The 267,477-nt window shown below is 49.3% G+C and overlaps 227 non-coding genes across 227 annotated transcripts; all 227 read right to left on the bottom strand.

Moving 5' to 3' along the window:
• Positions 1-54,202: 54,202 nt before the first annotated feature.
• Positions 54,203-54,274, bottom strand: Trnai-aau (transfer RNA isoleucine (anticodon AAU)). Its single transcript has one exon. It is a non-coding gene; the product is annotated as a tRNA-Ile (tRNA).
• Positions 54,275-55,733: 1,459 nt separating this feature from the next.
• Positions 55,734-55,805, bottom strand: Trnai-aau (transfer RNA isoleucine (anticodon AAU)). The gene has a single exon. It is a non-coding gene; the product is annotated as a tRNA-Ile (tRNA).
• Positions 55,806-70,969: 15,164 nt separating this feature from the next.
• Trnai-aau (transfer RNA isoleucine (anticodon AAU)) lies at positions 70,970-71,041 on the bottom strand. Its single transcript has one exon. It is a non-coding gene; the product is annotated as a tRNA-Ile (tRNA).
• A 47,318-nt stretch (positions 71,042-118,359) lies between these two features.
• Positions 118,360-118,431, bottom strand: Trnah-gug (transfer RNA histidin (anticodon GUG)). The gene has a single exon. It is a non-coding gene; the product is annotated as a tRNA-His (tRNA).
• Positions 118,432-118,822: 391 nt separating this feature from the next.
• Positions 118,823-118,894, bottom strand: Trnae-cuc (transfer RNA glutamic acid (anticodon CUC)). The gene has a single exon. It is a non-coding gene; the product is annotated as a tRNA-Glu (tRNA).
• A 445-nt stretch (positions 118,895-119,339) lies between these two features.
• Positions 119,340-119,421, bottom strand: Trnal-uag (transfer RNA leucine (anticodon UAG)). Its single transcript has one exon. It is a non-coding gene; the product is annotated as a tRNA-Leu (tRNA).
• Positions 119,422-119,874: 453 nt separating this feature from the next.
• Trnah-gug (transfer RNA histidin (anticodon GUG)) lies at positions 119,875-119,946 on the bottom strand. The gene has a single exon. It is a non-coding gene; the product is annotated as a tRNA-His (tRNA).
• Positions 119,947-120,337: 391 nt separating this feature from the next.
• Positions 120,338-120,409, bottom strand: Trnae-cuc (transfer RNA glutamic acid (anticodon CUC)). The gene has a single exon. It is a non-coding gene; the product is annotated as a tRNA-Glu (tRNA).
• Positions 120,410-120,854: 445 nt separating this feature from the next.
• Positions 120,855-120,936, bottom strand: Trnal-uag (transfer RNA leucine (anticodon UAG)). Its single transcript has one exon. It is a non-coding gene; the product is annotated as a tRNA-Leu (tRNA).
• Positions 120,937-121,389: 453 nt separating this feature from the next.
• Trnah-gug (transfer RNA histidin (anticodon GUG)) lies at positions 121,390-121,461 on the bottom strand. Its single transcript has one exon. It is a non-coding gene; the product is annotated as a tRNA-His (tRNA).
• A 391-nt stretch (positions 121,462-121,852) lies between these two features.
• On the bottom strand, positions 121,853-121,924 carry Trnae-cuc (transfer RNA glutamic acid (anticodon CUC)). The gene has a single exon. It is a non-coding gene; the product is annotated as a tRNA-Glu (tRNA).
• Positions 121,925-122,369: 445 nt separating this feature from the next.
• Trnal-uag (transfer RNA leucine (anticodon UAG)) lies at positions 122,370-122,451 on the bottom strand. The gene has a single exon. It is a non-coding gene; the product is annotated as a tRNA-Leu (tRNA).
• Positions 122,452-122,904: 453 nt separating this feature from the next.
• Positions 122,905-122,976, bottom strand: Trnah-gug (transfer RNA histidin (anticodon GUG)). Its single transcript has one exon. It is a non-coding gene; the product is annotated as a tRNA-His (tRNA).
• Positions 122,977-123,367: 391 nt separating this feature from the next.
• Trnae-cuc (transfer RNA glutamic acid (anticodon CUC)) lies at positions 123,368-123,439 on the bottom strand. The gene has a single exon. It is a non-coding gene; the product is annotated as a tRNA-Glu (tRNA).
• A 445-nt stretch (positions 123,440-123,884) lies between these two features.
• On the bottom strand, positions 123,885-123,966 carry Trnal-uag (transfer RNA leucine (anticodon UAG)). The gene has a single exon. It is a non-coding gene; the product is annotated as a tRNA-Leu (tRNA).
• A 453-nt stretch (positions 123,967-124,419) lies between these two features.
• Positions 124,420-124,491, bottom strand: Trnah-gug (transfer RNA histidin (anticodon GUG)). Its single transcript has one exon. It is a non-coding gene; the product is annotated as a tRNA-His (tRNA).
• Positions 124,492-124,882: 391 nt separating this feature from the next.
• Trnae-cuc (transfer RNA glutamic acid (anticodon CUC)) lies at positions 124,883-124,954 on the bottom strand. Its single transcript has one exon. It is a non-coding gene; the product is annotated as a tRNA-Glu (tRNA).
• A 445-nt stretch (positions 124,955-125,399) lies between these two features.
• Positions 125,400-125,481, bottom strand: Trnal-uag (transfer RNA leucine (anticodon UAG)). Its single transcript has one exon. It is a non-coding gene; the product is annotated as a tRNA-Leu (tRNA).
• A 453-nt stretch (positions 125,482-125,934) lies between these two features.
• On the bottom strand, positions 125,935-126,006 carry Trnah-gug (transfer RNA histidin (anticodon GUG)). Its single transcript has one exon. It is a non-coding gene; the product is annotated as a tRNA-His (tRNA).
• A 391-nt stretch (positions 126,007-126,397) lies between these two features.
• Trnae-cuc (transfer RNA glutamic acid (anticodon CUC)) lies at positions 126,398-126,469 on the bottom strand. The gene has a single exon. It is a non-coding gene; the product is annotated as a tRNA-Glu (tRNA).
• A 445-nt stretch (positions 126,470-126,914) lies between these two features.
• On the bottom strand, positions 126,915-126,996 carry Trnal-uag (transfer RNA leucine (anticodon UAG)). The gene has a single exon. It is a non-coding gene; the product is annotated as a tRNA-Leu (tRNA).
• Positions 126,997-127,449: 453 nt separating this feature from the next.
• Trnah-gug (transfer RNA histidin (anticodon GUG)) lies at positions 127,450-127,521 on the bottom strand. The gene has a single exon. It is a non-coding gene; the product is annotated as a tRNA-His (tRNA).
• Positions 127,522-127,912: 391 nt separating this feature from the next.
• Positions 127,913-127,984, bottom strand: Trnae-cuc (transfer RNA glutamic acid (anticodon CUC)). The gene has a single exon. It is a non-coding gene; the product is annotated as a tRNA-Glu (tRNA).
• Positions 127,985-128,429: 445 nt separating this feature from the next.
• On the bottom strand, positions 128,430-128,511 carry Trnal-uag (transfer RNA leucine (anticodon UAG)). The gene has a single exon. It is a non-coding gene; the product is annotated as a tRNA-Leu (tRNA).
• A 453-nt stretch (positions 128,512-128,964) lies between these two features.
• Trnah-gug (transfer RNA histidin (anticodon GUG)) lies at positions 128,965-129,036 on the bottom strand. Its single transcript has one exon. It is a non-coding gene; the product is annotated as a tRNA-His (tRNA).
• A 391-nt stretch (positions 129,037-129,427) lies between these two features.
• On the bottom strand, positions 129,428-129,499 carry Trnae-cuc (transfer RNA glutamic acid (anticodon CUC)). The gene has a single exon. It is a non-coding gene; the product is annotated as a tRNA-Glu (tRNA).
• Positions 129,500-129,944: 445 nt separating this feature from the next.
• Positions 129,945-130,026, bottom strand: Trnal-uag (transfer RNA leucine (anticodon UAG)). The gene has a single exon. It is a non-coding gene; the product is annotated as a tRNA-Leu (tRNA).
• Positions 130,027-130,479: 453 nt separating this feature from the next.
• Trnah-gug (transfer RNA histidin (anticodon GUG)) lies at positions 130,480-130,551 on the bottom strand. Its single transcript has one exon. It is a non-coding gene; the product is annotated as a tRNA-His (tRNA).
• A 391-nt stretch (positions 130,552-130,942) lies between these two features.
• Positions 130,943-131,014, bottom strand: Trnae-cuc (transfer RNA glutamic acid (anticodon CUC)). The gene has a single exon. It is a non-coding gene; the product is annotated as a tRNA-Glu (tRNA).
• Positions 131,015-131,459: 445 nt separating this feature from the next.
• Trnal-uag (transfer RNA leucine (anticodon UAG)) lies at positions 131,460-131,541 on the bottom strand. Its single transcript has one exon. It is a non-coding gene; the product is annotated as a tRNA-Leu (tRNA).
• Positions 131,542-131,994: 453 nt separating this feature from the next.
• Positions 131,995-132,066, bottom strand: Trnah-gug (transfer RNA histidin (anticodon GUG)). The gene has a single exon. It is a non-coding gene; the product is annotated as a tRNA-His (tRNA).
• A 391-nt stretch (positions 132,067-132,457) lies between these two features.
• On the bottom strand, positions 132,458-132,529 carry Trnae-cuc (transfer RNA glutamic acid (anticodon CUC)). The gene has a single exon. It is a non-coding gene; the product is annotated as a tRNA-Glu (tRNA).
• A 445-nt stretch (positions 132,530-132,974) lies between these two features.
• On the bottom strand, positions 132,975-133,056 carry Trnal-uag (transfer RNA leucine (anticodon UAG)). Its single transcript has one exon. It is a non-coding gene; the product is annotated as a tRNA-Leu (tRNA).
• Positions 133,057-133,509: 453 nt separating this feature from the next.
• Trnah-gug (transfer RNA histidin (anticodon GUG)) lies at positions 133,510-133,581 on the bottom strand. The gene has a single exon. It is a non-coding gene; the product is annotated as a tRNA-His (tRNA).
• A 391-nt stretch (positions 133,582-133,972) lies between these two features.
• Trnae-cuc (transfer RNA glutamic acid (anticodon CUC)) lies at positions 133,973-134,044 on the bottom strand. The gene has a single exon. It is a non-coding gene; the product is annotated as a tRNA-Glu (tRNA).
• Positions 134,045-134,489: 445 nt separating this feature from the next.
• On the bottom strand, positions 134,490-134,571 carry Trnal-uag (transfer RNA leucine (anticodon UAG)). Its single transcript has one exon. It is a non-coding gene; the product is annotated as a tRNA-Leu (tRNA).
• Positions 134,572-135,024: 453 nt separating this feature from the next.
• Trnah-gug (transfer RNA histidin (anticodon GUG)) lies at positions 135,025-135,096 on the bottom strand. Its single transcript has one exon. It is a non-coding gene; the product is annotated as a tRNA-His (tRNA).
• A 391-nt stretch (positions 135,097-135,487) lies between these two features.
• Positions 135,488-135,559, bottom strand: Trnae-cuc (transfer RNA glutamic acid (anticodon CUC)). Its single transcript has one exon. It is a non-coding gene; the product is annotated as a tRNA-Glu (tRNA).
• Positions 135,560-136,004: 445 nt separating this feature from the next.
• Trnal-uag (transfer RNA leucine (anticodon UAG)) lies at positions 136,005-136,086 on the bottom strand. The gene has a single exon. It is a non-coding gene; the product is annotated as a tRNA-Leu (tRNA).
• A 453-nt stretch (positions 136,087-136,539) lies between these two features.
• Positions 136,540-136,611, bottom strand: Trnah-gug (transfer RNA histidin (anticodon GUG)). The gene has a single exon. It is a non-coding gene; the product is annotated as a tRNA-His (tRNA).
• A 391-nt stretch (positions 136,612-137,002) lies between these two features.
• Positions 137,003-137,074, bottom strand: Trnae-cuc (transfer RNA glutamic acid (anticodon CUC)). Its single transcript has one exon. It is a non-coding gene; the product is annotated as a tRNA-Glu (tRNA).
• Positions 137,075-137,519: 445 nt separating this feature from the next.
• Trnal-uag (transfer RNA leucine (anticodon UAG)) lies at positions 137,520-137,601 on the bottom strand. The gene has a single exon. It is a non-coding gene; the product is annotated as a tRNA-Leu (tRNA).
• A 453-nt stretch (positions 137,602-138,054) lies between these two features.
• Positions 138,055-138,126, bottom strand: Trnah-gug (transfer RNA histidin (anticodon GUG)). The gene has a single exon. It is a non-coding gene; the product is annotated as a tRNA-His (tRNA).
• Positions 138,127-138,517: 391 nt separating this feature from the next.
• Trnae-cuc (transfer RNA glutamic acid (anticodon CUC)) lies at positions 138,518-138,589 on the bottom strand. Its single transcript has one exon. It is a non-coding gene; the product is annotated as a tRNA-Glu (tRNA).
• Positions 138,590-139,034: 445 nt separating this feature from the next.
• On the bottom strand, positions 139,035-139,116 carry Trnal-uag (transfer RNA leucine (anticodon UAG)). Its single transcript has one exon. It is a non-coding gene; the product is annotated as a tRNA-Leu (tRNA).
• A 453-nt stretch (positions 139,117-139,569) lies between these two features.
• Positions 139,570-139,641, bottom strand: Trnah-gug (transfer RNA histidin (anticodon GUG)). Its single transcript has one exon. It is a non-coding gene; the product is annotated as a tRNA-His (tRNA).
• A 391-nt stretch (positions 139,642-140,032) lies between these two features.
• Positions 140,033-140,104, bottom strand: Trnae-cuc (transfer RNA glutamic acid (anticodon CUC)). Its single transcript has one exon. It is a non-coding gene; the product is annotated as a tRNA-Glu (tRNA).
• Positions 140,105-140,549: 445 nt separating this feature from the next.
• Positions 140,550-140,631, bottom strand: Trnal-uag (transfer RNA leucine (anticodon UAG)). Its single transcript has one exon. It is a non-coding gene; the product is annotated as a tRNA-Leu (tRNA).
• A 453-nt stretch (positions 140,632-141,084) lies between these two features.
• On the bottom strand, positions 141,085-141,156 carry Trnah-gug (transfer RNA histidin (anticodon GUG)). Its single transcript has one exon. It is a non-coding gene; the product is annotated as a tRNA-His (tRNA).
• A 391-nt stretch (positions 141,157-141,547) lies between these two features.
• Trnae-cuc (transfer RNA glutamic acid (anticodon CUC)) lies at positions 141,548-141,619 on the bottom strand. Its single transcript has one exon. It is a non-coding gene; the product is annotated as a tRNA-Glu (tRNA).
• Positions 141,620-142,064: 445 nt separating this feature from the next.
• On the bottom strand, positions 142,065-142,146 carry Trnal-uag (transfer RNA leucine (anticodon UAG)). The gene has a single exon. It is a non-coding gene; the product is annotated as a tRNA-Leu (tRNA).
• A 453-nt stretch (positions 142,147-142,599) lies between these two features.
• Positions 142,600-142,671, bottom strand: Trnah-gug (transfer RNA histidin (anticodon GUG)). The gene has a single exon. It is a non-coding gene; the product is annotated as a tRNA-His (tRNA).
• Positions 142,672-143,062: 391 nt separating this feature from the next.
• On the bottom strand, positions 143,063-143,134 carry Trnae-cuc (transfer RNA glutamic acid (anticodon CUC)). The gene has a single exon. It is a non-coding gene; the product is annotated as a tRNA-Glu (tRNA).
• A 445-nt stretch (positions 143,135-143,579) lies between these two features.
• On the bottom strand, positions 143,580-143,661 carry Trnal-uag (transfer RNA leucine (anticodon UAG)). The gene has a single exon. It is a non-coding gene; the product is annotated as a tRNA-Leu (tRNA).
• A 453-nt stretch (positions 143,662-144,114) lies between these two features.
• Positions 144,115-144,186, bottom strand: Trnah-gug (transfer RNA histidin (anticodon GUG)). The gene has a single exon. It is a non-coding gene; the product is annotated as a tRNA-His (tRNA).
• A 391-nt stretch (positions 144,187-144,577) lies between these two features.
• Positions 144,578-144,649, bottom strand: Trnae-cuc (transfer RNA glutamic acid (anticodon CUC)). The gene has a single exon. It is a non-coding gene; the product is annotated as a tRNA-Glu (tRNA).
• A 445-nt stretch (positions 144,650-145,094) lies between these two features.
• Trnal-uag (transfer RNA leucine (anticodon UAG)) lies at positions 145,095-145,176 on the bottom strand. The gene has a single exon. It is a non-coding gene; the product is annotated as a tRNA-Leu (tRNA).
• Positions 145,177-145,629: 453 nt separating this feature from the next.
• On the bottom strand, positions 145,630-145,701 carry Trnah-gug (transfer RNA histidin (anticodon GUG)). The gene has a single exon. It is a non-coding gene; the product is annotated as a tRNA-His (tRNA).
• Positions 145,702-146,639: 938 nt separating this feature from the next.
• On the bottom strand, positions 146,640-146,721 carry Trnal-uag (transfer RNA leucine (anticodon UAG)). The gene has a single exon. It is a non-coding gene; the product is annotated as a tRNA-Leu (tRNA).
• A 453-nt stretch (positions 146,722-147,174) lies between these two features.
• On the bottom strand, positions 147,175-147,246 carry Trnah-gug (transfer RNA histidin (anticodon GUG)). Its single transcript has one exon. It is a non-coding gene; the product is annotated as a tRNA-His (tRNA).
• A 392-nt stretch (positions 147,247-147,638) lies between these two features.
• Trnae-cuc (transfer RNA glutamic acid (anticodon CUC)) lies at positions 147,639-147,710 on the bottom strand. The gene has a single exon. It is a non-coding gene; the product is annotated as a tRNA-Glu (tRNA).
• A 445-nt stretch (positions 147,711-148,155) lies between these two features.
• On the bottom strand, positions 148,156-148,237 carry Trnal-uag (transfer RNA leucine (anticodon UAG)). The gene has a single exon. It is a non-coding gene; the product is annotated as a tRNA-Leu (tRNA).
• Positions 148,238-148,690: 453 nt separating this feature from the next.
• Positions 148,691-148,762, bottom strand: Trnah-gug (transfer RNA histidin (anticodon GUG)). The gene has a single exon. It is a non-coding gene; the product is annotated as a tRNA-His (tRNA).
• A 391-nt stretch (positions 148,763-149,153) lies between these two features.
• Trnae-cuc (transfer RNA glutamic acid (anticodon CUC)) lies at positions 149,154-149,225 on the bottom strand. Its single transcript has one exon. It is a non-coding gene; the product is annotated as a tRNA-Glu (tRNA).
• A 445-nt stretch (positions 149,226-149,670) lies between these two features.
• Positions 149,671-149,752, bottom strand: Trnal-uag (transfer RNA leucine (anticodon UAG)). Its single transcript has one exon. It is a non-coding gene; the product is annotated as a tRNA-Leu (tRNA).
• A 453-nt stretch (positions 149,753-150,205) lies between these two features.
• Positions 150,206-150,277, bottom strand: Trnah-gug (transfer RNA histidin (anticodon GUG)). The gene has a single exon. It is a non-coding gene; the product is annotated as a tRNA-His (tRNA).
• A 392-nt stretch (positions 150,278-150,669) lies between these two features.
• Trnae-cuc (transfer RNA glutamic acid (anticodon CUC)) lies at positions 150,670-150,741 on the bottom strand. Its single transcript has one exon. It is a non-coding gene; the product is annotated as a tRNA-Glu (tRNA).
• Positions 150,742-151,186: 445 nt separating this feature from the next.
• Trnal-uag (transfer RNA leucine (anticodon UAG)) lies at positions 151,187-151,268 on the bottom strand. The gene has a single exon. It is a non-coding gene; the product is annotated as a tRNA-Leu (tRNA).
• A 453-nt stretch (positions 151,269-151,721) lies between these two features.
• Positions 151,722-151,793, bottom strand: Trnah-gug (transfer RNA histidin (anticodon GUG)). Its single transcript has one exon. It is a non-coding gene; the product is annotated as a tRNA-His (tRNA).
• Positions 151,794-152,185: 392 nt separating this feature from the next.
• On the bottom strand, positions 152,186-152,257 carry Trnae-cuc (transfer RNA glutamic acid (anticodon CUC)). The gene has a single exon. It is a non-coding gene; the product is annotated as a tRNA-Glu (tRNA).
• Positions 152,258-152,702: 445 nt separating this feature from the next.
• On the bottom strand, positions 152,703-152,784 carry Trnal-uag (transfer RNA leucine (anticodon UAG)). The gene has a single exon. It is a non-coding gene; the product is annotated as a tRNA-Leu (tRNA).
• Positions 152,785-153,237: 453 nt separating this feature from the next.
• On the bottom strand, positions 153,238-153,309 carry Trnah-gug (transfer RNA histidin (anticodon GUG)). The gene has a single exon. It is a non-coding gene; the product is annotated as a tRNA-His (tRNA).
• Positions 153,310-153,695: 386 nt separating this feature from the next.
• Positions 153,696-153,767, bottom strand: Trnae-cuc (transfer RNA glutamic acid (anticodon CUC)). The gene has a single exon. It is a non-coding gene; the product is annotated as a tRNA-Glu (tRNA).
• Positions 153,768-154,212: 445 nt separating this feature from the next.
• Positions 154,213-154,294, bottom strand: Trnal-uag (transfer RNA leucine (anticodon UAG)). The gene has a single exon. It is a non-coding gene; the product is annotated as a tRNA-Leu (tRNA).
• Positions 154,295-154,747: 453 nt separating this feature from the next.
• Trnah-gug (transfer RNA histidin (anticodon GUG)) lies at positions 154,748-154,819 on the bottom strand. The gene has a single exon. It is a non-coding gene; the product is annotated as a tRNA-His (tRNA).
• A 392-nt stretch (positions 154,820-155,211) lies between these two features.
• Trnae-cuc (transfer RNA glutamic acid (anticodon CUC)) lies at positions 155,212-155,283 on the bottom strand. The gene has a single exon. It is a non-coding gene; the product is annotated as a tRNA-Glu (tRNA).
• A 445-nt stretch (positions 155,284-155,728) lies between these two features.
• Trnal-uag (transfer RNA leucine (anticodon UAG)) lies at positions 155,729-155,810 on the bottom strand. The gene has a single exon. It is a non-coding gene; the product is annotated as a tRNA-Leu (tRNA).
• Positions 155,811-156,263: 453 nt separating this feature from the next.
• On the bottom strand, positions 156,264-156,335 carry Trnah-gug (transfer RNA histidin (anticodon GUG)). The gene has a single exon. It is a non-coding gene; the product is annotated as a tRNA-His (tRNA).
• A 392-nt stretch (positions 156,336-156,727) lies between these two features.
• Trnae-cuc (transfer RNA glutamic acid (anticodon CUC)) lies at positions 156,728-156,799 on the bottom strand. Its single transcript has one exon. It is a non-coding gene; the product is annotated as a tRNA-Glu (tRNA).
• Positions 156,800-157,244: 445 nt separating this feature from the next.
• Positions 157,245-157,326, bottom strand: Trnal-uag (transfer RNA leucine (anticodon UAG)). The gene has a single exon. It is a non-coding gene; the product is annotated as a tRNA-Leu (tRNA).
• A 453-nt stretch (positions 157,327-157,779) lies between these two features.
• On the bottom strand, positions 157,780-157,851 carry Trnah-gug (transfer RNA histidin (anticodon GUG)). Its single transcript has one exon. It is a non-coding gene; the product is annotated as a tRNA-His (tRNA).
• Positions 157,852-158,236: 385 nt separating this feature from the next.
• Positions 158,237-158,308, bottom strand: Trnae-cuc (transfer RNA glutamic acid (anticodon CUC)). The gene has a single exon. It is a non-coding gene; the product is annotated as a tRNA-Glu (tRNA).
• Positions 158,309-166,417: 8,109 nt separating this feature from the next.
• Trnah-gug (transfer RNA histidin (anticodon GUG)) lies at positions 166,418-166,489 on the bottom strand. The gene has a single exon. It is a non-coding gene; the product is annotated as a tRNA-His (tRNA).
• A 392-nt stretch (positions 166,490-166,881) lies between these two features.
• Trnae-cuc (transfer RNA glutamic acid (anticodon CUC)) lies at positions 166,882-166,953 on the bottom strand. Its single transcript has one exon. It is a non-coding gene; the product is annotated as a tRNA-Glu (tRNA).
• Positions 166,954-167,398: 445 nt separating this feature from the next.
• Trnal-uag (transfer RNA leucine (anticodon UAG)) lies at positions 167,399-167,480 on the bottom strand. Its single transcript has one exon. It is a non-coding gene; the product is annotated as a tRNA-Leu (tRNA).
• A 453-nt stretch (positions 167,481-167,933) lies between these two features.
• Positions 167,934-168,005, bottom strand: Trnah-gug (transfer RNA histidin (anticodon GUG)). The gene has a single exon. It is a non-coding gene; the product is annotated as a tRNA-His (tRNA).
• A 391-nt stretch (positions 168,006-168,396) lies between these two features.
• On the bottom strand, positions 168,397-168,468 carry Trnae-cuc (transfer RNA glutamic acid (anticodon CUC)). Its single transcript has one exon. It is a non-coding gene; the product is annotated as a tRNA-Glu (tRNA).
• A 445-nt stretch (positions 168,469-168,913) lies between these two features.
• On the bottom strand, positions 168,914-168,995 carry Trnal-uag (transfer RNA leucine (anticodon UAG)). The gene has a single exon. It is a non-coding gene; the product is annotated as a tRNA-Leu (tRNA).
• A 453-nt stretch (positions 168,996-169,448) lies between these two features.
• On the bottom strand, positions 169,449-169,520 carry Trnah-gug (transfer RNA histidin (anticodon GUG)). The gene has a single exon. It is a non-coding gene; the product is annotated as a tRNA-His (tRNA).
• Positions 169,521-169,911: 391 nt separating this feature from the next.
• On the bottom strand, positions 169,912-169,983 carry Trnae-cuc (transfer RNA glutamic acid (anticodon CUC)). Its single transcript has one exon. It is a non-coding gene; the product is annotated as a tRNA-Glu (tRNA).
• A 445-nt stretch (positions 169,984-170,428) lies between these two features.
• Trnal-uag (transfer RNA leucine (anticodon UAG)) lies at positions 170,429-170,510 on the bottom strand. The gene has a single exon. It is a non-coding gene; the product is annotated as a tRNA-Leu (tRNA).
• Positions 170,511-170,963: 453 nt separating this feature from the next.
• On the bottom strand, positions 170,964-171,035 carry Trnah-gug (transfer RNA histidin (anticodon GUG)). The gene has a single exon. It is a non-coding gene; the product is annotated as a tRNA-His (tRNA).
• A 391-nt stretch (positions 171,036-171,426) lies between these two features.
• On the bottom strand, positions 171,427-171,498 carry Trnae-cuc (transfer RNA glutamic acid (anticodon CUC)). Its single transcript has one exon. It is a non-coding gene; the product is annotated as a tRNA-Glu (tRNA).
• Positions 171,499-171,943: 445 nt separating this feature from the next.
• Trnal-uag (transfer RNA leucine (anticodon UAG)) lies at positions 171,944-172,025 on the bottom strand. Its single transcript has one exon. It is a non-coding gene; the product is annotated as a tRNA-Leu (tRNA).
• A 453-nt stretch (positions 172,026-172,478) lies between these two features.
• Positions 172,479-172,550, bottom strand: Trnah-gug (transfer RNA histidin (anticodon GUG)). The gene has a single exon. It is a non-coding gene; the product is annotated as a tRNA-His (tRNA).
• Positions 172,551-172,941: 391 nt separating this feature from the next.
• Positions 172,942-173,013, bottom strand: Trnae-cuc (transfer RNA glutamic acid (anticodon CUC)). Its single transcript has one exon. It is a non-coding gene; the product is annotated as a tRNA-Glu (tRNA).
• Positions 173,014-173,458: 445 nt separating this feature from the next.
• Positions 173,459-173,540, bottom strand: Trnal-uag (transfer RNA leucine (anticodon UAG)). Its single transcript has one exon. It is a non-coding gene; the product is annotated as a tRNA-Leu (tRNA).
• Positions 173,541-173,993: 453 nt separating this feature from the next.
• On the bottom strand, positions 173,994-174,065 carry Trnah-gug (transfer RNA histidin (anticodon GUG)). Its single transcript has one exon. It is a non-coding gene; the product is annotated as a tRNA-His (tRNA).
• Positions 174,066-174,457: 392 nt separating this feature from the next.
• Positions 174,458-174,529, bottom strand: Trnae-cuc (transfer RNA glutamic acid (anticodon CUC)). Its single transcript has one exon. It is a non-coding gene; the product is annotated as a tRNA-Glu (tRNA).
• A 445-nt stretch (positions 174,530-174,974) lies between these two features.
• Trnal-uag (transfer RNA leucine (anticodon UAG)) lies at positions 174,975-175,056 on the bottom strand. The gene has a single exon. It is a non-coding gene; the product is annotated as a tRNA-Leu (tRNA).
• A 453-nt stretch (positions 175,057-175,509) lies between these two features.
• Positions 175,510-175,581, bottom strand: Trnah-gug (transfer RNA histidin (anticodon GUG)). The gene has a single exon. It is a non-coding gene; the product is annotated as a tRNA-His (tRNA).
• A 392-nt stretch (positions 175,582-175,973) lies between these two features.
• Trnae-cuc (transfer RNA glutamic acid (anticodon CUC)) lies at positions 175,974-176,045 on the bottom strand. Its single transcript has one exon. It is a non-coding gene; the product is annotated as a tRNA-Glu (tRNA).
• A 445-nt stretch (positions 176,046-176,490) lies between these two features.
• Positions 176,491-176,572, bottom strand: Trnal-uag (transfer RNA leucine (anticodon UAG)). Its single transcript has one exon. It is a non-coding gene; the product is annotated as a tRNA-Leu (tRNA).
• Positions 176,573-177,025: 453 nt separating this feature from the next.
• On the bottom strand, positions 177,026-177,097 carry Trnah-gug (transfer RNA histidin (anticodon GUG)). The gene has a single exon. It is a non-coding gene; the product is annotated as a tRNA-His (tRNA).
• Positions 177,098-177,488: 391 nt separating this feature from the next.
• Trnae-cuc (transfer RNA glutamic acid (anticodon CUC)) lies at positions 177,489-177,560 on the bottom strand. The gene has a single exon. It is a non-coding gene; the product is annotated as a tRNA-Glu (tRNA).
• A 445-nt stretch (positions 177,561-178,005) lies between these two features.
• On the bottom strand, positions 178,006-178,087 carry Trnal-uag (transfer RNA leucine (anticodon UAG)). The gene has a single exon. It is a non-coding gene; the product is annotated as a tRNA-Leu (tRNA).
• Positions 178,088-178,540: 453 nt separating this feature from the next.
• Trnah-gug (transfer RNA histidin (anticodon GUG)) lies at positions 178,541-178,612 on the bottom strand. The gene has a single exon. It is a non-coding gene; the product is annotated as a tRNA-His (tRNA).
• Positions 178,613-179,003: 391 nt separating this feature from the next.
• Positions 179,004-179,075, bottom strand: Trnae-cuc (transfer RNA glutamic acid (anticodon CUC)). The gene has a single exon. It is a non-coding gene; the product is annotated as a tRNA-Glu (tRNA).
• A 445-nt stretch (positions 179,076-179,520) lies between these two features.
• On the bottom strand, positions 179,521-179,602 carry Trnal-uag (transfer RNA leucine (anticodon UAG)). The gene has a single exon. It is a non-coding gene; the product is annotated as a tRNA-Leu (tRNA).
• A 453-nt stretch (positions 179,603-180,055) lies between these two features.
• On the bottom strand, positions 180,056-180,127 carry Trnah-gug (transfer RNA histidin (anticodon GUG)). Its single transcript has one exon. It is a non-coding gene; the product is annotated as a tRNA-His (tRNA).
• Positions 180,128-180,518: 391 nt separating this feature from the next.
• On the bottom strand, positions 180,519-180,590 carry Trnae-cuc (transfer RNA glutamic acid (anticodon CUC)). Its single transcript has one exon. It is a non-coding gene; the product is annotated as a tRNA-Glu (tRNA).
• A 445-nt stretch (positions 180,591-181,035) lies between these two features.
• Trnal-uag (transfer RNA leucine (anticodon UAG)) lies at positions 181,036-181,117 on the bottom strand. The gene has a single exon. It is a non-coding gene; the product is annotated as a tRNA-Leu (tRNA).
• Positions 181,118-181,570: 453 nt separating this feature from the next.
• Trnah-gug (transfer RNA histidin (anticodon GUG)) lies at positions 181,571-181,642 on the bottom strand. The gene has a single exon. It is a non-coding gene; the product is annotated as a tRNA-His (tRNA).
• A 391-nt stretch (positions 181,643-182,033) lies between these two features.
• Positions 182,034-182,105, bottom strand: Trnae-cuc (transfer RNA glutamic acid (anticodon CUC)). The gene has a single exon. It is a non-coding gene; the product is annotated as a tRNA-Glu (tRNA).
• Positions 182,106-182,550: 445 nt separating this feature from the next.
• On the bottom strand, positions 182,551-182,632 carry Trnal-uag (transfer RNA leucine (anticodon UAG)). Its single transcript has one exon. It is a non-coding gene; the product is annotated as a tRNA-Leu (tRNA).
• Positions 182,633-183,085: 453 nt separating this feature from the next.
• Trnah-gug (transfer RNA histidin (anticodon GUG)) lies at positions 183,086-183,157 on the bottom strand. Its single transcript has one exon. It is a non-coding gene; the product is annotated as a tRNA-His (tRNA).
• A 391-nt stretch (positions 183,158-183,548) lies between these two features.
• Positions 183,549-183,620, bottom strand: Trnae-cuc (transfer RNA glutamic acid (anticodon CUC)). The gene has a single exon. It is a non-coding gene; the product is annotated as a tRNA-Glu (tRNA).
• Positions 183,621-184,065: 445 nt separating this feature from the next.
• Positions 184,066-184,147, bottom strand: Trnal-uag (transfer RNA leucine (anticodon UAG)). The gene has a single exon. It is a non-coding gene; the product is annotated as a tRNA-Leu (tRNA).
• Positions 184,148-184,600: 453 nt separating this feature from the next.
• Trnah-gug (transfer RNA histidin (anticodon GUG)) lies at positions 184,601-184,672 on the bottom strand. The gene has a single exon. It is a non-coding gene; the product is annotated as a tRNA-His (tRNA).
• Positions 184,673-185,063: 391 nt separating this feature from the next.
• Trnae-cuc (transfer RNA glutamic acid (anticodon CUC)) lies at positions 185,064-185,135 on the bottom strand. The gene has a single exon. It is a non-coding gene; the product is annotated as a tRNA-Glu (tRNA).
• Positions 185,136-185,580: 445 nt separating this feature from the next.
• On the bottom strand, positions 185,581-185,662 carry Trnal-uag (transfer RNA leucine (anticodon UAG)). The gene has a single exon. It is a non-coding gene; the product is annotated as a tRNA-Leu (tRNA).
• Positions 185,663-186,115: 453 nt separating this feature from the next.
• On the bottom strand, positions 186,116-186,187 carry Trnah-gug (transfer RNA histidin (anticodon GUG)). The gene has a single exon. It is a non-coding gene; the product is annotated as a tRNA-His (tRNA).
• A 391-nt stretch (positions 186,188-186,578) lies between these two features.
• Trnae-cuc (transfer RNA glutamic acid (anticodon CUC)) lies at positions 186,579-186,650 on the bottom strand. Its single transcript has one exon. It is a non-coding gene; the product is annotated as a tRNA-Glu (tRNA).
• Positions 186,651-187,095: 445 nt separating this feature from the next.
• Trnal-uag (transfer RNA leucine (anticodon UAG)) lies at positions 187,096-187,177 on the bottom strand. The gene has a single exon. It is a non-coding gene; the product is annotated as a tRNA-Leu (tRNA).
• Positions 187,178-187,630: 453 nt separating this feature from the next.
• Positions 187,631-187,702, bottom strand: Trnah-gug (transfer RNA histidin (anticodon GUG)). Its single transcript has one exon. It is a non-coding gene; the product is annotated as a tRNA-His (tRNA).
• A 7,166-nt stretch (positions 187,703-194,868) lies between these two features.
• On the bottom strand, positions 194,869-194,950 carry Trnal-uag (transfer RNA leucine (anticodon UAG)). Its single transcript has one exon. It is a non-coding gene; the product is annotated as a tRNA-Leu (tRNA).
• A 453-nt stretch (positions 194,951-195,403) lies between these two features.
• Positions 195,404-195,475, bottom strand: Trnah-gug (transfer RNA histidin (anticodon GUG)). Its single transcript has one exon. It is a non-coding gene; the product is annotated as a tRNA-His (tRNA).
• A 391-nt stretch (positions 195,476-195,866) lies between these two features.
• On the bottom strand, positions 195,867-195,938 carry Trnae-cuc (transfer RNA glutamic acid (anticodon CUC)). The gene has a single exon. It is a non-coding gene; the product is annotated as a tRNA-Glu (tRNA).
• Positions 195,939-196,383: 445 nt separating this feature from the next.
• Positions 196,384-196,465, bottom strand: Trnal-uag (transfer RNA leucine (anticodon UAG)). The gene has a single exon. It is a non-coding gene; the product is annotated as a tRNA-Leu (tRNA).
• Positions 196,466-196,918: 453 nt separating this feature from the next.
• Trnah-gug (transfer RNA histidin (anticodon GUG)) lies at positions 196,919-196,990 on the bottom strand. Its single transcript has one exon. It is a non-coding gene; the product is annotated as a tRNA-His (tRNA).
• A 391-nt stretch (positions 196,991-197,381) lies between these two features.
• On the bottom strand, positions 197,382-197,453 carry Trnae-cuc (transfer RNA glutamic acid (anticodon CUC)). Its single transcript has one exon. It is a non-coding gene; the product is annotated as a tRNA-Glu (tRNA).
• A 445-nt stretch (positions 197,454-197,898) lies between these two features.
• On the bottom strand, positions 197,899-197,980 carry Trnal-uag (transfer RNA leucine (anticodon UAG)). The gene has a single exon. It is a non-coding gene; the product is annotated as a tRNA-Leu (tRNA).
• Positions 197,981-198,433: 453 nt separating this feature from the next.
• Trnah-gug (transfer RNA histidin (anticodon GUG)) lies at positions 198,434-198,505 on the bottom strand. The gene has a single exon. It is a non-coding gene; the product is annotated as a tRNA-His (tRNA).
• Positions 198,506-198,897: 392 nt separating this feature from the next.
• Positions 198,898-198,969, bottom strand: Trnae-cuc (transfer RNA glutamic acid (anticodon CUC)). The gene has a single exon. It is a non-coding gene; the product is annotated as a tRNA-Glu (tRNA).
• Positions 198,970-199,414: 445 nt separating this feature from the next.
• On the bottom strand, positions 199,415-199,496 carry Trnal-uag (transfer RNA leucine (anticodon UAG)). The gene has a single exon. It is a non-coding gene; the product is annotated as a tRNA-Leu (tRNA).
• Positions 199,497-199,949: 453 nt separating this feature from the next.
• On the bottom strand, positions 199,950-200,021 carry Trnah-gug (transfer RNA histidin (anticodon GUG)). Its single transcript has one exon. It is a non-coding gene; the product is annotated as a tRNA-His (tRNA).
• A 392-nt stretch (positions 200,022-200,413) lies between these two features.
• On the bottom strand, positions 200,414-200,485 carry Trnae-cuc (transfer RNA glutamic acid (anticodon CUC)). Its single transcript has one exon. It is a non-coding gene; the product is annotated as a tRNA-Glu (tRNA).
• Positions 200,486-200,930: 445 nt separating this feature from the next.
• Positions 200,931-201,012, bottom strand: Trnal-uag (transfer RNA leucine (anticodon UAG)). Its single transcript has one exon. It is a non-coding gene; the product is annotated as a tRNA-Leu (tRNA).
• Positions 201,013-201,465: 453 nt separating this feature from the next.
• On the bottom strand, positions 201,466-201,537 carry Trnah-gug (transfer RNA histidin (anticodon GUG)). Its single transcript has one exon. It is a non-coding gene; the product is annotated as a tRNA-His (tRNA).
• A 392-nt stretch (positions 201,538-201,929) lies between these two features.
• Trnae-cuc (transfer RNA glutamic acid (anticodon CUC)) lies at positions 201,930-202,001 on the bottom strand. The gene has a single exon. It is a non-coding gene; the product is annotated as a tRNA-Glu (tRNA).
• A 445-nt stretch (positions 202,002-202,446) lies between these two features.
• On the bottom strand, positions 202,447-202,528 carry Trnal-uag (transfer RNA leucine (anticodon UAG)). The gene has a single exon. It is a non-coding gene; the product is annotated as a tRNA-Leu (tRNA).
• Positions 202,529-202,981: 453 nt separating this feature from the next.
• Positions 202,982-203,053, bottom strand: Trnah-gug (transfer RNA histidin (anticodon GUG)). The gene has a single exon. It is a non-coding gene; the product is annotated as a tRNA-His (tRNA).
• Positions 203,054-203,445: 392 nt separating this feature from the next.
• On the bottom strand, positions 203,446-203,517 carry Trnae-cuc (transfer RNA glutamic acid (anticodon CUC)). Its single transcript has one exon. It is a non-coding gene; the product is annotated as a tRNA-Glu (tRNA).
• Positions 203,518-203,962: 445 nt separating this feature from the next.
• On the bottom strand, positions 203,963-204,044 carry Trnal-uag (transfer RNA leucine (anticodon UAG)). The gene has a single exon. It is a non-coding gene; the product is annotated as a tRNA-Leu (tRNA).
• A 453-nt stretch (positions 204,045-204,497) lies between these two features.
• Trnah-gug (transfer RNA histidin (anticodon GUG)) lies at positions 204,498-204,569 on the bottom strand. Its single transcript has one exon. It is a non-coding gene; the product is annotated as a tRNA-His (tRNA).
• A 392-nt stretch (positions 204,570-204,961) lies between these two features.
• Positions 204,962-205,033, bottom strand: Trnae-cuc (transfer RNA glutamic acid (anticodon CUC)). The gene has a single exon. It is a non-coding gene; the product is annotated as a tRNA-Glu (tRNA).
• A 445-nt stretch (positions 205,034-205,478) lies between these two features.
• Trnal-uag (transfer RNA leucine (anticodon UAG)) lies at positions 205,479-205,560 on the bottom strand. The gene has a single exon. It is a non-coding gene; the product is annotated as a tRNA-Leu (tRNA).
• A 453-nt stretch (positions 205,561-206,013) lies between these two features.
• On the bottom strand, positions 206,014-206,085 carry Trnah-gug (transfer RNA histidin (anticodon GUG)). Its single transcript has one exon. It is a non-coding gene; the product is annotated as a tRNA-His (tRNA).
• Positions 206,086-206,476: 391 nt separating this feature from the next.
• Trnae-cuc (transfer RNA glutamic acid (anticodon CUC)) lies at positions 206,477-206,548 on the bottom strand. The gene has a single exon. It is a non-coding gene; the product is annotated as a tRNA-Glu (tRNA).
• Positions 206,549-206,993: 445 nt separating this feature from the next.
• Positions 206,994-207,075, bottom strand: Trnal-uag (transfer RNA leucine (anticodon UAG)). Its single transcript has one exon. It is a non-coding gene; the product is annotated as a tRNA-Leu (tRNA).
• A 453-nt stretch (positions 207,076-207,528) lies between these two features.
• Trnah-gug (transfer RNA histidin (anticodon GUG)) lies at positions 207,529-207,600 on the bottom strand. Its single transcript has one exon. It is a non-coding gene; the product is annotated as a tRNA-His (tRNA).
• Positions 207,601-207,992: 392 nt separating this feature from the next.
• Trnae-cuc (transfer RNA glutamic acid (anticodon CUC)) lies at positions 207,993-208,064 on the bottom strand. The gene has a single exon. It is a non-coding gene; the product is annotated as a tRNA-Glu (tRNA).
• Positions 208,065-208,509: 445 nt separating this feature from the next.
• Positions 208,510-208,591, bottom strand: Trnal-uag (transfer RNA leucine (anticodon UAG)). Its single transcript has one exon. It is a non-coding gene; the product is annotated as a tRNA-Leu (tRNA).
• A 453-nt stretch (positions 208,592-209,044) lies between these two features.
• Trnah-gug (transfer RNA histidin (anticodon GUG)) lies at positions 209,045-209,116 on the bottom strand. The gene has a single exon. It is a non-coding gene; the product is annotated as a tRNA-His (tRNA).
• Positions 209,117-209,508: 392 nt separating this feature from the next.
• On the bottom strand, positions 209,509-209,580 carry Trnae-cuc (transfer RNA glutamic acid (anticodon CUC)). The gene has a single exon. It is a non-coding gene; the product is annotated as a tRNA-Glu (tRNA).
• A 445-nt stretch (positions 209,581-210,025) lies between these two features.
• Trnal-uag (transfer RNA leucine (anticodon UAG)) lies at positions 210,026-210,107 on the bottom strand. The gene has a single exon. It is a non-coding gene; the product is annotated as a tRNA-Leu (tRNA).
• Positions 210,108-210,560: 453 nt separating this feature from the next.
• On the bottom strand, positions 210,561-210,632 carry Trnah-gug (transfer RNA histidin (anticodon GUG)). Its single transcript has one exon. It is a non-coding gene; the product is annotated as a tRNA-His (tRNA).
• Positions 210,633-211,024: 392 nt separating this feature from the next.
• Trnae-cuc (transfer RNA glutamic acid (anticodon CUC)) lies at positions 211,025-211,096 on the bottom strand. Its single transcript has one exon. It is a non-coding gene; the product is annotated as a tRNA-Glu (tRNA).
• A 445-nt stretch (positions 211,097-211,541) lies between these two features.
• On the bottom strand, positions 211,542-211,623 carry Trnal-uag (transfer RNA leucine (anticodon UAG)). The gene has a single exon. It is a non-coding gene; the product is annotated as a tRNA-Leu (tRNA).
• A 453-nt stretch (positions 211,624-212,076) lies between these two features.
• Trnah-gug (transfer RNA histidin (anticodon GUG)) lies at positions 212,077-212,148 on the bottom strand. Its single transcript has one exon. It is a non-coding gene; the product is annotated as a tRNA-His (tRNA).
• A 391-nt stretch (positions 212,149-212,539) lies between these two features.
• On the bottom strand, positions 212,540-212,611 carry Trnae-cuc (transfer RNA glutamic acid (anticodon CUC)). The gene has a single exon. It is a non-coding gene; the product is annotated as a tRNA-Glu (tRNA).
• Positions 212,612-213,056: 445 nt separating this feature from the next.
• Positions 213,057-213,138, bottom strand: Trnal-uag (transfer RNA leucine (anticodon UAG)). The gene has a single exon. It is a non-coding gene; the product is annotated as a tRNA-Leu (tRNA).
• A 453-nt stretch (positions 213,139-213,591) lies between these two features.
• Trnah-gug (transfer RNA histidin (anticodon GUG)) lies at positions 213,592-213,663 on the bottom strand. The gene has a single exon. It is a non-coding gene; the product is annotated as a tRNA-His (tRNA).
• Positions 213,664-214,055: 392 nt separating this feature from the next.
• On the bottom strand, positions 214,056-214,127 carry Trnae-cuc (transfer RNA glutamic acid (anticodon CUC)). The gene has a single exon. It is a non-coding gene; the product is annotated as a tRNA-Glu (tRNA).
• Positions 214,128-214,572: 445 nt separating this feature from the next.
• Trnal-uag (transfer RNA leucine (anticodon UAG)) lies at positions 214,573-214,654 on the bottom strand. The gene has a single exon. It is a non-coding gene; the product is annotated as a tRNA-Leu (tRNA).
• Positions 214,655-215,107: 453 nt separating this feature from the next.
• On the bottom strand, positions 215,108-215,179 carry Trnah-gug (transfer RNA histidin (anticodon GUG)). The gene has a single exon. It is a non-coding gene; the product is annotated as a tRNA-His (tRNA).
• Positions 215,180-215,571: 392 nt separating this feature from the next.
• On the bottom strand, positions 215,572-215,643 carry Trnae-cuc (transfer RNA glutamic acid (anticodon CUC)). The gene has a single exon. It is a non-coding gene; the product is annotated as a tRNA-Glu (tRNA).
• A 445-nt stretch (positions 215,644-216,088) lies between these two features.
• On the bottom strand, positions 216,089-216,170 carry Trnal-uag (transfer RNA leucine (anticodon UAG)). The gene has a single exon. It is a non-coding gene; the product is annotated as a tRNA-Leu (tRNA).
• Positions 216,171-216,623: 453 nt separating this feature from the next.
• Positions 216,624-216,695, bottom strand: Trnah-gug (transfer RNA histidin (anticodon GUG)). Its single transcript has one exon. It is a non-coding gene; the product is annotated as a tRNA-His (tRNA).
• Positions 216,696-217,086: 391 nt separating this feature from the next.
• Positions 217,087-217,158, bottom strand: Trnae-cuc (transfer RNA glutamic acid (anticodon CUC)). Its single transcript has one exon. It is a non-coding gene; the product is annotated as a tRNA-Glu (tRNA).
• Positions 217,159-217,603: 445 nt separating this feature from the next.
• On the bottom strand, positions 217,604-217,685 carry Trnal-uag (transfer RNA leucine (anticodon UAG)). Its single transcript has one exon. It is a non-coding gene; the product is annotated as a tRNA-Leu (tRNA).
• Positions 217,686-218,138: 453 nt separating this feature from the next.
• Positions 218,139-218,210, bottom strand: Trnah-gug (transfer RNA histidin (anticodon GUG)). Its single transcript has one exon. It is a non-coding gene; the product is annotated as a tRNA-His (tRNA).
• A 392-nt stretch (positions 218,211-218,602) lies between these two features.
• On the bottom strand, positions 218,603-218,674 carry Trnae-cuc (transfer RNA glutamic acid (anticodon CUC)). Its single transcript has one exon. It is a non-coding gene; the product is annotated as a tRNA-Glu (tRNA).
• Positions 218,675-219,119: 445 nt separating this feature from the next.
• On the bottom strand, positions 219,120-219,201 carry Trnal-uag (transfer RNA leucine (anticodon UAG)). Its single transcript has one exon. It is a non-coding gene; the product is annotated as a tRNA-Leu (tRNA).
• A 453-nt stretch (positions 219,202-219,654) lies between these two features.
• Trnah-gug (transfer RNA histidin (anticodon GUG)) lies at positions 219,655-219,726 on the bottom strand. Its single transcript has one exon. It is a non-coding gene; the product is annotated as a tRNA-His (tRNA).
• Positions 219,727-220,118: 392 nt separating this feature from the next.
• Trnae-cuc (transfer RNA glutamic acid (anticodon CUC)) lies at positions 220,119-220,190 on the bottom strand. The gene has a single exon. It is a non-coding gene; the product is annotated as a tRNA-Glu (tRNA).
• Positions 220,191-220,635: 445 nt separating this feature from the next.
• On the bottom strand, positions 220,636-220,717 carry Trnal-uag (transfer RNA leucine (anticodon UAG)). Its single transcript has one exon. It is a non-coding gene; the product is annotated as a tRNA-Leu (tRNA).
• A 453-nt stretch (positions 220,718-221,170) lies between these two features.
• Trnah-gug (transfer RNA histidin (anticodon GUG)) lies at positions 221,171-221,242 on the bottom strand. Its single transcript has one exon. It is a non-coding gene; the product is annotated as a tRNA-His (tRNA).
• Positions 221,243-221,634: 392 nt separating this feature from the next.
• Trnae-cuc (transfer RNA glutamic acid (anticodon CUC)) lies at positions 221,635-221,706 on the bottom strand. Its single transcript has one exon. It is a non-coding gene; the product is annotated as a tRNA-Glu (tRNA).
• A 445-nt stretch (positions 221,707-222,151) lies between these two features.
• Positions 222,152-222,233, bottom strand: Trnal-uag (transfer RNA leucine (anticodon UAG)). Its single transcript has one exon. It is a non-coding gene; the product is annotated as a tRNA-Leu (tRNA).
• A 453-nt stretch (positions 222,234-222,686) lies between these two features.
• Positions 222,687-222,758, bottom strand: Trnah-gug (transfer RNA histidin (anticodon GUG)). Its single transcript has one exon. It is a non-coding gene; the product is annotated as a tRNA-His (tRNA).
• Positions 222,759-223,150: 392 nt separating this feature from the next.
• Trnae-cuc (transfer RNA glutamic acid (anticodon CUC)) lies at positions 223,151-223,222 on the bottom strand. Its single transcript has one exon. It is a non-coding gene; the product is annotated as a tRNA-Glu (tRNA).
• A 445-nt stretch (positions 223,223-223,667) lies between these two features.
• Trnal-uag (transfer RNA leucine (anticodon UAG)) lies at positions 223,668-223,749 on the bottom strand. The gene has a single exon. It is a non-coding gene; the product is annotated as a tRNA-Leu (tRNA).
• A 453-nt stretch (positions 223,750-224,202) lies between these two features.
• Positions 224,203-224,274, bottom strand: Trnah-gug (transfer RNA histidin (anticodon GUG)). Its single transcript has one exon. It is a non-coding gene; the product is annotated as a tRNA-His (tRNA).
• A 391-nt stretch (positions 224,275-224,665) lies between these two features.
• Trnae-cuc (transfer RNA glutamic acid (anticodon CUC)) lies at positions 224,666-224,737 on the bottom strand. The gene has a single exon. It is a non-coding gene; the product is annotated as a tRNA-Glu (tRNA).
• Positions 224,738-225,182: 445 nt separating this feature from the next.
• Positions 225,183-225,264, bottom strand: Trnal-uag (transfer RNA leucine (anticodon UAG)). The gene has a single exon. It is a non-coding gene; the product is annotated as a tRNA-Leu (tRNA).
• A 453-nt stretch (positions 225,265-225,717) lies between these two features.
• Positions 225,718-225,789, bottom strand: Trnah-gug (transfer RNA histidin (anticodon GUG)). Its single transcript has one exon. It is a non-coding gene; the product is annotated as a tRNA-His (tRNA).
• A 391-nt stretch (positions 225,790-226,180) lies between these two features.
• On the bottom strand, positions 226,181-226,252 carry Trnae-cuc (transfer RNA glutamic acid (anticodon CUC)). The gene has a single exon. It is a non-coding gene; the product is annotated as a tRNA-Glu (tRNA).
• Positions 226,253-226,697: 445 nt separating this feature from the next.
• Positions 226,698-226,779, bottom strand: Trnal-uag (transfer RNA leucine (anticodon UAG)). The gene has a single exon. It is a non-coding gene; the product is annotated as a tRNA-Leu (tRNA).
• Positions 226,780-227,232: 453 nt separating this feature from the next.
• Positions 227,233-227,304, bottom strand: Trnah-gug (transfer RNA histidin (anticodon GUG)). The gene has a single exon. It is a non-coding gene; the product is annotated as a tRNA-His (tRNA).
• A 392-nt stretch (positions 227,305-227,696) lies between these two features.
• Positions 227,697-227,768, bottom strand: Trnae-cuc (transfer RNA glutamic acid (anticodon CUC)). Its single transcript has one exon. It is a non-coding gene; the product is annotated as a tRNA-Glu (tRNA).
• A 445-nt stretch (positions 227,769-228,213) lies between these two features.
• On the bottom strand, positions 228,214-228,295 carry Trnal-uag (transfer RNA leucine (anticodon UAG)). The gene has a single exon. It is a non-coding gene; the product is annotated as a tRNA-Leu (tRNA).
• Positions 228,296-228,748: 453 nt separating this feature from the next.
• Trnah-gug (transfer RNA histidin (anticodon GUG)) lies at positions 228,749-228,820 on the bottom strand. Its single transcript has one exon. It is a non-coding gene; the product is annotated as a tRNA-His (tRNA).
• Positions 228,821-229,211: 391 nt separating this feature from the next.
• On the bottom strand, positions 229,212-229,283 carry Trnae-cuc (transfer RNA glutamic acid (anticodon CUC)). The gene has a single exon. It is a non-coding gene; the product is annotated as a tRNA-Glu (tRNA).
• Positions 229,284-229,728: 445 nt separating this feature from the next.
• Trnal-uag (transfer RNA leucine (anticodon UAG)) lies at positions 229,729-229,810 on the bottom strand. The gene has a single exon. It is a non-coding gene; the product is annotated as a tRNA-Leu (tRNA).
• A 453-nt stretch (positions 229,811-230,263) lies between these two features.
• Trnah-gug (transfer RNA histidin (anticodon GUG)) lies at positions 230,264-230,335 on the bottom strand. The gene has a single exon. It is a non-coding gene; the product is annotated as a tRNA-His (tRNA).
• Positions 230,336-230,726: 391 nt separating this feature from the next.
• On the bottom strand, positions 230,727-230,798 carry Trnae-cuc (transfer RNA glutamic acid (anticodon CUC)). Its single transcript has one exon. It is a non-coding gene; the product is annotated as a tRNA-Glu (tRNA).
• A 445-nt stretch (positions 230,799-231,243) lies between these two features.
• On the bottom strand, positions 231,244-231,325 carry Trnal-uag (transfer RNA leucine (anticodon UAG)). The gene has a single exon. It is a non-coding gene; the product is annotated as a tRNA-Leu (tRNA).
• Positions 231,326-231,778: 453 nt separating this feature from the next.
• Positions 231,779-231,850, bottom strand: Trnah-gug (transfer RNA histidin (anticodon GUG)). The gene has a single exon. It is a non-coding gene; the product is annotated as a tRNA-His (tRNA).
• A 392-nt stretch (positions 231,851-232,242) lies between these two features.
• Trnae-cuc (transfer RNA glutamic acid (anticodon CUC)) lies at positions 232,243-232,314 on the bottom strand. The gene has a single exon. It is a non-coding gene; the product is annotated as a tRNA-Glu (tRNA).
• A 445-nt stretch (positions 232,315-232,759) lies between these two features.
• Trnal-uag (transfer RNA leucine (anticodon UAG)) lies at positions 232,760-232,841 on the bottom strand. Its single transcript has one exon. It is a non-coding gene; the product is annotated as a tRNA-Leu (tRNA).
• A 453-nt stretch (positions 232,842-233,294) lies between these two features.
• On the bottom strand, positions 233,295-233,366 carry Trnah-gug (transfer RNA histidin (anticodon GUG)). The gene has a single exon. It is a non-coding gene; the product is annotated as a tRNA-His (tRNA).
• A 392-nt stretch (positions 233,367-233,758) lies between these two features.
• On the bottom strand, positions 233,759-233,830 carry Trnae-cuc (transfer RNA glutamic acid (anticodon CUC)). Its single transcript has one exon. It is a non-coding gene; the product is annotated as a tRNA-Glu (tRNA).
• A 445-nt stretch (positions 233,831-234,275) lies between these two features.
• On the bottom strand, positions 234,276-234,357 carry Trnal-uag (transfer RNA leucine (anticodon UAG)). The gene has a single exon. It is a non-coding gene; the product is annotated as a tRNA-Leu (tRNA).
• Positions 234,358-234,810: 453 nt separating this feature from the next.
• Positions 234,811-234,882, bottom strand: Trnah-gug (transfer RNA histidin (anticodon GUG)). Its single transcript has one exon. It is a non-coding gene; the product is annotated as a tRNA-His (tRNA).
• A 392-nt stretch (positions 234,883-235,274) lies between these two features.
• Trnae-cuc (transfer RNA glutamic acid (anticodon CUC)) lies at positions 235,275-235,346 on the bottom strand. Its single transcript has one exon. It is a non-coding gene; the product is annotated as a tRNA-Glu (tRNA).
• Positions 235,347-235,791: 445 nt separating this feature from the next.
• Positions 235,792-235,873, bottom strand: Trnal-uag (transfer RNA leucine (anticodon UAG)). Its single transcript has one exon. It is a non-coding gene; the product is annotated as a tRNA-Leu (tRNA).
• Positions 235,874-236,326: 453 nt separating this feature from the next.
• Trnah-gug (transfer RNA histidin (anticodon GUG)) lies at positions 236,327-236,398 on the bottom strand. Its single transcript has one exon. It is a non-coding gene; the product is annotated as a tRNA-His (tRNA).
• Positions 236,399-236,790: 392 nt separating this feature from the next.
• Positions 236,791-236,862, bottom strand: Trnae-cuc (transfer RNA glutamic acid (anticodon CUC)). The gene has a single exon. It is a non-coding gene; the product is annotated as a tRNA-Glu (tRNA).
• Positions 236,863-237,307: 445 nt separating this feature from the next.
• Positions 237,308-237,389, bottom strand: Trnal-uag (transfer RNA leucine (anticodon UAG)). Its single transcript has one exon. It is a non-coding gene; the product is annotated as a tRNA-Leu (tRNA).
• A 453-nt stretch (positions 237,390-237,842) lies between these two features.
• Positions 237,843-237,914, bottom strand: Trnah-gug (transfer RNA histidin (anticodon GUG)). Its single transcript has one exon. It is a non-coding gene; the product is annotated as a tRNA-His (tRNA).
• Positions 237,915-238,306: 392 nt separating this feature from the next.
• On the bottom strand, positions 238,307-238,378 carry Trnae-cuc (transfer RNA glutamic acid (anticodon CUC)). Its single transcript has one exon. It is a non-coding gene; the product is annotated as a tRNA-Glu (tRNA).
• A 445-nt stretch (positions 238,379-238,823) lies between these two features.
• Positions 238,824-238,905, bottom strand: Trnal-uag (transfer RNA leucine (anticodon UAG)). The gene has a single exon. It is a non-coding gene; the product is annotated as a tRNA-Leu (tRNA).
• A 453-nt stretch (positions 238,906-239,358) lies between these two features.
• Positions 239,359-239,430, bottom strand: Trnah-gug (transfer RNA histidin (anticodon GUG)). Its single transcript has one exon. It is a non-coding gene; the product is annotated as a tRNA-His (tRNA).
• Positions 239,431-239,821: 391 nt separating this feature from the next.
• Trnae-cuc (transfer RNA glutamic acid (anticodon CUC)) lies at positions 239,822-239,893 on the bottom strand. Its single transcript has one exon. It is a non-coding gene; the product is annotated as a tRNA-Glu (tRNA).
• Positions 239,894-240,338: 445 nt separating this feature from the next.
• Trnal-uag (transfer RNA leucine (anticodon UAG)) lies at positions 240,339-240,420 on the bottom strand. Its single transcript has one exon. It is a non-coding gene; the product is annotated as a tRNA-Leu (tRNA).
• Positions 240,421-240,873: 453 nt separating this feature from the next.
• Positions 240,874-240,945, bottom strand: Trnah-gug (transfer RNA histidin (anticodon GUG)). Its single transcript has one exon. It is a non-coding gene; the product is annotated as a tRNA-His (tRNA).
• Positions 240,946-241,337: 392 nt separating this feature from the next.
• Trnae-cuc (transfer RNA glutamic acid (anticodon CUC)) lies at positions 241,338-241,409 on the bottom strand. The gene has a single exon. It is a non-coding gene; the product is annotated as a tRNA-Glu (tRNA).
• A 445-nt stretch (positions 241,410-241,854) lies between these two features.
• Trnal-uag (transfer RNA leucine (anticodon UAG)) lies at positions 241,855-241,936 on the bottom strand. The gene has a single exon. It is a non-coding gene; the product is annotated as a tRNA-Leu (tRNA).
• A 453-nt stretch (positions 241,937-242,389) lies between these two features.
• Trnah-gug (transfer RNA histidin (anticodon GUG)) lies at positions 242,390-242,461 on the bottom strand. The gene has a single exon. It is a non-coding gene; the product is annotated as a tRNA-His (tRNA).
• A 392-nt stretch (positions 242,462-242,853) lies between these two features.
• On the bottom strand, positions 242,854-242,925 carry Trnae-cuc (transfer RNA glutamic acid (anticodon CUC)). The gene has a single exon. It is a non-coding gene; the product is annotated as a tRNA-Glu (tRNA).
• A 445-nt stretch (positions 242,926-243,370) lies between these two features.
• On the bottom strand, positions 243,371-243,452 carry Trnal-uag (transfer RNA leucine (anticodon UAG)). The gene has a single exon. It is a non-coding gene; the product is annotated as a tRNA-Leu (tRNA).
• A 453-nt stretch (positions 243,453-243,905) lies between these two features.
• Trnah-gug (transfer RNA histidin (anticodon GUG)) lies at positions 243,906-243,977 on the bottom strand. The gene has a single exon. It is a non-coding gene; the product is annotated as a tRNA-His (tRNA).
• Positions 243,978-244,369: 392 nt separating this feature from the next.
• Trnae-cuc (transfer RNA glutamic acid (anticodon CUC)) lies at positions 244,370-244,441 on the bottom strand. The gene has a single exon. It is a non-coding gene; the product is annotated as a tRNA-Glu (tRNA).
• Positions 244,442-244,886: 445 nt separating this feature from the next.
• On the bottom strand, positions 244,887-244,968 carry Trnal-uag (transfer RNA leucine (anticodon UAG)). Its single transcript has one exon. It is a non-coding gene; the product is annotated as a tRNA-Leu (tRNA).
• Positions 244,969-245,421: 453 nt separating this feature from the next.
• On the bottom strand, positions 245,422-245,493 carry Trnah-gug (transfer RNA histidin (anticodon GUG)). Its single transcript has one exon. It is a non-coding gene; the product is annotated as a tRNA-His (tRNA).
• Positions 245,494-245,885: 392 nt separating this feature from the next.
• Trnae-cuc (transfer RNA glutamic acid (anticodon CUC)) lies at positions 245,886-245,957 on the bottom strand. The gene has a single exon. It is a non-coding gene; the product is annotated as a tRNA-Glu (tRNA).
• Positions 245,958-267,477: the final 21,520 nt, after the last annotated feature.

The raw sequence follows: 267,477 nt of genomic DNA, 5'->3' as shown, positions 1-267,477 counted from the left end.
CCGCTTTGGCAAATGCTTTATCTGCGCCATTCGCCTTAATCGCATCTGAGAGTGTTTCTTAAAAAAACGCCTGTCGCTAATTGTTCGTCATCACAGGTACTGTTTGCTATACGGCCACGACGCGCAACTGATTTTCAAAATTCATCTTTCTCCTGTGAGGATGGAACTTACGACCCCTGGTTTATTAGACCAGTGCTCTACCACTGAGCTAAAGAGGCGCGGCCTAGCGGTACTCTTGGGTACTTCGTCCTTACGGTCGTCTGCATCATCAGACTTTAGCTGACAACACTTCATATTACCGGCTAATATTTGCAGCTATGGCGACAAATTACTGCTTGGCTACACATCTGACACGTAACCGATGTGCTCTCCAAACAACAACACTTGCATTTCAGAACATGTCTTTCACACATGTCTACAAAATCACCTTCACCTTCAAATACAGCTTCCTTGCGACTGACAGAGACGTAGGCAAAGTTTAAAGTTGCTATTTCCATTAAATCTCGTTAATCAGAAAAACGGTAATTTACACCTGCAGCGGAACAACATTCCGTTCCGCCCAGCGTCTGGCTCGAACCCACGACCCTGGGATTAAGAGTCTGACGCTCTACCGACTGAGCTAGCCGGCTACCTCGGTGAATACCTGCCGGGTAGCACGTCACACAGTACTCGTTTGGGTTGGGTGGTCCCATACAGAATCTCTCCATGATGCCTAATGTTTTCCTAACGTCACACTCGTCACGTACTTCACTTTTATGTCATAATCATTTCTGAGAGGTAAAGAAATTGCATGACAACATGCAGAGCTAGTGGCGTCAAAATTAACACACATACTTTATGTGACTCAAAAGCCGAACGAGTTACTTTCCGACGTTGTTTTAGATGTGCAAGTGATAGTCAAAACTCGCTGTGTCGGCACTCTGCCGACCATTTCGATAGTTAACACCGGTCTTGTTGTGTGTGTTTCAAGCTCAAGAGCATCTCCAAGCAAAAAATGGTCAACAGCAACATTCAGACGGTTTCGTACTGCTCAATTGCTACATTAAAACGTTATGTTTCTTTTTCAGAACTGGAAAAACACAATCGTGACAGCATTCGAACCTGTAATCATCAGATCCGAAGTCCGACGCCTTATCCATTAGGCCACACGGTCACTGACGACCAACATTTACATGTATACGACTCATCTCGAAACGCTCACACCCCTGAGGATTTGCGTTTTTGTTCTACACAGCCGCTGCCCCTTGCTCTTTCCCACCCATTCGGTACATTCAACCTCTGACGTGACAGACCAAATATAGACTGAGAAACAAGACCACACACTTTGTGCATTCGGAATCGAAGGCAGGGCGTCCCTCGCCGCATTTGCTACGATTGCCATTTGCTACTTCTGCAGAAGCGGCGGCGGCGGCGGCGGCGGCGGCGGCGACGACGACGACGACGACGAATATCGCGAGAGGCTCTGAGATATGTGAGAAATACATCTATAAAATGTAATTCAGACTGCCTCGTCCCACCTTATGCTGTACCGCTTTGGCAAATGCTTTATCTGCGCCATTCGCCTTAATCGCATCTGAGAGTAATTCTTAAAAAAACGCCTGTCGCTAATTGTTCGTCATCACAGATACTGTTTGCTATACGGCCACGACGCGCAACTGATTTCGAAAATTCATCTTTCTCCTGTGAGGATGGAACTTACGACCCCTCGTTTATTAGACCAGTGCTCTACCACTGAGCTAATGACGCGCGACCTAGTGGTACTCTTGGGTACTTCGTCCTTACGGTCGTCTGCTTCATCAGACTTTAGCTGACAACACTTCATATTACCGGCTAATATTTGCAGCTATTTCGACAAATTACTGCTTGGCTACACATCTGACACGTAACCGATGTGCTCTCCAAACAACAACACTTGCATTTCAGAACACGTCTTTCACACATGTCTACAAAATCACCTTCACCTTCAAATACAGTTTCCTTGCGACTGACAGAGACGTAGGCAAAGTTTAAAGTTGCTATTTCCATTAAATCTCGTTAATCAGAAAAACGGTAATTTACACCTGCAGCGGAACAAAATTCCGTTCCCCCCAGCGTCTGGCTCGAACCCACGACCCTGGGATTAAGAGTCTGACACTCTACCGACTGAGCTGGCCGGCTACCTCGGTGAATACCTGCCGGGTAGCACGTCACACAGTACTCGTTTGGGTTGGGTGGTCCCATACAGAATCTCTCCATGATGCCTAATGTTTTCCTAACGTCACACTCGTCACGTACTTCACCTTTATGTCATAATCATTTCTGAGAGGTAAAGAAATTGCATGACAACATGCAGAGCTAGTGGCGTCAAAATTAACACACATACTTTATGTGACTCAAAAGCCGAACGAGTTACTTTCCGACGTTGTTTTAGATGTGCAAGTGATAGTCAAAACTCGCTGTGTCGGCACTCTGCCGACCATTTCGCTAGTTAACACCGGTCTTGTTGTGTGTGTTTCAAGCTCAAGAGCATCTCCAAGCAACAAATGGTCAACAGCAACATTCAGACGGTTTCGTACTGCTCAATTGCTACATTAAAACGTTATGTTTCTTTTTCAGAACTGGAAAAACACAAGCGTGACAGCATTCGAACCTGTAATCTTCAGATCCGAAATCCGACGCCTTATCCATTAGGCCACACGGTCACTGACGACCAACATTTACATGTATACGACTCATCTCGAAACGCTCACACCCCTGAGGATTTGTGTTTTCGTTCTACACAGCCGCTGCCCCTTGCTCTTTCCCACCCATTCGTTACATTCAACCTCTGACGAGACCGACCAAATATAGACTGAGAAACAAGACCACACACTTTGTGCATTCGGAATCGAAGGCAGGGCGTCCCTCGCCGCATTTGCTACGATTGCCATTTGCTACTTCTGCAGAAGCGGCGGCGGCGACGACGACGACGACGACGACGAATATCGCGAGAGGCTTTGAGATATGTGAGAAATACATCTATAAAATGTAATTCAGACTGCCTCGTCCCACCTTATGCTGTACCGCTTTGGCAAATGCTTTATCTGCGCCATTCGCCTTAATCGCATCTGAGAGTAATTCTTAAACAAAACGCCTGTCGCTAATTGTTCGTCATCACAGATACTGTTTGCTATACGGCCACGACGCGCAACTGATTTCCAAAATTCATCTTTCTCCTGTGAGGATGGAACTTACGACCCCTCGTTTATTAGACCAGTGCTCTACCACTGAGCTAAAGAGGCGCGGCCTAGCGGTACTCTTGGGTACTTCGTCCTTACGGTCGTCTGCATCATCAGACTTTAGCTGACAACACTTCATATTACCGGCTAATATTTGCAGCTATTTCGACAAATTACTGCTTGGCTACACATCTGACACGTAACCGATGTGCTCTCCAAACAACAACACTTGCATTTCAGAAAATGTCTTTCACACATGTCTACAAAATCACCTTCACCTTCAAATACAGTTTCCTTGCGACTGACAGAGACGTAGGCAAAGTTTAAAGTTGCTATTTCCATTAAATCTCGTTAATCAGAAAAACGGTAATTTACACCTGCAGCGGAACAAAATTCCGTTCCGCCCAGCGTCTGGCTCGAACCCACGACCCTGGGATTAAGAGTCTGACACTCTACCGACTGAGCTAGCCGGCTACCTCGGTGAATACCTGCCGGGTAGCACGTCACACAGTACTCGTTTGGGTTGGGTGGTCCCATACAGAATCTCTCCATGATGCCTAATGTTTTCCTAACGTCACACTCGTCACGTACTTCACTTTTATGTCATAATCATTTCTGAGAGGTAAAGAAATTGCATGACAACATGCAGAGCTAGTGGCGTCAAAATTAACACACATAATTTATGTGACTCAAAAGCCGAACGAGTTACTTTACGACCTTGTTTTTATTTGCAAGTGCCAGTCAAAACTCGCGGTGTCGGCACTCTGCCGACCATTTCGCTAGTTAACACCGGTCTTGTTGTGTGTGTTTCAAGCTCAAGAGCATCTCCAAGCAAAAAATGGTCAACAGCAACATTCAGACGGTTTCGTACTGCTCAATTGCTACATTTAAACGTTATGTTTCTTTTTCAGAACTGGAAAAACACAAGCGTGACAGCATTCGAACCTGTAATCTTCAGATCCGAAATCCGACGCCTTATCCATTAGGCCACACGGTCACTGACGACCAACATTTACATGTATACGACTTATCTCGAAACGCTCACACCCCTGAGGATTTGTGTTTTCGTTCTACACAGCCACTGCCCCTTGCTCTTTCCCACCCATTCGTTACATTCAACCTCTGACGAGACCGACCAAATATAGACTGAGAATCAAGACCACACACTTTGTGCATTCGGAATCGAAGGCAGGGCGTCCCTCGCCGCACTTGCTACGATTGCCATTTGCTACTTCTGCAGAAGCGGCGGCGGCGACGACGACGACGACGACGACGACGACGAATATCGCGAGAGGCTTTGAGATATGTGAGAAATACATCTATAAAATGTAATTCAGACTGCCTCGTCCCACCTTATGCTGTACCGCTTTGGCAAATGCTTTATCTGCGCCATTCGCCTTAATCGCATCTGAGAGTAATTCTTAAAAAAACGCCTGTTGCTAATTGTTCGTCATCACAGATACTGTTTGCTATACGGCCACGACGCGCAACTGATTTCCAAAATTCATCTTTCTCCTGTGAGGATGGAACTTACGACCCCTCGTTTATTAGACCAGTGCTCTACCACTTTTTTTTTTCTTCATTTTTTTTTTGTTTTTTTTTTTTTTTTTTTTTTTTTTTTTTTTTTTTTTTTTTTTTTTTTTTTTTTGGGCCTCCCTTCTCCCCACACAGCCCATCCATTCGCTCTCCTTTTATGCCTTCTTCGGCGAGCTTCTATGCTATATCGACTGATTTTTTTTTCAAATTTACTGTGACAGTTAGGGAAATGAAATGATGTTTGGCTTCTTCGCCATGTGAGGCTTCTCCTCCGTAGAACTGAAAATTGAAAAAATTAAGGCTTCTTGGGAATTAATAAATTGTCTCTCTTGCTTCATACTGAAAAAATTAAACAAAAATAGAAAGATTGTAACTGAGGAACACGTGCAAGAAGCTTCCACTGCATTGTGTGCAACGAAACCACCTTCCGATATTACCGAGATCCTGGAAAATCATCATAGATGAAAGTAGTTGCTGGAGATATGGGGTTCATCCAGCAGTAAGTGTGAAGCCGCAGTGCCGTTTCGGGGTTCTGTCCGAGGCCTTCACGGCTACCGTAGCGGCCCTGGGGCACACGAAGTCCCCACCGTACTTCACCCTCAACAGCGATCCCCTACTTTGGCCTGTGACTACATTTTTCGTAGACGAGGGCTATTAAGATGTTTATCCAATCCCTTGTCTCTGAAACAGAATGTGTAACATGTTACCAAAAGTTTTTTTGTGGTCCCTGTGCGTACATATCTGATAATATTTTGCTCGTTCGTATAATTCGTATTCTAAAACACGGTCATTGCCGTGTTCAGATATAACGTAATGTACATAGTTGCCAAACAACCACAACACAGCATTGGTTTTCTGGACAGGGAAGAAAACACCATCGGGGAAGAGTAATTTTTCAACATTGATCGCAGTACTAACAGTTCTGGTTATAAAGGCTACCCGCCGTTGGAGTCCCCTCCATATTTCGGCGTATCCGCCACAGAGAAAGCGGTGGATCAATGTGTCAACTGCGTCACATCGGGTGCACACAATCGTGTCACTAAGACCAATGGAGTGCAACTTTTCGTTAGTGGAAACTACGTTATTAACAACTCGGTACCAGGTTGCCTGAATGTCGGAAGACAGTTCACGATTACTAATATTTTTCCAAATTCTTTTCCAGTCTTTGTCGGGATATCTGCACTCCATTTTGTTGACATGTTCTTTCGTTGTTAAGAGTTCCATTAATTTCCTGCAATTCCTTGATTGTGGATTCGTGACAATACTGTCCATGTAGCTAATCTCTAAAAAGAACTGGCGAATATATTCCAATTTATAATTAATTCCGCCTATATTTATGGGTGGACGTAAATTTTCTGGCTGTAGGAGTCGATACAGCCTGGCTGTAATACTATGTGGATGTTTTTCTATAATTTGTAGGGTCCTCTTTATATATAACGCCGTAGTCTTCCGCCATATATCTGTTAAACCTAGGCCACCTTCAGCGGAAGGTAACGTAACTGTATCGACTGCTACTCTAAAAATATTCCCTGTCCATATAAATCGGCAAATGATACTCATTATACGTTTGGCAATGGGTTTCGAAACTGGCAATATTTGACCTATATATATAGCTTTTGATAAAATGGAACAATTAATTATTCTGATTCGTTGTTTAATGTTCAGATGTCTGGTCTGATTGAGTATTGTGGCTCCTCTGATTGTATCCAGTACTTTCTTCCAATTGTAGGTCATGGTCTGAAGCGGACATCGGTAAAAGGTGACACCCAGAGCGGTGTGACGATCGACGGAGCGTGCCCATTCCAAACGGACATCTTGAAGACCTTTAAGATTTAAAAACGAACTCTTCACCTCGTTAACCCTAGCGCCTGTAGCTTCACAAAAGATCTGAATATTCGTAGTTAATTTCTCTAAATCTTCGTTACTACGAATAACCACTCCAACGTCATCAGCATATGCATTGGTGACGTTGTTAACGCCAGATATCGTGATGCCCTCAAGATCGACATCGAGTCTCCTTAGTAAAGGCTCCAGTGCAACAACATACAGGAGCATTGACAAAGGACTTCCCTGCGGGACGCCGTTGCGAATTTCAATGGGTGGAGTGAAATGCCCATTTACAGACACTTGTGTTTGGATGCCTTCAACAATGTTAATTAAAACTTGCACAAAATGTTGACTAAAACCCACATAGGTCAACGTTCTGAACAAAAATAAGTGGTTGACCCTGTCAAAAGCCTTTGAGAAGTCGATAAAGGCAAGGCCTCCTGGTGAGGATGACGTTGCAAAAATTGCAGAGACATCCCTATATTCACAAACAGTTTTAAAAATATTCCGCCCCGAGAGACAGGTTTGGTGGTCACCTATGATCTTCTCCATTAGAGGTCTCAGTCTTTCCTTCAGTACACGTGCAATTATTTTATAATCCGAGTTCATCAAACATATTGGTCTCAACTGATTGAGATCTTTAACTGCCGCGTTCCTTCCCTTTGGTATTAGCACAGTTACGCTTTCTTTGAACTCGCGTGGAACAGTAACACCTTGCAACACTTCATTTATCACTTCTGTGAATTGATTACCGATGAGAGGCCAAAATTTACAATAAAACTCAACAGGCAAGCCATCAGGCCCTGGGGACTTACGGGTAGGCGAATATTTAAGTATATCAAACACCTCCTCACATGTGATCGCAGTGGTAAGGGACACATTGTCCTCGTCATTGATAACGTTGTCGATACCTGTAGTTCGTAGCAAATCGTTCGCACAGTCTAGATTATACCGGGTATCAGTATATAACGTACGATAAAATCCATAAACTGCATTTAAAATGTCAGAGTGTTCCGTCAGCACCCGGTTATCGCCCACTCTAAGACAAGCAATAAACGCTCGTCTTCTATTTCTTTCATGTTCGAGTAAGTGGTACAGCGATGCGTTTTCGTCCTCCACCGTTGTCGGGACACGAGATTTAATTTTTAAACCCTCCAGCTGTTGTCGCTTGAGACTTATGAGGTGAGCCTTGATTTTCTTTATTTCAATGAAAACCTCATCAGTCATCTGCTGAGCTGATAGTTCCCTTAAGCATGTATAGTAAAATTCAACGGTATTGCGAGACCACATCGCTCGCTCCCTCCCGTAAGCTATTAGGGATGATCTCAATTTCTTTTTAGCACATGAGGTCCACCACGCAAGGCGAGAGCTGTATTTATGGCGCATACGTAGAGCAGCCTGCCATACCTCCGCTACTGTTCTTGATAGGGCACCCTCGAACAACATATGGGTATTCAGCTTCCATAAGGGGCGACCCCAATACGTTCCTTGCTTCTGAAACCGAATGCTGCATTTCACTGCGAGATGGTCCGAAAAGGTAGTGGGAATTACTTCGATACTACTGATTTTATTTTCCAGGTTTGCTGTGACGTATATTCTGTCTATTCTGCTTTGCGAGCGACTACTGATGTACGTAAATTTGACTAACGTGGGGTATTTGCTTTCCCACACGTCTGTCCACTTCATGTTTGTCACCAAAGCCGCCAGTTCCCTGGAGAAGTTAAAATTTGGTCGCTGATCCTTTTTGTGAAGTACACAATTAAAGTCACCACCGATTAAAGCTTCCGCCGGATTCCCCTTAAGTAAATAGACCATATCGTTCTTAAAAAAATTAGCCCTATCATCTCTAGCGTTGTTACCAGAGGGGACATATACATTTAAAACAGTAGTAGTAAAAATTTTACAACTGATGCCCCTCCCATTTTCTAACAGACAGATATCCTTCACATCAATACCATCTTTGACAAGGATCGCAGTCCCACATGTGGCTTCCGGTGCAATATTTAAAATCTCTTGAAAACCTGGGACATAAAAGTTGTGGACATTAAATTCCTGTAGGAGGGCTATATCAGTATCCGACTGGTAAAGGAAATCTTTTAAAGAAGCGACTTTCGTTTCACTGCGAATCCGATTTATATTGATCGTGGTCACATTATATGTCAGTTCCGTTGGCATAGGTGCAGGTAAAAGAAATTGGCTAATGAAGTATACCCCATGCAGAGTCACGTCTGTACCATTCCATTCTGTCTGTCAGAAAGAAAAATAGACATTAAAAAAAAAAAATTAAATGCCACTAGCATGTGTCAGGTCCATCTGCATTCCGTGGTCGGTGCGATCTTCTTGGGCATCGGCCCAATCAAGTCCTTTTCCTGAGACAGTTCGGTCTAAATCCATAGTAGTGCCGGTCTGCAAACCTGCGACGCCAAGCGGTGCGCGAGGTTGTTGTTGAAGATCATCTGCATCGGCACGACTCATCTCCGCTTCAGTACACTCGTTAACTCGTGCTACTGGGCATTGTTCTCGTAGTCGTTCATTATCCCTTAAATGTTTTAACTTTTCCCGCAATGCAGGAGCTAAACTCTCTGCTGCTTTGTGTGCCAATCTCCTCTTCTTGCCTTTCTTCGAAGATCTCTTCGGCGATCTAGCAGGAGATGAAGTTTGCGACCTGTCAGGAGAAGTACCGGATGATACGTCTGACGTCGCCTGTTCCTTTTTTCGGACAAAAGTCCGCGTATCGCATTCCACAACGGCAGAAGGAGGCGCATCTTTTTCCATGGTTCCCACTGGTAGCAACCCAGTCTCCAATTCTACACTATCGCTCGTTGTGGTTTCCTTGACGCAAGTGTCTTCTGTGGGCGCCAACGTGAAACCAATGTCCAGATTGCTATCTTCGTTCATAGTTCCCGCAGAGTGGATGCCTGGAGCGTCCACTCCTCGGAAGCTAGTGGCAATATCCTCACGTTGGTGGGAATCCTGACGACGCAAGGAAACCTCCGTTGCGGGTATTTGGGGATCTTCGGCCGAGTCCGCGGAAGAACGAGCAACCACAGTGGGAGAGTTGGAAAAAGTTGGCGTCGGCATAGATTCGAGGGGCGCGGAGCTGATCGGCAGACCATCCGCAAATCTAAAGCTTGAAGCCGGAGTATCATCGACAACCGCCCGCGAGGCAGCAGGCTCCCCGCGCACAGGCGGCACCGACTCGCCTCGGCTGCGGAAGTCAGCAGCGGCAGCGTATGACAACTTCATACCAACAACAGGGCCGGAGCTCGGCATCTCGTCACGCGGTAACTGCGGGACACGCCTCCGTGAACATTCTGCACGAATGTGTTCCGTGGAATTGCATAAAGCGCAAGTCCGCGGTTGCCCATCATAGATAATCAAAGCACGATACCCACAAATATTAAGATAAGAGGGGACATGCTTCTGTAATTCAATCTTAATTTGCCTTACGCCGTTCAAGACAGGAAACATATGAGCTTCAGACCACCTTTCTGCCACATTGGAAATAATTCTGCCATAAGGCCGAAGGGCAACATTAAGTTCTTCGGGCGGAATTTCAAAAGGGAGCTCAAACACTCTGATCGTACGAATCCCGTACCCAGCATGACTAACAGCAACGTCACTCACATTCCCATCAGAATGATTAAACTTCACGCTACCTCCGCAACGATCCACAATGGAACTACATAATTCTGGACTTTTCATCTTCAGATACACAGCATTTGTCACAAACGAGAGATAAACTCCGACAACATCATCACCGTTAACCAATACTTTTTCGATAAACCATGCTTTAATTTCAAATGCTTTAGGTCGAACGAAATTTCGATCGAAAGTAAACTTGATTGTGTCTTTCCTCAAATAATTCGACCTATTCATTCTAGAACTTCATGAATACAAGTGCAACACGAATAGCGGCTTAGCAGCACCACTAACCTCAAACGCAGCGACTCAGCCTATGTTTACTACAGCCAGACGTCCAGCTCCGCCACACGTCCGTCCCGCTCGGCGGCTGACTCGCAACTGCCACTGAGCTAATGACGCGCGGCCTAGTGGTACTCTTGGGTACTTCGTCCTTACGGTCGTCTGCATCATCAGACTTTAGCTGACAACACTTCATATTACCGGCTAATATTTGCAGCTATTTCGACAAATTACTGCTTGGCTACACATCTGACACGTAACCGATGTGCTCTCCAAACAACAACACTTGCATTTCAGAACATGTCTTTCACACATGTCTACAAAATCACCTTCTCCTTCAAATACAGTTTCCTTGCGACTGACAGAGACGTAGGCAAAGTTTAAAGTTGCTATTTCCATTAAATCTCGTTAATCAGAAAAACGGTAATTTACACCTGCAGCGGAACAAAATTCCGTCCCGCCCAGCGTCTGGCTCGAACCCACGACCCTGGGATTAAGAGTCTGACACTCTACCGACTGAGCTGGCCGGCTACCTCGGTGAATACCTGCCGGGTAGCACGTCACACAGTACTCGTTTGGGTTGGGTGGTCCCATACAGAATCTCTCCATGATGCCTAATGTTTTCCTAACGTCACACTCGTCACGTACTTCACTTTTATGTCATAATCATTTCTGAGAGGTAAAGAAATTGCATGACAACATGCAGAGCTAGTGGCGTCAAAATTAACACACATACTTTATGTGACTCAAAAGCCGAACGAGTTACTTTCCGACGTTGTTTTAGATGTGCAAGTGATAGTCAAAACTCGCTGTGTCGGCACTCTGCCGACCATTTCGCTAGTTAACACCGGTCTTGTTGTGTGTGTTTCAAGCTCAGGAGCATCTCCAAGCAAAAAATGGTCAACAGCAACATTCAGACGGTTTCGTACTGCTCAATTGCTACATTAAAACGTTATGTTTCTTTTTCAGAACTGGAAAAACACAAGCGTGACAGCATTCGAACCTGTAATCTTCAGATCCGAAATCCGACGCCTTATCCATTAGGCCACACGGTCACTGACGACCAACATTTACATGTATACGACTCATCTCGAAACGCTCACACCCCTGAGGATTTGTGTTTTCGTTCTACACAGCCGCTGCCCCTTGCTCTTTCCCACCCATTCGTTACATTCAACCTCTGACGAGACCGACCAAATATAGACTGAGAAACAAGACCACACACTTTGTGCATTCGGAATCGAAGGCAGGGCGTCCCTCGCCGCATTTGCTACGATTGCCATTTGCTACTTCTGCAGAAGCGGCGGCGGCGGTGACGACGACGACGACGACGACGACGACGACGAATATCGCGAGAGGCTTTGAGATATGTGAGAAATACATATATAAAATGTAATTCAGATTGCCTCGTCCCACCTTATGCTGTACCGCTTTGGCAAATGCTTTATCTGCGCCATTCGCCTTAATCGCATCTGAGAGTAATTCTTAAAAAAACGCCTGTTGCTAATTGTTCGTCATCACAGATACTGTTTGCTATACGGCCACGACGCGCAACTGATTTCCAAAATTCATCTTTCTCCTGTGAGGATGGAACTTACGACCCCTCGTTTATTACACCAGTGCTCTACCACTGAGCTAAAGAGGCGCGGCCTAGCGGTACTCTTGGGTACTTCGTCCTTACGGTCGTCTGCATCATCAGACTTTAGCTGACAACACTTCATATTACCGGCTAATATTTGCAGCTATTTCGACAAATTACTGCTTGGCTACACATCTGACACGTAACCGATGTGCTCTCCAAACAACAACACTTGCATTTCAGAAAATGTCTTTCACACATGTCTACAAAATCACCTTCACCTTCAAATACAGTTTCCTTGCGACTGACAGAGACGTAGGCAATGTTTAAAGTTGCTATTTCCATTAAATCTCGTTAATCAGAAAAACGGTAATTTACACCTGCAGCGGAACAAAATTCCGTTCCGCCCAGCGACTGGCTCGAACCCACGACCCTGGGATTAAGAGTCTGACACTCTACCGACTGAGCTAGCCGGCTACCTCGGTGAATACCTGCCGGGTAGCACGTCACACAGTACTCGTTTCGGTTGGGTGGTCCCATACAGAATCTCTCCATGGTGCCTAATGTTTTCCTAACGTCACACTCGTCACGTACTTCTCTTTTATGTCATAATCATTTCTGAGAGGTAAAGAAATTGCATGACAACATGCAGAGCTAGTGGCATCAAAATTAACACACATACTTTATGTGACTCAAAAGCCGAACGAGTTACTTTCCGACGTTGTTTTAGATGTGCAAGTGATAGTCAAAACTCGCTGTGTCGGCACTCTGCCGACCATTTCGATAGTTAACACCGGTCTTGTTGTGTGTGTTTCAAGCTCAAGAGCATCTCCAAGCAAAAAATGGTCAACAGCAACATTCAGACGGTTTCGTACTGCTCAATTGCTACATTAAAACGTTATGTTTCTTTTTCAGAACTGGAAAAACACAAGCGTGACAGCATTCGAACCTGTAATCATCAGATCCGAAGTCCGACGCCTTATCCATTAGGCCACACGGTCACTGACGACCAACATTTACATGTATACGACTCATCTCGAAACGCTCACACCCCTGAGGATTTGCGTTTTTGTTCTACACAGCCGCTGCCCCTTGCTCTTTCCCACCCATTCGGTACATTCAACCTCTGACGTGACAGACCAAATATAGACTGAGAAACAAGACCACACACTTTGTGCATTCGGAATCGAAGGCAGGGCGTCCCTCGCCGCATTTGCTACGATTGCCATTTGCTACTTCTGCAGAAGCGGCGGCGGCGGCGGCGGCGGCGACGACGACGACGACGAATATCGCGAGAGGCTCTGAGATATGTGAGAAATACATCTATAAAATGTAATTCAGACTGCCTCGTCCCACCTTATGCTGTACCGCTTTGGCAAATGCTTTATCTGCGCCATTCGCCTTAATCGCATCTGAGAGTAATTCTTAAAAAAACGCCTGTCGCTAATTGTTCGTCATCACAGATACTGTTTGCTATACGGCCACGACGCGCAACTGATTTCGAAAATTCATCTTTCTCCTGTGAGGATGGAACTTACGACCCCTCGTTTATTAGACCAGTGCTCTACCACTGAGCTAATGACGCGCGACCTAGTGGTACTCTTGGGTACTTCGTCCTTACGGTCGTCTGCTTCATCAGACTTTAGCTGACAACACTTCATATTACCGGCTAATATTTGCAGCTATTTCGACAAATTACTGCTTGGCTACACATCTGACACGTAACCGATGTGCTCTCCAAACAACAACACTTGCATTTCAGAACACGTCTTTCACACATGTCTACAAAATCACCTTCACCTTCAAATACAGTTTCCTTGCGACTGACAGAGACGTAGGCAAAGTTTAAAGTTGCTATTTCCATTAAATCTCGTTAATCAGAAAAACGGTAATTTACACCTGCAGCGGAACAAAATTCCGTTCCCCCCAGCGTCTGGCTCGAACCCACGACCCTGGGATTAAGAGTCTGACACTCTACCGACTGAGCTGGCCGGCTACCTCGGTGAATACCTGCCGGGTAGCACGTCACACAGTACTCGTTTGGGTTGGGTGGTCCCATACAGAATCTCTCCATGATGCCTAATGTTTTCCTAACGTCACACTCGTCACGTACTTCACCTTTATGTCATAATCATTTCTGAGAGGTAAAGAAATTGCATGACAACATGCAGAGCTAGTGGCGTCAAAATTAACACACATACTTTATGTGACTCAAAAGCCGAACGAGTTACTTTCCGACGTTGTTTTAGATGTGCAAGTGATAGTCAAAACTCGCTGTGTCGGCACTCTGCCGACCATTTCGCTAGTTAACACCGGTCTTGTTGTGTGTGTTTCAAGCTCAAGAGCATCTCCAAGCAACAAATGGTCAACAGCAACATTCAGACGGTTTCGTACTGCTCAATTGCTACATTAAAACGTTATGTTTCTTTTTCAGAACTGGAAAAACACAAGCGTGACAGCATTCGAACCTGTAATCTTCAGATCCGAAATCCGACGCCTTATCCATTAGGCCACACGGTCACTGACGACCAACATTTACATGTATACGACTCATCTCGAAACGCTCACACCCCTGAGGATTTGTGTTTTCGTTCTACACAGCCGCTGCCCCTTGCTCTTTCCCACCCATTCGTTACATTCAACCTCTGACGAGACCGACCAAATATAGACTGAGAAACAAGACCACACACTTTGTGCATTCGGAATCGAAGGCAGGGCGTCCCTCGCCGCATTTGCTACGATTGCCATTTGCTACTTCTGCAGAAGCGGCGGCGGCGGCGGCGTGAGGATGGAACTTACGACCCCTCGTTTATTACACCAGTGCTCTACCACTGAGCTAAATAGGCGCGGCCTAGCGGTACTCTTGGGTACTTCGTCCTTACGGTCGTCTGCATCATCAGACTTTAGCTGATAACACTTCATATTACCGGCTAATATTTGCAGCTATTTCGACAAATTACTGCTTGGCTACACATCTGACACGTAACCGATGTGCTCTCCAAACAACAACACTTGCATTTCAGAAAATGTCTTTCACACATGTCTACAAAATCACCTTCACCTTCAAATACAGTTTCCTTGCGACTGACAGAGACGTAGGCAAAGTTTAAAGTTGCTATTTCCATTAAATCTCGTTAATCAGAAAAACGGTAATTTACACCTGCAGCGGAACAAAATTCCGTTCCGCCCAGCGTCTTGCTCGAACCCACGACCCTGGGATTAAGAGTCTGACACTCTACCGACTGAGCTAGCCGGCTACCTCGGTGAATACCTGCCGGGTAGCACGTCACACAGTACTCGTTTGGGTTGGGTGGTCCCATACAGAATCTCTCCATGGTGCCTAATGTTTTCCTAACGTCACACTCGTCACGTACTTCACTATTATGTCATAATCATTTCTGAGAGGTAAAGAAATTGCATGACAACATGCAGAGCTAGTGGCGTCAAAATTAACACACATACTTTATGTGACTCAAAAGCCGAACGAGTTACTTTACGACCTTGTTTTTATTTGCAAGTGCCAGTCAAAACTCGCGGTGTCGGCACTCTGCCGACCATTTCGCTAGTTAACACCGGTCTTGTTGTGTGTGTTTCAAGCTCAAGAGCATCTCCAAGCAAAAAATGGTCAACAGCAACATTCAGACGGTTTCGTACTGCTCAATTGCTACATTTAAACGTTATGTTTCTTTTTCAGAACTGGAAAAACACAAGCGTGACAGCATTCGAACCTGTAATCTTCAGATCCGAAATCCGACGCCTTATCCATTAGGCCACACGGTCACTGACGACCAACATTTACATGTATACGACTCATCTCGAAACGCTCACACCCCTGAGGATTTGTGTTTTCGTTCTACACAGCCGCTGCCCCTTGCTCTTTCCCACCCATTCGTTACATTCAACCTCTGACGAGACCGACCAAATATAGACTGAGAAACAAGACCACACACTTTGTGCATTCGGAATCGAAGGCAGGGCGTCCCTCGCCGCACTTGCTACGATTGCCATTTGCTACTTCTGCAGAAGCGGCGGCGGCGACGACGACGACGACGACGACGACGACGAATATCGCGAGAGGCTTTGAGATATGTGAGAAATACATCTATAAAATGTAATTCAGACTGCCTCGTCCCACCTTATGCTGTACCGCTTTGGCAAATGCTTTATCTGCGCCATTCGCCTTAATCGCATCTGAGAGTAATTCTTAAAAAAAACGCCTGTTGCTAATTGTTCGTCATCACAGATACTGTTTGCTATACGGCCACGACGCGCAACTGATTTCCAATATTCATCTTTCTCCTGTGAGGATGGAACTTACGACCCCTCGTTTATTAGACCAGTGCTCTACCACTTTTTTTTTTTCTTCATTTTTTTTGTTTTTTTTTTTTTTTTTTTTTTTTTTTTTGGGCCTCCCTTCTCCCCACACAGCCCATCCATTCGCTCTCCTTTTATGCCTTCTTCGGCGAGCTTCTATGCTATATCGACTGATTTTTTTTTCAAATTTACTGTGACAGTTAGGGAAATGAAATGATGTTTGGCTTCTTCGCCATGTGAGGCTTCTCCTCCGTAGAACTGAAAATTGAAAAAATTAAGGCTTCTTGGGAATTAATAAATTGTCTCTCTTGCTTCATACTGAAAAAATTAAACAAAAATAGAAAGATTGTAACTGAGGAACACGTGCAAGAAGCTTCCACTGCATTGTGTGCAACGAAACCACCTTCCGATATTACCGAGATCCTGGAAAATCATCATAGATGAAAGTAGTTGCTGGAGATATGGGGTTCATCCAGCAGTAAGTGTGAAGCCGCAGTGCCGTTTCGGGGTTCTGTCCGAGGCCTTCACGGCTACCGTAGCGGCCCTGGGGCACACGAAGTCCCCACCGTACTTCACCCTCAACAGCGATCCCCTACTTTGGCCTGTGACTACATTTTTCGTAGACGAGGGCTATTAAGATGTTTATCCAATCCCTTGTCTCTGAAACAGAATGTGTAACATGTTACCAAAAGTTTTTTTGTGGTCCCTGTGCGTACATATCTGATAATATTTTGCTCGTTCGTATAATTCGTATTCTAAAACACGGTCATTGCCGTGTTCAGATATAACGTAATGTACATAGTTGCCAAACAACCACAACACAGCATTGGTTTTCTGGACAGGGAAGAAAACACCATCGGGGAAGAGTAATTTTTCAACATTGATCGCAGTACTAACAGTTCTGGTTATAAAGGCTACCCGCCGTTGGAGTCCCCTCCATATTTCGGCGTATCCGCCACAGAGAAAGCGGTGGATCAATGTGTCAACTGCGTCACATCGGGTGCACACAATCGTGTCACTAAGACCAATGGAGTGCAACTTTTCGTTAGTGGAAACTACGTTATTAACAACTCGGTACCAGGTTGCCTGAATGTCGGAAGACAGTTCACGATTACTAATATTTTTCCAAATTCTTTTCCAGTCTTTGTCGGGATATCTGCACTCCATTTTGTTGACATGTTCTTTCGTTGTTAAGAGTTCCATTAATTTCCTGCAATTCCTTGATTGTGGATTCGTGACAATACTGTCCATGTAGCTAATCTCTAAAAAGAACTGGCGAATATATTCCAATTTATAATTAATTCCGCCTATATTTATGGGTGGACGTAAATTTTCTGGCTGTAGGAGTCGATACAGCCTGGCTGTAATACTATGTGGATGTTTTTCTATAATTTGTAGGGTCCTCTTTATATATAACGCCGTAGTCTTCCGCCATATATCTGTTAAACCTAGGCCACCTTCAGCGGAAGGTAACGTAACTGTATCGACTGCTACTCTAAAAATATTCCCTGTCCATATAAATCGGCAAATGATACTCATTATACGTTTGGCAATGGGTTTCGAAACTGGCAATATTTGACCTATATATATAGCTTTTGATAAAATGGAACAATTAATTATTCTGATTCGTTGTTTAATGTTCAGATGTCTGGTCTGATTGAGTATTGTGGCTCCTCTGATTGTATCCAGTACTTTCTTCCAATTGTAGGTCATGGTCTGAAGCGGACATCGGTAAAAGGTGACACCCAGAGCGGTGTGACGATCGACGGAGCGTGCCCATTCCAAACGGACATCTTGAAGACCTTTAAGATTTAAAAACGAACTCTTCACCTCGTTAACCCTAGCGCCTGTAGCTTCACAAAAGATCTGAATATTCGTAGTTAATTTCTCTAAATCTTCGTTACTACGAATAACCACTCCAACGTCATCAGCATATGCATTGGTGACGTTGTTAACGCCAGATATCGTGATGCCCTCAAGATCGACATCGAGTCTCCTTAGTAAAGGCTCCAGTGCAACAACATACAGGAGCATTGACAAAGGACTTCCCTGCGGGACGCCGTTGCGAATTTCAATGGGTGGAGTGAAATGCCCATTTACAGACACTTGTGTTTGGATGCCTTCAACAATGTTAATTAAAACTTGCACAAAATGTTGACTAAAACCCACATAGGTCAACGTTCTGAACAAAAATAAGTGGTTGACCCTGTCAAAAGCCTTTGAGAAGTCGATAAAGGCAAGGCCTCCTGGTGAGGATGACGTTGCAAAAATTGCAGAGACATCCCTATATTCACAAACAGTTTTAAAAATATTCCGCCCCGAGAGACAGGTTTGGTGGTCACCTATGATCTTCTCCATTAGAGGTCTCAGTCTTTCCTTCAGTACACGTGCAATTATTTTATAATCCGAGTTCATCAAACAATATTGGTCTCAACTGATTGAGATCTTTAACTGCCGCGTTCCTTCCCTTTGGTATTAGCACAGTTACGCTTTCTTTGAACTCGCGTGGAACAGTAACACCTTGCAACACTTCATTATCACTTCTGTGAATTGATTTCCCGATGAGAGGCCAAAATTTACAATAAAACTCAACAGGCAAGCCATCAGGCCCTGGGGACTTACGGTAGGCGAATATTTAAGTATATCAAACACCTCCTCACATGTGATCGCAGTGGTAAGGGACACATTGTCCTCGTCATTGATAACGTTGTCGATACCTGTTAGTTCGTAGCAATCGTTCGCACAGTCTAGATTATACGCGGTATCAGTATATAACGTACGATAAAATCCATAAACTGCATTTAAAATGTCAGAGTGTTCCGTCAGCACCCGGTTATCGCCCACTCTAAGACAAGCAATAAACGCTCGTCTTCTATTTCTTTCATGTTCGAGTATGTGGTACAGCGATGCGTTTTCGTCCTCCACCGTTGTCGGGACACGAGATTTAATTTTTAAACCTCCAGCTGTTGTCGCTTGAGACTTATGAGGTGAGCCTTGATTTTCTTTATTTCAATGAAAACCTCATCAGTCATCTGCTGAGCTGATAGTTCCCTTAAGCATGTATAGTAAAATTCAACGGTATTGCGAGACCACATCGCTCGCTCCCTCCCGTAAGCTATTAGGATGATCTCAATTTCTTTTTAGCACATGAGGTCCACCACGCAAGGCGAGAGCTGTATTTATGGCGCATACGTAGAGCAGCCTGCCATTACCTCCGCTACTGTTCTTGATAGGGCACCCTCGAACAACATATGGGTATTCAGCTTCCATAAGGGGCGACCCCAATACGTTCCTTGCTTCTGAAACCGAATGCTGCATTTCACTGCGAGATGGTCCGAAAAGGTAGTGGGAATTACTTCGATACTACTGATTTTATTTTCCAGGTTTGCTGTGACGTATATTCTGTCTATTCTGCTTTGCGAGCGACTACTGATGTACGAAATTTGACTAACGTGGGGTATTTGCTTTCCCACACGTCTGTCCACTTCATGTTTGTCACCAAAGCCGCCAGTTCCCTGGAGAAGTTAAAATTTGGTCGCTGATCCTTTTTGTGAAGTACACAATTAAAGTCACCACCGATTAAAGCTTCCGCCGGATTCCCCTTAAGTAAATAGACCATATCGTTCTTAAAAAAATTAGCCCTATCATCTCTAGCGTTGTTACCAGAGGGGACATATACATTTAAAACAGTAGTAGTAAAAATTTTACAACTGATGCCCCTCCCATTTTCTAACAGACAGATATCCTTCACATCATACCATCTTTGACAAGGATCGCAGTCCCACATGTGGCTTCCGGTGCAATATTTAAAATCTCTTGAAAACCTGGGACATAAAAGTTGTGGACATTAAATTCCTGTAGGAGGGCTATATCAGTATCCGACTGGTAAAGGAAATCTTTTAAAGAAGCGACTTTCGTTTCACTGCGAATCCGATTTATATTGATCGTGGTCACATTATATGTCAGTTCCGTTGGCATAGGTGCAGGTAAAAGAAATTGGCTAATGAAGTATACCCCATGCAGAGTCACGTCTGTACCATTCCATTCTGTCTGTCAGAAAGAAAAATAGACATTTAAAAAAAAAAAATTAAATGCCACTAGCATGTGTCAGGTCCATCTGCATTCCGTGGTCGGTGCGATCTTCTTGGGCATCGGCCCAATCAAGTCCTTTTCCTGAGACAGTTCGGTCTAAAAACACGCGATCTAGTGTAGTGCCGGTCTGCAAACCTGCGACGCCAAGCGGTGCGCGAGGTTGTTGTTGAAGATCATCTGCATCGGCACGACTCATCTCCGCTTCAGTACACTCGTTAACTCGTGCTACTGGGCATTGTTCTCGTAGTCGTTCATTATCCCTTAAATGTTTTAACTTTTCCCGCAATGCAGGAGCTAAACTCTCTGCTGCTTTGTGTGCCAATCTCCTCTTCTTGCCTTTCTTCGAAGATCTCTTCGGCGATCTAGCAGGAGATGAAGTTTGCGACCTGTCAGGAGAAGTACCGGATGATACGTCTGACGTCGCCTGTTCCTTTTTTCGGACAAAAGTCCGCGTATCGCATTCCACAACGGCAGAAGGAGGCGCATCTTTTTCCATGGTTCCCACTGGTAGCAACCCAGTCTCCAATTCTACACTATCGCTCGTTGTGGTTTCCTTGACGCAAGTGTCTTCTGTGGGCGCCAACGTGAAACCAATGTCCAGATTGCTATCTTCGTTCATAGTTCCCGCAGAGTGGATGCCTGGAGCGTCCACTCCTCGGAAGCTAGTGGCAATATCCTCACGTTGGTGGGAATCCTGACGACGCAAGGAAACCTCCGTTGCGGGTATTTGGGGATCTTCGGCCGAGTCCGCGGAAGAACGAGCAACCACAGTGGGAGAGTTGGAAAAAGTTGGCGTCGGCATAGATTCGAGGGGCGCGGAGCTGATCGGCAGACCATCCGCAAATCTAAAGCTTGAAGCCGGAGTATCATCGACAACCGCCCGCGAGGCAGCAGGCTCCCCGCGCACAGGCGGCACCGACTCGCCTCGGCTGCGGAAGTCAGCAGCGGCAGCGTATGACAACTTCATACCAACAACAGGGCCGGAGCTCGGCATCTCGTCACGCGGTAACTGCGGGACACGCCTCCGTGAACATTCTGCACGAATGTGTTCCGTGGAATTGCATAAAGCGCAAGTCCGCGGTTGCCCATCATAGATAATCAAAGCACGATACCCACAAATATTAAGATAAGAGGGGACATGCTTCTGTAATTCAATCTTAATTTGCCTTACGCCGTTCAAGACAGGAAACATATGAGCTTCAGACCACCTTTCTGCCACATTGGAAATAATTCTGCCATAAGGCCGAAGGGCAACATTAAGTTCTTCGGGCGGAATTTCAAAAGGGAGCTCAAACACTCTGATCGTACGAATCCCGTACCCAGCATGACTAACAGCAACGTCACTCACATTCCCATCAGAATGATTAAACTTCACGCTACCTCCGCAACGATCCACAATGGAACTACATAATTCTGGACTTTTCATCTTCAGATACACAGCATTTGTCACAAACGAGAGATAAACTCCGACAACATCATCACCGTTAACCAATACTTTTTCGATAAACCATGCTTTAATTTCAAATGCTTTAGGTCGAACGAAATTTCGATCGAAAGTAAACTTGATTGTGTCTTTCCTCAAATAATTCGACCTATTCATTCTAGAACTTCATGAATACAAGTGCAACACGAATAGCGGCTTAGCAGCACCACTAACCTCAAACGCAGCGACTCAGCCTATGTTTACTACAGCCAGACGTCCAGCTCCGCCACACGTCCGTCCCGCTCGGCGGCTGACTCGCAACTGCCACTGAGCTAATGACGCGCGGCCTAGTGGTACTCTTGGGTACTTCGTCCTTACGGTCGTCTGCATCATCAGACTTTAGCTGACAACACTTCATATTACCGGCTAATATTTGCAGCTATTTCGACAAATTACTGCTTGGCTACACATCTGACACGTAACCGATGTGCTCTCCAAACAACAACACTTGCATTTCAGAACATGTCTTTCACACATGTCTACAAAATCACCTTCTCCTTCAAATACAGTTTCCTTGCGACTGACAGAGACGTAGGCAAAGTTTAAAGTTGCTATTTCCATTAAATCTCGTTAATCAGAAAAACGGTAATTTACACCTGCAGCGGAACAAAATTCCGTCCCGCCCAGCGTCTGGCTCGAACCCACGACCCTGGGATTAAGAGTCTGACACTCTACCGACTGAGCTGGCCGGCTACCTCGGTGAATACCTGCCGGGTAGCACGTCACACAGTACTCGTTTGGGTTGGGTGGTCCCATACAGAATCTCTCCATGATGCCTAATGTTTTCCTAACGTCACACTCGTCACGTACTTCACTTTTATGTCATAATCATTTCTGAGAGGTAAAGAAATTGCATGACAACATGCAGAGCTAGTGGCGTCAAAATTAACACACATACTTTATGTGACTCAAAAGCCGAACGAGTTACTTTCCGACGTTGTTTTAGATGTGCAAGTGATAGTCAAAACTCGCTGTGTCGGCACTCTGCCGACCATTTCGCTAGTTAACACCGGTCTTGTTGTGTGTGTTTCAAGCTCAGGAGCATCTCCAAGCAAAAAATGGTCAACAGCAACATTCAGACGGTTTCGTACTGCTCAATTGCTACATTAAAACGTTATGTTTCTTTTTCAGAACTGGAAAAACACAATCGTGACAGCATTCGAACCTGTAATCTTCAGATCCGAAATCCGACGCCTTATCCATTAGGCCACACGGTCACTGACGACCAACATTTACATGTATACGACTCATCTCGAAACGCTCACACCCCTGAGGATTTGTGTTTTCGTTCTACACAGCCGTTGCCCCTTGCTCTTTCCCACCCATTCGTTACATTCAACCTCTGACGAGACCGACCAAATATAGACTGAGAAACAAGACCACACACTTTGTGCATTCGGAATCGAAGGCAGGGCGTCCCTCGCCGCATTTGCTACGATTGCCATTTGCTACTTCTGCAGAAGCGGCGGCGGCGGCGGCGACGACGACGACGACGACGACGACGACGACGACGACGAATATCGCGAGAGGCTTTGAGATATGTGAGAAATACATATATAAAATGTAATTCAGATTGCCTCGTCCCACCTTATGCTGTACCGCTTTGGCAAATGCTTTATCTGCGCCATTCACCTTAATCGCATCTGAGAGTAATTCTTAAAAAAACGCCTGTTGCTAATTGTTCGTCATCACAGATACTGTTTGCTATACGGCCACGACGCGCAACTGATTTCCAAAATTCATCTTTCTCCTGTGAGGATGGAACTTACGACCCCTCGTTTATTACACCAGTGCTCTACCACTGAGCTAAAGAGGCGCGGCCTAGCGGTACTCTTGGGTACTTCGTCCTTACGGTCGTCTGCATCATCAGACTTTAGCTGACAACACTTCATATTACCGGCTAATATTTGCAGCTATTTCGACAAATTACTGCTTGGCTACACATCTGACACGTAACCGATGTGCTCTCCAAACAACAACACTTGCATTTCAGAAAATGTCTTTCACACATGTCTACAAAATCACCTTCACCTTCAAATACAGTTTCCTTGCGACTGACAGAGACGTAGGCAATGTTTAAAGTTGCTATTTCCATTAAATCTCGTTAATCAGAAAAACGGTAATTTACACCTGCAGCGGAACAAAATTCCGTTCCGCCCAGCGTCTGGCTCGAACCCACGACCCTGGGATTAAGAGTCTGACACTCTACCGACTGAGCTAGCCGGCTACCTCGGTGAATACCTGCCGGGTAGCACGTCACACAGTACTCCTTTGGGTTGGGTGGTCCCATACAGAATCTCTCCATGGTGCCTAATGTTTTCCTAACGTCACACTCGTCACGTACTTCTCTTTTATGTCATAATCATTTCTGAGAGGTAAAGAAATTGCATGACAACATGCAGAGCTAGTGGCATCAAAATTAACACACACACTTTATGTGACTCAAAAGCCGAACGAGTTACTTTCCGACGTTGTTTTAGATGTGCAAGTGATAGTCAAAACTCGCTTTGTCGGCACTCTGCCGACCATTTCGCTAGTTAACACCGGTCTTGTTGTGTGTGTTTCAAGCTCAAGGGCATCTCCAAGCAAAAAATGGTCAACAGCAACATTCAGACGGTTTCGTACTGCTCAATTGCTACATTAAAAAGTTATGTTTCTTTTTCAGAACTGGAACAACACAAGCGTGACAGCATTCGAACCTGTAATCTTCAGATCCGAAGTCCGACGCCTTATCCATTAGGCCACACGGTCACTGACGACCAACATTTACATGTATACGACTCATCTCGAAACGCTCACACCCCTGAGGATTTGTGTTTTCGTTCTACACAGCCGCTGCCCCTTGCTCTTTCCCACCCATTCGTTACATTCAACCTCTGACGAGACCGACCAAATATAGACTGAGAAACAAGACCACACACTTTGTGCATTCGGAATCGAAGGCAGGGCGTCCCTCGCCGCACTTGCTACGATTGCCATTTGCTACTTCTGCAGAAGCGGCGGCGGCGACGACGACGACGACGACGACGACGACGAATATCGCGAGAGGCTTTGAGATATGTGAGAAATACATCTATAAAATGTAATTCAGACTGCCTCGTCCCACCTTATGCTGTACCGCTTTGGCAAATGCTTTATCTGCGCCATTCGCCTTAATCGCATCTGAGAGTAATTCTTAAAAAAACGCCTGTTGCTAATTGTTCGTCATCACAGATACTGTTTGCTATACGGCCACGACGCGCAACTGATTTCCAAAATTCATCTTTCTCCTGTGAGGATGGAACTTACGACCCCTCGTTTATTAGACCAGTGCTCTACCACTGAGCTAATGACGCGCGGCCTAGTGGTACTCTTGGGTACTTCGTCCTTACGGTCGTCTGCATCATCAGACTTTAGCTGACAACACTTCATATTACCGGCTAATATTTGCAGCTATTTCGACAAATTACTGCTTGGCTACACATCTGACACGTAACCGATGTGCTCTCCAAACAACAACACTTGCATTTCAGAACACGTCTTTCACACATGTCTACAAAATCACCTTCTCCTTCAAATACAGTTTCCTTGCGACTGACAGAGACGTAGGCAAAGTTTAAAGTTGCTATTTCCATTAAATCTCGTTAATCAGAAAAACGGTAATTTACACCTGCAGCGGAACAAAATTCCGTCCCGCCCAGCGTCTGGCTCGAACCCACGACCCTGGGATGAAGAGTCTGACACTCTACCGACTGAGCTGGCCGGCTACCTCGGTGAATACCTGCCGGGTAGCACGTCACACAGTACTCGTTTGGGTTGGGTGGTCCCATACAGAATCTCTCCATGATGCCTAATGTTTTCCTAACGTCACACTCGTCACGTACTTCACTTTTATGTCATAATCATTTCTGAGAGGTAAAGAAATTGCATGACAACATGCAGAGCTAGTGGCGTCAAAATTAACACACATACTTTATGTGACTCAAAAGCCGAACGAGTTACTTTCCGACGTTGTTTTAGATGTGCAAGTGATAGTCAAAACTCGCTGTGTCGGCACTCTGCCGACCATTTCGCTAGTTAACACCGGTCTTGTTGTGTGTGTTTCAAGCTCAGGAGCATCTCCAAGCAAAAAATGGTCAACAGCAACATTCAGACGGTTTCGTACTGCTCAATTGCTACATTAAAACGTTATGTTTCTTTTCCAGAACTGGAAAAACACAATCGTGACAGCATTCGAACCTGTAATCTGCAGATCCGAAATCCGACGCATTATCCATTAGGCCACACGGTCACTGACGACCAACATTTACATGTATACGACTCATCTCGAAACGCTCACACCCCTGAGGATTTGTGTTTTCGTTCTACACAGCCGCTGCCCCTTGCTCTTTCCCACCCATTCGTTACATTCAACCTCTGACGAGACCGACCAAATATAGACTGAGAAACAAGACCACACACTTTGTGCATTCGGAATCGAAGGCAGGGCGTCCCTCGCCGCACTTGCTACGATTGCCATTTGCTACTTCTGCAGAAGCGGCGGCGGCGACGACGACGACGACGACGACGACGACGAATATCGCGAGAGGCTTTGAGATATGTGAGAAATACATCTATAAAATGTAATTCAGACTGCCTCGTCCCACCTTATGCTGTACCGCTTTGGCAAATGCTTTATCTGCGCCATTCGCCTTAATCGCATCTGAGAGTAATTCTTAAAAAAACGCCTGTTGCTAATTGTTCGTCATCACAGATACTGTTTGCTATACGGCCACGACGCGCAACTGATTTCCAAAATTCATCTTTCTCCTGTGAGGATGGAACTTACGACCCCTGGTTTATTAGACCAGTGCTCTACCACTGAGCTAAAGAGGCGCGGCCTAGCGGTACTCTTGGGTACTTCGTCCTTACGGTCGTCTGCACCATCAGTCTTTAGCTGACAACACTTCATATTACCGGCTAATATTTGCAGCTATGGCGACAAATTACTGCTTGGCTACACATCTGACACGTAACCGATGTGCTCTCCAAACAACAACACTTGCATTTCAGAAAATGTCTTTCACACATGTCTACAAAATCACCTTCACCTTCAAATACAGTTTCCTTGCGACTGACAGAGACGTAGGCAATGTTTAAAGTTGCTATTTCCATTAAATCTCGTTAATCAGAAAAACGGTAATTTACACCTGCAGCGGAACAAAATTCCGTTCCGCCCAGGGTCTGGCTCGAACCCACGACCCTGGGATTAAGAGTCTGACACTCTACCGACTGAGCTGGCCGGCTACCTCGGTGAATACCTGCCGGGTAGCACGTCACACAGTACTCGTTTGGGTTGGGTGGTCCCATACAGAATCTCTCCATGGTGCCTAATGTTTTCCTAACGTCACACTCGTCACGTACTTCTCTTTTATGTCATAATCATTTCTGAGAGGTAAAGAAATTGCATGACAACATGCAGAGCTAGTGGCATCAAAATTAACACACACACTTTATGTGACTCAAAAGCCGAACGAGTTACTTTACGACCTTGTTTTTATTTGCAAGTGCCAGTCAAAACTCGCTGTGTCGGCACTCTGCCGACCATTTCGATAGTTAACACCGGTCTTGTTGTGTGTGTTTCAAGCTCAAGAGCATCTCCAAGCAAAAAATGGTCAACAGCAACATTCAGACGGTTTCGTACTGCTCAATTGCTACATTAAAACGTTATGTTTCTTTTTCAGAACTGGAAAAACACAAGCGTGACAGCATTCAAACCTGTAATCTTCAGATCCGAAATCCGACGCCTTATCCATTAGGCCACACGGTCACTGACGACCAACATTTACATGTATACGACTCATCTCGAAACGCTCACACCCCTGAGGATTTGTGTTTTCGTTCTACACAGCCGCTGCCCCTTGCTCTTTCCCACCCATTCGTTACATTCAACCTCTGACGAGACCGACCAAATATAGACTGAGAAACAAGACCACACACTTTGTGCATTCGGAATCGAAGGCAGGGCGTCCCTCGCCGCATTTGCTACGATTGCCATTTGCTACTTCTGCAGAAGCGGCGGCGGCGGCGACGACGACGACGACGACGACGACGACGAATATCGCGAGAGGCTTTGAGATATGTGAGAAATACATCTATAAAATGTAATTCAGATTGCCTCGTCCCACCTTATGCTGTACCGCTTTGGCAAATGCTTTATCTGCGCCATTCGCCTTAATCGCATCTGAGAGTAATTCTTAAAAAAACGCCTGTTGCTAATTGTTCGTCATCACAGATACTGTTTGCTATACGGCCACGACGCGCAACTGATTTCCAAAATTCATCTTTCTCCTGTGAGGATGGAACTTACGACCCCTCGTTTATTAGACCAGTGCTCTACCACTGAGCTAATGACGCGCGGCCTAGTGGTACTCTTGGGTACTTCGTCCTTACGGTCGTCTGCATCATCAGACTTTAGCTGACAACACTTCATATTACCGGCTAATATTTGCAGCTATTTCGACAAATTACTGCTTGGCTACACATCTGACACGTAACCGATGTGCTCTCCAAACAACAACACTTGCATTTCAGAACACGTCTTTCACACATGTCTACAAAATCACCTTCTCCTTCAAATACAGTTTCCTTGCGACTGACAGAGACGTAGGCAAAGTTTAAAGTTGCTATTTCCATTAAATCTCGTTAATCAGAAAAACGGTAATTTACACCTGCAGCGGAACAAAATTCCGTCCCGCCCAGCGTCTGGCTCGAACCCACGACCCTGGGATTAAGAGTCTGACACTCTACCGACTGAGCTGGCCGGCTACCTCGGTGAATACCTGCCGGGTAGCACGTCACACAGTACTCGTTTGGGTTGGGTGGTCCCATACAGAATCTCTCCATGATGCCTAATGTTTTCCTAACGTCACACTCGTCACGTACTTCACTTTTATGTCATAATCATTTCTGAGAGGTAAAGAAATTGCATGACAACATGCAGAGCTAGTGGCGTCAAAATTAACACACATACTTTATGTGACTCAAAAGCCGAACGAGTTACTTTCCGACGTTGTTTTAGATGTGCAAGTGATAGTCAAAACTCGCTGTGTCGGCACTCTGCCGACCATTTCGCTAGTTAACACCGGTCTTGTTGTGTGTGTTTCAAGCTCAGGAGCATCTCCAAGCAAAAAATGGTCAACAGCAACATTCAGACGGTTTCGTACTGCTCAATTGCTACATTAAAACGTTATGTTTCTTTTTCAGAACTGGAAAAACACAATCGTGACAGCATTCGAACCTGTAATCTGCAGATCCGAAATCCGACGCATTATCCATTAGGCCACACGGTCACTGACGACCAACATTTACATGTATACGACTCATCTCGAAACGCTCACACCCCTGAGGATTTGTGTTTTCGTTCTACACAGCCGCTGCCCCTTGCTCTTTCCCACCCATTCGTTACATTCAACCTCTGACGAGACCGACCAAATATAGACTGAGAAACAAGACCACACACTTTGTGCATTCGGAATCGAAGGCAGGGCGTCCCTCGCCGCATTTGCTACGATTGCCATTTGCTACTTCTGCAGAAGCGGCGGCGGCGGCGGCGGCGGCGACGACGACGACGACGACGACGACGACGACGACGACGACGAATATCGCGAGAGGCTTTGAGATATGTGAGAAATACATATATAAAATGTAATTCAGATTGCCTCGTCCCACCTTATGCTGTACCGCTTTGGCAAATGCTTTATCTGCGCCATTCGCCTTAATCGCATCTGAGAGTAATTCTTAAAAAAACGCCTGTTGCTAATTGTTCGTCATCACAGATACTGTTTGCTATACGGCCACGACGCGCAACTGATTTCCAAAATTCATCTTTCTCCTGTGAGGATGGAACTTACGACCCCTGGTTTATTAGACCAGTGCTCTACCACTGAGCTAAAGAGGCGCGGCCTAGCGGTACTCTTGGGTACTTCGTCCTTACGGTCGTCTGCACCATCAGTCTTTAGCTGACAACACTTCATATTACCGGCTAATATTTGCAGCTATGGCGACAAATTACTGCTTGGCTACACATCTGACACGTAACCGATGTGCTCTCCAAACAACAACACTTGCATTTCAGAAAATGTCTTTCACACATGTCTACAAAATCACCTTCACCTTCAAATACAGTTTCCTTGCGACTGACAGAGAGGTAGGCAATGTTTAAAGTTGCTATTTCCATTAAATCTCGTTAATCAGAAAAACGGTAATTTACACCTGCAGCGGAACAAAATTCCGTTCCGCCCAGCGTCTGGCTCGAACCCACGACCCTGGGATTAAGAGTCTGACACTCTACCGACTGAGCTAGCCGGCTACCTCGGTGAATACCTGCCGGGTAGCACGTCACACAGTACTCGTTTGGGTTGGGTGGTCCCATACAGAATCTCTCCATGGTGCCTAATGTTTTCCTAACGTCACACTCGTCACGTACTTCTCTTTTATGTCATAATCATTTCTGAGAGGTAAAGAAATTGCATGACAACATGCAGAGCTAGTGGCATCAAAATTAACACACACACTTTATGTGACTCAAAAGCCGAACGAGTTACTTTACGACCTTGTTTTTATTTGCAAGTGCCAGTCAAAAATCGCGGTGTCGGCACTCTGCCGACCATTTCGATAGTTAACACCGGTCTTGTTGTGTGTGTTTCAAGCTCAAGAGCATCTCCAAGCAAAAAATGGTCAACAGCAACATTCAGACGGTTTCGTACTGCTCAATTGCTACATTAAAACGTTATGTTTCTTTTTCAGAACTGGAAAAACACAAGCGTGACAGCATTCAAACCTGTAATCTTCAGATCCGAAATCCGACGCCTTATCCATTAGGCCACACGGTCACTGACGACCAACATTTACATGTATACGACTCATCTCGAAACGCTCACACCCCTGAGGATTTGTGTTTTCGTTCTACACAGCCGCTGCCCCTTGCTCTTTCCCACCCATTCGTTACATTCAACCTCTGACGAGACCGACCAAATATAGACTGAGAAACAAGACCACACACTTTGTGCATTCGGAATCGAAGGCAGGGCGTCCCTCGCCGCATTTGCTACGATTGCCATTTGCTACTTCTGCAGAAGCGGCGGCGGCGGCGACGACGACGACGACGACGACGAATATCGCGAGAGGCTTTGAGATATGTGAGAAATACATCTATAAAATGTAATTCAGATTGCCTCGTCCCACCTTATGCTGTACCGCTTTGGCAAATGCTTTATCTGCGCCATTCGCCTTAATCGCATCTGAGAGTAATTCTTAAAAAAACGCCTGTTGCTAATTGTTCGTCATCACAGATACTGTTTGCTATACGGCCACGACGCGCAACTGATTTCCAAAATTCATCTTTCTCCTGTGAGGATGGAACTTACGACCCCTCGTTTATTAGACCAGTGCTCTACCACTGAGCTAATGACGCGCGGCCTAGTGGTACTCTTGGGTACTTCGTCCTTACGGTCGTCTGCATCATCAGACTTTAGCTGACAACACTTCATATTACCGGCTAATATTTGCAGCTATTTCGACAAATTACTGCTTGGCTACACATCTGACACGTAACCGATGTGCTCTCCAAACAACAACACTTGCATTTCAGAACACGTCTTTCACACATGTCTACAAAATCACCTTCTCCTTCAAATACAGTTTCCTTGCGACTGACAGAGACGTAGGCAAAGTTTAAAGTTGCTATTTCCATTAAATCTCGTTAATCAGAAAAACGGTAATTTACACCTGCAGCGGAACAAAATTCCGTTCCGCCCAGCGTCTGGCTCGAACCCACGACCCTGGGATTAAGAGTCTGACACTCTACCGACTGAGCTGGCCGGCTACCTCGGTGAATACCTGCCGGGTAGCACGTCCCACAGTACTCGTTTGGGTTGGGTGGTCCCATACAGAATCTCTCCATGATGCCTAATGTTTTCCTAACGTCACACTCGTCACGTACTTCACTTTTATGTCATAATCATTTCTGAGAGGTAAAGAAATTGCATGACAACATGCAGAGCTAGTGGCGTCAAAATTAACACACATACTTTATGTGACTCAAAAGCCGAACGAGTTACTTTCCGACGTTGTTTTAGATGTGCAAGTGATAGTCAAAACTCGCTGTGTCGGCACTCTGCCGACCATTTCGCTAGTTAACACCGGTCTTGTTGTGTGTGTTTCAAGCTCAGGAGCATCTCCAAGCAAAAAATGGTCAACAGCAACATTCAGACGGTTTCGTACTGCTCAATTGCTACATTAAAACGTTATGTTTCTTTTTCAGAACTGGAAAAACACAATCGTGACAGCATTCGAACCTGTAATCTGCAGATCCGAAATCCGACGCATTATCCATTAGGCCACACGGTCACTGACGACCAACATTTACATGTATACGACTCATCTCGAAACGCTCACACCCCTGAGGATTTGTGTTTTCGTTCTACACAGCCGCTGCCCCTTGCTCTTTCCCACCCATTCGTTACATTCAACCTCTGACGAGACCGACCAAATATAGACTGAGAAACAAGACCACACACTTTGTGCATTCGGAATCGAAGGCAGGGCGTCCCTCGCCGCATTTGCTACGATTGCCATTTGCTACTTCTGCAGAAGCGGCGGCGGCGGCGGCGGCGACGACGACGACGACGACGACGACGAATATCGCGAGAGGCTTTGAGATATGTGAGAAATACATCTATAAAATGTAATTCAGACTGCCTCGTCCCACCTTATGCTGTACCGCTTTGGCAAATGCTTTATCTGCGCCATTTGCCTTAATCGCATCTGAGAGTAATTCTTAAAAAAACGCCTGTTGCTAATTGTTCGTCATCACAGATACTGTTTGCTATACGGCCACGACGCGCAACTGATTTCCAAAATTCATCTTTCTCCTGTGAGGATGGAACTTACGACCCCTCGTTTATTAGACCACTGCTCTACCACTGAGCTAATGACGCGCGGCCTAGTGGTACTCTTGGGTACTTCGTCCTTACGGTCGTCTGCATCATCAGACTTTAGCTGACAACACTTCATATTACCGGCTAATATTTGCAGCTATTTCGACAAATTACTGCTTGGCTACACATCTGACACGTAACCGATGTGCTCTCCAAACAACAACACTTGCATTTCAGAACACGTCTTTCACACATGTCTACAAAATCACCTTCTCCTTCAAATACAGTTTCCTTGCGACTGACAGAGACGTAGGCAAAGTTTAAAGTTGCTATTTCCATTAAATCTCGTTAATCAGAAAAACGGTAATTTACACCTGCAGCGGAACAAAATTCCGTCCCGCCCAGCGTCTGGCTCGAACCCACGACCCTGGGATTAAGAGTCTGACACTCTACCGACTGAGCTGGCCGGCTACCTCGGTGAATACCTGCCGGGTAGCACGTCACACAGTACTCGTTTGGGTTGGGTGGTCCCATACAGAATCTCTCCATGATGCCTAATGTTTTCCTAACGTCACACTCGTCACGTACTTCACTTTTATGTCATAATCATTTCTGAGAGGTAAAGAAATTGCATGACAACATGCAGAGCTAGTGGCGTCAAAATTAACACACATACTTTATGTGACTCAAAAGCCGAACGAGTTACTTTCCGACGTTGTTTTAGATGTGCAAGTGATTGTCAAAACTCGCTGTGTCGGCACTCTGCCGACCATTTCGCTAGTTAACACCGGTCTTGTTGTGTGTGTTTCAAGCTCAAGAGCATCTCCAAGCAAAAAATGGTCAACAGCAACATTCAGACGGTTTCGTACTGCTCAATTGCTACATTAAAACGTTATGTTTCTTTTTCAGAACTGGAAAAACACAAGCGTGACAGCATTCAAACCTGTAATCTTCAGATCCGAAATCCGACGCCTTATCCATTAGGCCACACGGTCACTGACGACCAACATTTACATGTATACGACTCATCTCGAAACGCTCACACCCCTGAGGTTTGTGTTTTCGTTCTACACAGCCGCTGCCCCTTGCTCTTTCCCACCCATTCGTTACATTCAACCTCTGACGAGACCGACCAAATATAGACTGAGAAACAAGACCACACACTTTGTGCATTCGGAATCGAAGGCAGGGCGTCCCTCGCTGCATTTGCTACGATTGCCATTTGCTACTTCTGCAGAAGCGGCGGCGGCGACGACGACGACGACGACGACGACGACGACGACGACGAATATCGCGAGAGGCTTTGAGATATGTGAGAAATACATCTATAAAATGTAATTCAGACTGCCTCGTCCCACCTTATGCTGTACCGCTTTGGCAAATGCTTTATCTGCGCCATTTGCCTTAATCGCATCTGAGAGTAATTCTTAAAAAAACGCCTGTTGCTAATTGTTCGTCATCACAGATACTGTTTGCTATACGGCCACGACGCGCAACTGATTTCCAAAATTCATCTTTCTCCTGTGAGGATGGAACTTACGACCCCTCGTTTATTAGACCAGTGCTCTACCACTGAGCTAATGACGCGCGGCCTAGTGGTACTCTTGGGTACTTCGTCCTTACGGTCGTCTGCATCATCAGACTTTAGCTGACAACACTTCATATTACCGGCTAATATTTGCAGCTATTTCGACAAATTACTGCTTGGCTACACATCTGACACGTAACCGATGTGCTCTCCAAACAACAACACTTGCATTTCAGAACACGTCTTTCACACATGTCTACAAAATCACCTTCTCCTTCAAATACAGTTTCCTTGCGACTGACAGAGACGTAGGCAAAGTTTAAAGTTGCTATTTCCATTAAATCTCGTTAATCAGAAAAACGGTAATTTACACCTGCAGCGGAACAAAATTCCGTCCCGCCCAGCGTCTGGCTCGAACCCACGACCCTGGGATTAAGAGTCTGACACTCTACCGACTGAGCTGGCCGGCTACCTCGGTGAATACCTGCCGGGTAGCACGTCACACAGTACTCGTTTGGGTTGGGTGGTCCCATACAGAATCTCTCCATGATGCCTAATGTTTTCCTAACGTCACACTCGTCACGTACTTCACTTTTATGTCATAATCATTTCTGAGAGGTAAAGAAATTGCATGACAACATGCAGAGCTAGTGGCGTCAAAATTAACACACATACTTTATGTGACTCAAAAGCCGAACGAGTTACTTTCCGACGTTGTTTTAGATGTGCAAGTGATAGTCAAAACTCGCTGTGTCGGCACTCTGCCGACCATTTCGCTAGTTAACACCGGTCTTGTTGTGTGTGTTTCAAGCTCAAGAGCATCTCCAAGCAAAAAATGGTCAACAGCAACATTCAGACGGTTTCGTACTGCTCAATTGCTACATTAAAACGTTATGTTTCTTTTTCAGAACTGGAAAAACACAAGCGTGACAGCATTCGAACCTGTAATCTTCAGATCCGAAATCCGACGCCTTATCCATTAGGCCACACGGTCACTGACGACCAACATTTACATGTATACGACTCATCTCGAAACGCTCACACCCCTGAGGATTTGTGTTTTCGTTCTACACAGCCGCTGCCCCTTGCTCTTTCCCACCCATTCGTTACATTCAACCTCTGACGAGACCGACCAAATATAGACTGAGAAACAAGACCACACACTTTGTGCATTCGGAATCGAAGGCAGGGCGTCCCTCGCCGCATTTGCTACGATTGCCATTTGCTACTTCTGCAGAAGCGGCGGCGGCGGCGACGACGACGACGACGACGACGACGACGAATATCGCGAGAGGCTTTGAGATATGTGAGAAATACATCTATAAAATGTAATTCAGATTGCCTCGTCCCACCTTATGCTGTACCGCTTTGGCAAATGCTTTATCTGCGCCATTCGCCTTAATCGCATCTGAGAGTAATTCTTAAAAAAACGCCTGTTGCTAATTGTTCGTCATCACAGATACTGTTTGCTATACGGCCACGACGCGCAACTGATTTCCAAAATTCATCTTTCTCCTGTGAGGATGGAACTTACGACCCCTCGTTTATTAGACCAGTGCTCTACCACTGAGCTAAAGAGGCGCGGCCTAGCGGTACTCTTGGGTACTTCGTCCTTACGGTCGTCTGCATCATCAGACTTTAGCTGACAACACTTCATATTACCGGCTAATATTTGCAGCTATTTCGACAAATTACTGCTTGGCTACACATCTGACACGTAACCGATGTGCTCTCCAAACAACAACACTTGCATTTCAGAAAATGTCTTTCACACATGTCTACAAAATCACCTTCACCTTCAAATACAGTTTCCTTGCGACTGACAGAGACGTAGGCAATGTTTAAAGTTGCTATTTCCATTAAATCTCGTTAATCAGAAAAACGGTAATTTACACCTGCAGCGGAACAAAATTCCGTTCCGCCCAGCGTCTGGCTCGAACCCACGACCCTGGGATTAAGAGTCTGACACTCTACCGACTGAGCTAGCCGGCTACCTCGGTGAATACATGCCGGGTAGCACGTCACACAGTACTCGTTTGGGTTGGGTGGTCCCATACAGAATCTCTCCATGGTGCCTAATGTTTTCCTAACGTCACACTCGTCACGTACTTCACTTTTATGTCATAATCATTTCTGAGAGGTAAAGAAATTGCATGACAACATGCAGAGCTAGTGGCGTCAAAATTAACACACACACTTTATGTGACTCAAAAGCCGAACGAGTTACTTTACGACCTTGTTTTTATTTGCAAGTGCCAGTCAAAACTCGCGGTGTCGGCACTCTGCCGACCATTTCGCTAGTTAACACCGGTCTTGTTGTGTGTGTTTCAAGCTCAAGAGCATCTCCAAGCAAAAAATGGTCAACAGCAACATTCAGACGGTTTCGTACTGCTCAATTGCTACATTAAAACGTTATGTTTCTTTTTCAGAACTGGAAAAACACAAGCGTGACAGCATTCGAACCTGTAATCTTCAGATCCGAAATCCGACGCCTTATCCATTAGGCCACACGGTCACTGACGACCAACATTTACATGTATACGACTCATCTCGAAACGCTCACACCCCTGAGGATTTGTGTTTTCGTTCTACACAGCCGCTGCCCCTTGCTCTTTCCCACCCATTCGTTACATTCAACCTCTGACGAGACCGACCAAATATAGACTGAGAAACAAGACCACACACTTTGTGCATTCGGAATCGAAGGCAGGGCGTCCCTCGCCGCATTTGCTACGATTGCCATTTGCTACTTCTGCAGAAGCGGCGGCGGCGGCGACGACGACGACGACGACGACGACGACGAATATCGCGAGAGGCTTTGAGATATGTGAGAAATACATCTATAAAATGTAATTCAGATTGCCTCGTCCCACCTTATGCTGTACCGCTTTGGCAAATGCTTTATCTGCGCCATTCGCCTTAATCGCATCTGAGAGTAATTCTTAAAAAAACGCCTGTTGCTAATTGTTCGTCATCACAGATACTGTTTGCTATACGGCCACGACGCGCAACTGATTTCCAAAATTCATCTTTCTCCTGTGAGGATGGAACTTACGACCCCTCGTTTATTAGACCAGTGCTCTACCACTGAGCTAAAGAGGCGCGGCCTAGCGGTACTCTTGGGTACTTCGTCCTTACGGTCGTCTGCATCATCAGACTTTAGCTGACAACACTTCATATTACCGGCTAATATTTGCAGCTATTTCGACAAATTACTGCTTGGCTACACATCTGACACGTAACCGATGTGCTCTCCAAACAACAACACTTGCATTTCAGAAAATGTCTTTCACACATGTCTACAAAATCACCTTCACCTTCAAATACAGTTTCCTTGCGACTGACAGAGACGTAGGCAATGTTTAAAGTTGCTATTTCCATTAAATCTCGTTAATCAGAAAAACGGTAATTTACACCTGCAGCGGAACAAAATTCCGTTCCGCCCAGCGTCTGGCTCGAACCCACGACCCTGGGATTAAGAGTCTGACACTCTACCGACTGAGCTAGCCGGCTACCTCGGTGAATACATGCCGGGTAGCACGTCACACAGTACTCGTTTGGGTTGGGTGGTCCCATACAGAATCTCTCCATGGTGCCTAATGTTTTCCTAACGTCACACTCGTCACGTACTTCACTTTTATGTCATAATCATTTCTGAGAGGTAAAGAAATTGCATGACAACATGCAGAGCTAGTGGCGTCAAAATTAACACACACACTTTATGTGACTCAAAAGCCGAACGAGTTACTTTACGACCTTGTTTTTATTTGCAAGTGCCAGTCAAAACTCGCGGTGTCGGCACTCTGCCGACCATTTCGCTAGTTAACACCGGTCTTGTTGTGTGTGTTTCAAGCTCAAGAGCATCTCCAAGCAAAAAATTGTCAACAGCAACATTCAGACGGTTTCGTACTGCTCAATTGCTACATTAAAACGTTATGTTTCTTTTTCAGAACTGGAAAAACACAAGCGTGACAGCATTCGAACCTGTAATCTTCAGATCCGAAATCCGACGCCTTATCCATTAGGCCACACGGTCACTGACGACCAACATTTACATGTATACGACTCATCTCGAAACGCTCACACCCCTGAGGATTTGTGTTTTCGTTCTACACAGCCGCTGCCCCTTGCTCTTTCCCACCCATTCGTTACATTCAACCTCTGACGTGACCGACCAAATATAGACTGAGAAACAAGACCACACACTTTGTGCATTCGGAATCGAAGGCAGGGCGTCCCTCGCCGCATTTGCTACGATTGCCATTTGCTACTTCTGCAGAAGCGGCGGCGGCGACGACGACGACGACGACGACGACGACGACGACGACGACGACGACGAATATCGCGAGAGGCTTTGAGATATGTGAGAAATACATCTATAAAATGTAATTCAGACTGCCTCGTCCCACCTTATGCTGTACCGCTTTGGCAAATGCTTTATCTGCGCCATTCGCCTTAATCGCATCTGAGAGTAATTCTTAAAAAAACGCCTGTTGCTAATTGTTCGTCATCACAGATACTGTTTGCTATACGGCCACGACGCGCAACTGATTTCCAAAATTCATCTTTCTCCTGTGAGGATGGAACTTACGACCCCTCGTTTATTAGACCAGTGCTCTACCACTGAGCTAAAGAGGCGCGGCCTAGCGGTACTCTTGGGTACTTCGTCCTTACGGTCGTCTGCATCATCAGACTTTAGCTGACAACACTTCATATTACCGGCTAATATTTGCAGCTATTTCGACAAATTACTGCTTGGCTACACATCTGACACGTAACCGATGTGCTCTCCAAACAACAACACTTGCATTTCAGAAAATGTCTTTCACACATGTCTACAAAATCACCTTCACCTTCAAATACAGTTTCCTTGCGACTGACAGAGACGTAGGCAATGTTTAAAGTTGCTATTTCCATTAAATCTCGTTAATCAGAAAAACGGTAATTTACACCTGCAGCGGAACAAAATTCCGTTCCGCCCAGCGTCTGGCTCGAACCCACGACCCTGAGATTAAGAGTCTGACACTCTACCGACTGAGCTAGCAGGCTACCTCGGTGAATACCTGCCGGGTAGCACGTCACACAGTACTCGTTTGGGTTGGGTGGTCCCATACAGAATCTCTCCATGATGCCTAATGTTTTCCTAACGTCACACTCGTCACGTACTTCACTTTTATGGCATAATCATTTCTGAGAGGTAAAGAAATTGCATGACAACATGCAGAGCTAGTGGCGTCAAAATTAACACACACACTTTATGTGACTCAAAAGCCGAACGAGTTACTTTACGACCTTGTTTTTATTTGCAAGTGCCAGTCAAAAATCGCGGTGTCGGCACTCTGCCGACCATTTCGCTAGTTAACACCGGTCTTGTTGTGTGTGTTTCAAGCTCAAGAGCATCTCCAAGCAAAAAATTGTCAACAGCAACATTCAGACGGTTTCGTACTGCTCAATTGCTACATTAAAACGTTATGTTTCTTTTTCAGAACTGGAAAAACACAAGCGTGACAGCATTCGAACCTGTAATCTTCAGATCCGAAATCCGACGCCTTATCCATTAGGCCACACGGTCACTGACGACCAACATTTACATGTATATGACTCATCTCGAAACGCTCACACCCCTGAGGATTTGTGTTTTCGTTCTACACAGCCGCTGCCCCTTGCTCTTTCCCACCCATTCGTTACATTCAACCTCTGACGTGACCGACCAAATATAGACTGAGAAACAAGACCACACACTTTGTGCATTCGGAATCGAAGGCAGGGCGTCCCTCGCCGCATTTGCTACGATTGCCATTTGCTACTTCTGCAGAAGCGGCGGCGGCGACGACGACGACGACGACGACGACGACGACGACGACGACGACGACGAATATCGCGAGAGGCTCTGAGATATGTGAGAAATACATCTATAAAATGTAATTCAGACTGCCTCGTCCCACCTTATGCTGTACCGCTTTGGCAAATGCTTTATCTGCGCCATTCGCCTTAATCGCATCTGAGAGTAATTCTTAAAAAAACGCCTGTTGCTAATTGTTCGTCATCACAGATACTGTTTGCTATACGGCCACGACGCGCAACTGATTTCCAAAATTCATCTTTCTCCTGTGAGGATGGAACTTACGACCCCTCGTTTATTAGACCAGTGCTCTACCACTGAGCTAAAGAGGCGCGGCCTAGCGGTACTCTTGGGTACTTCGTCCTTACGGTCGTCTGCATCATCAGACTTTAGCTGACAACACTTCATATTACCGGCTAATATTTGCAGCTATTTCGACAAATTACTGCTTGGCTACACATTTGACACGTAACCGATGTGCTCTCCAAACAACAACACTTGCATTTCAGAAAATGTCTTTCACACATGTCTACAAAATCACCTTCACCTTCAAATACAGTTTCCTTGCGACTGACAGAGACGTAGGCAATGTTTAAAGTTGCTATTTCCATTAAATCTCGTTAATCAGAAAAACGGTAATTTACACCTGCAGCGGAACAAAATTCCGTCAAGCCCAGCGTCTGGCTCGAACCCACGACCCTGGGATTAAGAGTCTGACACTCTACCGACTGAGCTGGCCGGCTACCTCGGTGAATACCTGCCGGGTAGCACGTCACACAGTACTCGTTTGGGTTGGGTGGTCCCATACAGAATCTCTCCATGATGCCTAATGTTTTCCTAACGTCACACTCGTCACGTACTTCACTTTTATGTCATAATCATTTCTGAGAGGTAAAGAAATTGCATGACAACATGCAGAGCTAGTGGCGTCAAAATTAACACACATACTTTATGTGACTCAAAAGCCGAACGAGTTACTTTCCGACGTTGTTTTAGATGTGCAAGTGATAGTCAAAACTCGCTGTGTCGGCACTCTGCCGACCATTTCGCTAGTTAACACCGGTCTTGTTGTGTGTGTTTCAAGCTCAAGAGCATCTCCAAGCAAAAAATGGTCAACAGCAACATTCAGACGGTTTCGTACTGCTCAATTGCTACATTAAAACGTTATGTTTCTTTTTCAGAACTGGAAAAACACAAGCGTGACAGCATTCAAACCTGTAATCTTCAGATCCGAAATCCGACGCCTTATCCATTAGGCCACACGGTCACTGACGACCAACATTTACATGTATACGACTCATCTCGAAACGCTCACACCCCTGAGGATTTGTGTTTTCGTTCTACACAGCCGCTGCCCCTTGCTCTTTCCCACCCATTCGTTACATTCAACCTCTGACGAGACCGACCAAATATAGACTGAGAAACAAGACCACACACTTTGTGCATTCGGAATCGAAGGCAGGGCGTCCCTCGCCGCATTTGCTACGATTGCCATTTGCTACTTCTGCAGAAGCGGCGGCGGCGGCGACGACGACGACGACGACGAATATCGCGAGAGGCTTTGAGATATGTGAGAAATACATCTATAAAATGTAATTCAGATTGCCTCGTCCCACCTTATGCTGTACCGCTTTGGCAAATGCTTTATCTGCGCCATTCGCCTTAATCGCATCTGAGAGTAATTCTTAAAAAAACGCCTGTTGCTAATTGTTCGTCATCACAGATACTGTTTGCTATACGGCCACGACGCGCAACTGATTTCCAAAATTCATCTTTCTCCTGTGAGGATGGAACTTACGACCCCTCGTTTATTAGACCAGTGCTCTACCACTGAGCTAATGACGCGCGGCCTAGTGGTACTCTTGGGTACTTCGTCCTTACGGTCGTCTGCATCATCAGACTTTAGCTGACAACACTTCATATTACCGGCTAATATTTGCAGCTATTTCGACAAATTACTGCTTGGCTACACATCTGACACGTAACCGATGTGCTCTCCAAACAACAACACTTGCATTTCAGAACACGTCTTTCACACATGTCTACAAAATCACCTTCTCCTTCAAATACAGTTTCCTTGCGACTGACAGAGACGTAGGCAAAGTTTAAAGTTGCTATTTCCATTAAATCTCGTTAATCAGAAAAACGGTAATTTACACCTGCAGCGGAACAAAATTCCGTTCCGCCCAGCGTCTGGCTCGAACCCACGACCCTGGGATTAAGAGTCTGACACTCTACCGACTGAGCTGGCCGGCTACCTCGGTGAATACCTGCCGGGTAGCACGTCACACAGTACTCGTTTGGGTTGGGTGGTCCCATACAGAATCTCTCCATGATGCCTAATGTTTTCCTAACGTCACACTCGTCACGTACTTCACTTTTATGTCATAATCATTTCTGAGAGGTAAAGAAATTGCATGACAACATGCAGAGCTAGTGGCGTCAAAATTAACACACATACTTTATGTGACTCAAAAGCCGAACGAGTTACTTTCCGACGTTGTTTTAGATGTGCAAGTGATAGTCAAAACTCGCTGTGTCGGCACTCTGCCGACCATTTCGCTAGTTAACACCGGTCTTGTTGTGTGTGTTTCAAGCTCAGGAGCATCTCCAAGCAAAAAATGGTCAACAGCAACATTCAGACGGTTTCGTACTGCTCAATTGCTACATTAAAACGTTATGTTTCTTTTTCAGAACTGGAAAAACACAATCGTGACAGCATTCGAACCTGTAATCTGCAGATCCGAAATCCGACGCATTATCCATTAGGCCACACGGTCACTGACGACCAACATTTACATGTATACGACTCATCTCGAAACGCTCACACCCCTGAGGATTTGTGTTTTCGTTCTACACAGCCGCTGCCCCTTGCTCTTTCCCACCCATTCGTTACATTCAACCTCTGACGAGACCGACCAAATATAGACTGAGAAACAAGACCACACACTTTGTGCATTCGGAATCGAAGGCAGGGCGTCCCTCGCCGCATTTGCTACGATTGCCATTTGCTACTTCTGCAGAAGCGGCGGCGGCGGCGGCGGCGACGACGACGACGACGACGACGACGAATATCGCGAGAGGCTTTGAGATATGTGAGAAATACATCTATAAAATGTAATTCAGACTGCCTCGTCCCACCTTATGCTGTACCGCTTTGGCAAATGCTTTATCTGCGCCATTTGCCTTAATCGCATCTGAGAGTAATTCTTAAAAAAACGCCTGTTGCTAATTGTTCGTCATCACAGATACTGTTTGCTATACGGCCACGACGCGCAACTGATTTCCAAAATTCATCTTTCTCCTGTGAGGATGGAACTTACGACCCCTCGTTTATTAGACCAGTGCTCTACCACTGAGCTAATGACGCGCGGCCTAGTGGTACTCTTGGGTACTTCGTCCTTACGGTCGTCTGCATCATCAGACTTTAGCTGACAACACTTCATATTACCGGCTAATATTTGCAGCTATTTCGACAAATTACTGCTTGGCTACACATCTGACACGTAACCGATGTGCTCTCCAAACAACAACACTTGCATTTCAGAACACGTCTTTCACACATGTCTACAAAATCACCTTCTCCTTCAAATACAGTTTCCTTGCGACTGACAGAGACGTAGGCAAAGTTTAAAGTTGCTATTTCCATTAAATCTCGTTAATCAGAAAAACGGTAATTTACACCTGCAGCGGAACAAAATTCCGTCCCGCCCAGCGTCTGGCTCGAACCCACGACCCTGGGATTAAGAGTCTGACACTCTACCGACTGAGCTGGCCGGCTACCTCGGTGAATACCTGCCGGGTAGCACGTCACACAGTACTCGTTTGGGTTGGGTGGTCCCATACAGAATCTCTCCATGATGCCTAATGTTTTCCTAACGTCACACTCGTCACGTACATCACTTTTATGTCATAATCATTTCTGAGAGGTAAAGAAATTGCATGACAACATGCAGAGCTAGTGGCGTCAAAATTAACACACATACTTTATGTGACTCAAAAGCCGAACGAGTTACTTTCCGACGTTGTTTTAGATGTGCAAGTGATAGTCAAAACTCGCTGTGTCGGCACTCTGCCGACCATTTCGCTAGTTAACACCGGTCTTGTTGTGTGTGTTTCAAGCTCAAGAGCATCTCCAAGCAAAAAATGGTCAACAGCAACATTCAGACGGTTTCGTACTGCTCAATTGCTACATTAAAACGTTATGTTTCTTTTTCAGAACTGGAAAAACACAAGCGTGACAGCATTCAAACCTGTAATCTTCAGATCCGAAATCCGACGCCTTATCCATTAGGCCACACGGTCACTGACGACCAACATTTACATGTATACGACTCATCTCGAAACGCTCACACCCCTGAGGTTTGTGTTTTCGTTCTACACAGCCGCTGCCCCTTGCTCTTTCCCACCCATTCGTTACATTCAACCTCTGACGAGACCGACCAAATATAGACTGAGAAACAAGACCACACACTTTGTGCATTCGGAATCGAAGGCAGGGCGTCCCTCGCTGCATTTGCTACGATTGCCATTTGCTACTTCTGCAGAAGCGGCGGCGGCGACGACGACGACGACGACGACGACGACGACGACGAATATCGCGAGAGGCTTTGAGATATGTGAGAAATACATCTATAAAATGTAATTCAGACTGCCTCGTCCCACCTTATGCTGTACCGCTTTGGCAAATGCTTTATCTGCGCCATTTGCCTTAATCGCATCTGAGAGTAATTCTTAAAAAAACGCCTGTTGCTAATTGTTCGTCATCACAGATACTGTTTGCTATACGGCCACGACGCGCAACTGATTTCCAAAATTCATCTTTCTCCTGTGAGGATGGAACTTACGACCCCTCGTTTATTAGACCAGTGCTCTACCACTGAGCTAATGACGCGCGGCCTAGTGGTACTCTTGGGTACTTCGTCCTTACGGTCGTCTGCATCATCAGACTTTAGCTGACAACACTTCATATTACCGGCTAATATTTGCAGCTATTTCGACAAATTACTGCTTGGCTACACATCTGACACGTAACCGATGTGCTCTCCAAACAACAACACTTGCATTTCAGAACACGTCTTTCACACATGTCTACAAAATCACCTTCTCCTTCAAATACAGTTTCCTTGCGACTGACAGAGACGTAGGCAAAGTTTAAAGTTGCTATTTCCATTAAATCTCGTTAATCAGAAAAACGGTAATTTACACCTGCAGCGGAACAAAATTCCGTCCCGCCCAGCGTCTGGCTCGAACCCACGACCCTGGGATTAAGAGTCTGACACTCTACCGACTGAGCTGGCCGGCTACCTCGGTGAATACCTGCCGGGTAGCACGTCACACAGTACTCGTTTGGGTTGGGTGGTCCCATACAGAATCTCTCCATGATGCCTAATGTTTTCCTAACGTCACACTCGTCACGTACTTCACTTTTATGTCATAATCATTTCTGAGAGGTAAAGAAATTGCATGACAACATGCAGAGCTAGTGGCGTCAAAATTAACACACATACTTTATGTGACTCAAAAGCCGAACGAGTTACTTTCCGACGTTGTTTTAGATGTGCAAGTGATAGTCAAAACTCGCTGTGTCGGCACTCTGCCGACCATTTCGCTAGTTAACACCGGTCTTGTTGTGTGTGTTTCAAGCTCAAGAGCATCTCCAAGCAAAAAATGGTCAACAGCAACATTCAGACGGTTTCGTACTGCTCAATTGCTACATTAAAACGTTATGTTTCTTTTTCAGAACTGGAAAAACACAAGCGTGACAGCATTCAAACCTGTAATCTTCAGATCCGAAATCCGACGCCTTATCCATTAGGCCACACGGTCACTGACGACCAACATTTACATGTATACGACTCATCTCGAAACGCTCACACCCCTGAGGTTTGTGTTTTCGTTCTACACAGCCGCTGCCCCTTGCTCTTTCCCACCCATTCGTTACATTCAACCTCTGACGAGACCGACCAAATATAGACTGAGAAACAAGACCACACACTTTGTGCATTCGGAATCGAAGGCAGGGCGTCCCTCGCTGCATTTGCTACGATTGCCATTTGCTACTTCTGCAGAAGCGGCGGCGGCGACGACGACGACGACGACGACGACGAATATCGCGAGAGGCTTTGAGATATGTGAGAAATACATCTATAAAATGTAATTCAGACTGCCTCGTCCCACCTTATGCTGTACCGCTTTGGCAAATGCTTTATCTGCGCCATTTGCCTTAATCGCATCTGAGAGTAATTCTTAAAAAAACGCCTGTTGCTAATTGTTCGTCATCACAGATACTGTTTGCTATACGGCCACGACGCGCAACTGATTTCCAAAATTCATCTTTCTCCTGTGAGGATGGAACTTACGACCCCTCGTTTATTAGACCAGTGCTCTACCACTGAGCTAATGACGCGCGGCCTAGTGGTACTCTTGGGTACTTCGTCCTTACGGTCGTCTGCATCATCAGACTTTAGCTGACAACACTTCATATTACCGGCTAATATTTGCAGCTATTTCGACAAATTACTGCTTGGCTACACATCTGACACGTAACCGATGTGCTCTCCAAACAACAACACTTGCATTTCAGAACACGTCTTTCACACATGTCTACAAAATCACCTTCTCCTTCAAATACAGTTTCCTTGCGACTGACAGAGACGTAGGCAAAGTTTAAAGTTGCTATTTCCATTAAATCTCGTTAATCAGAAAAACGGTAATTTACACCTGCAGCGGAACAAAATTCCGTCCCGCCCAGCGTCTGGCTCGAACCCACGACCCTGGGATTAAGAGTCTGACACTCTACCGACTGAGCTGGCCGGCTACCTCGGTGAATACCTGCCGGGTAGCACGTCACACAGTACTCGTTTGGGTTGGGTGGTCCCATACAGAATCTCTCCATGATGCCTAATGTTTTCCTAACGTCACACTCGTCACGTACATCACTTTTATGTCATAATCATTTCTGAGAGGTAAAGAAATTGCATGACAACATGCAGAGCTAGTGGCGTCAAAATTAACACACATACTTTATGTGACTCAAAAGCCGAACGAGTTACTTTCCGACGTTGTTTTAGATGTGCAAGTGATAGTCAAAACTCGCTGTGTCGGCACTCTGCCGACCATTTCGCTAGTTAACACCGGTCTTGTTGTGTGTGTTTCAAGCTCAAGAGCATCTCCAAGCAAAAAATGGTCAACAGCAACATTCAGACGGTTTCGTACTGCTCAATTGCTACATTAAAACGTTATGTTTCTTTTTCAGAACTGGAAAAACACAAGCGTGACAGCATTCAAACCTGTAATCTTCAGATCCGAAATCCGACGCCTTATCCATTAGGCCACACGGTCACTGACGACCAACATTTACATGTATACGACTCATCTCGAAACGCTCACACCCCTGAGGTTTGTGTTTTCGTTCTACACAGCCGCTGCCCCTTGCTCTTTCCCACCCATTCGTTACATTCAACCTCTGACGAGACCGACCAAATATAGACTGAGAAACAAGACCACACACTTTGTGCATTCGGAATCGAAGGCAGGGCGTCCCTCGCTGCATTTGCTACGATTGCCATTTGCTACTTCTGCAGAAGCGGCGGCGGCGACGACGACGACGACGACGACGACGACGACGACGAATATCGCGAGAGGCTTTGAGATATGTGAGAAATACATCTATAAAATGTAATTCAGACTGCCTCGTCCCACCTTATGCTGTACCGCTTTGGCAAATGCTTTATCTGCGCCATTTGCCTTAATCGCATCTGAGAGTAATTCTTAAAAAAACGCCTGTTGCTAATTGTTCGTCATCACAGATACTGTTTGCTATACGGCCACGACGCGCAACTGATTTCCAAAATTCATCTTTCTCCTGTGAGGATGGAACTTACGACCCCTCGTTTATTAGACCAGTGCTCTACCACTGAGCTAATGACGCGCGGCCTAGTGGTACTCTTGGGTACTTCGTCCTTACGGTCGTCTGCATCATCAGACTTTAGCTGACAACACTTCATATTACCGGCTAATATTTGCAGCTATTTCGACAAATTACTGCTTGGCTACACATCTGACACGTAACCGATGTGCTCTCCAAACAACAACACTTGCATTTCAGAACACGTCTTTCACACATGTCTACAAAATCACCTTCTCCTTCAAATACAGTTTCCTTGCGACTGACAGAGACGTAGGCAAAGTTTAAAGTTGCTATTTCCATTAAATCTCGTTAATCAGAAAAACGGTAATTTACACCTGCAGCGGAACAAAATTCCGTCCCGCCCAGCGTCTGGCTCGAACCCACGACCCTGGGATTAAGAGTCTGACACTCTACCGACTGAGCTGGCCGGCTACCTCGGTGAATACCTGCCGGGTAGCACGTCACACAGTACTCGTTTGGGTTGGGTGGTCCCATACAGAATCTCTCCATGATGCCTAATGTTTTCCTAACGTCACACTCGTCACGTACTTCACTTTTATGTCATAATCATTTCTGAGAGGTAAAGAAATTGCATGACAACATGCAGAGCTAGTGGCGTCAAAATTAACACACATACTTTATGTGACTCAAAAGCCGAACGAGTTACTTTCCGACGTTGTTTTAGATGTGCAAGTGATAGTCAAAACTCGCTGTGTCGGCACTCTGCCGACCATTTCGCTAGTTAACACCGGTCTTGTTGTGTGTGTTTCAAGCTCAAGAGCATCTCCAAGCAAAAAATGGTCAACAGCAACATTCAGACGGTTTCGTACTGCTCAATTGCTACATTAAAACGTTATGTTTCTTTTTCAGAACTGGAAAAACACAAGCGTGACAGCATTCAAACCTGTAATCTTCAGATCCGAAATCCGACGCCTTATCCATTAGGCCACACGGTCACTGACGACCAACATTTACATGTATACGACTCATCTCGAAACGCTCACACCCCTGAGGTTTGTGTTTTCGTTCTACACAGCCGCTGCCCCTTGCTCTTTCCCACCCATTCGTTACATTCAACCTCTGACGAGACCGACCAAATATAGACTGAGAAACAAGACCACACACTTTGTGCATTCGGAATCGAAGGCAGGGCGTCCCTCGCTGCATTTGCTACGATTGCCATTTGCTACTTCTGCAGAAGCGGCGGCGGCGACGACGACGACGACGACGACGACGACGACGACGAATATCGCGAGAGGCTTTGAGATATGTGAGAAATACATCTATAAAATGTAATTCAGACTGCCTCGTCCCACCTTATGCTGTACCGCTTTGGCAAATGCTTTATCTGCGCCATTTGCCTTAATCGCATCTGAGAGTAATTCTTAAAAAAACGCCTGTTGCTAATTGTTCGTCATCACAGATACTGTTTGCTATACGGCCACGACGCGCAACTGATTTCCAAAATTCATCTTTCTCCTGTGAGGATGGAACTTACGACCCCTCGTTTATTAGACCAGTGCTCTACCACTGAGCTAATGACGCGCGGCCTAGTGGTACTCTTGGGTACTTCGTCCTTACGGTCGTCTGCATCATCAGACTTTAGCTGACAACACTTCATATTACCGGCTAATATTTGCAGCTATTTCGACAAATTACTGCTTGGCTACACATCTGACACGTAACCGATGTGCTCTCCAAACAACAACACTTGCATTTCAGAACACGTCTTTCACACATGTCTACAAAATCACCTTCTCCTTCAAATACAGTTTCCTTGCGACTGACAGAGACGTAGGCAAAGTTTAAAGTTGCTATTTCCATTAAATCTCGTTAATCAGAAAAACGGTAATTTACACCTGCAGCGGAACAAAATTCCGTCCCGCCCAGCGTCTGGCTCGAACCCACGACCCTGGGATTAAGAGTCTGACACTCTACCGACTGAGCTGGCCGGCTACCTCGGTGAATACCTGCCGGGTAGCACGTCACACAGTACTCGTTTGGGTTGGGTGGTCCCATACAGAATCTCTCCATGATGCCTAATGTTTTCCTAACGTCACACTCGTCACGTACTTCACTTTTATGTCATAATCATTTCTGAGAGGTAAAGAAATTGCATGACAACATGCAGAGCTAGTGGCGTCAAAATTAACACACATACTTTATGTGACTCAAAAGCCGAACGAGTTACTTTCCGACGTTGTTTTAGATGTGCAAGTGATAGTCAAAACTCGCTGTGTCGGCACTCTGCCGACCATTTCGCTAGTTAACACCGGTCTTGTTGTGTGTGTTTCAAGCTCAAGAGCATCTCCAAGCAAAAAATGGTCAACAGCAACATTCAGACGGTTTCGTACTGCTCAATTGCTACATTAAAACGTTATGTTTCTTTTTCAGAACTGGAAAAACACAAGCGTGACAGCATTCGAACCTGTAATCTTCAGATCCGAAATCCGACGCCTTATCCATTAGGCCACACGGTCACTGACGACCAACATTTACATGTATACGACTCATCTCGAAACGCTCACACCCCTGAGGATTTGTGTTTTCGTTCTACACAGCCGCTGCCCCTTGCTCTTTCCCACCCATTCGTTACATTCAACCTCTGACGAGACCGACCAAATATAGACTGAGAAACAAGACCACACACTTTGTGCATTCGGAATCGAAGGCAGGGCGTCCCTCGCCGCATTTGCTACGATTGCCATTTGCTACTTCTGCAGAAGCGGCGGCGGCGGCGACGACGACGACGACGACGACGACGACGACGAATATCGCGAGAGGCTTTGAGATATGTGAGAAATACATCTATAAAATGTAATTCAGATTGCCTCGTCCCACCTTATGCTGTACCGCTTTGGCAAATGCTTTATCTGCGCCATTCGCCTTAATCGCATCTGAGAGTAATTCTTAAAAAAACGCCTGTTGCTAATTGTTCGTCATCACAGATACTGTTTGCTATACGGCCACGACGCGCAACTGATTTCCAAAATTCATCTTTCTCCTGTGAGGATGGAACTTACGACCCCTCGTTTATTAGACCAGTGCTCTACCACTGAGCTAAAGAGGCGCGGCCTAGCGGTACTCTTGGGTACTTCGTCCTTACGGTCGTCTGCATCATCAGACTTTAGCTGACAACACTTCATATTACCGGCTAATATTTGCAGCTATTTCGACAAATTACTGCTTGGCTACACATCTGACACGTAACCGATGTGCTCTCCAAACAACAACACTTGCATTTCAGAAAATGTCTTTCACACATGTCTACAAAATCACCTTCACCTTCAAATACAGTTTCCTTGCGACTGACAGAGACGTAGGCAATGTTTAAAGTTGCTATTTCCATTAAATCTCGTTAATCAGAAAAACGGTAATTTACACCTGCAGCGGAACAAAATTCCGTTCCGCCCAGCGTCTGGCTAGAACCCACGACCCTGGGATTAAGAGTCTGACACTCTACCGACTGAGCTAGCCGGCTACCTCGGTGAATACATGCCGGGTAGCACGTCACACAGTACTCGTTTGGGTTGGGTGGTCCCATACAGAATCTCTCCATGGTGCCTAATGTTTTCCTAACGTCACACTCGTCACGTACTTCACTTTTATGTCATAATCATTTCTGAGAGGTAAAGAAATTGCATGACAACATGCAGAGCTAGTGGCGTCAAAATTAACACACACACTTTATGTGACTCAAAAGCCGAACGAGTTACTTTACGACCTTGTTTTTATTTGCAAGTGCCAGTCAAAACTCGCGGTGTCGGCACTCTGCCGACCATTTCGCTAGTTAACACCGGTCTTGTTGTGTGTGTTTCAAGCTCAAGAGCATCTCCAAGCAAAAAATTGTCAACAGCAACATTCAGACGGTTTCGTACTGCTCAATTGCTACATTAAAACGTTATGTTTCTTTTTCAGAACTGGAAAAACACAAGCGTGACAGCATTCGAACCTGTAATCTTCAGATCCGAAATCCGACGCCTTATCCATTAGGCCACACGGTCACTGACGACCAACATTTACATGTATACGACTCATCTCGAAACGCTCACACCCCTGAGGATTTGTGTTTTCGTTCTACACAGCCGCTGCCCCTTGCTCTTTCCCACCCATTCGTTACATTCAACCTCTGACGTGACCGACCAAATATAGACTGAGAAACAAGACCACACACTTTGTGCATTCGGAATCGAAGGCAGGGCGTCCCTCGCCGCATTTGCTACGATTGCCATTTGCTACTTCTGCAGAAGCGGCGGCGGCGACGACGACGACGACGACGACGACGACGACGACGACGACGACGACGACGACGAATATCGCGAGAGGCTTTGAGATATGTGAGAAATACATCTATAAAATGTAATTCAGACTGCCTCGTCCCACCTTATGCTGTACCGCTTTGGCAAATGCTTTATCTGCGCCATTCGCCTTAATCGCATCTGAGAGTAATTCTTAAAAAAACGCCTGTTGCTAATTGTTCGTCATCACAGATACTGTTTGCTATACGGCCACGACGCGCAACTGATTTCCAAAATTCATCTTTCTCCTGTGAGGATGGAACTTACGACCCCTCGTTTATTAGACCAGTGCTCTACCACTGAGCTAAAGAGGCGCGGCCTAGCGGTACTCTTGGGTACTTCGTCCTTACGGTCGTCTGCATCATCAGACTTTAGCTGACAACACTTCATATTACCGGCTAATATTTGCAGCTATTTCGACAAATTACTGCTTGGCTACACATTTGACACGTAACCGATGTGCTCTCCAAACAACAACACTTGCATTTCAGAAAATGTCTTTCACACATGTCTACAAAATCACCTTCACCTTCAAATACAGTTTCCTTGCGACTGACAGAGACGTAGGCAATGTTTAAAGTTGCTATTTCCATTAAATCTCGTTAATCAGAAAAACGGTAATTTACACCTGCAGCGGAACAAAATTCCGTTCCGCCCAGCGTCTGGCTCGAACCCACGACCCTGAGATTAAGAGTCTGACACTCTACCGACTGAGCTAGCAGGCTACCTCGGTGAATACCTGCCGGGTAGCACGTCACACAGTACTCGTTTGGGTTGGGTGGTCCCATACAGAATCTCTCCATGGTGCCTAATGTTTTCCTAACGTCACACTCGTCACGTACTTCACTTTTATGGCATAATCATTTCTGAGAGGTAAAGAAATTGCATGACAACATGCAGAGCTAGTGGCGTCAAAATTAACACACACACTTTATGTGACTCAAAAGCCGAACGAGTTACTTTACGACCTTGTTTTTATTTGCAAGTGCCAGTCAAAAATCGCGGTGTCGGCACTCTGCCGACCATTTCGCTAGTTAACACCGGTCTTGTTGTGTGTGTTTCAAGCTCAAGAGCATCTCCAAGCAAAAAATTGTCAACAGCAACATTCAGACGGTTTCGTACTGCTCAATTGCTACATTAAAACGTTATGTTTCTTTTTCAGAACTGGAAAAACACAAGCGTGACAGCATTCGAACCTGTAATCTTCAGATCCGAAATCCGACGCCTTATCCATTAGGCCACACGGTCACTGACGACCAACATTTACATGTATATGACTCATCTCGAAACGCTCACACCCCTGAGGATTTGTGTTTTCGTTCTACACAGCCGCTGCCCCTTGCTCTTTCCCACCCATTCGTTACATTCAACCTCTGACGTGACCGACCAAATATAGACTGAGAAACAAGACCACACACTTTGTGCATTCGGAATCGAAGGCAGGGCGTCCCTCGCCGCATTTGCTACGATTGCCATTTGCTACTTCTGCAGAAGCGGCGGCGGCGGCGACGACGACGACGACGACGACGACGACGACGACGACGAATATCGCGAGAGGCTCTGAGATATGTGAGAAATACATCTATAAAATGTAATTCAGACTGCCTCGTCCCACCTTATGCTGTACCGCTTTGGCAAATGCTTTATCTGCGCCATTCGCCTTAATCGCATCTGAGAGTAATTCTTAAAAAAACGCCTGTTGCTAATTGTTCGTCATCACAGATACTGTTTGCTATACGGCCACGACGCGCAACTGATTTCCAAAATTCATCTTTCTCCTGTGAGGATCGAACTTACGACCCCTCGTTTATTAGACCAGTGCTCTACCACTGAGCTAAAGAGGCGCGGCCTAGCGGTACACTTGGGTACTTCGTCCTTACGGTCGTCTGCATCATCAGACTTTAGCTGACAACACTTCATATTACCGGCTAATATTTGCAGCTATTTCGACAAATTACTGCTTGGCTACACATTTGACACGTAACCGATGTGCTCTCCAAACAACAACACTTGCATTTCAGAAAATGTCTTTCACACATGTCTACAAAATCACCTTCACCTTCAAATACAGTTTCCTTGCGACTGACAGAGACGTAGGCAATGTTTAAAGTTGCTATTTCCATTAAATCTCGTTAATCAGAAAAACGGTAATTTACACCTGCAGCGGAACAAAATTCCGTCCCGCCCAGCGTCTGGCTCGAACCCACGACCCTGGGATTAAGAGTCTGACACTCTACCGACTGAGCTGGCCGGCTACCTCGGTGAATACCTGCCGGGTAGCACGTCACACAGTACTCGTTTGGGTTGGGTGGTCCCATACAGAATCTCTCCATGATGCCTAATGTTTTCCTAACGTCACACTCGTCACGTACTTCACTTTTATGTCATAATCATTTCTGAGAGGTAAAGAAATTGCATGACAACATGCAGAGCTAGTGGCGTCAAAATTAACACACATACTTTATGTGACTCAAAAGCCGAACGAGTTACTTTCCGACGTTGTTTTAGATGTGCAAGTGATAGTCAAAACTCGCTGTGTCGGCACTCTGCCGACCATTTCGCTAGTTAACACCGGTCTTGTTGTGTGTGTTTCAAGCTCAAGAGCATCTCCAAGCAAAAAATTGTCAACAGCAACATTCAGACGGTTTCGTACTGCTCAATTGCTACATTAAAACGTTATGTTTCTTTTTCAGAACTGGAAAAACACAAGCGTGACAGCATTCGAACCTGTAATCTTCAGATCCGAAATCCGACGCCTTATCCATTAGGCCACACGGTCACTGACGACCAACATTTACATGTATATGACTCATCTCGAAACGCTCACACCCCTGAGGATTTGTGTTTTCGTTCTACACAGCCGCTGCCCCTTGCTCTTTCCCACCCATTCGTTACATTCAACCTCTGACGTGACCGACCAAATATAGACTGAGAAACAAGACCACACACTTTGTGCATTCGGAATCGAAGGCAGGGCGTCCCTCGCCGCATTTGCTACGATTGCCATTTGCTACTTCTGCAGAAGCGGCGGCGGCGGCGACGACGACGACGACGACGACGACGACGACGACGACGAATATCGCGAGAGGCTCTGAGATATGTGAGAAATACATCTATAAAATGTAATTCAGACTGCCTCGTCCCACCTTATGCTGTACCGCTTTGGCAAATGCTTTATCTGCGCCATTCGCCTTAATCGCATCTGAGAGTAATTCTTAAAAAAACGCCTGTTGCTAATTGTTCGTCATCACAGATACTGTTTGCTATACGGCCACGACGCGCAACTGATTTCCAAAATTCATCTTTCTCCTGTGAGGATCGAACTTACGACCCCTCGTTTATTAGACCAGTGCTCTACCACTGAGCTAAAGAGGCGCGGCCTAGCGGTACACTTGGGTACTTCGTCCTTACGGTCGTCTGCATCATCAGACTTTAGCTGACAACACTTCATATTACCGGCTAATATTTGCAGCTATTTCGACAAATTACTGCTTGGCTACACATTTGACACGTAACCGATGTGCTCTCCAAACAACAACACTTGCATTTCAGAAAATGTCTTTCACACATGTCTACAAAATCACCTTCACCTTCAAATACAGTTTCCTTGCGACTGACAGAGACGTAGGCAATGTTTAAAGTTGCTATTTCCATTAAATCTCGTTAATCAGAAAAACGGTAATTTACACCTGCAGCGGAACAAAATTCCGTCCCGCCCAGCGTCTGGCTCGAACCCACGACCCTGGGATTAAGAGTCTGACACTCTACCGACTGAGCTGGCCGGCTACCTCGGTGAATACCTGCCGGGTAGCACGTCACACAGTACTCGTTTGGGTTGGGTGGTCCCATACAGAATCTCTCCATGATGCCTAATGTTTTCCTAACGTCACACTCGTCACGTACTTCACTTTTATGTCATAATCATTTCTGAGAGGTAAAGAAATTGCATGACAACATGCAGAGCTAGTGGCGTCAAAATTAACACACATACTTTATGTGACTCAAAAGCCGAACGAGTTACTTTCCGACGTTGTTTTAGATGTGCAAGTGATAGTCAAAACTCGCTGTGTCGGCACTCTGCCGACCATTTCGCTAGTTAACACCGGTCTTGTTGTGTGTGTTTCAAGCTCAAGAGCATCTCCAAGCAAAAAATGGTCAACAGCAACATTCAGACGGTTTCGTACTGCTCAATTGCTACATTAAAACGTTATGTTTCTTTTTCAGAACTGGAAAAACACAAGCGTGACAGCATTCGAACCTGTAATCTTCAGATCCGAAATCCGACGCCTTATCCATTACGCCACACGGTCACTGACGACCAACATTTACATGTATACGACTCATCTCGAAACGCTCACACCCCTGAGGATTTGTGTTTTCGTTCTACACAGCCGCTGCCCCTTGCTCTTTCCCACCCATTCGTTACATTCAACCTCTGACGTGACCGACCAAATATAGACTGAGAAACAAGACCACACACTTTGTGCATTCGGAATCGAAGGCAGGGCGTCCCTCGCCGCATTTGCTACGATTGCCATTTGCTACTTCTGCAGAAGCGGCGGCGGCGACGACGACGACGACGACGACGACGACGACGACGACGACGACGACGACGACGAATATCGCGAGAGGCTTTGAGATATGTGAGAAATACATCTATAAAATGTAATTCAGACTGCCTCGTCCCACCTTATGCTGTACCGCTTTGGCAAATGCTTTATCTGCGCCATTCGCCTTAATCGCATCTGAGAGTAATTCTTAAAAAAACGCCTGTTGCTAATTGTTCGTCATCACAGATACTGTTTGCTATACGGCCACGACGCGCAACTGATTTCCAAAATTCATCTTTCTCCTGTGAGGATGGAACTTACGACCCCTCGTTTATTAGACCAGTGCTCTACCACTGAGCTAAAGAGGCGCGGCCTAGCGGTACTCTTGGGTACTTCGTCCTTACGGTCGTCTGCATCATCAGACTTTAGCTGACAACACTTCATATTACCGGCTAATATTTGCAGCTATTTCGACAAATTACTGCTTGGCTACACATTTGACACGTAACCGATGTGCTCTCCAAACAACAACACTTGCATTTCAGAAAATGTCTTTCACACATGTCTACAAAATCACCTTCACCTTCAAATACAGTTTCCTTGCGACTGACAGAGACGTAGGCAATGTTTAAAGTTGCTATTTCCATTAAATCTCGTTAATCAGAAAAACGGTAATTTACACCTGCAGCGGAACAAAATTCCGTTCCGCCCAGCGTCTGGCTCGAACCCACGACCCTGAGATTAAGAGTCTGACACTCTACCGACTGAGCTAGCAGGCTACCTCGGTGAATACCTGCCGGGTAGCACGTCACACAGTACTCGTTTGGGTTGGGTGGTCCCATACAGAATCTCTCCATGGTGCCTAATGTTTTCCTAACGTCACACTCGTCACGTACTTCACTTTTATGGCATAATCATTTCTGAGAGGTAAAGAAATTGCATGACAACATGCAGAGCTAGTGGCGTCAAAATTAACACACACACTTTATGTGACTCAAAAGCCGAACGAGTTACTTTACGACCTTGTTTTTATTTGCAAGTGCCAGTCAAAAATCGCGGTGTCGGCACTCTGCCGACCATTTCGCTAGTTAACACCGGTCTTGTTGTGTGTGTTTCAAGCTCAAGAGCATCTCCAAGCAAAAAATTGTCAACAGCAACATTCAGACGGTTTCGTACTGCTCAATTGCTACATTAAAACGTTATGTTTCTTTTTCAGAACTGGAAAAACACAAGCGTGACAGCATTCGAACCTGTAATCTTCAGATCCGAAATCCGACGCCTTATCCATTAGGCCACACGGTCACTGACGACCAACATTTACATGTATATGACTCATCTCGAAACGCTCACACCCCTGAGGATTTGTGTTTTCGTTCTACACAGCCGCTGCCCCTTGCTCTTTCCCACCCATTCGTTACATTCAACCTCTGACGTGACCGACCAAATATAGACTGAGAAACAAGACCACACACTTTGTGCATTCGGAATCGAAGGCAGGGCGTCCCTCGCCGCATTTGCTACGATTGCCATTTGCTACTTCTGCAGAAGCGGCGGCGGCGGCGACGACGACGACGACGACGACGACGACGACGACGACGAATATCGCGAGAGGCTCTGAGATATGTGAGAAATACATCTATAAAATGTAATTCAGACTGCCTCGTCCCACCTTATGCTGTACCGCTTTGGCAAATGCTTTATCTGCGCCATTCGCCTTAATCGCATCTGAGAGTAATTCTTAAAAAAACGCCTGTTGCTAATTGTTCGTCATCACAGATACTGTTTGCTATACGGCCACGACGCGCAACTGATTTCCAAAATTCATCTTTCTCCTGTGAGGATGGAACTTACGACCCCTCGTTTATTAGACCAGTGCTCTACCACTGAGCTAAAGAGGCGCGGCCTAGCGGTACACTTGGGTACTTCGTCCTTACGGTCGTCTGCATCATCAGACTTTAGCTGACAACACTTCATATTACCGGCTAATATTTGCAGCTATTTCGACAAATTACTGCTTGGCTACACATTTGACACGTAACCGATGTGCTCTCCAAACAACAACACTTGCATTTCAGAAAATGTCTTTCACACATGTCTACAAAATCACCTTCACCTTCAAATACAGTTTCCTTGCGACTGACAGAGACGTAGGCAATGTTTAAAGTTGCTATTTCCATTAAATCTCGTTAATCAGAAAAACGGTAATTTACACCTGCAGCGGAACAAAATTCCGTCCCGCCCAGCGTCTGGCTCGAACCCACGACCCTGGGATTAAGAGTCTGACACTCTACCGACTGAGCTGGCCGGCTACCTCGGTGAATACCTGCCGGGTAGCACGTCACACAGTACTCGTTTGGGTTGGGTGGTCCCATACAGAATCTCTCCATGATGCCTAATGTTTTCCTAACGTCACACTCGTCACGTACTTCACTTTTATGTCATAATCATTTCTGAGAGGTAAAGAAATTGCATGACAACATGCAGAGCTAGTGGCGTCAAAATTAACACACATACTTTATGTGACTCAAAAGCCGAACGAGTTACTTTCCGACGTTGTTTTAGATGTGCAAGTGATAGTCAAAACTCGCTGTGTCGGCACTCTGCCGACCATTTCGCTAGTTAACACCGGTCTTGTTGTGTGTGTTTCAAGCTCAAGAGCATCTCCAAGCAAAAAATGGTCAACAGCAACATTCAGACGGTTTCGTACTGCTCAATTGCTACATTAAAACGTTATGTTTCTTTTTCAGAACTGGAAAAACACAAGCGTGACAGCATTCGAACCTGTAATCTTCAGATCCGAAATCCGACGCCTTATCCATTACGCCACACGGTCACTGACGACCAACATTTACATGTATACGACTCATCTCGAAACGCTCACACCCCTGAGGATTTGTGTTTTCGTTCTACACAGCCGCTGCCCCTTGCTCTTTCCCACCCATTCGTTACATTCAACCTCTGACGAGACCGACCAAATATAGACTGAGAAACAAGACCACACACTTTGTGCATTCGGAATCGAAGGCAGGGCGTCCCTCGCCGCATTTGCTACGATTGCCATTTGCTACTTCTGCAGAAGCGGCGGCGGCGGCGACGACGACGACGACGACGACGACGAATATCGCGAGAGGCTTTGAGATATGTGAGAAATACATCTATAAAATGTAATTCAGATTGCCTCGTCCCACCTTATGCTGTACCGCTTTGGCAAATGCTTTATCTGCGCCATTCGCCTTAATCGCATCTGAGAGTAATTCTTAAAAAAACGCCTGTTGCTAATTGTTCGTCATCACAGATACTGTTTGCTATACGGCCACGACGCGCAACTAATTTCCAAAATTCATCTTTCTCCTGTGAGGATGGAACTTACGACCCCTCGTTTATTAGACCAGTGCTCTACCACTGAGCTAAAGAGGCGCGGCCTAGCGGTACTCTTGGGTACTTCGTCCTTACGGTCGTCTGCATCATCAGACTTTAGCTGACAACACTTCATATTACCGGCTAATATTTGCAGCTATTTCGACAAATTACTGCTTGGCTACACATCTGACACGTAACCGATGTGCTCTCCAAACAACAACACTTGCATTTCAGAAAATGTCTTTCACACATGTCTACAAAATCACCTTCACCTTCAAATACAGTTTCCTTGCGACTGACAGAGACGTAGGCAATGTTTAAAGTTGCTATTTCCATTAAATCTCGTTAATCAGAAAAACGGTAATTTACACCTGCAGCGGAACAAAATTCCGTTCCGCCCAGCGTCTGGCTCGAACCCACGACCCTGGGATTAAGAGTCTGACACTCTACCGACTGAGCTAGCCGGCTACCTCGGTGAATACATGCCGGGTAGCACGTCACACAGTACTCGTTTGGGTTGGGTGGTCCCATACAGAATCTCTCCATGGTGCCTAATGTTTTCCTAACGTCACACTCGTCACGTACTTCACTTTTATGTCATAATCATTTCTGAGAGGTAAAGAAATTGCATGACAACATGCAGAGCTAGTGGCGTCAAAATTAACACACACACTTTATGTGACTCAAAAGCCGAACGAGTTACTTTACGACCTTGTTTTTATTTGCAAGTGCCAGTCAAAACTCGCGGTGTCGGCACTCTGCCGACCATTTCGCTAGTTAACACCGGTCTTGTTGTGTGTGTTTCAAGCTCAAGAGCATCTCCAAGCAAAAAATTGTCAACAGCAACATTCAGACGGTTTCGTACTGCTCAATTGCTACATTAAAACGTTATGTTTCTTTTTCAGAACTGGAAAAACACAAGCGTGACAGCATTCGAACCTGTAATCTTCAGATCCGAAATCCGACGCCTTATCCATTAGGCCACACGGTCACTGACGACCAACATTTACATGTATACGACTCATCTCGAAACGCTCACACCCCTGAGGATTTGTGTTTTCGTTCTACACAGCCGCTGCCCCTTGCTCTTTCCCACCCATTCGTTACATTCAACCTCTGACGTGACCGACCAAATATAGACTGAGAAACAAGACCACACACTTTGTGCATTCGGAATCGAAGGCAGGGCGTCCCTCGCCGCATTTGCTACGATTGCCATTTGCTACTTCTGCAGAAGCGGCGACGACGACGACGACGACGACGACGACGACGACGACGACGAATATCGCGAGAGGCTTTGAGATATGTGAGAAATACATCTATAAAATGTAATTCAGACTGCCTCGTCCCACCTTATGCTGTACCGCTTTGGCAAATGCTTTATCTGCGCCATTCGCCTTAATCGCATCTGAGAGTAATTCTTAAAAAAACGCCTGTTGCTAATTGTTCGTCATCACAGATACTGTTTGCTATACGGCCACGACGCGCAACTGATTTCCAAAATTCATCTTTCTCCTGTGAGGATGGAACTTACGACCCCTCGTTTATTAGACCAGTGCTCTACCACTGAGCTAAAGAGGCGCGGCCTAGCGGTACTCTTGGGTACTTCGTCCTTACGGTCGTCTGCATCATCAGACTTTAGCTGACAACACTTCATATTACCGGCTAATATTTGCAGCTATTTCGACAAATTACTGCTTGGCTACACATTTGACACGTAACCGATGTGCTCTCCAAACAACAACACTTGCATTTCAGAAAATGTCTTTCACACATGTCTACAAAATCACCTTCACCTTCAAATACAGTTTCCTTGCGACTGACAGAGACGTAGGCAATGTTTAAAGTTGCTATTTCCATTAAATCTCGTTAATCAGAAAAACGGTAATTTACACCTGCAGCGGAACAAAATTCCGTTCCGCCCAGCGTCTGGCTCGAACCCACGACCCTGGGATTAAGAGTCTGACACTCTACCGACTGAGCTAGCAGGCTACCTCGGTGAATACCTGCCGGGTAGCACGTCACACAGTACTCGTTTGGGTTGGGTGGTCCCATACAGAATCTCTCCATGGTGCCTAATGTTTTCCTAACGTCACACTCGTCACGTACTTCACTTTTATGGCATAATCATTTCTGAGAGGTAAAGAAATTGCATGACAACATGCAGAGCTAGTGGCGTCAAAATTAACACACACACTTTATGTGACTCAAAAGCCGAACGAGTTACTTTACGACCTTGTTTTTATTTGCAAGTGCCAGTCAAAAATCGCGGTGTCGGCACTCTGCCGACCATTTCGCTAGTTAACACCGGTCTTGTTGTGTGTGTTTCAAGCTCAAGAGCATCTCCAAGCAAAAAATTGTCAACAGCAACATTCAGACGGTTTCGTACTGCTCAATTGCTACATTAAAACGTTATGTTTCTTTTTCAGAACTGGAAAAACACAAGCGTGACAGCATTCGAACCTGTAATCTTCAGATCCGAAATCCGACGCCTTATCCATTAGGCCACACGGTCACTGACGACCAACATTTACATGTATATGACTCATCTCGAAACGCTCACACCCCTGAGGATTTGTGTTTTCGTTCTACACAGCCGCTGCCCCTTGCTCTTTCCCACCCATTCGTTACATTCAACCTCTGACGTGACCGACCAAATATAGACTGAGAAACAAGACCACACACTTTGTGCATTCGGAATCGAAGGCAGGGCGTCCCTCGCCGCATTTGCTACGATTGCCATTTGCTACTTCTGCAGAAGCGGCGACGACGACGACGACGACGACGACGACGACGACGACGAATATCGCGAGAGGCTCTGAGATATGTGAGAAATACATCTATAAAATGTAATTCAGACTGCCTCGTCCCACCTTATGCTGTACCGCTTTGGCAAATGCTTTATCTGCGCCATTCGCCTTAATCGCATCTGAGAGTAATTCTTAAAAAAACGCCTGTTGCTAATTGTTCGTCATCACAGATACTGTTTGCTATACGGCCACGACGCGCAACTGATTTCCAAAATTCATCTTTCTCCTGTGAGGATGGAACTTACGACCCCTCGTTTATTAGACCAGTGCTCTACCACTGAGCTAAAGAGGCGCGGCCTAGCGGTACTCTTGGGTACTTCGTCCTTACGGTCGTCTGCATCATCAGACTTTAGCTGACAACACTTCATATTACCGGCTAATATTTGCAGCTATTTCGACAAATTACTGCTTGGCTACACATTTGACACGTAACCGATGTGCTCTCCAAACAACAACACTTGCATTTCAGAAAATGTCTTTCACACATGTCTACAAAATCACCTTCACCTTCAAATACAGTTTCCTTGCGACTGACAGAGACGTAGGCAATGTTTAAAGTTGCTATTTCCATTAAATCTCGTTAATCAGAAAAACGGTAATTTACACCTGCAGCGGAACAAAATTCCGTTCCGCCCAGCGTCTGGCTCGAACCCACGACCCTGGGATTAAGAGTCTGACACTCTACCGACTGAGCTAGCAGGCTACCTCGGTGAATACCTGCCGGGTAGCACGTCACACAGTACTCGTTTGGGTTGGGTGGTCCCATACAGAATCTCTCCATGGTGCCTAATGTTTTCCTAACGTCACACTCGTCACGTACTTCACTTTTATGGCATAATCATTTCTGAGAGGTAAAGAAATTGCATGACAACATGCAGAGCTAGTGGCGTCAAAATTAACACACACACTTTATGTGACTCAAAAGCCGAACGAGTTACTTTACGACCTTGTTTTTATTTGCAAGTGCCAGTCAAAAATCGCGGTGTCGGCACTCTGCCGACCATTTCGCTAGTTAACACCGGTCTTGTTGTGTGTGTTTCAAGCTCAAGAGCATCTCCAAGCAAAAAATTGTCAACAGCAACATTCAGACGGTTTCGTACTGCTCAATTGCTACATTAAAACGTTATGTTTCTTTTTCAGAACTGGAAAAACACAAGCGTGACAGCATTCGAACCTGTAATCTTCAGATCCGAAATCCGACGCCTTATCCATTAGGCCACACGGTCACTGACGACCAACATTTACATGTATATGACTCATCTCGAAACGCTCACACCCCTGAGGATTTGTGTTTTCGTTCTACACAGCCGCTGCCCCTTGCTCTTTCCCACCCATTCGTTACATTCAACCTCTGACGTGACCGACCAAATATAGACTGAGAAACAAGACCACACACTTTGTGCATTCGGAATCGAAGGCAGGGCGTCCCTCGCCGCATTTGCTACGATTGCCATTTGCTACTTCTGCAGAAGCGGCGGCGGCGACGACGACGGCGAGAGGCTTTGAGATATGTGAGAAATACATCTATAAAATGTAATTCAGACTGCCTCGTCCCACCTTATGCTGTACCGCTTTGGCAAATGCTTTATCTGCGCCATTCGCCTTAATCGCATCTGAGAGTAATTCTTAAAAAAACGCCTGTTGCTAATTGTTCGTCATCACAGATACTGTTTGCTATACGGCCACGACGCGCAACTGATTTCCAAAATTCATCTTTCTCCTGTGAGGATGGAACTTACGACCCCTCGTTTATTACACCAGTGCTCTACCACTGAGCTAAAGAGGCGCGGCCTAGCGGTACTCTTGGGTACTTCGTCCTTACGGTCGTCTGCATCATCAGACTTTAGCTGACAACACTTCATATTACCGGCTAATATTTGCAGCTATTTCGACAAATTACTGCTTGGCTACACATCTGACACGTAACCGATGTGCTCTCCAAACAACAACACTTGCATTTCAGAAAATGTCTTTCACACATGTCTACAAAATCACCTTCACCTTCAAATACAGTTTCCTTGCGACTGACAGAGACGTAGGCAATGTTTAAAGTTGCTATTTCCATTAAATCTCGTTAATCAGAAAAACGGTAATTTACACCTGCAGCGGAACAAAATTCCGTTCCGCCCAGCGTCTGGCTCGAACCCACGACCCTGGGATTAAGAGCCTGACACTCTACCGACTGAGCTAGCCGGCTACCTCGGTGAATACCTGCCGGGTAGCACGTCACACAGTACTCGTTTGGGTTGGGTGGTCCCATACAGAATCTCTCCATGGTGCCTAATGTTTTCCTAACGTCACACTCGTCACGTACTTCACTTTTATGGCATAATCATTTCTGAGAGGTAAAGAAATTGCATGACAACATGCAGAGCTAGTGGCGTCAAAATTAACACACACACTTTATGTGACTCAAAAGCCGAACGAGTTACTTTACGACCTTGTTTTTATTTGCAAGTGCCAGTCAAAACTCGCGGTGTCGGCACTCTGCCGACCATTTCGCTAGTTAACACCGGTCTTGTTGTGTGTGTTTCAAGCTCAAGAGCATCTCCAAGCAAAAAATTGTCAACAGCAACATTCAGACGGTTTCGTACTGCTCAATTGCTACATTAAAACGTTATGTTTCTTTTTCAGAACTGGAAAAACACAAGCGTGACAGCATTCGAACCTGTAATCTTCAGATCCGAAATCCGACGCCTTATCCATTAGGCCACACGGTCACTGACGACCAACATTTACATGTATACGACTCATCTCGAAACGCTCACACCCCTGAGGATTTGTGTTTTCGTTCTACACAGCCGCTGCCCCTTGCTCTTTCCCACCCATTCGTTACATTCAACCTCTGACGTGACCGACCAAATATAGACTGAGAAACAAGACCACACACTTTGTGCATTCGGAATCGAAGGCAGGGCGTCCCTCGCCGCATTTGCTACGATTGCCATTTGCTACTTCTGCAGAAGCGGCGGCGGCGACGACGACGACGACGACGACGACGACGACGACGACGACGACGACGAATATCGCGAGAGGCTTTGAGATATGTGAGAAATACATCTATAAAATGTAATTCAGACTGCCTCGTCCCACCTTATGCTGTACCGCTTTGGCAAATGCTTTATCTGCGCCATTCGCCTTAATCGCATCTGAGAGTAATTCTTAAAAAAACGCCTGTTGCTAATTGTTCGTCATCACAGATACTGTTTGCTATACGGCCACGACGCGCAACTGATTTCCAAAATTCATCTTTCTCCTGTGAGGATGGAACTTACGACCCCTGGTTTATTAGACCAGTGCTCTACCACTGAGCTAAAGAGGCGCGGCCTAGCGGTACTCTTGGGTACTTCGTCCTTACGGTCGTCTGCATCATCAGACTTTAGCTGACAACACTTCATATTACCGGCTAATATTTGCAGCTATTTCGACAAATTACTGCTTGGCTACACATTTGACACGTAACCGATGTGCTCTCCAAACAACAACACTTGCATTTCAGAAAATGTCTTTCACACATGTCTACAAAATCACCTTCACCTTCAAATACAGTTTCCTTGCGACTGACAGAGACGTAGGCAATGTTTAAAGTTGCTATTTCCATTAAATCTCGTTAATCAGAAAAACGGTAATTTACACCTGCAGCGGAACAAAATTCCGTTCCGCCCAGCGTCTGGCTCGAACCCACGACCCTGGGATTAAGAGTCTGACACTCTACCGACTGAGCTAGCAGGCTACCTCGGTGAATACCTGCCGGGTAGCACGTCACACAGTACTCGTTTGGGTTGGGTGGTCCCATACAGAATCTCTCCATGGTGCCTAATGTTTTCCTAACGTCACACTCGTCACGTACTTCACTTTTATGTCATAATCATTTCTGAGAGGTAAAGAAATTGCATGACAACATGCAGAGCTAGTGGCGTCAAAATTAACACACACACTTTATGTGACTCAAAAGCCGAACGAGTTACTTTACGACCTTGTTTTTATTTGCAAGTGCCAGTCAAAAATCGCGGTGTCGGAACTCTGCCGACCATTTCGCTAGTTAACACCGGTCTTGTTGTGTGTGTTTCAAGCTCAAGAGCATCTCCAAGCAAAAAATTGTCAACAGCAACATTCAGACGGTTTCGTACTGCTCAATTGCTACATTAAAACGTTATGTTTCTTTTTCAGAACTGGAAAAACACAAGCGTGACAGCATTCAAACCTGTAATCTTCAGATCCGAAATCCGACGCCTTATCCATTAGGCCACACGGTCACTGACGACCAACATTTACATGTATACGACTCATCTCGAAACGCTCACACCCCTGAGGATTTGTGTTTTCGTTCTACACAGCCGCTGCCCCTTGCTCTTTCCCACCCATTCGTTACATTCAACCTCTGACGTGACCGACCAAATATAGACTGAGAAACAAGACCACACACTTTGTGCATTCGGAATCGAAGGCAGGGCGTCCCTCGCCGCATTTGCTACGATTGCCATTTGCTACTTCTGCAGAAGCGGCGGCGGCGACGACGACGACGACGACGACGACGACGACGACGAATATCGCGAGAGGCTTTGAGATATGTGAGAAATACATCTATAAAATGTAATTCAGACTGCCTCGTCCCACCTTATGCTGTACCGCTTTGGCAAATGCTTTATCTGCGCCATTCGCCTTAATCGCATCTGAGAGTAATTCTTAAAAAAACGCCTGTTGCTAATTGTTCGTCATCACAGATACTGTTTGCTATACGGCCACGACGCGCAACTGATTTCCAAAATTCATCTTTCTCCTGTGAGGATGGAACTTACGACCCCTCGTTTATTAGACCAGTGCTCTACCACTGAGCTAAAGAGGCGCGGCCTAGCGGTACTCTTGGGTACTTCGTCCTTACGGTCGTCTGCATCATCAGACTTTAGCTGACAACACTTCATATTACCGGCTAATATTTGCAGCTATTTCGACAAATTACTGCTTGGCTACACATTTGACACGTAACCGATGTGCTCTCCAAACAACAACACTTGCATTTCAGAAAATGTCTTTCACACATGTCTACAAAATCACCTTCACCTTCAAATACAGTTTCCTTGCGACTGACAGAGACGTAGGCAATGTTTAAAGTTGCTATTTCCATTAAATCTCGTTAATCAGAAAAACGGTAATTTACACCTGCAGCGGAACAAAATTCCGTTCCGCCCAGCGTCTGGCTCGAACCCACGACCCTGGGATTAAGAGTCTGACACTCTACCGACTGAGCTAGCAGGCTACCTCGGTGAATACCTGCCGGGTAGCACGTCACACAGTACTCGTTTGGGTTGGGTGGTCCCATACAGAATCTCTCCATGGTGCCTAATGTTTTCCTAACGTCACACTCGTCACGTACTTCACTTTTATGTCATAATCATTTCTGAGAGGTAAAGAAATTGCATGACAACATGCAGAGCTAGTGGCGTCAAAATTAACACACACACTTTATGTGACTCAAAAGCCGAACGAGTTACTTTACGACCTTGTTTTTATTTGCAAGTGCCAGTCAAAAATCGCGGTGTCGGCACTCTGCCGACCATTTCGCTAGTTAACACCGGTCTTGTTGTGTGTGTTTCAAGCTCAAGAGCATCTCCAAGCAAAAAATTGTCAACAGCAACATTCAGACGGTTTCGTACTGCTCAATTGCTACATTAAAACGTTATGTTTCTTTTTCAGAACTGGAAAAACACAAGCGTGACAGCATTCAAACCTGTAATCTTCAGATCCGAAACCCGACGCCTTATCCATTAGGCCACACGGTCACTGACGACCAACATTTACATGTATACGACTCATCTCGAAACGCTCACACCCCTGAGGATTTGTGTTTTCGTTCTACACAGCCGCTGCCCCTTGCTCTTTCCCACCCATTCGTTACATTCAACCTCTGACGTGACCGACCAAATATAGACTGAGAAACAAGACCACACACTTTGTGCATTCGGAATCGAAGGCAGGGCGTCCCTCGCCGCATTTGCTACGATTGCCATTTGCTACTTCTGCAGAAGCGGCGGCGGCGACGACGACGACGACGACGACGACGACGACGACGACGACGAATATCGCGAGAGGCTTTGAGATATGTGAGAAATACATCTATAAAATGTAATTCAGACTGCCTCGTCCCACCTTATGCTGTACCGCTTTGGCAAATGCTTTATCTGCGCCATTCGCCTTAATCGCATCTGAGAGTAATTCTTAAAAAAACGCCTGTTGCTAATTGTTCGTCATCACAGATACTGTTTGCTATACGGCCACGACGCGCAACTGATTTCCAAAATTCATCTTTCTCCTGTGAGGATGGAACTTACGACCCCTCGTTTATTAGACCAGTGCTCTACCACTGAGCTAAAGAGGCGCGGCCTAGCGGTACTCTTGGGTACTTCGTCCTTACGGTCGTCTGCATCATCAGACTTTAGCTGACAACACTTCATATTACCGGCTAATATTTGCAGCTATTTCGACAAATTACTGCTTGGCTACACATTTGACACGTAACCGATGTGCTCTCCAAACAACAACACTTGCATTTCAGAAAATGTCTTTCACACATGTCTACAAAATCACCTTCACCTTCAAATACAGTTTCCTTGCGACTGACAGAGACGTAGGCAATGTTTAAAGTTGCTATTTCCATTAAATCTCGTTAATCAGAAAAACGGTAATTTACACCTGCAGCGGAACAAAATTCCGTTCCGCCCAGCGTCTGGCTCGAACCCACGACCCTGGGATTAAGAGTCTGACACTCTACCGACTGAGCTAGCAGGCTACCTCGGTGAATACCTGCCGGGTAGCACGTCACACAGTACTCGTTTGGGTTGGGTGGTCCCATACAGAATCTCTCCATGGTGCCTAATGTTTTCCTAACGTCACACTCGTCACGTACTTCACTTTTATGGCATAATCATTTCTGAGAGGTAAAGAAATTGCATGACAACATGCAGAGCTAGTGGCGTCAAAATTAACACACACACTTTATGTGACTCAAAAGCCGAACGAGTTACTTTACGACCTTGTTTTTATTTGCAAGTGCCAGTCAAAAATCGCGGTGTCGGCACTCTGCCGACCATTTCGCTAGTTAACACCGGTCTTGTTGTGTGTGTTTCAAGCTCAAGAGCATCTCCAAGCAAAAAATTGTCAACAGCAACATTCAGACGGTTTCGTACTGCTCAATTGCTACATTAAAACGTTATGTTTCTTTTTCAGAACTGGAAAAACACAAGCGTGACAGCATTCGAACCTGTAATCTTCAGATCCGAAATCCGACGCCTTATCCATTAGGCCACACGGTCACTGACGACCAACATTTACATGTATATGACTCATCTCGAAACGCTCACACCCCTGAGGATTTGTGTTTTCGTTCTACACAGCCGCTGCCCCTTGCTCTTTCCCACCCATTCGTTACATTCAACCTCTGACGTGACCGACCAAATATAGACTGAGAAACAAGACCACACACTTTGTGCATTCGGAATCGAAGGCAGGGCGTCCCTCGCCGCATTTGCTACGATTGCCATTTGCTACTTCTGCAGAAGCGGCGGCGGCGGCGACGACGACGACGACGACGACGAATATCGCGAGAGGCTCTGAGATATGTGAGTAATACATCTATAAAATGTAATTCAGACTGCCTCGTCCCACCTTATGCTGTACCGCTTTGGCAAATGCTTTATCTGCGCCATTCGCCTTAATCGCATCTGAGAGTAATTCTTAAAAAAACGCCTGTTGCTAATTGTTCGTCATCACAGATACTGTTTGCTATACGGCCACGACGCGCAACTGATTTCCAAAATTCATCTTTCTCCTGTGAGGATCGAACTTACGACCCCTCGTTTATTAGACCAGTGCTCTACCACTGAGCTAAAGAGGCGCGGCCTAGCGGTACTCTTGGGTACTTCGTCCTTACGGTCGTCTGCATCATCAGACTTTAGCTGACAACACTTCATATTACCGGCTAATATTTGCAGCTATTTCGACAAATTACTGCTTGGCTACACATTTGACACGTAACCGATGTGCTCTCCAAACAACAACACTTGCATTTCAGAAAATGTCTTTCACACATGTCTACAAAATCACCTTCACCTTCAAATACAGTTTCCTTGCGACTGACAGAGACGTAGGCAATGTTTAAAGTTGCTATTTCCATTAAATCTCGTTAATCAGAAAAACGGTAATTTACACCTGCAGCGGAACAAAATTCCGTTCCGCCCAGCGTCTGGCTCGAACCCACGACCCTGGGATTAAGAGTCTGACACTCTACCGACTGAGCTAGCAGGCTACCTCGGTGAATACCTGCCGGGTAGCACGTCACACAGTACTCGTTTGGGTTGGGTGGTCCCATACAGAATCTCTCCATGGTGCCTAATGTTTTCCTAACGTCACACTCGTCACGTACTTCACTTTTATGGCATAATCATTTCTGAGAGGTAAAGAAATTGCATGACAACATGCAGAGCTAGTGGCGTCAAAATTAACACACACACTTTATGTGACTCAAAAGCCGAACGAGTTACTTTACGACCTTGTTTTTATTTGCAAGTGCCAGTCAAAAATCGCGGTGTCGGCACTCTGCCGACCATTTCGCTAGTTAACACCGGTCTTGTTGTGTGTGTTTCAAGCTCAAGAGCATCTCCAAGCAAAAAATTGTCAACAGCAACATTCAGACGGTTTCGTACTGCTCAATTGCTACATTAAAACGTTATGTTTCTTTTTCAGAACTGGAAAAACACAAGCGTGACAGCATTCGAACCTGTAATCTTCAGATCCGAAATCCGACGCCTTATCCATTAGGCCACACGGTCACTGACGACCAACATTTACATGTATATGACTCATCTCGAAACGCTCACACCCCTGAGGATTTGTGTTTTCGTTCTACACAGCCGCTGCCCCTTGCTCTTTCCCACCCATTCGTTACATTCAACCTCTGACGTGACCGACCAAATATAGACTGAGAAACAAGACCACACACTTTGTGCATTCGGAATCGAAGGCAGGGCGTCCCTCGCCGCATTTGCTACGATTGCCATTTGCTACTTCTGCAGAAGCGGCGGCGGCGACGACGACGGCGAGAGGCTTTGAGATATGTGAGAAATACATCTATAAAATGTAATTCAGACTGCCTCGTCCCACCTTATGCTGTACCGCTTTGGCAAATGCTTTATCTGCGCCATTCGCCTTAATCGCATCTGAGAGTAATTCTTAAAAAAACGCCTGTTGCTAATTGTTCGTCATCACAGATACTGTTTGCTATACGGCCACGACGCGCAACTGATTTCCAAAATTCATCTTTCTCCTGTGAGGATGGAACTTACGACCCCTCGTTTATTACACCAGTGCTCTACCACTGAGCTAAAGAGGCGCGGCCTAGCGGTACTCTTGGGTACTTCGTCCTTACGGTCGTCTGCATCATCAGACTTTAGCTGACAACACTTCATATTACCGGCTAATATTTGCAGCTATTTCGACAAATTACTGCTTGGCTACACATCTGACACGTAACCGATGTGCTCTCCAAACAACAACACTTGCATTTCAGAAAATGTCTTTCACACATGTCTACAAAATCACCTTCACCTTCAAATACAGTTTCCTTGCGACTGACAGAGACGTAGGCAATGTTTAAAGTTGCTATTTCCATTAAATCTCGTTAATCAGAAAAACGGTAATTTACACCTGCAGCGGAACAAAATTCCGTTCCGCCCAGCGTCTGGCTCGAACCCACGACCCTGGGATTAAGAGCCTGACACTCTACCGACTGAGCTAGCCGGCTACCTCGGTGAATACCTGCCGGGTAGCACGTCACACAGTACTCGTTTGGGTTGGGTGGTCCCATACAGAATCTCTCCATGGTGCCTAATGTTTTCCTAACGTCACACTCGTCACGTACTTCACTTTTATGGCATAATCATTTCTGAGAGGTAAAGAAATTGCATGACAACATGCAGAGCTAGTGGCGTCAAAATTAACACACACACTTTATGCTACTCAAAAGCCGAACGAGTTACTTTACGACCTTGTTTTTATTTGCAAGTGCCAGTCAAAACTCGCGGTGTCGGCACTCTGCCGACCATTTCGCTAGTTAACACCGGTCTTGTTGTGTGTGTTTCAAGCTCAAGAGCATCTCCAAGCAAAAAATTGTCAACAGCAACATTCAGACGGTTTCGTACTGCTCAATTGCTACATTAAAACGTTATGTTTCTTTTTCAGAACTGGAAAAACACAAGCGTGACAGCATTCGAACCTGTAATCTTCAGATCCGAAATCCGACGCCTTATCCATTAGGCCACACGGTCACTGACGACCAACATTTACATGTATACGACTCATCTCGAAACGCTCACACCCCTGAGGATTTGTGTTTTCGTTCTACACAGCCGCTGCCCCTTGCTCTTTCCCACCCATTCGTTACATTCAACCTCTGACGTGACCGACCAAATATAGACTGAGAAACAAGACCACACACTTTGTGCATTCGGAATCGAAGGCAGGGCGTCCCTCGCCGCATTTGCTACGATTGCCATTTGCTACTTCTGCAGAAGCGGCGGCGGCGACGACGACGACGACGACGACGACGACGACGACGACGACGACGACGACGACGAATATCGCGAGAGGCTTTGAGATATGTGAGAAATACATCTATAAAATGTAATTCAGACTGCCTCGTCCCACCTTATGCTGTACCGCTTTGGCAAATGCTTTATCTGCGCCATTCGCCTTAATCGCATCTGAGAGTAATTCTTAAAAAAACGCCTGTTGCTAATTGTTCGTCATCACAGATACTGTTTGCTATACGGCCACGACGCACAACTGATTTCCAAAATTCATCTTTCTCCTGTGAGGATGGAACTTACGACCCCTGGTTTATTAGACCAGTGCTCTACCACTGAGCTAAAGAGGCGCGGCCTAGCGGTACTCTTGGGTACTTCGTCCTTACGGTCGTCTGCATCATCAGACTTTAGCTGACAACACTTCATATTACCGGCTAATATTTGCAGCTATTTCGACAAATTACTGCTTGGCTACACATTTGACACGTAACCGATGTGCTCTCCAAACAACAACACTTGCATTTCAGAAAATGTCTTTCACACATGTCTACAAAATCACCTTCACCTTCAAATACAGTTTCCTTGCGACTGACAGAGACGTAGGCAATGTTTAAAGTTGCTATTTCCATTAAATCTCGTTAATCAGAAAAACGGTAATTTACACCTGCAGCGGAACAAAATTCCGTTCCGCCCAGCGTCTGGCTCGAACCCACGACCCTGGGATTAAGAGTCTGACACTCTACCGACTGAGCTAGCAGGCTACCTCGGTGAATACCTGCCGGGTAGCACGTCACACAGTACTCGTTTGGGTTGGGTGGTCCCATACAGAATCTCTCCATGGTGCCTAATGTTTTCCTAACGTCACACTCGTCACGTACTTCACTTTTATGTCATAATCATTTCTGAGAGGTAAAGAAATTGCATGACAACATGCAGAGCTAGTGGCGTCAAAATTAACACACACACTTTATGTGACTCAAAAGCCGAACGAGTTACTTTACGACCTTGATTTTATTTGCAAGTGCCAGTCAAAAATCGCGGTGTCGGCACTCTGCCGACCATTTCGCTAGTTAACACCGGTCTTGTTGTGTGTGTTTCAAGCTCAAGAGCATCTCCAAGCAAAAAATTGTCAACAGCAACATTCAGACGGTTTCGTACTGCTCAATTGCTACATTAAAACGTTATGTTTCTTTTTCAGAACTGGAAAAACACAAGCGTGACAGCATTCAAACCTGTAATCTTCAGATCCGAAATCCGACGCCTTATCCATTAGGCCACACGGTCACTGACGACCAACATTTACATGTATACGACTCATCTCGAAACGCTCACACCCCTGAGGATTTGTGTTTTCGTTCTACACAGCCGCTGCCCCTTGCTCTTTCCCACCCATTCGTTACATTCAACCTCTGACGTGACCGACCAAATATAGACTGAGAAACAAGACCACACACTTTGTGCATTCGGAATCGAAGGCAGGGCGTCCCTCGCCGCATTTGCTACGATTGCCATTTGCTACTTCTGCAGAAGCGGCGGCGGCGACGACGACGACAACGACGACGACGACGAATATCGCGAGAGGCTTTGAGATATGTGAGAAATACATCTATAAAATGTAATTCAGACTGCCTCGTCCCACCTTATGCTGTACCGCTTTGGCAAATGCTTTATCTGCGCCATTCGCCTTAATCGCATCTGAGAGTAATTCTTAAAAAAACGCCTGTTGCTAATTGTTCGTCATCACAGATACTGTTTGCTATACGGCCACGACGCGCAACTGATTTCCAAAATTCATCTTTCTCCTGTGAGGATGGAACTTACGACCCCTCGTTTATTACACCAGTGCTCTACCACTGAGCTAAAGAGGCGCGGCCTAGCGGTACTCTTGGGTACTTCGTCCTTACGGTCGTCTGCATCATCAGACTTTAGCTGACAACACTTCATATTACCGGCTAATATTTGCAGCTATTTCGACAAATTACTGCTTGGCTACACATTTGACACGTAACCGATGTGCTCTCCAAACAACAACACTTGCATTTCAGAAAATGTCTTTCACACATGTCTACAAAATCACCTTCACCTTCAAATACAGTTTCCTTGCGACTGACAGAGACGTAGGCAATGTTTAAAGTTGCTATTTCCATTAAATCTCGTTAATCAGAAAAACGGTAATTTACACCTGCAGCGGAACAAAATTCCGTTCCGCCCAGCGTCTGGCTCGAACCCACGACCCTGGGATTAAGAGTCTGACACTCTACCGACTGAGCTAGCAGGCTACCTCGGTGAATACCTGCCGGGTAGCACGTCACACAGTACTCGTTTGGGTTGGGTGGTCCCATACAGAATCTCTCCATGGTGCCTAATGTTTTCCTAACGTCACACTCGTCACGTACTTCACTTTTATGTCATAATCATTTCTGAGAGGTAAAGAAATTGCATGACAACATGCAGAGCTAGTGGCGTCAAAATTAACACACACACTTTATGTGACTCAAAAGCCGAACGAGTTACTTTACGACCTTGATTTTATTTGCAAGTGCCAGTCAAAAATCGCGGTGTCGGCACTCTGCCGACCATTTCGCTAGTTAACACCGGTCTTGTTGTGTGTGTTTCAAGCTCAAGAGCATCTCCAAGCAAAAAATTGTCAACAGCAACATTCAGACGGTTTCGTACTGCTCAATTGCTACATTAAAACGTTATGTTTCTTTTTCAGAACTGGAAAAACACAAGCGTGACAGCATTCAAACCTGTAATCTTCAGATCCGAAATCCGACGCCTTATCCATTAGGCCACACGGTCACTGACGACCAACATTTACATGTATACGACTCATCTCGAAACGCTCACACCCCTGAGGATTTGTGTTTTCGTTCTACACAGCCGCTGCCCCTTGCTCTTTCCCACCCATTCGTTACATTCAACCTCTGACGTGACCGACCAAATATAGACTGAGAAACAAGACCACACACTTTGTGCATTCGGAATCGAAGGCAGGGCGTCCCTCGCCGCATTTGCTACGATTGCCATTTGCTACTTCTGCAGAAGCGGCGGCGGCGACGACGACGACAACGACGACGACGACGAATATCGCGAGAGGCTTTGAGATATGTGAGAAATACATCTATAAAATGTAATTCAGACTGCCTCGTCCCACCTTATGCTGTACCGCTTTGGCAAATGCTTTATCTGCGCCATTCGCCTTAATCGCATCTGAGAGTAATTCTTAAAAAAACGCCTGTTGCTAATTGTTCGTCATCACAGATACTGTTTGCTATACGGCCACGACGCGCAACTGATTTCCAAAATTCATCTTTCTCCTGTGAGGATGGAACTTACGACCCCTGGTTTATTAGACCAGTGCTCTACCACTGAGCTAAAGAGGCGCGGCCTAGCGGTACTCTTGGGTACTTCGTCCTTACGGTCGTCTGCATCATCAGACTTTAGCTGACAACACTTCATATTACCGGCTAATATTTGCAGCTATTTCGACAAATTACTGCTTGGCTACACATTTGACACGTAACCGATGTGCTCTCCAAACAACAACACTTGCATTTCAGAAAATGTCTTTCACACATGTCTACAAAATCACCTTCACCTTCAAATACAGTTTCCTTGCGACTGACAGAGACGTAGGCAATGTTTAAAGTTGCTATTTCCATTAAATCTCGTTAATCAGAAAAACGGTAATTTACACCTGCAGCGGAACAAAATTCCGTTCCGCCCAGCGTCTGGCTCGAACCCACGACCCTGGGATTAAGAGTCTGACACTCTACCGACTGAGCTAGCAGGCTACCTCGGTGAATACCTGCCGGGTAGCACGTCACACAGTACTCGTTTGGGTTGGGTGGTCCCATACAGAATCTCTCCATGGTGCCTAATGTTTTCCTAACGTCACACTCGTCACGTACTTCACTTTTATGGCATAATCATTTCTGAGAGGTAAAGAAATTGCATGACAACATGCAGAGCTAGTGGCGTCAAAATTAACACACACACTTTATGTGACTCAAAAGCCGAACGAGTTACTTTACGACCTTGTTTTTATTTGCAAGTGCCAGTCAAAAATCGCGGTGTCGGCACTCTGCCGACCATTTCGCTAGTTAACACCGGTCTTGTTGTGTGTGTTTCAAGCTCAAGAGCATCTCCAAGCAAAAAATTGTCAACAGCAACATTCAGACGGTTTCGTACTGCTCAATTGCTACATTAAAACGTTATGTTTCTTTTTCAGAACTGGAAAAACACAAGCGTGACAGCATTCGAACCTGTAATCTTCAGATCCGAAATCCGACGCCTTATCCATTAGGCCACACGGTCACTGACGACCAACATTTACATGTATATGACTCATCTCGAAACGCTCACACCCCTGAGGATTTGTGTTTTCGTTCTACACAGCCGCTGCCCCTTGCTCTTTCCCACCCATTCGTTACATTCAACCTCTGACGTGACCGACCAAATATAGACTGAGAAACAAGACCACACACTTTGTGCATTCGGAATCGAAGGCAGGGCGTCCCTCGCCGCATTTGCTACGATTGCCATTTGCTACTTCTGCAGAAGCGGCGGCGGCGACGACGACGGCGAGAGGCTTTGAGATATGTGAGAAATACATCTATAAAATGTAATTCAGACTGCCTCGTCCCACCTTATGCTGTACCGCTTTGGCAAATGCTTTATCTGCGCCATTCGCCTTAATCGCATCTGAGAGTAATTCTTAAAAAAACGCCTGTTGCTAATTGTTCGTCATCACAGATACTGTTTGCTATACGGCCACGACGCGCAACTGATTTCCAAAATTCATCTTTCTCCTGTGAGGATGGAACTTACGACCCCTCGTTTATTACACCAGTGCTCTACCACTGAGCTAAAGAGGCGCGGCCTAGCGGTACTCTTGGGTACTTCGTCCTTACGGTCGTCTGCATCATCAGACTTTAGCTGACAACACTTCATATTACCGGCTAATATTTGCAGCTATTTCGACAAATTACTGCTTGGCTACACATCTGACACGTAACCGATGTGCTCTCCAAACAACAACACTTGCATTTCAGAAAATGTCTTTCACACATGTCTACAAAATCACCTTCACCTTCAAATACAGTTTCCTTGCGACTGACAGAGACGTAGGCAATGTTTAAAGTTGCTATTTCCATTAAATCTCGTTAATCAGAAAAACGGTAATTTACACCTGCAGCGGAACAAAATTCCGTTCCGCCCAGCGTCTGGCTCGAACCCACGACCCTGGGATTAAGAGCCTGACACTCTACCGACTGAGCTAGCCGGCTACCTCGGTGAATACCTGCCGGGTAGCACGTCACACAGTACTCGTTTGGGTTGGGTGGTCCCATACAGAATCTCTCCATGGTGCCTAATGTTTTCCTAACGTCACACTCGTCACGTACTTCACTTTTATGGCATAATCATTTCTGAGAGGTAAAGAAATTGCATGACAACATGCAGAGCTAGTGGCGTCAAAATTAACACACACACTTTATGCTACTCAAAAGCCGAACGAGTTACTTTACGACCTTGTTTTTATTTGCAAGTGCCAGTCAAAACTCGCGGTGTCGGCACTCTGCCGACCATTTCGCTAGTTAACACCGGTCTTGTTGTGTGTGTTTCAAGCTCAAGAGCATCTCCAAGCAAAAAATTGTCAACAGCAACATTCAGACGGTTTCGTACTGCTCAATTGCTACATTAAAACGTTATGTTTCTTTTTCAGAACTGGAAAAACACAAGCGTGACAGCATTCGAACCTGTAATCTTCAGATCCGAAATCCGACGCCTTATCCATTAGGCCACACGGTCACTGACGACCAACATTTACATGTATACGACTCATCTCGAAACGCTCACACCCCTGAGGATTTGTGTTTTCGTTCTACACAGCCGCTGCCCCTTGCTCTTTCCCACCCATTCGTTACATTCAACCTCTGACGTGACCGACCAAATATAGACTGAGAAACAAGACCACACACTTTGTGCATTCGGAATCGAAGGCAGGGCGTCCCTCGCCGCATTTGCTACGATTGCCATTTGCTACTTCTGCAGAAGCGGCGGCGGCGACGACGACGACGACGACGACGACGACGACGACGACGACGACGACGAATATCGCGAGAGGCTTTGAGATATGTGAGAAATACATCTATAAAATGTAATTCAGACTGCCTCGTCCCACCTTATGCTGTACCGCTTTGGCAAATGCTTTATCTGCGCCATTCGCCTTAATCGCATCTGAGAGTAATTCTTAAAAAAACGCCTGTTGCTAATTGTTCGTCATCACAGATACTGTTTGCTATACGGCCACGACGCACAACTGATTTCCAAAATTCATCTTTCTCCTGTGAGGATGGAACTTACGACCCCTGGTTTATTAGACCAGTGCTCTACCACTGAGCTAAAGAGGCGCGGCCTAGCGGTACTCTTGGGTACTTCGTCCTTACGGTCGTCTGCATCATCAGACTTTAGCTGACAACACTTCATATTACCGGCTAATATTTGCAGCTATTTCGACAAATTACTGCTTGGCTACACATTTGACACGTAACCGATGTGCTCTCCAAACAACAACACTTGCATTTCAGAAAATGTCTTTCACACATGTCTACAAAATCACCTTCACCTTCAAATACAGTTTCCTTGCGACTGACAGAGACGTAGGCAATGTTTAAAGTTGCTATTTCCATTAAATCTCGTTAATCAGAAAAACGGTAATTTACACCTGCAGCGGAACAAAATTCCGTTCCGCCCAGCGTCTGGCTCGAACCCACGACCCTGGGATTAAGAGTCTGACACTCTACCGACTGAGCTAGCAGGCTACCTCGGTGAATACCTGCCGGGTAGCACGTCACACAGTACTCGTTTGGGTTGGGTGGTCCCATACAGAATCTCTCCATGGTGCCTAATGTTTTCCTAACGTCACACTCGTCACGTACTTCACTTTTATGTCATAATCATTTCTGAGAGGTAAAGAAATTGCATGACAACATGCAGAGCTAGTGGCGTCAAAATTAACACACACACTTTATGTGACTCAAAAGCCGAACGAGTTACTTTACGACCTTGATTTTATTTGCAAGTGCCAGTCAAAAATCGCGGTGTCGGCACTCTGCCGACCATTTCGCTAGTTAACACCGGTCTTGTTGTGTGTGTTTCAAGCTCAAGAGCATCTCCAAGCAAAAAATTGTCAACAGCAACATTCAGACGGTTTCGTACTGCTCAATTGCTACATTAAAACGTTATGTTTCTTTTTCAGAACTGGAAAAACACAAGCGTGACAGCATTCAAACCTGTAATCTTCAGATCCGAAATCCGACGCCTTATCCATTAGGCCACACGGTCACTGACGACCAACATTTACATGTATACGACTCATCTCGAAACGCTCACACCCCTGAGGATTTGTGTTTTCGTTCTACACAGCCGCTGCCCCTTGCTCTTTCCCACCCATTCGTTACATTCAACCTCTGACGTGACCGACCAAATATAGACTGAGAAACAAGACCACACACTTTGTGCATTCGGAATCGAAGGCAGGGCGTCCCTCGCCGCATTTGCTACGATTGCCATTTGCTACTTCTGCAGAAGCGGCGGCGGCGACGACGACGACAACGACGACGACGACGAATATCGCGAGAGGCTTTGAGATATGTGAGAAATACATCTATAAAATGTAATTCAGACTGCCTCGTCCCACCTTATGCTGTACCGCTTTGGCAAATGCTTTATCTGCGCCATTCGCCTTAATCGCATCTGAGAGTAATTCTTAAAAAAACGCCTGTTGCTAATTGTTCGTCATCACAGATACTGTTTGCTATACGGCCACGACGCGCAACTGATTTCCAAAATTCATCTTTCTCCTGTGAGGATGGAACTTACGACCCCTGGTTTATTAGACCAGTGCTCTACCACTGAGCTAAAGAGGCGCGGCCTAGCGGTACTCTTGGGTACTTCGTCCTTATGGTCGTCTGCATCATCAGACTTTAGCTGACAACACTTCATATTACCGGCTAATATTTGCAGCTATTTCGACAAATTACTGCTTGGCTACACATTTGACACGTAACCGATGTGCTCTCCAAACAACAACACTTGCATTTCAGAAAATGTCTTTCACACATGTCTACAAAATCACCTTCACCTTCAAATACAGTTTCCTTGCGACTGACAGAGACGTAGGCAATGTTTAAAGTTGCTATTTCCATTAAATCTCGTTAATCAGAAAAACGGTAATTTACACCTGCAGCGGAACAAAATTCCGTTCCGCCCAGCGTCTGGCTCGAACCCACGACCCTGGGATTAAGAGTCTGACACTCTACCGACTGAGCTAGCAGGCTACCTCGGTGAATACCTGCCGGGTAGCACGTCACACAGTACTCGTTTGGGTTGGGTGGTCCCATACAGAATCTCTCCATGGTGCCTAATGTTTTCCTAACGTCACACTCGTCACGTACTTCACTTTTATGTCATAATCATTTCTGAGAGGTAAAGAAATTGCATGACAACATGCAGAGCTAGTGGCGTCAAAATTAACACACACACTTTATGTGACTCAAAAGCCGAACGAGTTACTTTACGACCTTGTTTTTATTTGCAAGTGCCAGTCAAAAATCGCGGTGTCGGAACTCTGCCGACCATTTCGCTAGTTAACACCGGTCTTGTTGTGTGTGTTTCAAGCTCAAGAGCATCTCCAAGCAAAAAATTGTCAACAGCAACATTCAGACGGTTTCGTACTGCTCAATTGCTACATTAAAACGTTATGTTTCTTTTTCAGAACTGGAAAAACACAAGCGTGACAGCATTCAAACCTGTAATCTTCAGATCCGAAATCCGACGCCTTATCCATTAGGCCACACGGTCACTGACGACCAACATTTACATGTATACGACTCATCTCGAAACGCTCACACCCCTGAGGATTTGTGTTTTCGTTCTACACAGCCGCTGCCCCTTGCTCTTTCCCACCCATTCGTTACATTCAACCTCTGACGTGACCGACCAAATATAGACTGAGAAACAAGACCACACACTTTGTGCATTCGGAATCGAAGGCAGGGCGTCCCTCGCCGCATTTGCTACGATTGCCATTTGCTACTTCTGCAGAAGCGGCGGCGGCGACGACGACGACGACGACGACGACGACGACGACGAATATCGCGAGAGGCTTTGAGATATGTGAGAAATACATCTATAAAATGTAATTCAGACTGCCTCGTCCCACCTTATGCTGTACCGCTTTGGCAAATGCTTTATCTGCGCCATTCGCCTTAATCGCATCTGAGAGTAATTCTTAAAAAAACGCCTGTTGCTAATTGTTCGTCATCACAGATACTGTTTGCTATACGGCCACGACGCACAACTGATTTCCAAAATTCATCTTTCTCCTGTGAGGATGGAACTTACGACCCCTGGTTTATTAGACCAGTGCTCTACCACTGAGCTAAAGAGGCGCGGCCTAGCGGTACTCTTGGGTACTTCGTCCTTACGGTCGTCTGCATCATCAGACTTTAGCTGACAACACTTCATATTACCGGCTAATATTTGCAGCTATTTCGACAAATTACTGCTTGGCTACACATTTGACACGTAACCGATGTGCTCTCCAAACAACAACACTTGCATTTCAGAAAATGTCTTTCACACATGTCTACAAAATCACCTTCACCTTCAAATACAGTTTCCTTGCGACTGACAGAGACGTAGGCAATGTTTAAAGTTGCTATTTCCATTAAATCTCGTTAATCAGAAAAACGGTAATTTACACCTGCAGCGGAACAAAATTCCGTTCCGCCCAGCGTCTGGCTCGAACCCACGACCCTGGGATTAAGAGTCTGACACTCTACCGACTGAGCTAGCAGGCTACCTCGGTGAATACCTGCAAGGGTAGCACGTCACACAGTACTCGTTTGGGTAGGGTGGTCCCATACAGAATCTCTCCATGGTGCCTACTGTTTTCCTAACGTCACACTCGTCACGTACTTCACTTTTATGTCATAATCATTTCTGAGAGGTAAAGAAATTGCATGACAACATGCAGAGCTAGTGGCGTCAAAATTAACACACACACTTTATGTGACTCAAAAGCCGAACGAGTTACTTTACGACCTTGATTTTATTTGCAAGTGCCAGTCAAAAATCGCGGTGTCGGCACTCTGCCGACCATTTCGCTAGTTAACACCGGTCTTGTTGTGTGTGTTTCAAGCTCAAGAGCATCTCCAAGCAAAAAATTGTCAACAGCAACATTCAGACGGTTTCGTACTGCTCAATTGCTACATTAAAACGTTATGTTTCTTTTTCAGAACTGGAAAAACACAAGCGTGACAGCATTCAAACCTGTAATCTTCAGATCCGAAATCCGACGCCTTATCCATTAGGCCACACGGTCACTGACGACCAACATTTACATGTATACGACTCATCTCGAAACGCTCACACCCCTGAGGATTTGTGTTTTCGTTCTACACAGCCGCTGCCCCTTGCTCTTTCCCACCCATTCGTTACATTCAACCTCTGACGTGACCGACCAAATATAGACTGAGAAACAAGACCACACACTTTGTGCATTCGGAATCGAAGGCAGGGCGTCCCTCGCCGCATTTGCTACGATTGCCATTTGCTACTTCTGCAGAAGCGGCGGCGGCGACGACGACGACAACGACGACGACGACGAATATCGCGAGAGGCTTTGAGATATGTGAGAAATACATCTATAAAATGTAATTCAGACTGCCTCGTCCCACCTTATGCTGTACCGCTTTGGCAAATGCTTTATCTGCGCCATTCGCCTTAATCGCATCTGAGAGTAATTCTTAAAAAAACGCCTGTTGCTAATTGTTCGTCATCACAGATACTGTTTGCTATACGGCCACGACGCGCAACTGATTTCCAAAATTCATCTTTCTCCTGTGAGGATGGAACTTACGACCCCTGGTTTATTAGACCAGTGCTCTACCACTGAGCTAAAGAGGCGCGGCCTAGCGGTACTCTTGGGTACTTCGTCCTTACGGTCGTCTGCATCATCAGACTTTAGCTGACAACACTTCATATTACCGGCTAATATTTGCAGCTATTTCGACAAATTACTGCTTGGCTACACATTTGACACGTAACCGATGTGCTCTCCAAACAACAACACTTGCATTTCAGAAAATGTCTTTCACACATGTCTACAAAATCACCTTCACCTTCAAATACAGTTTCCTTGCGACTGACAGAGACGTAGGCAATGTTTAAAGTTGCTATTTCCATTAAATCTCGTTAATCAGAAAAACGGTAATTTACACCTGCAGCGGAACAAAATTCCGTTCCGCCCAGCGTCTGGCTCGAACCCACGACCCTGGGATTAAGAGTCTGACACTCTACCGACTGAGCTAGCAGGCTACCTCGGTGAATACCTGCCGGGTAGCACGTCACACAGTACTCGTTTGGGTTGGGTGGTCCCATACAGAATCTCTCCATGGTGCCTAATGTTTTCCTAACGTCACACTCGTCACGTACTTCACTTTTATGTCATAATCATTTCTGAGAGGTAAAGAAATTGCATGACAACATGCAGAGCTAGTGGCGTCAAAATTAACACACACACTTTATGTGACTCAAAAGCCGAACGAGTTACTTTACGACCTTGTTTTTATTTGCAAGTGCCAGTCAAAAATCGCGGTGTCGGCACTCTGCCGACCATTTCGCTAGTTAACACCGGTCTTGTTGTGTGTGTTTCAAGCTCAAGAGCATCTCCAAGCAAAAAATTGTCAACAGCAACATTCAGACGGTTTCGTACTGCTCAATTGCTACATTAAAACGTTATGTTTCTTTTTCAGAACTGGAAAAACACAAGCGTGACAGCATTCAAACCTGTAATCTTCAGATCCGAAATCCGACGCCTTATCCATTAGGCCACACGGTCACTGACGACCAACATTTACATGTATACGACTCATCTCGAAACGCTCACACCCCTGAGGATTTGTGTTTTCGTTCTACACAGCCGCTGCCCCTTGCTCTTTCCCACCCATTCGTTACATTCAACCTCTGACGTGACCGACCAAATATAGACTGAGAAACAAGACCACACACTTTGTGCATTCGGAATCGAAGGCAGGGCGTCCCTCGCCGCATTTGCTACGATTGCCATTTGCTACTTCTGCAGAAGCGGCGGCGGCGACGACGACGACGACGACGACGACGACGACGACGACGAATATCGCGAGAGGCTTTGAGATATGTGAGAAATACATCTATAAAATGTAATTCAGACTGCCTCGTCCCACCTTATGCTGTACCGCTTTGGCAAATGCTTTATCTGCGCCATTCGCCTTAATCGCATCTGAGAGTAATTCTTAAAAAAACGCCTGTTGCTAATTGTTCGTCATCACAGATACTGTTTGCTATACGGCCACGACGCACAACTGATTTCCAAAATTCATCTTTCTCCTGTGAGGATGGAACTTACGACCCCTGGTTTATTAGACCAGTGCTCTACCACTGAGCTAAAGAGGCGCGGCCTAGCGGTACTCTTGGGTACTTCGTCCTTACGGTCGTCTGCATCATCAGACTTTAGCTGACAACACTTCATATTACCGGCTAATATTTGCAGCTATTTCGACAAATTACTGCTTGGCTACACATTTGACACGTAACCGATGTGCTCTCCAAACAACAACACTTGCATTTCAGAAAATGTCTTTCACACATGTCTACAAAATCACCTTCACCTTCAAATACAGTTTCCTTGCGACTGACAGAGACGTAGGCAATGTTTAAAGTTGCTATTTCCATTAAATCTCGTTAATCAGAAAAACGGTAATTTACACCTGCAGCGGAACAAAATTCCGTTCCGCCCAGCGTCTGGCTCGAACCCACGACCCTGGGATTAAGAGTCTGACACTCTACCGACTGAGCTAGCAGGCTACCTCGGTGAATACCTGCCGGGTAGCACGTCACACAGTACTCGTTTGGGTTGGGTGGTCCCATACAGAATCTCTCCATGGTGCCTAATGTTTTCCTAACGTCACACTCGTCACGTACTTCACTTTTATGTCATAATCATTTCTGAGAGGTAAAGAAATTGCATGACAACATGCAGAGCTAGTGGCGTCAAAATTAACACACACACTTTATGTGACTCAAAAGCCGAACGAGTTACTTTACGACCTTGATTTTATTTGCAAGTGCCAGTCAAAAATCGCGGTGTCGGCACTCTGCCGACCATTTCGCTAGTTAACACCGGTCTTGTTGTGTGTGTTTCAAGCTCAAGAGCATCTCCAAGCAAAAAATTGTCAACAGCAACATTCAGACGGTTTCGTACTGCTCAATTGCTACATTAAAACGTTATGTTTCTTTTTCAGAACTGGAAAAACACAAGCGTGACAGCATTCAAACCTGTAATCTTCAGATCCGAAATCCGACGCCTTATCCATTAGGCCACACGGTCACTGACGACCAACATTTACATGTATACGACTCATCTCGAAACGCTCACACCCCTGAGGATTTGTGTTTTCGTTCTACACAGCCGCTGCCCCTTGCTCTTTCCCACCCATTCGTTACATTCAACCTCTGACGTGACCGACCAAATATAGACTGAGAAACAAGACCACACACTTTGTGCATTCGGAATCGAAGGCAGGGCGTCCCTCGCCGCATTTGCTACGATTGCCATTTGCTACTTCTGCAGAAGCGGCGGCGGCGACGACGACGACAACGACGACGACGACGAATATCGCGAGAGGCTTTGAGATATGTGAGAAATACATCTATAAAATGTAATTCAGACTGCCTCGTCCCACCTTATGCTGTACCGCTTTGGCAAATGCTTTATCTGCGCCATTCGCCTTAATCGCATCTGAGAGTAATTCTTAAAAAAACGCCTGTTGCTAATTGTTCGTCATCACAGATACTGTTTGCTATACGGCCACGACGCGCAACTGATTTCCAAAATTCATCTTTCTCCTGTGAGGATGGAACTTACGACCCCTGGTTTATTAGACCAGTGCTCTACCACTGAGCTAAAGAGGCGCGGCCTAGCGGTACTCTTGGGTACTTCGTCCTTACGGTCGTCTGCATCATCAGACTTTAGCTGACAACACTTCATATTACCGGCTAATATTTGCAGCTATTTCGACAAATTACTGCTTGGCTACACATTTGACACGTAACCGATGTGCTCTCCAAACAACAACACTTGCATTTCAGAAAATGTCTTTCACACATGTCTACAAAATCACCTTCACCTTCAAATACAGTTTCCTTGCGACTGACAGAGACGTAGGCAATGTTTAAAGTTGCTATTTCCATTAAATCTCGTTAATCAGAAAAACGGTAATTTACACCTGCAGCGGAACAAAATTCCGTTCCGCCCAGCGTCTGGCTCGAACCCACGACCCTGGGATTAAGAGTCTGACACTCTACCGACTGAGCTAGCAGGCTACCTCGGTGAATACCTGCCGGGTAGCACGTCACACAGTACTCGTTTGGGTTGGGTGGTCCCATACAGAATCTCTCCATGGTGCCTAATGTTTTCCTAACGTCACACTCGTCACGTACTTCACTTTTATGTCATAATCATTTCTGAGAGGTAAAGAAATTGCATGACAACATGCAGAGCTAGTGGCGTCAAAATTAACACACACACTTTATGTGACTCAAAAGCCGAACGAGTTACTTTACGACCTTGTTTTTATTTGCAAGTGCCAGTCAAAAATCGCGGTGTCGGCACTCTGCCGACCATTTCGCTAGTTAACACCGGTCTTGTTGTGTGTGTTTCAAGCTCAAGAGCATCTCCAAGCAAAAAATTGTCAACAGCAACATTCAGACGGTTTCGTACTGCTCAATTGCTACATTAAAACGTTATGTTTCTTTTTCAGAACTGGAAAAACACAAGCGTGACAGCATTCAAACCTGTAATCTTCAGATCCGAAATCCGACGCCTTATCCATTAGGCCACACGGTCACTGACGACCAACATTTACATGTATACGACTCATCTCGAAACGCTCACACCCCTGAGGATTTGTGTTTTCGTTCTACACAGCCGCTGCCCCTTGCTCTTTCCCACCCATTCGTTACATTCAACCTCTGACGTGACCGACCAAATATAGACTGAGAAACAAGACCACACACTTTGTGCATTCGGAATCGAAGGCAGGGCGTCCCTCGCCGCATTTGCTACGATTGCCATTTGCTACTTCTGCAGAAGCGGCGGCGGCGACGACGACGACGACGACGACGACGACGACGACGAATATCGCGAGAGGCTTTGAGATATGTGAGAAATACATCTATAAAATGTAATTCAGACTGCCTCGTCCCACCTTATGCTGTACCGCTTTGGCAAATGCTTTATCTGCGCCATTCGCCTTAATCGCATCTGAGAGTAATTCTTAAAAAAACGCCTGTTGCTAATTGTTCGTCATCACAGATACTGTTTGCTATACGGCCACGACGCGCAACTGATTTCCAAAATTCATCTTTCTCCTGTGAGGATGGAACTTACGACCCCTCGTTTATTACACCAGTGCTCTACCACTGAGCTAAAGAGGCGCGGCCTAGCGGTACTCTTGGGTACTTCGTCCTTACGGTGGTCTGCATCATCAGACTTTAGCTGACAACACTTCATATTACCGGCTAATATTTGCAGCTATTTCGACAAATTACTGCTTGGCTACACATCTGACACGTAACCGATGTGCTCTCCAAACAACAACACTTGCATTTCAGAAAATGTCTTTCACACGTGTCTACAAAATCACCTTCACCTTCAAATACAGTTTCCTTGCGACTGACAGAGACGTAGGCAATGTTTAAAGTTGCTATTTCCATTAAATCTCGTTAATCAGAAAAACGGTAATTTACACCTGCAGCGGAACAAAATTCCGTTCCGCCCAGCGTCTGGCTCGAACCCACGACCCTGGGATTAAGAGCCTGACACTCTACCGACTGAGCTAGCCGGCTACCTCGGTGAATACCTGCCGGGTAGCACGTCACACAGTACTCGTTTGGGTTGGGTGGTCCCATACAGAATCTCTCCATGGTGCCTAATGTTTTCCTAACGTCACACTCGTCACGTACTTCACTTTTATGTCATAATCATTTCTGAGAGGTAAAGAAATTGCATGACAACATGCAGAGCTAGTGGCGTCAAAATTAACACACACACTTTATGTGACTCAAAAGCCGAACGAGTTACTTTACGACCTTGTTTTTATTTGCAAGTGCCAGTCAAAACTTGCGGTGTCGGCACTCTGCCGACCATTTCGCTACATAACACCGGTCTTGTTGTGTGTGTTTCAAGCTCAAGAGCATCTCCAAGCAAAAAATTGTCAACAGCAACATTCAGACGGTTTCGTACTGCTCAATTGCTACATTAAAACGTTATGTTTCTTTTTCAGAACTGGAAAAACACAAGCGTGACAGCATTCAAACCTGTAATCTTCAGATCCGAAATCCGACGCCTTATCCATTAGGCCACACGGTCACTGACGACCAACATTTACATGTATACGACTCATCTCGAAACGCTCACACCCCTGAGGATTTGTGTTTTCGTTCTACACAGCCGCTGCCCCTTGCTCTTTCCCACCCATTCGTTACATTCAACCTCTGACGTGACCGACCAAATATAGACTGAGAAACAAGACCACACACTTTGTGCATTCGGAATCGAAGGCAGGGCGTCCCTCGCCGCATTTGCTACGATTGCCATTTGCTACTTCTGCAGAAGCGGCGGCGGCGACGACGACGACAACGACGACGACGACGAATATCGCGAGAGGCTTTGAGATATGTGAGAAATACATCTATAAAATGTAATTCAGACTGCCTCGTCCCACCTTATGCTGTACCGCTTTGGCAAATGCTTTATCTGCGCCATTCGCCTTAATCGCATCTGAGAGTAATTCTTAAAAAAACGCCTGTTGCTAATTGTTCGTCATCACAGATACTGTTTGCTATACGGCCACGACGCGCAACTGATTTCCAAAATTCATCTTTCTCCTGTGAGGATGGAACTTACGACCCCTGGTTTATTAGACCAGTGCTCTACCACTGAGCTAAAGAGGCGCGGCCTAGCGGTACTCTTGGGTACTTCGTCCTTACGGTCGTCTGCATCATCAGACTTTAGCTGACAACACTTCATATTACCGGCTAATATTTGCAGCTATTTCGACAAATTACTGCTTGGCTACACATTTGACACGTAACCGATGTGCTCTCCAAACAACAACACTTGCATTTCAGAAAATGTCTTTCACACATGTCTACAAAATCACCTTCACCTTCAAATACAGTTTCCTTGCGACTGACAGAGACGTAGGCAATGTTTAAAGTTGCTATTTCCATTAAATCTCGTTAATCAGAAAAACGGTAATTTACACCTGCAGCGGAACAAAATTCCGTTCCGCCCAGCGTCTGGCTCGAACCCACGACCCTGGGATTAAGAGTCTGACACTCTACCGACTGAGCTAGCAGGCTACCTCGGTGAATACCTGCCGGGTAGCACGTCACACAGTACTCGTTTGGGTTGGGTGGTCCCATACAGAATCTCTCCATGGTGCCTAATGTTTTCCTAACGTCACACTCGTCACGTACTTCACTTTTATGTCATAATCATTTCTGAGAGGTAAAGAAATTGCATGACAACATGCAGAGCTAGTGGCGTCAAAATTAACACACACACTTTATGTGACTCAAAAGCCGAACGAGTTACTTTACGACCTTGTTTTTATTTGCAAGTGCCAGTCAAAAATCGCGGTGTCGGCACTCTGCCGACCATTTCGCTAGTTAACACCGGTCTTGTTGTGTGTGTTTCAAGCTCAAGAGCATCTCCAAGCAAAAAATTGTCAACAGCAACATTCAGACGGTTTCGTACTGCTCAATTGCTACATTAAAACGTTATGTTTCTTTTTCAGAACTGGAAAAACACAAGCGTGACAGCATTCAAACCTGTAATCTTCAGATCCGAAATCCGACGCCTTATCCATTAGGCCACACGGTCACTGACGACCAACATTTACATGTATACGACTCATCTCGAAACGCTCACACCCCTGAGGATTTGTGTTTTCGTTCTACACAGCCGCTGCCCCTTGCTCTTTCCCACCCATTCGTTACATTCAACCTCTGACGTGACCGACCAAATATAGACTGAGAAACAAGACCACACACTTTGTGCATTCGGAATCGAAGGCAGGGCGTCCCTCGCCGCATTTGCTACGATTGCCATTTGCTACTTCTGCAGAAGCGGCGGCGGCGGCGACGACGACGACGACGACGACGACGACGAATATCGCGAGAGGCTTTGAGATATGTGAGAAATACATCTATAAAATGTAATTCAGACTGCCTCGTCCCACCTTATGCTGTACCGCTTTGGCAAATGCTTTATCTGCGCCATTCGCCTTAATCGCATCTGAGAGTAATTCTTAAAAAAACGCCTGTTGCTAATTGTTCGTCATCACAGATACTGTTTGCTATACGGCCACGACGCGCAACTGATTTCCAAAATTCATCTTTCTCCTGTGAGGATGGAACTTACGACCCCTCGTTTATTACACCAGTGCTCTACCACTGAGCTAAAGAGGCGCGGCCTAGCGGTACTCTTGGGTACTTCGTCCTTACGGTCGTCTGCATCATCAGACTTTAGCTGACAACACTTCATATTACCGGCTAATATTTGCAGCTATTTCGACAAATTACTGCTTGGCTACACATCTGACACGTAACCGATGTGCTCTCCAAACAACAACACTTGCATTTCAGAAAATGTCTTTCACACGTGTCTACAAAATCACCTTCACCTTCAAATACAGTTTCCTTGCGACTGACAGAGACGTAGGCAATGTTTAAAGTTGCTATTTCCATTAAATCTCGTTAATCAGAAAAACGGTAATTTACACCTGCAGCGGAACAAAATTCCGTTCCGCCCAGCGTCTGGCTCGAACCCACGACCCTGGGATTAAGAGCCTGACACTCTACCGACTGAACTAGCCGGCTACCTCGGTGAATACCTGCCGGGTAGCACGTCACACAGTACTCGTTTGGGTTGGGTGGTCCCATACAGAATCTCTCCATGGTGCCTAATGTTTTCCTAACGTCACACTCGTCACGTACTTCACTTTTATGTCATAATCATTTCTGAGAGGTAAAGAAATTGCATGACAACATGCAGAGCTAGTGGCGTCAAAATTAACACACACACTTTATGTGACTCAAAAGCCGAACGAGTTACTTTACGACCTTGTTTTTATTTGCAAGTGCCAGTCAAAACTTGCGGTGTCGGCACTCTGCCGACCATTTCGCTACATAACACCGGTCTTGTTGTGTGTGTTTCAAGCTCTAGAGCATCTCCAAGCAAAAAATTGTCAACAGCAACATTCAGACGGTTTCGTACTGCTCAATTGCTACATTAAAACGTTATGTTTCTTTTTCAGAACTGGAAAAACACAAGCGTGACAGCATTCGAACCTGTAATCTTCAGATCCGAAATCCGACGCCTTATCCATTAGGCCACACGGTCACTGACGACCAACATTTACATGTATACGACTCATCTCGAAACGCTCACACCCCTGAGGATTTGTGTTTTCGTTCTACACAGCCGCTGCCCCTTGCTCTTTCCCACCCATTCGTTACATTCAACCTCTGACGTGACCGACCAAATATAGACTGAGAAACAAGACCACACACTTTGTGCATTCGGAATCGAAGGCAGGGCGTCCCTCGCCGCATTTGCTACGATTGCCATTTGCTACTTCTGCAGAAGCGGCGGCGGCGACGACGACGACGACGACGACGACGACGACGACGACGACGACGAATATCGCGAGAGGCTTTGAGATATGTGAGAAATACATCTATAAAATGTAATTCAGACTGCCTCGTCCCACCTTATGCTGTACCGCTTTGGCAAATGCTTTATCTGCGCCATTCGCCTTAATCGCATCTGAGAGTAATTCTTAAAAAAACGCCTGTTACTAATTGTTCGTCATCACAGATACTGTTTGCTATACGGCCACGACGCGCAACTGATTTCCAAAATTCATCTTTCTCCTGTGAGGATGGAACTTACGACCCCTGGTTTATTAGACCAGTGCTCTACCACTGAGCTAAAGAGGCGCGGCCTAGCGGTACTCTTGGGTACTTCGTCCTTACGGTCGTCTGCATCATCAGACTTTAGCTGACAACACTTCATATTACCGGCTAATATTTGCAGCTATTTCGACAAATTACTGCTTGGCTACACATTTGACACGTAACCGATGTGCTCTCCAAACAACAACACTTGCATTTCAGAAAATGTCTTTCACACATGTCTACAAAATCACCTTCACCTTCAAATACAGTTTCCTTGCGACTGACAGAGACGTAGGCAATGTTTAAAGTTGCTATTTCCATTAAATCTCGTTAATCAGAAAAACGGTAATTTACACCTGCAGCGGAACAAAATTCCGTTCCGCCCAGCGTCTGGCTCGAACCCACGACCCTGGGATTAAGAGTCTGACACTCTACCGACTGAGCTAGCAGGCTACCTCGGTGAATACCTGCCGGGTAGCACGTCACACAGTACTCGTTTGGGTTGGGTGGTCCCATACAGAATCTCTCCATGGTGCCTAATGTTTTCCTAACGTCACACTCGTCACGTACTTCACTTTTATGTCATAATCATTTCTGAGAGGTAAAGAAATTGCATGACAACATGCAGAGCTAGTGGCGTCAAAATTAACACACACACTTTATGTGACTCAAAAGCCGAACGAGTTACTTTACGACCTTGATTTTATTTGCAAGTGCCAGTCAAAAATCGCGGTGTCGGCACTCTGCCGACCATTTCGCTAGTTAACACCGGTCTTGTTGTGTGTGTTTCAAGCTCAAGAGCATCTCCAAGCAAAAAATTGTCAACAGCAACATTCAGACGGTTTCGTACTGCTCAATTGCTACATTAAAACGTTATGTTTCTTTTTCAGAACTGGAAAAACACAAGCGTGACAGCATTCAAACCTGTAATCTTCAGATCCGAAATCCGACGCCTTATCCATTAGGCCACACGGTCACTGACGACCAACATTTACATGTATACGACTCATCTCGAAACGCTCACACCCCTGAGGATTTGTGTTTTCGTTCTACACAGCCGCTGCCCCTTGCTCTTTCCCACCCATTCGTTACATTCAACCTCTGACGTGACCGACCAAATATAGACTGAGAAACAAGACCACACACTTTGTGCATTCGGAATCGAAGGCAGGGCGTCCCTCGCCGCATTTGCTACGATTGCCATTTGCTACTTCTGCAGAAGCGGCGGCGGCGACGACGACGACAACGACGACGACGACGAATATCGCGAGAGGCTTTGAGATATGTGAGAAATACATCTATAAAATGTAATTCAGACTGCCTCGTCCCACCTTATGCTGTACCGCTTTGGCAAATGCTTTATCTGCGCCATTCGCCTTAATCGCATCTGAGAGTAATTCTTAAAAAAACGCCTGTTGCTAATTGTTCGTCATCACAGATACTGTTTGCTATACGGCCACGACGCGCAACTGATTTCCAAAATTCATCTTTCTCCTGTGAGGATGGAACTTACGACCCCTGGTTTATTAGACCAGTGCTCTACCACTGAGCTAAAGAGGCGCGGCCTAGCGGTACTCTTGGGTACTTCGTCCTTACGGTCGTCTGCATCATCAGACTTTAGCTGACAACACTTCATATTACCGGCTAATATTTGCAGCTATTTCGACAAATTACTGCTTGGCTACACATTTGACACGTAACCGATGTGCTCTCCAAACAACAACACTTGCATTTCAGAAAATGTCTTTCACACATGTCTACAAAATCACCTTCACCTTCAAATACAGTTTCCTTGCGACTGACAGAGACGTAGGCAATGTTTAAAGTTGCTATTTCCATTAAATCTCGTTAATCAGAAAAACGGTAATTTACACCTGCAGCGGAACAAAATTCCGTTCCGCCCAGCGTCTGGCTCGAACCCACGACCCTGGGATTAAGAGTCTGACACTCTACCGACTGAGCTAGCAGGCTACCTCGGTGAATACCTGCCGGGTAGCACGTCACACAGTACTCGTTTGGGTTGGGTGGTCCCATACAGAATCTCTCCATGGTGCCTAATGTTTTCCTAACGTCACACTCGTCACGTACTTCACTTTTATGTCATAATCATTTCTGAGAGGTAAAGAAATTGCATGACAACATGCAGAGCTAGTGGCGTCAAAATTAACACACACACTTTATGTGACTCAAAAGCCGAACGAGTTACTTTACGACCTTGTTTTTATTTGCAAGTGCCAGTCAAAAATCGCGGTGTCGGCACTCTGCCGACCATTTCGCTAGTTAACACCGGTCTTGTTGTGTGTGTTTCAAGCTCAAGAGCATCTCCAAGCAAAAAATTGTCAACAGCAACATTCAGACGGTTTCGTACTGCTCAATTGCTACATTAAAACGTTATGTTTCTTTTTCAGAACTGGAAAAACACAAGCGTGACAGCATTCAAACCTGTAATCTTCAGATCCGAAATCCGACGCCTTATCCATTAGGCCACACGGTCACTGACGACCAACATTTACATGTATACGACTCATCTCGAAACGCTCACACCCCTGAGGATTTGTGTTTTCGTTCTACACAGCCGCTGCCCCTTGCTCTTTCCCACCCATTCGTTACATTCAACCTCTGACGTGACCGACCAAATATAGACTGAGAAACAAGACCACACACTTTGTGCATTCGGAATCGAAGGCAGGGCGTCCCTCGCCGCATTTGCTACGATTGCCATTTGCTACTTCTGCAGAAGCGGCGGCGGCGACGACGACGACGACGACGACGACGACGAATATCGCGAGAGGCTTTGAGATATGTGAGAAATACATCTATAAAATGTAATTCAGACTGCCTCGTCCCACCTTATGCTGTACCGCTTTGGCAAATGCTTTATCTGCGCCATTCGCCTTAATCGCATCTGAGAGTAATTCTTAAAAAAACGCCTGTTGCTAATTGTTCGTCATCACAGATACTGTTTGCTATACGGCCACGACGCGCAACTGATTTCCAAAATTCATCTTTCTCCTGTGAGGATGGAACTTACGACCCCTCGTTTATTACACCAGTGCTCTACCACTGAGCTAAAGAGGCGCGGCCTAGCGGTACTCTTGGGTACTTCGTCCTTACGGTCGTCTGCATCATCAGACTTTAGCTGACAACACTTCATATTACCGGCTAATATTTGCAGCTATTTCGACAAATTACTGCTTGGCTACACATCTGACACGTAACCGATGTGCTCTCCAAACAACAACACTTGCATTTCAGAAAATGTCTTTCACACGTGTCTACAAAATCACCTTCACCTTCAAATACAGTTTCCTTGCGACTGACAGAGACGTAGGCAATGTTTAAAGTTGCTATTTCCATTAAATCTCGTTAATCAGAAAAACGGTAATTTACACCTGCAGCGGAACAAAATTCCGTTCCGCCCAGCGTCTGGCTCGAACCCACGACCCTGGGATTAAGAGTCTGACACTCTACCGACTGAGCTAGCCGGCTACCTCGGTGAATACCTGCCGGGTAGCACGTCACACAGTACTCGTTTGGGTTGGGTGGTCCCATACAGAATCTCTCCATGGTGCCTAATGTTTTCCTAACGTCACACTCGTCACGTACTTCACTTTTATGTCATAATCATTTCTGAGAGGTAAAGAAATTGCATGACAACATGCAGAGCTAGTGGCGTCAAAATTAACACACACACTTTATGTGACTCAAAAGCCGAACGAGTTACTTTACGACCTTGTTTTTATTTGCAAGTGCCAGTCAAAACTTGCGTTGTCGGCACTCTGCCGACCATTTCGCTACATAACACCGGTCTTGTTGTGTGTGTTTCAAGCTCTAGAGCATCTCCAAGCAAAAAATTGTCAACAGCAACATTCAGACGGTTTCGTACTGCTCAATTGCTACATTAAAACGTTATGTTTCTTTTTCAGAACTGGAAAAACACAAGCGTGACAGCATTCGAACCTGTAATCTTCAGATCCGAAATCCGACGCCTTATCCATTAGGCCACACGGTCACTGACGACCAACATTTACATGTATACGACTCATCTCGAAACGCTCACACCCCTGAGGATTTGTGTTTTCGTTCTACACAGCCGCTGCCCCTTGCTCTTTCCCACCCATTCGTTTCATTCAACCTCTGACGTGACCGACCAAATATAGACTGAGAAACAAGACCACACACTTTGTGCATTCGGAATCGAAGGCAGGGCGTCCCTCGCCGCATTTGCTACGATTGCCATTTGCTACTTCTGCAGAAGCGGCGGCGGCGACGACGACGACGACGACGACGACGACGACGACGACGACGAATATCGCGAGAGGCTTTGAGATATGTGAGAAATACATCTATAAAATGTAATTCAGACTGCCTCGTCCCACCTTATGCTGTACCGCTTTGGCAAATGCTTTATCTGCGCCATTCGCCTTAATCGCATCTGAGAGTAATTCTTAAAAAAACGCCTGTTGCTAATTGTTCGTCATCACAGATACTGTTTGCTATACGGCCACGACGCGCAACTGATTTCCAAAATTCATCTTTCTCCTGTGAGGATGGAACTTACGACTCCTCGTTTATTAGACCAGTGCTCTACCACTGAGCTAAAGAGGCGCGGCCTAGCGGTACTCTTGGGTACTTCGTCCTTACGGTCGTCTGCATCATCAGACTTTAGCTGACAACACTTCATATTACCGGCTAATATTTGCAGCTATTTCGACAAATTACTGCTTGGCTACACATTTGACACGTAACCGATGTGCTCTCCAAACAACAACACTTGCATTTCAGAAAATGTCTTTCACACATGTCTACAAAATCACCTTCACCTTCAAATACAGTTTCCTTGCGACTGACAGAGACGTAGGCAATGTTTAAAGTTGCTATTTCCATTAAATCTCGTTAATCAGAAAAACGGTAATTTACACCTGCAGCGGAACAAAATTCCGTTCCGCCCAGCGTCTGGCTCGAACCCACGACCCTGGGATTAAGAGTCTGACACTCTACCGACTGAGCTAGCAGGCTACCTCGGTGAATACCTGCCGGGTAGCACGTCACACAATACTCGTTTGGGTTGGGTGGTCCCATACAGAATCTCTCCATGGTGCCTAATGTTTTCCTAACGTCACACTCGTCACGTACTTCACTTTTATGTCATAATCATTTCTGAGAGGTAAAGAAATTGCATGACAACATGCAGAGCTAGTGGCGTCAAAATTAACACACACACTTTATGTGACTCAAAAGCCGAACGAGTTACTTTACGACCTTGTTTTTATTTGCAAGTGCCAGTCAAAAATCGCGGTGTCGGCACTCTGCCGACCATTTCGCTAGTTAACACCGGTCTTGTTGTGTGTGTTTCAAGCTCAAGAGCATCTCCAAGCAAAAAAATTTTCAACAGCAACATTCAGACGGTTTCGTACTGCTCAATTGCTACATTAAAACGTTATGTTTCTTTTTCAGAACTGGAAAAACACAAGCGTGACAGCATTCAAACCTGTAATCTTCAGATCCGAAATCCGACGCCTTATCCATTAGGCCACACGGTCACTGACGACCAACATTTACATGTATACGACTCATCTCGAAACGCTCACACCCCTGAGGATTTGTGTTTTCGTTCTACACAGCCGCTGCCCCTTGCTCTTTCCCACCCATTCGTTACATTCAACCTCTGACGAGACCGACCAAATATAGACTGAGAAACAAGACCACACACTTTGTGCATTCGGAATCGAAGGCAGGGCGTCCCTCGCTGCATTTGCTACGATTGCCATTTGCTACTTCTGCAGAAGCGGCGGCGGCGACGACGACGACGACGACGACGACGACGACGAATATCGCGAGAGGCTTTGAGATATGTGAGAAATACATCTATAAAATGTAATTCAGACTGCCTCGTCCCACCTTATGCTGTACCGCTTTGGCAAATGCTTTATCTGCGCCATTCGCCTTAATCGCATCTGAGAGTAATTCTTAAAAAAACGCCTGTTGCTAATTGTTCGTCATCACAGATACTGTTTGCTATACGGCCACGACGCGCAACTGATTTCCAAAATTCATCTTTCTCCTGTGAGGATGAAACTTACGACCCCTCGTTTATTACACCAGTGCTCTACCACTGAGCTAAAGAGGCGCGGCCTAGCGGTACTCTTGGGTACTTCGTCCTTACGGTCGTCTGCATCATCAGACTTTAGCTGACAACACTTCATATTACCGGCTAATATTTGCAGCTATGGCGACAAATTACTGCTTGGCTACACATCTGACACGTAACCGATGTGCTCTCCAAACAACAACACTTGCATTTCAGAAAATGTCTTTCACACATGTCTACAAAATCACCTTCACCTTCAAATACAGTTTCCTTGCGACTGACAGAGACGTAGGCAATGTTTAAAGTTGCTATTTCCATTAAATCTCGTTAATCAGAAAAACGGTAATTTACACCTGCAGCGGAACAAAATTCCGTTCCGCCCAGCGTCTGGCTCGAACCCACGACCCTGGGATTAAGAGTCTGACACTCTACCGACTGAGCTAGCCGGCTACCTCGGTGAATACCTGCCGGGTAGCACGTCACACAGTACTCGTTTGGGTTGGGTGGTCCCATACAGAATCTCTCCATGGTGCCTAATGTTTTCCTAACGTCACACTCGTCACGTACTACTCTTTTATGTCATAATCATTTCTGAGAGGTAAAGAAATTGCATGACAACATGCAGAGCTAGTGGCGTCAAAATTAACACACACACTTTATGTGACTCAAAAGCCGAACGAGTTACTTTACGACCTTGTATTTATTTGCAAGTGCCAGTCAAAACTCGCGGTTTCGGCACTCTGCCGACCATTTCGCTAGTTAACACCGGTCTTGTTGTGTGTGTTTCAAGCTCAAGAGCATCTCCAAGCAAAAAATGGTCAACAGCAACATTCAGACGGTTTCGTACTGCTCAATTGCTACATTAAAACGTTATGTGTCTTTTTCAGAACTGGAAAAACACAAGCGTGACAGCATTCAAACCTGTAATCTTCAGATCCGAAATCCGACGCCTTATCCATTAGGCCACACGGTCACTGACGACCAACATTTACATGTATACGACTCATCTCGAAACGCTCACACCCCTGAGGATTTGTGTTTTCGTTCTACACAGCCGCTGCCCCTTGCTCTTTCCCACCCATTCGTTACATTTAACCTCTGACGAGACCGACCAAATATAGACTGAGAAACAAGAGCACACACTTTGTGCATTCGGAATCGAAGGCAGGGCGTCCCTCGCTGCATTTGCTACGATTGCCATTTGCTACTTCTGCAGAAGCGGCGGCGGCGGCGGCGGCGGCGACGACGACGACGACGACGACGACGACGAATATCGCGAGAGGCTTTGAGATATGTGAGAAATACATCTATAAAATGTAATTCAGACTGCCTCGTCCCACCTTATGCTGTACCGCTTTGGCAATTGCTTTATCTGCGGCATTCGCCTTAATCGCATCTGAGAGTAATTCTTAAAAAAACGCCTGTCGCTAATTGTTCGTCATCACAGATACTGTTTGCTATACGGCCACGACGCGCAACTGATTTCCAAAATTCATCTTTCTCCTGTGAGGATGGAACTTACGACCCCTCGTTTATTACACCAGTGCTCTACCACTGAGCTAAAGACGCGAGGCCTAGCGGTACTCTTGGGTACTTCGTCCTTACGGTCGTCTGCATCATCAGACTTTAGCTGATAACACTTCATATTACCGGCTAATATTTGCAGCTATTTCGACAAATTACTGCTTGGCTACACATCTGACACGTAACCGATTAGCTCTCCAAACAACAACACTTGCATTTCAGAACATGTTTTCACACATGTCTACAAAATCACCCTCACCTTCAAATACAGTTTCCTTGTGACTGACAGAGACGTAGGCAAAGTTTAAAGTTGCTATTTCCATTAAATCTCGTTCATCAGGAAAACGGTAATTTACACCTGCAGCGGAACAAAATTCCGTTCCGCCCAGCGTCTGGCTCGAACCCACGACCCTGGGATTAGAGTCTGACACTCTACCGACTGAGCTAGCCGGCTACCTCGGTGAATACCTGCCGAGTAGCACGTCACACAGTACTCGTTTGGGTTGGGTGGTCCCATACAGAATCTCTCCATGGTGCCTAATGTTTTCCTAACGTCACACTCGCCACGTACTTCACTTTTATGTCATAATCATTTCTGAGAGGTAAAGAAATTGCATGATAACATGCACGGCTAGTGGCGTCAAAATTAACACACATACTTTATGTGACTCAAAAGCCGAACGAGTTACTTTCCGACGTTGTTTTAGATGTGCAAGTGCCAGTCAAAACTCGCGGTGTCGGCACTCTGCCGACCCTTTCGCTAGTTAACACCGGTCTTGTTGTGTGTGTTTCAAGCTCAAGAGCATCTCCAAGCAAAAAATGGTCAACAGCAACATTCAGACGGTTTCGTACTGCTCAATTGCTACATTAAAACGTTATGTTTCTTTTTCAGAACTGGAAAAACACAAGCGTGACAGCATTCAAACCTGTAATCTTCAGATCCGAAATCCGACGCCTTATCCATTAGGCCACACGGTCACTGACGACCAACATTTACATGTATACGACTCATCTCGAAACGCTCACACCCCTGAGGATTTGTGTTTTCGTTCTACACAGCCGCTGCCCCTTGCTCTTTCCCACCCATTCGTTACATTCAACCTCTGACGAGACCGACCAAATATAGACTGAGAAACAAGACCACACACTTTGTGCATTCGGAATCGAAGGCAGGGCGTCGCTCGCCGCATTTGCTACGATTGCCATTTGCTACTTCTGCAGAAGCGGCGGCGGCGACGACGACGACGACGACGACGACGACGACGAATATCGCGAGAGGCTTTGAGATATGTGAGAAATACATCTATAAAATGTAATTCAGACTGCCTCGTCCCACCTTATGCTGTACCGCTTTGGCAAATGCTTTATCTGCGCCATTCGCCTTAATCGCATCTGAGAGTAATTCTTAAAAAAACGCCTGTTGCTAATTGTTCGTCATCACAGATACTGTTTGCTATACGGCCACGACGCGCAACTGATTTCCAAAATTCATCTTTCTCCTGTGAGGATGGAACTTACGACCCCTCGTTTATTAGACCAGTGCTCTACCACTGAGATAAAGAGGCGCGGCCTAGCGGTACTCTTGGGTACTTCGTCCTTACGGTCGTCTGCATCATCAGACTTTAGCTGACAACACTTCATATTACCGGCTAATATTTGCAGCTATTTCGACAAATTACTGCTTGGCTACACATTTGACACGTAACCGATGTGCTCTCCAAACAACAACACTTGCATTTCAGAAAATGTCTTTCACACATGTCTACAAAATCACCTTCACCTTCAAATACAGTTTCCTTGCGACTGACAGAGACGTAGGCAATGTTTAAAGTTGCTATTTCCATTAAATCTCGTTAATCAGAAAAACGGTAATTTACACCTGCAGCGGAACAAAATTCCGTTCCGCCCAGCGTCTGGCTCGAACCCACGACCCTGGGATTAAGAGTCTGACACTCTACCGACTGAGCTAGCAGGCTACCTCGGTGAATACATGCCGGGTAGCACGTCACACAGTACTCGTTTGGGTTGGGTGGTCCCATACAGAATCTCTCCATGGTGCCTAATGTTTTCCTAACGTCACACTCGTCACGTACTTCACTTTTATGTCATAATCATTTCTGAGAGGTAAAGAAATTGCATGACAACATGCAGAGCTAGTGGCGTCAAAATTAACACACACACTTTATGTGACTCAAAAGCCGAACGAGTTACTTTACGACCTTGTTTTTATTTGCAAGTGCCAGTCAAAAATCGCGGTGTCGGCACTCTGCCGACCATTTCGCTAGTTAACACCGGTCTTGTTGTGTGTGTTTCAAGCTCAAGAGCATCTCCAAGCAAAAAATTGTCAACAGCAACATTCAGACGGTTTCGTACTGCTCAATTGCTACATTAAAACGTTATGTTTCTTTTCAGAACTGGAAAAACACAAGCGTGACAGCATTCAAACCTGTAATCTTCAGATCCGAAATCCGACGCCTTATCCATTAGGCCACACGGTCACTGACGACCAACATTTACATGTATACGACTCATCTCGAAACGCTCACACCCCTGAGGATTTGTGTTTTCGTTCTACACAGCCGCTGCCCCTTGCTCTTTCCCACCCATTCGTTACATTCAACCTCTGACGAGACCGACCAAATATAGACTGAGAAACAAGACCACACACTTTGTGCATTCGGAATCGAAGGCAGGGCGTCCCTCGCTGCATATGCTACGATTGCCATTTGCTACTTCTGCAGAAGCGGCGGCGGCGGCGACGACGACGACGACGACGACGACGACGACGACGAATATCGCGAGAGGCTTTGAGATATGTGAGAAATACATCTATAAAATGTAATTCAGACTGCCTCGTCCCACCTTATGCTGTACCGCTTTGGCAATTGCTTTATCTGCGGCATTCGCCTTAATCGCATCTGAGAGTAATTCTTAAAAAAACGCCTGTTGCTAATTGTTCGTCATCACAGATACTGTTTGCTATACGGCCACGACGCGCAACTGATTTCCAAAATTTATCTTTCTCCTGTGAGGATGGAACTTATGACCCCTCGTTTATTACACCAGTGCTCTACCACTGAGCTAAAGAGGCGCGGCTTAGCGGTACTCTTGGGTACTTCGTTCTTACGGTCGTCTGCATCATCAGACTTTAGCTGACAACACTTCATATTACCGGCTAATATTTGCAGCTATTTCGACAAATTACTGCTTGGCTACACATCTGACACGTAACCGATGTGCTCTCCAAACAACAACACTTGCATTTCAGAAAATGTCTTTCACACATGTCTACAAAATCACCTTCACCTTCAAATACAGTTTCCTTGCGACTGACAGAGACGTAGGCAATGTTTAAAGTTGCTATTTCCATTAAATCTCGTTAATCAGAAAAACGGTAATTTACACCTGCAGCGGAACAAAATTCCGTTCCGCCCAGCGTCTGGCTCGAACCCACGACCCTGGGATTAAGAGTCTGACACTCTACCGACTGAGCTAGCCGGCTACCTCGGTGAATACCTGCCGGGTAGCACGTCACACAGTACTCGTTTGGGTTGGGTGGTCCCATACAGAATCTCTCCATGGTGCCTAATGTTTTCCTAACGTCACACTCGTCACGTACTTCTCTTTTATGTCATAATCATTTCTGAGAGGTAAAGAAATTGCATGACAACATGCAGAGCTAGTGGCGTCAAAATTAACACACACACTTTATGTGACTCAAAAGCCGAACGATTTACTTTACGACCTTGTATTTATTTGCAAGTGCCAGTCAAAACTCGCGGTGTCGGCACTCTGCCGACCATTTCGCTAGTTAACACCGGTCTTGTTGTGTGTGTTTCAAGCTCAAGAGCATCTCCAAGCAAAAAATTGTCAACAGCAACATTCAGACGGTTTCGTACTGCTCAATTGCTACATTAAAACGTTATGTTTCTTTTTCAGAACTGGAAAAACACAAGCGTGACAGCATTCAAACCTGTAATCTTCAGATCCGAAATCCGACGCCTTATCCATTAGGCCACACGGTCACTGACGACCAACATTTACATGTATACGACTCATCTCGAAACGCTCACACCCCTGAGGATTTGTGTTTTCGTTCTACACAGCCGCTGCCCCTTGCTCTTTCCCACCCATTCGTTACATTCAACCTCTGACGAGACCGACCAAATATAGACTGAGAAACAAGACCACACACTTTGTGCATTCGGAATCGAAGGCAGGGCGTCGCTCGCCGCATTTGCTACGATTGCCATTTGCTACTTCTGCAGAAGCGGCGGCGGCGACGACGACGACGACGACGACGAATATCGCGAGAGGCTTTGAGATATGTGAGAAATACATCTATAAAATGTAATTCAGACTGCCTCGTCCCACCTTATGCTGTACCGCTTTGGCAAATGCTTTATCTGCGCCATTCGCCTTAATCGCATCTGAGAGTAATTCTTAAAAAAACGCCTGTTGCTAATTGTTCGTCATCACAGATACTGTTTGCTATACGGCCACGACGCGCAACTGATTTCCAAAATTCATCTTTCTCCTGTGAGGATGGAACTTACGACCCCTCGTTTATTAGACCAGTGCTCTACCACTGAGCTAAAGAGGCGCGGCCTAGCGGTACTCTTGGGTACTTCGTCCTTACGGTCGTCTGCATCATCAGACTTTAGCTGACAACACTTCATATTACCGGCTAATATTTGCAGCTATTTCGACAAATTACTGCTTGGCTACACATTTGACACGTAACCGATGTGCTCTCCAAACAACAACACTTGCATTTCAGAAAATGTCTTTCACACATGTCTACAAAATCACCTTCACCTTCAAATACAGTTTCCTTGCGACTGACAGAGACGTAGGCAATGTTTAAAGTTGCTATTTCCATTAAATCTCGTTAATCAGAAAAACGGTAATTTACACCTGCAGCGGAACAAAATTCCGTTCCGCCCAGCGTCTGGCTCGAACCCACGACCCTGGGATTAAGAGTCTGACACTCTACCGACTGAGCTTGCAGGCTACCTCGGTGAATACATGCCGGGTAGCACGTCACACAGTACTCGTTTGGGTTGGGTGGTCCCATACAGAATCTCTCCATGGTGCCTAATGTTTTCCTAACGTCACACTCGTCACGTACTTCACTTTTATGTCATAATCATTTCTGAGAGGTAAAGAAATTGCATGACAACATGCAGAGCTAGTGGCGTCAAAATTAACACACACACTTTATGTGACTCAAAAGCCGAACGAGTTACTTTACGACCTTGTTTTTATTTGCAAGTGCCAGTCAAAAATCGCGGTGTCGGCACTCTGCCGACCATTTCGCTAGTTAACACCGGTCTTGTTGTGTGTGTTTCAAGCTCAAGAGCATCTCCAAGCAAAAAATTGTCAACAGCAACATTCAGACGGTTTCGTACTGCTCAATTGCTACATTAAAACGTTATGTTTCTTTTCAGAACTGGAAAAACACAAGCGTGACAGCATTCAAACCTGTAATCTTCAGATCCGAAATCCGACGCCTTATCCATTAGGCCACACGGTCACTGACGACCAACATTTACATGTATACGACTCATCTCGAAACGCTCACACCCCTGAGGATTTGTGTTTTCGTTCTACACAGCCGCTGCCCCTTGCTCTTTCCCACCCATTCGTTACATTCAACCTCTGACGAGACCGACCAAATATAGACTGAGAAACAAGACCACACACTTTGTGCATTCGGAATCGAAGGCAGGGCGTCCCTCGCTGCATATGCTACGATTGCCATTTGCTACTTCTGCAGAAGCGGCGGCGGCGGCGGCGACGACGACGACGACGACGACGACGACGACGACGACGAATATCGCGAGAGGCTTTGAGATATGTGAGAAATACATCTATAAAATGTAATTCAGACTGCCTCGTCCCACCTTATGCTGTACCGCTTTGGCAATTGCTTTATCTGCGGCATTCGCCTTAATCGCATCTGAGAGTAATTCTTAAAAAAACGCCTGTTGCTAATTGTTCGTCATCACAGATACTGTTTGCTATACGGCCACGACGCGCAACTGATTTCCAAAATTTATCTTTCTCCTGTGAGGATGGAACTTACGACCCCTCGTTTATTACACCAGTGCTCTACCACTGAGCTAAAGAGGCGCGGCTTAGCGGTACTCTTGGGTACTTCGTTCTTACGGTCGTCTGCACCATCAGACTTTAGCTGACAACACTTCATATTACCTGCTAATATTTGCAGCTATTTCGACAAATTACTGCTTGGCTACACATCTGACACGTAACCGATGTGCTCTCCAAACAACAACACTTGCATTTCAGAAAATGTCTTTCACACATGTCTACAAAATCACCTTCACCTTCAAATACAGTTTCCTTGCGACTGACAGAGACGTAGGCAATGTTTAAAGTTGCTATTTCCATTAAATCTCGTTAATCAGAAAAACGGTAATTTACACCTGCAGCGGAACAAAATTCCGTTCCGCCCAGCGTCTGGCTCGAACCCACGACCCTGGGATTAAGAGTCTGACACTCTACCGACTGAGCTAGCCGGCTACCTCGGTGAATACCTGCCGGGTAGCACGTCACACAGTACTCGTTTGGGTTGGGTGGTCCCATACAGAATCTCTCCATGGTGCCTAATGTTTTCCTAACGTCACACTCGTCACGTACTTCTCTTTTATGTCATAATCATTTCTGAGAGGTAAAGAAATTGCATGACAACATGCAGAGCTAGTGGCGTCAAAATTAACACACACACTTTATGTGACTCAAAAGCCGAACGATTTACTTTACGACCTTGTATTTATTTGCAAGTGCCAGTCAAAACTCGCGGTGTCGGCACTCTGCCGACCATTTTGCTAGTTAACACCGGTCTTGTTGTGTGTGTTTCAAGCTCAAGAGCATCTCCAAGCAAAAAATGGTCAACAGCAACATTCAGACGGTTTCGTACTGCTCAATTGCTACATTAAAACGTTATGTTTCTTTTTCAGAACTGGAAAAACACAAGCGTGACAGCATTCAAACCTGTAATCTTCAGATCCGAAATCCGACGCCTTATCCATTAGGCCACACGGTCACTGACGACCAACATTTACATGTATACGACTCATCTCGAAACGCTCACACCCCTGAGGATTTGTGTTTTCGTTCTACACAGCCGCTGCCCCTTGCTCTTTCCCACCCATTCGTTACATTCAACCTCTGACGAGACCGACCAAATATAGACTGAGAAACAAGACCACACACTTTGTGCATTCGGAATCGAAGGCAGGGCGTCGCTCGCCGCATTTGCTACGATTGCCATTTGCTACTTCTGCAGAAGCGGCGGCGGCGGCGACGACGACGACGACGACGAATATCGCGAGAGGCTTTGAGATATGTGAGAAATACATCTATAAAATGTAATTCAGACTGCCTCGTCCCACCTTATGCTGTACCGCTTTGGCAAATGCTTTATCTGCGGCATTCGCCTTAATCGCATCTGAGAGTAATTCTTAAAAAAACGCCTGTTGCTAATTGTTCGTCATCACAGATACTGTTTGCTATACGGCCACGACGCGCAACTGATTTCCAAAATTCATCTTTCTCCTGTGAGGATGGAACTTACGACCCCTCGTTTATTAGACCAGTGCTCTACCACTGAGCTAAAGAGGCGCGGCCTAGCGGTACTCTTGGGTACTTCGTCCTTACGGTCGTCTGCATCATCAGACTTTAGCTGACAACACTTCATATTACCGGCTAATATTTGCAGCTATTTCGACAAATTACTGCTTGGCTACACATTTGACACGTAACCGATGTGCTCTCCAAACAACAACACTTGCATTTCAGAAAATGTCTTTCACACATGTCTACAAAATCACCTTCACCTTCAAATACAGTTTCCTTGCGACTGACAGAGACGTAGGCAATGTTTAAAGTTGCTATTTCCATTAAATCTCGTTAATCAGAAAAACGGTAATTTACACCTGCAGCGGAACAAAATTCCTTTCCGCCCAGCGTCTGGCTCGAACCCACGACCCTGGGATTAAGAGTCTGACACTCTACCGACTGAGCTAGCAGGCTACCTCTGTGAATACATGCCGGGTAGCACGTCACACAGTACTCGTTTGGGTTGGGTGGTCCCATACAGAATCTCTCCATGGTGCCTAATGTTTTCCTAACGTCACACTCGTCACGTACTTCACTTTTATGTCATAATCATTTCTGAGAGGTAAAGAAATTGCATGACAACATGCAGAGCTAGTGGCGTCAAAATTAACACACACACTTTATGTGACTCAAAAGCCGAACGAGTTACTTTACGACCTTGTTTTTATTTGCAAGTGCCAGTCAAAAATCGCGGTGTCGGCACTCTGCCGACCATTTCGCTAGTTAACACCGGTCTTGTTGTGTGTGTTTCAAGCTCAAGAGCATCTCCAAGCAAAAAATTGTCAACAGCAACATTCAGACGGTTTCGTACTGCTCAATTGCTACATTAAAACGTTATGTTTCTTTTCAGAACTGGAAAAACACAAGCGTGACAGCATTCAAACCTGTAATCTTCAGATCCGAAATCCGACGCCTTATCCATTAGGCCTCACGGTCACTGACGACCAACATTTACATGTATACGACTCATCTCGAAACGCTCACACCCCTGAGGATTTGTGTTTTCGTTCTACACAGCCGCTGCCCCTTGCTCTTTCCCACCCATTCGTTACATTCAACCTCTGACGAGACCGACCAAATATAGACTGAGAAACAAGACCACACACTTTGTGCATTCGGAATCGAAGGCAGGGCGTCCCTCGCTGCATATGCTACGATTGCCATTTGCTACTTCTGCAGAAGCGGCGGCGGCGGCGACGACGACGACGACGACGACGACGACGACGACGACGACGAATATCGCGAGAGGCTTTGAGATATGTGAGAAATACATCTATAAAATGTAATTCAGACTGCCTCGTCCCACCTTATGCTGTACCGCTTTGGCAATTGCTTTATCTGCGGCATTCGCCTTAATCGCATCTGAGAGTAATTCTTAAAAAAACGCCTGTTGCTAATTGTTCGTCATCACAGATACTGTTTGCTATACGGCCACGACGCGCAACTGATTTCCAAAATTTATCTTTCTCCTGTGAGGATGGAACTTACGACCCCTCGTTTATTACACCAGTGCTCTACCACTGAGCTAAAGAGGCGCGGCTTAGCGGTACTCTTGGGTACTTCGTTCTTACGGTCGTCTGCACCATCAGACTTTAGCTGACAACACTTCATATTACCGGCTAATATTTGCAGCTATTTCGACAAATTACTGCTTGGCTACACATCTGACACGTAACCGATGTGCTCTCCAAACAACAACACTTGCATTTCAGAAAATGTCTTTCACACATGTCTACAAAATCACCTTCACCTTCAAATACAGTTTCCTTGCGACTGACAGAGACGTAGGCAATGTTTAAAGTTGCTATTTCCATTAAATCTCGTTAATCAGAAAAACGGTAATTTACACCTGCAGCGGAACAAAATTCCGTTCCGCCCAGCGTCTGGCTCGAACCCACGACCCTGGGATTAAGAGTCTGACACTCTACCGACTGAGCTAGCCGGCTACCTCGGTGAATACCTGTCGGGTAGCACGTCACACAGTACTCGTTTGGGTTGGGTGGTCCCATACAGAATCTCTCCATGGTGCCTAATGTTTTCCTAACGTCACACTCGTTACGTACTTCTCTTTTATGTCATAATCCTTTCTGAGAGGTAAAGAAATTGCATGACAACATGCAGAGCTAGTGGCGTCAAAATTAACACACATACTTTATGTGACTCAAAAGCCGAACGAGTTACTTTCCGACGTTGTTTTAGATGTGCAAGTGATAGTCAAAACTCGCTGTGTCGGCACTCTGCCGACCATTTCTCTAGTTAACACCGGTCTTGTTGTGTGTGTTTCAAGCTCAAGAGCATCTCCAAGCAAAAAATGGTCAACAGCAACATTCAGACGGTTTCGTACTGCTCAATTGCTACATTAAAACGTTATGTTTCTTTTTCAGAACTGGAAAAACACAAGCGTGACAGCATTCGAACCTGTAATCTTCAGATCCGAAGTCCGACGCCTGATCCATTAGGCCACACGGTCACTGACGACCAACCTTTACATGTATACGACTCATCTCGAAACGCTCACACCCCTGAGGATTTGTGTTTTCGTTCTACACAGCCGCCCCCCCCTTGCTCTTTCCCACCCATTCGTTACATTCAACCTCTGACGAGACCGACCAAATATAGACTGAGAAACAAGACCACACACTTTGTGAATTCGGAATCGAAGGCAGGGCGTCCCTCGCCGCATTTGCTACGATTGCCATTTGCTACTTCTGCAGAAGCGGCGGCGGCGGCGACGACGACGACGGCGACGACGACGACGACGACGACGACGACGACGAATATCGCGAGAGGCTCTGAGATATGTGAGAAATACATCTATAAAATGTAATTCAGACTGTCTCGTCCCACCTTATGCTGTACCGCTTTGGCAAATGCTTTATCTGCGCCATTCGCCTTAATCGCATCTGAGAGTAATTCTTAAAAAAACGCCTGTCGCTAATTGTTCGTCATCACAGATACTGTTTGCTATACGGCCACGACGCGCAACTGATTTCCAAAATTCATCTTTCTCCTGTGAGGATGAAACTTACGACCCCTCGTTTATTAGACCAGTGCTGTACCACTTTTTTTTTTGTTTTTTGTTTTTTTTTTCTGACGCCTTATCCATTTTTTTTTATTTTTTTTTTTTGGGCCTCCCATCACCCCTTTTAGCCCATCCTTGCGCTCTCCATAATTCGCCTTCATCGGCGTCGGCTTCTCACGCCATGTACATTACCATAAACTGATGAGACGAAGTTAATCCCTTTATCGTGGAGAAACTAATGTACCCCTTCTTTGGGCTTACTGATAATGTGAAAAAAAGAATGAAGTCTTCAGTAGGTAGAAACAGAAGTTATGTTCAGTTTGTTTCCTTCTTCATCGCTGTTTTTTGTTGTCACACTTAAAGCAAATAGTCTTCCTTGACAAAGAAACGTCAGAGGGCATTTCGAAACTGCCTCTTCTCTCTGAAAATGCTTAAAAAACAAACCATATTCGGTGAGAAGCAACTATTTATAATGGCTTCTTGAAAAATAAATTAATAAACGTTGAACTCAAAGAACGGCAATTCCGGTAAAAACTAAAATAATTTTTTTTTTTTTTTTTCACGATTGTTAAGTAAGTTAGTAGTGGTGAACACTCTCTTACGTTTGTCTTCTGTGTCCGCAGATATTTCTTGTTAATTCTTTTACATCAAGGTCTTGATTAAAAAATTAGCGTATGTTTCTTTATATTTACTAGTCTTCAGTAACATGTGATGCTCAGTTAGCAGAGAGATCCAAAAATCCTCTTGGCTTTTCTCTTCCTTCGTGAAGAGGTAATGGACCGTTGCCGCTTTCAGCCAATTGACTGCGTTGCGTTTCGTGTTAGGAAAGGGTACATCATCCGGTGTCAAAAAGTCCGCAGGCGTTATAGCGTTAGGTGACGTTCGAAGGATGAGTGCCAGCTTTCGTCGGACATTCAGCCAGATATCTTTAACCTTGTCGCACACGAAACGATGTTCTTCGTTATCAATTAAACTACACGTTGCACACAAAGGCGAATCCGCTAAGTGGATCGAATGAAGTTTCGAGTTTGTTGCAACTTTCCTATTTACAACAAAGTACCATGTTGCTTTCAGATGAGTAGCTAAGTTACGGTTATGAATATTTGCCCATATCACTTTCCAGTTAGAACATGGATAGTTTTGTTCTATTTTGTTGTTCTTCTTTTCTCCCATCAATTTGCCATATATTTCTTTTACGTTTGTCATGTCTTTTTCCGGAATTCTTGAACGTAGGTAGCTATATTCTATTAAAAACCATCGTAAATGGTAAAGTCCGCTCGGTATGTGCTGCACATTAATGGGTGGAGAGAGGTCAGCTGGAGCTATTTCAGATAGCAAGTGCGCGGCGATACAGCTGCCGGATTGTCTCCATTGTTGAAATGTATTGGAGATGTACAGAGCCTGCGACTTTTTAGTAACATTCGTTAAGTTTAAGCCGCCATTATTAGTGGCGAGCGTCAGAGTGTCATACTGGATTTTAAATATGTGGCCACGGCTCACAAAATAGCCTATTGCTGACATAATTTGTTTGGCGATGCCGGCGGGTATTGGCAGTATCTGGGCGACATAATTGACTTTGGAAGTAATAGAGACGTTCGCTAAAGACACTCTCTGAATTTCATTTAATTGTCGAATACTATGTGTCCGTACACTAGCTCGTATGGTAGTTAGTACTTGTCTATAGTTGGCCGCAATAGTTTGACGTATATTTTTTCGGAAATCAATGCCGAGACACTTCAAGGCTGTTAGCTCACGTAACTGACCGTGTGTGCGCATGCCAATGCCACATCCGATATTGAATATGCCGGACTTGGTTTTGTTTAACCTCGCGGCTGACGCTCGTTCGTATTTTTCTATTATGTGCATTGCCGTCTCGACTTCCGCTACATTCATAACGAGAAACCCAACATCGTCCGCATAAGCTTTACATATTATTTTGTTTCCTCGTATTTGCAATCCTTGTAACCGCTGAGTCAAGGTAGCGAGCAAAGGTTCGATGGCCATGGCAAAAAGTGCCATGGACAACGGACAACCTTGCCTGACGGAACATGCGATCTCGACTGGCCGGCTAGGCTGTCCATTTATGATGATTCTGGAGGAGTTATTCGTTACCAAACGTCGTATGAGGTCGACGAATCTCGGCGGAAAACCCATTGCGCCCATCGTTTTCAGGAGGTAGGAGTGGCTGATCCTGTCGAAGGCTTTATCGAAATCTAACGACACGATGGCACATTTTAGTCGACATACTTCTGCTATTGAAATTATGTCGCGGTAGTCGGACAGCGTCTGCTGAATTTTCCTACCTTTGCCCACGCTAGACTGATATGGGCCGGTGACGCTGGCCATTACATTTTTAAGTCTGTGGGCTAAGAGCCGCGAAAAAATTTTATAGTCACTGTTCAGCAGAGTGATTGGTCTCAAATTTCCAATTTTCTTGCCAGCCGATTTTTTTGCGATTAACACTAACATACCTTCACGAAAATCTTTCGGTATCTCCTTATTGAGGTTCAGAAGTTCATTACAGATGCATGTAATTCTATGTTTTATATGTTCCCAGAAGACTTGATAAAATTCTGCTGGTATGCCGTCAGCTCCAGGGGATTTATTTTTTGCACTTTGATAGACAGCAAAGTGTACATCGTCTTCGGTCGCCTCCGCTATTAGAGCTTCCGCGTACGCGTTACCAACGCGTCCTTGCAGGTGGGTCAGTAAATCGTCCTGTGCTTTTTCGTCTACCTCTTTATGTGAAAACAAGTTGTCGAAATGGGTTAGTATTTCTGCTTTTATGTCGTTGTGCATTGTCAAGGTGGTTCCATTATCAGTTTTAAGCTCCGTCAGTATTTTGCGGAATCCTCGTTTAGTTTCACGAATCACATGATATATCGAAGTGGCTTCTTTTTGCGCCACAGTCTCTGCTCTTGACCTTATTTGGTATCCTTCAAGCTGTTGTCGCCTTAATGTCAGTATTTTTGCCTGGATTTTTTTAATTCTCCCATGGTTCCCAATAGCTGTAGCACCTTGCAGGTAGAGTTCTCGGAGACAATGAAAGTAAAATTCTATCGTTCTTTTCCGCCAAAAGCTCTTCTCCCGGGAGTAGTTGATGAAACATCTCCGGATCTGAGGTTTGGCGCATTTGAGCCACCAATCCAAGGTCGAGTGGTAAGAGCTGAGTTTGGGCTCGCAGGCTCTCCAAGTGGTGAGAAAGGCTTCTCGACAGGCAGGATCTTTTAAGTGTGAAACATTAAGTTTCCATGGCCCTTTATATCGACAGGTTCCTTGGCGTTCCAAATTTAATGTGCATATATATGCAGCGTGGTCCGAAAAAACGGTTGGCCAAACTTCAGACTGCAGGATGCGGTGTTTCAGATTGGGCGAGACATATATTCGATCCAACCGGCTCGCTGAATGATTAGTGAGGTGGGTAAAGCCGGGTGCCGCGCCGTGCTTTTGCTCCCACGAATCAGTTAAACGGAGGTCGGTAACGATACGTTCCAGGTCCGGCGATTTGTTGTAGTTCGGAGTTTGGTCTTTGGCATGTATGACACTGTTAAAGTCGCCTCCAAGGATAGTATGGGTACAGTGTACACCAAACAAAGGAACAATTCCCTCCTTAAAAAACTGTGCTCGTTGGCACCGATTGGTAGAACCAGATGGGGCATAGACATTAATAATCCTGGTGTTATAAAGCGTGCCGGCAATGCCTCTGCCGTTAGGCAGTTTTGTTACGTCTGTAATGACGAAGCCCTCTTTGAAAAGAAATGCGGTACCCAAATCACATCCAATTCCAGGATTGACTATAGCATTATACCCCTGTATGAAGTCAAGTTCGATGTTTGTTACTTCTTGTAAAAACAAAATGTCCACATCAGCTGCATACAGGAAATCTTTTAAATTTTGTAAATTAAATGGGCTACAAATTTTATTGATGTTCAGCGTAGCGATCTTATAGGCCTGCAACGGAACTACGTTAGCCAAGACGGGAGTGTAATTAGGAAAAACTCTGGCAACATATCATTTCGAAAAAACATTAAGAAATCTGACCCGAGAGACATGTGGACACAAGTCAGTAAAACCGTTCAGACTAGAAATATTCATGACTTGGGAAGGGATCAGTCGGCTTCTCCGTGTCTGGGACAGTATCCGTCGCGGCGATGACATTCAAGACGACGTCATCGCGTGGTGTGGCCATCGTGGTGACTGTAACGGTTCCTGTGGTGTCCATAATTTCGTCCTCCTTTGTAGTGTCGTCGACATCGTCTGCCCACGGATTCGACAGCCCTGTCATCGGTTCGTCATTAAGTGGTGCACTATATTCAGGTGTTTGCTGGTGATTTTTATCTTCGGTTCGGGTAATTGCTACGTCATCGGAGGGCAAACTGGCAGAACCGGAGGTACTATCCAAGGACACAGGGTCTTCGTTAGATGACTGCTGATTGCACTGCAAGTTCTCAGATGCAGATTGACGTATTTTGCCCCCTATTTGCTTCGCCTGTTCACGCAGTTGTGGTGCAGTCTGCTCTGCACCTTGACGCGCGATCCTCCGTTTTTTAGATTTCTTGGGAGATGCGTCTCGTGGTGGACTTTGGACGGTACCTGAAGAAGCCTCAGGTTGCAAAGTAGCACTACTCGAAGTGACTGACGCCAGGTCTGATTTCATTGCACTTGACGGGCTGTGGTCAGTGCCTAAGGCAGCTGCAGGATTCGGAAGAGCACCACTAGAAACAGCTGGTTGCGAGTCCGTTTTCTGTGCACCTGATACGCTTTTGATACCTCCTAAAGAAGCTCCAGGATGCAGAGGAGCACTACCCGAAGCGACTGAGGTCGCGTCCGTATCCATTGCCTCATTGGGCAATTCCACGGCGACAAGGGCAGGAGCATATATGTCTTCGCAGGAGGGTTGAGTGTCTACAGATGCTACACCTGAGTCGGTCGGTTGGTCGGTCGCTTGTGGGTCGGTATTCGTAGTAACTTCGGGGGGCGCAGTGGCACTTGCAAAACCGCGCGCTACGGCGACATATGTCACGGGCAGCGTTGACATAGCAGGGGGCCTGACGGCATCGCCGGCAGGCAGTTGCGCCACTCGCCTTTGAACACAGTCTGCACGAACGTGGCCTGGTAAATTGCAGACAGCACACGTTTTCGGTTGGTCATCATACATCACAACAGCTCTATATCCGCAGACGTTTATAAACGACGGAATGTGCTTCTGCAATTCGACTTTTAATTGGCGCACACCATTCAAAACAGGGAATTTGTGTGCAGCAGACCACCGTTCAGCAATATTACTCAAAACTTTCCCGTATGGAGCAATAACAGCATTTATCTGGTCACTTGTAATTTCAAAGGGAAGTTCAAAGACTCGCACGGTCCGAATACCTAGACCAGCATGGGCAACGGTAACCTCCCCAACATTTCCGTCAGCATGTTTAAATTTCAGAATGCCACCACAAGATCGAACTATCCTTTCACACAATTCTGGACTGGCAAGTTTCACGAAAACCACACTGTTCATAATCGAGAAATGTATGCCGATAATATCATCAAGTCCTATTTTAACATCATCCTCTAACCACTGTTCAACATCAAATGACCTCGGTCGGACAAAGTTGCGATCGAACGTGAATTTCAAAGTATCTTTTCGTTGCGGTTGCGACATCTCTTAATTCTTTTTCATGTCTACACAAATACTATAGACAGCGACGCGTTGCAGCAAGAGCAGAGACTTACCACGCGGAGCTAACGCAGCACAGCACACAGCACGGCACGTCCGACCTCCAGCGCAGCCGCTGGCTGACTGTCCCTGACCGCTCGGCCACGTTACCGTTGGAGCAGCAGCGGCAAAAAGTTTCATTTGTACTACAAAGGTCACTTCGAAATGGAAGTATCTTGGCAATCGCCGTGCCATGTCCACTGGAAGCATCTCTTTAGGCCATCCACAACAAGAAAGTGCCGTGCCCGCCGTATGGTAGCGACGCCACTTGTCTGTAGCTGTCGCAGTTAAGGAGACAGCATCAAGAGACGTTTTCGTGCCGTGACCATGTTTCGAAACCTGGGCTTTCCGTAACCACTAAAGTATCATAGCTGTACCTGTCGGGCGGAGCTAGAATGTTCCATGTAACAGACATATGTGAGCTCAAGAAGGTTGCACTTGTGATGAAGTGGTAGTACGGACTGCGGCCTGCGGAACACGAGTGAAAAACCAAGGAAGCACTGTGATTTCGGGTACTCGTGCACTATCGTCAATGCAACGGCAGCAAGGAGAAACTTTCAAAAATTGCCGTGACCAGGATTCGAACCTGGGTTATTGCGGCCACAACGCAATGTCCTAACCACTAGACGATCACGGCCATGGCCACGGAGGCGCCCACGGAAGCAGCTGGCTGGAATGCAAGTGTCGATACACAGCAAAGCCTAAGCCTAGGCCAAGGTGTACGCCACAGCAGTGGCAGACACGGTCTCCATCACATGCATGCGAGCTAATGAACGTGCCTGCGCTGTCAGTACACTAACTACAGTGGTTAGCTGCATCCACCTCCGTGGCAATGTGTTGCAGACCTCCAAGCCTCTTGACAACAGGTACCGGTATGTGGCTGGATAACAAGTGGATAGACGCCCATCTCTCTCGCCGTCAGGTGTTGCAACGAATCATACTTAACGTGGCTTTGTGCACGCGTCAGCGTAGCGTCAGTCGAGCAAAGTCGAGACAAGTCGCATAAGAGGAGCAACAAAAACGCGCACTTCCGGTACCGGGAATCGAACCCGGGCCTCCTGGGTGAGAGCCAGGTATCCTAGCCACTAGACCACACCGGATAACGACGGCAGCGCTCCTCCAGCGAACGCAGCAGCAACCCACGGTTAATCGACGACAAGTGTAAAAAAATCCACTCTCTCGCGTTATAGAGCGGCGTGCTCCGGACGCATTTCGTGGAGACGAACGCCAGCAATGATGAGAGCAAAAGGCGCCTACAAATCCTGTCGTTGCACCACGCACTGTTCTACGACAATTCACGAAACAGACGCTCACGCCTTGTTGTGCCGTTTTCTTTGCGGGCAATGAGTGCAGCTGTCTACGACACAGGCAACATTACACGTTTGGCACCTGTGGGTTTGGAACCCACGCCTCCAAAGAGACTGGTGCCTGATACCAGCGCCTTAGACCGCTCGGCCACGCTACCTACACAACACGCGCGTCACAAGAGCTGCGTCCTACCCCACGAGAACACACCGCATCGGCACAAAAATGAGACGTCAAAATTGGCAACGGTGGGATTCGAACACACGCCTCCGAAGAGACTGGTGCCTAAAACCAGCGCCTTAGACCGCTCGGCCACGTTACCGTTGGAGCAGCAGCGGCAAAACGTTTCATTTGTACTACAAAGGTCACTTCGAAATGGAAGTATCTTGGCAATCGCCGTGCCATGTCCACTGGAAGCATCTCTTTAGGCCATCCACAACAAGAAAGTGCCGTGCCCGCCGTATGGTAGCGACGCCACTTGTCTGTAGCTGTCGCAGTTAAGGAGACAGCATCAAGAGACGTTTTCGTGCCGTGACCATGTTTCGAAACCTGGGCTTTCCGTAACCACTAAAGTATCATAGCTGTACCTGTCGGGCGGAGCTAGAATGTTCCATGTAACAGACATATGTGAGCTCAAGAAGGTTGCACTTGTGATGAAGTGGTAGTACGGACTGCGGCCTGCGGAACACGAGTGAAAAACCAAGGAAGCACTGTGATTTCGGGTACTCGTGCACTATCGTCAATGCAACGGCAGCAAGGAGAAACTTTCAAAAATTGCCGTGACCAGGATTCGAACCTGGGTTATTGCGGCCACAACGCAATGTCCTAACCACTAGACGATCACGGCCATGGCCACGGAGGCGCCCACGGAAGCAGCTGGCTGGAATGCAAGTGTCGATACACAGCAAAGCCTAAGCCTAGGCCAAGGTGTACGCCACAGCAGTGGCAGACACGGTCTCCATCACATGCATGCGAGCTAATGAACGTGCCTGCGCTGTCAGTACACTAACTACAGTGGTTAGCTGCATCCACCTCCGTGGCAATGTGTTGCAGACCTCCAAGCCTCTTGACAACAGGTACCGGTATGTGGCTGGATAACAAGTGGATAGACGCCCATCTCTCTCGCCGTCAGGTGTTGCAACGAATCATACTTAACGTGGCTTTGTGCACGCGTCAGCGTAGCGTCAGTCGAGCAAAGTCGAGACAAGTCGCATAAGAGGAGCAACAAAAACGCGCACTTCCGGTACCGGGAATCGAACCCGGGCCTCCTGGGTGAGAGCCAGGTATCCTAGCCACTAGACCACACCGGATAACGACGGCAGCGCTCCTCCAGCGAACGCAGCAGCAACCCACGGTTAATCGACGACAAGTGTAAAAAAATCCACTCTCTCGCGTTATAGAGCGGCGTGCTCCGGACGCATTTCGTGGAGACGAACGCCAGCAATGATGAGAGCAAAAGGCGCCTACAAATCCTGTCGTTGCACCACGCACTGTTCTACGACAATTCACGAAACAGACGCTCACGCCTTGTTGTGCCGTTTTCTTTGCGGGCAATGAGTGCAGCTGTCTACGACACAGGCAACATTACACGTTTGGCACCTGTGGGTTTGGAACCCACGCCTCCAAAGAGACTGGTGCCTGATACCAGCGCCTTAGACCGCTCGGCCACGCTACCTACACAACACGCGCGTCACAAGAGCTGCGTCCTACCCCACGAGAACACACCGCATCGGCACAAAAATGAGACGTCAAAATTGGCAACGGTGGGATTCGAACACACGCCTCCGAAGAGACTGGTGCCTAAAACCAGCGCCTTAGACCGCTCGGCCACGTTACCGTTGGAGCAGCAGCGGCAAAACGTTTCATTTGTACTACAAAGGTCACTTCGAAATGGAAGTATCTTGGCAATCGCCGTGCCATGTCCACTGGAAGCATCTCTTTAGGCCATCCACAACAAGAAAGTGCCGTGCCCGCCGTATGGTAGCGACGCCACTTGTCTGTAGCTGTCGCAGTTAAGGAGACAGCATCAAGAGACGTTTTCGTGCCGTGACCATGTTTCGAAACCTGGGCTTTCCGTAACCACTAAAGTATCATAGCTGTACCTGTCGGGCGGAGCTAGAATGTTCCATGTAACAGACATATGTGAGCTCAAGAAGGTTGCACTTGTGATGAAGTGGTAGTACGGACTGCGGCCTGCGGAACACGAGTGAAAAACCAAGGAAGCACTGTGATTTCGGGTACTCGTGCACTATCGTCAATGCAACGGCAGCAAGGAGAAACTTTCAAAAATTGCCGTGACCAGGATTCGAACCTGGGTTATTGCGGCCACAACGCAATGTCCTAACCACTAGACGATCACGGCCATGGCCACGGAGGCGCCCACGGAAGCAGCTGGCTGGAATGCAAGTGTCGATACACAGCAAAGCCTAAGCCTAGGCCAAGGTGTACGCCACAGCAGTGGCAGACACGGTCTCCATCACATGCATGCGAGCTAATGAACGTGCCTGCGCTGTCAGTACACTAACTACAGTGGTTAGCTGCATCCACCTCCGTGGCAATGTGTTGCAGACCTCCAAGCCTCTTGACAACAGGTACCGGTATGTGGCTGGATAACAAGTGGATAGACGCCCATCTCTCTCGCCGTCAGGTGTTGCAACGAATCATACTTAACGTGGCTTTGTGCACGCGTCAGCGTAGCGTCAGTCGAGCAAAGTCGAGACAAGTCGCATAAGAGGAGCAACAAAAACGCGCACTTCCGGTACCGGGAATCGAACCCGGGCCTCCTGGGTGAGAGCCAGGTATCCTAGCCACTAGACCACACCGGATAACGACGGCAGCGCTCCTCCAGCGAACGCAGCAGCAACCCACGGTTAATCGACGACAAGTGTAAAAAAATCCACTCTCTCGCGTTATAGAGCGGCGTGCTCCGGACGCATTTCGTGGAGACGAACGCCAGCAATGATGAGAGCAAAAGGCGCCTACAAATCCTGTCGTTGCACCACGCACTGTTCTACGACAATTCACGAAACAGACGCTCACGCCTTGTTGTGCCGTTTTCTTTGCGGGCAATGAGTGCAGCTGTCTACGACACAGGCAACATTACACGTTTGGCACCTGTGGGTTTGGAACCCACGCCTCCAAAGAGACTGGTGCCTGATACCAGCGCCTTAGACCGCTCGGCCACGCTACCTACACAACACGCGCGTCACAAGAGCTGCGTCCTACCCCACGAGAACACACCGCATCGGCACAAAAATGAGACGTCAAAATTGGCAACGGTGGGATTCGAACACACGCCTCCGAAGAGACTGGTGCCTAAAACCAGCGCCTTAGACCGCTCGGCCACGTTACCGTTGGAGCAGCAGCGGCAAAACGTTTCATTTGTACTACAAAGGTCACTTCGAAATGGAAGTATCTTGGCAATCGCCGTGCCATGTCCACTGGAAGCATCTCTTTAGGCCATCCACAACAAGAAAGTGCCGTGCCCGCCGTATGGTAGCGACGCCACTTGTCTGTAGCTGTCGCAGTTAAGGAGACAGCATCAAGAGACGTTTTCGTGCCGTGACCATGTTTCGAAACCTGGGCTTTCCGTAACCACTAAAGTATCATAGCTGTACCTGTCGGGCGGAGCTAGAATGTTCCATGTAACAGACATATGTGAGCTCAAGAAGGTTGCACTTGTGATGAAGTGGTAGTACGGACTGCGGCCTGCGGAACACGAGTGAAAAACCAAGGAAGCACTGTGATTTCGGGTACTCGTGCACTATCGTCAATGCAACGGCAGCAAGGAGAAACTTTCAAAAATTGCCGTGACCAGGATTCGAACCTGGGTTATTGCGGCCACAACGCAATGTCCTAACCACTAGACGATCACGGCCATGGCCACGGAGGCGCCCACGGAAGCAGCTGGCTGGAATGCAAGTGTCGATACACAGCAAAGCCTAAGCCTAGGCCAAGGTGTACGCCACAGCAGTGGCAGACACGGTCTCCATCACATGCATGCGAGCTAATGAACGTGCCTGCGCTGTCAGTACACTAACTACAGTGGTTAGCTGCATCCACCTCCGTGGCAATGTGTTGCAGACCTCCAAGCCTCTTGACAACAGGTACCGGTATGTGGCTGGATAACAAGTGGATAGACGCCCATCTCTCTCGCCGTCAGGTGTTGCAACGAATCATACTTAACGTGGCTTTGTGCACGCGTCAGCGTAGCGTCAGTCGAGCAAAGTCGAGACAAGTCGCATAAGAGGAGCAACAAAAACGCGCACTTCCGGTACCGGGAATCGAACCCGGGCCTCCTGGGTGAGAGCCAGGTATCCTAGCCACTAGACCACACCGGATAACGACGGCAGCGCTCCTCCAGCGAACGCAGCAGCAACCCACGGTTAATCGACGACAAGTGTAAAAAAATCCACTCTCTCGCGTTATAGAGCGGCGTGCTCCGGACGCATTTCGTGGAGACGAACGCCAGCAATGATGAGAGCAAAAGGCGCCTACAAATCCTGTCGTTGCACCACGCACTGTTCTACGACAATTCACGAAACAGACGCTCACGCCTTGTTGTGCCGTTTTCTTTGCGGGCAATGAGTGCAGCTGTCTACGACACAGGCAACATTACACGTTTGGCACCTGTGGGTTTGGAACCCACGCCTCCAAAGAGACTGGTGCCTGATACCAGCGCCTTAGACCGCTCGGCCACGCTACCTACACAACACGCGCGTCACAAGAGCTGCGTCCTACCCCACGAGAACACACCGCATCGGCACAAAAATGAGACGTCAAAATTGGCAACGGTGGGATTCGAACACACGCCTCCGAAGAGACTGGTGCCTAAAACCAGCGCCTTAGACCGCTCGGCCACGTTACCGTTGGAGCAGCAGCGGCAAAACGTTTCATTTGTACTACAAAGGTCACTTCGAAATGGAAGTATCTTGGCAATCGCCGTGCCATGTCCACTGGAAGCATCTCTTTAGGCCATCCACAACAAGAAAGTGCCGTGCCCGCCGTATGGTAGCGACGCCACTTGTCTGTAGCTGTCGCAGTTAAGGAGACAGCATCAAGAGACGTTTTCGTGCCGTGACCATGTTTCGAAACCTGGGCTTTCCGTAACCACTAAAGTATCATAGCTGTACCTGTCGGGCGGAGCTAGAATGTTCCATGTAACAGACATATGTGAGCTCAAGAAGGTTGCACTTGTGATGAAGTGGTAGTACGGACTGCGGCCTGCGGAACACGAGTGAAAAACCAAGGAAGCACTGTGATTTCGGGTACTCGTGCACTATCGTCAATGCAACGGCAGCAAGGAGAAACTTTCAAAAATTGCCGTGACCAGGATTCGAACCTGGGTTATTGCGGCCACAACGCAATGTCCTAACCACTAGACGATCACGGCCATGGCCACGGAGGCGCCCACGGAAGCAGCTGGCTGGAATGCAAGTGTCGATACACAGCAAAGCCTAAGCCTAGGCCAAGGTGTACGCCACAGCAGTGGCAGACACGGTCTCCATCACATGCATGCGAGCTAATGAACGTGCCTGCGCTGTCAGTACACTAACTACAGTGGTTAGCTGCATCCACCTCCGTGGCAATGTGTTGCAGACCTCCAAGCCTCTTGACAACAGGTACCGGTATGTGGCTGGATAACAAGTGGATAGACGCCCATCTCTCTCGCCGTCAGGTGTTGCAACGAATCATACTTAACGTGGCTTTGTGCACGCGTCAGCGTAGCGTCAGTCGAGCAAAGTCGAGACAAGTCGCATAAGAGGAGCAACAAAAACGCGCACTTCCGGTACCGGGAATCGAACCCGGGCCTCCTGGGTGAGAGCCAGGTATCCTAGCCACTAGACCACACCGGATAACGACGGCAGCGCTCCTCCAGCGAACGCAGCAGCAACCCACGGTTAATCGACGACAAGTGTAAAAAAATCCACTCTCTCGCGTTATAGAGCGGCGTGCTCCGGACGCATTTCGTGGAGACGAACGCCAGCAATGATGAGAGCAAAAGGCGCCTACAAATCCTGTCGTTGCACCACGCACTGTTCTACGACAATTCACGAAACAGACGCTCACGCCTTGTTGTGCCGTTTTCTTTGCGGGCAATGAGTGCAGCTGTCTACGACACAGGCAACATTACACGTTTGGCACCTGTGGGTTTGGAACCCACGCCTCCAAAGAGACTGGTGCCTGATACCAGCGCCTTAGACCGCTCGGCCACGCTACCTACACAACACGCGCGTCACAAGAGCTGCGTCCTACCCCACGAGAACACACCGCATCGGCACAAAAATGAGACGTCAAAATTGGCAACGGTGGGATTCGAACACACGCCTCCGAAGAGACTGGTGCCTAAAACCAGCGCCTTAGACCGCTCGGCCACGTTACCGTTGGAGCAGCAGCGGCAAAACGTTTCATTTGTACTACAAAGGTCACTTCGAAATGGAAGTATCTTGGCAATCGCCGTGCCATGTCCACTGGAAGCATCTCTTTAGGCCATCCACAACAAGAAAGTGCCGTGCCCGCCGTATGGTAGCGACGCCACTTGTCTGTAGCTGTCGCAGTTAAGGAGACAGCATCAAGAGACGTTTTCGTGCCGTGACCATGTTTCGAAACCTGGGCTTTCCGTAACCACTAAAGTATCATAGCTGTACCTGTCGGGCGGAGCTAGAATGTTCCATGTAACAGACATATGTGAGCTCAAGAAGGTTGCACTTGTGATGAAGTGGTAGTACGGACTGCGGCCTGCGGAACACGAGTGAAAAACCAAGGAAGCACTGTGATTTCGGGTACTCGTGCACTATCGTCAATGCAACGGCAGCAAGGAGAAACTTTCAAAAATTGCCGTGACCAGGATTCGAACCTGGGTTATTGCGGCCACAACGCAATGTCCTAACCACTAGACGATCACGGCCATGGCCACGGAGGCGCCCACGGAAGCAGCTGGCTGGAATGCAAGTGTCGATACACAGCAAAGCCTAAGCCTAGGCCAAGGTGTACGCCACAGCAGTGGCAGACACGGTCTCCATCACATGCATGCGAGCTAATGAACGTGCCTGCGCTGTCAGTACACTAACTACAGTGGTTAGCTGCATCCACCTCCGTGGCAATGTGTTGCAGACCTCCAAGCCTCTTGACAACAGGTACCGGTATGTGGCTGGATAACAAGTGGATAGACGCCCATCTCTCTCGCCGTCAGGTGTTGCAACGAATCATACTTAACGTGGCTTTGTGCACGCGTCAGCGTAGCGTCAGTCGAGCAAAGTCGAGACAAGTCGCATAAGAGGAGCAACAAAAACGCGCACTTCCGATACCGGGAATCGAACCCGGGCCTCCTGGGTGAGAGCCAGGTATCCTAGCCACTAGACCACACCGGATAACGACGGCAGCGCTCCTCCAGCGAACGCAGCAGCAACCCACGGTTAATCGACGACAAGTGTAAAAAAATCCACTCTCTCGCGTTATAGAGCGGCGTGCTCCGGACGCATTTCGTGGAGACGAACGCCAGCAATGATGAGAGCAAAAGGCGCCTACAAATCCTGTCGTTGCACCACGCACTGTTCTACGACAATTCACGAAACAGACGCTCACGCCTTGTTGTGCCGTTTTCTTTGCGGGCAATGAGTGCAGCTGTCTACGACACAGGCAACATTACACGTTTGGCACCTGTGGGTTTGGAACCCACGCCTCCAAAGAGACTGGTGCCTGATACCAGCGCCTTAGACCGCTCGGCCACGCTACCTACACAACACGCGCGTCACAAGAGCTGCGTCCTACCCCACGAGAACACACCGCATCGGCACAAAAATGAGACGTCAAAATTGGCAACGGTGGGATTCGAACACACGCCTCCGAAGAGACTGGTGCCTAAAACCAGCGCCTTAGACCGCTCGGCCACGTTACCGTTGGAGCAGCAGCGGCAAAACGTTTCATTTGTACTACAAAGGTCACTTCGAAATGGAAGTATCTTGGCAATCGCCGTGCCATGTCCACTGGAAGCATCTCTTTAGGCCATCCACAACAAGAAAGTGCCGTGCCCGCCGTATGGTAGCGACGCCACTTGTCTGTAGCTGTCGCAGTTAAGGAGACAGCATCAAGAGACGTTTTCGTGCCGTGACCATGTTTCGAAACCTGGGCTTTCCGTAACCACTAAAGTATCATAGCTGTACCTGTCGGGCGGAGCTAGAATGTTCCATGTAACAGACATATGTGAGCTCAAGAAGGTTGCACTTGTGATGAAGTGGTAGTACGGACTGCGGCCTGCGGAACACGAGTGAAAAACCAAGGAAGCACTGTGATTTCGGGTACTCGTGCACTATCGTCAATGCAACGGCAGCAAGGAGAAACTTTCAAAAATTGCCGTGACCAGGATTCGAACCTGGGTTATTGCGGCCACAACGCAATGTCCTAACCACTAGACGATCACGGCCATGGCCACGGAGGCGCCCACGGAAGCAGCTGGCTGGAATGCAAGTGTCGATACACAGCAAAGCCTAAGCCTAGGCCAAGGTGTACGCCACAGCAGTGGCAGACACGGTCTCCATCACATGCATGCGAGCTAATGAACGTGCCTGCGCTGTCAGTACACTAACTACAGTGGTTAGCTGCATCCACCTCCGTGGCAATGTGTTGCAGACCTCCAAGCCTCTTGACAACAGGTACCGGTATGTGGCTGGATAACAAGTGGATAGACGCCCATCTCTCTCGCCGTCAGGTGTTGCAACGAATCATACTTAACGTGGCTTTGTGCACGCGTCAGCGTAGCGTCAGTCGAGCAAAGTCGAGACAAGTCGCATAAGAGGAGCAACAAAAACGCGCACTTCCGGTACCGGGAATCGAACCCGGGCCTCCTGGGTGAGAGCCAGGTATCCTAGCCACTAGACCACACCGGATAACGACGGCAGCGCTCCTCCAGCGAACGCAGCAGCAACCCACGGTTAATCGACGACAAGTGTAAAAAAATCCACTCTCTCGCGTTATAGAGCGGCGTGCTCCGGACGCATTTCGTGGAGACGAACGCCAGCAATGATGAGAGCAAAAGGCGCCTACAAATCCTGTCGTTGCACCACGCACTGTTCTACGACAATTCACGAAACAGACGCTCACGCCTTGTTGTGCCGTTTTCTTTGCGGGCAATGAGTGCAGCTGTCTACGACACAGGCAACATTACACGTTTGGCACCTGTGGGTTTGGAACCCACGCCTCCAAAGAGACTGGTGCCTGATACCAGCGCCTTAGACCGCTCGGCCACGCTACCTACACAACACGCGCGTCACAAGAGCTGCGTCCTACCCCACGAGAACACACCGCATCGGCACAAAAATGAGACGTCAAAATTGGCAACGGTGGGATTCGAACACACGCCTCCGAAGAGACTGGTGCCTAAAACCAGCGCCTTAGACCGCTCGGCCACGTTACCGTTGGAGCAGCAGCGGCAAAACGTTTCATTTGTACTACAAAGGTCACTTCGAAATGGAAGTATCTTGGCAATCGCCGTGCCATGTCCACTGGAAGCATCTCTTTAGGCCATCCACAACAAGAAAGTGCCGTGCCCGCCGTATGGTAGCGACGCCACTTGTCTGTAGCTGTCGCAGTTAAGGAGACAGCATCAAGAGACGTTTTCGTGCCGTGACCATGTTTCGAAACCTGGGCTTTCCGTAACCACTAAAGTATCATAGCTGTACCTGTCGGGCGGAGCTAGAATGTTCCATGTAACAGACATATGTGAGCTCAAGAAGGTTGCACTTGTGATGAAGTGGTAGTACGGACTGCGGCCTGCGGAACACGAGTGAAAAACCAAGGAAGCACTGTGATTTCGGGTACTCGTGCACTATCGTCAATGCAACGGCAGCAAGGAGAAACTTTCAAAAATTGCCGTGACCAGGATTCGAACCTGGGTTATTGCGGCCACAACGCAATGTCCTAACCACTAGACGATCACGGCCATGGCCACGGAGGCGCCCACGGAAGCAGCTGGCTGGAATGCAAGTGTCGATACACAGCAAAGCCTAAGCCTAGGCCAAGGTGTACGCCACAGCAGTGGCAGACACGGTCTCCATCACATGCATGCGAGCTAATGAACGTGCCTGCGCTGTCAGTACACTAACTACAGTGGTTAGCTGCATCCACCTCCGTGGCAATGTGTTGCAGACCTCCAAGCCTCTTGACAACAGGTACCGGTATGTGGCTGGATAACAAGTGGATAGACGCCCATCTCTCTCGCCGTCAGGTGTTGCAACGAATCATACTTAACGTGGCTTTGTGCACGCGTCAGCGTAGCGTCAGTCGAGCAAAGTCGAGACAAGTCGCATAAGAGGAGCAACAAAAACGCGCACTTCCGATACCGGGAATCGAACCCGGGCCTCCTGGGTGAGAGCCAGGTATCCTAGCCACTAGACCACACCGGATAACGACGGCAGCGCTCCTCCAGCGAACGCAGCAGCAACCCACGGTTAATCGACGACAAGTGTAAAAAAATCCACTCTCTCGCGTTATAGAGCGGCGTGCTCCGGACGCATTTCGTGGAGACGAACGCCAGCAATGATGAGAGCAAAAGGCGCCTACAAATCCTGTCGTTGCACCACGCACTGTTCTACGACAATTCACGAAACAGACGCTCACGCCTTGTTGTGCCGTTTTCTTTGCGGGCAATGAGTGCAGCTGTCTACGACACAGGCAACATTACACGTTTGGCACCTGTGGGTTTGGAACCCACGCCTCCAAAGAGACTGGTGCCTGATACCAGCGCCTTAGACCGCTCGGCCACGCTACCTACACAACACGCGCGTCACAAGAGCTGCGTCCTACCCCACGAGAACACACCGCATCGGCACAAAAATGAGACGTCAAAATTGGCAACGGTGGGATTCGAACACACGCCTCCGAAGAGACTGGTGCCTAAAACCAGCGCCTTAGACCGCTCGGCCACGTTACCGTTGGAGCAGCAGCGGCAAAACGTTTCATTTGTACTACAAAGGTCACTTCGAAATGGAAGTATCTTGGCAATCGCCGTGCCATGTCCACTGGAAGCATCTCTTTAGGCCATCCACAACAAGAAAGTGCCGTGCCCGCCGTATGGTAGCGACGCCACTTGTCTGTAGCTGTCGCAGTTAAGGAGACAGCATCAAGAGACGTTTTCGTGCCGTGACCATGTTTCGAAACCTGGGCTTTCCGTAACCACTAAAGTATCATAGCTGTACCTGTCGGGCGGAGCTAGAATGTTCCATGTAACAGACATATGTGAGCTCAAGAAGGTTGCACTTGTGATGAAGTGGTAGTACGGACTGCGGCCTGCGGAACACGAGTGAAAAACCAAGGAAGCACTGTGATTTCGGGTACTCGTGCACTATCGTCAATGCAACGGCAGCAAGGAGAAACTTTCAAAAATTGCCGTGACCAGGATTCGAACCTGGGTTATTGCGGCCACAACGCAATGTCCTAACCACTAGACGATCACGGCCATGGCCACGGAGGCGCCCACGGAAGCAGCTGGCTGGAATGCAAGTGTCGATACACAGCAAAGCCTAAGCCTAGGCCAAGGTGTACGCCACAGCAGTGGCAGACACGGTCTCCATCACATGCATGCGAGCTAATGAACGTGCCTGCGCTGTCAGTACACTAACTACAGTGGTTAGCTGCATCCACCTCCGTGGCAATGTGTTGCAGACCTCCAAGCCTCTTGACAACAGGTACCGGTATGTGGCTGGATAACAAGTGGATAGACGCCCATCTCTCTCGCCGTCAGGTGTTGCAACGAATCATACTTAACGTGGCTTTGTGCACGCGTCAGCGTAGCGTCAGTCGAGCAAAGTCGAGACAAGTCGCATAAGAGGAGCAACAAAAACGCGCACTTCCGGTACCGGGAATCGAACCCGGGCCTCCTGGGTGAGAGCCAGGTATCCTAGCCACTAGACCACACCGGATAACGACGGCAGCGCTCCTCCAGCGAACGCAGCAGCAACCCACGGTTAATCGACGACAAGTGTAAAAAAATCCACTCTCTCGCGTTATAGAGCGGCGTGCTCCGGACGCATTTCGTGGAGACGAACGCCAGCAATGATGAGAGCAAAAGGCGCCTACAAATCCTGTCGTTGCACCACGCACTGTTCTACGACAATTCACGAAACAGACGCTCACGCCTTGTTGTGCCGTTTTCTTTGCGGGCAATGAGTGCAGCTGTCTACGACACAGGCAACATTACACGTTTGGCACCTGTGGGTTTGGAACCCACGCCTCCAAAGAGACTGGTGCCTGATACCAGCGCCTTAGACCGCTCGGCCACGCTACCTACACAACACGCGCGTCACAAGAGCTGCGTCCTACCCCACGAGAACACACCGCATCGGCACAAAAATGAGACGTCAAAATTGGCAACGGTGGGATTCGAACACACGCCTCCGAAGAGACTGGTGCCTAAAACCAGCGCCTTAGACCGCTCGGCCACGTTACCGTTGGAGCAGCAGCGGCAAAACGTTTCATTTGTACTACAAAGGTCACTTCGAAATGGAAGTATCTTGGCAATCGCCGTGCCATGTCCACTGGAAGCATCTCTTTAGGCCATCCACAACAAGAAAGTGCCGTGCCCGCCGTATGGTAGCGACGCCACTTGTCTGTAGCTGTCGCAGTTAAGGAGACAGCATCAAGAGACGTTTTCGTGCCGTGACCATGTTTCGAAACCTGGGCTTTCCGTAACCACTAAAGTATCATAGCTGTACCTGTCGGGCGGAGCTAGAATGTTCCATGTAACAGACATATGTGAGCTCAAGAAGGTTGCACTTGTGATGAAGTGGTAGTACGGACTGCGGCCTGCGGAACACGAGTGAAAAACCAAGGAAGCACTGTGATTTCGGGTACTCGTGCACTATCGTCAATGCAACGGCAGCAAGGAGAAACTTTCAAAAATTGCCGTGACCAGGATTCGAACCTGGGTTATTGCGGCCACAACGCAATGTCCTAACCACTAGACGATCACGGCCATGGCCACGGAGGCGCCCACGGAAGCAGCTGGCTGGAATGCAAGTGTCGATACACAGCAAAGCCTAAGCCTAGGCCAAGGTGTACGCCACAGCAGTGGCAGACACGGTCTCCATCACATGCATGCGAGCTAATGAACGTGCCTGCGCTGTCAGTACACTAACTACAGTGGTTAGCTGCATCCACCTCCGTGGCAATGTGTTGCAGACCTCCAAGCCTCTTGACAACAGGTACCGGTATGTGGCTGGATAACAAGTGGATAGACGCCCATCTCTCTCGCCGTCAGGTGTTGCAACGAATCATACTTAACGTGGCTTTGTGCACGCGTCAGCGTAGCGTCAGTCGAGCAAAGTCGAGACAAGTCGCATAAGAGGAGCAACAAAAACGCGCACTTCCGATACCGGGAATCGAACCCGGGCCTCCTGGGTGAGAGCCAGGTATCCTAGCCACTAGACCACACCGGATAACGACGGCAGCGCTCCTCCAGCGAACGCAGCAGCAACCCACGGTTAATCGACGACAAGTGTAAAAAAATCCACTCTCTCGCGTTATAGAGCGGCGTGCTCCGGACGCATTTCGTGGAGACGAACGCCAGCAATGATGAGAGCAAAAGGCGCCTACAAATCCTGTCGTTGCACCACGCACTGTTCTACGACAATTCACGAAACAGACGCTCACGCCTTGTTGTGCCGTTTTCTTTGCGGGCAATGAGTGCAGCTGTCTACGACACAGGCAACATTACACGTTTGGCACCTGTGGGTTTGGAACCCACGCCTCCAAAGAGACTGGTGCCTGATACCAGCGCCTTAGACCGCTCGGCCACGCTACCTACACAACACGCGCGTCACAAGAGCTGCGTCCTACCCCACGAGAACACACCGCATCGGCACAAAAATGAGACGTCAAAATTGGCAACGGTGGGATTCGAACACACGCCTCCGAAGAGACTGGTGCCTAAAACCAGCGCCTTAGACCGCTCGGCCACGTTACCGTTGGAGCAGCAGCGGCAAAACGTTTCATTTGTACTACAAAGGTCACTTCGAAATGGAAGTATCTTGGCAATCGCCGTGCCATGTCCACTGGAAGCATCTCTTTAGGCCATCCACAACAAGAAAGTGCCGTGCCCGCCGTATGGTAGCGACGCCACTTGTCTGTAGCTGTCGCAGTTAAGGAGACAGCATCAAGAGACGTTTTCGTGCCGTGACCATGTTTCGAAACCTGGGCTTTCCGTAACCACTAAAGTATCATAGCTGTACCTGTCGGGCGGAGCTAGAATGTTCCATGTAACAGACATATGTGAGCTCAAGAAGGTTGCACTTGTGATGAAGTGGTAGTACGGACTGCGGCCTGCGGAACACGAGTGAAAAACCAAGGAAGCACTGTGATTTCGGGTACTCGTGCACTATCGTCAATGCAACGGCAGCAAGGAGAAACTTTCAAAAATTGCCGTGACCAGGATTCGAACCTGGGTTATTGCGGCCACAACGCAATGTCCTAACCACTAGACGATCACGGCCATGGCCACGGAGGCGCCCACGGAAGCAGCTGGCTGGAATGCAAGTGTCGATACACAGCAAAGCCTAAGCCTAGGCCAAGGTGTACGCCACAGCAGTGGCAGACACGGTCTCCATCACATGCATGCGAGCTAATGAACGTGCCTGCGCTGTCAGTACACTAACTACAGTGGTTAGCTGCATCCACCTCCGTGGCAATGTGTTGCAGACCTCCAAGCCTCTTGACAACAGGTACCGGTATGTGGCTGGATAACAAGTGGATAGACGCCCATCTCTCTCGCCGTCAGGTGTTGCAACGAATCATACTTAACGTGGCTTTGTGCACGCGTCAGCGTAGCGTCAGTCGAGCAAAGTCGAGACAAGTCGCATAAGAGGAGCAACAAAAACGCGCACTTCCGGTACCGGGAATCGAACCCGGGCCTCCTGGGTGAGAGCCAGGTATCCTAGCCACTAGACCACACCGGATAACGACGGCAGCGCTCCTCCAGCGAACGCAGCAGCAACCCACGGTTAATCGACGACAAGTGTAAAAAAATCCACTCTCTCGCGTTATAGAGCGGCGTGCTCCGGACGCATTTCGTGGAGACGAACGCCAGCAATGATGAGAGCAAAAGGCGCCTACAAATCCTGTCGTTGCACCACGCACTGTTCTACGACAATTCACGAAACAGACGCTCACGCCTTGTTGTGCCGTTTTCTTTGCGGGCAATGAGTGCAGCTGTCTACGACACAGGCAACATTACACGTTTGGCACCTGTGGGTTTGGAACCCACGCCTCCAAAGAGACTGGTGCCTGATACCAGCGCCTTAGACCGCTCGGCCACGCTACCTACACAACACGCGCGTCACAAGAGCTGCGTCCTACCCCACGAGAACACACCGCATCGGCACAAAAATGAGACGTCAAAATTGGCAACGGTGGGATTCGAACACACGCCTCCGAAGAGACTGGTGCCTAAAACCAGCGCCTTAGACCGCTCGGCCACGTTACCGTTGGAGCAGCAGCGGCAAAACGTTTCATTTGTACTACAAAGGTCACTTCGAAATGGAAGTATCTTGGCAATCGCCGTGCCATGTCCACTGGAAGCATCTCTTTAGGCCATCCACAACAAGAAAGTGCCGTGCCCGCCGTATGGTAGCGACGCCACTTGTCTGTAGCTGTCGCAGTTAAGGAGACAGCATCAAGAGACGTTTTCGTGCCGTGACCATGTTTCGAAACCTGGGCTTTCCGTAACCACTAAAGTATCATAGCTGTACCTGTCGGGCGGAGCTAGAATGTTCCATGTAACAGACATATGTGAGCTCAAGAAGGTTGCACTTGTGATGAAGTGGTAGTACGGACTGCGGCCTGCGGAACACGAGTGAAAAACCAAGGAAGCACTGTGATTTCGGGTACTCGTGCACTATCGTCAATGCAACGGCAGCAAGGAGAAACTTTCAAAAATTGCCGTGACCAGGATTCGAACCTGGGTTATTGCGGCCACAACGCAATGTCCTAACCACTAGACGATCACGGCCATGGCCACGGAGGCGCCCACGGAAGCAGCTGGCTGGAATGCAAGTGTCGATACACAGCAAAGCCTAAGCCTAGGCCAAGGTGTACGCCACAGCAGTGGCAGACACGGTCTCCATCACATGCATGCGAGCTAATGAACGTGCCTGCGCTGTCAGTACACTAACTACAGTGGTTAGCTGCATCCACCTCCGTGGCAATGTGTTGCAGACCTCCAAGCCTCTTGACAACAGGTACCGGTATGTGGCTGGATAACAAGTGGATAGACGCCCATCTCTCTCGCCGTCAGGTGTTGCAACGAATCATACTTAACGTGGCTTTGTGCACGCGTCAGCGTAGCGTCAGTCGAGCAAAGTCGAGACAAGTCGCATAAGAGGAGCAACAAAAACGCGCACTTCCGGTACCGGGAATCGAACCCGGGCCTCCTGGGTGAGAGCCAGGTATCCTAGCCACTAGACCACACCGGATAACGACGGCAGCGCTCCTCCAGCGAACGCAGCAGCAACCCACGGTTAATCGACGACAAGTGTAAAAAAATCCACTCTCTCGCGTTATAGAGCGGCGTGCTCCGGACGCATTTCGTGGAGACGAACGCCAGCAATGATGAGAGCAAAAGGCGCCTACAAATCCTGTCGTTGCACCACGCACTGTTCTACGACAATTCACGAAACAGACGCTCACGCCTTGTTGTGCCGTTTTCTTTGCGGGCAATGAGTGCAGCTGTCTACGACACAGGCAACATTACACGTTTGGCACCTGTGGGTTTGGAACCCACGCCTCCAAAGAGACTGGTGCCTGATACCAGCGCCTTAGACCGCTCGGCCACGCTACCTACACAACACGCGCGTCACAAGAGCTGCGTCCTACCCCACGAGAACACACCGCATCGGCACAAAAATGAGACGTCAAAATTGGCAACGGTGGGATTCGAACCCACGCCTCCGAAAAGACTGGTGCCTAAAACCAGCGCCTTAGACCGCTCGGCCACGTTACCGTTGGAGCAGCAGCGGCAAAACGTTTCATTTGTACTACAAAGGTCACTTCGAAATGGAAGTATCTTGGCAATCGCCGTGCCATGTCCACTGGAAGCATCTCTTTAGGCCATCCACAACAAGAAAGTGCCGTGCCCGCCGTATGGTAGCGACGCCACTTGTCTGTAGCTGTCGCAGTTAAGGAGACAGCATCAAGAGACGTTTTCGTGCCGTGACCATGTTTCGAAACCTGGGCTTTCCGTAACCACTAAAGTATCATAGCTGTACCTGTCGGGCGGAGCTAGAATGTTCCATGTAACAGACATATGTGAGCTCAAGAAGGTTGCACTTGTGATGAAGTGGTAGTACGGACTGCGGCCTGCGGAACACGAGTGAAAAACCAAGGAAGCACTGTGATTTCGGGTACTCGTGCACTATCGTCAATGCAACGGCAGCAAGGAGAAACTTTCAAAAATTGCCGTGACCAGGATTCGAACCTGGGTTATTGCGGCCACAACGCAATGTCCTAACCACTAGACGATCACGGCCATGGCCACGGAGGCGCCCACGGAAGCAGCTGGCTGGAATGCAAGTGTCGATACACAGCAAAGCCTAAGCCTAGGCCAAGGTGTACGCCACAGCAGTGGCAGACACGGTCTCCATCACATGCATGCGAGCTAATGAACGTGCCTGCGCTGTCAGTACACTAACTACAGTGGTTAGCTGCATCCACCTCCGTGGCAATGTGTTGCAGACCTCCAAGCCTCTTGACAACAGGTACCGGTATGTGGCTGGATAACAAGTGGATAGACGCCCATCTCTCTCGCCGTCAGGTGTTGCAACGAATCATACTTAACGTGGCTTTGTGCACGCGTCAGCGTAGCGTCAGTCGAGCAAAGTCGAGACAAGTCGCATAAGAGGAGCAACAAAAACGCGCACTTCCGGTACCGGGAATCGAACCCGGGCCTCCTGGGTGAGAGCCAGGTATCCTAGCCACTAGACCACACCGGATAACGACGGCAGCGCTCCTCCAGCGAACGCAGCAGCAACCCACGGTTAATCGACGACAAGTGTAAAAAAATCCACTCTCTCGCGTTATAGAGCGGCGTGCTCCGGACGCATTTCGTGGAGACGAACGCCAGCAATGATGAGAGCAAAAGGCGCCTACAAATCCTGTCGTTGCACCACGCACTGTTCTACGACAATTCACGAAACAGACGCTCACGCCTTGTTGTGCCGTTTTCTTTGCGGGCAATGAGTGCAGCTGTCTACGACACAGGCAACATTACACGTTTGGCACCTGTGGGTTTGGAACCCACGCCTCCAAAGAGACTGGTGCCTGATACCAGCGCCTTAGACCGCTCGGCCACGCTACCTACACAACACGCGCGTCACAAGAGCTGCGTCCTACCCCACGAGAACACACCGCATCGGCACAAAAATGAGACGTCAAAATTGGCAACGGTGGGATTCGAACACACGCCTCCGAAGAGACTGGTGCCTAAAACCAGCGCCTTAGACCGCTCGGCCACGTTACCGTTGGAGCAGCAGCGGCAAAACGTTTCATTTGTACTACAAAGGTCACTTCGAAATGGAAGTATCTTGGCAATCGCCGTGCCATGTCCACTGGAAGCATCTCTTTAGGCCATCCACAACAAGAAAGTGCCGTGCCCGCCGTATGGTAGCGACGCCACTTGTCTGTAGCTGTCGCAGTTAAGGAGACAGCATCAAGAGACGTTTTCGTGCCGTGACCATGTTTCGAAACCTGGGCTTTCCGTAACCACTAAAGTATCATAGCTGTACCTGTCGGGCGGAGCTAGAATGTTCCATGTAACAGACATATGTGAGCTCAAGAAGGTTGCACTTGTGATGAAGTGGTAGTACGGACTGCGGCCTGCGGAACACGAGTGAAAAACCAAGGAAGCACTGTGATTTCGGGTACTCGTGCACTATCGTCAATGCAACGGCAGCAAGGAGAAACTTTCAAAAATTGCCGTGACCAGGATTCGAACCTGGGTTATTGCGGCCACAACGCAATGTCCTAACCACTAGACGATCACGGCCATGGCCACGGAGGCGCCCACGGAAGCAGCTGGCTGGAATGCAAGTGTCGATACACAGCAAAGCCTAAGCCTAGGCCAAGGTGTACGCCACAGCAGTGGCAGACACGGTCTCCATCACATGCATGCGAGCTAATGAACGTGCCTGCGCTGTCAGTACACTAACTACAGTGGTTAGCTGCATCCACCTCCGTGGCAATGTGTTGCAGACCTCCAAGCCTCTTGACAACAGGTACCGGTATGTGGCTGGATAACAAGTGGATAGACGCCCATCTCTCTCGCCGTCAGGTGTTGCAACGAATCATACTTAACGTGGCTTTGTGCACGCGTCAGCGTAGCGTCAGTCGAGCAAAGTCGAGACAAGTCGCATAAGAGGAGCAACAAAAACGCGCACTTCCGGTACCGGGAATCGAACCCGGGCCTCCTGGGTGAGAGCCAGGTATCCTAGCCACTAGACCACACCGGATAACGACGGCAGCGCTCCTCCAGCGAACGCAGCAGCAACCCACGGTTAATCGACGACAAGTGTAAAAAAATCCACTCTCTCGCGTTATAGAGCGGCGTGCTCCGGACGCATTTCGTGGAGACGAACGCCAGCAATGATGAGAGCAAAAGGCGCCTACAAATCCTGTCGTTGCACCACGCACTGTTCTACGACAATTCACGAAACAGACGCTCACGCCTTGTTGTGCCGTTTTCTTTGCGGGCAATGAGTGCAGCTGTCTACGACACAGGCAACATTACACGTTTGGCACCTGTGGGTTTGGAACCCACGCCTCCAAAGAGACTGGTGCCTGATACCAGCGCCTTAGACCGCTCGGCCACGCTACCTACACAACACGCGCGTCACAAGAGCTGCGTCCTACCCCACGAGAACACACCGCATCGGCACAAAAATGAGACGTCAAAATTGGCAACGGTGGGATTCGAACCCACGCCTCCGAAAAGACTGGTGCCTAAAACCAGCGCCTTAGACCGCTCGGCCACGTTACCGTTGGAGCAGCAGCGGCAAAACGTTTCATTTGTACTACAAAGGTCACTTCGAAATGGAAGTATCTTGGCAATCGCCGTGCCATGTCCACTGGAAGCATCTCTTTAGGCCATCCACAACAAGAAAGTGCCGTGCCCGCCGTATGGTAGCGACGCCACTTGTCTGTAGCTGTCGCAGTTAAGGAGACAGCATCAAGAGACGTTTTCGTGCCGTGACCATGTTTCGAAACCTGGGCTTTCCGTAACCACTAAAGTATCATAGCTGTACCTGTCGGGCGGAGCTAGAATGTTCCATGTAACAGACATATGTGAGCTCAAGAAGGTTGCACTTGTGATGAAGTGGTAGTACGGACTGCGGCCTGCGGAACACGAGTGAAAAACCAAGGAAGCACTGTGATTTCGGGTACTCGTGCACTATCGTCAATGCAACGGCAGCAAGGAGAAACTTTCAAAAATTGCCGTGACCAGGATTCGAACCTGGGTTATTGCGGCCACAACGCAATGTCCTAACCACTAGACGATCACGGCCATGGCCACGGAGGCGCCCACGGAAGCAGCTGGCTGGAATGCAAGTGTCGATACACAGCAAAGCCTAAGCCTAGGCCAAGGTGTACGCCACAGCAGTGGCAGACACGGTCTCCATCACATGCATGCGAGCTAATGAACGTGCCTGCGCTGTCAGTACACTAACTACAGTGGTTAGCTGCATCCACCTCCGTGGCAATGTGTTGCAGACCTCCAAGCCTCTTGACAACAGGTACCGGTATGTGGCTGGATAACAAGTGGATAGACGCCCATCTCTCTCGCCGTCAGGTGTTGCAACGAATCATACTTAACGTGGCTTTGTGCACGCGTCAGCGTAGCGTCAGTCGAGCAAAGTCGAGACAAGTCGCATAAGAGGAGCAACAAAAACGCGCACTTCCGGTACCGGGAATCGAACCCGGGCCTCCTGGGTGAGAGCCAGGTATCCTAGCCACTAGACCACACCGGATAACGACGGCAGCGCTCCTCCAGCGAACGCAGCAGCAACCCACGGTTAATCGACGACAAGTGTAAAAAAATCCACTCTCTCGCGTTATAGAGCGGCGTGCTCCGGACGCATTTCGTGGAGACGAACGCCAGCAATGATGAGAGCAAAAGGCGCCTACAAATCCTGTCGTTGCACCACGCACTGTTCTACGACAATTCACGAAACAGACGCTCACGCCTTGTTGTGCCGTTTTCTTTGCGGGCAATGAGTGCAGCTGTCTACGACACAGGCAACATTACACGTTTGGCACCTGTGGGTTTGGAACCCACGCCTCCAAAGAGACTGGTGCCTGATACCAGCGCCTTAGACCGCTCGGCCACGCTACCTACACAACACGCGCGTCACAAGAGCTGCGTCCTACCCCACGAGAACACACCGCATCGGCACAAAAATGAGACGTCAAAATTGGCAACGGTGGGATTCGAACACACGCCTCCGAAGAGACTGGTGCCTAAAACCAGCGCCTTAGACCGCTCGGCCACGTTACCGTTGGAGCAGCAGCGGCAAAACGTTTCATTTGTACTACAAAGGTCACTTCGAAATGGAAGTATCTTGGCAATCGCCGTGCCATGTCCACTGGAAGCATCTCTTTAGGCCATCCACAACAAGAAAGTGCCGTGCCCGCCGTATGGTAGCGACGCCACTTGTCTGTAGCTGTCGCAGTTAAGGAGACAGCATCAAGAGACGTTTTCGTGCCGTGACCATGTTTCGAAACCTGGGCTTTCCGTAACCACTAAAGTATCATAGCTGTACCTGTCGGGCGGAGCTAGAATGTTCCATGTAACAGACATATGTGAGCTCAAGAAGGTTGCACTTGTGATGAAGTGGTAGTACGGACTGCGGCCTGCGGAACACGAGTGAAAAACCAAGGAAGCACTGTGATTTCGGGTACTCGTGCACTATCGTCAATGCAACGGCAGCAAGGAGAAACTTTCAAAAATTGCCGTGACCAGGATTCGAACCTGGGTTATTGCGGCCACAACGCAATGTCCTAACCACTAGACGATCACGGCCATGGCCACGGAGGCGCCCACGGAAGCAGCTGGCTGGAATGCAAGTGTCGATACACAGCAAAGCCTAAGCCTAGGCCAAGGTGTACGCCACAGCAGTGGCAGACACGGTCTCCATCACATGCATGCGAGCTAATGAACGTGCCTGCGCTGTCAGTACACTAACTACAGTGGTTAGCTGCATCCACCTCCGTGGCAATGTGTTGCAGACCTCCAAGCCTCTTGACAACAGGTACCGGTATGTGGCTGGATAACAAGTGGATAGACGCCCATCTCTCTCGCCGTCAGGTGTTGCAACGAATCATACTTAACGTGGCTTTGTGCACGCGTCAGCGTAGCGTCAGTCGAGCAAAGTCGAGACAAGTCGCATAAGAGGAGCAACAAAAACGCGCACTTCCGGTACCGGGAATCGAACCCGGGCCTCCTGGGTGAGAGCCAGGTATCCTAGCCACTAGACCACACCGGATAACGACGGCAGCGCTCCTCCAGCGAACGCAGCAGCAACCCACGGTTAATCGACGACAAGTGTAAAAAAATCCACTCTCTCGCGTTATAGAGCGGCGTGCTCCGGACGCATTTCGTGGAGACGAACGCCAGCAATGATGAGAGCAAAAGGCGCCTACAAATCCTGTCGTTGCACCACGCACTGTTCTACGACAATTCACGAAACAGACGCTCACGCCTTGTTGTGCCGTTTTCTTTGCGGGCAATGAGTGCAGCTGTCTACGACACAGGCAACATTACACGTTTGGCACCTGTGGGTTTGGAACCCACGCCTCCAAAGAGACTGGTGCCTGATACCAGCGCCTTAGACCGCTCGGCCACGCTACCTACACAACACGCGCGTCACAAGAGCTGCGTCCTACCCCACGAGAACACACCGCATCGGCACAAAAATGAGACGTCAAAATTGGCAACGGTGGGATTCGAACACACGCCTCCGAAGAGACTGGTGCCTAAAACCAGCGCCTTAGACCGCTCGGCCACGTTACCGTTGGAGCAGCAGCGGCAAAACGTTTCATTTGTACTACAAAGGTCACTTCGAAATGGAAGTATCTTGGCAATCGCCGTGCCATGTCCACTGGAAGCATCTCTTTAGGCCATCCACAACAAGAAAGTGCCGTGCCCGCCGTATGGTAGCGACGCCACTTGTCTGTAGCTGTCGCAGTTAAGGAGACAGCATCAAGAGACGTTTTCGTGCCGTGACCATGTTTCGAAACCTGGGCTTTCCGTAACCACTAAAGTATCATAGCTGTACCTGTCGGGCGGAGCTAGAATGTTCCATGTAACAGACATATGTGAGCTCAAGAAGGTTGCACTTGTGATGAAGTGGTAGTACGGACTGCGGCCTGCGGAACACGAGTGAAAAACCAAGGAAGCACTGTGATTTCGGGTACTCGTGCACTATCGTCAATGCAACGGCAGCAAGGAGAAACTTTCAAAAATTGCCGTGACCAGGATTCGAACCTGGGTTATTGCGGCCACAACGCAATGTCCTAACCACTAGACGATCACGGCCATGGCCACGGAGGCGCCCACGGAAGCAGCTGGCTGGAATGCAAGTGTCGATACACAGCAAAGCCTAAGCCTAGGCCAAGGTGTACGCCACAGCAGTGGCAGACACGGTCTCCATCACATGCATGCGAGCTAATGAACGTGCCTGCGCTGTCAGTACACTAACTACAGTGGTTAGCTGCATCCACCTCCGTGGCAATGTGTTGCAGACCTCCAAGCCTCTTGACAACAGGTACCGGTATGTGGCTGGATAACAAGTGGATAGACGCCCATCTCTCTCGCCGTCAGGTGTTGCAACGAATCATACTTAACGTGGCTTTGTGCACGCGTCAGCGTAGCGTCAGTCGAGCAAAGTCGAGACAAGTCGCATAAGAGGAGCAACAAAAACGCGCACTTCCGGTACCGGGAATCGAACCCGGGCCTCCTGGGTGAGAGCCAGGTATCCTAGCCACTAGACCACACCGGATAACGACGGCAGCGCTCCTCCAGCGAACGCAGCAGCAACCCACGGTTAATCGACGACAAGTGTAAAAAAATCCACTCTCTCGCGTTATAGAGCGGCGTGCTCCGGACGCATTTCGTGGAGACGAACGCCAGCAATGATGAGAGCAAAAGGCGCCTACAAATCCTGTCGTTGCACCACGCACTGTTCTACGACAATTCACGAAACAGACGCTCACGCCTTGTTGTGCCGTTTTCTTTGCGGGCAATGAGTGCAGCTGTCTACGACACAGGCAACATTACACGTTTGGCACCTGTGGGTTTGGAACCCACGCCTCCAAAGAGACTGGTGCCTGATACCAGCGCCTTAGACCGCTCGGCCACGCTACCTACACAACACGCGCGTCACAAGAGCTGCGTCCTACCCCACGAGAACACACCGCATCGGCACAAAAATGAGACGTCAAAATTGGCAACGGTGGGATTCGAACACACGCCTCCGAAGAGACTGGTGCCTAAAACCAGCGCCTTAGACCGCTCGGCCACGTTACCGTTGGAGCAGCAGCGGCAAAACGTTTCATTTGTACTACAAAGGTCACTTCGAAATGGAAGTATCTTGGCAATCGCCGTGCCATGTCCACTGGAAGCATCTCTTTAGGCCATCCACAACAAGAAAGTGCCGTGCCCGCCGTATGGTAGCGACGCCACTTGTCTGTAGCTGTCGCAGTTAAGGAGACAGCATCAAGAGACGTTTTCGTGCCGTGACCATGTTTCGAAACCTGGGCTTTCCGTAACCACTAAAGTATCATAGCTGTACCTGTCGGGCGGAGCTAGAATGTTCCATGTAACAGACATATGTGAGCTCAAGAAGGTTGCACTTGTGATGAAGTGGTAGTACGGACTGCGGCCTGCGGAACACGAGTGAAAAACCAAGGAAGCACTGTGATTTCGGGTACTCGTGCACTATCGTCAATGCAACGGCAGCAAGGAGAAACTTTCAAAAATTGCCGTGACCAGGATTCGAACCTGGGTTATTGCGGCCACAACGCAATGTCCTAACCACTAGACGATCACGGCCATGGCCACGGAGGCGCCCACGGAAGCAGCTGGCTGGAATGCAAGTGTCGATACACAGCAAAGCCTAAGCCTAGGCCAAGGTGTACGCCACAGCAGTGGCAGACACGGTCTCCATCACATGCATGCGAGCTAATGAACGTGCCTGCGCTGTCAGTACACTAACTACAGTGGTTAGCTGCATCCACCTCCGTGGCAATGTGTTGCAGACCTCCAAGCCTCTTGACAACAGGTACCGGTATGTGGCTGGATAACAAGTGGATAGACGCCCATCTCTCTCGCCGTCAGGTGTTGCAACGAATCATACTTAACGTGGCTTTGTGCACGCGTCAGCGTAGCGTCAGTCGAGCAAAGTCGAGACAAGTCGCATAAGAGGAGCAACAAAAACGCGCACTTCCGGTACCGGGAATCGAACCCGGGCCTCCTGGGTGAGAGCCAGGTATCCTAGCCACTAGACCACACCGGATAACGACGGCAGCGCTCCTCCAGCGAACGCAGCAGCAACCCACGGTTAATCGACGACAAGTGTAAAAAAATCCACTCTCTCGCGTTATAGAGCGGCGTGCTCCGGACGCATTTCGTGGAGACGAACGCCAGCAATGATGAGAGCAAAAGGCGCCTACAAATCCTGTCGTTGCACCACGCACTGTTCTACGACAATTCACGAAACAGACGCTCACGCCTTGTTGTGCCGTTTTCTTTGCGGGCAATGAGTGCAGCTGTCTACGACACAGGCAACATTACACGTTTGGCACCTGTGGGTTTGGAACCCACGCCTCCAAAGAGACTGGTGCCTGATACCAGCGCCTTAGACCGCTCGGCCACGCTACCTACACAACACGCGCGTCACAAGAGCTGCGTCCTACCCCACGAGAACACACCGCATCGGCACAAAAATGAGACGTCAAAATTGGCAACGGTGGGATTCGAACACACGCCTCCGAAGAGACTGGTGCCTAAAACCAGCGCCTTAGACCGCTCGGCCACGTTACCGTTGGAGCAGCAGCGGCAAAACGTTTCATTTGTACTACAAAGGTCACTTCGAAATGGAAGTATCTTGGCAATCGCCGTGCCATGTCCACTGGAAGCATCTCTTTAGGCCATCCACAACAAGAAAGTGCCGTGCCCGCCGTATGGTAGCGACGCCACTTGTCTGTAGCTGTCGCAGTTAAGGAGACAGCATCAAGAGACGTTTTCGTGCCGTGACCATGTTTCGGAACCTGGGCTTTCCGTAACCACTAAAGTATCATAGCTGTACCTGTCGGGCGGAGCTAGAATGTTCCATGTAACAGACATATGTGAGCTCAAGAAGGTTGCACTTGTGATGAAGTGGTAGTACGGACTGCGGCCTGCGGAACACGAGTGAAAAACCAAGGAAGCACTGTGATTTCGGGTACTCGTGCACTATCGTCAATGCAACGGCAGCAAGGAGAAACTTTCAAAAATTGCCGTGACCAGGATTCGAACCTGGGTTATTGCGGCCACAACGCAATGTCCTAACCACTAGACGATCACGGCCATGGCCACGGAGGCGCCCACGGAAGCAGCTGGCTGGAATGCAAGTGTCGATACACAGCAAAGCCTAAGCCTAGGCCAAGGTGTACGCCACAGCATCTGTCTCGTGTGTAAGGTGTACGCCACAGCAGTGGCAGGACACGGTCTCCATCACATGCATGCGAGCTAATGAACGTGCCTGCGCTGTCAGTACACTAACTACAGTGGTTAGCTGCATCCACCTCCGTGGCAATGTGTTGCAGACCTCCAAGCTCTTGACAACAGGTACCGGTATGTGGCTGGATAACAAGTGGATAGACGCCCATCTCTCTCGCCGTCAGGTGGTTTGCAACGAATCATACTTAACGTGGCTTTGTGCACGCGTCAGCGTAGCGTCAGTCGAGCAAAGTCGAGGACAAGTCGCATAAGAGGAGCAACAAAAACGCGCACTTCCGGGTACCGGGAATCGAACCCGGGCCTCCTGGTGAGAGCCAGGTATCCTAGCCACTAGACCACACCGGATAACGACGGCAGCGCTCCTCCAGCGAACGCAGCAGCAACCCACGGTTAATCGACGACAAGAACACGCGATCTAGTGTCGTTATAGAGCGGCGTGCTCCGGACGCATTTCGTGGAGACGAACGCCAGCAATGATGAGAGCAAAAGGCGCCTACAAATCCTGTCGTTGCACCACGCACTGTTCTACGACAATTCACGAAACAGACGCTCACGCCTTGTTGTGCCGTTTTCTTTGCGGGCAATGAGTGCAGCTGTCTACGACACAGGCAACATTACACGTTTGGCACCTGTGGGTTTGGAACCCACGCCTCCAAAGAGACTGGTGCCTGATACCAGCGCCTTAGACCGCTCGGCCACGCTACCTACACAACACGCGCGTCACAAGAGCTGCGTCCTACCCCACGAGAACACACCGCATCGGCACAAAAATGAGACGTCAAAATTGGCAACGGTGGGATTCGAACCCACGCCTCCGAAAAGACTGGTGCCTAAAACCAGCGCCTTAGACCGCTCGGCCACGTTACCGTTGGAGCAGCAGCGGCAAAACGTTTCATTTGTACTACAAAGGTCACTTCGAAATGGAAGTATCTTGGCAATCGCCGTGCCATGTCCACTGGAAGCATCTCTTTAGGCCATCCACAACAAGAAAGTGCCGTGCCCGCCGTATGGTAGCGACGCCACTTGTCTGTAGCTGTCGCAGTTAAGGAGACAGCATCAAGAGACGTTTTCGTGCCGTGACCATGTTTCGAAACCTGGGCTTTCCGTAACCACTAAAGTATCATAGCTGTACCTGTCGGGCGGAGCTAGAATGTTCCATGTAACAGACATATGTGAGCTCAAGAAGGTTGCACTTGTGATGAAGTGGTAGTACGGACTGCGGCCTGCGGAACACGAGTGAAAAACCAAGGAAGCACTGTGATTTCGGGTACTCGTGCACTATCGTCAATGCAACGGCAGCAAGGAGAAACTTTCAAAAATTGCCGTGACCAGGATTCGAACCTGGGTTATTGCGGCCACAACGCAATGTCCTAACCACTAGACGATCACGGCCATGGCCACGGAGGCGCCCACGGAAGCAGCTGGCTGGAATGCAAGTGTCGATACACAGCAAAGCCTAAGCCTAGGCCAAGGTGTACGCCACAGCAGTGGCAGACACGGTCTCCATCACATGCATGCGAGCAAATGAACGTGCCTGCGCTGTCAGTACACTAACTACAGTGGTTAGCTGCATCCACCTCCGTGGCAATGTGTTGCAGACCTCCAAGCCTCTTGACAACAGGTACCGGTATGTGGCTGGATAACAAGTGGATAGACGCCGCATCTCTCTCGCCGTCAGGTGTTGCAACGAATCATACTTAACGTGGCTTTGTGCACGCGTCAGCGTAGCGTCAGTCGAGCAAAGTCGAGACAAGTCGCATAAGAGGAGCAACAAAAACGCGCACTTCCGGTACCGGGAATCGAACCCGGGCCTCCTGGGTGAGAGCCAGGTATCCTAGCCACTAGACCACACCGGATAACGACGGCAGCGCTCCTCCAGCGAACGCAGCAGCAACCCACGGTTAATCGACGACAAGTGTAAAAAAATCCACTCTCTCGCGTTATAGAGCGGCGTGCTCCGGACGCATTTCGTGGAGACGAACGCCAGCAATGATGAGAGCAAAAGGCGCCTACAAATCCTGTCGTTGCACCACGCACTGTTCTACGACAATTCACGAAACAGACGCTCACGCCTTGTTGTGCCGTTTTCTTTGCGGGCAATGAGTGCAGCTGTCTACGACACAGGCAACATTACACGTTTGGCACCTGTGGGTTTGGAACCCACGCCTCCAAAGAGACTGGTGCCTGATACCAGCGCCTTAGACCGCTCGGCCACGCTACCTACACAACACGCGCGTCACAAGAGCTGCGTCCTACCCCACGAGAACACACCGCATCGGCACAAAAATGAGACGTCAAAATTGGCAACGGTGGGATTCGAACCCACGCCTCCGAAAAGACTGGTGCCTAAAACCAGCGCCTTAGACCGCTCGGCCACGTTACCGTTGGAGCAGCAGCGGCAAAACGTTTCATTTGTACTACAAAGGTCACTTCGAAATGGAAGTATCTTGGCAATCGCCGTGCCATGTCCACTGGAAGCATCTCTTTAGGCCATCCACAACAAGAAAGTGCCGTGCCCGCCGTATGGTAGCGACGCCACTTGTCTGTAGCTGTCGCAGTTAAGGAGACAGCATCAAGAGACGTTTTCGTGCCGTGACCATGTTTCGAAACCTGGGCTTTCCGTAACCACTAAAGTATCATAGCTGTACCTGTCGGGCGGAGCTAGAATGTTCCATGTAACAGACATATGTGAGCTCAAGAAGGTTGCACTTGTGATGAAGTGGTAGTACGGACTGCGGCCTGCGGAACACGAGTGAAAAACCAAGGAAGCACTGTGATTTCGGGTACTCGTGCACTATCGTCAATGCAACGGCAGCAAGGAGAAACTTTCAAAAATTGCCGTGACCAGGATTCGAACCTGGGTTATTGCGGCCACAACGCAATGTCCTAACCACTAGACGATCACGGCCATGGCCACGGAGGCGCCCACGGAAGCAGCTGGCTGGAATGCAAGTGTCGATACACAGCAAAGCCTAAGCCTAGGCCAAGGTGTACGCCACAGCAGTGGCAGACACGGTCTCCATCACATGCATGCGAGCAAATGAACGTGCCTGCGCTGTCAGTACACTAACTACAGTGGTTAGCTGCATCCACCTCCGTGGCAATGTGTTGCAGACCTCCAAGCCTCTTGACAACAGGTACCGGTATGTGGCTGGATAACAAGTGGATAGACGCCCATCTCTCTCGCCGTCAGGTGTTGCAACGAATCATACTTAACGTGGCTTTGTGCACGCGTCAGCGTAGCGTCAGTCGAGCAAAGTCGAGACAAGTCGCATAAGAGGAGCAACAAAAACGCGCACTTCCGGTACCGGGAATCGAACCCGGGCCTCCTGGGTGAGAGCCAGGTATCCTAGCCACTAGACCACACCGGATAACGACGGCAGCGCTCCTCCAGCGAACGCAGCAGCAACCCACGGTTAATCGACGACAAGTGTAAAAAAATCCACTCTCTCGCGTTATAGAGCGGCGTGCTCCGGACGCATTTCGTGGAGACGAACGCCAGCAATGATGAGAGCAAAAGGCGCCTACAAATCCTGTCGTTGCACCACGCACTGTTCTACGACAATTCACGAAACAGACGCTCACGCCTTGTTGTGCCGTTTTCTTTGCGGGCAATGAGTGCAGCTGTCTACGACACAGGCAACATTACACGTTTGGCACCTGTGGGTTTGGAACCCACGCCTCCAAAGAGACTGGTGCCTGATACCAGCGCCTTAGACCGCTCGGCCACGCTACCTACACAACACGCGCGTCACAAGAGCTGCGTCCTACCCCACGAGAACACACCGCATCGGCACAAAAATGAGACGTCAAAATTGGCAACGGTGGGATTCGAACCCACGCCTCCGAAAAGACTGGTGCCTAAAACCAGCGCCTTAGACCGCTCGGCCACGTTACCGTTGGAGCAGCAGCGGCAAAACGTTTCATTTGTACTACAAAGGTCACTTCGAAATGGAAGTATCTTGGCAATCGCCGTGCCATGTCCACTGGAAGCATCTCTTTAGGCCATCCACAACAAGAAAGTGCCGTGCCCGCCGTATGGTAGCGACGCCACTTGTCTGTAGCTGTCGCAGTTAAGGAGACAGCATCAAGAGACGTTTTCGTGCCGTGACCATGTTTCGAAACCTGGGCTTTCCGTAACCACTAAAGTATCATAGCTGTACCTGTCGGGCGGAGCTAGAATGTTCCATGTAACAGACATATGTGAGCTCAAGAAGGTTGCACTTGTGATGAAGTGGTAGTACGGACTGCGGCCTGCGGAACACGAGTGAAAAACCAAGGAAGCACTGTGATTTCGGGTACTCGTGCACTATCGTCAATGCAACGGCAGCAAGGAGAAACTTTCAAAAATTGCCGTGACCAGGATTCGAACCTGGGTTATTGCGGCCACAACGCAATGTCCTAACCACTAGACGATCACGGCCATGGCCACGGAGGCGCCCACGGAAGCAGCTGGCTGGAATGCAAGTGTCGATACACAGCAAAGCCTAAGCCTAGGCCAAGGTGTACGCCACAGCAGTGGCAGACACGGTCTCCATCACATGCATGCGAGCAAATGAACGTGCCTGCGCTGTCAGTACACTAACTACAGTGGTTAGCTGCATCCACCTCCGTGGCAATGTGTTGCAGACCTCCAAGCCTCTTGACAACAGGTACCGGTATGTGGCTGGATAACAAGTGGATAGACGCCGCATCTCTCTCGCCGTCAGGTGTTGCAACGAATCATACTTAACGTGGCTTTGTGCACGCGTCAGCGTAGCGTCAGTCGAGCAAAGTCGAGACAAGTCGCATAAGAGGAGCAACAAAAACGCGCACTTCCGGTACCGGGAATCGAACCCGGGCCTCCTGGGTGAGAGCCAGGTATCCTAGCCACTAGACCACACCGGATAACGACGGCAGCGCTCCTCCAGCGAACGCAGCAGCAACCCACGGTTAATCGACGACAAGTGTAAAAAAATCCACTCTCTCGCGTTATAGAGCGGCGTGCTCCGGACGCATTTCGTGGAGACGAACGCCAGCAATGATGAGAGCAAAAGGCGCCTACAAATCCTGTCGTTGCACCACGCACTGTTCTACGACAATTCACGAAACAGACGCTCACGCCTTGTTGTGCCGTTTTCTTTGCGGGCAATGAGTGCAGCTGTCTACGACACAGGCAACATTACACGTTTGGCACCTGTGGGTTTGGAACCCACGCCTCCAAAGAGACTGGTGCCTGATACCAGCGCCTTAGACCGCTCGGCCACGCTACCTACACAACACGCGCGTCACAAGAGCTGCGTCCTACCCCACGAGAACACACCGCATCGGCACAAAAATGAGACGTCAAAATTGGCAACGGTGGGATTCGAACCCACGCCTCCGAAAAGACTGGTGCCTAAAACCAGCGCCTTAGACCGCTCGGCCACGTTACCGTTGGAGCAGCAGCGGCAAAACGTTTCATTTGTACTACAAAGGTCACTTCGAAATGGAAGTATCTTGGCAATCGCCGTGCCATGTCCACTGGAAGCATCTCTTTAGGCCATCCACAACAAGAAAGTGCCGTGCCCGCCGTATGGTAGCGACGCCACTTGTCTGTAGCTGTCGCAGTTAAGGAGACAGCATCAAGAGACGTTTTCGTGCCGTGACCATGTTTCGAAACCTGGGCTTTCCGTAACCACTAAAGTATCATAGCTGTACCTGTCGGGCGGAGCTAGAATGTTCCATGTAACAGACATATGTGAGCTCAAGAAGGTTGCACTTGTGATGAAGTGGTAGTACGGACTGCGGCCTGCGGAACACGAGTGAAAAACCAAGGAAGCACTGTGATTTCGGGTACTCGTGCACTATCGTCAATGCAACGGCAGCAAGGAGAAACTTTCAAAAATTGCCGTGACCAGGATTCGAACCTGGGTTATTGCGGCCACAACGCAATGTCCTAACCACTAGACGATCACGGCCATGGCCACGGAGGCGCCCACGGAAGCAGCTGGCTGGAATGCAAGTGTCGATACACAGCAAAGCCTAAGCCTAGGCCAAGGTGTACGCCACAGCAGTGGCAGACACGGTCTCCATCACATGCATGCGAGCAAATGAACGTGCCTGCGCTGTCAGTACACTAACTACAGTGGTTAGCTGCATCCACCTCCGTGGCAATGTGTTGCAGACCTCCAAGCCTCTTGACAACAGGTACCGGTATGTGGCTGGATAACAAGTGGATAGACGCCGCATCTCTCTCGCCGTCAGGTGTTGCAACGAATCATACTTAACGTGGCTTTGTGCACGCGTCAGCGTAGCGTCAGTCGAGCAAAGTCGAGACAAGTCGCATAAGAGGAGCAACAAAAACGCGCACTTCCGGTACCGGGAATCGAACCCGGGCCTCCTGGGTGAGAGCCAGGTATCCTAGCCACTAGACCACACCGGATAACGACGGCAGCGCTCCTCCAGCGAACGCAGCAGCAACCCACGGTTAATCGACGACAAGTGTAAAAAAATCCACTCTCTCGCGTTATAGAGCGGCGTGCTCCGGACGCATTTCGTGGAGACGAACGCCAGCAATGATGAGAGCAAAAGGCGCCTACAAATCCTGTCGTTGCACCACGCACTGTTCTACGACAATTCACGAAACAGACGCTCACGCCTTGTTGTGCCGTTTTCTTTGCGGGCAATGAGTGCAGCTGTCTACGACACAGGCAACATTACACGTTTGGCACCTGTGGGTTTGGAACCCACGCCTCCAAAGAGACTGGTGCCTGATACCAGCGCCTTAGACCGCTCGGCCACGCTACCTACACAACACGCGCGTCACAAGAGCTGCGTCCTACCCCACGAGAACACACCGCATCGGCACAAAAATGAGACGTCAAAATTGGCAACGGTGGGATTCGAACCCACGCCTCCGAAAAGACTGGTGCCTAAAACCAGCGCCTTAGACCGCTCGGCCACGTTACCGTTGGAGCAGCAGCGGCAAAACGTTTCATTTGTACTACAAAGGTCACTTCGAAATGGAAGTATCTTGGCAATCGCCGTGCCATGTCCACTGGAAGCATCTCTTTAGGCCATCCACAACAAGAAAGTGCCGTGCCCGCCGTATGGTAGCGACGCCACTTGTCTGTAGCTGTCGCAGTTAAGGAGACAGCATCAAGAGACGTTTTCGTGCCGTGACCATGTTTCGAAACCTGGGCTTTCCGTAACCACTAAAGTATCATAGCTGTACCTGTCGGGCGGAGCTAGAATGTTCCATGTAACAGACATATGTGAGCTCAAGAAGGTTGCACTTGTGATGAAGTGGTAGTACGGACTGCGGCCTGCGGAACACGAGTGAAAAACCAAGGAAGCACTGTGATTTCGGGTACTCGTGCACTATCGTCAATGCAACGGCAGCAAGGAGAAACTTTCAAAAATTGCCGTGACCAGGATTCGAACCTGGGTTATTGCGGCCACAACGCAATGTCCTAACCACTAGACGATCACGGCCATGGCCACGGAGGCGCCCACGGAAGCAGCTGGCTGGAATGCAAGTGTCGATACACAGCAAAGCCTAGGCCAAGGTGTACGCCACAGCAGTGGCAGACACGATCTCCATCACATGCATGCGAGCAAATGAACGTGCCTGCGCTGTCAGTACACTAACTACAGTGGTTAGCTGCATCCACCTCCGTGGCAATGTGTTGCAGACCTCCAAGCCTCTTGACAACAGGTACCGGTATGTGGCTGGATAACAAGTGGATAGACGCCGCATCTCTCTCGCCGTCAGGTGTTGCAACGAATCATACTTAACGTGGCTTTGTGCACGCGTCAGCGTAGCGTCAGTCGAGCAAAGTCGAGACAAGTCGCATAAGAGGAGCAACAAAAACGCGCACTTCCGGTACCGGGAATCGAACCCGGGCCTCCTGGGTGAGAGCCAGGTATCCTAGCCACTAGACCACACCGGATAACGACGGCAGCGCTCCTCCAGCGAACGCAGCAGCAACCCACGGTTAATCGACGACAAGTGTAAAAAAATCCACTCTCTCGCGTTATAGAGCGGCGTGCTCCGGACGCATTTCGTGGAGACGAACGCCAGCAATGATGAGAGCAAAAGGCGCCTACAAATCCTGTCGTTGCACCACGCACTGTTCTACGACAATTCACGAAACAGACGCTCACGCCTTGTTGTGCCGTTTTCTTTGCGGGCAATGAGTGCAGCTGTCTACGACACAGGCAACATTACACGTTTGGCACCTGTGGGTTTGGAACCCACGCCTCCAAAGAGACTGGTGCCTGATACCAGCGCCTTAGACCGCTCGGCCACGCTACCTACACAACACGCGCGTCACAAGAGCTGCGTCCTACCCCACGAGAACACACCGCATCGGCACAAAAATGAGACGTCAAAATTGGCAACGGTGGGATTCGAACCCACGCCTCCGAAAAGACTGGTGCCTAAAACCAGCGCCTTAGACCGCTCGGCCACGTTACCGTTGGAGCAGCAGCGGCAAAACGTTTCATTTGTACTACAAAGGTCACTTCGAAATGGAAGTATCTTGGCAATCGCCGTGCCATGTCCACTGGAAGCATCTCTTTAGGCCATCCACAACAAGAAAGTGCCGTGCCCGCCGTATGGTAGCGACGCCACTTGTCTGTAGCTGTCGCAGTTAAGGAGACAGCATCAAGAGACGTTTTCGTGCCGTGACCATGTTTCGAAACCTGGGCTTTCCGTAACCACTAAAGTATCATAGCTGTACCTGTCGGGCGGAGCTAGAATGTTCCATGTAACAGACATATGTGAGCTCAAGAAGGTTGCACTTGTGATGAAGTGGTAGTACGGACTGCGGCCTGCGGAACACGAGTGAAAAACCAAGGAAGCACTGTGATTTCGGGTACTCGTGCACTATCGTCAATGCAACGGCAGCAAGGAGAAACTTTCAAAAATTGCCGTGACCAGGATTCGAACCTGGGTTATTGCGGCCACAACGCAATGTCCTAACCACTAGACGATCACGGCCATGGCCACGGAGGCGCCCACGGAAGCAGCTGGCTGGAATGCAAGTGTCGATACACAGCAAAGCCTAAGCCTAGGCCAAGGTGTACGCCACAGCAGTGGCAGACACGGTCTCCATCACATGCATGCGAGCTAATGAACGTGCCTGCGCTGTCAGTACACTAACTACAGTGGTTAGCTGCATCCACCTCCGTGGCAATGTGTTGCAGACCTCCAAGCCTCTTGACAACAGGTACCGGTATGTGGCTGGATAACAAGTGGATAGACGCCGCATCTCTCTCGCCGTCAGGTGTTGCAACGAATCATACTTAACGTGGCTTTGTGCACGCGTCAGCGTAGCGTCAGTCGAGCAAAGTCGAGACAAGTCGCATAAGAGGAGCAACAAAAACGCGCACTTCCGGTACCGGGAATCGAACCCGGGCCTCCTGGGTGAGAGCCAGGTATCCTAGCCACTAGACCACACCGGATAACGACGGCAGCGCTCCTCCAGCGAACGCAGCAGCAACCCACGGTTAATCGACGACAAGTGTAAAAAAATCCACTCTCTCGCGTTATAGAGCGGCGTGCTCCGGACGCATTTCGTGGAGACGAACGCCAGCAATGATGAGAGCAAAAGGCGCCTACAAATCCTGTCGTTGCACCACGCACTGTTCTACGACAATTCACGAAACAGACGCTCACGCCTTGTTGTGCCGTTTTCTTTGCGGGCAATGAGTGCAGCTGTCTACGACACAGGCAACATTACACGTTTGGCACCTGTGGGTTTGGAACCCACGCCTCCAAAGAGACTGGTGCCTGATACCAGCGCCTTAGACCGCTCGGCCACGCTACCTACACAACACGCGCGTCACAAGAGCTGCGTCCTACCCCACGAGAACACACCGCATCGGCACAAAAATGAGACGTCAAAATTGGCAACGGTGGGATTCGAACCCACGCCTCCGAAAAGACTGGTGCCTAAAACCAGCGCCTTAGACCGCTCGGCCACGTTACCGTTGGAGCAGCAGCGGCAAAACGTTTCATTTGTACTACAAAGGTCACTTCGAAATGGAAGTATCTTGGCAATCGCCGTGCCATGTCCACTGGAAGCATCTCTTTAGGCCATCCACAACAAGAAAGTGCCGTGCCCGCCGTATGGTAGCGACGCCACTTGTCTGTAGCTGTCGCAGTTAAGGAGACAGCATCAAGAGACGTTTTCGTGCCGTGACCATGTTTCGAAACCTGGGCTTTCCGTAACCACTAAAGTATCATAGCTGTACCTGTCGGGCGGAGCTAGAATGTTCCATGTAACAGACATATGTGAGCTCAAGAAGGTTGCACTTGTGATGAAGTGGTAGTACGGACTGCGGCCTGCGGAACACGAGTGAAAAACCAAGGAAGCACTGTGATTTCGGGTACTCGTGCACTATCGTCAATGCAACGGCAGCAAGGAGAAACTTTCAAAAATTGCCGTGACCAGGATTCGAACCTGGGTTATTGCGGCCACAACGCAATGTCCTAACCACTAGACGATCACGGCCATGGCCACGGAGGCGCCCACGGAAGCAGCTGGCTGGAATGCAAGTGTCGATACACAGCAAAGCCTAAGCCTAGGCCAAGGTGTACGCCACAGCAGTGGCAGACACGGTCTCCATCACATGCATGCGAGCTAATGAACGTGCCTGCGCTGTCAGTACACTAACTACAGTGGTTAGCTGCATCCACCTCCGTGGCAATGTGTTGCAGACCTCCAAGCCTCTTGACAACAGGTACCGGTATGTGGCTGGATAACAAGTGGATAGACGCCGCATCTCTCTCGCCGTCAGGTGTTGCAACGAATCATACTTAACGTGGCTTTGTGCACGCGTCAGCGTAGCGTCAGTCGAGCAAAGTCGAGACAAGTCGCATAAGAGGAGCAACAAAAACGCGCACTTCCGGTACCGGGAATCGAACCCGGGCCTCCTGGGTGAGAGCCAGGTATCCTAGCCACTAGACCACACCGGATAACGACGGCAGCGCTCCTCCAGCGAACGCAGCAGCAACCCACGGTTAATCGACGACAAGTGTAAAAAAATCCACTCTCTCGCGTTATAGAGCGGCGTGCTCCGGACGCATTTCGTGGAGACGAACGCCAGCAATGATGAGAGCAAAAGGCGCCTACAAATCCTGTCGTTGCACCACGCACTGTTCTACGACAATTCACGAAACAGACGCTCACGCCTTGTTGTGCCGTTTTCTTTGCGGGCAATGAGTGCAGCTGTCTACGACACAGGCAACATTACACGTTTGGCACCTGTGGGTTTGGAACCCACGCCTCCAAAGAGACTGGTGCCTGATACCAGCGCCTTAGACCGCTCGGCCACGCTACCTACACAACACGCGCGTCACAAGAGCTGCGTCCTACCCCACGAGAACACACCGCATCGGCACAAAAATGAGACGTCAAAATTGGCAACGGTGGGATTCGAACCCACGCCTCCGAAAAGACTGGTGCCTAAAACCAGCGCCTTAGACCGCTCGGCCACGTTACCGTTGGAGCAGCAGCGGCAAAACGTTTCATTTGTACTACAAAGGTCACTTCGAAATGGAAGTATCTTGGCAATCGCCGTGCCATGTCCACTGGAAGCATCTCTTTAGGCCATCCACAACAAGAAAGTGCCGTGCCCGCCGTATGGTAGCGACGCCACTTGTCTGTAGCTGTCGCAGTTAAGGAGACAGCATCAAGAGACGTTTTCGTGCCGTGACCATGTTTCGAAACCTGGGCTTTCCGTAACCACTAAAGTATCATAGCTGTACCTGTCGGGCGGAGCTAGAATGTTCCATGTAACAGACATATGTGAGCTCAAGAAGGTTGCACTTGTGATGAAGTGGTAGTACGGACTGCGGCCTGCGGAACACGAGTGAAAAACCAAGGAAGCACTGTGATTTCGGGTACTCGTGCACTATCGTCAATGCAACGGCAGCAAGGAGAAACTTTCAAAAATTGCCGTGACCAGGATTCGAACCTGGGTTATTGCGGCCACAACGCAATGTCCTAACCACTAGACGATCACGGCCATGGCCACGGAGGCGCCCACGGAAGCAGCTGGCTGGAATGCAAGTGTCGATACACAGCAAAGCCTAGGCCAAGGTGTACGCCACAGCAGTGGCAGACACGATCTCCATCACATGCATGCGAGCAAATGAACGTGCCTGCGCTGTCAGTACACTAACTACAGTGGTTAGCTGCATCCACCTCCGTGGCAATGTGTTGCAGACCTCCAAGCCTCTTGACAACAGGTACCGGTATGTGGCTGGATAACAAGTGGATAGACGCCCATCTCTCTCGCCGTCAGGTGTTGCAACGAATCATACTTAACGTGGCTTTGTGCACGCGTCAGCGTAGCGTCAGTCGAGCAAAGTCGAGACAAGTCGCATAAGAGGAGCAACAAAAACGCGCACTTCCGGTACCGGGAATCGAACCCGGGCCTCCTGGGTGAGAGCCAGGTATCCTAGCCACTAGACCACACCGGATAACGACGGCAGCGCTCCTCCAGCGAACGCAGCAGCAACCCACGGTTAATCGACGACAAGTGTAAAAAAATCCACTCTCTCGCGTTATAGAGCGGCGTGCTCCGGACGCATTTCGTGGAGACGAACGCCAGCAATGATGAGAGCAAAAGGCGCCTACAAATCCTGTCGTTGCACCACGCACTGTTCTACGACAATTCACGAAACAGACGCTCACGCCTTGTTGTGCCGTTTTCTTTGCGGGCAATGAGTGCAGCTGTCTACGACACAGGCAACATTACACGTTTGGCACCTGTGGGTTTGGAACCCACGCCTCCAAAGAGACTGGTGCCTGATACCAGCGCCTTAGACCGCTCGGCCACGCTACCTACACAACACGCGCGTCACAAGAGCTGCGTCCTACCCCACGAGAACACACCGCATCGGCACAAAAATGAGACGTCAAAATTGGCAACTTTTTTTTTTTTTTTTATTTTTTCTTTGTTTTTTTTTTTTTTTTTTTTTTTTTTTTTTTTTTTTTTTTTTTTTTTTTTTTTTAACGAAAACGAACGTTGACCAAAGTAAAATGAAAAGTAATCCTCCTTCCTCTGAGGCATTGTTGGTGAAAGGGTTAACGGAAAGGTGTGGATCTTCACGGAAATCAGAGTAAACATGCGATTGCTTCGTGAAGTGGAAAAATAAAGAACAATATTACTTTCGGAAATCAGTCAAAGAAAAGTCCAGTCAGCACACAAAGCAAAACGCCATTCAGCAACGGAGAAGTCATTATCACGGACGTACTCCGTGAAAAAAAAAAAAAAAAAAAAAAAAAAAAAAAAAAAAAAAAAAAAAAAAAAAGAGTGCGATGATCACTCTTAATAAACAAGAAAGAAAAGAAAACAATGCAATTCAATTTGGAAAATCTCACCATCAATCCCGACGAAAGTAAAAATAAGTAAAACACAATGAAATGTCCACAAAAAAGGGAACACTTTCATGCAAACGCTTCTTCGCGGTAACACGATCCCAAACCATAACAGGGCAGAGTGGAAAACAAGAGGAAAATAAAGAAAGGAAAACAAAAATCCTCGCAATACACCATATACGAGGCAATTCCCAAGGTAGAAATGTCTCCCGATTACGTTATATTTTTCGTTCCTGATACTGAATATACATGCATCGCTAAACGAATTCTCTCACTATCACGTCACAGTTTTAAGCAGGAATGGGGAAAATTAATTAAGTCGACATCGGTAAAGAGCAAAAGCATGCGCCAAAGCGACATGCAAAAAATTTGCAAAAGTCAGAACATAATCGGTACGAACACGGTACTTGCCGTGTTCAGTCCATAAGTAGGTGAGAAAATCTAAACGATCCGTCAGTTTGAGACAAAAGAGTGAATGAATGGTATGGCCGATTAACCAAATCGTGGCATTGCGTTTGGTGGATGGAAACGCCTTACACTGAGGTACGATTGCATCTGCCACTGTCACCTGCGCTATAGACACCCTGTTGACGAGACGAACCATATCCCGGGCAGTGTCCCACACAGCACGGAACCGACGGCACACGAAACGATGTTCAATGGTATCTTCGACATGGCACTCTTCGCATGCAGGGGACGGACTCAAATGAATAGAGTGCAGTTTAGCATTTGTAGGAATCGTGCCATTGACCACTTTATACCACGTTGCTCTGACAGGTGCAGGAAGCACGGGGGTGGTGATGTTGCGCCAAACTGTCCGCCAGTCAGTATGTGGTAGGCGGTACTCCCACTTGTTTCTGGCCGGTAATCCCCGCAGAGCACGGACAATGTCGCCCACACGGCCCCCGCTGGTGCCACTATGCGCAAGATAGCTGCTGTTAAAATAAAAACGCCGCACGTAATTCAGCGCAAAGGGTATGTGGCTGACAGAGACCGGAGCAACCACGGAAGGTGGGCGGTATTGGGTGAACAACCTGACCGTGGCACTGCTGGTGCCTTTCTCCAATACGGCCGTAGTCCGTTTGAGGAGGAGCGCCGCGCATTTGGCGGAAAAATCCACCAGACCGAGTCCCCCATCGGCCGGATGTAAGGTGCAGGTGGCTAATGAAACTTTGAAAATGTCCCCTTTCCAAAGGAGCCAGTACACGGCCTGTTTAATAGCGCGAGCTAGAAGCTTAGGAACCGGGAGAACCTGTGCTAAATACCACGCTCGAGCTAAGATGGTAGTGTTAATAAGATGCACCTTGTCATGGAGCGCCAAATGCCGGGCCGCATGAATTTTAACAACCGCCCTAACGGTGTGTAAGACGGGACGCCAATTCAGAGCCTCCATGCGCTGAGGATTATCAGATAAAATAACCCCCAGGACTTTGTGCTGCTGCACAACACTGAACCAATTTCGACGCACATGGCTCATGCGTGGAGTAAGAGGCAGCAAAACCGTCTTGTGAACATTCACAACGGCCCCCGTCGCCTTCTCAAAAAGCCGGAGAACAGAGTACAGGGTATCTACATCGGCCGGCCGACCCAAGAACACCCCAAGATCGTCGGCATAAGCCCGACAAGTGAGGCGATCTTCCCCAAGTTGGATCCCGGGACACTCGCGGCAGATAGACCGCAGCAGCGGGTCGAGCGCCAAAGCGTAAAGTGTCATTGACAACGGGCAACCCTGTCTGACCGAGCGAGTTAGACGTATAGGCTGACTGAGGGACCCATTGACGATGACACTCGACGTGGCATTTCGCAAAAAACCCTGAACCGTGTGAGTAAACTTACGGCCAAAGCCCATTGCAACCATGACACGCCGCAAATAGGCATGGCCAACCCTGTCAAACGCATTCTGGAAATCGATCAACATAATGGCTGCCGACCGAACTCTGTTGCCGCGTACAAAACCGATACAATCCCTATAGGCCAGAACGGCGTCAAAAATATTCCTGTCACGCACAGCACACGTCTGATGTTCACAGAGAACGCGCGGCATGACTTGCCGCAGTCTGTGCGCGACGCACCTCGCCATGATCTTATAGTCCGCGTTTAACAGAGTGATCGGTCGAACAGCGTGGATATTCGGCGTCGCTTTCGATTTTGGAATGAGCGTGATGCATCCCGCTGCAAATTCCGTTGGTAGAGGAGCGCCATTAAGAATTTCATTCGCGATACTGGTTAACGTATCGCGTAAAAGGTTAAAAAATTGCAAATAAAATTCAGCGGGAATGCCGTCCATTCCGGGAGATTTTCCCCTAGGACTTCGCTTGACAGCTTCGTACAATTCATCGGACGTAAAAGCCTCATTAAGATGGACACGGTCTGTGCGACGTAAAACATTAGGAATCCCCTGTAAAAGACGACGCAGCGCAGCGGGTTCGACATCAACGTCACGAAAGAGAGACTCAAAATGTGCGTGGATTTCCCTCTCAATCGTCACCCTGTCGGAAGTCTTTATTCCATCCCGAGTGACCCACGCATTAAAAGCCAATCGTTCGCGCATCTTCCGCTCTCTGTTGAGATGATATATAGAGAGCGGCTCCCCGTCCACGGCACCCACAGGTTGGCACCGAGTAACCGGCCCCCTACCCTTTCGCCGCAGATCGGTCAAAAGTTCGGCCTGAAATTGTTTGAAAATGGGAAGAAGATGCGGCTGGGCCGTAACTTGGCGGGCGAGGTCCTTCAAACAGCTCTGATAAAACTGTGACGTCGAGCGACGCCAGTGCGCTGCGTCTCGGCTAAAATTAATTAAAAAGGTCCGGACTGCAGGTTTGGCAGTGCCAACCCACCACCCGAGAACGCTACTATCACCGGGTTTAGCCTGCAAAAGGTTGTGCCACATATCAGTGAAGGACTGCTGAAAATGAGAGTCGGCCAGCAGGCTGCAGTTAAACTTCCATAGATTTCGGCGATAGGAAGGCCTAAAAAATGGAAGCGAAAGTTCACAAAAATAACTGCAGTGATCTGAAAAAATAACCGGCCTGACCTCAGATCGAGCCACCGGGGCCGCAAGTGACGATGACACATAGATCCGATCAAGTCGGCTGTGTCCCTGTGGATAAAAATAGGTAAATTGGGTGTCAACCGGGTGGAGCATTCGCCACGTGTCCTGCAGATTAAAACTTGTGAGAAGCGTGTGGAGTTCCTGACACTTGTTGGGGCGCGGCTCCTGATCGCGGTCATCGGTGACCGCATTAAAATCACCGCCGAGAATTAAATGAGCGGAATTACGGTGCAAAACCTCACACAGCTCCTGACTATAAAAGAGCCGCCGCGCCGCGTAGTCGCTACCGGAAGGAGCATAAACATTAACAAACGCGACGCCTTCAATAGTGCACGCAATAGCGCGGCCAGTAGGGAGACACTCGATATTAGTGACAGTGAGCCCGGGGCAGACTAAAATAGCTGTACCGGTGACATTGTCTGACACCACATTATCCACAATAACGTAGTCACTCAGATCGGTTAAAAGAAGGAGAGCCTCCCGTGTCACTTCTTGCAAAAAGGCGACATGGCAACGGGTTTCACATAAAAGAGTTTTTAAGGCAAAGACCTTATGAGGACTACGCATTTTGTTAACATTAACAGTAAGTATACGCCACCGGCGCGTGTCAGGAACCATACACAACGCAAGGAGCAACAAATACAGTGTGCACAAGAAGCGAGGCAGTATCGCTGCGAAGATAACGCGGAATGTAGACAAGATCGGCAAAAATGGCATACCGACAGGTGGCAGGTATCATACACAAATTACACACGAAAGAAGGGTCTACAATAACAGTCACAAGGGCGCCCCCAAAGCAAAGCAACACGTAAACATGAACGGCAAAAACGATCCACCACAGGCTACCGAACGCCAAGCACAGCTAAAACACCAACAGATAAGAAGATACAATATACACATAAAATAATAGGTGCCCCGGCACAGCGAGGACGACGCAGTCGAGCGACAGGACCAGTAAATAAAAAACAAACCGGCGACGCCGCGCACAAAGGTAAATCAAAAGCATATTGTGGCAGAATGAAAGGTAGTGTGCGCTACCAAAACACGCATGCAATCAACAACAACGGTAAAAGCTATCCCCCAAAATGTGGAGACTGTAGACATAGGTAAAATAGCAAAAAGATACGGGCAGAGTAAAACGACATGTGCGCCGCCAATGCTGTACCATGCAGCTCGTCGGCATGAGCGATGAGACATTGCCTCCGACGGGGGGCACACACCAGACACAGCAAAGACAATAAATAACAATTAGAAAGAACAAGTAAAGAAGCGTGCACAACGGTGGAAGCAGTGGCGTCACAAGGAGCACACACTGTTTCAACACAAACGACTAAAAGTTCCGCTAGCGGACAATAAACACCAGACACTTTCAAAAGCTAATACATAGATCCGCAAAAAATTGCATGCACATATGCCGCTAAAACAATGCAAGGAAGTGGCAAGCACAGTAAAATATGTCTGAAACGGATGTTACACATCAGACGCGCGAATAAAAAGTATACGCACTACAAAAGTGGTACATGCACCGGTAAGACAGCACATGGTATTGAGATTAACGGGGTAACACACAAAAACCGCGTGTCAGGCCCCATTGACAACAAAACTACACAACTGTGTGAAAAATAAATGCGCACATCTGGAAAAGCACCCGTGTATCCATAACGATCCAAGTGAGCGGCAAGAACGACTAAAATGTGCCGCCGACGAGCGGCTGGCACCCAACCCATTAAAAAAATACGAAACACATTGAAAATACACAACAAATAAAAACACACAACGACGGGTGCAGTGGCGCTGCCAAAATTACACTCGCGTGCGAAAATACAGGTTAAAACGCGCAACAGACCGGTGTCACACAAGATAGACAAGAATACGCCACAAAAAACAACGGTAAACTTAGGCAACGGCCGATGCAATCACGCTGCCAAGCAAAGAGCAAAGTCACGCTACGTACCGGCTCCAGTGCCGTCGTCCACCTCCACGTCCGCCGCCCAGTCACACTTATCACCGGAAAACACGGGGGGCTGAACCACCTCCGTGTCCATACTAACAGCGGCACCGGAAGGAGCCGCCGTGGCAGGTCCAGCGCCGACGGCAGAAACAGATCCAGAATCCTGCGAGTGCGGCCGGATGCGACGGCAATGTGAGTCGTCCGATTTACGTTTAGCTGCCAAGTGTGCAGGCGACACGCCCTGAACAACGTCCATCGCCATACCGCTTGCCACCACAGGCTCCGTTTTAGTAAGGAGAACCTTTAGCTGTCGAACTTTCTCGTCCCGCTTAGATTCCGCGGAACTCACGGACGCCTCGGGCTGACTGCAAGCAGCAGGCCGCTGCCGACGGCGATCGGAAGCCGGCGCCTGCCGCGAGTCAACAACCGCGCGCTGCGAGGCCCGTTGCAATTTCTTTTGTTTAGAGGTGGACTTGTACGGTGGAACACAAGTCACCACCGGGGACGGCGTTCGCGCCTTACGGAAGGAAACACCTGAAATACTCGCGCTGCGAAAGCGGGTAACGTTTTCAGCCCTCTCAGTAGGCCTTTCCCGACGCGGTTTGGGTTCCGCGGGGGCGTCAAGACGCTCCTCACGGTCGACAGCAACGGTGGCAGAAGCGGACACATTCTCATTCCTAACAGAGGGAGCAGCCTCTGGAACGGGTTCCGATACGGACAGCGTTACAGCTGCCGGTACAGGGTCCGACACAATCGGTAGCGCATTTCTATCAACAGCCTGCGTATCAGGCACGGGGGCCGCTACATCGACAGGCAACGCCGGGGAGCTATCAGCAACAGGAACGGAAGGTGTAACGTCCATTGCCACAACGTCGGTCGCAATCACAGGTGCAGACACACGACTCGCACGTGCGGGGGAGGCGCCAAGCGCGACCGACGCCCACGTCACCTCATCCTGACCGTCTGTCCTTGGTAATTGCACAGGGCGACTACGTTTCGGACAGTCCTGTCGAAAATGTCCGGTACCATTGCAAAAAGAACAGGTTGCCGGTTGACCGCTATAAGTAATAAAGGCCCGATGGCCAGCAACAACAACAAAAGACGGTATATGCTGTCGGACAATCATGCGGACACTGCGAACACCGTTCTCAACGTCGTAATGATAAGCTGACGACCATTTCTCTTTTACGACCGAAAGCACTGTACCATACGGAAGTAAACTACGAGAAATAGTTTCATTACGGACTTCGAATGGCAGGTTAAACACGCGAACAGTGCGTATACCATAACCCGCGTTCGATAGCACAACATCACTAATTGTACCGTCAAGGTGCTTAAGTTTACGTACACCACCATTTACATTGACGAGAGAATCACACATATCTGAAGATGACAGTTTGAGAAATAACGAGTTAAGGAACGCGTCTAGTTGAACACCAAGAACTACACTTTTCGGCAATTGAAGTTCGTTTCTAACCCATTCGTGAATCTCGAAAGCCGTAGGGCGACGGACGGATCTATCAAACGCGCACTGAATATTGTTCTCACGATTCTCTGAACGATCGAGATCCATAGTACTCACAGGAATAACAGACACTGAAGAAATAGCGCCGCGAAGCACACGCCGCCGACCGCGATCCGCACGTAAACACCGCCCGACACGCCGCAGCGAGCGCGCGATGTGTTCGGGCCCACGGCTCCGAAGAGACTGGTGCCTAAAACCAGCGCCTTAGACCGCTCGGCCACGTTACCGTTGGAGCAGCAGCGGCAAAACGTTTCATTTGTACTACAAAGGTCACTTCGAAATGGAAGTATCTTGGCAATCGCCGTGCCATGTCCACTGGAAGCATCTCTTTAGGCCATCCACAACAAGAAAGTGCCGTGCCCGCCGTATGGTAGCGACGCCACTTGTCTGTAGCTGTCGCAGTTAAGGAGACAGCATCAAGAGACGTTTTCGTGCCGTGACCATGTTTCGAAACCTGGGCTTTCCGTAACCACTAAAGTATCATAGCTGTACCTGTCGGGCGGAGCTAGAATGTTCCATGTAACAGACATATGTGAGCTCAAGAAGGTTGCACTTGTGATGAAGTGGTAGTACGGACTGCGGCCTGCGGAACACGAGTGAAAAACCAAGGAAGCACTGTGATTTCGGTTACTCGTGCACTATCGTCAATGCAACGGCAGCAAGGAGAAACTTTCAAAAATTGCCGTGACCAGGATTCGAACCTGGGTTATTGCGGCCACAACGCAATGTCCTAACCACTAGACGATCACGGCCATGGCCACGGAGGCGCCCACGGAAGCAGCTGGCTGGAATGCAAGTGTCGATACACAGCAAAGCCTAAGCCTAGGCCAAGGTGTACGCCACAGCAGTGGCAGACACGGTCTCCATCACATGCATGCGAGCAAATGAACGTGCCTGCGCTGTCAGTACACTAACTACAGTGGTTAGCTGCATCCACCTCCGTGGCAATGTGTTGCAGACCTCCAAGCCTCTTGACAACAGGTACCGGTATGTGGCTGGATAACAAGTGGATAGACGCCGCATCTCTCTCGCCGTCAGGTGTTGCAACGAATCATACTTAACGTGGCTTTGTGCACGCGTCAGCGTAGCGTCAGTCGAGCAAAGTCGAGACAAGTCGCATAAGAGGAGCAACAAAAACGCGCACTTCCGGTACCGGGAATCGAACCCGGGCCTCCTGGGTGAGAGCCAGGTATCCTAGCCACTAGACCACACCGGATAACGACGGCAGCGCTCCTCCAGCGAACGCAGCAGCAACCCACGGTTAATCGACGACAAGTGTAAAAAAATCCACTCTCTCGCGTTATAGAGCGGCGTGCTCCGGACGCATTTCGTGGAGACGAACGCCAGCAATGATGAGAGCAAAAGGCGCCTACAAATCCTGTCGTTGCACCACGCACTGTTCTACGACAATTCACGAAACAGACGCTCACGCCTTGTTGTGCCGTTTTCTTTGCGGGCAATGAGTGCAGCTGTCTACGACACAGGCAACATTACACGTTTGGCACCTGTGGGTTTGGAACCCACGCCTCCAAAGAGACTGGTGCCTGATACCAGCGCCTTAGACCGCTCGGCCACGCTACCTACACAACACGCGCGTCACAAGAGCTGCGTCCTACCCCACGAGAACACACCGCATCGGCACAAAAATGAGACGTCAAAATTGGCAACGGTGGGATTCGAACCCACGCCTCCGAAAAGACTGGTGCCTAAAACCAGCGCCTTAGACCGCTCGGCCACGTTACCGTTGGAGCAGCAGCGGCAAAACGTTTCATTTGTACTACAAAGGTCACTTCGAAATGGAAGTATCTTGGCAATCGCCGTGCCATGTCCACTGGAAGCATCTCTTTAGGCCATCCACAACAAGAAAGTGCCGTGCCCGCCGTATGGTAGCGACGCCACTTGTCTGTAGCTGTCGCAGTTAAGGAGACAGCATCAAGAGACGTTTTCGTGCCGTGACCATGTTTCGAAACCTGGGCTTTCCGTAACCACTAAAGTATCATAGCTGTACCTGTCGGGCGGAGCTAGAATGTTCCATGTAACAGACATATGTGAGCTCAAGAAGGTTGCACTTGTGATGAAGTGGTAGTACGGACTGCGGCCTGCGGAACACGAGTGAAAAACCAAGGAAGCACTGTGATTTCGGGTACTCGTGCACTATCGTCAATGCAACGGCAGCAACGAGAAACTTTCAAAAATTGCCGTGACCAGGATTCGAACCTGGGTTATTGCGGCCACAACGCAATGTCCTAACCACTAGACGATCACGGCCATGGCCACGGAGGCGCCCACGGAAGCAGCTGGCTGGAATGCAAGTGTCGATACACAGCAAAGCCTAAGCCTAGGCCAAGGTGTACGCCACAGCAGTGGCAGACACGGTCTCCATCACATGCATGCGAGCTAATGAACGTGCCTGCGCTGTCAGTACACTAACTACAGTGGTTAGCTGCATCCACCTCCGTGGCAATGTGTTGCAGACCTCCAAGCCTCTTGACAACAGGTACCGGTATGTGGCTGGATAACAAGTGGATAGACGCCCATCTCTCTCGCCGTCAGGTGTTGCAACGAATCATACTTAACGTGGCTTTGTGCACGCGTCAGCGTAGCGTCAGTCGAGCAAAGTCGAGACAAGTCGCATAAGAGGAGCAACAAAAACGCGCACTTCCGGTACCGGGAATCGAACCCGGGCCTCCTGGGTGAGAGCCAGGTATCCTAGCCACTAGACCACACCGGATAACGACGGCAGCGCTCCTCCAGCGAACGCAGCAGCAACCCACGGTTAATCGACGACAAGTGTAAAAAAATCCACTCTCTCGCGTTATAGAGCGGCGTGCTCCGGACGCATTTCGTGGAGACGAACGCCAGCAATGATGAGAGCAAAAGGCGCCTACAAATCCTGTCGTTGCACCACGCACTGTTCTACGACAATTCACGAAACAGACGCTCACGCCTTGTTGTGCCGTTTTCTTTGCGGGCAATGAGTGCAGCTGTCTACGACACAGGCAACATTACACGTTTGGCACCTGTGGGTTTGGAACCCACGCCTCCAAAGAGACTGGTGCCTGATACCAGCGCCTTAGACCGCTCGGCCACGCTACCTACACAACACGCGCGTCACAAGAGCTGCGTCCTACCCCACGAGAACACACCGCATCGGCACAAAAATGAGACGTCAAAATTGGCAACGGTGGGATTCGAACCCACGCCTCCGAAAAGACTGGTGCCTAAAACCAGCGCCTTAGACCGCTCGGCCACGTTACCGTTGGAGCAGCAGCGGCAAAACGTTTCATTTGTACTACAAAGGTCACTTCGAAATGGAAGTATCTTGGCAATCGCCGTGCCATGTCCACTGGAAGCATCTCTTTAGGCCATCCACAACAAGAAAGTGCCGTGCCCGCCGTATGGTAGCGACGCCACTTGTCTGTAGCTGTCGCAGTTAAGGAGACAGCATCAAGAGACGTTTTCGTGCCGTGACCATGTTTCGAAACCTGGGCTTTCCGTAACCACTAAAGTATCATAGCTGTACCTGTCGGGCGGAGCTAGAATGTTCCATGTAACAGACATATGTGAGCTCAAGAAGGTTGCACTTGTGATGAAGTGGTAGTACGGACTGCGGCCTGCGGAACACGAGTGAAAAACCAAGGAAGCACTGTGATTTCGGGTACTCGTGCACTATCGTCAATGCAACGGCAGCAACGAGAAACTTTCAAAAATTGCCGTGACCAGGATTCGAACCTGGGTTATTGCGGCCACAACGCAATGTCCTAACCACTAGACGATCACGGCCATGGCCACGGAGGCGCCCACGGAAGCAGCTGGCTGGAATGCAAGTGTCGATACACAGCAAAGCCTAAGCCTAGGCCAAGGTGTACGCCACAGCAGTGGCAGACACGGTCTCCATCACATGCATGCGAGCTAATGAACGTGCCTGCGCTGTCAGTACACTAACTACAGTGGTTAGCTGCATCCACCTCCGTGGCAATGTGTTGCAGACCTCCAAGCCTCTTGACAACAGGTACCGGTATGTGGCTGGATAACAAGTGGATAGACGCCCATCTCTCTCGCCGTCAGGTGTTGCAACGAATCATACTTAACGTGGCTTTGTGCACGCGTCAGCGTAGCGTCAGTCGAGCAAAGTCGAGACAAGTCGCATAAGAGGAGCAACAAAAACGCGCACTTCCGGTACCGGGAATCGAACCCGGGCCTCCTGGGTGAGAGCCAGGTATCCTAGCCACTAGACCACACCGGATAACGACGGCAGCGCTCCTCCAGCGAACGCAGCAGCAACCCACGGTTAATCGACGACAAGTGTAAAAAAATCCACTCTCTCGCGTTATAGAGCGGCGTGCTCCGGACGCATTTCGTGGAGACGAACGCCAGCAATGATGAGAGCAAAAGGCGCCTACAAATCCTGTCGTTGCACCACGCACTGTTCTACGACAATTCACGAAACAGACGCTCACGCCTTGTTGTGCCGTTTTCTTTGCGGGCAATGAGTGCAGCTGTCTACGACACAGGCAACATTACACGTTTGGCACCTGTGGGTTTGGAACCCACGCCTCCAAAGAGACTGGTGCCTGATACCAGCGCCTTAGACCGCTCGGCCACGCTACCTACACAACACGCGCGTCACAAGAGCTGCGTCCTACCCCACGAGAACACACCGCATCGGCACAAAAATGAGACGTCAAAATTGGCAACGGTGGGATTCGAACCCACGCCTCCGAAAAGACTGGTGCCTAAAACCAGCGCCTTAGACCGCTCGGCCACGTTACCGTTGGAGCAGCAGCGGCAAAACGTTTCATTTGTACTACAAAGGTCACTTCGAAATGGAAGTATCTTGGCAATCGCCGTGCCATGTCCACTGGAAGCATCTCTTTAGGCCATCCACAACAAGAAAGTGCCGTGCCCGCCGTATGGTAGCGACGCCACTTGTCTGTAGCTGTCGCAGTTAAGGAGACAGCATCAAGAGACGTTTTCGTGCCGTGACCATGTTTCGAAACCTGGGCTTTCCGTAACCACTAAAGTATCATAGCTGTACCTGTCGGGCGGAGCTAGAATGTTCCATGTAACAGACATATGTGAGCTCAAGAAGGTTGCACTTGTGATGAAGTGGTAGTACGGACTGCGGCCTGCGGAACACGAGTGAAAAACCAAGGAAGCACTGTGATTTCGGGTACTCGTGCACTATCGTCAATGCAACGGCAGCAAGGAGAAACTTTCAAAAATTGCCGTGACCAGGATTCGAACCTGGGTTATTGCGGCCACAACGCAATGTCCTAACCACTAGACGATCACGGCCATGGCCACGGAGGCGCCCACGGAAGCAGCTGGCTGGAATGCAAGTGTCGATACACAGCAAAGCCTAAGCCTAGGCCAAGGTGTACGCCACAGCAGTGGCAGACACGGTCTCCATCACATGCATGCGAGCTAATGAACGTGCCTGCGCTGTCAGTACACTAACTACAGTGGTTAGCTGCATCCACCTCCGTGGCAATGTGTTGCAGACCTCCAAGCCTCTTGACAACAGGTACCGGTATGTGGCTGGATAACAAGTGGATAGACGCCCATCTCTCTCGCCGTCAGGTGTTGCAACGAATCATACTTAACGTGGCTTTGTGCACGCGTCAGCGTAGCGTCAGTCGAGCAAAGTCGAGACAAGTCGCATAAGAGGAGCAACAAAAACGCGCACTTCCGGTACCGGGAATCGAACCCGGGCCTCCTGGGTGAGAGCCAGGTATCCTAGCCACTAGACCACACCGGATAACGACGGCAGCGCTCCTCCAGCGAACGCAGCAGCAACCCACGGTTAATCGACGACAAGTGTAAAAAAATCCACTCTCTCGCGTTATAGAGCGGCGTGCTCCGGACGCATTTCGTGGAGACGAACGCCAGCAATGATGAGAGCAAAAGGCGCCTACAAATCCTGTCGTTGCACCACGCACTGTTCTACGACAATTCACGAAACAGACGCTCACGCCTTGTTGTGCCGTTTTCTTTGCGGGCAATGAGTGCAGCTGTCTACGACACAGGCAACATTACACGTTTGGCACCTGTGGGTTTGGAACCCACGCCTCCAAAGAGACTGGTGCCTGATACCAGCGCCTTAGACCGCTCGGCCACGCTACCTACACAACACGCGCGTCACAAGAGCTGCGTCCTACCCCACGAGAACACACCGCATCGGCACAAAAATGAGACGTCAAAATTGGCAACGGTGGGATTCGAACCCACGCCTCCGAAAAGACTGGTGCCTAAAACCAGCGCCTTAGACCGCTCGGCCACGTTACCGTTGGAGCAGCAGCGGCAAAACGTTTCATTTGTACTACAAAGGTCACTTCGAAATGGAAGTATCTTGGCAATCGCCGTGCCATGTCCACTGGAAGCATCTCTTTAGGCCATCCACAACAAGAAAGTGCCGTGCCCGCCGTATGGTAGCGACGCCACTTGTCTGTAGCTGTCGCAGTTAAGGAGACAGCATCAAGAGACGTTTTCGTGCCGTGACCATGTTTCGAAACCTGGGCTTTCCGTAACCACTAAAGTATCATAGCTGTACCTGTCGGGCGGAGCTAGAATGTTCCATGTAACAGACATATGTGAGCTCAAGAAGGTTGCACTTGTGATGAAGTGGTAGTACGGACTGCGGCCTGCGGAACACGAGTGAAAAACCAAGGAAGCACTGTGATTTCGGGTACTCGTGCACTATCGTCAATGCAACGGCAGCAAGGAGAAACTTTCAAAAATTGCCGTGACCAGGATTCGAACCTGGGTTATTGCGGCCACAACGCAATGTCCTAACCACTAGACGATCACGGCCATGGCCACGGAGGCGCCCACGGAAGCAGCTGGCTGGAATGCAAGTGTCGATACACAGCAAAGCCTAAGCCTAGGCCAAGGTGTACGCCACAGCAGTGGCAGACACGGTCTCCATCACATGCATGCGAGCTAATGAACGTGCCTGCGCTGTCAGTACACTAACTACAGTGGTTAGCTGCATCCACCTCCGTGGCAATGTGTTGCAGACCTCCAAGCCTCTTGACAACAGGTACCGGTATGTGGCTGGATAACAAGTGGATAGACGCCCATCTCTCTCGCCGTCAGGTGTTGCAACGAATCATACTTAACGTGGCTTTGTGCACGCGTCAGCGTAGCGTCAGTCGAGCAAAGTCGAGACAAGTCGCATAAGAGGAGCAACAAAAACGCGCACTTCCGGTACCGGGAATCGAACCCGGGCCTCCTGGGTGAGAGCCAGGTATCCTAGCCACTAGACCACACCGGAAAACGACGGCAGCGCTCCTCCAGCGAACGCAGCAGCAACCCACGGTTAATCGACGACAAGTGTAAAAAAATCCACTCTCTCGCGTTATAGAGCGGCGTGCTCCGGACGCATTTCGTGGAGACGAACGCCAGCAATGATGAGAGCAAAAGGCGCCTACAAATCCTGTCGTTGCACCACGCACTGTTCTACGACAATTCACGAAACAGACGCTCACGCCTTGTTGTGCCGTTTTCTTTGCGGGCAATGAGTGCAGCTGTCTACGACACAGGCAACATTACACGTTTGGCACCTGTGGGTTTGGAACCCACGCCTCCAAAGAGACTGGTGCCTGATACCAGCGCCTTAGACCGCTCGGCCACGCTACCTACACAACACGCGCGTCACAAGAGCTGCGTCCTACCCCACGAGAACACACCGCATCGGCACAAAAATGAGACGTCAAAATTGGCAACGGTGGGATTCGAACCCACGCCTCCGAAAAGACTGGTGCCTAAAACCAGCGCCTTAGACCGCTCGGCCACGTTACCGTTGGAGCAGCAGCGGCAAAACGTTTCATTTGTACTACAAAGGTCACTTCGAAATGGAAGTATCTTGGCAATCGCCGTGCCATGTCCACTGGAAGCATCTCTTTAGGCCATCCACAACAAGAAAGTGCCGTGCCCGCCGTATGGTAGCGACGCCACTTGTCTGTAGCTGTCGCAGTTAAGGAGACAGCATCAAGAGACGTTTTCGTGCCGTGACCATGTTTCGAAACCTGGGCTTTCCGTAACCACTAAAGTATCATAGCTGTACCTGTCGGGCGGAGCTAGAATGTTCCATGTAACAGACATATGTGAGCTCAAGAAGGTTGCACTTGTGATGAAGTGGTAGTACGGACTGCGGCCTGCGGAACACGAGTGAAAAACCAAGGAAGCACTGTGATTTCGGGTACTCGTGCACTATCGTCAATGCAACGGCAGCAAGGAGAAACTTTCAAAAATTGCCGTGACCAGGATTCGAACCTGGGTTATTGCGGCCACAACGCAATGTCCTAACCACTAGACGATCACGGCCATGGCCACGGAGGCGCCCACGGAAGCAGCTGGCTGGAATGCAAGTGTCGATACACAGCAAAGCCTAAGCCTAGGCCAAGGTGTACGCCACAGCAGTGGCAGACACGGTCTCCATCACATGCATGCGAGCAAATGAACGTGCCTGCGCTGTCAGTACACTAACTACAGTGGTTAGCTGCATCCACCTCCGTGGCAATGTGTTGCAGACCTCCAAGCCTCTTGACAACAGGTACCGGTATGTGGCTGGATAACAAGTGGATAGACGCCGCATCTCTCTCGCCGTCAGGTGTTGCAACGAATCATACTTAACGTGGCTTTGTGCACGCGTCAGCGTAGCGTCAGTCGAGCAAAGTCGAGACAAGTCGCATAAGAGGAGCAACAAAAACGCGCACTTCCGGTACCGGGAATCGAACCCGGGCCTCCTGGGTGAGAGCCAGGTATCCTAGCCACTAGACCACACCGGATAACGACGGCAGCGCTCCTCCAGCGAACGCAGCAGCAACCCACGGTTAATCGACGACAAGTGTAAAAAAATCCACTCTCTCGCGTTATAGAGCGGCGTGCTCCGGACGCATTTCGTGGAGACGAACGCCAGCAATGATGAGAGCAAAAGGCGCCTACAAATCCTGTCGTTGCACCACGCACTGTTCTACGACAATTCACGAAACAGACGCTCACGCCTTGTTGTGCCGTTTTCTTTGCGGGCAATGAGTGCAGCTGTCTACGACACAGGCAACATTACACGTTTGGCACCTGTGGGTTTGGAACCCACGCCTCCAAAGAGACTGGTGCCTGATACCAGCGCCTTAGACCGCTCGGCCACGCTACCTACACAACACGCGCGTCACAAGAGCTGCGTCCTACCCCACGAGAACACACCGCATCGGCACAAAAATGAGACGTCAAAATTGGCAACGGTGGGATTCGAACCCACGCCTCCGAAAAGACTGGTGCCTAAAACCAGCGCCTTAGACCGCTCGGCCACGTTACCGTTGGAGCAGCAGCGGCAAAACATTTCATTTGTACTACAAAGGTCACTTCGAAATGGAAGTATCTTGGCAATCGCCGTGCCATGTCCACTGGAAGCATCTCTTTAGGCCATCCACAACAAGAAAGTGCCGTGCCCGCCGTATGGTAGCGACGCCACTTGTCTGTAGCTGTCGCAGTTAAGGAGACAGCATCAAGAGACGTTTTCGTGCCGTGACCATGTTTCGAAACCTGGGCTTTCCGTAACCACTAAAGTATCATAGCTGTACCTGTCGGGCGGAGCTAGAATGTTCCATGTAACAGACATATGTGAGCTCAAGAAGGTTGCACTTGTGATGAAGTGGTAGTACGGACTGCGGCCTGCGGAACACGAGTGAAAAACCAAGGAAGCACTGTGATTTCGGGTACTCGTGCACTATCGTCAATGCAACGGCAGCAAGGAGAAACTTTCAAAAATTGCCGTGACCAGGATTCGAACCTGGGTTATTGCGGCCACAACGCAATGTCCTAACCACTAGACGATCACGGCCATGGCCACGGAGGCGCCCACGGAAGCAGCTGGCTGGAATGCAAGTGTCGATACACAGCAAAGCCTAAGCCTAGGCCAAGGTGTACGCCACAGCAGTGGCAGACACGGTCTCCATCACATGCATGCGAGCAAATGAACGTGCCTGCGCTGTCAGTACACTAACTACAGTGGTTAGCTGCATCCACCTCCGTGGCAATGTGTTGCAGACCTCCAAGCCTCTTGACAACAGGTACCGGTATGTGGCTGGATAACAAGTGGATAGACGCCGCATCTCTCTCGCCGTCAGGTGTTGCAACGAATCATACTTAACGTGGCTTTGTGCACGCGTCAGCGTAGCGTCAGTCGAGCAAAGTCGAGACAAGTCGCATAAGAGGAGCAACAAAAACGCGCACTTCCGGTACCGGGAATCGAACCCGGGCCTCCTGGGTGAGAGCCAGGTATCCTAGCCACTAGACCACACCGGATAACGACGGCAGCGCTCCTCCAGCGAACGCAGCAGCAACCCACGGTTAATCGACGACAAGTGTAAAAAAATCCACTCTCTCGCGTTATAGAGCGGCGTGCTCCGGACGCATTTCGTGGAGACGAACGCCAGCAATGATGAGAGCAAAAGGCGCCTACAAATCCTGTCGTTGCACCACGCACTGTTCTACGACAATTCACGAAACAGACGCTCACGCCTTGTTGTGCCGTTTTCTTTGCGGGCAATGAGTGCAGCTGTCTACGACACAGGCAACATTACACGTTTGGCACCTGTGGGTTTGGAACCCACGCCTCCAAAGAGACTGGTGCCTGATACCAGCGCCTTAGACCGCTCGGCCACGCTACCTACACAACACGCGCGTCACAAGAGCTGCGTCCTACCCCACGAGAACACACCGCATCGGCACAAAAATGAGACGTCAAAATTGGCAACGGTGGGATTCGAACCCACGCCTCCGAAAAGACTGGTGCCTAAAACCAGCGCCTTAGACCGCTCGGCCACGTTACCGTTGGAGCAGCAGCGGCAAAACGTTTCATTTGTACTACAAAGGTCACTTCGAAATGGAAGTATCTTGGCAATCGCCGTGCCATGTCCACTGGAAGCATCTCTTTAGGCCATCCACAACAAGAAAGTGCCGTGCCCGCCGTATGGTAGCGACGCCACTTGTCTGTAGCTGTCGCAGTTAAGGAGACAGCATCAAGAGACGTTTTCGTGCCGTGACCATGTTTCGAAACCTGGGCTTTCCGTAACCACTAAAGTATCATAGCTGTACCTGTCGGGCGGAGCTAGAATGTTCCATGTAACAGACATATGTGAGCTCAAGAAGGTTGCACTTGTGATGAAGTGGTAGTACGGACTGCGGCCTGCGGAACACGAGTGAAAAACCAAGGAAGCACTGTGATTTCGGGTACTCGTGCACTATCGTCAATGCAACGGCAGCAAGGAGAAACTTTCAAAAATTGCCGTGACCAGGATTCGAACCTGGGTTATTGCGGCCACAACGCAATGTCCTAACCACTAGACGATCACGGCCATGGCCACGGAGGCGCCCACGGAAGCAGCTGGCTGGAATGCAAGTGTCGATACACAGCAAAGCCTAAGCCTAGGCCAAGGTGTACGCCACAGCAGTGGCAGACACGGTCTCCATCACATGCATGCGAGCTAATGAACGTGCCTGCGCTGTCAGTACACTAACTACAGTGGTTAGCTGCATCCACCTCCGTGGCAATGTGTTGCAGACCTCCAAGCCTCTTGACAACAGGTACCGGTATGTGGCTGGATAACAAGTGGATAGACGCCCATCTCTCTCGCCGTCAGGTGTTGCAACGAATCATACTTAACGTGGCTTTGTGCACGCGTCAGCGTAGCGTCAGTCGAGCAAAGTCGAGACAAGTCGCATAAGAGGAGCAACAAAAACGCGCACTTCCGGTACCGGGAATCGAACCCGGGCCTCCTGGGTGAGAGCCAGGTATCCTAGCCACTAGACCACACCGGATAACGACGGCAGCGATCCTCCATCGAACGCAGCAGCAACCCACGGTTAATCGACGACAAGTGTAAAAAAATCCACTCTCTCTCGTTATAGAGCGGCGTGCTCCGGACGCATTTCGTGGAGACGAACGCCAGCAATGATGAGAGCAAAAGGCGCCTACAAATCCTGTCGTTGCACCACGCACTGTTCTACGACAATTCACGAAACAGACGCTCACGCCTTGTTGTGCCGTTTTCTTTGCGGGCAATGAGTGCAGCTGTCTACGACACAGGCAACATTACACGTTTGGCACCTGTGGGTTTGGAACCCACGCCTCCAAAGAGACTGGTGCCTGATACCAGCGCCTTAGACCGCTCGGCCACGCTACCTACACAACACGCGCGTCACAAGAGCTGCGTCCTACCCCACGAGAACACACCGCATCGGCACAAAAATGAGACGTCAAAATTGGCAACGGTGGGATTCGAACCCACGCCTCCGAAAAGACTGGTGCCTAAAACCAGCGCCTTAGACCGCTCGGCCACGTTACCGTTGGAGCAGCAGCGGCAAAACGTTTCATTTGTACTACAAAGGTCACTTCGAAATGGAAGTATCTTGGCAATCGCCGTGCCATGTCCACTGGAAGCATCTCTTTAGGCCATCCACAACAAGAAAGTGCCGTGCCCGCCGTATGGTAGCGACGCCACTTGTCTGTAGCTGTCGCAGTTAAGGAGACAGCATCAAGAGACGTTTTCGTGCCGTGACCATGTTTCGAAACCTGGGCTTTCCGTAACCACTAAAGTATCATAGCTGTACCTGTCGGGCGGAGCTAGAATGTTCCATGTAACAGACATATGTGAGCTCAAGAAGGTTGCACTTGTGATGAAGTGGTAGTACGGACTGCGGCCTGCGGAACACGAGTGAAAAACCAAGGAAGCACTGTGATTTCGGGTACTCGTGCACTATCGTCAATGCAACGGCAGCAAGGAGAAACTTTCAAAAATTGCCGTGACCAGGATTCGAACCTGGGTTATTGCGGCCACAACGCAATGTCCTAACCACTAGACGATCACGGCCATGGCCACGGAGGCGCCCACGGAAGCAGCTGGCTGGAATGCAAGTGTCGATACACAGCAAAGCCTAAGCCTAGGCCAAGGTGTACGCCACAGCAGTGGCAGACACGGTCTCCATCACATGCATGCGAGCTAATGAACGTGCCTGCGCTGTCAGTACACTAACTACAGTGGTTAGCTGCATCCACCTCCGTGGCAATGTGTTGCAGACCTCCAAGCCTCTTGACAACAGGTACCGGTATGTGGCTGGATAACAAGTGGATAGACGCCCATCTCTCTCGCCGTCAGGTGTTGCAACGAATCATACTTAACGTGGCTTTGTGCACGCGTCAGCGTAGCGTCAGTCGAGCAAAGTCGAGACAAGTCGCATAAGAGGAGCAACAAAAACGCGCACTTCCGGTACCGGGAATCGAACCCGGGCCTCCTGGGTGAGAGCCAGGTATCCTAGCCACTAGACCACACCGGATAACGACGGCAGCGCTCCTCCAGCGAACGCAGCAGCAACCCACGGTTAATCGACGACAAGTGTAAAAAAATCCACTCTCTCGCGTTATAGAGCGGCGTGCTCCGGACGCATTTCGTGGAGACGAACGCCAGCAATGATGAGAGCAAAAGGCGCCTACAAATCCTGTCGTTGCACCACGCACTGTTCTACGACAATTCACGAAACAGACGCTCACGCCTTGTTGTGCCGTTTTCTTTGCGGGCAATGAGTGCAGCTGTCTACGACACAGGCAACATTACACGTTTGGCACCTGTGGGTTTGGAACCCACGCCTCCAAAGAGACTGGTGCCTGATACCAGCGCCTTAGACCGCTCGGCCACGCTACCTACACAACACGCGCGTCACAAGAGCTGCGTCCTACCCCACGAGAACACACCGCATCGGCACAAAAATGAGACGTCAAAATTGGCAACGGTGGGATTCGAACCCACGCCTCCGAAAAGACTGGTGCCTAAAACCAGCGCCTTAGACCGCTCGGCCACGTTACCGTTGGAGCAGCAGCGGCAAAACGTTTCATTTGTACTACAAAGGTCACTTCGAAATGGAAGTATCTTGGCAATCGCCGTGCCATGTCCACTGGAAGCATCTCTTTAGGCCATCCACAACAAGAAAGTGCCGTGCCCGCCGTATGGTAGCGACGCCACTTGTCTGTAGCTGTCGCAGTTAAGGAGACAGCATCAAGAGACGTTTTCGTGCCGTGACCATGTTTCGAAACCTGGGCTTTCCGTAACCACTAAAGTATCATAGCTGTACCTGTCGGGCGGAGCTAGAATGTTCCATGTAACAGACATATGTGAGCTCAAGAAGGTTGCACTTGTGATGAAGTGGTAGTACGGACTGCGGCCTGCGGAACACGAGTGAAAAACCAAGGAAGCACTGTGATTTCGGGTACTCGTGCACTATCGTCAATGCAACGGCAGCAAGGAGAAACTTTCAAAAATTGCCGTGACCAGGATTCGAACCTGGGTTATTGCGGCCACAACGCAATGTCCTAACCACTAGACGATCACGGCCATGGCCACGGAGGCGCCCACGGAAGCAGCTGGCTGGAATGCAAGTGTCGATACACAGCAAAGCCTAAGCCTAGGCCAAGGTGTACGCCACAGCAGTGGCAGACACGGTCTCCATCACATGCATGCGAGCTAATGAACGTGCCTGCGCTGTCAGTACACTAACTACAGTGGTTAGCTGCATCCACCTCCGTGGCAATGTGTTGCAGACCTCCAAGCCTCTTGACAACAGGTACCGGTATGTGGCTGGATAACAAGTGGATAGACGCCCATCTCTCTCGCCGTCAGGTGTTGCAACGAATCATACTTAACGTGGCTTTGTGCACGCGTCAGCGTAGCGTCAGTCGAGCAAAGTCGAGACAAGTCGCATAAGAGGAGCAACAAAAACGCGCACTTCCGGTACCGGGAATCGAACCCGGGCCTCCTGGGTGAGAGCCAGGTATCCTAGCCACTAGACCACACCGGATAACGACGGCAGCGATCCTCCATCGAACGCAGCAGCAACCCACGGTTAATCGACGACAAGTGTAAAAAAATCCACTCTCTCTCGTTATAGAGCGGCGTGCTCCGGACGCATTTCGTGGAGACGAACGCCAGCAATGATGAGAGCAAAAGGCGCCTACAAATCCTGTCGTTGCACCACGCACTGTTCTACGACAATTCACGAAACAGACGCTCACGCCTTGTTGTGCCGTTTTCTTTGCGGGCAATGAGTGCAGCTGTCTACGACACAGGCAACATTACACGTTTGGCACCTGTGGGTTTGGAACCCACGCCTCCAAAGAGACTGGTGCCTGATACCAGCGCCTTAGACCGCTCGGCCACGCTACCTACACAACACGCGCGTCACAAGAGCTGCGTCCTACCCCACGAGAACACACCGCATCGGCACAAAAATGAGACGTCAAAATTGGCAACGGTGGGATTCGAACCCACGCCTCCGAAAAGACTGGTGCCTAAAACCAGCGCCTTAGACCGCTCGGCCACGTTACCGTTGGAGCAGCAGCGGCAAAACGTTTCATTTGTACTACAAAGGTCACTTCGAAATGGAAGTATCTTGGCAATCGCCGTGCCATGTCCACTGGAAGCATCTCTTTAGGCCATCCACAACAAGAAAGTGCCGTGCCCGCCGTATGGTAGCGACGCCACTTGTCTGTAGCTGTCGCAGTTAAGGAGACAGCATCAAGAGACGTTTTCGTGCCGTGACCATGTTTCGAAACCTGGGCTTTCCGTAACCACTAAAGTATCATAGCTGTACCTGTCGGGCGGAGCTAGAATGTTCCATGTAACAGACATATGTGAGCTCAAGAAGGTTGCACTTGTGATGAAGTGGTAGTACGGACTGCGGCCTGCGGAACACGAGTGAAAAACCAAGGAAGCACTGTGATTTCGGGTACTCGTGCACTATCGTCAATGCAACGGCAGCAAGGAGAAACTTTCAAAAATTGCCGTGACCAGGATTCGAACCTGGGTTATTGCGGCCACAACGCAATGTCCTAACCACTAGACGATCACGGCCATGGCCACGGAGGCGCCCACGGAAGCAGCTGGCTGGAATGCAAGTGTCGATACACAGCAAAGCCTAAGCCTAGGCCAAGGTGTACGCCACAGCAGTGGCAGACACGGTCTCCATCACATGCATGCGAGCTAATGAACGTGCCTGCGCTGTCAGTACACTAACTACAGTGGTTAGCTGCATCCACCTCCGTGGCAATGTGTTGCAGACCTCCAAGCCTCTTGACAACAGGTACCGGTATGTGGCTGGATAACAAGTGGATAGACGCCCATCTCTCTCGCCGTCAGGTGTTGCAACGAATCATACTTAACGTGGCTTTGTGCACGCGTCAGCGTAGCGTCAGTCGAGCAAAGTCGAGACAAGTCGCATAAGAGGAGCAACAAAAACGCGCACTTCCGGTACCGGGAATCGAACCCGGGCCTCCTGGGTGAGAGCCAGGTATCCTAGCCACTAGACCACACCGGATAACGACGGCAGCGATCCTCCATCGAACGCAGCAGCAACCCACGGTTAATCGACGACAAGTGTAAAAAAATCCACTCTCTCTCGTTATAGAGCGGCGTGCTCCGGACGCATTTCGTGGAGACGAACGCCAGCAATGATGAGAGCAAAAGGCGCCTACAAATCCTGTCGTTGCACCACGCACTGTTCTACGACAATTCACGAAACAGACGCTCACGCCTTGTTGTGCCGTTTTCTTTGCGGGCAATGAGTGCAGCTGTCTACGACACAGGCAACATTACACGTTTGGCACCTGTGGGTTTGGAACCCACGCCTCCAAAGAGACTGGTGCCTGATACCAGCGCCTTAGACCGCTCGGCCACGCTACCTACACAACACGCGCGTCACAAGAGCTGCGTCCTACCCCACGAGAACACACCGCATCGGCACAAAAATGAGACGTCAAAATTGGCAACGGTGGGATTCGAACCCACGCCTCCGAAAAGACTGGTGCCTAAAACCAGCGCCTTAGACCGCTCGGCCACGTTACCGTTGGAGCAGCAGCGGCAAAACGTTTCATTTGTACTACAAAGGTCACTTCGAAATGGAAGTATCTTGGCAATCGCCGTGCCATGTCCACTGGAAGCATCTCTTTAGGCCATCCACAACAAGAAAGTGCCGTGCCCGCCGTATGGTAGCGACGCCACTTGTCTGTAGCTGTCGCAGTTAAGGAGACAGCATCAAGAGACGTTTTCGTGCCGTGACCATGTTTCGAAACCTGGGCTTTCCGTAACCACTAAAGTATCATAGCTGTACCTGTCGGGCGGAGCTAGAATGTTCCATGTAACAGACATATGTGAGCTCAAGAAGGTTGCACTTGTGATGAAGTGGTAGTACGGACTGCGGCCTGCGGAACACGAGTGAAAAACCAAGGAAGCACTGTGATTTCGGGTACTCGTGCACTATCGTCAATGCAACGGCAGCAAGGAGAAACTTTCAAAAATTGCCGTGACCAGGATTCGAACCTGGGTTATTGCGGCCACAACGCAATGTCCTAACCACTAGACGATCACGGCCATGGCCACGGAGGCGCCCACGGAAGCAGCTGGCTGGAATGCAAGTGTCGATACACAGCAAAGCCTAAGCCTAGGCCAAGGTGTACGCCACAGCAGTGGCAGACACGGTCTCCATCACATGCATGCGAGCTAATGAACGTGCCTGCGCTGTCAGTACACTAACTACAGTGGTTAGCTGCATCCACCTCCGTGGCAATGTGTTGCAGACCTCCAAGCCTCTTGACAACAGGTACCGGTATGTGGCTGGATAACAAGTGGATAGACGCCCATCTCTCTCGCCGTCAGGTGTTGCAACGAATCATACTTAACGTGGCTTTGTGCACGCGTCAGCGTAGCGTCAGTCGAGCAAAGTCGAGACAAGTCGCATAAGAGGAGCAACAAAAACGCGCACTTCCGGTACCGGGAATCGAACCCGGGCCTCCTGGGTGAGAGCCAGGTATCCTAGCCACTAGACCACACCGGATAACGACGGCAGCGCTCCTCCAGCGAACGCAGCAGCAACCCACGGTTAATCGACGACAAGTGTAAAAAAATCCACTCTCTCGCGTTATAGAGCGGCGTGCTCCGGACGCATTTCGTGGAGACGAACGCCAGCAATGATGAGAGCAAAAGGCGCCTACAAATCCTGTCGTTGCACCACGCACTGTTCTACGACAATTCACGAAACAGACGCTCACGCCTTGTTGTGCCGTTTTCTTTGCGGGCAATGAGTGCAGCTGTCTACGACACAGGCAACATTACACGTTTGGCACCTGTGGGTTTGGAACCCACGCCTCCAAAGAGACTGGTGCCTGATACCAGCGCCTTAGACCGCTCGGCCACGCTACCTACACAACACGCGCGTCACAAGAGCTGCGTCCTACCCCACGAGAACACACCGCATCGGCACAAAAATGAGACGTCAAAATTGGCAACGGTGGGATTCGAACCCACGCCTCCGAAAAGACTGGTGCCTAAAACCAGCGCCTTAGACCGCTCGGCCACGTTACCGTTGGAGCAGCAGCGGCAAAACGTTTCATTTGTACTACAAAGGTCACTTCGAAATGGAAGTATCTTGGCAATCGCCGTGCCATGTCCACTGGAAGCATCTCTTTAGGCCATCCACAACAAGAAAGTGCCGTGCCCGCCGTATGGTAGCGACGCCACTTGTCTGTAGCTGTCGCAGTTAAGGAGACAGCATCAAGAGACGTTTTCGTGCCGTGACCATGTTTCGAAACCTGGGCTTTCCGTAACCACTAAAGTATCATAGCTGTACCTGTCGGGCGGAGCTAGAATGTTCCATGTAACAGACATATGTGAGCTCAAGAAGGTTGCACTTGTGATGAAGTGGTAGTACGGACTGCGGCCTGCGGAACACGAGTGAAAAACCAAGGAAGCACTGTGATTTCGGGTACTCGTGCACTATCGTCAATGCAACGGCAGCAAGGAGAAACTTTCAAAAATTGCCGTGACCAGGATTCGAACCTGGGTTATTGCGGCCACAACGCAATGTCCTAACCACTAGACGATCACGGCCATGGCCACGGAGGCGCCCACGGAAGCAGCTGGCTGGAATGCAAGTGTCGATACACAGCAAAGCCTAAGCCTAGGCCAAGGTGTACGCCACAGCAGTGGCAGACACGGTCTCCATCACATGCATGCGAGCTAATGAACGTGCCTGCGCTGTCAGTACACTAACTACAGTGGTTAGCTGCATCCACCTCCGTGGCAATGTGTTGCAGACCTCCAAGCCTCTTGACAACAGGTACCGGTATGTGGCTGGATAACAAGTGGATAGACGCCCATCTCTCTCGCCGTCAGGTGTTGCAACGAATCATACTTAACGTGGCTTTGTGCACGCGTCAGCGTAGCGTCAGTCGAGCAAAGTCGAGACAAGTCGCATAAGAGGAGCAACAAAAACGCGCACTTCCGGTACCGGGAATCGAACCCGGGCCTCCTGGGTGAGAGCCAGGTATCCTAGCCACTAGACCACACCGGATAACGACGGCAGCGCTCCTCCAGCGAACGCAGCAGCAACCCACGGTTAATCGACGACAAGTGTAAAAAAATCCACTCTCTCGCGTTATAGAGCGGCGTGCTCCGGACGCATTTCGTGGAGACGAACGCCAGCAATGATGAGAGCAAAAGGCGCCTACAAATCCTGTCGTTGCACCACGCACTGTTCTACGACAATTCACGAAACAGACGCTCACGCCTTGTTGTGCCGTTTTCTTTGCGGGCAATGAGTGCAGCTGTCTACGACACAGGCAACATTACACGTTTGGCACCTGTGGGTTTGGAACCCACGCCTCCAAAGAGACTGGTGCCTGATACCAGCGCCTTAGACCGCTCGGCCACGCTACCTACACAACACGCGCGTCACAAGAGCTGCGTCCTACCCCACGAGAACACACCGCATCGGCACAAAAATGAGACGTCAAAATTGGCAACGGTGGGATTCGAACCCACGCCTCCGAAGAGACTGGTGCCTAAAACCAGCGCCTTAGACCGCTCGGCCACGTTACCGTTGGAGCAGCAGCGGCAAAACGTTTCATTTGTACTACAAAGGTCACTTCGAAATGGAAGTATCTTGGCAATCGCCGTGCCATGTCCACTGGAAGCATCTCTTTAGGCCATCCACAACAAGAAAGTGCCGTGCCCGCCGTATGGTAGCGACGCCACTTGTCTGTAGCTGTCGCAGTTAAGGAGACAGCATCAAGAGACGTTTTCGTGCCGTGACCATGTTTCGAAACCTGGGCTTTCCGTAACCACTAAAGTATCATAGCTGTACCTGTCGGGCGGAGCTAGAATGTTCCATGTAACAGACATATGTGAGCTCAAGAAGGTTGCACTTGTGATGAAGTGGTAGTACGGACTGCGGCCTGCGGAACACGAGTGAAAAACCAAGGAAGCACTGTGATTTCGGGTACTCGTGCACTATCGTCAATGCAACGGCAGCAAGGAGAAACTTTCAAAAATTGCCGTGACCAGGATTCGAACCTGGGTTATTGCGGCCACAACGCAATGTCCTAACCACTAGACGATCACGGCCATGGCCACGGAGGCGCCCACGGAAGCAGCTGGCTGGAATGCAAGTGTCGATACACAGCAAAGCCTAAGCCTAGGCCAAGGTGTACGCCACAGCAGTGGCAGACACGGTCTCCATCACATGCATGCGAGCTAATGAACGTGCCTGCGCTGTCAGTACACTAACTACAGTGGTTAGCTGCATCCACCTCCGTGGCAATGTGTTGCAGACCTCCAAGCCTCTTGACAACAGGTACCGGTATGTGGCTGGATAACAAGTGGATAGACGCCCATCTCTCTCGCCGTCAGGTGTTGCAACGAATCATACTTAACGTGGCTTTGTGCACGCGTCAGCGTAGCGTCAGTCGAGCAAAGTCGAGACAAGTCGCATAAGAGGAGCAACAAAAACGCGCACTTCCGGTACCGGGAATCGAACCCGGGCCTCCTGGGTGAGAGCCAGGTATCCTAGCCACTAGACCACACCGGATAACGACGGCAGCGCTCCTCCAGCGAACGCAGCAGCAACCCACGGTTAATCGACGACAAGTGTAAAAAAATCCACTCTCTCGCGTTATAGAGCGGCGTGCTCCGGACGCATTTCGTGGAGACGAACGCCAGCAATGATGAGAGCAAAAGGCGCCTACAAATCCTGTCGTTGCACCACGCACTGTTCTACGACAATTCACGAAACAGACGCTCACGCCTTGTTGTGCCGTTTTCTTTGCGGGCAATGAGTGCAGCTGTCTACGACACAGGCAACATTACACGTTTGGCACCTGTGGGTTTGGAACCCACGCCTCCAAAGAGACTGGTGCCTGATACCAGCGCCTTAGACCGCTCGGCCACGCTACCTACACAACACGCGCGTCACAAGAGCTGCGTCCTACCCCACGAGAACACACCGCATCGGCACAAAAATGAGACGTCAAAATTGGCAACTGTGGGATTCGAACCCACGCCTCCGAAGAGACTGGTGCCTAAAACCAGCGCCTTAGACCGCTCGGCCACGTTACCGTTGGAGCAGCAGCGGCAAAACGTTTCATTTGTACTACAAAGGTCACTTCGAAATGGAAGTATCTTGGCAATCGCCGTGCCATGTCCACTGGAAGCATCTCTTTAGGCCATCCACAACAAGAAAGTGCCGTGCCCGCCGTATGGTAGCGACGCCACTTGTCTGTAGCTGTCGCAGTTAAGGAGACAGCATCAAGAGACGTTTTCGTGCCGTGACCATGTTTCGAAACCTGGGCTTTCCGTAACCACTAAAGTATCATAGCTGTACCTGTCGGGCGGAGCTAGAATGTTCCATGTAACAGACATATGTGAGCTCAAGAAGGTTGCACTTGTGATGAAGTGGTAGTACGGACTGCGGCCTGCGGAACACGAGTGAAAAACCAAGGAAGCACTGTGATTTCGGGTACTCGTGCACTATCGTCAATGCAACGGCAGCAAGGAGAAACTTTCAAAAATTGCCGTGACCAGGATTCGAACCTGGGTTATTGCGGCCACAACGCAATGTCCTAACCACTAGACGATCACGGCCATGGCCACGGAGGCGCCCACGGAAGCAGCTGGCTGGAATGCAAGTGTCGATACACAGCAAAGCCTAAGCCTAGGCCAAGGTGTACGCCACAGCAGTGGCAGACACGGTCTCCATCACATGCATGCGAGCTAATGAACGTGCCTGCGCTGTCAGTACACTAACTACAGTGGTTAGCTGCATCCACCTCCGTGGCAATGTGTTGCAGACCTCCAAGCCTCTTGACAACAGGTACCGGTATGTGGCTGGATAACAAGTGGATAGACGCCCATCTCTCTCGCCGTCAGGTGTTGCAACGAATCATACTTAACGTGGCTTTGTGCACGCGTCAGCGTAGCGTCAGTCGAGCAAAGTCGAGACAAGTCGCATAAGAGGAGCAACAAAAACGCGCACTTCCGGTACCGGGAATCGAACCCGGGCCTCCTGGGTGAGAGCCAGGTATCCTAGCCACTTTTTTTTTTTTTTTTTTTTTTTTTTTTTTTTTTTTTTTTTTTTTTTAATCTGCAGCGGAACAAAATTCCGTTCCGCCCAGCGCGGGGCTCGAACCCACAAACCTTGGATTTTTTTTTTTTTTTTTTTTTTTTTTTTATTGTTCTTTCGGCTTTTTTTTTTCAGTTCCGAAGTCCGACGCCTTATCCATTTTTTTTTTTTTTTTAATTTTTGTAACGTGGCAGCATGAGGCAGGCGGAGGCAATGCGGGCAGGGGTCAAAATCTCGAGGCCTGGCCGCGATGTCTCCACCCAGTCCTGTTGCTGAGGCGTGTCTTTATCATAGTTTTCAATAAGAAATTTTACATCTTGTGTATACGTAGATATATGCTGTTTTGCCTTCGAATCCTGAACCAAAAGATGCTTCATTTGAAACAAAAAATTTATGTCATGCCGAGGCAATAGAGATTGAAGGTTATAGCTTTAGTGCTTTTTTTTTTTTTTTTTTTTTTTTTTTTTTTTTTTTTTTTTTTTCATCCACTGCTTCTCGGCAACCTAGCATACTTCTTTGTAATATATAATAAAGTTGTGGGAAGTAGTGGACCCTGAACCTGTATTTTATTTTTTTTTTTAATTTCTGTTTAGTTTTTTTATTGTTATTATTATTATTTTTGTTTGTTTGTTATTTTTTTATTGTAAAAGAAAAATCTTCATGGAATGAGAAGAAGGAATTTTATGTTAAGGCACTAATTCCATAGCCTCCTTTCCTTCTTGAGATTAATAATAATAAAAAAAAAAGTATGTTCCCTTCCATGGAAACAAATGAGACTTCCTTCTCAGTCATAAAATGAATGTATAAGAAAACAATTTATCTTTAACTCTGCGATACTGGTTTTCGGCTTCGGCTTCTTCTGTGCAATAAACAAAATAGCCCTCTTTGCCAGCAGAAGATAAGTGATTGTAATATGAAACTGTAAAAGTGTACTTCTCCCCAATTGTTTTTGTTTAAGCGTCGTTTCGCTTAAATAAACGATTTTTGTTTATCTCGTTGGCTTGTCAACCAATGCCCAGTCGCTCGAATACAATTTTAAGCATATTGCCGTAGTTTTTCTTGTGGTCTTTATATTTCAGGGCGTTATAAAAAGCACACTTCAAGTACACGTAAAAATCAGTGGAATTGTCATTTCCCAGGTGATTAATTACGTAATTCACATAGTGTCCCATTAACCAATGGACCGAGTTGTTTTTTGCTGCTGGAAAATAGCAAGTCTGAGGCCTGAGGAATGTAACAGGGGGAAAATTTTCCACCGAAGATCTCGTAAGAAAAGCCAGTTGTTCCCTAATCCAATTACAGAGTTGTAGATTGCCACCGCACGTGAATCTGTGCACTAACGTGTCGATCAATTTACATTTGAGACATAGGTTCGTGTCGCTAACGCCGATTGCATGTAACCTTTCATTGGTGCTTACGGTCTCATTCACTGTTTTATACCACGCTGACTTGACGTCCGATGGTAGACCACGCATATTAATATTTTTCCATATGGCGTCCCAATCAGTGTGTGGGTATTTACTTTCCAATTTGTTTCTCCCCTCCATTTTCTTTCGATGGGACAGAATATCGCGGGCCGTGATCCGTCGTGAGTTGATGATGACACCGCCGAGATAGCTGAATTCCACAAAATATACACGAACGTACTGGAGCCGGTTATTTATTTTTTGCACATTCACCGGCGCCTGTAAACTGGCAGGCCTGACAACTTCAAATAATTTAGTTGTAATGCTAGCAGCGTGGTCGCTAAGGATAGTGGCGGTCCTTTTTATAAAAAGCGCAGACGCCTTATTTCTGATGTCAACTAACCCCAAACCTCCATTCCTGGGATCTAAGGTCGCAGTTTTTGCGTCGACTCTGAATATATCCCCTCTCCAAAGATAGCTGGCAATGGTAGACATTATCTTTTTTCCAATCATTTTCGGTAGTGGGAAGATCTGTGCTATAAAGTAACTCCTGGAGAGAATGCAGTGGTTAATGAAAATCACCCTCTGAACTTGGTTCAAGTTACGGTGGAGGTTTTCTCTTGTTGTTCCAAGAAGTTGTCCCGACGTATTTCTCCAATTGATAGCTGCCATTTTTAACGGACAAGGTGTCAGTGTTATTCCTAGTGCTTTGCATTGGGTGACCATTGTGGCCCAGGCTAAGGTGGTATGTTGAAAACCCCGCAGGTTTAGGAGTTTGCTTTTGTTTGCGTTGACACCTGCTCCGGAGACTCTACAGTACTTTTTAATTAGCGTTTCCAATTTCAAAATGTCGTCGGGATTTCGCAGGACGACTCCGACATCATCGGCATAGGCGTTTATAACTGTTCGGTGACCAGATAATGTGATGCCAGTTAGAGTGGCATGAACACTGCGGAGGAAAGGTTCTAATGAAAGCACGAATAGGAACATGGAGAGGGGGCTTCCTTGAGGAACGCCGCGCCTGATCTGAATCTGCTTTGTCCTCTGGCAGTTAACTGATATACAAGCGCTGATGCCTGTTGCAACATTGCTGATCACACTTACGACTCGCTCATTAAAACCTATTTTGTTCAGTGTGGCACTAAGGAATCTATGATCCACACGATCAAATGCTTTCTGGAAGTCAATAAACATGATAGCACATTTTATGGTGGTCACAGCAGTGATGGCAATTATATCTCTATATTCAGCTATGCTTTTGAAAATGCTCTTGGTAGGCACACAGGACTGGTATGGACTTACTATCTTTTTGGCCAACTGAGAGAGTCTGTTGTTTAAAATTCTGCCGATGATTTTATAATCAGAGTTTAACAGGGAGATAGGACGAAAGTTGTTGAGGTTTCTTTTTGCAGCATTTTTTGGGATTAGTACTATTGTGCTCTCTTTAAAAACAGCAGGTAAATGCTTTCCCTGAAGCACCTCGTTCGTCATTCGGGTAAACATGTCACCAATCAGTGGCCAGTATCGTTTATAAAATTCAACAGGCAAACCATCCGGTCCCGGCGATTTCCTCAGAGGAGATTTGCAGATGATTCTGTGGATATCTTCGTTAGTACACTCAACGAGAAGGTCTTCGTTTTCCTCGTCCGAGACCTGTGGAGCTATGTAACTAAGGAACTCATCGAAGGACTCTTCACATATCGGGTTGGCAGTGTATAGGTCTTCGTAATATTTGTGCACTGCATTGACGATGTCTCTCTGAGTCGTGAGTGTCTCGCCAGTTTCAGACTGAAGTCCATCAATGAAGGTGCGTCTCCTGTTTCTTTCGTGCTTCAGTAGATGGTACAAGGAAGCATGTTCATCCTCCACGACTGTCTTAGCCTTGGATTTTAATTTCAGACCCTCCATCTGCTGTCTTTTAAGACTGAGCAATTTGGCCTTAGTTTGCTTGATATCTGCCAGACGGACGTTGGAAGTGTTTGCCTGCTCATATAAATTTCGCAGCATGGTATAATAAAATTCGATGGAATTTTTCAAGTCTTTTGATCGTTGTACACTATACTGGATGAGAACTTTTCTCAGTTTAGGCTTTGCCCTGTTGCACCACCAGTCTAGTACTGAGACGTGTCTATCTGCAGAGCGGAGGCACAATGCCCACGCTTCTGTCAAACTTTCTTCTAATCCGTCGTCCTGCATCAGTGACGTATTAAGGTGCCATGAACTTCTAAAACGGCGAGTGGGTTGCGCAGTAAGGTTGATGGAAGCTAGCACGGAGCTATGATCAGAAAAGTAAACTGGAATCGTCTCTGCTTTAATGAAGGAGCTAACTAGACTTTGCGATATGTAGAGTCTGTCGATCCTGCTACGTGAGTGAGGACCTAGGAATGTAAATGCCACAAAAGTGGGATACATTATTTCCCAAGCATCTTTAAGCTGTAAAACAGTGACGAAACGCTTCAGTTCACTGCAGTTATTAAAATTCGGAACCTGGTCTTTCTTATTTATCACACAATTAAAATCACCGCCTATTATAAGATCTTTTGGGTTTTTCCGTAATAAATAAATGATTTCTTCTTTGTAGAACTGTGCTCTTTCCATTCTATTGGATGTGCCAGAAGGGGCATACAGATTGATAAGGGTAGAACCAAAGACTTTTATACCTATCGCTCTGCCGGAGTCCAACCTCTCGATATCCGAGACAGGAATCCCCTCCCTGACTAAAATTGCTGTACCGACGTTGGTGTCAAGTGAGACATTTAAAATCGCCAAATATCCAGGCACTGTAAGATTAGTCAGCACTACTTCCTGTAGGAAAGCAATGTCCGTCCCTGACTCATATAAATAATCCTTGAGCGCTGTAACTTTAGTCACGGATGTAATCCTGTTAATATTGATAGTCGTAATTGTATATGCCTGGGACATTTAGTTTGCATAAAAAGTAAATAAGTGATTAAAAAGATAACAAAATATTAATAAAAAAAAAAGAGATGTGCAGCTCCTAGAAGGGAGAAACGACTCTGCTTAAACAAACATCTAAAAGAATAGTCAGTATTTGAAGCTCGGTAAACACTTCATCTGGTTCCTCTGAAATATGACTAAGACAGTAGTACAATTAGAAATGAAACTGGATCAACAAAATCCCTTTTTTTTTTTCATCTTACAGCCTCATTTTGGTGCAGGATTCCGAACATCTCGGGTTTTAGTTTTACCGAGGGGCTTTGCATCACTAATGTCACTTGAAGGTACCTCCTTAGGTCTTTCCGTGATGATTTCATACAAGACGTTCTTGGCCGTCGCTTCCTCTTGTGCTGGTTGTTGTTTGCTTTGGTTACGGGAAGCTTTGAGAGTAGGTAGCGGTTTGAGTCGGCGTCTTCGGACATCTTGGTTCAACGCGCCGTCATTCGGATTGTCTATCTTTACCACCGTTGTGACCGAAGCTGCCTCAACAGCGTCCTTTTTACGAGTGCCATTTCCTTGTTCTTCCGTCACTAGCTCCAGAGCACTGACTGAGTCGGCGGTTTGTGGGTCTGTAAGTGCTTGAGTTGGGTTCCGCTCCGTCACCTCTTGTGCTTCGGAGTGCGCCTCTTCCGTCTCCGCGACAATCGTTACTGCGTCCCCTCCGTGGACCGTTTGTACCTGTTCAGCCGCCGACAGCGGCCGGGTTGCCTCAGCGGCTGTCGTCACGTCAATACATGTACTGTTTGTTTCCTCGAGCACATCCGCATTACACTGCTTCTGCTTGCGGGTGGAAGGCGAATTACGGGCGGACTCGCCGTCCGAGCCGTCATCGGTCGTTTCCAACGGTCGCTTCTTATTCTGGAGATCGCAATCGGGAACAGAAGGGTGTGATGTAACGACGCTCAGGGGAGGGAACTCCGTAGTAGTTATGGCGGGCACTGCAGAAGTACATGCACCACTGTCGTTAACCGAAAGAAGGGAAGTGCTAATTGGTAAGACATCGCTGAGGGTCAGTTTTTGACGCTGTGTTAGATTGTTCCTAAGAACAAAAACACGGCGCGGACAATCTTGTCGGAAATGACCTGTCTCATTGCAAATATTGCACGTGCGCTCCTGACCAGAATACACAACATGTGCTTTATGGCCTGCAACGGATATATGGGACGGAATGTTGGCTTTCACCTCCATTTCAACGGATCTAATGCCATTAAAACACTGTATCTTGTATAGCTTCGACCATCTTTCGTTATAGATAGATTTAACTTCGCCATATTTAGATAGAGCGTCCTTGATCAACTGATTATCAATTTCAATTGGAACATTCAAAATCCTGACATTGGTGTACATGATATCAGCTTTTCGTACAGAGACATTACTTTTTGAACCGTCTCGATGAACAAATTCGACGGAATTACCCCATTTTGCAAGCAACTTATCGACTGTCACTGAGTTCAGAAATTTAACAAAAACACAGTATTTTTCAGCATCTAATTGCGTGGTATGAACAGAGTCAGAATTAATACCGATTACCTCAGTCAGCCAATCGTGGATTTCCAGCGCAGTGGGTTGGACCGGCCGTGTTCCTTTCTCGAACGAGAAGACTAAAGTATTCTTCCTGACGGTGTCAGACATGGTCGTCGGTGCCGACGAAATTCCGGCAACAACCGAAATTGCGGCGAAGCACGAAACGTGGAACGGACGAAAGCACTATAAAAACACTAATCAGAGACACCACTCAAAAAATAACAGCGAAAATGTACAGCTAACTTCACGTAAACACCAAACACCGGCGATAGCGCTAACGTACGCGGAGTAAACAACAAGCACGTCCGACCGCGGCGACGGCTAAAGCCAGAATGGGCCACTAGACCACACCGGATAACGACGGCAGCGCTCCTCCAGCGAACGCAGCAGCAACCCACGGTTAATCGACGACAAGTGTAAAAAAATCCACTCTCTCGCGTTATAGAGCGGCGTGCTCCGGACGCATTTCGTGGAGACGAACGCCAGCAATGATGAGAGCAAAAGGCGCCTACAAATCCTGTCGTTGCACCACGCACTGTTCTACGACAATTCACGAAACAGACGCTCACGCCTTGTTGTGCCGTTTTCTTTGCGGGCAATGAGTGCAGCTGTCTACGACACAGGCAACATTACACGTTTGGCACCTGTGGGTTTGGAACCCACGCCTCCAAAGAGACTGGTGCCTGATACCAGCGCCTTAGACCGCTCGGCCACGCTACCTACACAACACGCGCGTCACAAGAGCTGCGTCCTACCCCACGAGAACACACCGCATCGGCACAAAAATGAGACGTCAAAATTGGCAACGGTGGGATTCGAACCCACGCCTCCGAAGAGACTGGTGCCTAAAACCAGCGCCTTAGACCGCTCGGCCACGTTACCGTTGGAGCAGCAGCGGCAAAACGTTTCATTTGTACTACAAAGGTCACTTCGAAATGGAAGTATCTTGGCAATCGCCGTGCCATGTCCACTGGAAGCATCTCTTTAGGCCATCCACAACAAGAAAGTGCCGTGCCCGCCGTATGGTAGCGACGCCACTTGTCTGTAGCTGTCGCAGTTAAGGAGACAGCATCAAGAGACGTTTTCGTGCCGTGACCATGTTTCGAAACCTGGGCTTTCCGTAACCACTAAAGTATCATAGCTGTACCTGTCGGGCGGAGCTAGAATGTTCCATGTAACAGACATATGTGAGCTCAAGAAGGTTGCACTTGTGATGAAGTGGTAGTACGGACTGCGGCCTGCGGAACACGAGTGAAAAACCAAGGAAGCACTGTGATTTCGGGTACTCGTGCACTATCGTCAATGCAACGGCAGCAAGGAGAAACTTTCAAAAATTGCCGTGACCAGGATTCGAACCTGGGTTATTGCGGCCACAACGCAATGTCCTAACCACTAGACGATCACGGCCATGGCCACGGAGGCGCCCACGGAAGCAGCTGGCTGGAATGCAAGTGTCGATACACAGCAAAGCCTAAGCCTAGGCCAAGGTGTACGCCACAGCAGTGGCAGACACGGTCTCCATCACATGCATGCGAGCTAATGAACGTGCCTGCGCTGTCAGTACACTAACTACAGTGGTTAGCTGCATCCACCTCCGTGGCAATGTGTTGCAGACCTCCAAGCCTCTTGACAACAGGTACCGGTATGTGGCTGGATAACAAGTGGATAGACGCCCATCTCTCTCGCCGTCAGGTGTTGCAACGAATCATACTTAACGTGGCTTTGTGCACGCGTCAGCGTAGCGTCAGTCGAGCAAAGTCGAGACAAGTCGCATAAGAGGAGCAACAAAAACGCGCACTTCCGGTACCGGGAATCGAACCCGGGCCTCCTGGGTGAGAGCCAGGTATCCTAGCCACTAGACCACACCGGATAACGACGGCAGCGCTCCTCCAGCGAACGCAGCAGCAACCCACGGTTAATCGACGACAAGTGTAAAAAAATCCACTCTCTCGCGTTATAGAGCGGCGTGCTCCGGACGCATTTCGTGGAGACGAACGCCAGCAATGATGAGAGCAAAAGGCGCCTACAAATCCTGTCGTTGCACCACGCACTGTTCTACGACAATTCACGAAACAGACGCTCACGCCTTGTTGTGCCGTTTTCTTTGCGGGCAATGAGTGCAGCTGTCTACGACACAGGCAACATTACACGTTTGGCACCTGTGGGTTTGGAACCCACGCCTCCAAAGAGACTGGTGCCTGATACCAGCGCCTTAGACCGCTCGGCCACGCTACCTACACAACACGCGCGTCACAAGAGCTGCGTCCTACCCCACGAGAACACACCGCATCGGCACAAAAATGAGACGTCAAAATTGGCAACGGTGGGATTCGAACCCACGCCTCCGAAGAGACTGGTGCCTAAAACCAGCGCCTTAGACCGCTCGGCCACGTTACCGTTGGAGCAGCAGCGGCAAAACGTTTCATTTGTACTACAAAGGTCACTTCGAAATGGAAGTATCTTGGCAATCGCCGTGCCATGTCCACTGGAAGCATCTCTTTAGGCCATCCACAACAAGAAAGTGCCGTGCCCGCCGTATGGTAGCGACGCCACTTGTCTGTAGCTGTCGCAGTTAAGGAGACAGCATCAAGAGACGTTTTCGTGCCGTGACCATGTTTCGAAACCTGGGCTTTCCGTAACCACTAAAGTATCATAGCTGTACCTGTCGGGCGGAGCTAGAATGTTCCATGTAACAGACATATGTGAGCTCAAGAAGGTTGCACTTGTGATGAAGTGGTAGTACGGACTGCGGCCTGCGGAACACGAGTGAAAAACCAAGGAAGCACTGTGATTTCGGGTACTCGTGCACTATCGTCAATGCAACGGCAGCAAGGAGAAACTTTCAAAAATTGCCGTGACCAGGATTCGAACCTGGGTTATTGCGGCCACAACGCAATGTCCTAACCACTAGACGATCACGGCCATGGCCACGGAGGCGCCCACGGAAGCAGCTGGCTGGAATGCAAGTGTCGATACACAGCAAAGCCTAAGCCTAGGCCAAGGTGTACGCCACAGCAGTGGCAGACACGGTCTCCATCACATGCATGCGAGCTAATGAACGTGCCTGCGCTGTCAGTACACTAACTACAGTGGTTAGCTGCATCCACCTCCGTGGCAATGTGTTGCAGACCTCCAAGCCTCTTGACAACAGGTACCGGTATGTGGCTGGATAACAAGTGGATAGACGCCCATCTCTCTCGCCGTCAGGTGTTGCAACGAATCATACTTAACGTGGCTTTGTGCACGCGTCAGCGTAGCGTCAGTCGAGCAAAGTCGAGACAAGTCGCATAAGAGGAGCAACAAAAACGCGCACTTCCGGTACCGGGAATCGAACCCGGGCCTCCTGGGTGAGAGCCAGGTATCCTAGCCACTAGACCACACCGGATAACGACGGCAGCGCTCCTCCAGCGAACGCAGCAGCAACCCACGGTTAATCGACGACAAGTGTAAAAAAATCCACTCTCTCGCGTTATAGAGCGGCGTGCTCCGGACGCATTTCGTGGAGACGAACGCCAGCAATGATGAGAGCAAAAGGCGCCTACAAATCCTGTCGTTGCACCACGCACTGTTCTACGACAATTCACGAAACAGACGCTCACGCCTTGTTGTGCCGTTTTCTTTGCGGGCAATGAGTGCAGCTGTCTACGACACAGGCAACATTACACGTTTGGCACCTGTGGGTTTGGAACCCACGCCTCCAAAGAGACTGGTGCCTGATACCAGCGCCTTAGACCGCTCGGCCACGCTACCTACACAACACGCGCGTCACAAGAGCTGCGTCCTACCCCACGAGAACACACCGCATCGGCACAAAAATGAGACGTCAAAATTGGCAACGGTGGGATTCGAACCCACGCCTCCGAAGAGACTGGTGCCTAAAACCAGCGCCTTAGACCGCTCGGCCACGTTACCGTTGGAGCAGCAGCGGCAAAACGTTTCATTTGTACTACAAAGGTCACTTCGAAATGGAAGTATCTTGGCAATCGCCGTGCCATGTCCACTGGAAGCATCTCTTTAGGCCATCCACAACAAGAAAGTGCCGTGCCCGCCGTATGGTAGCGACGCCACTTGTCTGTAGCTGTCGCAGTTAAGGAGACAGCATCAAGAGACGTTTTCGTGCCGTGACCATGTTTCGAAACCTGGGCTTTCCGTAACCACTAAAGTATCATAGCTGTACCTGTCGGGCGGAGCTAGAATGTTCCATGTAACAGACATATGTGAGCTCAAGAAGGTTGCACTTGTGATGAAGTGGTAGTACGGACTGCGGCCTGCGGAACACGAGTGAAAAACCAAGGAAGCACTGTGATTTCGGGTACTCGTGCACTATCGTCAATGCAACGGCAGCAAGGAGAAACTTTCAAAAATTGCCGTGACCAGGATTCGAACCTGGGTTATTGCGGCCACAACGCAATGTCCTAACCACTAGACGATCACGGCCATGGCCACGGAGGCGCCCAGGGAAGCAGCTGGCTGGAATGCAAGTGTCGATACACAGCAAAGCCTAAGCCTAGGCCAAGGTGTACGCCACAGCAGTGGCAGACACGGTCTCCATCACATGCATGCGAGCTAATGAACGTGCCTGCGCTGTCAGTACACTAACTACAGTGGTTAGCTGCATCCACCTCCGTGGCAATGTGTTGCAGACCTCCAAGCCTCTTGACAACAGGTACCGGTATGTGGCTGGATAACAAGTGGATAGACGCCGCATCTCTCTCGCCGTCAGGTGTTGCAACGAATCATACTTAACGTGGCTTTGTGCACGCGTCAGCGTAGCGTCAGTCGAGCAAAGTCGAGACAAGTCGCATAAGAGGAGCAACAAAAACGCGCACTTCCGGTACCGGGAATCGAACCCGGGCCTCCTGGGTGAGAGCCAGGTATCCTAGCCACTAGACCACACCGGATAACGACGGCAGCGCTCCTCCAGCGAACGCAGCAGCAACCCACGGTTAATCGACGACAAGTGTAAAAAAATCCACTCTCTCGCGTTATAGAGCGGCGTGCTCCGGACGCATTTCGTGGAGACGAACGCCAGCAATGATGAGAGCAAAAGGCGCCTACAAATCCTGTCGTTGCACCACGCACTGTTCTACGACAATTCACGAAACAGACGCTCACGCCTTGTTGTGCCGTTTTCTTTGCGGGCAATGAGTGCAGCTGTCTACGACACAGGCAACATTACACGTTTGGCACCTGTGGGTTTGGAACCCACGCCTCCAAAGAGACTGGTGCCTGATACCAGCGCCTTAGACCGCTCGGCCACGCTACCTACACAACACGCGCGTCACAAGAGCTGCGTCCTACCCCACGAGAACACACCGCATCGGCACAAAAATGAGACGTCAAAATTGGCAACGGTGGGATTCGAACCCACGCCTCCGAAGAGACTGGTGCCTAAAACCAGCGCCTTAGACCGCTCGGCCACGTTACCGTTGGAGCAGCAGCGGCAAAACGTTTCATTTGTACTACAAAGGTCACTTCGAAATGGAAGTATCTTGGCAATCGCCGTGCCATGTCCACTGGAAGCATCTCTTTAGGCCATCCACAACAAGAAAGTGCCGTGCCCGCCGTATGGTAGCGACGCCACTTGTCTGTAGCTGTCGCAGTTAAGGAGACAGCATCAAGAGACGTTTTCGTGCCGTGACCATGTTTCGAAACCTGGGCTTTCCGTAACCACTAAAGTATCATAGCTGTACCTGTCGGGCGGAGCTAGAATGTTCCATGTAACAGACATATGTGAGCTCAAGAAGGTTGCACTTGTGATGAAGTGGTAGTACGGACTGCGGCCTGCGGAACACGAGTGAAAAACCAAGGAAGCACTGTGATTTCGGGTACTCGTGCACTATCGTCAATGCAACGGCAGCAAGGAGAAACTTTCAAAAATTGCCGTGACCAGGATTCGAACCTGGGTTATTGCGGCCACAACGCAATGTCCTAACCACTAGACGATCACGGCCATGGCCACGGAGGCGCCCACGGAAGCAGCTGGCTGGAATGCAAGTGTCGATACACAGCAAAGCCTAAGCCTAGGCCAAGGTGTACGCCACAGCAGTGGCAGACACGGTCTCCATCACATGCATGCGAGCTAATGAACGTGCCTGCGCTGTCAGTACACTAACTACAGTGGTTAGCTGCATCCACCTCCGTGGCAATGTGTTGCAGACCTCCAAGCCTCTTGACAACAGGTACCGGTATGTGGCTGGATAACAAGTGGATAGACGCCGCATCTCTCTCGCCGTCAGGTGTTGCAACGAATCATACTTAACGTGGCTTTGTGCACGCGTCAGCGTAGCGTCAGTCGAGCAAAGTCGAGACAAGTCGCATAAGAGGAGCAACAAAAACGCGCACTTCCGGTACCGGGAATCGAACCCGGGCCTCCTGGGTGAGAGCCAGGTATCCTAGCCACTAGACCACACCGGATAACGACGGCAGCGCTCCTCCAGCGAACGCAGCAGCAACCCACGGTTAATCGACGACAAGTGTAAAAAAATCCACTCTCTCGCGTTATAGAGCGGCGTGCTCCGGACGCATTTCGTGGAGACGAACGCCAGCAATGATGAGAGCAAAAGGCGCCTACAAATCCTGTCGTTGCACCACGCACTGTTCTACGACAATTCACGAAACAGACGCTCACGCCTTGTTGTGCCGTTTTCTTTGCGGGCAATGAGTGCAGCTGTCTACGACACAGGCAACATTACACGTTTGGCACCTGTGGGTTTGGAACCCACGCCTCCAAAGAGACTGGTGCCTGATACCAGCGCCTTAGACCGCTCGGCCACGCTACCTACACAACACGCGCGTCACAAGAGCTGCGTCCTACCCCACGAGAACACACCGCATCGGCACAAAAATGAGACGTCAAAATTGGCAACGGTGGGATTCGAACCCACGCCTCCGAAGAGACTGGTGCCTAAAACCAGCGCCTTAGACCGCTCGGCCACGTTACCGTTGGAGCAGCAGCGGCAAAACGTTTCATTTGTACTACAAAGGTCACTTCGAAATGGAAGTATCTTGGCAATCGCCGTGCCATGTCCACTGGAAGCATCTCTTTAGGCCATCCACAACAAGAAAGTGCCGTGCCCGCCGTATGGTAGCGACGCCACTTGTCTGTAGCTGTCGCAGTTAAGGAGACAGCATCAAGAGACGTTTTCGTGCCGTGACCATGTTTCGAAACCTGGGCTTTCCGTAACCACTAAAGTATCATAGCTGTACCTGTCGGGCGGAGCTAGAATGTTCCATGTAACAGACATATGTGAGCTCAAGAAGGTTGCACTTGTGATGAAGTGGTAGTACGGACTGCGGCCTGCGGAACACGAGTGAAAAACCAAGGAAGCACTGTGATTTCGGGTACTCGTGCACTATCGTCAATGCAACGGCAGCAAGGAGAAACTTTCAAAAATTGCCGTGACCAGGATTCGAACCTGGGTTATTGCGGCCACAACGCAATGTCCTAACCACTAGACGATCACGGCCATGGCCACGGAGGCGCCCACGGAAGCAGCTGGCTGGAATGCAAGTGTCGATACACAGCAAAGCCTAAGCCTAGGCCAAGGTGTACGCCACAGCAGTGGCAGACACGGTCTCCATCACATGCATGCGAGCTAATGAACGTGCCTGCGCTGTCAGTACACTAACTACAGTGGTTAGCTGCATCCACCTCCGTGGCAATGTGTTGCAGACCTCCAAGCCTCTTGACAACAGGTACCGGTATGTGGCTGGATAACAAGTGGATAGACGCCGCATCTCTCTCGCCGTCAGGTGTTGCAACGAATCATACTTAACGTGGCTTTGTGCACGCGTCAGCGTAGCGTCAGTCGAGCAAAGTCGAGACAAGTCGCATAAGAGGAGCAACAAAAACGCGCACTTCCGGTACCGGGAATCGAACCCGGGCCTCCTGGGTGAGAGCCAGGTATCCTAGCCACTAGACCACACCGGATAACGACGGCAGCGCTCCTCCAGCGAACGCAGCAGCAACCCACGGTTAATCGACGACAAGTGTAAAAAAATCCACTCTCTCGCGTTATAGAGCGGCGTGCTCCGGACGCATTTCGTGGAGACGAACGCCAGCAATGATGAGAGCAAAAGGCGCCTACAAATCCTGTCGTTGCACCACGCACTGTTCTACGACAATTCACGAAACAGACGCTCACGCCTTGTTGTGCCGTTTTCTTTGCGGGCAATGAGTGCAGCTGTCTACGACACAGGCAACATTACACGTTTGGCACCTGTGGGTTTGGAACCCACGCCTCCAAAGAGACTGGTGCCTGATACCAGCGCCTTAGACCGCTCGGCCACGCTACCTACACAACACGCGCGTCACAAGAGCTGCGTCCTACCCCACGAGAACACACCGCATCGGCACAAAAATGAGACGTCAAAATTGGCAACGGTGGGATTCGAACCCACGCCTCCGAAGAGACTGGTGCCTAAAACCAGCGCCTTAGACCGCTCGGCCACGTTACCGTTGGAGCAGCAGCGGCAAAACGTTTCATTTGTACTACAAAGGTCACTTCGAAATGGAAGTATCTTGGCAATCGCCGTGCCATGTCCACTGGAAGCATCTCTTTAGGCCATCCACAACAAGAAAGTGCCGTGCCCGCCGTATGGTAGCGACGCCACTTGTCTGTAGCTGTCGCAGTTAAGGAGACAGCATCAAGAGACGTTTTCGTGCCGTGACCATGTTTCGAAACCTGGGCTTTCCGTAACCACTAAAGTATCATAGCTGTACCTGTCGGGCGGAGCTAGAATGTTCCATGTAACAGACATATGTGAGCTCAAGAAGGTTGCACTTGTGATGAAGTGGTAGTACGGACTGCGGCCTGCGGAACACGAGTGAAAAACCAAGGAAGCACTGTGATTTCGGGTACTCGTGCACTATCGTCAATGCAACGGCAGCAAGGAGAAACTTTCAAAAATTGCCGTGACCAGGATTCGAACCTGGGTTATTGCGGCCACAACGCAATGTCCTAACCACTAGACGATCACGGCCATGGCCACGGAGGCGCCCACGGAAGCAGCTGGCTGGAATGCAAGTGTCGATACACAGCAAAGCCTAAGCCTAGGCCAAGGTGTACGCCACAGCAGTGGCAGACACGGTCTCCATCACATGCATGCGAGCTAATGAACGTGCCTGCGCTGTCAGTACACTAACTACAGTGGTTAGCTGCATCCACCTCCGTGGCAATGTGTTGCAGACCTCCAAGCCTCTTGACAACAGGTACCGGTATGTGGCTGGATAACAAGTGGATAGACGCCGCATCTCTCTCGCCGTCAGGTGTTGCAACGAATCATACTTAACGTGGCTTTGTGCACGCGTCAGCGTAGCGTCAGTCGAGCAAAGTCGAGACAAGTCGCATAAGAGGAGCAACAAAAACGCGCACTTCCGGTACCGGGAATCGAACCCGGGCCTCCTGGGTGAGAGCCAGGTATCCTAGCCACTAGACCACACCGGATAACGACGGCAGCGCTCCTCCAGCGAACGCAGCAGCAACCCACGGTTAATCGACGACAAGTGTAAAAAAATCCACTCTCTCGCGTTATAGAGCGGCGTGCTCCGGACGCATTTCGTGGAGACGAACGCCAGCAATGATGAGAGCAAAAGGCGCCTACAAATCCTGTCGTTGCACCACGCACTGTTCTACGACAATTCACGAAACAGACGCTCACGCCTTGTTGTGCCGTTTTCTTTGCGGGCAATGAGTGCAGCTGTCTACGACACAGGCAACATTACACGTTTGGCACCTGTGGGTTTGGAACCCACGCCTCCAAAGAGACTGGTGCCTGATACCAGCGCCTTAGACCGCTCGGCCACGCTACCTACACAACACGCGCGTCACAAGAGCTGCGTCCTACCCCACGAGAACACACCGCATCGGCACAAAAATGAGACGTCAAAATTGGCAACGGTGGGATTCGAACCCACGCCTCCGAAGAGACTGGTGCCTAAAACCAGCGCCTTAGACCGCTCGGCCACGTTACCGTTGGAGCAGCAGCGGCAAAACGTTTCATTTGTACTACAAAGGTCACTTCGAAATGGAAGTATCTTGGCAATCGCCGTGCCATGTCCACTGGAAGCATCTCTTTAGGCCATCCACAACAAGAAAGTGCCGTGCCCGCCGTATGGTAGCGACGCCACTTGTCTGTAGCTGTCGCAGTTAAGGAGACAGCATCAAGAGACGTTTTCGTGCCGTGACCATGTTTCGAAACCTGGGCTTTCCGTAACCACTAAAGTATCATAGCTGTACCTGTCGGGCGGAGCTAGAATGTTCCATGTAACAGACATATGTGAGCTCAAGAAGGTTGCACTTGTGATGAAGTGGTAGTACGGACTGCGGCCTGCGGAACACGAGTGAAAAACCAAGGAAGCACTGTGATTTCGGGTACTCGTGCACTATCGTCAATGCAACGGCAGCAAGGAGAAACTTTCAAAAATTGCCGTGACCAGGATTCGAACCTGGGTTATTGCGGCCACAACGCAATGTCCTAACCACTAGACGATCACGGCCATGGCCACGGAGGCGCCCACGGAAGCAGCTGGCTGGAATGCAAGTGTCGATACACAGCAAAGCCTAAGCCTAGGCCAAGGTGTACGCCACAGCAGTGGCAGACACGGTCTCCATCACATGCATGCGAGCTAATGAACGTGCCTGCGCTGTCAGTACACTAACTACAGTGGTTAGCTGCATCCACCTCCGTGGCAATGTGTTGCAGACCTCCAAGCCTCTTGACAACAGGTACCGGTATGTGGCTGGATAACAAGTGGATAGACGCCGCATCTCTCTCGCCGTCAGGTGTTGCAACGAATCATACTTAACGTGGCTTTGTGCACGCGTCAGCGTAGCGTCAGTCGAGCAAAGTCGAGACAAGTCGCATAAGAGGAGCAACAAAAACGCGCACTTCCGGTACCGGGAATCGAACCCGGGCCTCCTGGGTGAGAGCCAGGTATCCTAGCCACTAGACCACACCGGATAACGACGGCAGCGCTCCTCCAGCGAACGCAGCAGCAACCCACGGTTAATCGACGACAAGTGTAAAAAAATCCACTCTCTCGCGTTATAGAGCGGCGTGCTCCGGACGCATTTCGTGGAGACGAACGCCAGCAATGATGAGAGCAAAAGGCGCCTACAAATCCTGTCGTTGCACCACGCACTGTTCTACGACAATTCACGAAACAGACGCTCACGCCTTGTTGTGCCGTTTTCTTTGCGGGCAATGAGTGCAGCTGTCTACGACACAGGCAACATTACACGTTTGGCACCTGTGGGTTTGGAACCCACGCCTCCAAAGAGACTGGTGCCTGATACCAGCGCCTTAGACCGCTCGGCCACGCTACCTACACAACACGCGCGTCACAAGAGCTGCGTCCTACCCCACGAGAACACACCGCATCGGCACAAAAATGAGACGTCAAAATTGGCAACGGTGGGATTCGAACCCACGCCTCCGAAGAGACTGGTGCCTAAAACCAGCGCCTTAGACCGCTCGGCCACGTTACCGTTGGAGCAGCAGCGGCAAAACGTTTCATTTGTACTACAAAGGTCACTTCGAAATGGAAGTATCTTGGCAATCGCCGTGCCATGTCCACTGGAAGCATCTCTTTAGGCCATCCACAACAAGAAAGTGCCGTGCCCGCCGTATGGTAGCGACGCCACTTGTCTGTAGCTGTCGCAGTTAAGGAGACAGCATCAAGAGACGTTTTCGTGCCGTGACCATGTTTCGAAACCTGGGCTTTCCGTAACCACTAAAGTATCATAGCTGTACCTGTCGGGCGGAGCTAGAATGTTCCATGTAACAGACATATGTGAGCTCAAGAAGGTTGCACTTGTGATGAAGTGGTAGTACGGACTGCGGCCTGCGGAACACGAGTGAAAAACCAAGGAAGCACTGTGATTTCGGGTACTCGTGCACTATCGTCAATGCAACGGCAGCAAGGAGAAACTTTCAAAAATTGCCGTGACCAGGATTCGAACCTGGGTTATTGCGGCCACAACGCAATGTCCTAACCACTAGACGATCACGGCCATGGCCACGGAGGCGCCCACGGAAGCAGCTGGCTGGAATGCAAGTGTCGATACACAGCAAAGCCTAAGCCTAGGCCAAGGTGTACGCCACAGCAGTGGCAGACACGGTCTCCATCACATGCATGCGAGCTAATGAACGTGCCTGCGCTGTCAGTACACTAACTACAGTGGTTAGCTGCATCCACCTCCGTGGCAATGTGTTGCAGACCTCCAAGCCTCTTGACAACAGGTACCGGTATGTGGCTGGATAACAAGTGGATAGACGCCCATCTCTCTCGCCGTCAGGTGTTGCAACGAATCATACTTAACGTGGCTTTGTGCACGCGTCAGCGTAGCGTCAGTCGAGCAAAGTCGAGACAAGTCGCATAAGAGGAGCAACAAAAACGCGCACTTCCGGTACCGGGAATCGAACCCGGGCCTCCTGGGTGAGAGCCAGGTATCCTAGCCACTAGACCACACCGGATAACGACGGCAGCGCTCCTCCAGCGAACGCAGCAGCAACCCACGGTTAATCGACGACAAGTGTAAAAAAATCCACTCTCTCGCGTTATAGAGCGGCGTGCTCCGGACGCATTTCGTGGAGACGAACGCCAGCAATGATGAGAGCAAAAGGCGCCTACAAATCCTGTCGTTGCACCACGCACTGTTCTACGACAATTCACGAAACAGACGCTCACGCCTTGTTGTGCCGTTTTCTTTGCGGGCAATGAGTGCAGCTGTCTACGACACAGGCAACATTACACGTTTGGCACCTGTGGGTTTGGAACCCACGCCTCCAAAGAGACTGGTGCCTGATACCAGCGCCTTAGACCGCTCGGCCACGCTACCTACACAACACGCGCGTCACAAGAGCTGCGTCCTACCCCACGAGAACACACCGCATCGGCACAAAAATGAGACGTCAAAATTGGCAACGGTGGGATTCGAACCCACGCCTCCGAAGAGACTGGTGCCTAAAACCAGCGCCTTAGACCGCTCGGCCACGTTACCGTTGGAGCAGCAGCGGCAAAACGTTTCATTTGTACTACAAAGGTCACTTCGAAATGGAAGTATCTTGGCAATCGCCGTGCCATGTCCACTGGAAGCATCTCTTTAGGCCATCCACAACAAGAAAGTGCCGTGCCCGCCGTATGGTAGCGACGCCACTTGTCTGTAGCTGTCGCAGTTAAGGAGACAGCATCAAGAGACGTTTTCGTGCCGTGACCATGTTTCGAAACCTGGGCTTTCCGTAACCACTAAAGTATCATAGCTGTACCTGTCGGGCGGAGCTAGAATGTTCCATGTAACAGACATATGTGAGCTCAAGAAGGTTGCACTTGTGATGAAGTGGTAGTACGGACTGCGGCCTGCGGAACACGAGTGAAAAACCAAGGAAGCACTGTGATTTCGGGTACTCGTGCACTATCGTCAATGCAACGGCAGCAAGGAGAAACTTTCAAAAATTGCCGTGACCAGGATTCGAACCTGGGTTATTGCGGCCACAACGCAATGTCCTAACCACTAGACGATCACGGCCATGGCCACGGAGGCGCCCAGGGAAGCAGCTGGCTGGAATGCAAGTGTCGATACACAGCAAAGCCTAAGCCTAGGCCAAGGTGTACGCCACAGCAGTGGCAGACACGGTCTCCATCACATGCATGCGAGCTAATGAACGTGCCTGCGCTGTCAGTACACTAACTACAGTGGTTAGCTGCATCCACCTCCGTGGCAATGTGTTGCAGACCTCCAAGCCTCTTGACAACAGGTACCGGTATGTGGCTGGATAACAAGTGGATAGACGCCGCATCTCTCTCGCCGTCAGGTGTTGCAACGAATCATACTTAACGTGGCTTTGTGCACGCGTCAGCGTAGCGTCAGTCGAGCAAAGTCGAGACAAGTCGCATAAGAGGAGCAACAAAAACGCGCACTTCCGGTACCGGGAATCGAACCCGGGCCTCCTGGGTGAGAGCCAGGTATCCTAGCCACTAGACCACACCGGATAACGACGGCAGCGCTCCTCCAGCGAACGCAGCAGCAACCCACGGTTAATCGACGACAAGTGTAAAAAAATCCACTCTCTCGCGTTATAGAGCGGCGTGCTCCGGACGCATTTCGTGGAGACGAACGCCAGCAATGATGAGAGCAAAAGGCGCCTACAAATCCTGTCGTTGCACCACGCACTGTTCTACGACAATTCACGAAACAGACGCTCACGCCTTGTTGTGCCGTTTTCTTTGCGGGCAATGAGTGCAGCTGTCTACGACACAGGCAACATTACACGTTTGGCACCTGTGGGTTTGGAACCCACGCCTCCAAAGAGACTGGTGCCTGATACCAGCGCCTTAGACCGCTCGGCCACGCTACCTACACAACACGCGCGTCACAAGAGCTGCGTCCTACCCCACGAGAACACACCGCATCGGCACAAAAATGAGACGTCAAAATTGGCAACGGTGGGATTCGAACCCACGCCTCCGAAGAGACTGGTGCCTAAAACCAGCGCCTTAGACCGCTCGGCCACGTTACCGTTGGAGCAGCAGCGGCAAAACGTTTCATTTGTACTACAAAGGTCACTTCGAAATGGAAGTATCTTGGCAATCGCCGTGCCATGTCCACTGGAAGCATCTCTTTAGGCCATCCACAACAAGAAAGTGCCGTGCCCGCCGTATGGTAGCGACGCCACTTGTCTGTAGCTGTCGCAGTTAAGGAGACAGCATCAAGAGACGTTTTCGTGCCGTGACCATGTTTCGAAACCTGGGCTTTCCGTAACCACTAAAGTATCATAGCTGTACCTGTCGGGCGGAGCTAGAATGTTCCATGTAACAGACATATGTGAGCTCAAGAAGGTTGCACTTGTGATGAAGTGGTAGTACGGACTGCGGCCTGCGGAACACGAGTGAAAAACCAAGGAAGCACTGTGATTTCGGGTACTCGTGCACTATCGTCAATGCAACGGCAGCAAGGAGAAACTTTCAAAAATTGCCGTGACCAGGATTCGAACCTGGGTTATTGCGGCCACAACGCAATGTCCTAACCACTAGACGATCACGGCCATGGCCACGGAGGCGCCCACGGAAGCAGCTGGCTGGAATGCAAGTGTCGATACACAGCAAAGCCTAAGCCTAGGCCAAGGTGTACGCCACAGCAGTGGCAGACACGGTCTCCATCACATGCATGCGAGCTAATGAACGTGCCTGCGCTGTCAGTACACTAACTACAGTGGTTAGCTGCATCCACCTCCGTGGCAATGTGTTGCAGACCTCCAAGCCTCTTGACAACAGGTACCGGTATGTGGCTGGATAACAAGTGGATAGACGCCGCATCTCTCTCGCCGTCAGGTGTTGCAACGAATCATACTTAACGTGGCTTTGTGCACGCGTCAGCGTAGCGTCAGTCGAGCAAAGTCGAGACAAGTCGCATAAGAGGAGCAACAAAAACGCGCACTTCCGGTACCGGGAATCGAACCCGGGCCTCCTGGGTGAGAGCCAGGTATCCTAGCCACTAGACCACACCGGATAACGACGGCAGCGCTCCTCCAGCGAACGCAGCAGCAACCCACGGTTAATCGACGACAAGTGTAAAAAAATCCACTCTCTCGCGTTATAGAGCGGCGTGCTCCGGACGCATTTCGTGGAGACGAACGCCAGCAATGATGAGAGCAAAAGGCGCCTACAAATCCTGTCGTTGCACCACGCACTGTTCTACGACAATTCACGAAACAGACGCTCACGCCTTGTTGTGCCGTTTTCTTTGCGGGCAATGAGTGCAGCTGTCTACGACACAGGCAACATTACACGTTTGGCACCTGTGGGTTTGGAACCCACGCCTCCAAAGAGACTGGTGCCTGATACCAGCGCCTTAGACCGCTCGGCCACGCTACCTACACAACACGCGCGTCACAAGAGCTGCGTCCTACCCCACGAGAACACACCGCATCGGCACAAAAATGAGACGTCAAAATTGGCAACGGTGGGATTCGAACCCACGCCTCCGAAGAGACTGGTGCCTAAAACCAGCGCCTTAGACCGCTCGGCCACGTTACCGTTGGAGCAGCAGCGGCAAAACGTTTCATTTGTACTACAAAGGTCACTTCGAAATGGAAGTATCTTGGCAATCGCCGTGCCATGTCCACTGGAAGCATCTCTTTAGGCCATCCACAACAAGAAAGTGCCGTGCCCGCCGTATGGTAGCGACGCCACTTGTCTGTAGCTGTCGCAGTTAAGGAGACAGCATCAAGAGACGTTTTCGTGCCGTGACCATGTTTCGAAACCTGGGCTTTCCGTAACCACTAAAGTATCATAGCTGTACCTGTCGGGCGGAGCTAGAATGTTCCATGTAACAGACATATGTGAGCTCAAGAAGGTTGCACTTGTGATGAAGTGGTAGTACGGACTGCGGCCTGCGGAACACGAGTGAAAAACCAAGGAAGCACTGTGATTTCGGGTACTCGTGCACTATCGTCAATGCAACGGCAGCAAGGAGAAACTTTCAAAAATTGCCGTGACCAGGATTCGAACCTGGGTTATTGCGGCCACAACGCAATGTCCTAACCACTAGACGATCACGGCCATGGCCACGGAGGCGCCCACGGAAGCAGCTGGCTGGAATGCAAGTGTCGATACACAGCAAAGCCTAAGCCTAGGCCAAGGTGTACGCCACAGCAGTGGCAGACACGGTCTCCATCACATGCATGCGAGCTAATGAACGTGCCTGCGCTGTCAGTACACTAACTACAGTGGTTAGCTGCATCCACCTCCGTGGCAATGTGTTGCAGACCTCCAAGCCTCTTGACAACAGGTACCGGTATGTGGCTGGATAACAAGTGGATAGACGCCGCATCTCTCTCGCCGTCAGGTGTTGCAACGAATCATACTTAACGTGGCTTTGTGCACGCGTCAGCGTAGCGTCAGTCGAGCAAAGTCGAGACAAGTCGCATAAGAGGAGCAACAAAAACGCGCACTTCCGGTACCGGGAATCGAACCCGGGCCTCCTGGGTGAGAGCCAGGTATCCTAGCCACTAGACCACACCGGATAACGACGGCAGCGCTCCTCCAGCGAACGCAGCAGCAACCCACGGTTAATCGACGACAAGTGTAAAAAAATCCACTCTCTCGCGTTATAGAGCGGCGTGCTCCGGACGCATTTCGTGGAGACGAACGCCAGCAATGATGAGAGCAAAAGGCGCCTACAAATCCTGTCGTTGCACCACGCACTGTTCTACGACAATTCACGAAACAGACGCTCACGCCTTGTTGTGCCGTTTTCTTTGCGGGCAATGAGTGCAGCTGTCTACGACACAGGCAACATTACACGTTTGGCACCTGTGGGTTTGGAACCCACGCCTCCAAAGAGACTGGTGCCTGATACCAGCGCCTTAGACCGCTCGGCCACGCTACCTACACAACACGCGCGTCACAAGAGCTGCGTCCTACCCCACGAGAACACACCGCATCGGCACAAAAATGAGACGTCAAAATTGGCAACGGTGGGATTCGAACCCACGCCTCCGAAGAGACTGGTGCCTAAAACCAGCGCCTTAGACCGCTCGGCCACGTTACCGTTGGAGCAGCAGCGGCAAAACGTTTCATTTGTACTACAAAGGTCACTTCGAAATGGAAGTATCTTGGCAATCGCCGTGCCATGTCCACTGGAAGCATCTCTTTAGGCCATCCACAACAAGAAAGTGCCGTGCCCGCCGTATGGTAGCGACGCCACTTGTCTGTAGCTGTCGCAGTTAAGGAGACAGCATCAAGAGACGTTTTCGTGCCGTGACCATGTTTCGAAACCTGGGCTTTCCGTAACCACTAAAGTATCATAGCTGTACCTGTCGGGCGGAGCTAGAATGTTCCATGTAACAGACATATGTGAGCTCAAGAAGGTTGCACTTGTGATGAAGTGGTAGTACGGACTGCGGCCTGCGGAACACGAGTGAAAAACCAAGGAAGCACTGTGATTTCGGGTACTCGTGCACTATCGTCAATGCAACGGCAGCAAGGAGAAACTTTCAAAAATTGCCGTGACCAGGATTCGAACCTGGGTTATTGCGGCCACAACGCAATGTCCTAACCACTAGACGATCACGGCCATGGCCACGGAGGCGCCCACGGAAGCAGCTGGCTGGAATGCAAGTGTCGATACACAGCAAAGCCTAAGCCTAGGCCAAGGTGTACGCCACAGCAGTGGCAGACACGGTCTCCATCACATGCATGCGAGCTAATGAACGTGCCTGCGCTGTCAGTACACTAACTACAGTGGTTAGCTGCATCCACCTCCGTGGCAATGTGTTGCAGACCTCCAAGCCTCTTGACAACAGGTACCGGTATGTGGCTGGATAACAAGTGGATAGACGCCCATCTCTCTCGCCGTCAGGTGTTGCAACGAATCATACTTAACGTGGCTTTGTGCACGCGTCAGCGTAGCGTCAGTCGAGCAAAGTCGAGACAAGTCGCATAAGAGGAGCAACAAAAACGCGCACTTCCGGTACCGGGAATCGAACCCGGGCCTCCTGGGTGAGAGCCAGGTATCCTAGCCACTAGACCACACCGGATAACGACGGCAGCGCTCCTCCAGCGAACGCAGCAGCAACCCACGGTTAATCGACGACAAGTGTAAAAAAATCCACTCTCTCGCGTTATAGAGCGGCGTGCTCCGGACGCATTTCGTGGAGACGAACGCCAGCAATGATGAGAGCAAAAGGCGCCTACAAATCCTGTCGTTGCACCACGCACTGTTCTACGACAATTCACGAAACAGACGCTCACGCCTTGTTGTGCCGTTTTCTTTGCGGGCAATGAGTGCAGCTGTCTACGACACAGGCAACATTACACGTTTGGCACCTGTGGGTTTGGAACCCACGCCTCCAAAGAGACTGGTGCCTGATACCAGCGCCTTAGACCGCTCGGCCACGCTACCTACACAACACGCGCGTCACAAGAGCTGCGTCCTACCCCACGAGAACACACCGCATCGGCACAAAAATGAGACGTCAAAATTGGCAACGGTGGGATTCGAACCCACGCCTCCGAAAAGACTGGTGCCTAAAACCAGCGCCTTAGACCGCTCGGCCACGTTACCGTTGGAGCAGCAGCGGCGAAACGTTTCATTTGTACTACAAAGGTCACTTCGAAATGGAAGTATCTTGGCAATCGCCGTGCCATGTCCACTGGAAGCATCTCTTTAGGCCATCCACAACAAGAAAGTGCCGTGCCCGCCGTATGGTAGCGACGCCACTTGTCTGTAGCTGTCGCAGTTAAGGAGACAGCATCAAGAGACGTTTTCGTGCCGTGACCATGTTTCGAAACCTGGGCTTTCCGTAACCACTAAAGTATCATAGCTGTACCTGTCGGGCGGAGCTAGAATGTTCCATGTAACAGACATATGTGAGCTCAAGAAGGTTGCACTTGTGATGAAGTGGTAGTACGGACTGCGGCCTGCGGAACACGAGTGAAAAACCAAGGAAGCACTGTGATTTCGGGTACTCGTGCACTATCGTCAATGCAACGGCAGCAAGGAGAAACTTTCAAAAATTGCCGTGACCAGGATTCGAACCTGGGTTATTGCGGCCACAACGCAATGTCCTAACCACTAGACGATCACGGCCATGGCCACGGAGGCGCCCACGGAAGCAGCTGGCTGGAATGCAAGTGTCGATACACAGCAAAGCCTAAGCCTAGGCCAAGGTGTACGCCACAGCAGTGGCAGACACGGTCTCCATCACATGCATGCGAGCTAATGAACGTGCCTGCGCTGTCAGTACACTAACTACAGTGGTTAGCTGCATCCACCTCCGTGGCAATGTGTTGCAGACCTCCAAGCCTCTTGACAACAGGTACCGGTATGTGGCTGGATAACAAGTGGATAGACGCCGCATCTCTCTCGCCGTCAGGTGTTGCAACGAATCATACTTAACGTGGCTTTGTGCACGCGTCAGCGTAGCGTCAGTCGAGCAAAGTCGAGACAAGTCGCATAAGAGGAGCAACAAAAACGCGCACTTCCGGTACCGGGAATCGAACCCGGGCCTCCTGGGTGAGAGCCAGGTATCCTAGCCACTAGACCACACCGGATAACGACGGCAGCGCTCCTCCAGCGAACGCAGCAGCAACCCACGGTTAATCGACGACAAGTGTAAAAAAATCCACTCTCTCGCGTTATAGAGCGGCGTGCTCCGGACGCATTTCGTGGAGACGAACGCCAGCAATGATGAGAGCAAAAGGCGCCTACAAATCCTGTCGTTGCACCACGCACTGTTCTACGACAATTCACGAAACAGACGCTCACGCCTTGTTGTGCCGTTTTCTTTGCGGGCAATGAGTGCAGCTGTCTACGACACAGGCAACATTACACGTTTGGCACCTGTGGGTTTGGAACCCACGCCTCCAAAGAGACTGGTGCCTGATACCAGCGCCTTAGACCGCTCGGCCACGCTACCTACACAACACGCGCGTCACAAGAGCTGCGTCCTACCCCACGAGAACACACCGCATCGGCACAAAAATGAGACGTCAAAATTGGCAACGGTGGGATTCGAACCCACGCCTCCGAAGAGACTGGTGCCTAAAACCAGCGCCTTAGACCGCTCGGCCACGTTACCGTTGGAGCAGCAGCGGCAAAACGTTTCATTTGTACTACAAAGGTCACTTCGAAATGGAAGTATCTTGGCAATCGCCGTGCCATGTCCACTGGAAGCATCTCTTTAGGCCATCCACAACAAGAAAGTGCCGTGCCCGCCGTATGGTAGCGACGCCACTTGTCTGTAGCTGTCGCAGTTAAGGAGACAGCATCAAGAGACGTTTTCGTGCCGTGACCATGTTTCGAAACCTGGGCTTTCCGTAACCACTAAAGTATCATAGCTGTACCTGTCGGGCGGAGCTAGAATGTTCCATGTAACAGACATATGTGAGCTCAAGAAGGTTGCACTTGTGATGAAGTGGTAGTACGGACTGCGGCCTGCGGAACACGAGTGAAAAACCAAGGAAGCACTGTGATTTCGGGTACTCGTGCACTATCGTCAATGCAACGGCAGCAAGGAGAAACTTTCAAAAATTGCCGTGACCAGGATTCGAACCTGGGTTATTGCGGCCACAACGCAATGTCCTAACCACTAGACGATCACGGCCATGGCCACGGAGGCGCCCACGGAAGCAGCTGGCTGGAATGCAAGTGTCGATACACAGCAAAGCCTAAGCCTAGGCCAAGGTGTACGCCACAGCAGTGGCAGACACGGTCTCCATCACATGCATGCGAGCTAATGAACGTGCCTGCGCTGTCAGTACACTAACTACAGTGGTTAGCTGCATCCACCTCCGTGGCAATGTGTTGCAGACCTCCAAGCCTCTTGACAACAGGTACCGGTATGTGGCTGGATAACAAGTGGATAGACGCCGCATCTCTCTCGCCGTCAGGTGTTGCAACGAATCATACTTAACGTGGCTTTGTGCACGCGTCAGCGTAGCGTCAGTCGAGCAAAGTCGAGACAAGTCGCATAAGAGGAGCAACAAAAACGCGCACTTCCGGTACCGGGAATCGAACCCGGGCCTCCTGGGTGAGAGCCAGGTATCCTAGCCACTAGACCACACCGGATAACGACGGCAGCGCTCCTCCAGCGAACGCAGCAGCAACCCACGGTTAATCGACGACAAGTGTAAAAAAATCCACTCTCTCGCGTTATAGAGCGGCGTGCTCCGGACGCATTTCGTGGAGACGAACGCCAGCAATGATGAGAGCAAAAGGCGCCTACAAATCCTGTCGTTGCACCACGCACTGTTCTACGACAATTCACGAAACAGACGCTCACGCCTTGTTGTGCCGTTTTCTTTGCGGGCAATGAGTGCAGCTGTCTACGACACAGGCAACATTACACGTTTGGCACCTGTGGGTTTGGAACCCACGCCTCCAAAGAGACTGGTGCCTGATACCAGCGCCTTAGACCGCTCGGCCACGCTACCTACACAACACGCGCGTCACAAGAGCTGCGTCCTACCCCACGAGAACACACCGCATCGGCACAAAAATGAGACGTCAAAATTGGCAACGGTGGGATTCGAACCCACGCCTCCGAAGAGACTGGTGCCTAAAACCAGCGCCTTAGACCGCTCGGCCACGTTACCGTTGGAGCAGCAGCGGCAAAACGTTTCATTTGTACTACAAAGGTCACTTCGAAATGGAAGTATCTTGGCAATCGCCGTGCCATGTCCACTGGAAGCATCTCTTTAGGCCATCCACAACAAGAAAGTGCCGTGCCCGCCGTATGGTAGCGACGCCACTTGTCTGTAGCTGTCGCAGTTAAGGAGACAGCATCAAGAGACGTTTTCGTGCCGTGACCATGTTTCGAAACCTGGGCTTTCCGTAACCACTAAAGTATCATAGCTGTACCTGTCGGGCGGAGCTAGAATGTTCCATGTAACAGACATATGTGAGCTCAAGAAGGTTGCACTTGTGATGAAGTGGTAGTACGGACTGCGGCCTGCGGAACACGAGTGAAAAACCAAGGAAGCACTGTGATTTCGGGTACTCGTGCACTATCGTCAATGCAACGGCAGCAAGGAGAAACTTTCAAAAATTGCCGTGACCAGGATTCGAACCTGGGTTATTGCGGCCACAACGCAATGTCCTAACCACTAGACGATCACGGCCATGGCCACGGAGGCGCCCACGGAAGCAGCTGGCTGGAATGCAAGTGTCGATACACAGCAAAGCCTAAGCCTAGGCCAAGGTGTACGCCACAGCAGTGGCAGACACGGTCTCCATCACATGCATGCGAGCTAATGAACGTGCCTGCGCTGTCAGTACACTAACTACAGTGGTTAGCTGCATCCACCTCCGTGGCAATGTGTTGCAGACCTCCAAGCCTCTTGACAACAGGTACCGGTATGTGGCTGGATAACAAGTGGATAGACGCCCATCTCTCTCGCCGTCAGGTGTTGCAACGAATCATACTTAACGTGGCTTTGTGCACGCGTCAGCGTAGCGTCAGTCGAGCAAAGTCGAGACAAGTCGCATAAGAGGAGCAACAAAAACGCGCACTTCCGGTACCGGGAATCGAACCCGGGCCTCCTGGGTGAGAGCCAGGTATCCTAGCCACTAGACCACACCGGATAACGACGGCAGCGCTCCTCCAGCGAACGCAGCAGCAACCCACGGTTAATCGACGACAAGTGTAAAAAAATCCACTCTCTCGCGTTATAGAGCGGCGTGCTCCGGACGCATTTCGTGGAGACGAACGCCAGCAATGATGAGAGCAAAAGGCGCCTACAAATCCTGTCGTTGCACCACGCACTGTTCTACGACAATTCACGAAACAGACGCTCACGCCTTGTTGTGCCGTTTTCTTTGCGGGCAATGAGTGCAGCTGTCTACGACACAGGCAACATTACACGTTTGGCACCTGTGGGTTTGGAACCCACGCCTCCAAAGAGACTGGTGCCTGATACCAGCGCCTTAGACCGCTCGGCCACGCTACCTACACAACACGCGCGTCACAAGAGCTGCGTCCTACCCCACGAGAACACACCGCATCGGCACAAAAATGAGACGTCAAAATTGGCAACGGTGGGATTCGAACCCACGCCTCCGAAGAGACTGGTGCCTAAAACCAGCGCCTTAGACCGCTCGGCCACGTTACCGTTGGAGCAGCAGCGGCAAAACGTTTCATTTGTACTACAAAGGTCACTTCGAAATGGAAGTATCTTGGCAATCGCCGTGCCATGTCCACTGGAAGCATCTCTTTAGGCCATCCACAACAAGAAAGTGCCGTGCCCGCCGTATGGTAGCGACGCCACTTGTCTGTAGCTGTCGCAGTTAAGGAGACAGCATCAAGAGACGTTTTCGTGCCGTGACCATGTTTCGAAACCTGGGCTTTCCGTAACCACTAAAGTATCATAGCTGTACCTGTCGGGCGGAGCTAGAATGTTCCATGTAACAGACATATGTGAGCTCAAGAAGGTTGCACTTGTGATGAAGTGGTAGTACGGACTGCGGCCTGCGGAACACGAGTGAAAAACCAAGGAAGCACTGTGATTTCGGGTACTCGTGCACTATCGTCAATGCAACGGCAGCAAGGAGAAACTTTCAAAAATTGCCGTGACCAGGATTCGAACCTGGGTTATTGCGGCCACAACGCAATGTCCTAACCACTAGACGATCACGGCCATGGCCACGGAGGCGCCCACGGAAGCAGCTGGCTGGAATGCAAGTGTCGATACACAGCAAAGCCTAAGCCTAGGCCAAGGTGTACGCCACAGCAGTGGCAGACACGGTCTCCATCACATGCATGCGAGCTAATGAACGTGCCTGCGCTGTCAGTACACTAACTACAGTGGTTAGCTGCATCCACCTCCGTGGCAATGTGTTGCAGACCTCCAAGCCTCTTGACAACAGGTACCGGTATGTGGCTGGATAACAAGTGGATAGACGCCGCATCTCTCTCGCCGTCAGGTGTTGCAACGAATCATACTTAACGTGGCTTTGTGCACGCGTCAGCGTAGCGTCAGTCGAGCAAAGTCGAGACAAGTCGCATAAGAGGAGCAACAAAAACGCGCACTTCCGGTACCGGGAATCGAACCCGGGCCTCCTGGGTGAGAGCCAGGTATCCTAGCCACTAGACCACACCGGATAACGACGGCAGCGCTCCTCCAGCGAACGCAGCAGCAACCCACGGTTAATCGACGACAAGTGTAAAAAAATCCACTCTCTCGCGTTATAGAGCGGCGTGCTCCGGACGCATTTCGTGGAGACGAACGCCAGCAATGATGAGAGCAAAAGGCGCCTACAAATCCTGTCGTTGCACCACGCACTGTTCTACGACAATTCACGAAACAGACGCTCACGCCTTGTTGTGCCGTTTTCTTTGCGGGCAATGAGTGCAGCTGTCTACGACACAGGCAACATTACACGTTTGGCACCTGTGGGTTTGGAACCCACGCCTCCAAAGAGACTGGTGCCTGATACCAGCGCCTTAGACCGCTCGGCCACGCTACCTACACAACACGCGCGTCACAAGAGCTGCGTCCTACCCCACGAGAACACACCGCATCGGCACAAAAATGAGACGTCAAAATTGGCAACGGTGGGATTCGAACCCACGCCTCCGAAGAGACTGGTGCCTAAAACCAGCGCCTTAGACCGCTCGGCCACGTTACCGTTGGAGCAGCAGCGGCAAAACGTTTCATTTGTACTACAAAGGTCACTTCGAAATGGAAGTATCTTGGCAATCGCCGTGCCATGTCCACTGGAAGCATCTCTTTAGGCCATCCACAACAAGAAAGTGCCGTGCCCGCCGTATGGTAGCGACGCCACTTGTCTGTAGCTGTCGCAGTTAAGGAGACAGCATCAAGAGACGTTTTCGTGCCGTGACCATGTTTCGAAACCTGGGCTTTCCGTAACCACTAAAGTATCATAGCTGTACCTGTCGGGCGGAGCTAGAATGTTCCATGTAACAGACATATGTGAGCTCAAGAAGGTTGCACTTGTGATGAAGTGGTAGTACGGACTGCGGCCTGCGGAACACGAGTGAAAAACCAAGGAAGCACTGTGATTTCGGGTACTCGTGCACTATCGTCAATGCAACGGCAGCAAGGAGAAACTTTCAAAAATTGCCGTGACCAGGATTCGAACCTGGGTTATTGCGGCCACAACGCAATGTCCTAACCACTAGACGATCACGGCCATGGCCACGGAGGCGCCCACGGAAGCAGCTGGCTGGAATGCAAGTGTCGATACACAGCAAAGCCTAAGCCTAGGCCAAGGTGTACGCCACAGCAGTGGCAGACACGGTCTCCATCACATGCATGCGAGCTAATGAACGTGCCTGCGCTGTCAGTACACTAACTACAGTGGTTAGCTGCATCCACCTCCGTGGCAATGTGTTGCAGACCTCCAAGCCTCTTGACAACAGGTACCGGTATGTGGCTGGATAACAAGTGGATAGACGCCGCATCTCTCTCGCCGTCAGGTGTTGCAACGAATCATACTTAACGTGGCTTTGTGCACGCGTCAGCGTAGCGTCAGTCGAGCAAAGTCGAGACAAGTCGCATAAGAGGAGCAACAAAAACGCGCACTTCCGGTACCGGGAATCGAACCCGGGCCTCCTGGGTGAGAGCCAGGTATCCTAGCCACTAGACCACACCGGATAACGACGGCAGCGTTCCTCCAGCGAACGCAGCAGCAACCCACGGTTAATCGACGACAAGTGTAAAAAAATCCACTCTCTCGCGTTATAGAGCGGCGTGCTCCGGACGCATTTCGTGGAGACGAACGCCAGCAATGATGAGAGCAAAAGGCGCCTACAAATCCTGTCGTTGCACCACGCACTGTTCTACGACAATTCACGAAACAGACGCTCACGCCTTGTTGTGCCGTTTTCTTTGCGGGCAATGAGTGCAGCTGTCTACGACACAGGCAACATTACACGTTTGGCACCTGTGGGTTTGGAACCCACGCCTCCAAAGAGACTGGTGCCTGATACCAGCGCCTTAGACCGCTCGGCCACGCTACCTACACAACACGCGCGTCACAAGAGCTGCGTCCTACCCCACGAGAACACACCGCATCGGCACAAAAATGAGACGTCAAAATTGGCAACGGTGGGATTCGAACCCACGCCTCCGAAGAGACTGGTGCCTAAAACCAGCGCCTTAGACCGCTCGGCCACGTTACCGTTGGAGCAGCAGCGGCAAAACGTTTCATTTGTACTACAAAGGTCACTTCGAAATGGAAGTATCTTGGCAATCGCCGTGCCATGTCCACTGGAAGCATCTCTTTAGGCCATCCACAACAAGAAAGTGCCGTGCCCGCCGTATGGTAGCGACGCCACTTGTCTGTAGCTGTCGCAGTTAAGGAGACAGCATCAAGAGACGTTTTCGTGCCGTGACCATGTTTCGAAACCTGGGCTTTCCGTAACCACTAAAGTATCATAGCTGTACCTGTCGGGCGGAGCTAGAATGTTCCATGTAACAGACATATGTGAGCTCAAGAAGGTTGCACTTGTGATGAAGTGGTAGTACGGACTGCGGCCTGCGGAACACGAGTGAAAAACCAAGGAAGCACTGTGATTTCGGGTACTCGTGCACTATCGTCAATGCAACGGCAGCAAGGAGAAACTTTCAAAAATTGCCGTGACCAGGATTCGAACCTGGGTTATTGCGGCCACAACGCAATGTCCTAACCACTAGACGATCACGGCCATGGCCACGGAGGCGCCCACGGAAGCAGCTGGCTGGAATGCAAGTGTCGATACACAGCAAAGCCTAAGCCTAGGCCAAGGTGTACGCCACAGCAGTGGCAGACACGGTCTCCATCACATGCATGCGAGCTAATGAACGTGCCTGCGCTGTCAGTACACTAACTACAGTGGTTAGCTGCATCCACCTCCGTGGCAATGTGTTGCAGACCTCCAAGCCTCTTGACAACAGGTACCGGTATGTGGCTGGATAACAAGTGGATAGACGCCGCATCTCTCTCGCCGTCAGGTGTTGCAACGAATCATACTTAACGTGGCTTTGTGCACGCGTCAGCGTAGCGTCAGTCGAGCAAAGTCGAGACAAGTCGCATAAGAGGAGCAACAAAAACGCGCACTTCCGGTACCGGGAATCGAACCCGGGCCTCCTGGGTGAGAGCCAGGTATCCTAGCCACTAGACCACACCGGATAACGACGGCAGCGCTCCTCCAGCGAACGCAGCAGCAACCCACGGTTAATCGACGACAAGTGTAAAAAAATCCACTCTCTCGCGTTATAGAGCGGCGTGCTCCGGACGCATTTCGTGGAGACGAACGCCAGCAATGATGAGAGCAAAAGGCGCCTACAAATCCTGTCGTTGCACCACGCACTGTTCTACGACAATTCACGAAACAGACGCTCACGCCTTGTTGTGCCGTTTTCTTTGCGGGCAATGAGTGCAGCTGTCTACGACACAGGCAACATTACACGTTTGGCACCTGTGGGTTTGGAACCCACGCCTCCAAAGAGACTGGTGCCTGATACCAGCGCCTTAGACCGCTCGGCCACGCTACCTACACAACACGCGCGTCACAAGAGCTGCGTCCTACCCCACGAGAACACACCGCATCGGCACAAAAATGAGACGTCAAAATTGGCAACTGTGGGATTCGAACCCACGCCTCCGAAGAGACTGGTGCCTAAAACCAGCGCCTTAGACCGCTCGGCCACGTTACCGTTGGAGCAGCAGCGGCAAAACGTTTCATTTGTACTACAAAGGTCACTTCGAAATGGAAGTATCTTGGCAATCGCCGTGCCATGTCCACTGGAAGCATCTCTTTAGGCCATCCACAACAAGAAAGTGCCGTGCCCGCCGTATGGTAGCGACGCCACTTGTCTGTAGCTGTCGCAGTTAAGGAGACAGCATCAAGAGACGTTTTCGTGCCGTGACCATGTTTCGAAACCTGGGCTTTCCGTAACCACTAAAGTATCATAGCTGTACCTGTCGGGCGGAGCTAGAATGTTCCATGTAACAGACATATGTGAGCTCAAGAAGGTTGCACTTGTGATGAAGTGGTAGTACGGACTGCGGCCTGCGGAACACGAGTGAAAAACCAAGGAAGCACTGTGATTTCGGGTACTCGTGCACTATCGTCAATGCAACGGCAGCAAGGAGAAACTTTCAAAAATTGCCGTGACCAGGATTCGAACCTGGGTTATTGCGGCCACAACGCAATGTCCTAACCACTAGACGATCACGGCCATGGCCACGGAGGCGCCCACGGAAGCAGCTGGCTGGAATGCAAGTGTCGATACACAGCAAAGCCTAAGCCTAGGCCAAGGTGTACGCCACAGCAGTGGCAGACACGGTCTCCATCACATGCATGCGAGCTAATGAACGTGCCTGCGCTGTCAGTACACTAACTACAGTGGTTAGCTGCATCCACCTCCGTGGCAATGTGTTGCAGACCTCCAAGCCTCTTGACAACAGGTACCGGTATGTGGCTGGATAACAAGTGGATAGACGCCGCATCTCTCTCGCCGTCAGGTGTTGCAACGAATCATACTTAACGTGGCTTTGTGCACGCGTCAGCGTAGCGTCAGTCGAGCAAAGTCGAGACAAGTCGCATAAGAGGAGCAACAAAAACGCGCACTTCCGGTACCGGGAATCGAACCCGGGCCTCCTGGGTGAGAGCCAGGTATCCTAGCCACTAGACCACACCGGATAACGACGGCAGCGCTCCTCCAGCGAACGCAGCAGCAACCCACGGTTAATCGACGACAAGTGTAAAAAAATCCACTCTCTCGCGTTATAGAGCGGCGTGCTCCGGACGCATTTCGTGGAGACGAACGCCAGCAATGATGAGAGCAAAAGGCGCCTACAAATCCTGTCGTTGCACCACGCACTGTTCTACGACAATTCACGAAACAGACGCTCACGCCTTGTTGTGCCGTTTTCTTTGCGGGCAATGAGTGCAGCTGTCTACGACACAGGCAACATTACACGTTTGGCACCTGTGGGTTTGGAACCCACGCCTCCAAAGAGACTGGTGCCTGATACCAGCGCCTTAGACCGCTCGGCCACGCTACCTACACAACACGCGCGTCACAAGAGCTGCGTCCTACCCCACGAGAACACACCGCATCGGCACAAAAATGAGACGTCAAAATTGGCAACGGTGGGATTCGAACCCACGCCTCCGAAGAGACTGGTGCCTAAAACCAGCGCCTTAGACCGCTCGGCCACGTTACCGTTGGAGCAGCAGCGGCAAAACGTTTCATTTGTACTACAAAGGTCACTTCGAAATGGAAGTATCTTGGCAATCGCCGTGCCATGTCCACTGGAAGCATCTCTTTAGGCCATCCACAACAAGAAAGTGCCGTGCCCGCCGTATGGTAGCGACGCCACTTGTCTGTAGCTGTCGCAGTTAAGGAGACAGCATCAAGAGACGTTTTCGTGCCGTGACCATGTTTCGAAACCTGGGCTTTCCGTAACCACTAAAGTATCATAGCTGTACCTGTCGGGCGGAGCTAGAATGTTCCATGTAACAGACATATGTGAGCTCAAGAAGGTTGCACTTGTGATGAAGTGGTAGTACGGACTGCGGCCTGCGGAACACGAGTGAAAAACCAAGGAAGCACTGTGATTTCGGGTACTCGTGCACTATCGTCAATGCAACGGCAGCAAGGAGAAACTTTCAAAAATTGCCGTGACCAGGATTCGAACCTGGGTTATTGCGGCCACAACGCAATGTCCTAACCACTAGACGATCACGGCCATGGCCACGGAGGCGCCCAAGGAAGCAGCTGGCTGGAATGCAAGTGTCGATACACAGCAAAGCCTAAGCCTAGGCCAAGGTGTACGCCACAGCAGTGGCAGACACGGTCTCCATCACATGCATGCGAGCTAATGAACGTGCCTGCGCTGTCAGTACACTAACTACAGTGGTTAGCTGCATCCACCTCCGTGGCAATGTGTTGCAGACCTCCAAGCCTCTTGACAACAGGTACCGGTATGTGGCTGGATAACAAGTGGATAGACGCCCATCTCTCTCGCCGTCAGGTGTTGCAACGAATCATACTTAACGTGGCTTTGTGCACGCGTCAGCGTAGCGTCAGTCGAGCAAAGTCGAGACAAGTCGCATAAGAGGAGCAACAAAAACGCGCACTTCCGGTACCGGGAATCGAACCCGGGCCTCCTGGGTGAGAGCCAGGTATCCTAGCCACTAGACCACACCGGATAACGACGGCAGCGCTCCTCCAGCGAACGCAGCAGCAACCCACGGTTAATCGACGACAAGTGTAAAAAAATCCACTCTCTCGCGTTATAGAGCGGCGTGCTCCGGACGCATTTCGTGGAGACGAACGCCAGCAATGATGAGAGCAAAAGGCGCCTACAAATCCTGTCGTTGCACCACGCACTGTTCTACGACAATTCACGAAACAGACGCTCACGCCTTGTTGTGCCGTTTTCTTTGCGGGCAATGAGTGCAGCTGTCTACGACACAGGCAACATTACACGTTTGGCACCTGTGGGTTTGGAACCCACGCCTCCAAAGAGACTGGTGCCTGATACCAGCGCCTTAGACCGCTCGGCCACGCTACCTACACAACACGCGCGTCACAAGAGCTGCGTCCTACCCCACGAGAACACACCGCATCGGCACAAAAATGAGACGTCAAAATTGGCAACGGTGGGATTCGAACCCACGCCTCCGAAGAGACTGGTGCCTAAAACCAGCGCCTTAGACCGCTCGGCCACGTTACCGTTGGAGCAGCAGCGGCAAAACGTTTCATTTGTACTACAAAGGTCACTTCGAAATGGAAGTATCTTGGCAATCGCCGTGCCATGTCCACTGGAAGCATCTCTTTAGGCCATCCACAACAAGAAAGTGCCGTGCCCGCCGTATGGTAGCGACGCCACTTGTCTGTAGCTGTCGCAGTTAAGGAGACAGCATCAAGAGACGTTTTCGTGCCGTGACCATGTTTCGAAACCTGGGCTTTCCGTAACCACTAAAGTATCATAGCTGTACCTGTCGGGCGGAGCTAGAATGTTCCATGTAACAGACATATGTGAGCTCAAGAAGGTTGCACTTGTGATGAAGTGGTAGTACGGACTGCGGCCTGCGGAACACGAGTGAAAAACCAAGGAAGCACTGTGATTTCGGGTACTCGTGCACTATCGTCAATGCAACGGCAGCAAGGAGAAACTTTCAAAAATTGCCGTGACCAGGATTCGAACCTGGGTTATTGCGGCCACAACGCAATGTCCTAACCACTAGACGATCACGGCCATGGCCACGGAGGCGCCCAAGGAAGCAGCTGGCTGGAATGCAAGTGTCGATACACAGCAAAGCCTAAGCCTAGGCCAAGGTGTACGCCACAGCAGTGGCAGACACGGTCTCCATCACATGCATGCGAGCTAATGAACGTGCCTGCGCTGTCAGTACACTAACTACAGTGGTTAGCTGCATCCACCTCCGTGGCAATGTGTTGCAGACCTCCAAGCCTCTTGACAACAGGTACCGGTATGTGGCTGGATAACAAGTGGATAGACGCCCATCTCTCTCGCCGTCAGGTGTTGCAACGAATCATACTTAACGTGGCTTTGTGCACGCGTCAGCGTAGCGTCAGTCGAGCAAAGTCGAGACAAGTCGCATAAGAGGAGCAACAAAAACGCGCACTTCCGGTACCGGGAATCGAACCCGGGCCTCCTGGGTGAGAGCCAGGTATCCTAGCCACTAGACCACACCGGATAACGACGGCAGCGCTCCTCCAGCGAACGCAGCAGCAACCCACGGTTAATCGACGACAAGTGTAAAAAAATCCACTCTCTCGCGTTATAGAGCGGCGTGCTCCGGACGCATTTCGTGGAGACGAACGCCAGCAATGATGAGAGCAAAAGGCGCCTACAAATCCTGTCGTTGCACCACGCACTGTTCTACGACAATTCACGAAACAGACGCTCACGCCTTGTTGTGCCGTTTTCTTTGCGGGCAATGAGTGCAGCTGTCTACGACACAGGCAACATTACACGTTTGGCACCTGTGGGTTTGGAACCCACGCCTCCAAAGAGACTGGTGCCTGATACCAGCGCCTTAGACCGCTCGGCCACGCTACCTACACAACACGCGCGTCACAAGAGCTGCGTCCTACCCCACGAGAACACACCGCATCGGCACAAAAATGAGACGTCAAAATTGGCAACGGTGGGATTCGAACCCACGCCTCCGAAGAGACTGGTGCCTAAAACCAGCGCCTTAGACCGCTCGGCCACGTTACCGTTGGAGCAGCAGCGGCAAAACGTTTCATTTGTACTACAAAGGTCACTTCGAAATGGAAGTATCTTGGCAATCGCCGTGCCATGTCCACTGGAAGCATCTCTTTAGGCCATCCACAACAAGAAAGTGCCGTGCCCGCCGTATGGTAGCGACGCCACTTGTCTGTAGCTGTCGCAGTTAAGGAGACAGCATCAAGAGACGTTTTCGTGCCGTGACCATGTTTCGAAACCTGGGCTTTCCGTAACCACTAAAGTATCATAGCTGTACCTGTCGGGCGGAGCTAGAATGTTCCATGTAACAGACATATGTGAGCTCAAGAAGGTTGCACTTGTGATGAAGTGGTAGTACGGACTGCGGCCTGCGGAACACGAGTGAAAAACCAAGGAAGCACTGTGATTTCGGGTACTCGTGCACTATCGTCAATGCAACGGCAGCAAGGAGAAACTTTCAAAAATTGCCGTGACCAGGATTCGAACCTGGGTTATTGCGGCCACAACGCAATGTCCTAACCACTAGACGATCACGGCCATGGCCACGGAGGCGCCCACGGAAGCAGCTGGCTGGAATGCAAGTGTCGATACACAGCAAAGCCTAAGCCTAGGCCAAGGTGTACGCCACAGCAGTGGCAGACACGGTCTCCATCACATGCATGCGAGCTAATGAACGTGCCTGCGCTGTCAGTACACTAACTACAGTGGTTAGCTGCATCCACCTCCGTGGCAATGTGTTGCAGACCTCCAAGCCTCTTGACAACAGGTACCGGTATGTGGCTGGATAACAAGTGGATAGACGCCGCATCTCTCTCGCCGTCAGGTGTTGCAACGAATCATACTTAACGTGGCTTTGTGCACGCGTCAGCGTAGCGTCAGTCGAGCAAAGTCGAGACAAGTCGCATAAGAGGAGCAACAAAAACGCGCACTTCCGGTACCGGGAATCGAACCCGGGCCTCCTGGGTGAGAGCCAGGTATCCTAGCCACTAGACCACACCGGATAACGACGGCAGCGCTCCTCCAGCGAACGCAGCAGCAACCCACGGTTAATCGACGACAAGTGTAAAAAAATCCACTCTCTCGCGTTATAGAGCGGCGTGCTCCGGACGCATTTCGCGGAGACGAACGCCAGCAATGATGAGAGCAAAAGGCGCCTACAAATCCTGTCGTTGCACCACGCACTGTTCTACGACAATTCACGAAACAGACGCTCACGCCTTGTTGTGCCGTTTTCTTTGCGGGCAATGAGTGCAGCTGTCTACGACACAGGCAACATTACACGTTTGGCACCTGTGGGTTTGGAACCCACGCCTCCAAAGAGACTGGTGCCTGATACCAGCGCCTTAGACCGCTCGGCCACGCTACCTACACAACACGCGCGTCACAAGAGCTGCGTCCTACCCCACGAGAACACACCGCATCGGCACAAAAATGAGACGTCAAAATTGGCAACTGTGGGATTCGAACCCACGCCTCCGAAGAGACTGGTGCCTAAAACCAGCGCCTTAGACCGCTCGGCCACGTTACCGTTGGAGCAGCAGCGGCAAAACGTTTCATTTGTACTACAAAGGTCACTTCGAAATGGAAGTATCTTGGCAATCGCCGTGCCATGTCCACTGGAAGCATCTCTTTAGGCCATCCACAACAAGAAAGTGCCGTGCCCGCCGTATGGTAGCGACGCCACTTGTCTGTAGCTGTCGCAGTTAAGGAGACAGCATCAAGAGACGTTTTCGTGCCGTGACCATGTTTCGAAACCTGGGCTTTCCGTAACCACTAAAGTATCATAGCTGTACCTGTCGGGCGGAGCTAGAATGTTCCATGTAACAGACATATGTGAGCTCAAGAAGGTTGCACTTGTGATGAAGTGGTAGTACGGACTGCGGCCTGCGGAACACGAGTGAAAAACCAAGGAAGCACTGTGATTTCGGGTACTCGTGCACTATCGTCAATGCAACGGCAGCAAGGAGAAACTTTCAAAAATTGCCGTGACCAGGATTCGAACCTGGGTTATTGCGGCCACAACGCAATGTCCTAACCACTAGACGATCACGGCCATGGCCACGGAGGCGCCCACGGAAGCAGCTGGCTGGAATGCAAGTGTCGATACACAGCAAAGCCTAAGCCTAGGCCAAGGTGTACGCCACAGCAGTGGCAGACACGGTCTCCATCACATGCATGCGAGCTAATGAACGTGCCTGCGCTGTCAGTACACTAACTACAGTGGTTAGCTGCATCCACCTCCGTGGCAATGTGTTGCAGACCTCCAAGCCTCTTGACAACAGGTACCGGTATGTGGCTGGATAACAAGTGGATAGACGCCCATCTCTCTCGCCGTCAGGTGTTGCAACGAATCATACTTAACGTGGCTTTGTGCACGCGTCAGCGTAGCGTCAGTCGAGCAAAGTCGAGACAAGTCGCATAAGAGGAGCAACAAAAACGCGCACTTCCGGTACCGGGAATCGAACCCGGGCCTCCTGGGTGAGAGCCAGGTATCCTAGCCACTAGACCACACCGGATAACGACGGCAGCGCTCCTCCAGCGAACGCAGCAGCAACCCACGGTTAATCGACGACAAGTGTAAAAAAATCCACTCTCTCGCGTTATAGAGCGGCGTGCTCCGGACGCATTTCGTGGAGACGAACGCCAGCAATGATGAGAGCAAAAGGCGCCTACAAATCCTGTCGTTGCACCACGCACTGTTCTACGACAATTCACGAAACAGACGCTCACGCCTTGTTGTGCCGTTTTCTTTGCGGGCAATGAGTGCAGCTGTCTACGACACAGGCAACATTACACGTTTGGCACCTGTGGGTTTGGAACCCACGCCTCCAAAGAGACTGGTGCCTGATACCAGCGCCTTAGACCGCTCGGCCACGCTACCTACACAACACGCGCGTCACAAGAGCTGCGTCCTACCCCACGAGAACACACCGCATCGGCACAAAAATGAGACGTCAAAATTGGCAACGGTGGGATTCGAACCCACGCCTCCGAAGAGACTGGTGCCTAAAACCAGCGCCTTAGACCGCTCGGCCACGTTACCGTTGGAGCAGCAGCGGCAAAACGTTTCATTTGTACTACAAAGGTCACTTCGAAATGGAAGTATCTTGGCAATCGCCGTGCCATGTCCACTGGAAGCATCTCTTTAGGCCATCCACAACAAGAAAGTGCCGTGCCCGCCGTATGGTAGCGACGCCACTTGTCTGTAGCTGTCGCAGTTAAGGAGACAGCATCAAGAGACGTTTTCGTGCCGTGACCATGTTTCGAAACCTGGGCTTTCCGTAACCACTAAAGTATCATAGCTGTACCTGTCGGGCGGAGCTAGAATGTTCCATGTAACAGACATATGTGAGCTCAAGAAGGTTGCACTTGTGATGAAGTGGTAGTACGGACTGCGGCCTGCGGAACACGAGTGAAAAACCAAGGAAGCACTGTGATTTCGGGTACTCGTGCACTATCGTCAATGCAACGGCAGCAAGGAGAAACTTTCAAAAATTGCCGTGACCAGGATTCGAACCTGGGTTATTGCGGCCACAACGCAATGTCCTAACCACTAGACGATCACGGCCATGGCCACGGAGGCGCCCAAGGAAGCAGCTGGCTGGAATGCAAGTGTCGATACACAGCAAAGCCTAAGCCTAGGCCAAGGTGTACGCCACAGCAGTGGCAGACACGGTCTCCATCACATGCATGCGAGCTAATGAACGTGCCTGCGCTGTCAGTACACTAACTACAGTGGTTAGCTGCATCCACCTCCGTGGCAATGTGTTGCAGACCTCCAAGCCTCTTGACAACAGGTACCGGTATGTGGCTGGATAACAAGTGGATAGACGCCCATCTCTCTCGCCGTCAGGTGTTGCAACGAATCATACTTAACGTGGCTTTGTGCACGCGTCAGCGTAGCGTCAGTCGAGCAAAGTCGAGACAAGTCGCATAAGAGGAGCAACAAAAACGCGCACTTCCGGTACCGGGAATCGAACCCGGGCCTCCTGGGTGAGAGCCAGGTATCCTAGCCACTAGACCACACCGGATAACGACGGCAGCGCTCCTCCAGCGAACGCAGCAGCAACCCACGGTTAATCGACGACAAGTGTAAAAAAATCCACTCTCTCGCGTTATAGAGCGGCGTGCTCCGGACGCATTTCGTGGAGACGAACGCCAGCAATGATGAGAGCAAAAGGCGCCTACAAATCCTGTCGTTGCACCACGCACTGTTCTACGACAATTCACGAAACAGACGCTCACGCCTTGTTGTGCCGTTTTCTTTGCGGGCAATGAGTGCAGCTGTCTACGACACAGGCAACATTACACGTTTGGCACCTGTGGGTTTGGAACCCACGCCTCCAAAGAGACTGGTGCCTGATACCAGCGCCTTAGACCGCTCGGCCACGCTACCTACACAACACGCGCGTCACAAGAGCTGCGTCCTACCCCACGAGAACACACCGCATCGGCACAAAAATGAGACGTCAAAATTGGCAACGGTGGGATTCGAACCCACGCCTCCGAAGAGACTGGTGCCTAAAACCAGCGCCTTAGACCGCTCGGCCACGTTACCGTTGGAGCAGCAGCGGCAAAACGTTTCATTTGTACTACAAAGGTCACTTCGAAATGGAAGTATCTTGGCAATCGCCGTGCCATGTCCACTGGAAGCATCTCTTTAGGCCATCCACAACAAGAAAGTGCCGTGCCCGCCGTATGGTAGCGACGCCACTTGTCTGTAGCTGTCGCAGTTAAGGAGACAGCATCAAGAGACGTTTTCGTGCCGTGACCATGTTTCGAAACCTGGGCTTTCCGTAACCACTAAAGTATCATAGCTGTACCTGTCGGGCGGAGCTAGAATGTTCCATGTAACAGACATATGTGAGCTCAAGAAGGTTGCACTTGTGATGAAGTGGTAGTACGGACTGCGGCCTGCGGAACACGAGTGAAAAACCAAGGAAGCACTGTGATTTCGGGTACTCGTGCACTATCGTCAATGCAACGGCAGCAAGGAGAAACTTTCAAAAATTGCCGTGACCAGGATTCGAACCTGGGTTATTGCGGCCACAACGCAATGTCCTAACCACTAGACGATCACGGCCATGGCCACGGAGGCGCCCAAGGAAGCAGCTGGCTGGAATGCAAGTGTCGATACACAGCAAAGCCTAAGCCTAGGCCAAGGTGTACGCCACAGCAGTGGCAGACACGGTCTCCATCACATGCATGCGAGCTAATGAACGTGCCTGCGCTGTCAGTACACTAACTACAGTGGTTAGCTGCATCCACCTCCGTGGCAATGTGTTGCAGACCTCCAAGCCTCTTGACAACAGGTACCGGTATGTGGCTGGATAACAAGTGGATAGACGCCGCATCTCTCTCGCCGTCAGGTGTTGCAACGAATCATACTTAACGTGGCTTTGTGCACGCGTCAGCGTAGCGTCAGTCGAGCAAAGTCGAGACAAGTCGCATAAGAGGAGCAACAAAAACGCGCACTTCCGGTACCGGGAATCGAACCCGGGCCTCCTGGGTGAGAGCCAGGTATCCTAGCCACTAGACCACACCGGATAACGACGGCAGCGCTCCTCCAGCGAACGCAGCAGCAACCCACGGTTAATCGACGACAAGTGTAAAAAAATCCACTCTCTCGCGTTATAGAGCGGCGTGCTCCGGACGCATTTCGTGGAGACGAACGCCAGCAATGATGAGAGCAAAAGGCGCCTACAAATCCTGTCGTTGCACCACGCACTGTTCTACGACAATTCACGAAACAGACGCTCACGCCTTGTTGTGCCGTTTTCTTTGCGGGCAATGAGTGCAGCTGTCTACGACACAGGCAACATTACACGTTTGGCACCTGTGGGTTTGGAACCCACGCCTCCAAAGAGACTGGTGCCTGATACCAGCGCCTTAGACCGCTCGGCCACGCTACCTACACAACACGCGCGTCACAAGAGCTGCGTCCTACCCCACGAGAACACACCGCATCGGCACAAAAATGAGACGTCAAAATTGGCAACGGTGGGATTCGAACCCACGCCTCCGAAGAGACTGGTGCCTAAAACCAGCGCCTTAGACCGCTCGGCCACGTTACCGTTGGAGCAGCAGCGGCAAAACGTTTCATTTGTACTACAAAGGTCACTTCGAAATGGAAGTATCTTGGCAATCGCCGTGCCATGTCCACTGGAAGCATCTCTTTAGGCCATCCACAACAAGAAAGTGCCGTGCCCGCCGTATGGTAGCGACGCCACTTGTCTGTAGCTGTCGCAGTTAAGGAGACAGCATCAAGAGACGTTTTCGTGCCGTGACCATGTTTCGAAACCTGGGCTTTCCGTAACCACTAAAGTATCATAGCTGTACCTGTCGGGCGGAGCTAGAATGTTCCATGTAACAGACATATGTGAGCTCAAGAAGGTTGCACTTGTGATGAAGTGGTAGTACGGACTGCGGCCTGCGGAACACGAGTGAAAAACCAAGGAAGCACTGTGATTTCGGGTACTCGTGCACTATCGTCAATGCAACGGCAGCAAGGAGAAACTTTCAAAAATTGCCGTGACCAGGATTCGAACCTGGGTTATTGCGGCCACAACGCAATGTCCTAACCACTAGACGATCACGGCCATGGCCACGGAGGCGCCCACGGAAGCAGCTGGCTGGAATGCAAGTGTCGATACACAGCAAAGCCTAAGCCTAGGCCAAGGTGTACGCCACAGCAGTGGCAGACACGGTCTCCATCACATGCATGCGAGCTAATGAACGTGCCTGCGCTGTCAGTACACTAACTACAGTGGTTAGCTGCATCCACCTCCGTGGCAATGTGTTGCAGACCTCCAAGCCTCTTGACAACAGGTACCGGTATGTGGCTGGATAACAAGTGGATAGACGCCGCATCTCTCTCGCCGTCAGGTGTTGCAACGAATCATACTTAACGTGGCTTTGTGCACGCGTCAGCGTAGCGTCAGTCGAGCAAAGTCGAGACAAGTCGCATAAGAGGAGCAACAAAAACGCGCACTTCCGGTACCGGGAATCGAACCCGGGCCTCCTGGGTGAGAGCCAGGTATCCTAGCCACTAGACCACACCGGATAACGACGGCAGCGCTCCTCCAGCGAACGCAGCAGCAACCCACGGTTAATCGACGACAAGTGTAAAAAAATCCACTCTCTCGCGTTATAGAGCGGCGTGCTCCGGACGCATTTCGTGGAGACGAACGCCAGCAATGATGAGAGCAAAAGGCGCCTACAAATCCTGTCGTTGCACCACGCACTGTTCTACGACAATTCACGAAACAGACGCTCACGCCTTGTTGTGCCGTTTTCTTTGCGGGCAATGAGTGCAGCTGTCTACGACACAGGCAACATTACACGTTTGGCACCTGTGGGTTTGGAACCCACGCCTCCAAAGAGACTGGTGCCTGATACCAGCGCCTTAGACCGCTCGGCCACGCTACCTACACAACACGCGCGTCACAAGAGCTGCGTCCTACCCCACGAGAACACACCGCATCGGCACAAAAATGAGACGTCAAAATTGGCAACGGTGGGATTCGAACCCACGCCTCCGAAGAGACTGGTGCCTAAAACCAGCGCCTTAGACCGCTCGGCCACGTTACCGTTGGAGCAGCAGCGGCAAAACGTTTCATTTGTACTACAAAGGTCACTTCGAAATGGAAGTATCTTGGCAATCGCCGTGCCATGTCCACTGGAAGCATCTCTTTAGGCCATCCACAACAAGAAAGTGCCGTGCCCGCCGTATGGTAGCGACGCCACTTGTCTGTAGCTGTCGCAGTTAAGGAGACAGCATCAAGAGACGTTTTCGTGCCGTGACCATGTTTCGAAACCTGGGCTTTCCGTAACCACTAAAGTATCATAGCTGTACCTGTCGGGCGGAGCTAGAATGTTCCATGTAACAGACATATGTGAGCTCAAGAAGGTTGCACTTGTGATGAAGTGGTAGTACGGACTGCGGCCTGCGGAACACGAGTGAAAAACCAAGGAAGCACTGTGATTTCGGGTACTCGTGCACTATCGTCAATGCAACGGCAGCAAGGAGAAACTTTCAAAAATTGCCGTGACCAGGATTCGAACCTGGGTTATTGCGGCCACAACGCAATGTCCTAACCACTAGACGATCACGGCCATGGCCACGGAGGCGCCCACGGAAGCAGCTGGCTGGAATGCAAGTGTCGATACACAGCAAAGCCTAAGCCTAGGCCAAGGTGTACGCCACAGCAGTGGCAGACACGGTCTCCATCACATGCATGCGAGCTAATGAACGTGCCTGCGCTGTCAGTACACTAACTACAGTGGTTAGCTGCATCCACCTCCGTGGCAATGTGTTGCAGACCTCCAAGCCTCTTGACAACAGGTACCGGTATGTGGCTGGATAACAAGTGGATAGACGCCGCATCTCTCTCGCCGTCAGGTGTTGCAACGAATCATACTTAACGTGGCTTTGTGCACGCGTCAGCGTAGCGTCAGTCGAGCAAAGTCGAGACAAGTCGCATAAGAGGAGCAACAAAAACGCGCACTTCCGGTACCGGGAATCGAACCCGGGCCTCCTGGGTGAGAGCCAGGTATCCTAGCCACTAGACCACACCGGATAACGACGGCAGCGCTCCTCCAGCGAACGCAGCAGCAACCCACGGTTAATCGACGACAAGTGTAAAAAAATCCACTCTCTCGCGTTATAGAGCGGCGTGCTCCGGACGCATTTCGTGGAGACGAACGCCAGCAATGATGAGAGCAAAAGGCGCCTACAAATCCTGTCGTTGCACCACGCACTGTTCTACGACAATTCACGAAACAGACGCTCACGCCTTGTTGTGCCGTTTTCTTTGCGGGCAATGAGTGCAGCTGTCTACGACACAGGCAACATTACACGTTTGGCACCTGTGGGTTTGGAACCCACGCCTCCAAAGAGACTGGTGCCTGATACCAGCGCCTTAGACCGCTCGGCCACGCTACCTACACAACACGCGCGTCACAAGAGCTGCGTCCTACCCCACGAGAACACACCGCATCGGCACAAAAATGAGACGTCAAAATTGGCAACGGTGGGATTCGAACCCACGCCTCCGAAGAGACTGGTGCCTAAAACCAGCGCCTTAGACCGCTCGGCCACGTTACCGTTGGAGCAGCAGCGGCAAAACGTTTCATTTGTACTACAAAGGTCACTTCGAAATGGAAGTATCTTGGCAATCGCCGTGCCATGTCCACTGGAAGCATCTCTTTAGGCCATCCACAACAAGAAAGTGCCGTGCCCGCCGTATGGTAGCGACGCCACTTGTCTGTAGCTGTCGCAGTTAAGGAGACAGCATCAAGAGACGTTTTCGTGCCGTGACCATGTTTCGAAACCTGGGCTTTCCGTAACCACTAAAGTATCATAGCTGTACCTGTCGGGCGGAGCTAGAATGTTCCATGTAACAGACATATGTGAGCTCAAGAAGGTTGCACTTGTGATGAAGTGGTAGTACGGACTGCGGCCTGCGGAACACGAGTGAAAAACCAAGGAAGCACTGTGATTTCGGGTACTCGTGCACTATCGTCAATGCAACGGCAGCAAGGAGAAACTTTCAAAAATTGCCGTGACCAGGATTCGAACCTGGGTTATTGCGGCCACAACGCAATGTCCTAACCACTAGACGATCACGGCCATGGCCACGGAGGCGCCCACGGAAGCAGCTGGCTGGAATGCAAGTGTCGATACACAGCAAAGCCTAAGCCTAGGCCAAGGTGTACGCCACAGCAGTGGCAGACACGGTCTCCATCACATGCATGCGAGCTAATGAACGTGCCTGCGCTGTCAGTACACTAACTACAGTGGTTAGCTGCATCCACCTCCGTGGCAATGTGTTGCAGACCTCCAAGCCTCTTGACAACAGGTACCGGTATGTGGCTGGATAACAAGTGGATAGACGCCGCATCTCTCTCGCCGTCAGGTGTTGCAACGAATCATACTTAACGTGGCTTTGTGCACGCGTCAGCGTAGCGTCAGTCGAGCAAAGTCGAGACAAGTCGCATAAGAGGAGCAACAAAAACGCGCACTTCCGGTACCGGGAATCGAACCCGGGCCTCCTGGGTGAGAGCCAGGTATCCTAGCCACTAGACCACACCGGATAACGACGGCAGCGCTCCTCCAGCGAACGCAGCAGCAACCCACGGTTAATCGACGACAAGTGTAAAAAAATCCACTCTCTCGCGTTATAGAGCGGCGTGCTCCGGACGCATTTCGTGGAGACGAACGCCAGCAATGATGAGAGCAAAAGGCGCCTACAAATCCTGTCGTTGCACCACGCACTGTTCTACGACAATTCACGAAACAGACGCTCACGCCTTGTTGTGCCGTTTTCTTTGCGGGCAATGAGTGCAGCTGTCTACGACACAGGCAACATTACACGTTTGGCACCTGTGGGTTTGGAACCCACGCCTCCAAAGAGACTGGTGCCTGATACCAGCGCCTTAGACCGCTCGGCCACGCTACCTACACAACACGCGCGTCACAAGAGCTGCGTCCTACCCCACGAGAACACACCGCATCGGCACAAAAATGAGACGTCAAAATTGGCAACGGTGGGATTCGAACCCACGCCTCCGAAGAGACTGGTGCCTAAAACCAGCGCCTTAGACCGCTCGGCCACGTTACCGTTGGAGCAGCAGCGGCAAAACGTTTCATTTGTACTACAAAGGTCACTTCGAAATGGAAGTATCTTGGCAATCGCCGTGCCATGTCCACTGGAAGCATCTCTTTAGGCCATCCACAACAAGAAAGTGCCGTGCCCGCCGTATGGTAGCGACGCCACTTGTCTGTAGCTGTCGCAGTTAAGGAGACAGCATCAAGAGACGTTTTCGTGCCGTGACCATGTTTCGAAACCTGGGCTTTCCGTAACCACTAAAGTATCATAGCTGTACCTGTCGGGCGGAGCTAGAATGTTCCATGTAACAGACATATGTGAGCTCAAGAAGGTTGCACTTGTGATGAAGTGGTAGTACGGACTGCGGCCTGCGGAACACGAGTGAAAAACCAAGGAAGCACTGTGATTTCGGGTACTCGTGCACTATCGTCAATGCAACGGCAGCAAGGAGAAACTTTCAAAAATTGCCGTGACCAGGATTCGAACCTGGGTTATTGCGGCCACAACGCAATGTCCTAACCACTAGACGATCACGGCCATGGCCACGGAGGCGCCCACGGAAGCAGCTGGCTGGAATGCAAGTGTCGATACACAGCAAAGCCTAAGCCTAGGCCAAGGTGTACGCCACAGCAGTGGCAGACACGGTCTCCATCACATGCATGCGAGCTAATGAACGTGCCTGCGCTGTCAGTACACTAACTACAGTGGTTAGCTGCATCCACCTCCGTGGCAATGTGTTGCAGACCTCCAAGCCTCTTGACAACAGGTACCGGTATGTGGCTGGATAACAAGTGGATAGACGCCGCATCTCTCTCGCCGTCAGGTGTTGCAACGAATCATACTTAACGTGGCTTTGTGCACGCGTCAGCGTAGCGTCAGTCGAGCAAAGTCGAGACAAGTCGCATAAGAGGAGCAACAAAAACGCGCACTTCCGGTACCGGGAATCGAACCCGGGCCTCCTGGGTGAGAGCCAGGTATCCTAGCCACTAGACCACACCGGATAACGACGGCAGCGCTCCTCCAGCGAACGCAGCAGCAACCCACGGTTAATCGACGACAAGTGTAAAAAAATCCACTCTCTCGCGTTATAGAGCGGCGTGCTCCGGACGCATTTCGTGGAGACGAACGCCAGCAATGATGAGAGCAAAAGGCGCCTACAAATCCTGTCGTTGCACCACGCACTGTTCTACGACAATTCACGAAACAGACGCTCACGCCTTGTTGTGCCGTTTTCTTTGCGGGCAATGAGTGCAGCTGTCTACGACACAGGCAACATTACACGTTTGGCACCTGTGGGTTTGGAACCCACGCCTCCAAAGAGACTGGTGCCTGATACCAGCGCCTTAGACCGCTCGGCCACGCTACCTACACAACACGCGCGTCACAAGAGCTGCGTCCTACCCCACGAGAACACACCGCATCGGCACAAAAATGAGACGTCAAAATTGGCAACGGTGGGATTCGAACCCACGCCTCCGAAGAGACTGGTGCCTAAAACCAGCGCCTTAGACCGCTCGGCCACGTTACCGTTGGAGCAGCAGCGGCAAAACGTTTCATTTGTACTACAAAGGTCACTTCGAAATGGAAGTATCTTGGCAATCGCCGTGCCATGTCCACTGGAAGCATCTCTTTAGGCCATCCACAACAAGAAAGTGCCGTGCCCGCCGTATGGTAGCGACGCCACTTGTCTGTAGCTGTCGCAGTTAAGGAGACAGCATCAAGAGACGTTTTCGTGCCGTGACCATGTTTCGAAACCTGGGCTTTCCGTAACCACTAAAGTATCATAGCTGTACCTGTCGGGCGGAGCTAGAATGTTCCATGTAACAGACATATGTGAGCTCAAGAAGGTTGCACTTGTGATGAAGTGGTAGTACGGACTGCGGCCTGCGGAACACGAGTGAAAAACCAAGGAAGCACTGTGATTTCGGGTACTCGTGCACTATCGTCAATGCAACGGCAGCAAGGAGAAACTTTCAAAAATTGCCGTGACCAGGATTCGAACCTGGGTTATTGCGGCCACAACGCAATGTCCTAACCACTAGACGATCACGGCCATGGCCACGGAGGCGCCCACGGAAGCAGCTGGCTGGAATGCAAGTGTCGATACACAGCAAAGCCTAAGCCTAGGCCAAGGTGTACGCCACAGCAGTGGCAGACACGGTCTCCATCACATGCATGCGAGCTAATGAACGTGCCTGCGCTGTCAGTACACTAACTACAGTGGTTAGCTGCATCCACCTCCGTGGCAATGTGTTGCAGACCTCCAAGCCTCTTGACAACAGGTACCGGTATGTGGCTGGATAACAAGTGGATAGACGCCCATCTCTCTCGCCGTCAGGTGTTGCAACGAATCATACTTAACGTGGCTTTGTGCACGCGTCAGCGTAGCGTCAGTCGAGCAAAGTCGAGACAAGTCGCATAAGAGGAGCAACAAAAACGCGCACTTCCGGTACCGGGAATCGAACCCGGGCCTCCTGGGTGAGAGCCAGGTATCCTAGCCACTAGACCACACCGGATAACGACGGCAGCGCTCCTCCAGCGAACGCAGCAGCAACCCACGGTTAATCGACGACAAGTGTAAAAAAATCCACTCTCTCGCGTTATAGAGCGGCGTGCTCCGGACGCATTTCGTGGAGACGAACGCCAGCAATGATGAGAGCAAAAGGCGCCTACAAATCCTGTCGTTGCACCACGCACTGTTCTACGACAATTCACGAAACAGACGCTCACGCCTTGTTGTGCCGTTTTCTTTGCGGGCAATGAGTGCAGCTGTCTACGACACAGGCAACATTACACGTTTGGCACCTGTGGGTTTGGAACCCACGCCTCCAAAGAGACTGGTGCCTGATACCAGCGCCTTAGACCGCTCGGCCACGCTACCTACACAACACGCGCGTCACAAGAGCTGCGTCCTACCCCACGAGAACACACCGCATCGGCACAAAAATGAGACGTCAAAATTGGCAACGGTGGGATTCGAACCCACGCCTCCGAAGAGACTGGTGCCTAAAACCAGCGCCTTAGACCGCTCGGCCACGTTACCGTTGGAGCAGCAGCGGCAAAACGTTTCATTTGTACTACAAAGGTCACTTCGAAATGGAAGTATCTTGGCAATCGCCGTGCCATGTCCACTGGAAGCATCTCTTTAGGCCATCCACAACAAGAAAGTGCCGTGCCCGCCGTATGGTAGCGACGCCACTTGTCTGTAGCTGTCGCAGTTAAGGAGACAGCATCAAGAGACGTTTTCGTGCCGTGACCATGTTTCGAAACCTGGGCTTTCCGTAACCACTAAAGTATCATAGCTGTACCTGTCGGGCGGAGCTAGAATGTTCCATGTAACAGACATATGTGAGCTCAAGAAGGTTGCACTTGTGATGAAGTGGTAGTACGGACTGCGGCCTGCGGAACACGAGTGAAAAACCAAGGAAGCACTGTGATTTCGGGTACTCGTGCACTATCGTCAATGCAACGGCAGCAAGGAGAAACTTTCAAAAATTGCCGTGACCAGGATTCGAACCTGGGTTATTGCGGCCACAACGCAATGTCCTAACCACTAGACGATCACGGCCATGGCCACGGAGGCGCCCAGGGAAGCAGCTGGCTGGAATGCAAGTGTCGATACACAGCAAAGCCTAAGCCTAGGCCAAGGTGTACGCCACAGCAGTGGCAGACACGGTCTCCATCACATGCATGCGAGCTAATGAACGTGCCTGCGCTGTCAGTACACTAACTACAGTGGTTAGCTGCATCCACCTCCGTGGCAATGTGTTGCAGACCTCCAAGCCTCTTGACAACAGGTACCGGTATGTGGCTGGATAACAAGTGGATAGACGCCGCATCTCTCTCGCCGTCAGGTGTTGCAACGAATCATACTTAACGTGGCTTTGTGCACGCGTCAGCGTAGCGTCAGTCGAGCAAAGTCGAGACAAGTCGCATAAGAGGAGCAACAAAAACGCGCACTTCCGGTACCGGGAATCGAACCCGGGCCTCCTGGGTGAGAGCCAGGTATCCTAGCCACTAGACCACACCGGATAACGACGGCAGCGCTCCTCCAGCGAACGCAGCAGCAACCCACGGTTAATCGACGACAAGTGTAAAAAAATCCACTCTCTCGCGTTATAGAGCGGCGTGCTCCGGACGCATTTCGTGGAGACGAACGCCAGCAATGATGAGAGCAAAAGGCGCCTACAAATCCTGTCGTTGCACCACGCACTGTTCTACGACAATTCACGAAACAGACGCTCACGCCTTGTTGTGCCGTTTTCTTTGCGGGCAATGAGTGCAGCTGTCTACGACACAGGCAACATTACACGTTTGGCACCTGTGGGTTTGGAACCCACGCCTCCAAAGAGACTGGTGCCTGATACCAGCGCCTTAGACCGCTCGGCCACGCTACCTACACAACACGCGCGTCACAAGAGCTGCGTCCTACCCCACGAGAACACACCGCATCGGCACAAAAATGAGACGTCAAAATTGGCAACGGTGGGATTCGAACCCACGCCTCCGAAGAGACTGGTGCCTAAAACCAGCGCCTTAGACCGCTCGGCCACGTTACCGTTGGAGCAGCAGCGGCAAAACGTTTCATTTGTACTACAAAGGTCACTTCGAAATGGAAGTATCTTGGCAATCGCCGTGCCATGTCCACTGGAAGCATCTCTTTAGGCCATCCACAACAAGAAAGTGCCGTGCCCGCCGTATGGTAGCGACGCCACTTGTCTGTAGCTGTCGCAGTTAAGGAGACAGCATCAAGAGACGTTTTCGTGCCGTGACCATGTTTCGAAACCTGGGCTTTCCGTAACCACTAAAGTATCATAGCTGTACCTGTCGGGCGGAGCTAGAATGTTCCATGTAACAGACATATGTGAGCTCAAGAAGGTTGCACTTGTGATGAAGTGGTAGTACGGACTGCGGCCTGCGGAACACGAGTGAAAAACCAAGGAAGCACTGTGATTTCGGGTACTCGTGCACTATCGTCAATGCAACGGCAGCAAGGAGAAACTTTCAAAAATTGCCGTGACCAGGATTCGAACCTGGGTTATTGCGGCCACAACGCAATGTCCTAACCACTAGACGATCACGGCCATGGCCACGGAGGCGCCCACGGAAGCAGCTGGCTGGAATGCAAGTGTCGATACACAGCAAAGCCTAAGCCTAGGCCAAGGTGTACGCCACAGCAGTGGCAGACACGGTCTCCATCACATGCATGCGAGCTAATGAACGTGCCTGCGCTGTCAGTACACTAACTACAGTGGTTAGCTGCATCCACCTCCGTGGCAATGTGTTGCAGACCTCCAAGCCTCTTGACAACAGGTACCGGTATGTGGCTGGATAACAAGTGGATAGACGCCGCATCTCTCTCGCCGTCAGGTGTTGCAACGAATCATACTTAACGTGGCTTTGTGCACGCGTCAGCGTAGCGTCAGTCGAGCAAAGTCGAGACAAGTCGCATAAGAGGAGCAACAAAAACGCGCACTTCCGGTACCGGGAATCGAACCCGGGCCTCCTGGGTGAGAGCCAGGTATCCTAGCCACTAGACCACACCGGATAACGACGGCAGCGCTCCTCCAGCGAACGCAGCAGCAACCCACGGTTAATCGACGACAAGTGTAAAAAAATCCACTCTCTCGCGTTATAGAGCGGCGTGCTCCGGACGCATTTCGTGGAGACGAACGCCAGCAATGATGAGAGCAAAAGGCGCCTACAAATCCTGTCGTTGCACCACGCACTGTTCTACGACAATTCACGAAACAGACGCTCACGCCTTGTTGTGCCGTTTTCTTTGCGGGCAATGAGTGCAGCTGTCTACGACACAGGCAACATTACACGTTTGGCACCTGTGGGTTTGGAACCCACGCCTCCAAAGAGACTGGTGCCTGATACCAGCGCCTTAGACCGCTCGGCCACGCTACCTACACAACACGCGCGTCACAAGAGCTGCGTCCTACCCCACGAGAACACACCGCATCGGCACAAAAATGAGACGTCAAAATTGGCAACGGTGGGATTCGAACCCACGCCTCCGAAGAGACTGGTGCCTAAAACCAGCGCCTTAGACCGCTCGGCCACGTTACCGTTGGAGCAGCAGCGGCAAAACGTTTCATTTGTACTACAAAGGTCACTTCGAAATGGAAGTATCTTGGCAATCGCCGTGCCATGTCCACTGGAAGCATCTCTTTAGGCCATCCACAACAAGAAAGTGCCGTGCCCGCCGTATGGTAGCGACGCCACTTGTCTGTAGCTGTCGCAGTTAAGGAGACAGCATCAAGAGACGTTTTCGTGCCGTGACCATGTTTCGAAACCTGGGCTTTCCGTAACCACTAAAGTATCATAGCTGTACCTGTCGGGCGGAGCTAGAATGTTCCATGTAACAGACATATGTGAGCTCAAGAAGGTTGCACTTGTGATGAAGTGGTAGTACGGACTGCGGCCTGCGGAACACGAGTGAAAAACCAAGGAAGCACTGTGATTTCGGGTACTCGTGCACTATCGTCAATGCAACGGCAGCAAGGAGAAACTTTCAAAAATTGCCGTGACCAGGATTCGAACCTGGGTTATTGCGGCCACAACGCAATGTCCTAACCACTAGACGATCACGGCCATGGCCACGGAGGCGCCCACGGAAGCAGCTGGCTGGAATGCAAGTGTCGATACACAGCAAAGCCTAAGCCTAGGCCAAGGTGTACGCCACAGCAGTGGCAGACACGGTCTCCATCACATGCATGCGAGCTAATGAACGTGCCTGCGCTGTCAGTACACTAACTACAGTGGTTAGCTGCATCCACCTCCGTGGCAATGTGTTGCAGACCTCCAAGCCTCTTGACAACAGGTACCGGTATGTGGCTGGATAACAAGTGGATAGACGCCGCATCTCTCTCGCCGTCAGGTGTTGCAACGAATCATACTTAACGTGGCTTTGTGCACGCGTCAGCGTAGCGTCAGTCGAGCAAAGTCGAGACAAGTCGCATAAGAGGAGCAACAAAAACGCGCACTTCCGGTACCGGGAATCGAACCCGGGCCTCCTGGGTGAGAGCCAGGTATCCTAGCCACTAGACCACACCGGATAACGACGGCAGCGCTCCTCCAGCGAACGCAGCAGCAACCCACGGTTAATCGACGACAAGTGTAAAAAAATCCACTCTCTCGCGTTATAGAGCGGCGTGCTCCGGACGCATTTCGTGGAGACGAACGCCAGCAATGATGAGAGCAAAAGGCGCCTACAAATCCTGTCGTTGCACCACGCACTGTTCTACGACAATTCACGAAACAGACGCTCACGCCTTGTTGTGCCGTTTTCTTTGCGGGCAATGAGTGCAGCTGTCTACGACACAGGCAACATTACACGTTTGGCACCTGTGGGTTTGGAACCCACGCCTCCAAAGAGACTGGTGCCTGATACCAGCGCCTTAGACCGCTCGGCCACGCTACCTACACAACACGCGCGTCACAAGAGCTGCGTCCTACCCCACGAGAACACACCGCATCGGCACAAAAATGAGACGTCAAAATTGGCAACGGTGGGATTCGAACCCACGCCTCCGAAGAGACTGGTGCCTAAAACCAGCGCCTTAGACCGCTCGGCCACGTTACCGTTGGAGCAGCAGCGGCAAAACGTTTCATTTGTACTACAAAGGTCACTTCGAAATGGAAGTATCTTGGCAATCGCCGTGCCATGTCCACTGGAAGCATCTCTTTAGGCCATCCACAACAAGAAAGTGCCGTGCCCGCCGTATGGTAGCGACGCCACTTGTCTGTAGCTGTCGCAGTTAAGGAGACAGCATCAAGAGACGTTTTCGTGCCGTGACCATGTTTCGAAACCTGGGCTTTCCGTAACCACTAAAGTATCATAGCTGTACCTGTCGGGCGGAGCTAGAATGTTCCATGTAACAGACATATGTGAGCTCAAGAAGGTTGCACTTGTGATGAAGTGGTAGTACGGACTGCGGCCTGCGGAACACGAGTGAAAAACCAAGGAAGCACTGTGATTTCGGGTACTCGTGCACTATCGTCAATGCAACGGCAGCAAGGAGAAACTTTCAAAAATTGCCGTGACCAGGATTCGAACCTGGGTTATTGCGGCCACAACGCAATGTCCTAACCACTAGACGATCACGGCCATGGCCACGGAGGCGCCCACGGAAGCAGCTGGCTGGAATGCAAGTGTCGATACACAGCAAAGCCTAAGCCTAGGCCAAGGTGTACGCCACAGCAGTGGCAGACACGGTCTCCATCACATGCATGCGAGCTAATGAACGTGCCTGCGCTGTCAGTACACTAACTACAGTGGTTAGCTGCATCCACCTCCGTGGCAATGTGTTGCAGACCTCCAAGCCTCTTGACAACAGGTACCGGTATGTGGCTGGATAACAAGTGGATAGACGCCGCATCTCTCTCGCCGTCAGGTGTTGCAACGAATCATACTTAACGTGGCTTTGTGCACGCGTCAGCGTAGCGTCAGTCGAGCAAAGTCGAGACAAGTCGCATAAGAGGAGCAACAAAAACGCGCACTTCCGGTACCGGGAATCGAACCCGGGCCTCCTGGGTGAGAGCCAGGTATCCTAGCCACTAGACCACACCGGATAACGACGGCAGCGCTCCTCCAGCGAACGCAGCAGCAACCCACGGTTAATCGACGACAAGTGTAAAAAAATCCACTCTCTCGCGTTATAGAGCGGCGTGCTCCGGACGCATTTCGTGGAGACGAACGCCAGCAATGATGAGAGCAAAAGGCGCCTACAAATCCTGTCGTTGCACCACGCACTGTTCTACGACAATTCACGAAACAGACGCTCACGCCTTGTTGTGCCGTTTTCTTTGCGGGCAATGAGTGCAGCTGTCTACGACACAGGCAACATTACACGTTTGGCACCTGTGGGTTTGGAACCCACGCCTCCAAAGAGACTGGTGCCTGATACCAGCGCCTTAGACCGCTCGGCCACGCTACCTACACAACACGCGCGTCACAAGAGCTGCGTCCTACCCCACGAGAACACACCGCATCGGCACAAAAATGAGACGTCAAAATTGGCAACTTTTTTTTTTTTTTTCTTTTTTTTTTTATCTCCCCTTATAGCCCGTCCTTTCGCTCTCCAAATAACGCCTTCGTCGGCGAGCTTCTCAGCTATAGTTAGTGCCGTTGCCAGTTGTAACTTAAACGAAAACGACGTTGACCAAAGCAAAATGAAAAGTAAGCCTCCTTCCTCTGAGGCATTGTTGGTGAAAGGGTTAACGGAAAGTTGTGGATCTTCACGGAAATCAAAGTAAACATGCGATTGCTCGTGAAGCGGAAAATAAAGAACAACTATATATTACTTTCGGAAATTAGTCAAAGAAAAAGCCATTCAGCACACAAAGCAAAACGCCATCCAGCAATGGTGAAGTCAATTAACACGGACGCTCACCGTGAAAAAATGGAAAAAAAAGGTGCGATGTTCACTCCAAAGAAACAAGAAAGAAAAGAAATAATGCAATTCAATTAAGAAAAGCACACTAGCAATCCTGACCAAACTAAAAGCAAGTAAACACAATGAAATGTCCTCGCAGCATCACGATCCCATACCATAACATGGCAGAGTGGAAAACAAGAGGGAAAATAAAGAAAGGAAAACAAAAATCCTCGCATAACACCATATACGAGGCAATTCCCAAGGGAGAAATGTCTCCCGATTACGTTATATTTTTCGTTCCTTATACTGAATATACATGCATCGCTAAACGAACTCTCTCACTATCACGTCACAGTTTTAAGCTGGAAAGTGTAAAATTAATTAAGTCGACATCGGTAAGGAGCAAAAGCATGCGCCAAAGCGACATGCAAAAAATTTGCAAAAGTCATAACATAATCAGTACGAACACGGTACTTGCCGTGCTCAGTCCATAAGTAGGTGAGAAAATCCAAACGATCCGTCAGTTTAAGATAAAAGAGTGAATAAATTGTATGGCCTAGTAACCAGATCGTGGCATTGCGTTTGGTGGATGGAAACGCCTTACACTGAGGTACGATTGCATCTGCCACTGTCACCTGCGCTGTAGACACCCTGTTGACGAGACGAATCATATCCCGAGCAATGTCCCACACAGCACGGAACCGACGGCACACGAAACGATGTTGAATGGTATCTTCGACATGGCACTCTTCGCATGCACGGGACGGACTCAGATGAATAGAGTGCAGTTTAGCATTTGTAGGAATCATGCCATTGACAACTTTATACCACGACGCTCTGACAGGTGCAGGAAGCACGGGGGAGGTGATGTTGCGCCAAACTGTCCGCCAGTCAGTATGTGGCAGGCGGTACTCCCACTTGTTTCTTGCCGGTAATCCCCGCAGAGCACGGACAATGTCGCCCACACGGCCCCCGCTGGAGCCACTATGCGCAAGATAGCTGCTGTTAAAATAAAAACGCCGCACGTAATTCAGCGCAAAGGGTATGTGGCTGACAGAGACCGGAGCAACCACGGAAGGTGGGCGGTATTGGGTGAACAACCTGACCGTGGCACTGCTGGTGCCTTTCTCCAACACGGCCGTAGTCCGTTTGAGGAGGAGCGCCGCGCATTTGGCGGAAAAATCCACCAGACCGAGTCCCCCATCGGCCGGATGTAAGGTGCAGGTGGCTAACGAAACCTTGAAAATGTCCCCTTTCCATAGGAGCCAGTAGACGGCCTGTTTAATAGCGCGATCTAGAAGCTTAGGAACCGAGAGAACCTGTGCTAAATACCACGCTCGAGCTAAGATGGTAGTGTTAATGAGATGCACCTTGTCATGGAGCGCCAAATGTCGGGCCGCATGAATTTTAACAACCGCCCTAACGGTGTGTAAGACGGGACGCCAATTCAGAGCCTCCATGCGCTGAGGATTATCAGATAAAATAACCCCCAGGACTTTGTGCTGCTGCACAACACTGAACCAATTTCGACGCACATGGCTCATGCGTGGAGTAAGAGGCAGCAAAACCGTCTTGTGAACATTCACAACGGCCCCCGTCGCCTTCTCAAAAAGCCGGAGAACAGAGTACAGGGTGTCCACATCAGCCGGCCGACCCAAGAACACCCCAAGATCGTCGGCATAAGCCCGACAAGTGAGGCGATCTTCCCCAAGTTGGATCCCGGGACACTCGCGGCAGATAGACCGCAGCAGCGGGTCGAGCGCCAAAGCGTACAGTGTCATTGACAACGGGCAACCCTGTCTGACCGAGCGAGTTAGACGTATAGGCCGACTGAGGGACCCATTGACTATGACACTCGACGTGGCATTGCGCAAAAAACCCTGAACCGTGTGGGTAAACTTACGGCCAAAGCCCATTGCAACCATGACACGCCGCAAATAGGCATGGCCAACCCTGTCAAACGCATTCTGGAAATCGATCAACATAATGGCTGCCGACCGAACTCTGTTGCCGCGTACAAAACCGATACAGTCCCTATAGGCCAGAACGGCGTCAAAAATATTCCTGTCACGCACAGCACACGTCTGATGTTCACAGAGAACGCGCGGCATGACTTGCCGCAGTCTGTGCGCGACGCACCTCGCCATGATCTTATAGTCCGCGTTTAACAGAGTGATCGGTCGAACAGCGTGGACATTCGGCGTCGCTTTCGATTTGGGAATGAGCGTGATGCATCCCGCTGCAAATTCCGTTGGTAGAGGAGCGCCATTAAGAATTTCATTCGCGATACCAGTTAACGTATCGCGTAAAAGGTTAAAAAATTGCAAATAAAATTCAGCGGGAATGCCGTCCATTCCGGGAGATTTTCCCCTAGGACTTCGCTTGACAGCTTCGTGCAATTCATCGGACGTAAAAGCCTCATTAAGATGGACACGGTCTGTGCGACGTAAAACATTTGGAATCCCCTGTAAAAGACGACGCAGCGCAGCGGGTTCGACATCAACGTCCCGAAAGAGAGACTCAAAATGTGCGTGGATTTCCCTCTCAATCGTCACCCTGTCGGAAGTCTTTGTTCCATCCCGAGTGACCCACGCATTAAAGGCCAATCGTTCGCGCATCTTCCGCTCTCTGTTAAGATGATATATAGAGAGCGGCTCCCCGTCCACGGCACCCACAGGTTGGCACCGAGTAACCGGCCCCCTACCCTTTCGCCGCAGATCGGTCAAAAGTTCGGCCTGAAATTGTTTAAAAATGGGAAGAAGATGCGGCTGGGCCGTAACTTGGCGGGCGAGGTCCTTCAAACAGCTCTGATAAAACTGTGACGTCGAGCGACGCCAGTGCGCTGCGTCTCGGCTAAAATTAATTAAAAAGGTCCGGACTGCAGGTTTGGCAGTGCCAACCCACCACCCGAGAACGCTACTATCACCGGGTTTAGCCTGCAAAAGTTTGTGCCACATATCAGTGAAGCACTGCTGAAAATGAGAGTCGGCCAGCAGGCTGCAGTTAAACTTCCATAGATTTCGGCGATAGGAAGGCCTAAAAAATGGAAGCGAAAGTTCACAAAAATAACTGCAGTGGTCTGAAAAAATAACCGGCCTGACCTCAGATCGAGCCACCTGGGCCGCAAGTGACGATGACACATAGATCCGATCAAGTCGGCTGTGTCCCTGTGGATAAAAATAGGTAAATTGGGTGTCAACCGGGTGGAGCATTCGCCACGTGTCCTGCAGATTAAAACTTGTGAGAAGCGTGTGGAGTTCCTGACACTTGTTGGGGCGCGGCTCCTGATCGCGGTCATCGGTGACCGCATTAAAATCACCGCCGAGAATTAAATGAGCGGAATTACGGTGCAAAACTTCACACAGCTCCTGACTATAAAAGAGCCGCCGCGCCGCGTAGTCGCTACCGGAAGGAGCATAAACATTAACAAACGTGACGCCTTCAATAGTGCACGCAATAGCGCGGCCAGTAGGGAGACACTCGATATTAGTGACATTGAGCCCGGGGCAGACTAAAATAGCTGTACCGGTGACATTGTCTGACACTACATTATCCACAATAACGTAGTCACTCAGATCGGTTAAAAGAAGGAGAGCCTCCCGTGTCACTTCTTGCAAAAAGGCGACATGGCAACGGGTTTCACATAAAAGAGTTTTTAAGGCAAAGACCTTATGAGGACTACGCATTTTGTTAACATTAACAGTAAGTATATGCCACCGACGCGTGTCAGGAACCATACACAACGCAAGGAGCAACAAATATAGTGTGCACAAGAAGCGAGGCAGTATCGCTGCGAAGATAACAAGTAATGTAGACAAGATCGGCGGCGGGGGGCACACACCAGACACAGCAAAGACAAGAAATAACAAGAAGAATAAAATTCAAAGAAGCGTGCACAACGGTGGAAGCATTGGCGTCACAAGGAGTACACACTGTTTCAACACAAAACGACTAAAAGTTCCGCCAGCGGACAATAAACACCAGACACTTTCAAAGGCTAAAACTTAGGTCCGCAAAAAATTGCATGCACACGTGCCGCTAAAAATATGCAAGGAAGTGGCAAGCACAGTAAAATATGTCTAAAACGGATGTCACACATCAGACGCGCGAAAAAAAAAAGTATACGCACCACAAAAGCGGCACGTGCACCGGTATGACAGCACATGGTCTTGAGAGGAACGGGGTAAACACACAAAAAACGCGTGTCAGACCCCATACACAACAAAACTACACAACTGTGTGAAAAATGAATGCTCACATCTGGAAAAGCACCCGTGTATCCATAAGGATCCAAGTGAGCGGCAAGAACGACTAAAATGTGCCGCCTACGAGCGGCTGGCACCCAACACATTGAAAAATACCAAACACATTTAAAATACACACCAAATAAAAACATACAACGACGGGTGCAGTGGCGCTGCCAAAATTACACTCGCGTGCAAAATACAGGTTAAAACGCGCAACAGACCGGTGGCACACAAGAGAGACAAGAATACGCCACATAAAACAACGTTAAACTTAGGCAACGGCGGATGCAATCACGCTGCCAAGCAAAGAGCAAAGTCGCGCTACGTACCGGCTCCAGTGCCGTCGTCCACCTCCACGTCCGCCGCCCAGTCACACTTATCACCGGAAAACACGGGGGGCTGAACCACCTCCGTGTCCATACTAACAGCGGCACCGGAAGGAGCCGCCGTGGCAGGTCCAGCGCCGATGGCAGAAACAGATCCAGAATCCTGCGAGTGCGGCCGGATGCGACGGCAATGTGAGTCGTCCGATTTGCGTTTAGCTGCCAAGTGTGCAGGAGACACGCCCTGAACAACGTCCATCGCCATACCGCTTGCTACGACAGGCTCCGTTTTAGTAAGGAGAACCTTTAGCTGCCGAACTTTCTCGTCCCGCTTGGACTCCGCGGAACTCACGGACGCCTCGGGCTGACTGCAAGCAGCAGGCCGCTGCCGACGGCGTTCGGAAGCCGGCGCCTGCCGCGAGTCAACAACCGCGCGCTGCGAGGCCCGTTGCAATTTTTTTAGTGTAGAGGTGGACTTGTATGGTGGAACACAAGTTACCACCGGGGACGGCGTTCGCGACTTACGAGAGGAAACACTCGAAATACTCGCGCTGCGAATGCGGGGAACGTTTTCAGCCCTCTCAGTCGGCCTTTCCCGACGCGGTTTGGGTTCCGCGGGGGCGTCAAGACGCACCTCACGGTCTACAACAACGACGGCAGCAGTGGACACATTCTCATTCACAACAGTGGGAGCAGCCTCTGATACGGGTTCTAATACGGACAGCGTTACATCAGCCGGTACAGGGTCAGACATAATCGGTAGCTCAATTTTGTCAACAGCCTGCGTATCAGGCACGGGGGCCGCTACATCGACAGGCAAAGAAATCACAGGCAACGCCGGGGAGCTATCAGCAACAGGAACGGAAGGTGTAACGTCCATAGCCACAACGTCGGTCGCAATCGCAGGTGCAGACACACGACTCGCACGTGCGGGGGAGGCGCCAAGCGCGACCGACGCCCACGTCACCTCATCCTGACCGTCTGTCCTTGGTAATTGCACTGGGCGACTACGTTTCGGACAGTCCTGTCGAAAATGTCCGGTACCATTGCAAAAAGAACAGGTTGCCGGTTGACCGCTATAAGTAATAAAGGCCCGATGGCCAGCAACAACAACAAAAGACGGTATATGCTGTCGGACAATCATGCGGACACTGCGAACACCGTTCTCAACGTCGTAATGATAAGCTGACGACCATTTCTCTTTTACGACCGAAAGCACTGTACCATACGGAAGTAAACTACGAGAAATAGTTTCATTACGGACTTCGAATGGCAGGTTAAACACGCGAACAGTGCGTATACCATAACCCGCGTTCGATAACACAACATCACTAATAGTACCATCAAGGTGCCTGATTTTACGTATACCACCATTCACATTGACTAGAGTATCACACATATCGGAAGACGACAGTTTTAAAAATACCGAGTTAAGGAACGCGTCAAGTTGAACGCCAAGAACAACACTTTTCGGTAATTGAAGATCACTTTTAATCCATTCATGAATCTCGAAAGCCGTAGGCCTACGCACGGATCTATCAAACGCGCACTGAATATTGTTCTGACGATTCTCTGAATGATTGAGATCCATGGTACTCACAGGAATAACAAACTACTGCAGAAACAGCACCGCGAGGCACACGCCGCCGACCGCGATCCGCAAGTAAACACCGCCCGACACGCCGCAGCGAGCGCGCGATGTGTTCGGGCCCACGGCTCCGAAGAGACTAAAATTCCGTTCCTCCCCACGTGGGGCTCGAACCCACGACCCTGGGATTAAGAGCCTTATGTTCTACCGACTGAGCTAGCCGCGCTGCCTCGGTGAGTATATGCCGGTTAGCACGTCACACAGTACTCGTTTGGGTTGATTGGTCCCATACAGAACCTCCCCATGTTGCCTAATGTTTTCCTAACGTCACACTCGTCACGTAGTTCACTTTTATTTCATAATCATTTCTGAGAGGTAAAGAAATTGCATGACAACATGCAGAGCTAGTGGCGTCAAAATTAACACACATACTTTATGTGACTCAAAAGCCGAACGAGTTACTTTCCGACGTTGTTTTAGATGTGCAAGTGATAGTCAAAACTCGCTGTGTCGGCACTCTGCCGACCATTTCGCTAGTTAACACCGGTCTTGTTGTGTGTGTTTCAAGCTGAAGAGCATCTCCAAGCAAAAAATGGTCAACAGCAACATTCAGACTGTTTCGTACTGCTCAATTGCTACATTACAACGTTATGTTTCTTTTTCAGAACTGGAAAAACACAAGCGTGACAGCATTCGAACCTGTAATCTTCAGATCCGAAGTCCGACGCCTTATCCATTAGGCCACACGGTCACTGACGACCAACATTTACATGTATACGACTCATCTCGAAACGCTCACACCCCTGAGGATTTGTGTTTTCGTTCTACACAGCCGCTGCCCTTGCTCTTTCCCACCCATTCGTTACATTCAACCTCTGACGTGACCGACCAAATATAGACTGAGAAACAAGACCACACACTTTGTGCATTCGGAATCGAAGGCAGGGCGTCCCTCGCCGCATTTGCTACGATTGCCATTTGCTACTTCTGCAGAAGCGGCGGCGGCGACGACGACGACGACGACGACGACGACGACGACGACGACGACGAATATCGCGAGAGGCTCTGAGATATGTGAGAAATACATCTATAAAATGTAATTCAGACTGCCTCGTCCCACCTTATGCTGTACCGCTTTGGCAAATGCTTTATCTGCGCCATTCGCCTTAATCACATCTGAGAGTAATTCTTAAAAAAACGCCTGTCGCTAATTGTTCGTCGTCACAGGTACTGTTTGCAATACGGCCACGACGCGCAACTGATTTCCAAAATTCATCTTTCTCCTGTGAGGATGGAACTTACGACCCCTGGTTTATTACACCAGTGCTCTACCACTGAGCTAAAGAGGCGCGGCCTAGCGGTACTCTTGGGTACTTCGTCCTAACGGTCGTCTGCATCATCAGACTTTAGCTGACAACACTTCATTTTACCGGCTAATATTTGCAGCTATGGCGACAAATTACTGCTTGGCTACACATCTGACACGTAACCGATGTGCTCTCCAAACAACAACACTTGCATTTCAGAACATGTCTTTCACACATGTCTACAAAATCACCTTCACCTTCAAATACAGTTTCCTTGCGACTGACAGAGACGTAGGCAAAGTTTAAAGTTGCTATTTCCATTAAATCTCGTTAATCAGAAAAACGGTGATTTACACCTGCAGCGGAACAAAATTCCGTTCCGCCCAGCGTCTGGCTCGAACCCACGACCCTGGGTTTAAGAGTCTGACGCTCTACCGACTGAGCTAGCCGGCTACCTCGGTGAATACCTGCCGGGTAGCACGTCACACAGTACTCGTTTGGGTTGGGTGGTCCCATACAGAATCTCTCCATGATGCCTAATGTTTTCCTAACGTCACACTCGTCACGTACTTCACTTTTATGTCATAATCATTTCTGAGAGGTAAAGAAATTGCATGACAACATGCAGAGCTAGTGGCGTCAAAATTAACACACATACTTTATGTGACTCAAAAGCCGAACGAGTTACTTTCCGACGTTGTTTTAGATGTGCAAGTGATAGTCAAAACTCGCTGTGTCGGCACTCTGCCGACCATTTCGCTAGTTAATACCGGTCTTGTTGTGTGTGTTTCAAGCTGAAGAGCATCTCCAAGCAAAAAATTGTCAACAGCAACATTCAGACTGTTTCGTACTGCTCAATTGCTACATTAAAACGTTATGTTTCTTTTTCAGAACTGGAAAAACACAAGCGTGACAGCATTCGAACCTGTAATCTTCAGATCCGAAGTCCGACGCCTTATCCATTAGGCCACACGGTCACTGACGACTGACATTTACATGTATACGACTCATCTCGAAACGCTCACACCCCTGAGGATTTGTGTTTTCGTTCTACACAGCCGCTGCCCCTTGCTCTTTCCCACCCATTCGTTACATTCAACCTCTGACGAGACCGACCAAATATAGACTGAGAAACAAGACCACACACTTTGTGCATTCGGAATCGAAGGCAGGGCGTCCCTCGCCGCATTTGCTACGATTGCCATTTGCTACTTCTGCAGAAGCGGCGGCGGCGACGACGACGACGACGACGACGACGACGACGACGAATATCGCGAGAGGCTCTGAGATATGTGAGAAATACATCTATAAAATGTAATTCAGACTGCCTCGTCCCATCTTATGCTGTACCGCTTTGGCAAATGCTTTATCTGCGCCATTCGCCTTAATCGCATCTGAGAGTAATTCTTAAAAAAACGCCTGTCGCTAATTGTTCGTCATCACAGGTACTGTTTGCAATACGGCCACGACGCGCAACTGATTTCCAAAATTCATCTTTCTCCTGTGAGGATGGAACTTACGACCCCTGGTTCATTACACCAGTGCTCTACCACTGAGCTAAAGAGGCGCGGCCTAGCGGTACTCTTGGGTACTTCGTCCTAACGGTCGTCTGCATCATCAGACTTTAGCTGACAACACTTCATATTACCGGCTAATATTTGCAGCTATGGCGACAAATTACTGCTTGGCTACACATGTGACACGTAACCGATGTGCTCTCCAAACAACAACACTTGCATTTCAGAACATGTCTTTCACACATGTCTACAAAATCACCTTCACCTTCAAATACAGTTTCCTTGCGACTGACAGAGACGTAGGCAAAGTTTAACGTTGCAATTTCCATTAAATCTCGTTAATCAGAAAAACGGTGATTTACACCTGCAGCGGAACAAAATTCCGTTCCGCCCAGCGTCTGGCTCGAACCCACGACCCTGGGTTTAAGAGTCTGACGCTCTACCGACTGAGCTAGCCGGCTACCTCGGTGAATACCTGCCGGGTAGCACGTCACACAGTACTCGTTTGGGTTGGGTGGTCCCATACAGAATCTCTCCATGATGCCTAATGTTTTCCTAACGTCACACTCGTCACGTACTTCACTTTTATGTCATAATCATTTCTGAGAGGTAAAGAAATTGCATGACAACATGCAGAGCTAGTGGCGTCAAAATTAACACACATACTTTATGTGACTCAAAAGCCGAACGAGTTACTTTCCGACGTTGTTTTAGATGTGCAAGTGATAGTCAAAACTCGCTGTGTCGGCACTCTGCCGACCATTTCGCTAGTTAACACCGGTCTTGTTGTGTGTGTTTCAAGCTGAAGAGCATCTCCAAGCAAAAAATGGTCAACAGCAACATTCAGACTGTTTCGTACTGCTCAATTGCTACATTACAACGTTATGTTTCTTTTTCAGAACTGGAAAAACACAAGCGTGACAGCATTCGAACCTGTAATCTTCAGATCCGAAGTCCGACGCCTTATCCATTAGGCCACACGGTCACTGACGACCAACATTTACATGTATACGACTCATCTCGAAACGCTCACACCCCTGAGGATTTGTGTTTTCGTTCTACACAGCCGCTGCCCTTGCTCTTTCCCACCCATTCGTTACATTCAACCTCTGACGTGACCGACCAAATATAGACTGAGAAACAAGACCACACACTTTGTGCACTCGGAATCGAAGGCAGGGCGTCCCTCGCCGCATTTGCTACGATTGCCATTTGCTACTTCTGCAGAAGCGGCGGCGGCGACGACGACGACGACGACGACGAATATCGCGAGAGGCTCTGAGATATGTGAGAAATACATCTATAAAATGTAATTCAGACTGCCTCGTCCCACCTTATGCTGTACCGCATTGGCAAATGCTTTATCTGCGCCATTCGCCTTAATCACATCTGAGAGTAATTCTTAAAAAAACGCCTGTCGCTAATTGTTCGTCATCACAGGTACTGTTTGCAATACGGCCACGACGCGCAACTGATTTCCAAAATTCATCTTTCTCCTGTGAGGATGGAACTTACGACCCCTGGTTTATTACACCAGTGCTCTACCACTGAGCTAAAGAGGCGCGGCCTAGCGGTACTCTTGGGTACTTCGTCCTAACGGTCGTCTGCATCATCAGACTTTAGCTGACAACACTTCATTTTACCGGCTAATATTTGCAGCTATGGCGACAAATTACTGCTTGGCTACACATCTGACACGTAACCGATGTGCTCTCCAAACAACAACACTTGCATTTCAGAACATGTCTTTCACACATGTCTACAAAATCACCTTCACCTTCAAATACAGTTTCCTTGCGACTGACAGAGACGTAGGCAAAGTTTAAAGTTGCTATTTCCATTAAATCTCGTTAATCAGAAAAACGGTGATTTACACCTGCAGCGGAACAAAATTCCGTTCCGCCCAGCGTCTGGCTCGAACCCACGACCCTGGGTTTAAGAGTCTGACGCTCTACCGACTGAGCTAGCCGGCTACCTCGGTGAATACCTGCCGGGTAGCACGTCACACAGTACTCGTTTGGGTTGGGTGGTCCCATACAGAATCTCTCCATGATGCCTAATGTTTTCCTAACGTCACACTCGTCACGTACTTCACTTTTATGTCATAATCATTTCTGAGAGGTAAAGAAATTGCATGACAACATGCAGAGCTAGTGGCGTCAAAATTAACACACATACTTTATGTGACTCAAATGCCGAACGAGTTACTTTCCGACGTTGTTTTAGATGTGCAAGTGATAGTCAAAACTCGCTGTGTCGGCACTCTGCCGACCATTTCGCTAGTTAATACCGGTCTTGTTGTGTGTGTTTCAAGCTGAAGAGCATCTCCAAGCAAAAAATTGTCAACAGCAACATTCAGACTGTTTCGTACTGCTCAATTGCTACATTAAAACGTTATGTTTCTTTTTCAGAACTGGAAAAACACAAGCGTGACAGCATTCGAACCTGTAATCTTCAGATCCGAAGTCCGACGCCTTATCCATTAGGCCACACGGTCACTGACGACTAACATTTACATGTATACGACTCATCTCGAAACGCTCACACCCCTGAGGATTTGTGTTTTCGTTCTACACAGCCGCTGCCCCTTGCTCTTTCCCACCCATTCGTTACATTCAACCTCTGACGAGACCGACCAAATATAGACTGAGAAACAAGACCACACACTTTGTGCATTCGGAATCGAAGGCAGGGCGTCCCTCGCCGCATTTGCTACGATTGCCATTTGCTACTTCTGCAGAAGCGGCGGCGGCGACGACGACGACGACGACGACCACGACGACGACGAATATCGCGAGAGGCTCTGAGATATGTGAGAAATACATCTATAAAATGTAATTCAGACTGCCTCGTCCCACCTTATGCTGTACCGCTTTGGCAAATGCTTTATCTGCGCCAATCGCCTTAATCGCATCTGAGAGTAATTCTTAAAAAAACGCCTGTCGCTAATTGTTCGTCATCACAGGTACTGTTTGCAATACGGCCACGACGCGCAACTGATTTCCAAAATTCATCCTTCTCCTGTGAGGATGGAACTTACGACCCCTGGTTTATTACACCAGTGCTCTACCACTGAGCTAAAGAGGCGCGGCCTAGTGGTACTCTTGGGTACTTCGTCCTAACGGTCGTCTGCATCATCAGACTTTAGCTGACAACACTTCATTTTACCGGCTAATATTTGCAGCTATGGCGACAAATTACTGCTTGGCTACACATCTGACACGTAACCGATGTGCTCTCCAAACAACAACACTTGCATTTCAGAACATGTCTTTCACACATGTCTACAAAATCACCTTCACCTTCAAATACAGTTTCCTTGCGACTGACAGAGACGTAGGCAAAGTTTATAGTTGCTATTTCCATTAAATCTCGTTAATCAGAAAAACGGTGATTTACACCTGCAGCGGAACAAAATTCCGTTCCGCCCAGCGTCTGGCTCGAACCCACGACCCTGGGTTTAAGAGTCTGACGCTCTACCGACTGAGCTAGCCGGCTACCTCGGTGAATACCTGCCGGGTAGCACGTCACACAGTACTCGTTTGGGTTGGGTGGTCCCATACAGAATCTCTCCATGATGCCTAATGTTTTCCTAACGTCACACTCGTCACGTACTTCACTTTTATGTCATAATCATTTCTGAGAGGTAAAGAAATTGCATGACAACATGCAGAGCTAGTGGCGTCAAAATTAACACACATACTTTATGTGACTCAAAAGCCGAACGAGTTACTTTCCGACGTTGTTTTAGATGTGCAAGTGATAGTCAAAACTCGCTGTGTCGGCACTCTGCCGACCATTTCGCTAGTTAACACCGGTCTTGTTGTGTGTGTTTCAAGCTGAAGAGCATCTCCAAGCAAAAAATGGTCAACAGCAACATTCAGACTGTTTCGTACTGCTCAATTGCTACATTACAACGTTATGTTTCTTTTTCAGAACTGGAAAAACACAAGCGTGACAGCATTAGAACCTGTAATCTTCACATCCGAAGTCCGACGCCTTATCCATTAGGCCACACGGTCACTGACGACCAACATTTACATGTATACGACTCATCTCGAAACGCTCACACCCCTGAGGATTTGTGTTTTCGTTCTACACAGCCGCTGCCCTTGCTCTTTCCCACCCATTCGTTACATTCAACCTCTGACGTGACCGACCAAATATAGACTGAGAAACAAGACCACACACTTTGTGCATTCGGAATCGAAGGCAGGGCGTCCCTCGCCGCATTTGCTACGATTGCCATTTGCTACTTCTGCAGAAGCGGCGGCGACGACGACGACGACGACGAATATCGCGAGAGGCTCTGAGATATGTGAGAAATACATCTATAAAATGTAATTCAGACTGCCTCGTCCCACCTTATGCTGTACCGCTTTGGCAAATGCTTTATCTGCGCCATTCGCCTTAATCACATCTGAGAGTAATTCTTAAAAAAACGCCTGTCGCTAATTGTTCGTCATCACAGGTACTGTTTGCAATACGGCCACGACGCGCAACTGATTTCCAAAATTCATCTTTCTCCTGTGAGGATGCAACTTACGACCCCTGGTTTATTACACCAGTGCTCTACCACTGAGCTAAAGAGGCGCGGCCTAGCGGTACTCTTGGGTACTTCGTCCTAACGGTCGTCTGCATCATCAGACTTTAGCTGACAACACTTCATATTACCGGCTAATATTTGCAGCTATGGCGACAAATTACTGCTTGGCTACACATCTGACACGTAACCGATGTGCTCTCCAAACAACAACACTTGCATTTCAGAACATGTCTTTCACACATGTCTACAAAATCACCTTCACCTTCAAATACAGTTTCCTTGCGACTGACAGAGACGTAGGCAAAGTTTAAAGTTGCTATTTCCATTAAATCTCGTTAATCAGAAAAACGGTGATTTACACCTGCAGCGGAACAAAATTCCGTTCCGCCCAGCGTCTGGCTCGAACCCACGACCCTGGGTTTAAGAGTCTGACGCTCTACCGACTGAGCTAGCCAGCTACTTCGGTGAATACCTGCCGGGTAGCACGTCACACAGTACTCGTTTGGGTTGGGTGGTCCCATACAGAATCTCTCAATGATGCCTAATGTTTTCCTAACGTCACACTCGTCACGTACTTCACTTTTATGTCATAATCATTTCTGAGAGGTAAAGAAATTGCATGACAACATGCAGAGCTAGTGCCGTCAAAATTAACACACATACTTTATGTGACTCAAAAGCCGAACGAGTTACTTTCCGACGTTGTTTTAGATGTGCAAGTGATAGTCAAAACTCGCTGTGTCGGCACTCTGCCGACCGTTTCGCTAGTTAACACCGGTCTTGTTGTGTGTGTTTCAAGCTCAAGAGCATCTCCAAGCAAAAAATGGTCAACAGCAACATTCAGACTGTTTCGTACTGCTCAATTGCTACATTACAACGTTATGTTTCTTTTTCAGAACTGGAAAAACACAAGCGTGACAGCATTAGAACCTGTAATCTTCACATCCGAAGTCCGACGCCTTATCCATTAGGCCACACGGTCACTGACGACCAACATTTACATGTATACGACTCATCTCGAAACGCTCACACCCCTGAGGATTTGTGTTTTCGTTCTACACAGCCGCTGCCCTTGCTCTTTCCCACCCATTCGTTACATTCAACCTCTGACGTGACCGACCAAATATAGACTGAGAAACAAGACCACACACTTTGTGCATTCGGAATCGAAGGCAGGGCGTCCCTCGCCGCATTTGCTACGATTGCCATTTGCTACTTCTGCAGAAGCGGCGGCGGCGACGACGACGACGACGACGACCACGACGACGACGAATATCGCGAGAGGATCTGAGATATGTGAGAAATACATCTATAAAATGTAATTCAGACTGCCTCGTCCCACCTTATGCTGTACCGCTTTGGCAAATGCTTTATCTGCGCCAATCGCCTTAATCGCATCTGAGAGTAATTCTTAAAAAAACGCCTGTCGCTAATTGTTCGTCATCACAGGTACTGTTTGCAATACGGCCACGACGCGCAACTGATTTCCAAAATTCATCCTTCTCCTGTGAGGATGGAACTTACGACCCCTGGTTTATTACACCAGTGCTCTACCACTGAGCTAAAGAGGCGCGGCCTAGTGGTACTCTTGGGTACTTCGTCCTAACGGTCGTCTGCATCATCAGACTTTAGCTGACAACACTTCATTTTACCGGCTAATATTTGCAGCTATGGCGACAAATTACTGCTTGGCTACACATCTGACACGTAACCGATGTGCTCTCCAAACAACAACACTTGCATTTCAGAACATGTCTTTCACACATGTCTACAAAATCACCTTCACCTTCAAATACAGTTTCCTTGTGACTGACAGGAGACGTAGGCAAAGTTTAAAGTTGCTATTTCCATTAAATGTCGTTAATCAGAAAAACGGTGATTTACACCTGCAGCGGAACAAAATTCCATTCCGCCCAGCGTCTGGCTCGAACCCACGACCCTGGGTTTAAGAGTCTGACGCTCTACCGACTGAGCTAGCCGGCTACCTCGGTGAATACCTGCCGCGTAGCACGTCACACAGTACTCGTTTGGGTTGGGTGGTCCCATACAGAATCTCTCCATGATGCCTAATGTTTTCCTAACGTCACACTCGTCACGTACTTCACTTTTATGTCATAATCATTTCTGAGAGGTAAAGAAATTGCATGACAACATGCAGAGCTAGTGGCGTCAAAATTAACACACATACTTTATGTGACTCAAAAGCCGAACGAGTTACTTTCCGACGTTGTTTTAGATGTGCAAGTGATAGTCAAAACTCGCTGTGTCGGCACTCTGCCGACCATTTCGCTAGTTAACACCGGTCTTGTTGTGTGTGTTTCAAGCTGAAGAGCATCTCCAAGCAAAAAATGGTCAACAGCAACATTCAGACTGTTTCGTACTGCTCAATTGCTACATTAAAACGTTACGTTTCTTTTTCAGAACTGGAAAAACACAAGCGTGACAGCATTCGAACCTGTAATCTTCAGATCCGAAGTCCGACGCCTTATCCATTAGGCCACACGGTCACTGACGACTAACATTTACATGTATACGACTCATCTCGAAACGCTCACACCCCTGAGGATTTGTGTTTTCGTTCTACACAGCCGCTGCCCCTTGCTCTTTCCCACCCATTCGTTACATTCAACCTCTGACGAGACCGACCAAATATAGACTGAGAAACAAGACCACACACTTTGTGCATTCGGAATCGAAGGCAGGGCGTCCCTCGCCGCATTTGCTACGATTGCCATTTGCTACTTCTGCAGAAGCGGCGGCGGCGACGACGACGACGACGACGACGACGAATATCGCGAGAGGCTCTGAGATATGTGAGAAATACATCTATAAAATGTAATTCAGACTGCCTCGTCCCACCTTATGCTGTACCGCTTTGGCAAATGCTTTATCTGCGCCATTCGCCTTAATCGCATCTGAGAGTAATTCTTAAAAAAACGCCTGTCGCTAATTGTTCGTCATCACAGGTACTGTTTGCAATACGGCCACGACGCGCAACTGATTTCCAAAATTCATCTTTCTCCTGTGAGGATGGAACTTACGACCCCTGGTTTATTACACCAGTGCTCTACCACTGAGCTAAAGAGGCGCGGCCTAGCGGTACTCTTGGGTACTTCGTCCTAACGGTCGTCTGCATCATCAGACTTTAGCTGACAACACTTCATATTACCGGCTAATATTTGCAGCTATGGCGACAAATTACTGCTTGGCTACACATCTGACACGTAACCGATGTGCTCTCCAAACAACAACACTTGCATTTCAGAACATGTCTTTCACACATGTCTACAAAATCACCTTCACCTTCAAATACAGTTTCCTTGCGACTGACAGAGACGTAGGCAAAGTTTAAAGTTGCTATTTAGAATTAAATCTCGTTAATCAGAAAAACGGTGATTTACACCGGCAGCGGAACAAAATTCCGTTCCGCCCAGCGTCTGGCTCGAACCCACGACCGTGGGTTTAAGAGTCTGACGCTCTACCGACTGAGCTAGCCGGCTACTTCGGTGAATACCTGCCGGGTAGCACGTCACACAGTACTCGTTTGGGTTGGGTGGTCCCATACAGAATCTCTCCATGATGCCTAATGTTTTCCTAACGTCACACTCGTCACGTACTTCACTTTTATGTCATAATCATTTCTGAGAGGTAAAGAAATTGCATGACAACATGCAGAGCTAGTGGCGTCAAAATTAGCACACATACTTTATGTGACTCAAAAGCCGAACGAGTTACTTTCCGACGTTGTTTTAGATGTGCAAGTGATAGTCAAAACTCGCTGTGTCGGCACTCTGCCGACCGTTTCGCTAGTTAACACCGGTCTTGTTGTGTGTGTTTCAAGCTCAAGAGCATCTCCAAGCAAAAAATGGTCAACAGCAACATTCAGACTGTTTCGTACTTCTCAATTGCTACATTACAACGTTATGTTTCTTTTTCAGAACTGGAAAAACACAAGCGTGACAGCATTAGAACCTGTAATCTTCACATCCGAAGTCCGACGCCTTATCCATTAGGCCACACGGTCACTGACGACCAACATTTACATGTATACGACTCATCTCGAAACGCTCACACCCCTGAGGATTTGTGTTTTCGTTCTACACAGCCGCTGCCCTTGCTCTTTCCCACCCATTCGTTACATTCAACCTCTGACGTGACCGACCAAATATAGACTGAGAAACAAGACCACACACTTTGTGCATTCGGAATCGAAGGCAGGGCGTCCCTCGCCGCATTTGCTACGATTGCCATTTGCTACTTCTGCAGAAGCGGCGGCGACGACGACGACGACGACGAATATCGCGAGAGGCTCTGAGATATGTGAGAAATACATCTATAAAATGTAATTCAGACTGCCTCGTCCCACCTTATGCTGTACCGCTTTGGCAAATGCTTTATCTGCGCCATTCGCCTTAATCACATCTGAGAGTAATTCTTAAAAAAACGCCTGTCGCTAATTGTTCGTCATCACAGGTACTGTTTGCAATACGGCCACGACGCGCAACTGATTTCCAAAATTCATCTTTCTCCTGTGAGGATGGAACTTACGACCCCTGGTTTATTACACCAGTGCTCTACCACTGAGCTAAAGAGGCGCGGCCTAGCGGTACTCTTGGGTACTTCGTCCTAACGGTCGTCTGCATCATCAGACTTTAGCTGACAACACTTCATATTACCGGCTAATATTTGCAGCTATGGCGACAAATTACTGCTTGGCTACACATCTGACACGTAACCGATGTGCTCTCCAAACAACAACACTTGCATTTCAGAACATGTCTTTCACACATGTCTACAAAATCACCTTCACCTTCAAATACAGTTTCCTTGCGACTGACAGAGACGTAGGCAAAGTTTAAAGTTGCTATTTCCATTAAATCTCGTTAATCAGAAAAACGGTGATTTACACCGGCAGCGGAACAAAATTCCGTTCCGCCCAGCGTCTGGCTCGAACCCACGACCCAGGGGTTTAAGAGTCTGACGCTCTACCGACTGAGCTAGCCAGCTACTTCGGTGAATACCTGCCGGGTAGCACGTCACACAGTACTCGTTTGGGTTGGGTGGTCCCATACAGAATCTCTCAATGATGCCTAATGTTTTCCTAACGTCACACTCGTCACGTACTTCACTTTTATGTCATAATCATTTCTGAGAGGTAAAGAAATTGCATGACAACATGCAGAGCTAGTGGCGTCAAAATTAACACACATACTTTATGTGACTCAAAAGCCGAACGAGTTACTTTCCGACGTTGTTTTAGATGTGCAAGTGATAGTCAAAACTCGCTGTGTCGGCACTCTGCCGACCGTTTCGCTAGTTAACACCGGTCTTGTTGTGTGTGTTTCAAGCTCAAGAGCATCTCCAAGCAAAAAATGGTCAACAGCAACATTCAGACTGTTTCGTACTGCTCAATTGCTACATTACAACGTTATGTTTCTTTTTCAGAACTGGAAAAACACAAGCGTGACAGCATTAGAACCTGTAATCTTCACATCCGAAGTCCGACGCCTTATCCATTAGGCCACACGGTCACTGACGACCAACATTTACATGTATACGACTCATCTCGAAACGCTCACACCCCTGAGGATTTGTGTTTTCGTTCTACACAGCCGCTGCCCTTGCTCTTTCCCACCCATTCGTTACATTCAACCTCTGACGTGACCGACCAAATATAGACTGAGAAACAAGACCACACACTTTGTGCATTCGGAATCGAAGGCAGGGCGTCCCTCGCCGCATTTGCTACGATTGCCATTTGCTACTTCTGCAGAAGCGGCGGCGGCGGCGACGACGACGACGACGACGACCACGACGACGACGAATATCGCGAGAGGCTCTGAGATATGTGAGAAATACATCTATAAAATGTAATTCAGACTGCCTCGTCCCACCTTATGCTGTACCGCTTTGGCAAATGCTTTATCTGCGCCAATCGCCTTAATCGCATCTGAGAGTAATTCTTAAAAAAACGCCTGTCGCTAATTGTTCGTCATCACAGGTACTGTTTGCAATACGGCCACGACGCGCAACTGATTTCCAAAATTCATCCTTCTCCTGTGAGGATGGAACTTACGACCCCTGGTTTATTACACCAGTGCTCTACCACTGAGCTAAAGAGGCGCGGCCTAGTGGTACTCTTGGGTACTTCGTCCTAACGGTCGTCTGCATCATCAGACTTTAGCTGACAACACTTCATTTTACCGGCTAATATTTGCAGCTATGGCGACAAATTACTGCTTGGCTACACATCTGACACGTAACCGATGTGCTCTCCAAACAACAACACTTGCATTTCAGAACATGTCTTTCACACATGTCTACAAAATCACCTTCACCTTCAAATACAGTTTCCTTGCGACTGACAGGAGACGTAGGCAAAGTTTAAAGTTGCTATTTCCATTAAATCTCGTTAATCAGAAAAACGGTGATTTACACCTGCAGCGGAACAAAATTCCATTCCGCCCAGCGTCTGGCTCGAACCCACGACCCTGGGTTTAAGAGTCTGACGCTCTACCGACTGAGCTAGCCGGCTACCTCGGTGAATACCTGCCGCGTAGCACGTCACACAGTACTCGTTTGGGTTGGGTGGTCCCATACAGAATCTCTCCATGATGCCTAATGTTTTCCTAACGTCACACTCGTCACGTACTTCACTTTTATGTCATAATCATTTCTGAGAGGTAAAGAAATTGCATGACAACATGCAGAGCTAGTGGCGTCAAAATTAACACACATACTTTATGTGACTCAAAAGCCGAACGAGTTACTTTCCGACGTTGTTTTAGATGTGCAAGTGATAGTCAAAACTCGCTGTGTCGGCACTCTGCCGACCATTTCGCTAGTTAATACCGGTCTTGTTGTGTGTGTTTCAAGCTGAAGAGCATCTCCAAGCAAAAAATGGTCAACAGCAACATTCAGACTGTTTCGTACTGCTCAATTGCTACATTAAAACGTTATGTTTCTTTTTCAGAACTGGAAAAACACAAGCGTGACAGCATTCGAACCTGTAATCTTCAGATCCGAAGTCCGACGCCTTATCCATTAGGCCACACGGTCACTGACGACTAACATTTACATGTATACGACTCATCTCGAAACGCTCACACCCCTGAGGATTTGTGTTTTCGTTCTACACAGCCGCTGCCCCTTGCTCTTTCCCACCCATTCGTTACATTCAACCTCT

The sequence above is a fragment of the Schistocerca gregaria genome, unplaced genomic scaffold (genome assembly GCF_023897955.1).
Source record: "Schistocerca gregaria isolate iqSchGreg1 unplaced genomic scaffold, iqSchGreg1.2 ptg000169l, whole genome shotgun sequence".
Taxonomy (NCBI): domain Eukaryota; kingdom Metazoa; phylum Arthropoda; class Insecta; order Orthoptera; family Acrididae; genus Schistocerca; species Schistocerca gregaria.
This window is presented reverse-complemented; position numbering and strand designations above follow the sequence as displayed.